The following is a 288,358-nucleotide window of genomic DNA, read 5'->3' as shown; positions in this document are numbered from 1 at the left end:
AAGGGCTGTGAGCAGGAAGGGTATGGCTCTTTAGTCATTCCCAGTGGCAGAATTTCTGGGGACCCCTTGCACGTTGAAAGCCACTTGCCAAATCCACACTAAACTCTGAACATTCAAGGGAGCCAACCAGAAATTCCATAGCCTTGTTAGCAAAGTTACAAAATCTTCTGTAACTGCATATAAGCAGGCAGAGCTTTATATGACTGTAACTTTCCAGTGTGTTTGGAGATTCTCTGATGCAATTGAAAATCTGTTTACAAGATGCTTGTCAGAAGAACAGTTGCTGACAGTTTAGAAAAGATGAGGAGATAAAATGAGGTATGACGGGGGGGGGGGGGGCAGAAGCTTCCTGTAACGTGTATTTCACAGTTTAAGGGTTTCTTCACAGATCTTGAATACAGAAATGTACTTTCTATCTGACTTGGTCTGCCAGTGACTGATCTTTTGAATTTCTGATTATGATGTTACAAAGTGCTTTTCCCTTGGAAAGGTTTATCTCATTCCAGGGATTTACACCTCATTGTGTTTCCTAAAGGTATCCCAGAAATCTTTATACCTGTTTTAATGCAGAGTTTAGTATATATCGTTGTAAGAACAAAAAGTGTTAACACTGTTGTTTTTGTAAGTCTAAATAGGATAAATTGCTTTGTAGAAATAAGCTTTGAGCTACAATATTTTATAGGATTTTCAGACATCTTAGCTGATGTTCAGAGATGGCTTCACTATAGTGCACTAAAAGGTTAAAATTTTTGGCAGATCTGATTCCAAAACTTCTGTCTTCCTCTACCCTGTGATGGCCTAACAGCTTTTTCTAATTCAATAATAATTTGAGGACAAGGGTGACTAATTTGTAACCAATGCATCCCTAAATTCGACTGGTCCTTAAATTGCTCCTCATCTCCTGAAGTGAGAGGTGCATGTGAACCACCGCAGTGTAGCAGATGCTGAAGTTGTCTGAGTACTTCACCATTCGATGTTTTAAATGTTGATGATTCAGTTCCTAGTATCCTGGAAGGAGTTTTTATAAAAAGGGAGCAGAAGAACATTATAAAAAGAGAACAGAAGAATAACGACAGTGCAGCTTTTCAAAAAGTCTAAAACCAAAGCAGAAACTTTCAAAAATGATGATGGATGTGTCACTTTGTAGGGAATAGCTGGGGCAGTCATCTGTCAATGTACAGGAAAAATAAAAAGATAGAACAAACAAATGGAAGCTGTTCTTCATACTCACAGTGTTCAGTCAGTGGGCAAAATGGGCTTGCTTCTCATTTATAATTTAAATACCTCTTTCGGAGTTTCAGATTTTTAGTATTGTACTCTATTTCTACTGACTTACTGCTGCTGTGCATGCTGCACTGACCACTTTTCAGCAACTCTAAGCTGACTGGCACTGTTTGGAAAAAAAACCAAAGCATTCTTACTGCAGTACTAAGATTTCCCATTTTCACAAACCACTTCTGATGGCTATGGCCCATGAACAGCAAGTTAAATTGTTTGACTTTAAGCCAATGATATGAATTAGGATGAAATGAGACAAGTCTGTTTTTGTCCTACTTCATCCCTTTACTGCATAGCTTTTTGTTCCTTAGTGTTAAATCTGTTAGTGTGTGTTTATGTACCTATGTGTGTATGGGCTGCTAAATGATTTGCTTCAGGCTGAAGCCCAAGTTTTCTGCTCTCCATTCATGGGTTTGTGCTTGGGTGTTGTACTCTTTAGAGGGTGCAGTTATTCTCTTTAGACCCTTTAGTCCAGATTTAGCTACTTGGACTAGGAAAAGCTCAACTTGCAGGAAGTAGAGGCAAAAGTTAAAAAGGAGAAAGAAGAGTCAGTGATTAGGCAAATTGGGTTGGAGGAGGCAGAGTTGGACATTTTTAGGCTAGAGATCATCAAATCATGCTTGTAAAAGGCAGTGAAAGGGACTGCTGGGGTCATACTGGGTTATTTGAAGATTAGTATTTTTCATATTAATGGCTTAGGTTGTGATCTTTTACTCCTACTGATGAACATTTATTCACAGAAATAGTTAATTTGACATAATGAACATTGTTCTTGTAAATGCTCTTCAGAGCAAGGGATTTGCGATGGGGCTGTAAGGTGCTATTTATGTGGGGCACCTTACCTTGTCAGTGTACAAGTCTGTCACAACTGCATTCCAGTTGTCTTTGTGCCTCAGTATTTTCTCATGGCTCTTGCATTTCTTCTAGCCTGAGCCATAACATGCAGTGTGTAGTAGAAGTTGTATGTCTTCAACAAATCTGCATATTCTTGTGTACAGTAGGAGCAAACTGTGTGGCAGGTTGTTTGCAGACTAGAAACACAGCTGTTGTCGCTGAAATTTAAAATCATCCTCCTTTTGGGAACATTGGCCATTCCTTTGGTTTTATTTAGTATTTTACTACTGAAGGATGGAGGAGGGGTTTGACTGCTGTTGTCTTCAGTAATGATGCTGCCCCTTCCACTTTGCAAGTGGGTAAAGGTTTATTCATTATGGACATGTTCTAGAATAACTGGAACATCAAATTGCATATAAGTATGTGCTGTATTAACATGTCCTCTTCCACCTCTGTTGTAGCTGTCTTAACATACAGTGCAGTTTCCATATAAGGTATCGTGCTTAGTTTGATTTCTGAAGGCAGCATTGTAAGAAAAAGGATTCTCTACTGGTATGACATATATAATTTTTTATACATCTAGCTGTACAGGGTGCTGCAGTTTAAGCCTTTGAGATACTACAGAGAATTTAAAACTGATTTATTTGCATTGTTGATTTACTTAGTTTGTATTTATGATTTCTGATGAAAAGAAAATGTTTTAAAAGCCTGATGGGTAAACACAATATATTATTTTAAATTTCTCGTGATTCACATTGAGATACCCATAATGAGCCTAAAGAATGATAGCCAACCAAACTTGGCTTATTAATGTAAAACTGATGTTAATGGCATTATTTTTATTTATAGTCCTTTAAAATTGTTCCCTGTGCTGCTGTTAAAATTAATGATCCATAAACAGATTCCTGATTTGTGCTCTGAATCATCGTGTAGTTTTAACTTCTATGCTGAAATTGTAATAAAGCAAAGATTTCTAATAAACACTAGCTTTTTATAGCATCTATCACTTCAGTCAGTTTGCTCTTGAGACTCTTGCAATAAATGTGTGTGCTAAAGTCTAAATACAGAGTGTTGTAAATGCCCAGTCTGGTTGCTGGGCTGGATCCTACCAGAGGACTGCTTTCCCTGTGGTGTGGACTAGTGTAGTTTTATTGAACTCACTGGGAATTGTCACAGCATCCTTTTCACAACTCTGGAAATCTCAGCTTATTTCAACTTCTTTACTAAGTGGTATTTGAATTAAGAAAAAAAAGAATGCTTATGTTTGATTTTAACTCTGGCCTGGCCTGGATTTATGTTTAACATGAAAGGTTGTAATAATATGTGATCTGTTATCGGCAAATTATAAGGATATTAGTAGGGTTATTTTGAAAGAAATATTTTTCAAAGTAAGAGGAAGCTGTTTAGCACACGTCTCAGTTCTGTAGGTACTTTGCATTCATGTGTGTTTGTTTAAAAAAAGACCATGACTTCACTGATGTGCTTTATAAAAAAAAAAAAAAAAAAAAAGAAAAAAGAGGATGTTTTGTGTGTGTGAATGGTGCAGAACTCAAGTCTGTACAATCAATGTAATAGATTTAACAACTGTAGAAATGCCATAATGTATCAACATAATTCAAGGCCAGGTTGAATGGGGCCTTGAGCAACCTGAGCTAGTGGAAGGTGTTCCTGCCTGTGGCAGGGGTTTTGGAGCTAGGTGATCTTTAAGGTCCCTTCCAACTGAAGCCATTCTATGGTATGTGATCCAAGAATTTATCAGACTGTGGCAGAAGCCAAAGTTACTGTGATTAATTTTTGTTATGTAAAGTAACATTCATACATGGATTGCAAATCAATATGCTTCTTCCCTGACTGGCTTTGATATTTATTGTAAACATGTAAGCAATTTTTATCTGCTTGGCATACATTCAAACCTGTGATATTTACAAAGAGCTTTGAACTTGCTTTTAGAGTAAACTTTAGCATCAGTATTCAGTATTCATCATGCTGTAGCTGAAGCTGAGCCATGTGCCTGTGCTGGGGGATGGCAGGAGTGGGCAGCCATGGACCTGCGCTCAAGCACTCAGTCCTGCCCTGGAACAATGTCAGAGCTCAGATGTGGGCCGATCCCAGTTTTGTTTGAGAAGGGTATTGCCAGGGTGCCTGGCCTTGCAGTGGGACCTGGACCTGCAGGTGGGAGATCTGGGTCCTACATAGCTCCAGGTCCCACCTGGACCTGCTCCTCTTCTACAGTCTCGGCTGCCATTGGTGAAGTCAAGGATGCTTGGAGGCAGGCACTTGTCTGAAATGGGCTGCAGCACAGAGGAGCTGTGCTCATGTAATTGTGCTGAACTCAGCAGCAGGACGGATTAGCAGTAGACCTCTGGAACAGAAGGTATCAGGTTCAACCAAAAGGGATGTTTTAGCTGTTGCCTCTTAGGAAGGGATTAAAAATGTGGTGCTCAATCTCAGCTAGGATGCAGAAATTTGATGCTCAGATCCCTCTGCTTTGGTTGCATCCTGTCTACCTTACAAATCAGAGCTCTCAGAACTGTGCTGTCTTGGTTTTGGTTTAGGAATATTAAAAGCGTATCCTCAGTTTAGCCCCAGACTAAACAGTCTGCTGAACTAGCTGCAATAAGCTTGGAGCTCAAAGCTACCCTGCTGGAGGCAGGGTATTTGGTTGGCTGCTGTGCCTGCTGATTCCCTACCTAAATCAGTAGACAAGTGGTTTAGAGTAACTACTGAATTTATTCATTTTTGAACATATTTTTTGAGGATGTTGTCATAAAATTATTTTAATCACAGACTGTGTGTTACTGTGCTTTCTCATGCTGTGTTGTGGGATGCAGTATATTCAGGTTTGGGGATAAACATTGACTGAAACCCTTTTAAATAAAATATGGAGTGACCAGAAGGGGTTCTCCATGAACAAACTTACATTTGTAGTGATGAATTCCTTGGATTATGTTTCAAAAACTTATATTGCAAGCATACTACCCCCTACCTCCCCAGCATCTTTTACCTAGCTTGAGGGGAGCTGTAGGACCTATGGAAGACAAAAGGAAGCTAACATGAACTGTGTCCAGTTCTGGGCCCCTCAGTTCAAGAAGGACAGGGAATTGCTTGAAAGAGTCCAGCGCAGAGCCACAAAGATGATTAAGGGAGTGGAACATCTCCCTTATGAGGAGAGGCTGAGGGAGCTGGGTCTCTTTAGCTTGGAGAAGAGGAGACTGAGGGGTGACCTCATCAATGTTTACAAATATGTAAAGGGTGAGTGTCAGGATGATGGAGCTAGGCTTTTCTCAGTGATGTCCAGTGATAGGACAAGGGGTAATGGGTGTAAACTGGAGCATCAGAGGTTCCATGTGAACATCAGGAAAAACTTCTTTACTGTGAGAGTGACAGAGCACTGGAACAGGTTGCCCAGAGGGGTTGTGGAGTCTCCTACGTTGGAGATATTCAAGGCCCGGCTGGACAAGTTCCTGTGTGATGTACTCTAGGTTACCCTGCTCTTGCAGGGGGATTGGACTAGATGATCTCTTGAGGTCCCTTCCAACCCTTGGGATTCTGTGATTCTGTGATTCTGTGAATGCAGAGTTAGCTTTGTAGAAGGTCCTGAATTAATTTTATGCTTGAAAACTTATGTGATGTTGTGTGGAATATTTGTCAATCCTTTCCAACCCATAGTAACAAATGCTAGCTTGTTTTATTAGTATGTAAAACTAGAAGGAAGTCTTAACTGCATTAGTAACAAAAATTTGTGTGATATAAGTACAATATGTAATTTTGCAGTGAAGCATAAAGTAAAGGAAATGTGACATAATGCATGTATTTCTGTTTGTCCGGGTGCTTACTCAGTATAGTAGGTGATAAAAAAAATTATACTTTTCTAGAATATTGTTGCTCTCTAACCCTGTAGTCCAATCAGCTGACTGAACTCTGGCATATAGGTATCTAAAGCCTAGGGAACTGCATGATGCCATGCAACATATTCTTCTTTTAAGCAGTGCTGTTTTTCAAGAGCTTGTAGAGACAGTTCTGTGCTTACACTAATATTTTAGGAAGGCTGAAATATTTAAAGCATCAGACTCTTATACCTTTTATTTGCCAGGCTCTGCAGAGGATGACTATATCAGCCCTAGAAGTGCACCCAGTACATTGCAAAGGGAAAACCATAGAATAGATTGAAGAGACCTTCAAAGCTCATCTAGTCCATCTCCCCTGCAATGAGCAGGAACATCCTCAACTACATCAGGTTGGCCAGAATGACATCCAGCCTGGCCTGGAGTGTCTCCAGCGATGGCTCATCCACCACCTCTCTGGGCAACCTGTGGCAGTGTTTTACCACCCTCATTGTAAAGAATTTCTCTTTGCTGGTGACAAGGACAATGGGTTTGAGTGCACCCTCAGCAAGTTTGCCAACGACACCAAGCTGTGGTGTGGTTGACTCTTTGGAGGGAAGGGATACCATCCAGATGGACATTAGGAGACTTGAGAGGTATACAAATACATAAACGTATTTAACTGGGAATGTAAAGGTTTTTTTTCTTCACTATTCGTGTCTCAGAACTTTTTTTGGAAGGGAACTAAGTAGGATCTTGGCACATATAAATGACCCATGCAATCTTTTATAATTCAAAGTTTGTATCAAAGAGAAGACTCTAGAGGGAGCCCATCTCACAGTTTTCTGCATTGAGAGAAGTGGCTTTACAAAGAAAATAAAACTCTTTCTATAATTGAGTAATTTAAAATCTCATCCGGCTCTGAGATAAAAAGAAAATATCACAGTATTGTAGGACACTTATTTGCAAACAGCTTTAGAAATTTCTCAATTCGTGAAGTCAGTTCTACTGTACCAGTATCTGTATGTTTTGAATACTACAGAAGGTATACAATAGAGGAATTTTCAATCTTGTGCTTACATAATAGAAGGATCTTTCTCTTTCAAAGAACTCTTGGGACCCTGTGAGTGCAGTAACACAGGGGAGATGTTTGAGCACATGCTTTTTGAGGCATTCTGCTTGTGCAGGCAGTGTGGAAACACAAGATTTTTGAAGATCAGAATACAGGATTTTATAGCTGTTTATGAAAGCCTGTACATTGCACATAACTTCCTGCCACATGTCAGCGGGCACATCAAATATGGGTCATGCAGTAATAACTTTTTTAGCCATGATTTGTAACTAACTAGCTGTGTTTCAGTTAGCACTGGACAATAGACCTTACAGCAGTTTATTGTTCATGGCTATAGTGATTATTTAATTTTAATCCTTAACCTGTTGATTCCTCACTAAGTAAAGAGGCTTTAGAATTTATCAAGGTTTTTGTCCAAGACAGATTGGTTAAGGCTGCACCTGTACTACCTGATGTTGTTTCCATCCTGCGTGACTGGGTTTCCTGCCCGTGATACTTCCAGGTGACAATGCCCACCCAGCCTCCTCCAGTTATGTAGAAGATCCACGCCCAAATCCACAAGATAGGAAGTATTCCCAGTTTCAGTCTGGATGCCGCTGAACACACCAAAAGTGAGAGCGAAAGCCTGAATCAGAGTTAAAAGCATACTTCTGTTTCAACTGCCCAGCCTCATATTCACTGTGCTGGATATGTTCATATCAAGGAACTGGAAGATGAAATGTTTCCAAAGTTTGTATTAATAGAGGATAGTGGGGCAAAACCTGTTACTTTTATAAAATACTGAAATGCAGTATTTATTAATTCTGAGTGACAGCTTCCATATTTTGTGTAGCAATTCACAATGGATTTGATACTGAAGACATTCAGTATCCCAATTGCACTTTACATTTATTCTCTTGATTTTTAAATGGCGGAGCTAAACCCATCAAAATCTGTTTCCAAACGCAGTACTCAGTATTAACTGCCTTTTACTTGCATTCAAATTACTCTGTCATGCTTCTAGCTAACAGCAAGCATTTTTTCAAACACTTCACATTAGCAGAAGGTTATGTGTGTACTGCAACTTATTCACAGGGTAACTTGTATCAACATGGTATTTACAATTCAAATAGGAACAGAAATGTATGCAATTTACCAGGACACACTCTCTCCATCCATCTGTTACACTGTGCTCTTAGAATGCTCTGTCAACTTAGAATATTCAGAAAATATTATCCCAAATGTCTTTCCTCAGTGTATATACCCTTTGTCACCATGCACTCTACTTGTGGTTTATTCTGCATAGTTTTGTCCAGACTAGTATGGTTTAGTTCAATATACCTTCTAATCATGAAGAACTTGGCTGAAGTAGCTTTGCTAAGATTAATAGGAATTTATTCCTCATTGTAAGAAATCACAGCTGCTTGTGCATTTTTGTAAAAATTAGCAGCAGTTATGGTTGTTTATGTGCTTTAATATATCAAAATATGTTAATTAAAAGACTACATAAATTTAGTGCAAAGCTATTTGTTTTAATGGTTTGAAGAGTAGTCAGTGCTATTTCTGCTCTCTGTCCACAGGAGAATGAACACAGAATTGTTAATTTTCTAGGCCTTTGCGGCGCTTAGCATGGATGTACAAAAGGTTTGTAAATATCAACCAGCTGATTTTCACAACATTGCTGTGGAGCAAAGGAATATTTGTATTCCCATTTTAAAACTGGCAATATGCTATTCAGATTGATACTGGAGTAACATGTAATTTTATGTGCATCTTTAAGGAAAAGAGAAGCAAAAACTACATAGCTTTCTGAAAACTGGCATCGTCTAGTTCCACCTATGTGGACAGAGGTTGGCAGCACTCCTGTTTTCCTGAAGATCAATGACATAAGCAATTTCTTACTCATTAGAGTAAGAATAAACTGGGTTAGTTTAAACAGCAGGAATATAGTTTTTCTGACATAACTTTTCTTTCTTGCTAAGACAGGCCAGGATGTCATACAAACAAATAGGCAGCAGATTTGGAAGGTGTGACACCCTATTTCAAGGACAACAATGAACAGCTAAAGACAGGCTGAGTTATTAAACTCTTCAGCTGACACAGTGACACTAAGAAAAGAATATAGTCCCAAATGAGCAGATTACTAGCAGGCTAACAAACTGTCACTGTAGGAAATCTTTTGTAGCTACTACCACTTACTAGCCTTTTCCATTTCCAAAATAACATGTAAGTTTGCCTCACAGAGGCATGTGAACCCCAGTTTGTATTTTGCAGTTTCTTGCCAAGCCTTTTTAGTCTTTGCTTACTGGTTGTCTTGGGGCATTTGGCTCTAACAGGCACCTGATAGAACTGTTCAAGTAGCTCTTTCTGTTAGATGTGGAGTATGAGCTCAAATGGAAGAAAGTCTTTCTCTGAAAGATTGGCTGTGAAGGCCGGTTCCTGTGTTACATGGAGAAGGGAGCTTCCTGAATTACAGCCAGCAGGCTGTAGTCTTCTAAGTGTTCTTCAGATGACCTTGCTGGAATTGGTGCACTAAATGGTCTTCAGGTGTTGATGAAAGGTTGTACTTGACAGATTTCAGTGTCCGAAGTTCAAGTTCAGAGAGTCTGGAGAAATAGGCAGATTTGTGGACCTCAGAACTTTTCCATAGCTGGAGGTAAAGATTTCTGGACATGGGTGAGAGAAAGAACCTTTAACAGAAGTAATGACTCCCAAGTAGTGAGTGGCTATGAAAATCTTCTGAAAGCACGATTCAGAGGAAAAAAGCTATTTACTTGTTTGAATGATTGACAGTTTCATCACTAACATTTTATACAGCCTAAAAGCTCTTTTCCATTAGACAAAGCAAAGATAAGTATATGCTAGTCCTGCATCATACCGATGCATGTAGAAAATAATTCTAGCTTTCTGTAATTGTTTATGTGAACAACAAGCTTGAAAGGAAATTATGTAAAATTAATTGGTGACTCTGCTTTCAGTCATGTATACAATTGTGTTCTAAACTAAAAATCTTGAAGTGTCCTTCAAACAAAGTCATCTTACATTTGTATAATGAAGTTGATTGCTAACTTGCGGAAGTAAATCATATGAGTGTTTTTCCACTTATGGGCTTGAATTTATTTGGCTGGACTCTACTGAGGGCTTTTGGGTTTTTACTGCTGTGAGTAAACACCAGCTTCTTGAAAATGGGCTCTGTTTAAAGAAGGGAAACATGCTGGCCAGCATGCATGAAATATCGGGTAAACAGATGATGAGCCTTGCTCCAGTGCCTGTCTTATTCTAGGTGATTCATAAACTAGATAGAAAATTCCTGAAGGATTTTGTTTAATCTAAGTGATGGAATCATGTGTTTCCACAATAAAACAACCAGAACTGAATTTCAAAGGCTGTGTGAATAGAGACTGATGTTTTCACTATGTGTCTATAATCAAAGATTAATTCTGGAGTAGTATACTTGTATTAGTTAATTATTTACTCTACACCAGTTGTTTAATATCCTGTTTGAGGCATTATTTTTGTGAGACTTGATTGTTGTTGATACTGATGTCAGCATGATCATGAAGATACATGACAAAATAAATATTAGGGATTAGAGGTATGCAAAGTAAATTTCAGGGAAATATGGCTCATTTGAGGATTGCTTTTTGTTTTGTGAGAAGGAAGAATGCAAACACTTGTGATTTAGATGTGAATTACGCATTGTTTTCATCCTAAGGAATTCATTAGACAGTTGTATTTTTCTTTTCCCTTGAATCCTTAGCCAGATGTGGGCTTCATTATCTTTAGGCAGATGGCTTTTGCAGACTGTTGTATTCTGCTGAACAGTAATTAATGTCTTACTGCATAAAGACAAAACTCTGTGGTCTAAGCTGAATGAAAAGGTGTATCATCATCAGAACTTAAGTTACTTTCAGCTAGAGGGTGATGAATCTGTAGAAGAGAGGTTTGGTAAAGTGTGGCCATGAGGTTAGGAACTTGCAAGAGTACGTTTTGAAGCATATCCTCTGTGATACTAACAAACTAGGAGCCCAAGAGGAACTGACAAGAGTCTTTTCTTGACCACTGTTGATCTTGCTGGTTTGCATCATATTCTTTGGTAAACTCGAGTTTCCTTCCCCTTGCCTGTCTCCAGCCCCAGTATAAGGAACTGTCTTCTGTGGTTCTCCCCTTCCACTGGAACAACGAAGGTTGAACGTGGAAGAGGGAGATAACGTACCTTATCAGAAAATACAAAGTTATTGCTTCTTGCTGTGATACTAGATGTCTTCAATTTCAGGGTTGGGATGACTTGCAGTATTTGGAATCTGGACAGGAATTTCTGGTGATTGATCGGGCACATTTTGATTTTTTTTCTCTTTTTTTGTGTAATTCTTATAACATGGTATATTACACACTTCAGAAATCAACTGGCAGTTTTATCTTCCAGTTCCCCCCTGTTCTACCTCATATTCAACTTAACAGTTCTGTGATTGTCTTGAAAATGAGATCGTGTTTTGGTTACTTAAAATATTCACCTTCCTAATGCTGCTAAATGGTGAACAGCTTCCAGTGTTATAATGACTTTTTGAGCCTCATATTGTGAGGAATACTTGAGTGAACCCTTTTTTAAGATAACTTTAGCTTTCTGTAAGCATGAGGTACTGCCGACTGCATAACAGTACTGGCAAGCTTAGTATTATTAGCAAATAATCTGACTCATTCTGAAGATCAGTATGATTAAGGGGTTTGAAGTGATTATTGATTTTTATTCCCTCATGTGGAATCTTAATTCCATGAAAGCAAGTCTCCTATTTACAGAATTTGACCAAAACCTTTCAAAATATGCTAAACTATAATGATCTGTAATGTTATATTTTAGACCCTTCATCTTATGTCACCAGATGAATTCTGGCATATGATGCAATTCTGGCTGGCAGATGAATTCTTCATTGTCATTTGTAGGAAATATCCTATTTTTTACTTATGCAATCAAATATATATGAGATTTTTTTTTAAAATTTTTTTTCTGTGTACATTTTATGTATCTATTTTATTTCTATCATACACTTGGGGAGCACTGGAAAAATTTTGTGATTAATTGTCTTAAAGTCTTCAAAAATTCCATCTCTTTGCATGATTTGAATGTTAACTGATCATTTTAGAAAAGGCCATGTTACATGTAAGTCTGATTTTAGAAGTTTTTTTCAGAATCTTGCATATCCAAAGATGAGTAAGAGCTATGTCTAGTATTACTTTTGACAGATAATTGAAGTTTCTTCTGTATAGAATTGTAATTCTATAAGCTAATTGATTGTTTTTGCAAATGAAACTAGAAATGGGTTTTGATAAATTATATTCCAGTACTTATTAGCAGCATGGTCTAGGGTTACTTGATTATATGCATTACATATTTGTTTAGAAAGGACAGATAGAAAGCGTCACTTGCAGCATGGGTAAATGGCTATTGAGATCATCATTCTATTTTTCAAAAAGCAACCATTAAAGGTAAAGGCTGTTTGCAGCTGAGATTAATGCACATACACAAATGGAGAAATTACTTTCTTTGGAGACTATAGTGTTGTCTAGCAAGTGTAGATTAATATGATGTACGTGAATCCAGCCTTGAACTATGGATAACTTATTAATGATTTGATCTCTTTGCCTTGTTTTTGTAATGCTAAAAATTGGATTAATCTATTAAAAATGCTGAGGGTAAGAAATCCTTATCCTTTTATTAATCTGTATAATATGTTAGAGAATCCCAATTGAACTGGATGTAACAAATTGTACTATTTAGTAATACGTATATATACAGTATATATATATGTACATGTTTATAAACACATATATACGTATGATGAACAACAGAATTTTCTGTGTCCTCTGGATTTTCGGAATCATTGATAGTTTTTTCCAAGTAGATCCTATATCTTAATCATAGCATCACTTGTCATATCATTTTGAACAGGTATTTCTTCTTAAATATTACCTGATGCTAATATGCATTGCAACACCCATGACTTTACGGTGTGCAGGTTTGTTTAACAAGAGTAACCACAGTAACGTGAGTGTGTGTTTCTGTAGATACAGAAATCACATGGAAGTTGATGTTCACAGGGTGGTGCAGGAGAGAACAGTAGAGGAATGCTTAAATTAGAAGAGAGGGGTGTTGCATTAGGCATCAGGTGTCAGGAATCATATATATATATGTTTAATTGGCTTCTTTTAGTTTTGTGCTGCAATGATAAAGGCTGCTCTGTCATTTTCGAATTTTAAATTTATTTTTTTTTTACCTGTGAAATGCATCTGTTTTCCTGGCATGTATTTATGGGCACTAAGATCTTGCCATTTCATTCTTTATAGGATAAGATCAGTCTGTTTCTGCCTCTTATAGAAGTTCGATTTTGTATGCCATACATGATATTGTGGCTCAGAAGACAAAAATATCAATAGGTATCACAAAACCGTTCCACAAAGAACTGCCCTTTTTGGTTAATATATAGGTTATATGTAGTTTTGTAAAGCATTTTTAGGGGCCTTTTTACCCCTGTGGTCTGAGTTGAGCGGCTATAATATTATATTTCAAGTGTGTTGTCTAGTGAGACCACTAGAAACTTGCATTTATTAATGGGAACTTTGTATGGTTAGAAATGCCTTTGTACTGAACTGGTCAGATTAAGGCGGTGAGAGAAACCAAGCAACTTATGTTATTTGATCTTGAATCAGAACGAGTGGTGCAAAGACATGAAGAAAACCTGTGTAGACTGATAGCAGAAGGCAGAAACCATGCCCTTTTTGCACTAAAGAAAGAAAAGCCAATAAAGTTTTATAATCTGAGAAGAATATGTAGACTGATGTAGTGCCTTTAGCTGCAAATTCTTTTGGACTACTGAGTGCTGTAGGGATGCTCTGATGTTGGAGATGCTGCTTTCTAGAGGAGAAAATTCCAGTTGCAAGTAAATGCTAATGGCAGTTAGAGAATGGGAGGATAAGTATATAGCTATCTGATAGTTTCAGATTTCCTTAAAGGTGTTATCTTTCATTATGTAAGTAGTGGCATTGCAGCAGTCCAGCTTGAGTGAATGTTGTAAAGCTCAATAATGCCTGTATATGTCTTTTGCATCCTTTTCAAAGGCAGGATGTTATATAGCCATACACTTTTACTATAACTCTTCCTGTTTTCTTTCATGTCTACTACTGATGTAACTGAACTTCCATTCAAGACATAGATAGCTGAACTGTAAGAAATTTTGTGATCAAAATTCAGTGTTATGAATATCTATAATGTGAAGTATTGGAAGGATTTAATTAAATCCCTATGCACAGTTGAATACATCCTGAATTTCATTTCTGTTGCAATCAGGCATCTGCAAATGGAGTTGGTGTAGTCACAGGTTTTGTGACATTTGATAAAGGATTTTTATTAGCAGTCTAAATCAGCTACAATATTTGAAGATAGTTCTTCACTGTGGCTTTTTTAAGTCCAGTGGTAAAGATGGGTTTTATTTCATGGGAAGTCTAGTTGGTAGGATGCTTTAGGAAAGGAAGATGTTTAAGGAGTAAAGATCCTACAGTTGCCATTCAACAATAATCAAACAAACAGTTAAGATTTAATCCTTGAGGTTTTTTGTGGTTTTATGCAACTGCATGAAATAGGACTCACATTTCCATTTCCTTGGGGAACAGGGGGCTTCATAGTACTTGTATTGTTTAAAAAAGCCACATGTCTCCAAAAAGGCAAAAATGTCATAGGAATGACATTTTAAAATATACTGTGTTTTTCCACATTAAAGTTTCTTGTTGAAAGGCGTAAGTTCCTTCACCCCCACCCTTCTAGGGTAGAAATAGACGCAATTTTGCATAACCACTTTTGCATGATAAGTTCTCATGTTGGTCTTGAATACACATACAAACATGACTACAGAAAAATAGAATGGAAGAAATTAGATTGTGCTTTTTGGTCAGTGATGAAATGGAAAAGCTTTGGTGGCAGATATATCCAAATTATGCGAAACTGAAACAGTTCAGATGTGGTTAGTTTCACTGAAGACCCCTGAGGAATGGTGATGCCTTTGAGAGATGTGAAGGACTGGCTGTACCATTGAAATATATTGAAAATACAATGAAATTAACAATTCAAACTGCAGATCCTTTAGTTTCTCTGTTTTATGCACTGAGGTTTTTATACTGATTAATTCACTCCCCACCTATGATTCATTCAATAGCATACCCAGCCATTGCTTTCATGTTTTGGAGCACTGACTGCAGAGATACTATTTTGGTCTCCAAAGCAGGCTTTTGGTTTTATGAAGTGTGCAGCATTTATATCAAGTTCTTGTTCTAGAAAGACAAGAACAGTGTTACTTTTCACTGCAGTAAACTTATGTGCTTAAAGAAAATCATAAGCACTCCTCTAAAATCAAAGATGCATTACTGAACCAAGTATCTCTGATCTTAATTACTAAGGAAATGTTGGCCTTTTTTTAGCACATCTTAATTGAGGATAGAATTTCTATTCAGATTGTTTAACTAATACCATGTCTTTGACATCAGTGTCTTTAAGCCAGCCTTTTATTGTAAAGAGAGATCCTGCCTACCCTTTTATCCTCTGCCATGCATTTTGCCCTGTCCTTTGGGTTGTTGCCAAGGGAGCACATAGTATGCCGGAACAAGAAACCATGCTGATTGAAAATGAATCAGTTTTTCTGGGGTTTTTTGCTGGCATAGTTCCAGCCAAATCAGTTTTCTGATAAGCTCACCATGTGGCCACGCAAATGCTTACATTAATACAAGGGAAGCAGCAGTAATACACTACTTAGGGTAAGGGGAAGGAGCTTGCCCCTTTAGGTAGCAGTGTGGTATTAAATCAGATTTGTGTGGTCCATTGAAGCATACTCTTTGTTGTCTGGCATTAAAATATTAAGCAACCTAAAGTGGTTGCACTCTTGTGACTACTATGACTTATGTTGAGGGTCCTTCGCCTCAGGGTGGAGGTATCTTTCATCTTTTCTAGTTTCATTGCTCTGCTTAGCTCATGGGGTCCGTTGTAACAGGACTGTGCAGTTGGTGCAGAATGAAGCATGGCAATTGAAAGCTCCTTCCTTTCCTAGAAGTCTGCTGGTTTTGCTGTGAGAGGGAAAGAGTGGTCTTCTGTGTCCAGGCATTTTACGCTATGTCTGCAGCAATAGTTAGCCACTAATATAGTGATGCCAATGGAGCTTTAAGTGAGAGAAAGCAAGCTGGCTTTCAAGGGAGCACTGATATTAACGATGTTAGTGTTTCTAGTGGTGTTGTTGGTACTATTTTTCATTTATATCAGTAGTTAAATCATTTGTTGCTGTTACCCACAAGATTTCCTCTGTTAGACATTTTTCCTGCTTGTTTAATTCTTGCTCTTTGCCATCTTTGTAAGCTTCTCTTCTAAAGGTATCCAGTTTTTAAAGGAAATAATTTAATGTCTGTTTTTTAGGCATGCAAATTATCTTCCATGGTTGCACATTCAAGTCAGGGCTCTCAGTCCATCTGCCAGTAGACATTCTTGCTGCTGCTGCTTTGTTCAGAAGCATTTAATCGCAACTTCCTGATTTTCATAGTGTGATTTTAATTTTGTGTTGCCATAGCCATAGCCTTTAGGGGTAGCAAGGATAGATCCAAGCAACATCTGGAGGTGGAGCCTCCTCATTTTTTAGAACAGATTAGTTCAGTAGCCAGTCCCAGCACTCAAACTCATACCCTCCAGCCTCCTGAACATTTCTTTATGGAGAAGTGCTGCATCTAATTTAACTGAATTGTAGCCAGATGTGTGACAGAATGGAGCTGGCCTGTGAGTGAAGAACTGCTGCCTTCTCTAGCAATGATATATTACCACATTCCTGCTGGTCTGTAATAGCATCTACTTGCAGATACTTACCTGTGGCAGGTGCAATGCCAGGCAGAGTTGCTTATGTCTTGATTGGGCTGCTGATTTCCAAGGAGTAGGAAAACAAGCAGAAAGCTTCTGTTCTCACTCTATATTCAATAAGAAGTTACCAAGTTAACATTTGTCTTTTAGAGCTTAAGTGTGCTTTGGGTTTCTTTATTTTAATGTGCAAAAGTTGGAATATTTTATGGAGATCTTCATCCCTACATAACTGAATGTGGGGAGAACTGTTCCAAGAACAAGTAGAAAAGAAGAAAATCCTACAAAAAAGGAAATATGGTCTTTGTTCTGTCAAAACATGTATGTGATACAAGTATGTGACTGACTTTTTTAACCAGCAATTTATTGTTGTTTGGAAATCCTCTAAGACTTCCTGATTCTTTGCCAAATTTATAATTAATTTGATTTAGTATTTATTCATATAACATGAGCTTGCTCAGGGATAAAATAATTAATTTTTTTTTTAGGGATGAGAGACTCTTGGTTATGGATTGATAACTAGAATAATAGGGCCTCCATTTAACCATAGGAGCAATAAAAAGCAGCCTTAGATATGCTTGTGTTCAGGTAGTATTTTTAATACAGAGCTCTGTGTAGCTTTTGATTAATTCTTTCAGGTAATAAGCCCTTAATCCCATATATGCAATAACATTTTTACACAGCATATAATTCATCTAAAATACATGTTATCCATTAATACAGGTATTGCTAGACAATATTTCTGTTATTGTCATTTTTCAAATATATGACAGGTTAAACACAATCAAAGAAAAGATGCACAATGAAATGCAAACATTCTGAGCTGCTCGGCAGTGAATCTTTGATTGTTTCATATCAGAATGCTTTTCTCTTATTTTCTTTCTTTAAACTCTCTCCAGCATTTAGATATGATCAGCTTTTTCAGTCTTGGGATTGATGTGAGCTTTGGATGTTTTTAAGGGGAGGGGGAAGGAAAAAAGATATTTTAGAAGATGAAGTTCTAAATTTTCTTGTTAGAATTGCAGAAATTCTGTAATAGGAACAGCAAATAATGAAATAAGAGTACAACAACAGAGAATGTGAGAGGCATCTTGATGATGATTAAATCCAGATACTTGAGAGACAGTCACTGCCAAAATAGATATAGTTTAAGGGTCTTATATGTCTTAATTACTTGGAAGAAAGGAAAGGTCATTTGCATGGCATGCTGTCAGACTTAACAAACCATTCTCTGCAACATGAATTTCAAAGTACTGCTAAAAATATATCCTTCCTGCTTATTCATACCTTTGAAGAGATAAATGTAGACACATTTCCAAGGAACTGTTTAGTGACTTTATTATTTATTTATTTTTAGTTTTAGAGTGTGCGTGGGTCATGATAGTAAAGGAAAAAATAAATAAATGTTAGGTAGTATTTTGAGGTCCAATGAACTGAAATGCATGGATTATTCTCCTTTCTGTGGCCATTTATTTGTTTGACTTTTATTTTTATAATCAGTCTAATGAAAGTAAGTGTTGGAACTATTAATATAGTTTCATTCTTTGAGACAGTTGGGAAATTAATTGAATAGGCAGAGGGTTAACCAAAGTGCTTCGTCTCGGACATATACAATTTTTCATGATGCAATTTCCATTGGCTGTATGCTCTGAGGCGTCAAGTTTGCATTTGCCCATTTCTATGCGAGCACAGGAGCACAGGCTTTTTTAGCAGAAATTTTGCATCATAATACCTAAGCTATTGATAATGGCCTCTATGAAGTAGAATCATAGAATAGTTTGGGTTGGAAGGGACCTTCAAAGGTCACCTAGTTTCAATCCTCTGCTGTGAGCAGGGACATCTTCCACTAGATCAGGTTGCCCAGAATCACATCCAGCCTGGCCTTGAATGTCCACAGTGACGGCGCATCCACGACCTCTGGGCAACCTGTGCCAGTGTTTTACCACCCTCATTGTAAAAAATTTCTTCCTCACATCCGTGGAATAAAGAACAAATGAAATAAATAAAAAAGTTTAATTTGAGTTATACACATCACTATTTTCAATTTTTTAACATAGCACTGGCACCTGAAAATGTTGCAGTGACCTGTGAGTGGGGTGGGTCGTGGCTTTGTTTGATTTTCCTTCTTTTTTTTTTTTCTGGGGGAGTGTGATTTCTTTTTTGTTTTGCTTTTATTTTTCTTTTTAATAAAAACCAAACCAGTTTTGACTTATTTAACCTGCCTCTGCCGATTTTGCAAACATTCAGATGCTACCTGATTTTTTCCATACTGGGGCTGTTGTAAGCTTTGGAAGTTTCTGGAGGATTTTTACTAAACGCTTCTTGACTTGTTACTGTTTTTGCTCAGTTGATTTTTTCCAGATGTGAAACTGTTGTGATGAGTCTTCAGTAGGATATGTGTATGTGTTAGGATTCCTAGGTGTTATGTAATAATTTTGGTTTACATCTCCAGAATAATCTGGCCAGAAGCAGAAGCACTCCTGGCCCTCAGCAGAATGTCTCTGTCCTATTCCTGCTCTTTGCCTAGCGTTTCTCTTGAGCTGAACGTGCTTTGGCCAAACACATGAGTGAGAAAAAGTTTACTTTAGTAAAGACATTACTCTGATTAATACCTGGCAGAAAAGTATCAGGTTGAGTCCCTGTGGGCCAGACTGCACATCTGTTTGGAGCAAGAAACCTTAAAGTCTGAGCCTTGAAATCCAAGCCATACAAATTGCTTTATTGCTGCAATAAAGTTATTTATTATGTCAGAGAATGGCATTCTCTAAAAAATAGAACTGATATTTCAGATATATCTCAGAGTACAGTGTTGTGCACTAATTAATTGGGATTCATTGTGTCATGTGTATATGCTGTAACAATGATCCAGGAAACTTCATAGTAGTTCAGAAGCATCTTGAATCCTGAGCTTTCTGTTGACCTCTGTGCTGGCAGTTTCAGCATATTTCCTCCAGGTCAGCAGTAGATTGTGAATCAGTTATTCTCTGGCAGTGTGCCAGTTTCTCTGCTGATGTACGTGTAGCTCAGAGGAGTCATTTGCAAATTCAGTTCTGGAAAAATTAAACAGGATAATCCCCTGAGCAATCTGACCTCATGCCTGACCCTGCCTTGAGCAGCAATTTGGACTAGAGACCTCCAGAAATCCTTCCCTTTGTGGTCATTCCACAGTCAAGAATCTTGCAGAGTACCAGAAAATGGAGTGATTGTGTAGGTGGACCTGAGAACTGATTTTCACCTCCTCTGACAAGCTGGGTCACCCATACAGGTTGCCCAGGACCATGTCTAGTTGGGATGTGGGTATCTGCATGGATAGGAACTCTGTAACCTGTCTGGGAAACCTCTGCCAGGTGTTTGGCTACCACTTTTATGACAGAAGTGTTTACTAAACTACCCATCCCTATTAAGGCTTGATCATGTAAGTAATGCCAAAGTGAGAACACACATCATCTGTGATCATTCTGTGATTCTGTGAATGTTTCCTTGCAACAGGAGAACTGCAGTTCCTGTATTGGATTGTGTTTATACTGTCACTAATCCTGTCTTGAGTGATCTCAACATTTTTTTCACTATACACATCATCCCTGAGGCATTTACTCACGGCATAATATCCTGATATTGATTTTCATTCAAAATTCCTGTTGATTCCCAGGGGAATGATGACAGAATATGACTCTGGAGAGATCAATCAATATCATACTCAAGCCTCCTAACACCTAATTTTCTACATGCCTGAAGCTCTGCACTTAAAATTTACTGCCTGGTGATATTTTTAAAGGGCCATTTTGACTTTATAAACCATTTCTCAGCAATCAGGGACTACTTTGATATTAATTACATTGTGCAACTGGGAGCTCTTGTTGTATGTGTACTGAAATATGAACAGTGTTTAGCATCTGGATACAATAAGTCAATCAAAAATTGTAACTGAAAAACAAGGCATCTTTTAAAATGTATTCCACTTGTGTGGGGAAAAGTCAGTACTTTTACCTAGAAATGTCTTTAAATATTTTTTATAGACTGCTGAGTTGGTTCACAACTGAAATTTGACAGCAATAACTATGGGTTTTATTTTAAGTTCCTGTAGCATAGTAATTCGGTAGTTGACTTTTTTTCCCGTTGTATAAAATATTTATAGGAAATAACCACCAGGTAGAAACACTTGGTGAAAGAATAAGGTGTAAAAACATGTTAGAAAATGTATAAAAATAGCACCAAGTGGTCTGTAGGATGAGGAATAAGAAAACATCTGTGTAATACCACACTCCTTGCAAAAGGGAGGACTCTCCCTCCCTCCACCATCAACATCACCTCACCACCATCATACTCCTCACAGTGAAGATTTGGGACACTGAGGTCTCACTACAGTGTTCCTGTAAGCTGAAATGACTGACCTTAGGACCCAAAGAGACAGTGAAAGGCTAAGCGTAACACCAGAGAAATGGGTAGATAGTAGAAAGCTTGTGTATATCAGTTTTGACTCAGTAAAATTTGATCTATAAATGTTAGTATCACATTTTAACTGGACAAATCATTCTTTGATGATTTCATTAGACTAATGTAAATTGTAGCTTTGCATTTAAGAAGTCTTCCCTCTTTTGCCTGCAAGATGTTAAGTATAGCGTGAGTCAGCAGCAGGCACACAGACACACTCTGCTCCTTCCCCATCGAGTTCCACAATGGTGTAGGTATGTTCACATCCTACATTTTGGTACAGAGTGTGGGGGGAAGAGCATAAAACCAAGTGGACTGAAATCAGTACCATATTTTTCCACCCATCTTTTTTTTCTTTTTTCTGGGGTGATCTGTGTATGAACAAGATCTTCAGGGACAAAGGATTCTGCTTATGACTATGCATCTGCTATCTCAAAGGGTTTAAGAGGAAACATTTGGCTCTTTTGTGATTATAGTATTTTTCTCTGGTAATTTCTGTAACATGCTAGTTGGCCTCCTACATCAACTCCTGAATGGCAACTGACAGCATTTTTTCTTCATGAAAAGAAATTTTTAATGGTCTGTACCATAAATAGCTGGAACTTGCTGTCTTATGTGAAAAATACAGGATATGAGTCATTATCAACAGTAGGAGACCTTAGAGCCTGTAGCTTTACGTATCTTCTGTGGCCATATAAAGGACTGCATTTAATCTCAGCAGCATATGTTCATTCCAGATAGCCATAGGAGGTGACTTGGCTCACACTGGCTGGTTTTGTAGTACCTGTTCTCTAGTAAAACATACTCCGCTTAAACCACGACACATACTCTGCTCTTTAAAGAAACTCCAGTTCATTTTGCAGTCACTCCATTTCTGGTACCTTAAAGTAAAAGTGAGGAAAACTCACTTGCAGGCTTGTCTCTGGGACAAGAGAAACGATCAGACTAACTCAGGAGTTTCTGATGTCCCCAGTTTCTGCCAGAGGGATAAATTTTGTGATGTGATTGATGTCTTTCAATGAATCTTTAAAGATTTTTAACTAGACTAACATTTTTAGCAGTCAAAGAGAAATTAATTTTTATTATGACAGTTCCTGTAAATCTCTAACATTTTTAAGCATACAGTTAAAAAGCAATGTTATCTCCTTGTATTCCATTCCCAAGAGTTTTGAATTGCTTTACAGTTGAGTCTTTAACAGATAAAGAAGCCAAAGGGCAAGCAGGAAAATTTATTTTGATGTAGGGCTCAATGGGAGAATACAAAAGCAATAGTTTGAGATCTTTTGGCCCCTGGAACTGTGCTTTAATCAGACACCATACTTTGGAATAGTTTAGCAGTAGACTGCTAAGCAAATTCAAATTCAGGAGACCTTCTTGCTTGAAAACAGGGCTGAATGAACAGCTTCAGTGGTTCATATCTGGCAGATTGGTTCCCAAACGTTTTAAGAGAAAAAGTTGCTTGTTTAACACAAAGTGAGACAATAGTGCTGACACAGTGGCAATGGAAGTCACATTTCGGGTGATAAGGCAGTTGTCTGTCTCCTAGGACACTATCCAGCTACTGGGTAATGAAGCTAGGCTGTTATTGTGTACATTCTGTTTCTCGTTCCTTTATGCAAAAAATGCAACATCTTTAAAGAAAAGCACTGAATGAGTGCTTGGAGGCACCTCTCCCTGTTAGCCTGGTGGTTAAACAAACTCCTGACAAGTGTAACCCGTGAAGATCGCATTTCTATGTCCCTTGTGGTGCCCAACCAGAAAGACTTGGAATGAAAAACTGAAATGAACCTAATAGGTGTAAACTGAAAAATTACCTGGAATTTTCTTATCAAGGTTGCCGTGTTTGAGCACCGTAACTATAGATGTTTCTTCCCATCAGACCTTGCATACTGCATTTGTTAAATTGGCCTCCACAAGGAAATGAGGAACTACTTAATTGCAATTTAAGCTTCAGACTTTCAATTGTAGCTACAGAGAAATCCCTGGGATTAGTAGAGTTAACTCTAGTTAATACTAAGGGCTCTTCTTTCAAGAATGAAAGGGAATGATTCAGCCAGGATTATGTTTACTTAACAAAATTGCTGTTCTAGATAAAAGTCTCTATATTTTTTGGAACACCTGATGAATACATACATCCAAAAAAATAAAGGAGATTTGATTTCGATCAAACTTTACTCATGTATTTAGCACGGAAATCAGTAGTTTGGATTTGTACCCATGGAAGAAAGGCAAGAGAAGGCTCAAGATTGTGTCTGGATCTCTGATAATAATGCCAACATTTTTAGGCATTAAGCATGATTATTAAAGTAGAAGCAATACTTGTACTTCAAATATTGATAAGGAGTCTTTTCCAAGCAGAAGAATTTTATGGTAGGCAATCTTCTCTTTAAATTCTCATACGCAAATTGCCTCTTAGATGTTGATGGGGACCACCTGTACCAGGAGGGGGTTCTTCTCACATAAGAAAACCCACTGCCTTGTAGCCATGATATTATACCGTCAAAGGAGCAAATACAAATACCAGTTTTCTGCGTATGCTTCAAAGGAAAAAGGTAAAAATGGCTTGTAACAATGCTGGTGTTCCTTGGGAAGTAGTTTGGATGTGTAAGAATATGTGCAGTGCTATGTGGTGTTATGGACCAGCAAAAACTAACCTGAATTTTCCTTATGTACTGTGAAAACATCTGTAGCTGAACTTACTTAAATGCTAATGCTTACTTAGATCACTATACTTTTATCAGGAACTGCATAAGGTATTCCTGCAAATAGCTCTGAACTTTATGGTGCATTAGGTCATTCTGGAACACCTGTTAAGATGATTTCTGTGGATGTGACAGGTAATAATGTGGAGATTTTGAACACAGAATTATGAAAATCTGTTTTGTACTTACAGTAAGGGTAATTGTATCATGACTGAAAGGAGATACCCATCTGTAGAGCGACCACAGTGAGCTGAGGTTTGAATTCTGGTCTTGAGTGGCACCCAGTAGACCCTGGTTTCCAAATGCTTTTCATTACCATAGAAGCTACACCTTCAGCTCCTGATGCAAGAATATGTCAAGTGAATATTGTTCTGCTAAAGCTGCAGAATAATTCACCAGGGAGGCTGCTGCAGTCACTCAGGTGGAAATCTGAAATGTTTGGACTGTAGAACTAAAGACAAAAAACTTAAAGCTGTCTGACTAAACTGCTTATGACATTAGTAAATAAAGAAGTAGGACAGGGCTGAGGGGCTCTTGACTAACCTTGAACTGTCAGATGTCAGGCCATAAAAAGGATGGATGGCTATATGCTTTGTATTTTTAGATGTCACCTTGAAGCTGATTTATAGTAGCTCTCCTATCCTAGAGCAAACTGCTTAGGGGCTTCAAGGAAGGAGCTGGATGTTATGGACTTTCCACCATGTACACAGGCAGCTCAGAGAGGCTTTCACTATGAAAAGTGGAAGGTTAAATTAAGGGATTGATGTAAATACACACTGAAATTAGTCTCTAGCTATCTGAGATTTGTGATTCTAAGAGACAAAGTGTCTGAAAAAATCTTGAAATTTGGCAAGTGTCTTTGAAGATGAGTGGCGGTTGCCTTATCTCTGCCTTGATTTTACACTTTTATTGATGCAGTTATGATGTGCAAAGTTACAGATTTCTAGCATTGCTCACCAGCCTTTAATGTGTACTTTTGCAAGGTAGCAAAATAGCTATGTATATTTAATAGCTAAGAAGTTACCTGCAACAGAGTGGACATGACAAACTCTTTTTCATCTCCTGAATTTTTATTGATTACTTGTTACAACTGTGGAAAAGTTAAGACATGAGCCTGACTTGGATAAGGCTAGTTAACATCTGAGCTTCGTAGCTAAATGGGGATGGAAGTCATATCCTAAACACCTTTACTTTGTGATACTCTTCAATGGGGACTAGCCATAAGATGGTGTGTGTTGCTTCTGCACCATCACTCTGTATGTTCCCCATATTGTGGCAAACAGTGAAGCTGACTCACAGTTCAAGCAGTAGTGGCTCATGACGTTCACCATGTGGCGGTCCCAAATTTCATATATGCTTTCCTCCCATCTGGTAAGTGGATGAGTCATTTATGACTCAATTTTCTCAGCTCAGCTTAAGAATAATTCCTAATGAGTCAGATAGAATGTTTTCAGGGATTCCTGCTGTTGGAGAGCACTTCACCTTTACTGCGATCATCTTCTCATCTCCCCCATGCTGTGAGCTACAGTCTAACTTCCAGAGCAGAATCTTTTTTAAAAAAAACCCCTCAGGATTGGTGAAATTGCTGCTTTATTGAGTCACTTCTGATTTAAGTATGACTTTTAGTTTTATCTATAGTACTGTCACTTAGTGAGGTGCAGGTCTGACTCATGGATTGTAGTGAATTTCAATGTATGAAAAGCCCAGATACTGGACCTTGTGGAGCTGCTTGTGGCATGCTGATGCAGGGGCAGGACCTGCCCTTTCTGGTGACTGCGCCCAACAATGCCAAAAGATGATCATGCTCATGGCTGTCTAAACCAGTGCCTCAGCAGCATGGATACAGGCTTGCTTCCAGCTGGAGGACATTCAGTGGGGACAATTAGGATCACAAATTTGTTATTTCTTTGCTTGTGCACAATGATAGAGAGAGTTGGCCTGGGGTTTTGTATTAGATATGTCTCAATTCTAGGCAGATCTTTGTATGTCGGTGCTGTGTTTGGAGTGCAAGTTGAAGATGAGTCCTTGCCATGGATGACAGTTCTATAATCCAAGAGATGGTGGGAAAAGGCAGGTGCCAGATTGCTGGCTGGCTCCTGACAGTCACTGGCAGGCTATTATCACTAGTGGTTCCCTGGAAAATGGTTAAGACTGCCACTTTTGAACTAATAAAAATTGGGCAAAATGATCTATTAGTAGGCAGCAACAGTCTGAATTTGTGCAGAAAACTTCAGTGATATTCTTAAGGTTGCTAGTAAAGTCTGTAAGTGATAAAGAGGAACTAAAGGGATGGCAGAGAAATATTGGTGGACTTACCTTCATATGTATATATGTGCTTTCTTGACATACTGCATCTAAAAATGTACGTAAATGTACACTTCCTATACACTTTCATGTATGTAAGTGTACTCTTCCCAAATGCAGATAGTGCATCCATGAGATGCAAATAGCTTCTCATGTCGCTTACTGTTTTCCCAACCGTATGGCCAGTCCTATAGGTGTGGTCCTTATGTAAGAGAGACTCTGTTCCATGCTTTACTGCTGCAGGACAATTCACTGGAAAATGAGTCTGAGAACCACTAAGGGAAAGAAATTTCAAGTTTCTTCCATATTTGAATCTCAAAAGCTTTTTAATTTTCAGATAATTCCATTAATAATCAAGTTTGTGCACTTAAAAGAATTTTTGGACTTACCTGCTTTTACTTATCTTTCCATTTAATTAGAACTAAATATCTGTTGCTCCTAAGTTCATCCTCTTGCCCCAAAGCTATTTCTTATATCCTCACTAATTACTAAAATCAGATATAAATAGGATCCATTCCTGGTGGCTCTGTGATTGTTTAAGGATTCACCACCAGAAATAGCATTCGCGTCACAATTTAGATCTGAAATTAAATGCCTTATAATAATGTTGTTTTCTGCTTGACTTTATTCTCTGTTAGCAGATATTTTCTAATTGGAGATTAAAGATATGCCCCCAAACTTATGTACATACTTTGCTTCAGTTTTTACTAAGGTTGATAATATAGCATGTAGAGGCAAAAAAAAAAAAAAAGGATGGTTAATAGAAATAAGTGCATGAAAAGGATGATTCCTACATCTGGAAGGGAAACCAAAACATTTTAACCTGATCACTAAAAAATGGATCTGTTTTTTACTTTTCCACACATTTGATTGCCATGGAATGTGAAAAGTTTTATATTTAATTTAGTTGACACCAGAAGACTGGAGAATGATGTTTAAAATAACTGACTTCGAAGAAAGAGAATGAAAAAGACAAACTGCAGACCCCCTTGTTATGAAAATAATACTAAAAAGTCCTCTTAAACACATTTTTGAAGGAAATACTGAAATAATCATAAACAGTTACGGAAAATGAGACAAAAATGGGCCAGGTCAAAAGAAATAGAAGACAGGGTGGAGTAAGATTACTAGGTAATACCCCCAAACATCAGTCTACAGCCTGGTCTTGAACTTTGGTCTTACTAATAGCCATACCGTAAAAAGTGGGAATGTACTGATTTCAGTTTATACATGCCAAAAAAGACAGGAAGCACAAAAAAGTGAGAGTGATCATAAAAATATTGCATAAAAGCAATTGCATGACCTTGTGAAATAGCAATTGGAAATTTAATAATAGGAAATATAAGATTATACTTCCATGGATTAGCAGTTCTATTAGAAACTGGAGGGCCACCAGCTGGAAGTGGTGAAGAAGACAGACTGTTAGTTCATAAAGAGGCACAAGAAGACATGTAACCTTGAAAACAGCAAATATGTTCCTAGGAGCAAATTGACAGAGGTCATTACAGCAAAGATGGGCACCGAAAGATGGTTCAGTGATGTTGAACAAGGGGCTGGTTAATCTTCACATGCTTCAGCACACTGAAGCCTTGCTTGTCAGAGCAAAAAAAGTATGCAAACTATCACTTTTCAATTCTGCATGCTAAACAATATACACAGATTACATGCTTCTGTGACTGTCACTCAGTAACATCAATGTCTGTAGAGGTGACTTTTGCATCTCTGCAGTGGAGATGCAGACTACTTTGCACCTCTACACTGGAGATAATGCTACTGGTTGCAGACTTTATAGCTTGAAGAAGATACTGTTATCTAAAATGTAGTTTTTCATCTAAGTACTTTGATTTATCTACCACCAAACAGAACTACATTTCATTATTGACTTTAATGGAATTAGGAAGGGACCCAAGAATATCCTCATTGGTGTGTAGTGTTTTGTAGATGCCTTTGGAAAATCTGGTATGCAGAATTGACCAAGAATGAATGTGCAGTGATCTGCAAATAGAAACAATGGAGAAAAAGATCTCTGAACTATGTAATTGTTGTTTTACTGTATTTATAAGAAAAGGTAGGAGAAAACAGTTTCATCTTGTGCATTGCATGTTATTCTTTATTCATCACTTGTATTTTCAATAGCACAAGCTGCCAAGTAAAAATACTTATGTAAAATAAATATTTGGAGAGTGTCCAGCAGCAGGCTCTACCAGTGGATCCTCCTGGATTCTTCTTTGAACTAAAACCAAAATGTAAAAGATGTTTAGATTCAGTGTTGGTTTTGTTTGAAAAATTACATGAACTTCTTTCACTTTTCTTTGCTGGAAGAAACAATGCAATGAAAAATCAGGCCAAAACTCTCATCTTTTTTGCTTTTCAGCAGGTTGATAGCCAAATTATTTTTTTTGTCATTGAAACCTGCATAGATTTACATGCCTCACATCATAACCAGAATCTCTAATGAAATATGAACTAAAAAGTCTCTACTGAAATATTAACATGCTGAGCTCTGCAGCCTGACAGTCCCACTTGCATTAAAACCTATCTTCTCTCTCCTGTCAATGGTTTATTAGCTATTTTACATTTTTTATACTGACCCTCAGCTTCTCCAGTTTGATAAGAAATTTCCACATGGTTCCTTGTAGCTTGTTACAAGTCTGACTTTGCAACTTGATTGATATTTATACTCTGGATAATTTTCTAGCTCAAAAGAATTTTCTGAGACTTTAAAAAAAGTTATTTTCCTGCTTAAAGGGAAAGGTATCTGAAGTTCTTGTCCTTCCATACCTCTACAGGTTTGTAAGTCCATATTTTTGCTGAACTAAGCTAGGATTCTGGGAAAAAGTAATTAAATTGTCATTGCTAATGACTAGGCAGGTCAGTATTTCCTAGCAAGGAGAAATAGAGTGATGGATATAGACTTAAACAACAGCAGATAATTGTCCAATGGATAGTGGATGTAAAATGAAGATGCGGGGCTGAGCTAGAGTTCGATGAATGCTGTCAAGGATCTATAACCTGAAAGAAGATTTACCTTAGATAATACTTACTTTTGGATTCATGATTACTTTTTCCATGTCCTGCTTACTGTGTTGCAAATGGTACAACAGAAAACCTCTACAAAATTTTCACTTTCCTCAAAGAAATCTGGAGGTTTGTCAGGCAAGATGCTAGTGTTAGAGAGCTCCAACTGTTCAGGCAGGGACATCTGAGCTTTGCGTGGATATTTTGGGCGAAGGCACACAAGTTACCACAAGTAATGGTACAAGAGTAATGTGATTAACTGGCAGTATTGGAGAGCTGCAGTCCTCAAGGTGTTGAGGGCAGAAGGCTTCTGATAAGTGAGTTACTTCTAGTCTAGGAGATAATTCTTAAAACTGTTGTAACTGATCTGATTTTTACTTTGAAGAATTAAGCAGGTGCATCTGTAGTTATCTTCACCTGGTCCTTCTGTACCTCTGCAGAAGAGTAGTGCTAGGTTCCTTCTGGGTATAAACAACTCAGTATTTTTTATAACTGTATTAGGCCCAAACAAATCCCTCCACATTTGATTAGAAGTGTCAAAACAAGTTTCTGTGTGATATTTTGACCTCATGTATCTTACAGCATTTAAAAATTGTTTGCATGTCTGGAACTGTAGATTAAAAAAAATCCCCACCAAAGCCCCAAATTGCCTTAATTCAGTTTAATTCAGTCCTTTGCACTTGCAGATTTCAAGTAATTGTTTTCTAGTCATCACTGTCATGTTAGCTGTTTTCCATTTTCTTTGACAATTAGTAATAGACTGGATGTTGTCAGCAGGGATTTCCTTTTACATGTAGAGGAACGCTTCTGCAAGGTATTATTGCCATGTCTGTCTGCCTTCCAAACCTATAAGCGTATACTCAGCTCACTATACAGAAGACAGATGGAACTGTAAATCACTGGATAAAAATTCCTATTTCACTGATTAGTCCTTGCTTTAAAAGTTGTGTTTGAATTTAGTGCTCCATCGTGCCAAAAAGAAAGGATGACTTTCCCCACAAGCACATGGCAGGCAGCAGCAGCATTAACTTGTTCACGTTGCTCTGGCAATGTACTTCAGTCCTCTGCAGGAGCCATCCCCCGTGTGAGATAAAGTGCTTATCTCCGTAGCTATCAATTCTTAACGTTTTAGATAGCCAAAGTGAAGGGCAGGTCTACTGATGATTTTCACTCCTTAATCTATGTAAAGAATTTTCTTTTTCTGGAAAACTACTAAGATTTGTTTTATATAGATCAATGCAGGTCAAATTAAAGTTATTGTGGGAATATGAACTGAAACAATGTGATAAAGTGAACGTTAATTTTGAATTTTTTTTCAGATTTTTTTTAAAATTCTGCAATATGATTTTCCACCTAATTATGTAATTTTTGTGGAGTCATACACCTGCATTTTAGAAACCTACTAAACCAATAAATTTTATCAAGAATTACATAACTCCATTTTAGAAACCTACTAAATTCAGCTTTGCGAAAGAGAAAGAGCCACCTTTCTATTTTATTCTTTTTTTTAACTCTATCACTCTTTATTTTTTATCACAAATACAGCATTTTTCCACATCCTTTCCCAATTGTGTGCTCTTTTTTTTGGTGTACTTAATTAAATGACTCCAGCATGAACTGCACTAAGCTTGAGTAACATCAGCAGCTGATGGCATTGTGTTGCCTAACAACTTCATAACAGTTTCTCCAATTGTGCTGAGTTGCCATAGTAATATCTGCCCACTGGTGGTGGACTTGCTTGAGAAATTTAGATTAAAACAGACTAACAACATAACGGATATATTAACCACAGCAACACCAAGAAACTAGAAATTATTTCTGTCACAAACATAAATGAAGCTTAGTTTTGCTTAGGATCATCCCTAGTTATATGTCTGTTTTGGGAGGTCCAACGTTCTCCTACTTTACTTGATGAATTTAACTATATAAATATGTGAGATGGGCACAGATGAATTCACAGAATTATTTTTTATCCATGACACCACTGTCTCCTCTTGGTTAGAGCCGACTGGATTTGCACCTTAAATTTGTGCATTATATTGTGGAAAATTTCAACATTGGACACCTAGCATGAGTGTCAAATACCTGTCTCATGTGAACACTACTCAGGGATGACCAGTTTTAATACTGTGTTTCTGCAACACACTTCTTTTTCTCTCTTTTTGGTATAGAACCATGCTTTATTTTATTTCTTCAACTTGCAGCAAATATTCTTGAGGTAATCTCATTCTCCTTTTTAAGCAGTGCAGTTGTTTGACGATGATAAAGGAGAGAGAGATATAATGTTTGTGGATATGATTAATTTTTTTATATTAAAATACCTGAATTCTGAATACATCTGAGTATATTTTAATGTGTATGATATTTTAATATATATGCTAAAGTTGTAGGATTGAGGTTTTTCTGCCTTGGAAAGCTAATGTAGCAACTTTAGCCCAGTAATAATTATTAGCCCCTCTGTTTTGCTTCACTGTCCTATTCAGGCAGACAGAAAAAACCCAAATCACTGTCTGCAAAAGACTTTGGAGCTTTTGCTTTGGATACACACTTCCAGAGTTCTGTTTAATGCAGTAGATTGAGAGAACCCCTTCCCCTTTGCAATTTGTCGGTCTGTTTAGGTTTTCTGGATTAAAATTCAATTTAGTCAAATACTTGGATGAAATGATGCTTTAATTTGGCCTCCCTGAAATGGATTTTTCTTCCCCAGGCAGCAAGTGATTGCTTTTCTCAGTATGCTCTGTAACTGTGGTATTAAGGGATAACTGACCTTTCTATCTTGAAAGCACAGTGTCAAAATCTCCATTTAGGAGTTACCATATAGTCCCATCCCTCTCTACCTTAACTGTCTAAAATTAAATGTGATCAGAGTGGGACCTTGTTTAAACAGACAGAGCGTGGAATATTAGCTGCTTGCTGCTGATGTGTTTGCTTAGCAATTTGCAGGCTATCATTCTGATTAATAAAAAAAATAAATCACTGTATCTATGGAAACAAAGTGTGGAAAATAGCTTTTTATGTCTGAGGAATGTTCGAGGAAAATGGTTAGGTAGTCTTAAAAATCATAGCTGTCTTCAGGGCAAAACTCAGGGCATTGCTGGTGTAAAAAGGAATGTAGCAATGTGAGACATTTTAACTGCATTCAAATAAAAATTGTTTTAGCAAATTATATTTATGCAAATCATTGCATCTGGGTTGTGGTTTTTCTTTCCTTATGCTTGTGTGAATTGACATCTCCTATTAAGGAGATGTACTAATAGAAGATTTAAACCATACATACTGTTAATGAATTGCCTCAACTCATTCTAAAAGAAATTAAAATTGCTACATGAGCAGAAGAAACAGTATTTGCGCCAAATCTGAGACTGATTCTGCTTTCTGGAAGAGCCTCTGCATGGAAATGTGCCTTCTTGCCTGGCTTCTTGCTGTAGAGTTAAGGAAGCCTATATATTCTTCTCTACTTCTTTACCATTTTATTTTTCTGGCTAAAATTGCAGCCAGCAAGCAACAATAGAATTAGACTTGGCTACGGATGTGAAAGATAACAGGAAGGGATTCTATAGGTACATTGCAAATAAAAGACAGGCTAGGGGCAACGTAGGCCCCCTCCAGAAGCTATCAGGAGAACTGGCTACCCTGGATTTGGAGAAGGCTGAGGTTCTTTATGACTTCTTTGCCTCAGCCTTCACTGGCAAATGCCCTGACTGCACCACCCAAGTCTTGGAAGGGAGGTGCAGGGAATGTGAGAATGAAGACCTTGGGCCCACTGTAGGAGAGGATCTGGTTCGAGACCATCTTAGGAACCTGAATGTACACAGGTCCATGGGACCTGATGAAATCCATCCGCGGGTCCTGAGGGAGCTGGCGAATGAAGTTGCTAAGCCACTGGCCAAGGTATTTGAAAAATCATAGCAGTCAGGTGAAGTTCCCGACGACTGGAAAAAAGGAAATATAACCCCCATTTTCAAGAAGGGGAAAATGGATGACGCAGGGAATTACAGACCAGTCAGTCTCACCTCTGTGCCTGGCAAAATCTTGGAGCAGATTCTCCTGGAAGGCATGCTAAGGCACATGAGAAACAAGGAGGTGGTTGGTGACAGCCAGCATGGCTTCACTAAGGGGAAAGCCTGCCTGACCAATTTGGTGGCCTTCTATGATGGGGCTATGAAACTGATGGACAGGGGCAGAGCAGTTGACGTCATCTACCTGGACTTGTGCAAAGCCTTCGACACTGTCCCACATGACATCCTTGTCTCTAAATTGGAGAGACATCAATTTGAAGATGGACCACTCGGTGGATAAAGAACTGGCTGGATGGCCACATGCAAAGAGTTGTGGTCAATGGCTCGATGTCTGGCTGGAGACCGGTAACGAGTGGTGTCCCTCAGGGATCGGTGTTGGGACCGGTCTTGTTCAACATCTTTGTTGGTGACATGGACAGTGGGATTGAGTGCGCCCTCAGCAAGTTTGCCGATGACACCAAGCTGTGTGGTTCGGTTGATACGTCAGAGGGAAGGGATGCCATCCAGAGGGACCTTGACACGCTTGTAAGGTGGGCTGATGCCAACCTGATGAAGTTTAACCATGCCAAGTGCAAGGTCCTACACCTGGGTCGGAGCAATCCCAAGCACGGCTACAGGTTGGGCAGAGAAGAGATTCAGAGCAGCCCTGAGGAGAAGGACTTGGGGTGTTGATCAATGAGAAAATGAACATGAGCCGGCTTCAGTGTGCGCTCGCAGCCCAGAAAGCTGACCGTATCCTGGGCTGCATCAAGAGGAGCATGACCAGCAGGTCGAAGGAGGGGATCCTGCCCCTCTGCTCTGCTCTCATGAGACCTCATTTGGAGTATTGTGTGCAGTTCTGGTGTCCTCAACATAAAAAGGACATGGAACTGTTGGAACAAGTCCAGAGGAGGGCCATGAGGATGAGCAGGGGCTGGAGCACCTCCCGTATGAAGAGAGGCTGAGAAAGTTGGGGCTGTTCAGCCTGGAGAAGAGAAGGCTGCGTGGAGACCTCAGAGCAGCCTTCCAGTATCTGAAGGGGCCTACAAGGATGCTGGGGATGGACTATTCATCAGGGCCTGTAGTGACAGGACAAGGGGTAATGGGTTAAAACTGAAACAGGGGAAGTTTAGATTGGATCTAAGGAAGAAATTCTTTACTGAGAGGGTGGTGAGGCACTGGAATGGGTTGCCCAGGGATGTTGTGAATGCTCCATCCTTGGCGGTGTTCAAGGCCAGGTTGGATGAGGCCTTGGGTGACATGGTTTAGTGTGGGGTGTCTCTGCCCATGGCAGGGGGTTGGAACTAGATGATCTTAAGGTCCTTTCCAACCCTAACTATTCTGTGATTCTATAATTTAGGAAGGCTCCTGGAATTAAAAATTCTATCTTTAAAGATGCGTTTTTTCCCTATACTTATTGACTCCTAGAGGTTATTATTTGGTGTGCTCAGAGCGCTTGTTGTCATGTGCCATTGTCAAAGGAAGCACAGCAATCTTCTGTGTTCTTTTTATGATAAATAGGTGACTGAGTTTACTCACCTTCTCTGGTACTGTTGATGGATGAGGAAGGTCATAATCTCCCTCAGTTACCACTCTTCCATTCATATTACAAGTATGTCTTGGAGAACATGAACTTGATTCCATTTGACTGAAGGTTAGTAAGATTTGCTCCAGGAACACACATAGTGCTTTCCAGCCACTAAGTGGTGGTTGATTCGAGACTAGATCAGGGCTTCTCTGGAGTAAATCACTGTGACACACATGTAGAGGAGACATCATGTCCTCAGCTCTACAGATTTACTCCTATTGCAATCAGTTGTTGAGGTAATTAGTTGAGCTGTGAGTTGACTGGAGTAAAAACTCAGCTCTCCCAGGAGGATAGCTCTGACCAGGGCATTTTTCCTTAGAAAAAAGAAAGGAGCAAGCTGATTTTTTTTATATTTCACTGTCTATCTCCACTGTTTTATTAAGCATGTTCTTTAACAAATTATCGTGAGTGAAAAAAAATGTCACAAGAGAATATTCAATTTTGTTAGTAATATATTAGGATAATATATTTTATAATTCAAGTCCTTTCTTGCAAGATGTTTCTAAGTTAGGCCAAATGGCTTGCCTGTTGATTTGTTTAAAGGTAGGGCTTAAATTGGAAGAATAAACAAAAGCTTGTCTAATATATCTTACTTTGGTACCCATTAAGCAGGAAACAGATCTGAAATCCTGTGTTCATAGTGATTTCCAAAGACTTTGTGTGAAGGCAAAAGAAGGGAGGTTTACAGAATGTACACTTGTAGGAAGAGCAGAAGGGAACAGTTTTTTCCAAAGGTTTGTTTTGTTTTCCAGTGAAATACTATTCCTCAGGGGCCAGTAAAGGCATTTGAGTGTGATACAAGTTGAAATGAGGTGCAAGAGCTCTGTGGTGGCACAGCCCCTAATGCTTCTTGTGAAACCAACCTCTGCTGATGGCAGGAGAGCGGTTGAAGAGGCTTTTCTGTGGCTGCGTCCCATTTAGATTGATTGCAAAGTTTGGTTTTCATTTAAAACTCGTATTTCTTGGCTGTACACTGTGTTCTAGGGTAAAGAAGCTTCTAGAAGTAAAGCAGTACTAGTGAGAGTCAGTCTTGGGAGCGTTTACTTAAGTCCATCTTGTAACCAGAATCTGAATGTTTATTTAGAGGTTAGGGGTCTTTAATTTGATCTGGCCTAGACCCGCTTGTAACAGAAGTGGATCAGTTAGTGGGAAACAAAAAATAGATATAAAGAAGGAAGAAAATATGATGTTAACACATAAAACTAAAATAAATGAACAGGCAGACAACAATGCATATTTAAGATACATCTCCACATATATTTAAGATGTATAATATATTTAAGGTATAATGCAATAGAATTGAAACATTAATTGCCAAAATATACATGAGCCTTTGAATGTTTTAATAGTTTTTAAGGGCCCATGTAAGGCATTAAACTTCTTATATTTTAAAACTGCTATTATTTCAGTGTTGGACTATGAATGTTTATTTGCTTGAAAAGAAACTGAGCTCAGTGAGGAATCCAAGTATATTGCAAAGGTTCTAGCTGAATTCACACCTTTTCGCTGCATGTCAAAAAAATTGTTTACATGGATTAAAATATTTTAGCAGTTAAGTATTCTAGAATTTATGGGCAGCTGAGTTTGGAAAACATTCATGTGGAGGCATTACAAAGTGATATAACATGATCTGCAAAAGTGTTTTTGAAGGATTACGCTGTGTTTTATCTAGCCATAAGGAGCGAAGTGCTCCACAGTGGATGGCACAGCAGAGTTTTTCTGTGAGAAAGACTTTCTTTGTTCTGTTTTGTTTCCATATGCTTCCAGATATGATAAGAGTTTATGGGCGTGTTTCCAGATCATCCTTGTGAGCTATACTGTGCTTGCAGTTTGGGCAGTCAAATGTCTGCAAATGCATCTGCATGTTCCAGACAATGTTGGATTGGTTTTCCAGTGGGATTCTCTTGGAGGGACACAGATTGAATTCCAACAAGTGAGGAAGGGACGTTGAAAAACTTGGAACAGTCCTAACATAGTCTTATTTCTAGCACTGAGAATTAAAAAAAACCCCAAACCCACCACAACACAAACCCCCCCAAAAGGAACCGAAAACCAAACCACCCCACCCTCTAAAAAAATCCTCGAAACCCCCACCAAACAGAACAACAGCAAGTCCTCAAGATGTAATGCATTCCAGATAGCTGCAAAAAAGCCTTTTTCTGTTTTGGCATCCCGATTTCCCCTCTCCCTCTTTAAGAAACATGTCAAGGAATGGATGAAAATGGTAAATATTGCACCAGCAAACCTATGACAGGAAACACATGCTTCAGATCTGCTTACTAAAGGGGAGTCTGAGACATGGGGAGACAAATAAGTTAGGCAAGGTCATACAGGTAACCTCTGACAAAACCGGAGACCCCCTTCCCTGATTCTCAAGCTGGTGCACTTAGAAATTTCCAGTGTTCCCATTATTAAACCAATTTATTGAGAAGATGGCATCACTGATAACATGTAAAAATTCAAAGTATGAAGTATTTGAGGAGGATCTTGAAAAGTCTCCTGCTAGATTAATGTTGTTTCTCTAACAAAGTTTGTCCACAGACCAGAATATTACTTACTTAGGTTATAGGAAAAGTTATATCCTCAGTATGTAAATGAAAACAACTGCAAAGAGTACTTTATTTTAAATCTAGCAGATACGACCAATTTACTGCAGTATGATTTGTGTAAATTACCCTGCTCATTTCAAAAAATGCATTGCAGCAGTTCAGAATTTTAAGTTCAGGTATCGTCATAGAACCATAGAATCATAGAATAGTTAGGGTTGGAAAGGACCTTAAGATCATCTAGTTCCAACCCCCCTGCCATGAGCAGAGACACCTCCCACTAAACCATGTCACCCAAGGCTCTGTCCAACCTGGCCTTGAAACACTGCCAGGGATGGAGCATTCGCAACTTCCCTGGGCAACCCATTCCAGTGCCTCACCACCCTTACAGGTTATCAGTGAGTATAAAGGACGTTTTATGAGAAAATAGTCAGAACATATTATTAGGATATCTCATCTATTAAGCAAATAATTTCAAAAGCTCCTCTGTGTGTGTATGTATCTCTATCTGGTTTAGAATTGTTTATATTGTACATTTACTGTGGTACTGGTAAAAGACACTGAATCTTCATCTGCAGAAGCCATATACAAAAATATAAGAATAACGAATTGTTAAACTTTGAATTTTATTTGGATGTTTAGTGTCTGTGGAGATACAAACAGTGCAGTTACAATATCACAGTTTACTTACAAAATCATTTGACTTTAATGTTTCAAAAAGGTGCTAAAAATAAAAAGGGCTACTCTTTCATCTTGTCAAGTAGGGTGGATAGAGAAAGTATCCCATGTTTTTCTTTTGTATTTTCCTCACAGACTTAACATTCTCATCAGTATCCTCATGAACATGTTTCAGTGTACCAGAATGAATTCTTTGTGAAGTGTAAGAGGGGTTGAATGGGTATGTGATAGCTTAAACCAACTAAAATTAATAAATATCATCATTCTATACCGTGTATCACAATAAAAATAAATACATAAAAATGGACTTAAAAATAATATACTTAAGCAGAACATGCCTTTGTCTACAATATAGTAAAAACATGAAAATGTTTTTTCTGATTACAAGTAGGCTTTGTTGGGATGAACTGGTTGAGCAGTGCGAGCAATTTGTAACAGTGGCTTAGGGTTTGTATTTACAGAAGGCTACATCTTGCACCAATTCAAATAAATAGGTGTTCATATAGAAAACATTACATAATCAAACCTCAAAACATTAGTGCCCTGTCACATGAATGTCTTTTAAAACGCAACATTATCCATTTTGGTCTTTATTTTTATAAAGGGTGTTTTCTTCAAGTAGCTGCAAGAGAATGTGGAATATAGAAATGATTTTAATTTTGGACATATTTTATTATTTGTGCTATGTTGCTTAAGTGCAAGTGCAGCTGTTTGTGATTTTGGAATTTATTTTCCTTCGTCAGATTGCTTTTCTTGCATAATATTAAAATGTTGCCAAAGTACTTTTGCTAATAGAAATAAAATATCTAATGACTTGTTTGGAAAAGAGTTTTGTTTTAGCTTTGCAGTTTTATTGTTATAGCAGGGACAAGGTAAGTGCCAGTTCAAGCCACATTTCTCTACTATTTACCAAGAAAACAGCACATGGTTGACTTCCCTTCCCTGTATATAATTTCTTACAGAATTGTTTCATCACTTCATAGATGCATCAGTTTGTTCACTTTTCAATTATCAAATGAGTATTAAATTTCTATTCTCATTAAACCTCAACAGTGTATTTATGTTAACTAGTCAGAATTACATTACAACTTTAGGGTGCTCATAAAGATGATTACACATATAAATTTTGCTGCAATTGCTGTAAATTCTCTTAGGATTTTTGTCTGCATGTTCATTAACTTATGTGCTGCATTTAATGGAAAAAAGCCCTCTCTTAGTTTTAACCACTGGAATGTACTTCTTTTAAAAGCTACTTATTTTAAGGCAAAATGAACAGTGCTCCAACACGTTGATTATTAAATAGTCTGTTCTGTAATGCAGTGAGCAAATGTTATCTCCATCTGTGGTCTTCACTGAAGAATAAATAAGGGAGAACTGACATCTAAGAACATTTTGAATATGGTGCATTTGCTGTTGAAAAGGCCAAGTTTATGGAACTTTTGTACTGCAGAATTAATACTTGGTAAATGTGGAGACTCTATTTGTTCATATAAATGAGACCATAGATAAGGAAGAAGGGAAGACAGAAAATTTTGGAGTTAAAATAAATTTGGATATCAATGTCTCATTGCTATGCTAGCATGCATTTCACTTAAAAGCTTTGAATCCTAAAGATCTTCTTTAGGATAAAGTTACATTGAATATATTCCATGATTTACTGTAATTTTGTTTTGAGGGTTCTTCTCATGTCTCTGTTCCTTCCCAGTCTTAAACTCTGTGTGACAACAGGATGATGTAATTCTTTTTACGTAGAAAACCAAAATTACCAGAAATATAGGGCCCAATTTTAATGTGTTTGAGAAGTATAAAGCATCTTCAGTTATACCTAAAATCAGTGGGATTTAATCAGTGATTCCTATGATCAAAGGTTTAGCTAAGAACCCAGATTTCTATGGTTTGGTTTAACATAAAATTTAGATTTTTTTTTTCTAAAATAGGAATTAAAAAAGGCAGAATATTGATGCTATATATAACAAAATAAAAAAACCCCTACCATGCCATGGAGAACCCAGCCTCAAGCAAATACACTACAGAGTTATGCACCTATGCTAGTATTTCTGTGAAATCCTTGCAACTGTCCTTGAGTGCTTAATGATCAAGGAGAAACAGGTTCACAAAGTGGCACATGAGGGGGCTGACTTGTCCCATTGAAAATTTAGCTCCTTCAGATTTAAAGGACAAATCCAAAACTAAATCAGCTAACTCTAAAGAATTTTGACTTTCAAATATTGCAAAATATTAATTATAGATGAGTAGTAATAATACCAGTAATATTGTTACAATGGACTTACAATGAACAATGACTAAAATGGTACTGAGAAGATTAGTTCTTTTTCCTATTTCCTTTTTTTATTTCTGTAGGGGCCAGCAGCTACACCTTCTGACAAGTGGCTTGGATTGCACTGTAGTTTAATACAGAGCATAAAGATACTTCATAGCTTCAGAAAAACTGCTAGAAGTACTGGATGCCTTCAGCATGTAGTGTCAGGGTGATGCATGAAAGGCCACCTACCTGTCATTGTGCACTGTCCAGCAAGTGGTAGCTAATGGTTATTGGAACCCACAGCAGCCTGCTCATAGCTTGCTTAGTAACTGCTCTGAAACATCCAGTGTAGGCAAAGCTGCCTTGCTGGGTTAGCAGGTCTGCAATTCAGACTGTAAGCAGATGTGTCTGGGTAAGCGTCTTCAGAAAGATATTGATGTGTTTCAGATTGTGCTCTGTCTTAATTACTTTGAAGTAGTTCTACAGTTATACTTTTTATTATTCACTTTTCTAGAATTCTGTATGTAATTAATGCCGATTTCCAAGATGTTTTGTTTATCAGTTAATTAAAAAGCCAAAGTACTCTTTTACAAATTTATTCTCCTGTTTACACTTTTTGTTCAGCAAGTGGATTCTTGGCATGGGATCAAATAATTGTGTTTTCTGTATAATTAAGTCCTAAATGTACATATCTGAGAAAGACGAAAATGAAAGCAATAGGAGGATAAAGTGCAAAGATTTAATTTCTTCAAAGTTGCTGTCTTGTAAGTTTATTATTATTATTGATGCTGTTCTTGCTTTTAAAAAAATACCAGGTCTGATTAGGAACTATTTATTCAGACAGCATAAATTCTTCATTGCAGAATTCTTTTTAGATTTAAACTCCATGTTATTGCTGGGATTTTGAAGGCAGTTATGTGAACAGATTATGGGTAAAAAATTATCTCTGTGTTAGCATGATCAGTGATGAGTGTTTTGGTTTTGTCTCCTGTTGTTTGTTTTCTTTGCCATTGCCAGTTTATTTTGCCTTTGTTTCTTTTCAATTTCAGTTTACCAGCATGTCTGTAAATATTTTGCATCATCCTTTGGGATGCCATGGGTTTACACTGATTTTGGATTAGGTCTATTTTTACTTACACTGAATTTGCAATAAGAATTTTGAGCATAAATCTTACAAAGTTTTTCCCTATTGTTTTTGATGCATAAAAAAAAGATCTTTCTAAGCTGCTGTCTTCATACAAATGACTGAAGCCTTGTACACAAAATGAAACAAAGAGCTGCTTTGGAAAAAATGGAGAGACTATGAGAAACTTGTGATACTGTATACTTTTTAGCAATAAATTTCTAGCAATAATATGTGTTTAATCCACCAGATACTTGCTATTAGAAGTATGTAGAGAATAGGAAGAATCAAAAATTCTGGACTAAAATGATTCCACAGAACAAAATATTTGTTAGTTATAAAAGGCTGCATTTGTTTGAAACTTGCACCAGTGCCAAGCATAATTTTGTTTTGCTGCCCTTGATGCCTTGGCCTGGTATTAATTTACTGTATAGGGCTATGCAGTGAAAGCTGGCCACCATTTCTTCTCTTCTGTGTTATTTTGTGCCAGAGATACAGCCCCTTTTCTCACAGGCTATAATCTCTAACATTTGGCTGCGCTTTATGTAAACTAGGGTATACCAAATATTTCACATTCATAAAGATTCAGTTTAGAATAATAAACTTTCACCTACAAGTGATATGAAAAAGGATTAGAAAAGGGTTTTAAAGGATGTACTTATACTAACTCTGTGTCCTCAATTTTGTTTTACAGATGCACAAACAAGCAGTTAATTACAGATGGGGTGAAGTTATCCACAATGGCCTTGGTTAACTTCTCCATTTATGGCCTACCATTGCGCCCCCTTGGTGCTGCCCTGCCTTTCCTTATGTAAGAAAATACTGCTCCACATGCCTCCAGCTGCCAAGAAATCCGTATTGGGCAGACTTTTAAAAGGTGGGTGCTATTGTCTTTTAAAATCCTTGCAACTCTAAAGCCACCCCTTTGAAAAGAAATCAGTTGTTTCATGGCTGACGTGGTTGGGCTTTGTTGTCTAAAAAAATAATTTGGAAGTAAACTTTCTCTGGGGTTTATTTGCCTTCAGCAAAGACTGTGACCCAATTCAGATTGTTCTGACCAAGCAGATGAGGCTTGCTTTTGAAACTCAATCATCTCAACTATAATCTGGAGCTTCTCAACTTTCACAATTTCTTGATGAAATCTAAACCCATGTGTGTTTTATCTTCTCTTTCTTCTCCTCTTCTTCCTCCTTTAAGCCCCCCACCCCCCCAAAAAAAAAAACTACAACCCAACAACAAAACAACAAACCAAAACAAAAAAACCCTAACAGACAAAACCTGACAAACACCCCCAACCTCATACCTCTACCCCCTAGTTATTATGGCTGTTAGCAGAGGTCACAGCTGAAGAAATTTCTCCCCTTTTCTTTTTTAGGAAGCAGCAAATGTAGACTGAGGAAAGGTAATGGGGAATAAAAAAAAAAATACCACAATAGAAGTTCCAGCATTTTAGGAAGTGGTTGCAGTGTGGGAAGAACTGTTTTTATCTGCCAGTAATTGTGTGGGGCAGTGTTGAGAGATGACATTTATTCTATTAAAATAAGTAAGAACTCTGTTTGCCTTCTCAGTGCTCATTTTAAGTAAGTTCAACAACTTTGTTAACACAGAAATTTTTGGGCGTATTCAGAGTCATAGAATCGTAGAATCATAGAATAGTTAGGGTTGGAAAGGACCTTAAGATCATCTAGTTCCAACCCCCTGCCATGGGGAGAGACACCTCACACTAAACCATGTCACCCAAGGCCTCATCCAACCTGGCCTTGAACACCCCCAGGGATGGAGCATTCACAACCTCCCTGGGCAACTCATTCCAGTGCCTCACCACCCTCACAGTAAAGAATTTCTTCCTTATATCCAATCTAAACTTCCCCTGTTTCAGTTTTAACCCATTACCCCTTGTCCTGTCACTACAGGCCCTGATGAATAGTCCATCCCCAGCATCCTTGTAGGCCCCTTCAGATACTGGAAGGCTGCTCTGAGGTCTCCACGCAGCCTTCTCTTCTCCAGGCTGAACAGCCCCAACTTTCTCAGCCTGTCTTCATACGGGAGGTGCTCCAGTCCCCTGATCATCCTCGTGGCCCTCCTCTGGACTTGTTCCAACAGTTCCATGTCCTTTTTATGTTGAGGACACCAGAACTGCACACAATATTCCAAGTGAGGTCTCACGAGAGCAGAGTAGAGGGGCAGGATCACCTCCTTTGACCTGCTGGTCATGCTCCTCTTGATGCAGCCCAGGATACGGTTGGCTTTCTGGGCTGCGAGCGCACACTGAAGCCGGCTCATGTTCATTTTCTCATTGACCAATGCACCCAAGTCCTTCTCCTCAGGGCTGCTCTGAATCTCTTCTCTGCCCAACCTGTAGCTGTGCCTGGGATTGCTCCGACCCAGGTGTAGGACCTTGCACTTGGCATGGTTAAACTTCATCAGGTTGGCATCAGCCCACCTCACAAGCGTGTCGAGGTCCCTCTGGATGGCATCCCTTCCCTCCGGCGTATCAACCGAACCACACAGCTTGGTGTCATCGGCAAACTTGCTGAGGGTGCACTCAATCCCACTGTCCATGTCACCGACAAAGATGTTGAACAAGACCGGTCCCAACACCGATCCCTGAGGGACACCACTCGTTACCGGTCTCCAGCCGGACATCGAGCCATTGACCACAACTCTTTGCGTGCGGCCATCCAGCCAGTTCTTTATCCACCGAGTGGTCCATCTTCAAATTGATGTCTCTCCAATTTAGAGACAAGGATGTCATGTGGGACAGTGTCGAAGGCTTTGCACAAGTCCAGGTAGATGACGTCAACTGCTCTGCCCCTGTCCATCAGTTCTGTAGCCCCATCATAGAAGGCCACCAAATTGGACAGGCAGGATTTCCCCTTAGTGAAGCCATGCTGGCTGTCACCAACCACCTCCTTGTTTTTCATGTGCCTTAGCATGCCTTCCAGGAGAATCTGCTCCAAGATTTTGCCAGGCACAGAGGTGAGACTGACTGGTCTGTAATTCCCCGGGTCATCCACTTTCTCCTTCTTGAAAATGGGGGTTATATTTCCTTTTTTCCAGTCATTGGGAACTTCACCTGACTGCCATGATTTTTCAAATACCTTGGCCAGTGGCTTAGCAACTTCGTTCGCCAGCTCCTTCAGGACCCGCGGATGGATTTCATCAGGTCCCATGGACCTGTGTACATTCAGGTTCCTAAGATGGTCTCAAACCAGATCCTCTCCTACAGTGGGCCCAAGGTCTTCATTCTCACAGGCCCTGCACCTCCCGTCCAAGACTTGGGTGGTGCGGTCAGGGCATTTGCCAGTGAAGGCTGAGGCAAAGAAGTCATAAAGAACCTCAGCCTTCTCCAAATCCAGGGTAGCCAGTTCTCCTGATAGCTTCTGGAGGGGGCCTACGTTGTCCCTAGCCTGTCTTTTATTTGCAATGTACCTATAGAATCCCTTCCTGTTATCCTTAACATCCCTAGCCAAGTTTAATTCTAACTGGGCCATAGCTTTCCTAACCTGGTCCCTAGCTTCCTGGACAACATCGCTGTATTCTTCCCAGGCCGCCTGTCCCTGCTTCCACCTTTTATAGACCTCTTTTTTCCTTTGAATTTTCCTGAGCAGCTCCTTATCCATCCAAGGAGGTCTCCTGGCCCTCCTGCTGCACTTCCTTCTAGTTGGGATGCAACACTCCTGAGCTTGTAGCAGGTGATCCTTGAATAACAACCAACAGTCTTGGGCCCCCCTGCCCTCTAGGGCTATATCCCATGGAACCGTACTAGGCAGGTTCCTGAAGAGGCCAAAGTCTGCTCTCTTGAAGTCCAGGGCAGTGAGCTTGCTGCACGCTCTTCTCACTGTCCTGAGGATCTCGAACTCGACCATCTCATGATCGCTGCATCCAAGGCTGCCCTGAAGCGTCACATTTCCAACAAGCCCTTCCCTGTTGGTGAGCATGAGGTCCAGCATGGCACCTCTCCTTGTCGGCTCCTCTGTTACTTGCACAAAGGGAATCTGTCTATTACTGTATCTTTAAATTTTTTTTCTAAATACCATTATGTATAGTCAACTGTGGTATTCTTACGAACAGAAATTTAATCTGAAGATATGTATTGGTTAGGAATGTAAAACTGAGGAAATGTACATAAGTAGTTTTTTCACTTACGAGCACTTTCTTTTTTCAGTGATCAGCCCAAGGGCCGTAGATATGTTGAATAACTTGATGTTCTGAGTCACTTGGCAAAGGGGTTTTCTTCGTATTCTCTAGCCTTCCAATCTAAAGAGTAGGAAATAATTTACAAAAATCCTCCTGGGTATTGATATTATCTTTATCCGTGTTTTACTTTGGGGTATACTCATTTCTGTAACACTTGCCCACCTTTATAGGCTTGTTTTTAAATGCTGTAATTAAAGAAAAAAAAGTAGAATAGAGTATGTGTATGTTTCATTGCATACATGACTGATAAGTATTTACCCTCAGATACTTACAAATAGAAATCCTAGGAACTATGAAAATGCACACTAATGAGGATTAATGAGATGTTATGTAAGTTAGTAATTAATTGATTTGGTTAAATATCAGTCTGTATGAACAAATGCAGGTTTTTTCATGCAAGTAATGTTTTTTGCATATGCAAATATATGTACTTGGAGCTTTGTCAATCCCTAGCAAATTCCAATGTGGTCTTTTGAGAGATTATAGAAGGCTCTGCCAAGTGTACTTTCATATAATTTTTCTCAGCAAAACTAGAATCTAAAAATTTACCAAGAAAGCTTCAACTCATGTAACTTCTTGCCAGTTTTGCAAAGTCAGTAAGAGGAATGAGGCAAGTGCACTTTGTTGTCTACCATAAAAAAAGTAAAATAGATAAAATTACTTTTAGTCTTCCTTTTACAATTGTCACAAATTTAAAATCTTACTAAATGTCATGGACATGGCAGAGGTTTTCCCCAACCTGGATTTTCCTTTTCTCTCTTCTGTGCTTTGCTCACCGTGCCATACATCACTCTTCAGTGATAAGTACATTTTCACCATGCTGATATAGCAAAAGTCATCAAATCGTGACAAACCCCATGTGTCTATCTAAAAGAAAAAATGCTTTCAAAAGAACTCTAAAGCCTGTGCAGATACTTACTTGGAAGGGCATAAACCATGCTAATATTGAGCAACATCAAATAGAATGTTGTCCCAAGCCAGTTTAACATATATTTCATCTGTCCTTGATTTTAAGAACTGTTTACAGAAACCATATTTGGTTAAGTTACTTGTAGATAATGTCAGTCAGATGGATCTGAATCTGCAGAAGGCATTACTTTTACTAAAGCTTCACTGAAATTAAATTTGGAATTTGAATTGATGCCCAGGAATGATGTCAGCCATAGCAGATTAAATTTGCTAAGGTCTCTTCATTTTAAATGTGTTTTTAAAACAATGCAGATAATTCTTCCAGGCTTTGTCCTTTTAATGTTTTTAGCCTTTGTTTGGGCTAAATGAACCATTATACTTTGGGTTATTGAATATTAAATTTAAATCTATTTTATCGTAACTGCATACAAAAGCATGAATTTAATAGAAGCATTGTTTCAACAACAATTTTAAAGTATATAAAATTCAGTCTTTTATCTGTCTTTTGCATACTGTCATAATTTTTCTTTTATATTTTGAAGGAGTAAGTAAAGGGAAAGGCAGAGGAATAAAAACCGAAGTGCAGTACTGTCTATTACTTATCCTCAAAAATCAAATAGACAAAATAGTTCTTCAAATACTTAACTGTGAAAATGGCACATAATATGTAGGAAAATAGTTAAATAATTAAATTTTGTGTCTCTGACAATACTGTGTATTAGATATACCTGGCCAGGACTTTGTATTATTGTAGGAAGATAATTTTGGGTTTGTTCCATCTGGTGATAGTGCTATGATCTGACTAAAGCCTGAAAATTGGTAGCCTTTTTATTTCTGTCGTATGGTATATTAATAGCAGCTATCATTATTATTTTTATTTAATCTGCTAAAATTCTTAATAACATAATTAAATCATTTGCATCCTGCAGCAATGAATTCTGCAGGTAAATTATATTTTCTGTATCCTGCTACTGGGGGCAATGTGAAGTGTTCAGATTTCAAGTAATTCTTTAAAAGAACTTTCAAGTAATTGGAAATGAAAAATCACAACTTATTGCAGTGCAAAGGGCAGCTTTGCTGATGCTGATACAGCTTTATTCATGGTGGCAGTACTTTGCTGAATGTTAGAGTTATAGAGCCCCAGATTTAGATGGAAGGGACCTTAGGAGGTCATGCAGTCAGACATGATCAAGGTACTTGGGGATTTGTCCAGCTGAGCCTTGAACACCCCGTATGTTGGCAATTCCACAGCCTCTTTGGCAACCTCTTCCAGTACTTAACCACTCTCATGGAGAAAATTCTTTTCAAAGCATTGGGATTTCTCCCTGAGATTTTCCTCCCAAATAACAGAATTTCTCATGTTTCTACTTGTGTGTTACCTCATCCTATAAGCATGCATCTCTGAGAAGAGCTTAGCTCCATCTCTGTATCCTTTGACTGGGTAGCTGAAAAGAGCAATAGCATCCACCCTGAGCCATCTTTTCTACAGGCTCCCAATTCCCTTGATCTTTCATGGATGATAGTGCCTTCACAAGGACCTTGTCTGGCTCCTTCAGTGCCTTTGGATGCCTCTTATTGAGCCTCATGGATTTGCCTGTGTGCAGGCTGGTTAAGTGATCCCTTCCCTTTCTCTCTCTACAGCAATTACTGCTTCACTCCCACAGTTAGTGGAGTGAAAAAACTCACTTCCCAAGTGAGGAAATCTTACTTTGACCACACCATTTGCTCAGCACTTGAGCAATATTTTAGCATTGCTTAGTTACCTAAAGTGGAATTTCTCTGCTACTGTGTATGGTATGCTTATTTTGCTGTTTTATTTTATTCCTTGCTGCAGCTCAAATTTTGACCATAGGAGCAAGTGACCTGAGAGTGAGTGTTGTGGTTTAACAATACCTCAGTGAAGTGGCAGTGTATGCCTTCTTACCTCTGACTGTAAGCTCTTCTTCTATAATAAGTGGAAAGTATGGCTTGTGGAGAGCTGATTTTCTTGTCTGTTGAGTTGGATAAGGAGTAATAATTTATCCAGCTTGGATGTGCTGGACAGAATCATTGCTTAGGGCACTGTGTCACCAAACAGTGCCACCTTGGATACCTATCTTTTGAAGTGTTGCAAGGCCTGATAAGCTGCTTGCAATTGTCCCAGTGACAGGTTTGCTTCTGAACGGTGTAATTTTTAAATACCAATGCTGTTGACAAGAAAGGAAAAGTTTGTAATTTGAGGGGTTTAGGCTTTCTCGCGTAAAAGATCTTCCAAGTCAGCCTTTTTTTCGGAGAACTGCTTTGCTTATCTTCAGTTACATTGATTCTGTTTCCAGAGAACACAATTCAAACTCTGGAGCAAGTCCAGAGGAGAGCCATGAGGATGGTCAGGGCGCTGGAGCACCTCCCATACAAAGACAGGCTGAGAAAATTGGGGCTGTTCAGCCTGGAGAGGAGAAGGCTGCTTGGAGACCTCACAGCAGCCTTCCAGTATCTGAAGGGGGACTACAAAGATGCCAGAGAGGGACTTTTCTTCAGGGACTGTAGTGATAGGACGAGGGGTAATGAGTTCAGACTTAAACAAGGGAGATTAAGGTTGGGTATAAGGAAGAAATGGTGGTGGTGAGGCACTGGAATGGGTTGCCCAAGAAAGTTGTGGTTGCCCCATCCTTGGCAGTGTTCAAGGCCAGGTTGGACAGGGCCTTAAGCAACCTGGTCTAGTGGGAGGTGTCCCTGCCTGTGGCAGGGGGATTTGAATTAGCCGATCTTAAGGTCCTTTCCAACCCAAACCATTCTGTGATTCTATGATTCTATGTTTCTCTATGAAGTACAGTCTTCCATTAAAATCTTAGTTTTATTAACTATAGAGAAGCATAATTTCTAAACTGCTATGAATCATTCATCAATGATTCAGACAGAGTTTAAACTGATCAGAATTCAGAAATACAGCTAAATTCTAATACTGCAATAATAAGCTGACATCAGTTGGAGATAGGTTACAGGGATCTATCAAGTTTTTTCCAAATTCAAAGACCAGATACAATATGTTATTCATGTTCTTTGAAGGTTTGTTGGAATTAAAAATGAAGCAAAATCCACATGGTGAAATGCTGAAAAGGCTGAATTAAAACAGTGTGCTAGAAGTAATTGATAGCTTTTCTTTTTCTTGCTAAAAAAGAGCAAAGAAAACCTTGTCATGGTTTCTGACAAATACTAGATTTTTTTTTATGTTAGACAATCTGTGGGTAAATGAAGAATCATTAACACAGGGAGGGAAAAAAATCTCCCAATCCTGAACTGTACCTACACATTAATGGCCTCTCTAATATTTTTATTACTCAAAAAAGTGATTTTGGCATAATTTTGATGGTTTTTTTTCTCAAGATGCCCAGCAACTATGAAAAAACACATGAAAAGTTTATATTCATCATAGGAGGAGAACCGAGAATAAAATATGATAACTCCACGTTATTACATGTGAGTAGAATGAAACTGTGAATGCTAGGGAGAATGTGAACAGGAAATCCACTATTCTTCTAATGCAAGAATTTAGGGAGTTCATACATACAATTAGCATGTGTTACACTTAAAACTACAAATGACAGTCTATTTTCTGTAATGGGTTATTGAAGTGTAGAATTAATTGCCCCAGGATGTTGTGGAGAATAATAAAGGATTTCAAGAAAGCTTTAAGGAAATTCATATGGAGTAAACCTAGCAGGGGCCATGTGACATGCTATCGAATGTAATCTCTGGTTTACAAAGTCCTAGCTTGGGAAGGTGCTGGAGTAAATTCATTTCATGCTTACCTAATTTCATATTTGTTCTTTAGATATGTAAATTTATCTGGTTTTGCAGACAGGATATTGGCATGCAATAACCCAATCAAAGGCTTTTTTAGCCCTCATATTTCAGAAACTGGGTTGTTTGAATGACTGAAAGGAAAGATATTATTCAGGCTACGTCCAGCATTTTAGTGACCTCAGTAATATTCTGGCAGGTGCTTCACTTTAAACTTGAGCAATGACTGTTTAGTGTAAATGTTTGCAAGAATTTTAGAGTTACAGCTCAAATCAGGATGATATTAACAGTTTAATGACTGGAGCTCTTTCATGGACACCTTGTTGTCCTGGGGAAAGAGCTTGCATGCCCTTGTGAGGTTGAGAGCTATGCTGGTGGTGGCATATGCCTCCGGTAGTGTCTCCCATGCCAGACAGGTCTCAACTGAAGGTCAAAGTGTGTCCATGGGCAGGATGGGCTCACTAGCCTTCAGGCAACCATCCTAGGAGAAGGACAACTCTAACTTCAAACCTGGGCAGATGGAGCTCATTTAGCCCTGTAAGGCCATCCATCTAAGAGAAGGATACTCTAACCAAACCTACGACCTGAGGACTTCGCTGTCGCCGTCCAAGCTCGCTAGGCCCTGGCAGATAAACCTCAGGTGTAAAGGGTGGGGCCAGTTCCACGCACGCTGTTCCTCACCTGAAAAATCCACTGTGCAGGCTCGAAGGGTTTACCCACACTTGCAAAGCCCTGTAGCGACAGGCGAGGTACGAAATGGCAGGTGATAAGGTGCACTGGAAGCCGCAGACCCAACCCTGCATGCAGGCTGTTCAGGACATTGGTCGCTTGAGACTGACCCAGGAGATGACAATCTTGTTCGGCAACATCCTGAATGACCAAGCAGCCCTTTTTCAAGGAGTCCCACATTGGCCTTTTTAGTCATCAGTGCGCCTGTAGTAAGCATGGGTAAAGCCCTTCCCAAATCTTCATTCGTGAAGTCAAGCCATTATCATCAATGACTATTCTTTCTGGTTTATTGGTCAAAATTTAATATTTTTACTCAAAAACAGGACCACAGGAGATGTTTCCCATTGTGTAAAATTCCTGCTCCGTGACAGGGGCCAGGTCCTTCACAGTGCAACAGCCCTAAGGGACTTATTACCCTAATACCCGTTTGTGAAGGACCATCCAAAGCAAAGAATTGTGGTCTCCTGCAGTTTTCAGGTCAGTTGCTTTTTGTGTCAATGCTGATATGCACAACAGCATCGCAAAGAAAAGTTCCCTAGGCCAGAAGACCTCAGTGGGAGCTGAATCAGGCCGTATGGAAACGGGAACTTTCCAAGTTTTATTACCACTTTCCCAAGCAAAAGTCCAAAAGCAAAACACCTTAGTTTACAGATTCATTAAAATCAGTATGGACTCAAAAATTTTGCCAGAGCAAAAGGTAATGAACTACCTTTTCCATGTATAAATAGAAGCTGACATCATTAATTTCACTGAGATAATTTAAAGGTTATAAATTGCTTGAATCACTTTTTTTTAATAATCAAAGTGTATTTCAGTACCAGGAAAGGTTTGTTTGGTTGGTTTGTTTTATTTTTTTGTTTTGTCAGCTGTTGGCTTTCCTTCAAATTTTTGAACAAGGTATTAGTCAAGAGGAAATCCTGTTAATCCTCGTGTGAGCTGCATTTAAGGAAAAATTTAGTAGCCTGAAATAAGAACTTATATTATTTAAGGTCTTATACCAGACTAAAAATGTAACATGTGAACTGTGAATTTTTTGTCTATTATAACCTATAATGAATGTTGATGTTGTTAAAATATGAATTAATAAACATATTTTTCTCCAGTCATTTTCCATCACAATATAGTAAATATTTTTCGTATCCTAAAGGATAGTTGTCTTTAAAACAAAAAACCCCAAAACAAAGATAACAAAAAACTCCCCCAAAGATAACAAAAAAGCCACATTGCCATGTCATGTTTGGTAAAACTAGCTGTTATATTAGAATAGAAACACTGCACCTCTTTTTCTATCTATATTGGTAATTATTTTTTTGAATTGAAACATTCTCTGAACTTAATGTTTTGGAATTTTCATATGTTATACTGTCATTCTTTTAGCAGAGGAAAAGCAAAATGTCAAGTCTGAGTTCCATTTCTAGCTTTTCCTTTTCTGCAGTGACAGTCAGCTATCTGCCCTAATGGTCATCATTTACGCATCAAATGCTGCTCTGAAAAGTGTAACAATGTAAAGATGCTTAAAATAGTTCTGAACTAACTATCAGTTGCTAGTCCTTTATCCTGTTTTACTGTTTTGTTTGGTGTTTTTTTTTTAATTCTTTTCACATTCACCCACACCATTTTGTAGCCTGAAATAAGGAAGGGCTTACTGTCTCAAGTACGAAAAGGCTTATGGTCTATCTTTTACTCACCTTTTATTAAAAGCCATTTAAATAATTCTTAAGAATGACAAATGTACCTGTTAGTTGGAGAATTAAGAACTCCGGTCTTTTTTGCTGATCAACAAGATTATGTGGTGGTTGGAATATAATCCGTAGGTATGGACAAGAGGAAGCAATGTACTGCAGAGAGGATTTATAAGGCAAGAGATGAAAATGGAAAAAGACCATATTACTGGAAGTTGAAGCTAAAACAGCTGGAAATGAGGGGCAAATTTTGAAGTAAAAAGAATAATTAAACACGGGAACAATTTAGAAACAAGTTTGGTTCTTTCTTACGATCATCTATGACTCTAATCTGTAAAATAAAAAAAACCCAGTGCTTTATAAAGTTATACTTCAGTGATACCATTGCTGTTGAAAGTGATATGGAATTGGTCAAACTAGTTTGTTACTCTGTTCAGCAATGTATCTGACTGGATGAAGAAATGCACTTTATAGATCATAGAACATGCACATCAACTCATTCCTTTCCATAGATCATCTCTGGAGAGTCAGAAATACTTTTATTTTGAGTGAAGTACAAACTGCTATTTGTTGCAGAAGTGTTTCTAGAATGTGGGATTGGTAGCATGGATATTTTTAAGAACAACTTTCTTTATCAGAAAATCACAGTACTTTATTAATAGAAATGAAAATTAGATTTTACGGGTCATGAGAATTCTCCTGTGAGTAACTGAGTGTTCTTGTTCTTATAATGTGCGATCCCATTGCTTCTCTGTGGGACCTACTGCTATCCTCTTTTTCATGGGATGTATTTGGATATCTCAATCCAAGCTAATTAAAACCACCTGTTTTCAAAATCAAGATTAAAAGAATGGAAATAGGAAAGATGCAAGGGACTGTCTATATTTCTGGTAATTTTTTGTCTGTCCTGTTCTTAAGCTTCAGCAGAAAAGATTCCATTATCACCCTGCGTATCCAGCTCTGGTGTTTAACTGTTGTAATTAGAGAGCTTTTCTTAATTTCTAGCTAAACTTTGTTTGTTACAAATTAAACTGATTACTGCTTCTGCTACCCTAATTATATATGACAGCCACTGATTTTTTTTTAGTACTGGCATCCGACATACGTGTTAAAACCATATCATATCTAACCAAATGCTTTTATTTTATAAACTACTAAATACAGTTGTATCCATTCTTATGCTTTTTTTTTGTTTTTCTATACTTATGCTATATTTTCTAGTTGTTCACCTCTGGAATCACTCTTATTTGCCAAGACTATGAAAGATTGGTTCCTAAAACTGGACAAAAGAGTTTACCTGAGATCTCCTAAACACTTTATGTATTTTGTGTTTACTTATTTATATTCTGAAATCTTCCTTTTTTTGCTGCATGGTTACCTTGTTGAATGAGCAGGGAGAGCCCTGATCTGCTACGGTAGCTGTGTCAGATCATGCAGAAATTCTTCATTTCTTTTCACTTTTGTAAAACTGATAAATCCATTTGTGGCTTATGCTCAGTCTGTCTTCTATTTAAGTGAAAGCCACCTCATTGTTTTATGATATATTTTTACATTTGTAACACAGTAGAGTGAGTTTACTCCTCCGTCTCCCAGAACTTGACATAGACATAGAGATAGAGACAAAGAGATCTGATCTGATCTCTAGCCATTTTTTGTTGTTGTTATTGATAGGAGGTTTACAACCATTTACAGATACTAAAAATGGTCAGAAATTATGCTGATGGAGAATAATACAGGCAGGAAGCATTATGATAATAAATAGGCAAACAAGCAGAAGAAAAATAAGCCCCCAAAAGGATTCTGATTCTTTTTTTGTGTAGGGCTGTATAGGGCTTACTTTTCCTTTACACTCTTTTTTTGTAGGTATTTATTGCTCGTGCAACTTCATCAGCCATATCAGCTTAATCGTCAGTGTTAGTACCTGTACAGTGTGAATAAGAGATAGAGTAATGGTATTTTTCAGTTCTATTGGTGGTCTTGGAATAGCCTCAGGTGCAAAAAGGCATTTTAATGAAAACAGTCTGTAGTGGAGGAGTTATAGCTTTTCTTAAGGTAGGGAAAGCTCTTTTGGTTGCATATCTGACAAAATATGTAAACTTATTGCTAATGTACTGCTTCATTAGTAAAGCATTTGGCATTAAGAACAGTTCAGTTGTTCCTCTTGCCTCAGGTTTCAACTTGTAAATGTGAATAGTTTTGCTACCTCTACTAACAATCAGTCCTCAAGCATATGCGTAACATTCATTTGCACAAGGGTCAATAAAGTACAAATTAATAAGGTAGATAATTAAATCATGCTTTTGGAACCTGTCATTCTAAGCAGTCTAACATTTAAGGAGGAAACAAATGTTTTCTTTGAAAAGTCATAATTTTAGTTACTCATTGATTTGAAATCACGCACTTGTCTCTTCTAATTGTTATTTGGAAAATACATATATTTCTACCAAATCATGGATTGATACAAAAAACTTGACAGAGAGTTAGTTTGCCAGCACAACTTTAAAACTTACCTAAACTTTACCTTTACACTTTGGTTGAACTTGCATGTTCCAATGATATTAAACACATTTAAGTGATACTAAACATCTGACTGTCAGCTGAGTTTGTTCTCATCATTAATCTTTTTGCAAGCTAGACTGTTGAACTGATTTTTAAATGTGCTGCCAGTTTTTGCCCTCAGTTTAATACTCATCTTTGAAGATGTTTAAAAGCCAAAAGCTGGAATCCATCTTGCTGGAATTAAGGTTAAAATGCAGAATATGTTAAGAAAAGGCCCTTCTGATTTCAGCTGTACTTAGATTCAAGTTATATAGCAATTCCCTGAAGTGCAGAGGTTCTGAATAGACTAATTCTGATTCAGATAACATTGTGCATACTCCAACACAACTTTATAATATTCAATACAATTCTCTTTCATACTCACTTTTGGAGAATATTAATTTTGTACATACAGAATTTTTTTACATTAAAAGCTGTGAAAATTAAGCTTGAATTTGCTGATTTTTCTCAGGTTCCTTAAATCTCTTATGTAGGTTTTGTACTATATAGCAAATTATCCAGTCCAAGTTCAAGGATTTATGGAACATATTCTTGGCTTTTTGTTAGGGGCTCTCCATATACTTACTTTTCTAACATGCATATGCAGTATCAATGACTTCATCATCTTATTTACTGAAGCAGAAGGAATTTTGCAAAGGTTTTATGGGAGACTACTGCTTTATACATTAAGGAGGAAAGCAACTACCTCTACGATTATTATTTTTTTTAATTTTAAAATGAATAATATTTTTCTATGTCATGAGAAGCACTTTTATATTGAACAAAGATGTAAGAACTACTATATTTCTATCACTTAGTATTCTGTTCCCAGTGACGAACTGGAGAAAATACTTATGAAATGAACATAACAAAGAATAGTGAGCCTTCTCTAATATGCTTTTTCACCTTGTAACATCTCACAGTTTGTTCACGACCTGAGCTGGAGGTTTCATGTGAACCATTTTGTTTAACAGCCATTATAGCACTTGTGGTTAATATCTTATCTAATCACTTTGGAAGTAATTTATGTTAGTCTTCACCATTGCTCCGTGATGTTGAGTTCCATGTTTGCAAACACAATAGATGCATAATTTCTTTCCAGGAGAATTTTAATTCTGTTCTGTTACTCATAACACATAAATTAAAGTAGTTATCAGGGATGTTGTGAAATGAAAATACAAATTTTCCTGTTAACTATTTGTCTGTGTTGTTGATTCTTATCCTCTGCTTTTCCTGCTGTTTTACTTGCCAGTCAGCCATTACTGGATGCTCATTTTTTCTCATGTTTTCTCTAAGGATGAAAGATATTTGGTGTGGGATTAGGGATTTCTTCTCTAACTGGTAGGAAAGGTCCCAGATGAAACCTAACAACCCAGGTCAGAATGCTTTTACTTACAGATGCTGTCTTTCCCCTGAATGTGTACAGTAGAAAGAAAGGTAGTATAACATTCAGTATTAACTACTTCTTCTTTGAGGGGAAAGCCATTTTCTGATAATCAAAACTTCAGATCCTCTAGCTACAGTTTAGATGATCGTGGTTTAGTTTTCTGTACAGACCTTTTTTCTGATTTTTCTGATATTTCAAATGCAGATTTTTAGATGACACTATGGAACTGACGCAGGCACCCAGAGTGTGAGTAGTTAGGTTTGAAAAACCCTTCATCTTGTTTTTTCACTTTCTTATTGTTGGAGCACAATCTATTAATTTAAACAGAAACACAAGAGCTGTAACTGTCTCCATGTTCAATAACATAGAGAATCAGGTTTCTTTGACTTTCTTTCTCCCATCCCCTTCCTCTTCCCCTCGAGTAGGAGCTAATGTGAGTCCAGGTAATATCTGCAAATGGAGTGTTTACAAATGAAAATAATCGGGTTATGTGTTTAATTATTTTCGTTGCTTTCCTGTCTTGATCAAGTAGCTGTTTCATAGATGCAATATACTGCCATTACTAAGTAGGTACTTCCTTCAGGATTTTTATAACACGGATTGAGGAGGTCATGATAATCTTAATTTTCTTTGAAGCAAAAGCATACATGAATTATGATCTTGATACTTTTGAAGGCACTCTTTGATGTAATCGGCTTTCAAGGTATCACATGCAATACTGTGTATCATCCAGAACTGCACCAAACTTACAGGAGGTGCTTGGAATTATGATGTAGAAAGGGGGTGCCTTTGCCTTTCTGTTGTGAAAACCCTGTTCAGGTTTGGAAGGGATGTCAGTGTGGGGTGTAATGAATTGATTCCAGCTGTTTGGAGTCAGTTACTAGTGGAAAACAGGTTTACAGTAGAAATAGCCATGGTAAGGGTAGATCCCCTACTTTACATTTTTAGTTTGAGATGAAGTGACATTTTTTTCTCTTTTTTTGTTCTCTGCTGGCATCTGTTCTGTTATAGTCTTTTATAAATATCAAGAAACACTTTCTTGTTGCTATGGTCTTTGTGTAAGTAACATATAGCAAAATGGAATGATTTTCTTGTTTTCTTTGTTGAATAGCTCAAAATGAATGCTTGAAAGACAATAATTAGCTGAAACAACTTTACTCCATGTTGATTTGTCTGCACACATCTTGCCACCATGGACTAGTTTTTTTCTTTACATCTAATGTATTTCAGTTGGATAAACTGGCTAATGCTTTGACAAATCCAGATTTCCTAATTGCTTTTGCCTTGTATTCTGTATTCTCTCTCTTTTTCTCTTATAACAATAATGTGGCCAGATAAAATTTTCAGTCAACTGCAGCTTTTGTGTTCAAATGACTTTTACCTTATCATTACTTCCTTTCTGTGTGATTATCAAAATCATCATAGCTTCAGAAAAACTCCTAAAGAAGAGATTGAGAACATGAAATGCAATGAAACAGGCAGTGGCCTCTAATAAAATGAGCACAACTAACATGGAACATTTCAAGGCCAGGTTGGACTGGGCTTTGAGCAACCTGGTCTAGTGGAGAGTGTTTCTGCCCATGGCAGGGGAGTTGGAACTAGATTATCTTTAGGGTTCTTTCCAATTCAAACCATTCTACAATTCTATGATTTCACAAATCTTGGTTCTGCACTATGCCTTTTTTGACACTGAAAGGTAACAGTCTCATGTTATTATGAAGTACATCCTTAGCCTTGTGATTCCCTGTGGCAATATCAATCCCTCCTATTTCAACACTGCTGTCAGTTCTAGAATGGTTTCCTCTCTGCAATAATCATCATATTAATTCTGTAGACAAACTGCTTGCTAAGGAGTTCCTAAAAATTAAAGTTTGTTTCATCAGTATTCCTCCTCAACTTCAGCCAATGCTTTTCAAAACCATTTGCCAATTCATCCTAAATAAAGAAGTTAAAACCCACCAAACCTTAAAAACCTGTAACCTCTACTTTCTTAGGTTGTGCTGATTGCCCTGTGACACTGTAGGAGCTACATGCAGTTGCTAAAGCTTCTGTTTTCAGAAACTTTAATCCAGTTTTCAGACATATTTTGAATAGGGTTATCACAGCCTGCCTCTTTCTTTCTTAAGTACTACAGTTAAGTAATGAAAACTTAGAATCACTTTTAGTGGGAAATAAGACTAAAGAAAATCTCAGAACTATTCTGTACTTTATATTTTTTCTTCACCCAACATCCAGTTTGTTTCCTGTGTATGAAACTGTTATCTTTCACCTTAAGTTGCCAGTGAAATTCTGCGGACCAGTTTCCACATACCTGGAGAGAGACATAGCATGCAGCTGCCAACTAAGCATCTATCTTACAAAGCAGGTCAGGATGATCCTTTTATCATCCTGCCTTGATCATCCTGCATCTCTTGCTTCATTTCATTCACTGAGATGCAACACACTTTCTGCTGAATATTTGATTTCTTCTTGGTTGACAGCTGTCTGTCTTTGTTTTCAACACTTTTCAAACTCTGCTTGCAAGGCTTCTTTCCAAGTCCAGCTGCTCAAAAATAGTAATCTTTTCATCTTTTTCTGTCTTGCTACTTATGATGCAGTAGCAAGTTTTCCTCTGCAGTTCTTTTTGTCTGGATTATCCATAGCATGCCTCTCATGCATTCCACATCTCTGCAATTCTTTTTTTTTTTTTTTCCCCATCTCTCCATATCCCAGAATTTTTCAGGTTGTTTGGTTAGCTGAATTAAATGAATGAGTCCTTAAAGTGAGTGAAAGATCATATTTAAAGTAAACTTTAAAATAGATGTGCGTACCTAAGGCACCTAGACATCTAAATTCTGTTGACTGCAGTGAGGTCCAAGACAGCACTAGTGCAGATTTAAGATGTCTGCAATAATCAACCCAACTTTACTTGGCACTGAACTGGCCTGTGAACACTCACAGAGACAGATTTTGGAACTGACGACCTCTAGTAAGGGCAGTATTGAACAATCAAATATGATAAGGTCTTAATATGTCATAAGTAGGTTTGCAAATTTATGTGTACTTGTGCCTTGAGGTTTATCAGCTAATTTGCTTGCAAGCTTTCATAGGTGCTTGTTCTTGTCTTTAGTTGCCTAAAATCTAACTCCACATTCATTACCAATATGGTAATGCCATGCACACAGCAAACAAATGCAAGATACTTTTTTTCCCTGCTATACTTGAAACTTGGTACTTGCAGGACATGTGAGTGGATATACATTCTTTAGTGTTTATATGAGGAAGCCTCAAATACAGTAAATCAGATGTAGCAGTGTCCTGCTTTTGGCTGGGATAGAGTTAATTCTCTTCCTAATGTCTGGTATAGTGCTGTGTTTTGGATTTATTATGAGAATAATGCTGATAACACACTGATGTTTTAGTTGTTGCTAAGTAGTGCTTACCCTAAATCAAGGACTTTCAGTTTCCCGTGCTCTGCCGTTGAGGAGGTGCACAAGAAGCCAGGAGAGAGCATAGTCAGAACAGCTGACCTGAACTAGTACCTGAACTAGTTAAAGGTTACTAAGTTAAAGTATTCCATACCATAGAACATCATGCTCAGTATATGAACTGGGGGGACTTCAGCAGGAGACACCAATCTCTGCAAGGAAGTGGGGTCAGTGGATGGTGAGCAACTGCTTTTTTGCATAAGTTGTGTTTCTTGAGTTTTATTCCTCTCTTTTTTTCCCCCATAGTATTATTGTTAGTGGTAGCGTTATTATATTTTACTTTATTACTTCAGTTATTGGCTTTTATTGTTTTCTGATTCTGATTCTCCTCCCCATCTCACTGGCATAGAGTGAGTGTGGTACTTAGTTGCCACCTGGGGTAAAACCGTGACAAGCAGAAAATACTAAAATAAACATTAACTAACTTAAAGAGAAAATGTTCCTTGTTGGATCTCCTCATTTAGGTCATCTAATCTTTGCTAATGTGTCAATCCCAACTCTTGCCCACTTAATTGAGTCAATGCCAATGCTCTGTATAGAACGTATGTGTCGACCTTTAAAGTTGCTGTTCCTGAATTTGTTGATATATTCTATGGAGAATCTGAAAATCCAGGATTGCTGTAACATCGGTATTTTGCCATTGCCAAATTGCTGGAGACCTATGTATTTAAATAAATTCATGTATTTAAATAAAGTAATTTAAATGAATTTTGTTAAGGCCAAATATAAGACCAACTATCCCTTTTTCCTCTGCTGCAGAAGGAGACGTAGAGAACACCATCTAGCAGACCATTCCTTTTCTGCAAGTGCAGAATTTGGGTGATGGGATCTTTGTCCTACTTTAGGTTCTGTTGACAAAGTGCCATGAGTCCACTGGCAGGCAATTCTTCAGTGATTTAACTCTGTTATTTACTATGGTGTTGAACTCTGTCTTACCCAGCAAATAAATGTAATGCTTTACCTGCTTAAAATTAAACTTGTATTGGTGCTTGCTAGGTGAGGGCCAGGACACTCAGCCAGAGATCTCATACCTGCTGTCTCTACTTAACAGTTTTGTTTTGCTTATTTTTTTTCTTTCCCCTTATGTTTTCAAATTTCTCAATTGGTTCATGGCTGTCCTGCACTTCCACCACAGGGAGGTTCATGTCGTCAGGTTTGGAGGGATGAGTATTAGCCTGACAAGCCACTCTGCAGGCCTCTTGATACTTCCTTATTCTCCATTTGTCATGAGTTAGATGTTTTGGAGATACTTTCAAACAGAGCAGCATATTTAATTTTCCTTCAGGAGTGAGGATTTATTTAAAATGAATATCTATTCTCCTCATGAAACCTGCATGATCCCTTTCCTGTTTCTGTAGCTAATCTCTAACTGGTCTAGCTGCAGTTTTAAGATATTTTCATCGTAACTGTGTGATTTTGACATAACTGTAAAGGACTCTCAGTACTCAATATTGAAAAGCCAACTTGATTTCTTTACTACTGGGTGTATTTTAAAAGTGTTTGCATTGATATTGCTATTGAAGTGTTTTTACATAAAAGGAGTTCAGGATACATTAGTGTTAAGTGTAGCTTCCTATCTGAGGATTAAGTGGCACAGGGACAGTTTTGTTCTGCCATAATTAAAAGTGAAAAAGCAAATTATTCCTATTTTAAATATATCTCCATATTGACTATCAGAGGCTATCCTTTACTGTTTGCTTTAGTATAGGAATTTTCTGTGAGCAAAGGGCAAAGAAGGTTATAATTTTATAGGAGGAAGATGGACTGTAACAGCTTGCTGGGACTGTAGCACAAACATTGTCAGGTAGCACAAAAAGACAGAACAGCAAGTGGAAAGAGAAAAACTAACATATTTAACATGAATAGTTATGTAACTATTTAACATATGTTTAATGTGCTATTTCTCTAGTTGGTTTGGCTTCCTAAAGTAGCTGTGTATTGTTTACTATTCTGCATCTTCTTTAGACCAATTTGTGCTACAGAGGCACAGATATGTATTTCTGAGGAAGTCACATTGTCCATGATTCTTCCCATGATCACCTCATTATTACATATGGCCTGTAATGTATGGTTGTTCTATACTGCAGCGGCACACTCCTGTGCTTGCTGCCCCATGTCACCTCTTGCAGCCAGAAGGGTGTGGGCACTGCTTTGCTGTCATTCACAGCCTCTGTGCCTGCCTTCCTCTGAGCGGGAGGAAGGATGCAGGCTTGGCTGTTTCATTCGATTGAGCCTTATTCACAGAAGCTAGGGGGAGGAAGGGTCTTTCCCCATGTCTCCGTAACGATTTCTTTCCTCATGTTTCAAGATAACAGCATATCTAAAAGTTGTTTGTTTGTTTGAAATGGTTTGTTTCTCTTTCCTTAGGGACAAACAGGACACTTGCTCTGGCAACTTTCTTGATTTTTGAATGCCTTATCTATCCAGTTTTATGTGTTTCCTGCTGCTTCTTTCATTTTCAGAGACACAATTTCATCCTTTGGTGTCATCTCTGGTGATTAGCTATGTTGACCCTCAGGATAAGTCTTTGGGGAGGAGGCTGCTTTGTTTGTGCTTTGCTTAAGCTATGCCAGGTGTTTTTGTTGTAGAAATTTCTGTTGTTGCAGTGGTGTGGTCCTGCAGGGAGCAAAGTTTTTACGATATTCCTTCATGGAGTTCTGCTGAAGTTAGCAAATGTATCTCCATTTGCAGTGATATTGTTTGCGCAATTTGTTCCTTCTTCCCTTCCTGAAGGATATTACCTGCTCATAATACTTTTTTCCAGTAAATCAAGATGATAACATTTTAAACGACTTACTTCCTTGTGAGGGAGAGAGCACAGCTTACAAACACCACTATTTTTCATTGTATAACTGGACAACAAGAGCTGAGAAAAGTTTATGAATAAAAATAGGCCCTTAAAATTCCCCTCTGTCCCTGGAGGTTTATGTGGTTTCTATAAATACTTAATTTCTTTGCATTGCTTCGGATATCTGGCAGTTAAAAGGCAGGGAAGAACCCAGATTAGTATGAGATGTTCTCATTAGTTATTCCATGGGAGGATATTTATACTCTTTTTTACAAACTTTAGTTGTACTCCAGGCATATCGGGAGTGGAAAGTTTGGAAGTTTTTAAGTGGTTCCTTAGTGAAGTTTTAAAGGTACTTCTGCTGGCTTTAACCAGATAAATGCTTTGCAGTTCTTGGAAAACAGCTGTTTGTATTTCTTCTCTGTTGTCTTACAAAGCTGTTTGAAAATGGCAAGAGTTGTTGCTCACCCAGTGAGTGATTTTCAGATATTACTAGTGCATTTTATGGGACTGAGTGTTACATGTCTGAGCCAGGAATAGTTCTGTGAAAGTCCATGAATTAATGCCATTTTAAAATTGTGTGCGTTAAAGTCATAGAAGTAAAGGAAATGTGCTATTTAATTACTTATCTGAAATCAGTGTGTAAACGCATCTCAAACTGATTTATAACTCTCATAGGGTCTATTTTAAATCTATAATGTGCATAAAAGGTATCCTAGAGAAAGAAAATTGATCACGAAATTCTGAAGTGTTAGGATTATTTCAAGGCAGCAAGACTCTTATTTTTCTGTAAGATCCTGCGTATTTCAAGGTATTATCCATGTCTGCAATTGCATCAGATGGGAACCCCTCATCATCTCACATCTTTGTGAAATTTAACACAGGTAAAACTGTCTGGTTAAATCCGTACTGATATAAGCATCTCCCAGCCCTAGGCTCCTTCTAGTTAGCATCCAAGGACCCTCATCCTCACTGTCCCATTGTGGACCCAAAGCACCTTTTCACACCTGGCAGTGACACAAGTAGCTGGCAAAGCTCAGACGTATTTGCTCCTACTTGGCACACCCCTCTTGCCTGGCTTCTTGCACAGCTCTTGCTCTGATTGAAACAAGCATGATCTCTAAGATAAGTCTGTGGTATATTTGATTATTTGGCTGCTGCTTTAGAGATGAAGATTGTTACTGACTCACCAAACTAGACAGGTGCTATTTACAGAGTACAGGAGCTGCTCTGCAAACCCGTCTGTGCAAGCAGTAAGGAAATCCTCTCCTTTGCTCTCTCCAAAACCCAGCTTTGGCTGTACAACTAACTGCTTAGGTTTTCACTTGAAAGGCAGAGCTGGCAATCTGATGCATGGCTGGCATACTGTTTATTCCTCAACCCTTTTGTTGCTTGCATGCACTGAATTGTTTCTTGCTGGCAGACACACACAATTCAGCATCAGATTTTGACACACGCATGCTGCTGTCCCAAAGGATTCGCTGAGCGGGCTGTCTTGCAGCTGCTGCATTTTCCACCAGTTAAATTGACAGTTACCTACTGTGTGGAGTTGCTAGGAGAAGGTGTATAGTCATCATTACACATATTCCTTTAATAACAACCTGTAGAGCTCTCTGATTTCTCTTCTGTAGGGATTTATACATGTCTTTGCTACCGACTTAGCATTTGTACAGTCATATTTTTATTGAGAGGCTGGTAGATATTTATTCATTAAGAAACAATTCAGGATCAACTAAAGAGAGGAAAGCTCTGGCATTTGAACATTCATTCTTTTTGTAGGCTGATGTGGCTGATACTGGCTTGAACCATCTGCTTTTCTGTTGCAGCTTGTTTCTTCAACCTGCAGAGCAGAAACCAGCCTTTCTTCTGAATTTGTTAAAGCCATTCACATTTATCCTGCATGGCAATGAATTATAGTCCATTTTAAGGAATCTTTTGTGCTTCTGTGCATATTCCTACAGCCGAAAAAGTGCATGAGAAAGGAGCTTGAGCAGTCAGTAGTACTGTAGCTGGCTCACCCGTATGGATTAGACTTGTGAGGTCAGAGGAGCTGTGTGTACTTGCTCTGTGCTTGAGAGGTGGGGGGAGAGAGTGGAATTGTCTATCAAAGTGAATAGCGATTCAGGCAGGATCGCCCCTCAGCTTGTAATTCTGATGTGCTTTGATATGACAGCAGCTCCTCTCTAACATGCGTGGATCTTCTGACATTTGTAGTGGACTAAAGAATGCTTTTACTTGCTGCTGAGCCTGACTGTAACTGTATCGCTGTAGGACAATAACGATGGGGGCTCGAGCGACGGAAACAACTCGGGAACTGGAAAGCACCTCTATAAAGTATCAAATTGGAGGACATGCAGAGAAAATGTGGCAACGGCTCAAAGGAATGTGAGTACCTTCTCTCCTTGGCTTTTGTTCTGTTCCCTGGGAAAGATCCTTTTCATCTGTTTGTTAAAATGACTAATTAGCAAACGGGAGAGTTATCGCTAAGCTGCGAATAGTATTTGCTCTCATAACACAGCACTGTCATATGTGATGCTACTTAGATTAATGTCAGATTCTGTATAAGGTTCAATCACCTCATTTAAAAGATATATATTTAATGAGAGTTGTTATCCAAACTGAAATGCAGGTAAGTCTTTTCAGGTTAACACTTCCATAGCTCTGATATGATTTTGTAAATGTTATCTTCAGAATCAGCACTGCTGGAGCTGTTTCATCATTCCTGTCAGTATATATAGGTAAGTATATTACTGCAGTTCCACAGGAGGTATCCATACTTTGCCTTTTGAGATTGCTGGTAAAGAAGTCTATATTAAAAGGTGCTTAGCTCTTAGGAGGATGCTATGTCTCTGGTTTTTTGTCAGTTATTTCTGTGCTCAGTAATGCTAAAAGCTGATTGAAGGACTATTTGAAGGGGCTACTATGCACCTGCTGCGACTAAGTCACTCCTTTCAAATGCAATTTTCACTGTAGACTTCTGGTGCAAATCATCAGAAAATAAACATCTACAACCTGTCAGAGAGAAACTCCATTAAACTAGCGTATTCTAAACCCTTTAAACTTCAGCGCTTCTTTTTAAGTATTTGTCTGGTGTTTGTCCTGAAAGCTGGTGTTAGGATGTTACAAATAAATACATGTTACATTTGTTCATTTGCAAGCAAGGAAATTGCAATATTGTTTTTGCTGGAAAGATTTGAAATACAGTGCCTCAGCTGTTGAAAGAAAACGGGTTACTTACAGTGCTAAGAGGATTAGATGCATTGGCACTGCCTAGTTCCTCCATGTATTGGGTAGAGATTCAAGTTGGCTATGGGAAGGGGAGTTTCCATCATCTGCTTTCTTTCAAGGGAAAGTTGGTTTGCTTCATTGGAAAGTAATTTTTCAGTTGCAGCCAGGGGTATATCAGAATTCTCTGTGATATGCATTTGAAATTTGCTCTGAATCCTTTCATCACTCTAAGATAATGCACTTTGAGAATGATTTTGCCCCTAGAAACCCCAAAGCGTACATAGTGGAGCAAATATTTTGATTAATTTTCTGATGCCACACATCTTGCCATGAGTTTTCGCTGCTAGAGATCTCCATCAGTTTGTGCAGACTTCCATTTATGTAGGGTCTAAGCTGCTCCTTTTGTTTGTTCTGTAAGTTCTGTTATTGCTAGGCTCTTCGGTTGAAACATTTCCTTTCAGCTGCCTCTGGAATGGTTTCATTAAACAAACTAATGTAAATAACTAAACATTAGTGACAGTCAGTACATCAGCTCCAGGAAATAAGGTTCGTGCTTCTTTAGGAGTAATTAAAACAATCGTCGGAGTTTGTGGTATATCAAAATCAAATGAAGGTTAAGTGTTTGAAAACCATGCATCTTTCACAGGTTGGTGCTAACCTCATGACTATTGTGACTGCAGGACAGGTAGTGCTAAAATACTTCTATTTAAAAGAAACAGGTTACATTATTAGATATGTGCTCAGCTTTTTCAGTTTCTCAGTTTTTTCAGACTTCCCAATGATTTAATTTTAATTATTCACTACTCTATTGGAAATCACTGACTAGTCAGTATAATAAATATTGTGTGGGGAAATTTCAAAGAGTTTAATTTTTCAGAGCAGATCCCTGTGCTCAGTTTGTAGTATAAGCATCAGTCATTAAGGAAAAGCATTAATTTTGCTGATGCAGGGTTATCAAAGTAGAAGGATGTTTGTATGCAGTAGGAGAGAGGGACAGATAAGTGTTACTGCACAGATAATCTGACTTGGGAAGAATTATTTTATAAATTTTCAGGAGAATTGTTTCATCTTAGGGAGGGGAACTGTTAATGAAACTCAGTCTGTAGCAAGCCAAATTTCTCACTTTTTAAAGTAGTATATGGTAGTATATCTACACTGAAGTAAAGACACGGTATGAATTCTGAAGCTAAATCTGTTCTTGCTGAGAGTTCACAAGCCTACAGAGCTTTTATCAATGTATACATGTGATTTCAATGCAGTTTTAGAGTATTTTGCGTCAAAAGTGCTATCTTCCTGCAAGCAGGTAATTATTTCTGAAAGCATATTGGATTTCATGTAGGCAACTATCTGGATAGTGTTTAAAAGCTGCACAGTATGTCCTTACCTAAAATGAGTTTTTATTTTCTGTTAGCATTTCTACTTTTTGCAAAATAAATATTAAATTAGGGTTTTGGCTCAGAATTCCATATACATTTAACCTCATTTGTCTTGGGGTGGTTTTGTTGGTTTATTGTTCTTTTTATTTTTGTAAATGCAGACTGTTCTATAAGACTGTTGAGTTGAATATGCTTAAGAATAAATGAAAATCCTTATTTGAATGCCCACTAAGAAAAGCTGGGTATTGTGGAAGCTTGAATGAAAGGGCCTTTCTATGGATTTTCTACTCTATAGACTTGCATAGACCTTGCTAACCTAATGTTCTCCGTAAGTGCTGCAATAAAGTTTTGAATAAAATTAAAGCCATACCTAGCTTTCATCAGGTCCATGTGGCTTTACAGCCAAACTCTGCCTTCTGCAAGGCCAATAAAAATCCAAATCTATTTTTTTTTTCACATTGCAATTGCAGCAGTGCTTGAAACAAGGAGATTATATGGCAGAGAAGAGATTAATTTGAAATTAGTAACTCAATCCTTAGTATTGGTGCTGAGTTTATTGATGCCTGAGTCTATAAAACACAAACTCACTGAAACAGGACTTGTGAAAATGAGTCATGTACTTTTCTGTCTTGACTGGAGCTTGTGGTCTTTGAATTAAGACATTTTCACTATGCAGGCTGTGAACTTCTAATGTTTTGAACTTCATGCAGAAAACAAAACCAGCAAGTGACAGCTAAATAACTCATATAATAGCGTGGCTTTTATAATTCTTCGTTATGTTGAAAAGTAAAACCAACAGCTATTCAAGCCACTTCTCTGGAATTCCAGCTGCCATACTGAAAGGGAGTGTTGTGCACCTTCCACTTCCGAAGACATCTTGCCAGAGTCTGGCTGAGGGGCCCCTACTCAGACCATTAAATGCCACTGATTGCACTTTTTCTCCTTAGCCTTTCATTCTCTATCAGATTGAATCTTTAAACAGTAACCAAGTCTTCAGTTTATATGTATTTTGGTGTCAATAGGACCGGAAGATTTGCTGCTTAGGAGAGTTTCACTTCAGATGCTGATAGAGCATGGTAGTGAGATCTGAAAGAGAAGCAGCGTCTTGAAAGTGTTTTGATTCAGAACCCAGAGAACCGGATTTAAAGCAGAGCTCTGTATGCTTTCTGGCTTTACAGTGTTTGGTATTCTTAATCTGCAGGTATTAACTTAATCTGCAGGTTTTAACTCTGTGTTCTTCAATATTGTGTGAAATGGTGTGCTGTTTATTGTGTACATTGGCTGTCTGCAGCTTCACTCAATGTCACCAATAGAACAGTCAGACCCTCCTCCCCAAATCTTATTTTGCAGGTAGGCATATTCTTTGCAAGTAGCATCTTGTATCCCGACCACCATTGAAGCTAGTATTAGGAGTGAGTTCCATTTCTGAGCTTTGAATACACTAATGAGAAAATAACTTGATTTTCATAGTGCTGCATAATTGCTAGAATTGTCTCTAAGAGGCCAGAAAATCTCTGAATGGAAAAAGTTAAAATCCAAGGTCCCAAACATTTCGAGGATTGAAGTTCACATGCGGTTAGAATAGGCTACTTTATTAAATTGTTACTGATTTTAAAAGAGAATATCTGTTACTGCCATCACTGTCCTAAGCCTAATTTGTGCTAACTTGGATGGCAGAAGGGATTTGAGAAAAAGTGTGAGCTTCTTTCTTTGCCTTCTTACCTTTCTTTTCCTCCACATCCAACATAATAGACACTGATTTCTGCAGAAAGGAGAGTCTAAACTGTTTTAGACACTAAAAGAGACTGACTTGCAGTCCTCATTTTCTGATCCTGCAGTGCTGCAGTGACAAAAGCCTAGCATTGCATACATACATATTTTGTAGGAAACTTGGCTTGATATCAGGGAAAGTAGAGGAATGCCTTCCTCCACACCTGCTGAATTATCAGAAGGGAGAATGCTTTTACAGGCATCAAAAAGAATCCAGATTAGCAGCATGTTAGGTGTAAAAGGCACCAGAATCAGTAACTTCAATTAGGAAAGCTCACATAGTCATTCCTTCACCAGATCCATGGATGCCGATAGAAGAGCTATAGAACAGTTTCCAGAAATGTATATGACAAAGAGGTCCTTCTTTCATTCTTCTAAGTTTCTTGTTCACATTTTATTTTATACTGGTTTTGGTATTTTTGTTTGCTTATTGTCCTTTTACGTATGCTCAATTTGCCTAAATGATGAAAGTTCAGTAAAGATTAACCGAAGAGATTATAATTATCAAAACTGAACATTTGTCATAAAAAGGTGTATATATTCAAGAACTGAACAGTCAAAGAGAGAAGAGCTAGAATTACAGGTGAATAACTATCATAAAAAATGGCGAGACAGAAATTGTCAGTCACTGCTAACTACATTAGGAACAAATGGATATACGGTTCAAGCAGTTTTTACTTATAATGTTGCCTATTTCTACTTTCTCCTAATATGAAAACTTTAAAGAAAAATCTTAAGCTCTTAAAAGTAATCCAAATGACAGCTATTTCTAAAGGGAATTTATGTAAAATTGAAGCTGTTATTTGTCAAATATGATTTCAGAAATGCTCTGAACAGAAAATTGAAGAAATCATATAATGATTTACCTGTTGATTGATATGTATCCCATTAGAGCTGTAATTACAGTAAGAATTGTTCCATTATAAATTTTGAATGGCTTCTTTTGATTTTTGAAACTAAAGTCTGTTTCTGCTCCTGAGTAGTCAAAGTAAATAATTTATAATTATAACTTTGTAACTTAAAAATGTGTATCTAATTAAGTTTATAGTATGATAAATGTTAGAATTTTCAATGACTATAGATATTTTAGCTACTGATTATTACCAATTTAGAGAACTCTTTTATCCAGTCGTATTAGAATAATGATATTATTTTGCTGTTAGAGAGGTATTTCCATTGTCATCATGTACAGGAATCGCAGAATTAATTTTCTGGTTCATACTAATTTTTACTGAAATTTCTGGCATATATCAGCGCTTTTGATGGATTAGAGTAAATGCTAATTCTCCAATCAGGTAGGTGAATTGCTGTGCTTATAGTGAGATCTACTAGAAATGATTGCAAATTGAAGGAGTAGTGTACAAGCCATAATTCGCCTATGATATCACTAAGAGCATCAGCAGTGTGTCTTTACAGGTCTCACAATCCCTAAATAATGCAGTATGATATTAAAATCCTTCATTTGTAGACCTTTAAATGTACATACACTGTTCACATATGCTTGCAATTAAAATTAAGTATTTTATCTAGGAACACTGCAAAGGAGATTAAAGATAACATTTTGCAAAGCTGACTGCTAAACTGCAATTAAATGAAGTCTCAAATTTCTACACTGTGTTTTTTTGTTAGCTTAGACTTCTGACTATACTTATGCTACATCAAACACTTCTAAGTTTTCCTAAAATATGCTTTCTGTGACTATTTAACTTATAAATGTTCAGTTCAGATCTCTGCGTAGAAAGAGATTGCGTAAAATCCACTACACAAATAATTACTTTCCTCCTATTTTTAACTTCTTCCAGCTACTTGTGCAGGGGCCCTTGCTTGCCTGGCAGACCAGCCAGTTATTAGAAATGTTTCTTTCAAAAACTTAATTCTCCAATTTAATTGGTACACATTGAAGGCTGCCACAAAACAGTCAGCAATTTCTCAGAGCTATTGGTCAAAAACTCAGAGTTCATGCTGCCCTCCCACATATAACTCTTAGTTTCTGCACCACCTCCACAAGAGAATGAAGTCAAAATATCTGGATAGGCAAAAAAAAGGTCTTTTGTCTTGCTAATTATATAGCATTGGAAAAATGCAAATGCCTAAATACTGAAATTACATAGTTACCGGTGGAAGTTAGAATAAAAATAGGCATTCACTTCATACATCTGAAAGAGAAACATAACCTCAGGTTTATCAAAATTGTGTCTGACAGAAGTTTTCCTGTAAGATGTCAAAATAATCATTTGAGTGAACTAAGCATTTAGTAATGTTCCGTTTTGTTTGCGTTTGCCATCTGATCTGGTTTACTCCTGATATCATCTCTGGAGGATGTCTAGAACAAAACAGTTGCATTTATTTCTGCTCTCGTTTACTGGAGACTACTAGAAAATTAAGGGTGCAAGAAAGTTCTAAGATCTACTGTATGGTAGCAAGTCCTCCAGAGCTGCTGTGGTGTTGTATCTAACATGCAGGTTTTCTTTTTATCAGAAAACCAGGCAAAACATTCGAAGTCCCCAAAAGGAAGCAAAATCAACAAACCAACCAAATGGGCTAAGTTTGACCCACAAACTGCAGAGTGGTGGAGTACTTAATCTCCCTTAGTGACAGCAAATGTTTGGAAGCTTTTTGGTTTTCCTTTTCTGCCTTCACATACAATTGAGAGTCACCAATGCAGTTTATGGAACTTTTAAAACAAGGCCTTGTATAGAGCAACTATAGAGGAGGTCAGAAATATAAAGTCAATCCTTTAATTTTACTAAAGAGCTAGAGAAGACTGAGCAGTTGTGACTAAAATATTTAAGAGAGAAAATTGCACTCTGCTGTGGTTATGGGAAGCTGAACAGAAATTAAGTACATCAGTTATAAAGTTACAGCTGACGATAGAAGTGACTCACTTTTCATGGTCCATAAAGCTTTACAATTAGGCAGTGTTGCAAACTCGAGGAAGCCAGCCTTCTACCCAGTCTTTCTTTTCTTTTAGAAAACTGCTTAGATTTACTTGTAAAGAACTGCTAAAGGCATTCCGTATCTGTTAAAGGCTGCAGCTGGTTGCAGAGTGGTCTGTGGCTCAGACCATAAACATATATTCTCTGAATACATATATACAAAGAATAGTGAACTTAAAGGAGTATGTGATTTACTCCCAAAAGTTTGGGTGATACTGTGCGCCAGCATATGTAATTTTGTAAGTGTAAATCAAATACTTTTAGCGTGACATGTTGTGTTTATTCCTGTGGATTCTGCTAGAAAAGTGATTTCCAGTCTCGTCTTTTGTGAGCTGAGGGAGTTTGTCAGCCAAGTGGTCCCTAAAAGATGAACTTTTTCAAGGGCCATCACGGATTAAATTGTTTCTCTTGATTCATTTTTGCCTCCCAACTCTCATTGCTGCCTCCATGCTATCTTTCTTAGCTGTTCTAGTATGACTGATTTTGATCCCATGCAGGGATTTCTTCTGTGTTAAAAATAACCCATAATATTATTTTTTTTTAACCCTATGATAAATTTAAATTGCAGTCAGTTCCTAGGTTGGATTCCTTCTGTGTTTCCATGCCTAGTTGGGTCCTTACAATGGAGGAAGTTGTCTGAGGGTGGGAATACCTGAAGTTAAAATGAGAGGAGATTGTCCTGCTTGAGCAGCTTTCCAACAAAATAATCATAGTCTTAAGTTGCTCATGTTTTAAGTCTTAGTCTGTGATACTGTAAATCCGATCGTAAAATATCTAATATGAGATCAAAACATAACAGAAATTGTTGATCTGATGTGAACTTGTCCTGAGGGTTCAATTTAGTCCCAGTATTTTTGAAAGGTTAACTTTGAACTAGCAGATTTTATGAAGATCAAGTATTGCGTCACTCCAGCTTTATGATGCACCAGATAACATCTGTGCTCCTGTAGCCAACAGAAAGCTGGCCTGAAAGAAGGCCAGTATAAACGTCTGTGTTGTGTACTTTGGCTAATTCAAGACAATTGTAATCACATATTTGCACCTCAACTGAATCAGTTAAGTACTTCTAGGTAATCTATAACCAGCAGTTGCAGAACTGTAATCTAAACCTTTCTAAGCCTATTGTTTGCCTTTGCTGCATAAAGCTCTGTGCAACCACTGACAGTGTTTCGGGTGTCTGCCAATCAAAAAAAGGTGGAAACTGCTATCTTAAATTTTGATTCTTCTTGACCTGAATGCCCTGTGAATGAGTGCTCATTAGCTGCTGTTGTGCTGCTTATGGGCTGTATAATGAATCTGGACAGTCATGAAGTTTTATGTGAGTTCTTCAGAATGGTAAGTGATGCTCATCTGAGTCAGTGTCCTGAAATAATGAAATAAAAATGGGATTCCAAAGTTGCTTTTCTGTTTGGCAATTTAGGTAAATACCTCTGATTTTAGACCTTCCAGAGAAATCAGTATACCTTGAGGTATCATCTGGAGAACAGCAAAATGTAAACCATACATTGAAGCTTTAGTTTTTTCAAACCAGTAGTTCTACAAATATACCTTCAAAGTTTTAGTTGTTTATTAAAAAGAAAACAAAAAGGAATGTACTTTTTCTCAAGTTTGCCTCACTGATCTCATAGCTGCTTCATGATGGCATAACTAAATGTGTGTAATCAGAGTCTTTCATCACTTTTGCCTGGTTTTGTTGCTATTTATTTAATGAGTTTTTCAGCTTTAAAGACTGTTGAATTCCAGCAGTGCAACCTTCCAAGTATAATGCAGATATTATTTGATGCAGTGTTATTTAAGAGAGGGAGATCTAAAGGCAGATGTTTGTCTATGCAAGTGCTTACACTCCATTATTATTGTTTGACATTGGCTGCAGTTTGTTTGACCCACCCCTTCTTCAGACTGTTGGCGCCCCCAGGAAAACAAGTAGCCTCTGTAAATGTTATGCAGACATTCAATTGTTGTGAAGTTCTCTGATAAATAGTGTTTGGAGGTGGTTACATTTGAATGGTACACTGTTAGTGTAATTTATGCCAGAAAGACACTAAGGAAGAGACTACTGGGTAGTATTTGCTTCTTTCTTTTGTTCATCTACAATACAGAACTGGTTTTCTGCCTGTGAAAATTGAAATTAAATACTATTGTTGGATTTTTTCTGCTGTGTTTTCTGCAGAATGTATTGAAGAATCAACAACTTATGTCATGCTTACCTGCATTTATATGTTTTGTATTTGATTTACTGGGGTTTTCAATATTTATTTTTAATACGTCTTACACCACTGAGTCATATTTAGTAGATTTCCCTTCACTTTTTGTTAAAGACTTGATGAAGGCTTGAAATTTTTTCCTCTGAAGATTTTTATTAATACCACTGTATTTCCAAATGCATTCAGTTAAGATAACCAAGATACCTGTTTGGCAGAGATGCCAAACGTGCCAGGCTCAGCTGGAGTTGCAAGTGATTGTCCCTTTTGACAGTCCCTTTTTATTATTAGTGTTATTTTCTGATGCACAAGCAACTGCAGTGCAAAAAGCATTACATCACCGTCATTGATTTCCATTAGGGTGGGCTGGAATGCAGAATTCCTGCTCCGAAGAAAATGAGATACATAAAAAACTCTCGAAAAGGCCACGAAGATTAAATCCTTGGAAGAATGAGTATTCTGAAATGTCTTTTGAAAAAATTGAATCAACATCTCTTTCTGATTTTTTTTTTTTTTTTTCACTTCCCGGATCATAAACTGAGGCAGCAGTAAACTGGTTATTTGAAAACCAGTGATTCTAGTCCCTGTGCTGCCAAATATGACCCTGGAGCACAGATCTGAGCAAGCCAGTGGAACAGCTTCCTATAGTCTGTAAATCTCCAAGATAGTTATAATTTAATGAGCAAATTAAACTGCACACAAAATCTGATAATTTCCATCAGAGAAAAAGTTCAATAAGAAAATTACTGACCAACTCTGATTTAATTCTTTTTTACTTAACTAGAAAGACGATGGGTTTTATTGGTAATTGGAAATTTGATGTTTCTCTTTCATGGAAAACTGCTAAAGTATCATAGAAGGTTTTCTCCGATCATGTATTCCTAGTTTGGTAATATGGAATATATGTTTCAATGGCTACTAAGACACCTTCACCAGCCGTAATGTCAGTTAAAATTGAAACTAGGTTTATGGGATAATCCCGTAACAGTCAGTGGCAGTAAAATGGAGATATAATAGCCCTGCCATATACTGCTGTGACAAGGAAACCCTGTTTTAGTGTTATATCTGTCTCAAACAGACATTCTTGGCCTTAGTTCTAAACAACTGGCACAAAAAAGAGAGTTCCAGTTAATTTACCTGTGAATATTTTGTGTGTGTGTGTACTTACAATTCTTTAATTTATTAAAGAATTGTATTTATCTGTATGTGTTTTTCAGAGAAAAATGCCAGTTGTGGGTTTTTTCCCCCTTCTTTCTATTCTCTGTAAAGCTTAGCTTGGTTACAAGCTCAAGTTAATAATAAGAAGAAATTTGTCTCAATCTCTCCAGGCAGCACATGCATTTGATACATTTAAGTGTGGCATATTATTGTATTGCGATGGAAAATTTTGAGCCCTTCCTTCCTATTCCCTTCCTGAAGACTTTTCAAAACTGTATAACTGTTTTCATTTATTGAGTTAAATAGTACACTTACCTCTAGAAGGAAAACTACAATCATTAGATGACAGGAAGTATTGCTTAGAGTGGCAAGAGTATACATAGAAGGAGTGAAAAAAATTTATACTCTTCCAAATAATATTATCTCTACTAGGTACTTTCTGGTTTATGTAAATTTTGTCAGAAATGTTCTTAACTTAAAATGCTGTAGTTAAAAACTTCAGCTCTTTGAGCCTTTTGACTTCAAAGTTCCTTTCTAAGTAGATTGATTTAACATTGCTTGTTTCTCTAGAAATATTAAAAAATATTTGTCAAAGACATGTCAAAATGAAGAATGTTAATAACATTCACATGTAAATAATTTAGCGATAACTGTGACAAAGCTTTGCCTTCAAAAGAGAAATATTTAATTCTATTTTCAGTTGTTCTCTTCAGTGGTTCAGCTAGCCATTATGCGCCTTGTGTGAGTTCCACATCAAAAAGGGATTCCCTCTCCACTTGGTTGCTAGAACATCCCTACTGTTCCAGAAATGTTTAAATACGTAATGTGTAGAAGTAACTAGGCATGAAGTGTTAAAACATTTTGGTTCAACCCACTTCTGAAGGTATATAATTAATCTGTTTCATACTTTCTAATAAAAAAAGTATGATGCATACTTAGTAGCTTTCTGCTGTTAAGTAGGTCATGTGGGATGATCTTTTTGTTAAGAAATGAAAGACTGGTAACATATTTCTGTCCTGTGAAACAGAAATTGAATTTCCAAGGATGCCAAGCAGACAATTCATGAACACATGTGGCCCAAGCCTTAGAACTCCTAATTTTGGTTTAATATACCAAACTTTCTGTTTTCCCTCAACAGTAATGTATTGTTTTGTTTTTTGGTATTCCAAGAACAAACACCTATACCTCTGTTGTAGATCAAATATTCATCATGTGTTGTATGAACCTGAACGTTGGCTAAGAGAAAAATGGTTTGCCTGCGTAGCAGATAGGGACAAAAAGGTTTAAAAGTGAATGTATAACAGCTGCAAGTCTGTTTTAGAGCTGGCTATGACGTAAACACAGGATATGAGCATCCCAGAAGATTGTGATAGTTTATAGCTCAATCCAAACTTTCTGAGTTGCTACTATCACTTTACAGCCTTAAGCCAAAGTTTGTATTCAGAGAGCCTTTTAGAAGACTAAATTGTGATAGATTTAATACAACTATGACAAAACATATATTGATGTTTAGAACAAAGATGGTATTAGAATTATTATAGAAAATCCTAGCTTTGATTTGGGCCTCTAATCATATTTTTGCATTTTCATTAGAATCTTGCATATCTATTAACATCACATGCTACCTGCTACAGACTAATTAAGTTCAACACTACCAAATGTGCTATAAGATGTTATTATTTCTTTCTGGAAAAATTAGGTGGCTAAGGTGGGCATAAGCCTTATGGAACCACCCCTCTCACCCATTTCTTTCTTGACTTACACTCAGCTTAGACCAGATTCGTTCTGGGTACATGACAGAGTCAGTTTTGTCTTAGCATGAGGTCATATTTAGCACTGTGCAGATCATCTTCTCTTTATGAGAAAGGGTTGTATCCAGAATGTTGTTGTGTGTCGTTTAAACTATCTTTTTATTCACATACAGGATGAAAGTAAAATGTAAACAGTGCATAATGAGTTAATGAGAGTATATAATTTCCTTTGAGTTTCGCTTAAGGCCTTTTAGTTTGAAAGTTCAGAACATTTTCATCATCAGTTCAGTGCTAAAATCATCTCTATGGTTTGGGAGAAGAGGACTCAGAAGTTGCAGAGTCCTTCAATCATGTTACTGTTTAAGGAAACATGATTATTAACAGAACTTCATTTTTAAATACTCTTCAACATTTATCTTTATATGTGAAACGTAATCTCAAATATATTCTTCGATTGAATGACCAAGGGAATAGAATGAAACTTTATACTTTGAGACAACAGCAATAGAATGAAACTTCATACTTTGAGACAACAGCTTCAGTAGAAGATTTCAAGAGGAAGAATCTTGAGGAAAAGGTAGAATTCATATCAATTGTAGACATTAACTGTATTTTTTCCAGTCTCAGTAATGAAAAACAGTATTGGAACTTTATATAAGGTGACTCTGCATTGAAATAGACTCAGAAAAGCTCCATACCCACAATGTAAAGTGACAACAGATGTGATTTCTCACACTAACATGCATTCTTATCATTTGACAATGATTAACATTATGATGATCCTTTTGGCGTGGAACTGAAATTTTTCTACATTGTGCAAGCTATATTAAATCTGTCTTTAGCTGGCACCCGTGCCTTACTGAAGTTGGCAGACAACCACATGCATGGGACCAATTCCAGCTTTATACATGGGCATGAGTGCAAAAATCTCCATATGATAATTCACTTCTGAAAATTAGTTGATGGATTTCACGAAAGGGGAGCTGCATAATGCAGTTCTATCTCAGCAAAAAAGTACTTCATGGCCCAGCTATGGGTTCTACTTGCTCAGTCATCTGCTTTTATCCAACTGGTTAGAACCTAGTAGCATTTAAAGGCACTCCAGTTCCTGTCTGCTTGGGATTTTGTGGTTCAATCTGAATATTTTACGGCTTTGCAAGACTGCAGTTCAGAGGTGTAATAAAATGTTAAGATCCAGCATTCAATTAATTTCTGCAGGTAAAATGTGGTGGTGTACTACAGATTTGTCTGAAATGGAAAACGTGAAATAAGTTTGGGGGTTTTGAATGAGGGAAAAAAGGTATGTGATAGTTTTTGTGGCATAATTAACATAATACAGCTGATGTCATGACCATAGGGCATAGACCATAGAATTTCAGCCTGTGATTTCTCCATCAAATCCATAATTTAATAAAATTAGCCTGGTTCTGGTCTCACACCACTGTAATTGGAACCTATTGAATTACAACACAATAAATGAGACCTCAAACCAGATTTACTTTATTGTGAAAAAAGAGCACAGAATTTCATAGATGCAGTGGAATTTGACTAAGGCTTATTGGTCACTCCTTTTTATGAACACTGGGCTATCTCAAGCAGTTTTTTCAGAGTTAGTTACTGGATGTGATTCTTCTTTTCTAAATTGCTAAGTGAGCAAGTCATCCGATAGGACAAGAATCATTCCCTGAAGCTCCACTTCTTTTTTTTTCCTTTCTTCCCCCACCAAAGGAAAGAAACATGTTTACCTCCCTTTGTCTATCACTTGGCTGCAGCTATAGTAGTAACACAGAAACAGATTGCAATAAATTTGCTATTTATTGCTACGATTTTGGATTTTTGCCACTCTTGCTAATGAGCTATGTTTTTGCAGATAGACAAACTCAGGATGGGCTCCTCAGCAAACATGCACTCAGTTGTATTCTGGTTTGTCATTAAATTTATTTTTAACAATAAAATCAGCAGATTGTAATTTGTATTATGATCGTCACGGATAGATCTCACCATGTTTAATGCAACTGTGAAGCTTTGACTATGCAAATGAGGGAATTTAGACATTGAAAGAAAGAACAGTTGTACAGCATCATCTGAAGTTTTATTTTAGCAGTTTTTCTGTAGTGATTTGGGGAATGAGAACAGGGGGGAAGGGAGAGAGAGATGGGAAAGGACAGTTTTATCTAATGCCATCCCCCAGTTAAACCAAACAATTACGTTGCATTCCTTTCTAGTGCAGCATGCAGCTAGCATGATATATACAATATTGTATGTTATTTTGTATAATAGCAGAAGTATATACCACATTAAGTGCTGAAGTCTTAAATGCTGTACTCACATTTTTACAGGTAGCTGAAGGCTTCTCACTATACACTCAGCACTGCTAAAAGTGTATATAACAAATAAAAATGGCAAGTTTTGTTTTTTTCCCTGCTGAGTTGCCTCAGAGGAAAGTGTCAGAAGCACGAAAGCCTTTGTTGCTTTGCCTCATGATTAAATCCAGCCTTACCATTGAAGGAACTCTGCTTTTGCATTATTGCCCTCTTACAAAAATCTTTCTTCCCATCACAAATATTTCAGTTTCCCTATGCTTCTCTTCCTAATTAACACTGAAAGCGTTCCTAACACTGTGAGTCTAGAGGCTGCCATTCTTTCATGTATAAAGAATTAAGCTCATCAGTTACACATGTAAAAGAGATGTTTTACTCAGTAAACTATCTCTGTACCAAAAGTAGACTGCTAATGAGCAAATGTAAGCTACCATTTTTAATTTTAAATTTCATTATCCACAAAGCAAATGATGCCTACATAGGTGATTGCAACTATCCAGGTTGCCTTATCTGTGTAAATGAATTATGAAAGTGAAAATGAGAAAAAGCATTATCTGAGCAGCAATATATTACCTATTATAGTAATGTGATTATATAATTATAACACTCCTTTTCAGGCACTTGTACCTGAAATAGAAGGTAGCTTTTTTTCTGTTCACATTAAAACTTTCCTAACAGATTTAGTAAGCATTTAAAGGTTGCATTTAACCTGTGGAAAAAAATACTAACACCAAAGTTACCCCACTTATCTGTGTCAGCTTCAGTTCACAGGTTTGTATACAATGACACTTGTTTGCTCAAGTAGTTAAGCTGCTTTCTTCCGTCTTCCTTCCCCACACTCATTTGGAAAGCGGAGTTAACCTTTAATTCAGACTGCTTATAGAAATCCAGGTAATTTCAATGATCTGGTTTATTGGCACAAAGAGGTAATGGATGCAGCATAGAGGAGAATGAACTGTCAGAGCCAGGGTGCAAGTATTAATTCATTGCTGTAACTTGTGTATTGAGAAATGAAATCCCCAAATTGTATTGAAAAGATTTTTTTCCATTGAAGATGACAAACACAAAGAAATGTTACCCTGCTGCCATTTACAGCAATGCCAGTGCTGAAGCACTGTTAAGAAACCCATGAGATTGCTTCCCCACACCCCAGTGCAATTAGAACAATAGAAAACACTGAATCAAAGAATCAGTGTTTTACATTTGCTTGGCACAATGCTAACTTAATCAAGAATGAAATGGCTCAAGGATTTTTTCCATGGAAATAGGACAAGACATTCTGGTACCACTCCCAGGGCATGACTCACAAAGAGAAAGCAGCAGAGAAAGAGAGTAGGTTTTTTCTTTCACAAAGCCACTCACTTCCTTTCAAGGTTATGCACTTGTTTTTGTTTCTAAATGTGTTATTTGATTCTCTTCCTATTAATGTCTGAAAAAATAATCTTAAAGGTAGATGACAGCAATATTTATGGAGCTGGTTGTCATCCCTCTCCATTTTTGCTGAAAGATGCATGCTACATTCCTTCTGTGTTTAGTCACTTCAATACAACATGAAATCCTGACATTATTGTGAGTTCTCTTGACTCCTTCCTAAATGGGGTGGTTCTAGCAAAACAGACCAAATGATACCAATTAATTCTTTCTCAACACTCATTCATTAGGATTGCAAAGTACTGTGATGTCAAGACTTCTCTTGCTGGTTAAGGTATTTATTAAGCTAAACTGAAAGGCTTTTTCACCCCCTGCCCCGATAGTAATCTTTTATCAGTCAGCCTCTAAACAATATACTATAATATGCTCAGATTACCCTCCACTTAAAAATACTGATCAATATGTTTGTCCTACTCATTAAAGAATGATTAGGTTTCAAAGTCCTAAACTCACATTTAGTTGGTATTACTTGGTATTAGGTCATTGTTCCACATTCTTGTTAACGTTGTGTTTCCAATCTGCTGCAGTTCGTTGTGACCGTGTCGCTCATACTGTCTACATACATGGCAAACAACTTTTCAAATATTTCAGAGTAGTTCCTTGAGCTCCAGTAGCACAAAAACGTTAATATATCTGGGTCTATAAAGCAAATACCTATTCTGTGAGCAAGGGAGTGAACTAGTAATTGACCTAGAATAAAGCCTTAATTTTTAGTTTCAATTCATTTTGGTCATGTCACTGTGTTTTGCTAGCAATAGAGTTTCTTTTTACACTTCACCTCTCAGAAAAAGAGGCTGAAGTAATATGAATGACTGGTGATGCTGAGGTACTTCTTCAACAGTAAAATCTGGTAAGTAAACCTAGTACATTTTAGATAAATATACATTTTGGGGGCTTTGGGAAATGTGCGCTTTTTGTGTAGATGGCCCATTGCTATTTCTTTGCATGCACAAAAGTATTGAAAGGAATAGTTAAGACAAAAAAATGAAGAAAGAAAAATATTTTTCGAAACATGAAATAAAAATCTTAACACAAATTTTCAGGATTTATTAATATGCCTGATATCTTGCTTTAGCTAAGAAAGTAAAACAGGAAAGTGTTGTATGCATTCATATTGCTATCATGAGACCATGAGACACCTCTGTTACTACTGTTGGTTCTGTATATACCTAATCACATATATAGAACTATGAGTTGGAGATGATGTGTAGTGAGGGCTATAGCTGAGGGCTGTACACTCTAGATAATTCCATTATCTGCAATGTCAGGATTGATTTCTGTGTTGCATTTTCACCCAAGAAGGTGAAGAAGGGAACTTCAGCTTTTTAATTTTATTTCTTTTTCTCATCTATTATCATCTCAAAGGTAGCAAAACCAGCTAACCAAATTCTCCTCATCTCTACTCCTGCTTGCCTCTGTGTTTTTTGATTATTCGGTGTTTCTCCCAGTACATGCATGACAGTTCATTCCTCTGGACTGACTTCTGAGGCCCCTGAAATCTAGAGTCACTGGTAAAACTGATTAAAAGCTGAAATTTGCATCCCATAGGAAATATTAAATTCTGTAGCCTTCTTACTGGACTGTAAACTATTTAAAGGTTGGGAAGTTCACGCATCATTTTGCTTTTCTGATACTTTATGCAATCAGTTCATCTGGGAACTCAGTAAGAACCTCAGACAAATGATTATTGATTTATTCAGGTGGTATATCATGATGGAACCTGCCCAAGTCCACCTTGCAAAGGTATGGGAATGGTGTATAGTTAAAGACAACAATACACAGGGAGAAAAAGATCTGAAACCTATCCTTACCCTCCTCCTTCTAGCCTGCAAAGAAAGATTCTGAACGGTGGCCAGACGTGGAAAGTAGCTCTACGCAAGGTTCACAAAAATGGTATTTTAGTTTGATTTATCCTGGTTTGCTAATAAAGACCTTCTTTGCAATAGGGAGTTTTTGTAGTGGATATATGTGGGTGCACCACAACCTTCCACCCTCTGCATACTCATGTAGACTTACATCTCATTAGTGTCTAGTTATTAATTGTATGTGTCTGTGAACAATGATGGCTTCAAGTACTAAGCTGTCAATATGACTTTCCCAGATGAACATCTGAGTAGGCGTAAATGTCATGATAAGCATACTGACTTCATGTATCACAGAAAGTTATTATCTCTTTTCTGCTGATTCTTATATAACTATACTTTTGTCTGATAAAATAGAATAAATATATAATTTATTTTTCCTAGTCAGCTCTGTTATACGTGTGTGTGAAAATTTGTCTTATTAATAGTGATACTTTTCCTTCAAAATACCTGTCAAATCTGACTGATACTTTTTCACGTGTTGTTACTTAGGTGAGCTCGAATGCTTGAGAGCACTTGAATATGTGACGTTAAATGCACCAATATAAACTCAAGTCACCAACACTAATTGGCCCTCAGAAAATGTAGAGAAAGAAATTAATTGGACACTTTATTCTTACATTTTATTAAGTAGAAGTATCTTTAGAGATAGCAGCACTACATAGCATTGCCAAAAATGTATCTGAGGGGCTAGACACAGGCAGACTCATCCACAGTTTGTGAAAGTTATGGTAAATTTAAAAAGTACTATTTATATTCATTTTGGATTATTTTCTGACAGTTTTCCAAATTTAAATAATGTTAGACCTGTAATAAATAGCAGGAAAACACAAAGGAACACAAGTAAAAAAAAACCACAACAAACATGGCATGAAATTGATACTTGAGATAAAAATTAAAAACTAAAAAGGCATCAAAAGTAGAGCAATAGAGTCTCCATGTTTAAGATAGGTATGTAGGTATTGTAAATGCAGAATCTCACAGAAAAACGTTTCCTTACCAAACCCGCCACCAAAATCTGAAACCAAACAAAAAAAACGAAAAACAGGATCAGCTCCTGTACAAGTTGTATGCTTATAAACACTTGTTATTTATAGTACAGCAGCTAAAAAAATGTTAGAGGTTTCTGGGCATTAACCTTTGGGCTGTTTAGGTTCCTGGCTGCTGGTGTAGCTGTTAGGCTGCACTGTTAGTGGTGTTTCTTCCTGCCAAAGTCATGCAAGTGTGATGAAATGCACGATATTGATAATCAGAAAATCCACAGAATTTAAATGCAACAGATGTTTGGGCATTTCATGTGTGAACTTGTAGGCTGTCAGTACTCTTTTTATTCAACATTTACTGCTACTCCAAGCAGGCTTTTAAAAAAGTTTTTTATTGTAGTTCTTTGTATTTTTGTGTCAGGGTCAGGAGCAGATGCTTGAACTTTTGAATCTCTTCTTGTCGGATTAGTATGTGGAAAAAGTCAAACAATGCTGCCTGCTACTTTAAGCTTTTCAGAGACCTTCTGTTTTAGTGGCTGTTGTAGAACATGAGTTTGAAAATATTCAAGCCAAATGTTTGCTGGGTATCTCTCAGTGTTCATGTAATCCTCAGTGCTCAAAGGCTTTGAGATAAAGCATGAAGAGGAAGGTATTCCTTGTCCCTCTTTAACAGATACTGCTGATTCTACTTGTTCATTAATGCCATAGCTGAATAAACCAGAAAATGCTCCTTTGCTTCTGTTTAACTGTTCTAAATCAAAATTTCCAAACACTCTTTTCTTAGTTCACCTCTGTGAAGAGCATAGCTGTAGAAATTGTGCTCAGGAGTGACTGACAGATCTTAGTTTTTAATTAAATCTCAGATAAATAGAGAAAGAAAAGCTGACTTTTTAGGAGGTAATTGGCCTGTTTAAGTGTCCAGCCTTTAACTTTTGCTGTGAATTAAGCAGAGGACTTAAAGCACTTTTGATTGTTTTGCCTCAATCTGTGATATTGATAAATTCCACCATTACAAGATTCTGCTCAGATAATGGACACTAATAACACTAATTTTGTTATTAACAGACAAATAACACTAATTATTTCACTGAAGTATCAATTTGTCATAAGAAACAAACTCAACTTTATTAGCTATTCTCCTCCTCTTAGATTTATTTGCATGTAACTGAGTTTGTGCATCAAATCCCATAGCTTAAAACTTCTCTTAGTTCTTGTTTAGCATTTTTTCTTAGGCTTTATTCCATGTTTCCTCCCTGTACAAGTGTGGAAGACTTAATATTCTGGCAGCTTAAGTAGAGCCTCAGACCACATCTCTAGAAATTCTTGGACTTCTGTTATCGTTGGCTTTTCTTTCTTTCTTCTTCTCTTCTTTGAGCAGTTGTTTTCTTGTCACATTTTTCTTCTGCCTGTTTTAACCCTTGGTCTAGAAAAATATGCTGCAGCTTTTTGGACATGTGCCAAAATAAAAAAAGCTTAAGTGCCAAGTTCTTAGTTTTAAAATAAGACCAGCAAGAGAGTGAAATGATTCATCGCTTCCTGGCAAGCGTAATTATTACTGCAGTCGCCATTTATTATGTATTTGCACCCTTTAAAGATGTGCTGAATATTACTGTAAATTCAGAAAGTTATCGTTTCAACTGAATCAACTGAAAAAAATTAGAGCACCACAGGTGTGTGCATTAAACAGGAAATGGTACTATCTTCAGGACTTTCAGAGCTGAATTCCTTGGAATGAGCTGCAAGAAATGTGTCACATCTGTGTAAAAATGGTATATGCTGAGGTTAGGGTAGTGGTTCTGCAAAAGAAAGTATTTCAGCTGTTGTGTTTGTCATTGTTGGAAGCAGACTGCTGAAATGTGAAGCTAGTTCCATCTCTTAGCTGAGTGTTAATTCGCTGTCTAAATGGGGACACTGGAGATACAGTAATTATGTTTAGTATTCAGTTTGTGTATTTATCCTGTTTTAAGCAAATTACTTGGATCTTCACTTCTACAGCTGCTCCTTGGCAATTATCTGTAAATAAACAAGGAACGTTATTTTAACAAGGTATAGTTGAAATTTCTCTGTATTTTGAACCTTATAAAAAATGACTCAAAGCATAATTGATTCTGCCTATAAGTCAAGATGCAGATTCATTCTCACTAGTCATTGCTAAAAGTTTTCAACAAAATTCAGACTTGATAACATATCAATGTATCATTTCTCAGATAACTTCTGTTGCAAGATCTTTGGGGTAGCAATCAGCTTTTTGTTCTGTTTGTATAGCAAATGGTACAATGATGTCTGTGTCTACCAGTGGGAATTTTGGGTACTATCACAGCCAAACAAATGGCTAAAATACATTATTTAAAAACATTACAGTGCTTAAAATTTTTTCCAAGTTGTTATGAATGCATGCTATGCTAGTGAAAGATCCTTACCTAACAAGTAAATGCTACTCTTTAGTGTTTTGGCATTTATTTTTGCATGTCACCTGGGCTCTGTTCGTACCCAGCAAGGGTAGGTGCAAAGAGTTGCCTTTATTTCCCCAATCCTGGGGCATTCAACTTCAGTTGAAAGTCTTTGCTATGAGCTTAATTGCTGCACATTAGAATCAAAGCCTTCCCAAAACATGCTATTAAAAATGGGGTATTCAAATGGTGTGTATCAGGAGTTTTAGAAGAGGCAGAAGGGAGAAGGAAATTACTTCAGTGGAAGTAGTAAGGGAGGGAGAAGACCTAAAACTCCCCAGAAGTGATGGGTGCAGATTAAAATAATTTAATTTTGTTCTTCATTACAGTAATTAGATAGCTGGGAAGGATGCTGAACACCTCCTATGTTTCTACGTGTCGCTACATGTGTTTTACTGTCCAGAATAGTTATGTTTTTGAACCTTTCTCCCCACAACCTATATGAGGCTGAGTTGTGAAATTTCAGTACTGTTCCTCCTTACTCCTCCCCAGGTTAAAGATGTTGGTGAAGAGTATTTTAAGAAGCTGGAACAGTGTAACCCTCTTTGGGTTTGTATCTTCAACTTAGCTTCAACTTAAAGGGAGTGATTGACAGATGCTGTTATTGCATTTTAATGTTGCTTAACTTGAAAGATTGCGTTGTGTTGATGGGAGAGGGTAGGTAGGTTTGCTGAACTGCAGACTCAAGATATGTTTGTTAGTTAAAACCAAGGTTATGATTATGCAAAACATTATGTGTAAGCCTGTGATCTAGTGAATCAGCCTGGTTAAGTGTAGTGGCCTCCTTCGACAAGGGTCTTCAGTATTTCTGACTGTGATGTGGAGGTTTATTTGCATTACAAACTGAGCAAAAGTCTGATATCATTGATAGGGTTTGTCAGCAAGCTGGCAGAACATAAGTTTTCCTTTCCTGGCACAGATCACATTAAGAAATTTATCAGGGAATATTATGTAGACTCAAAATCTGTCAGAAGTATGAATGATGCTGTGACAGAAACCACCTGCATAGCTCATGATGTTCTTGGATCAAAGTACCAGCAGGAAATTGCTGCAGTATTCCAAATAGTAAGTGTGGTGTGGAACAAAGCACAAACCTTCCGAACAAGTTGATACTTACCCTTTGTCACTTGAAAGCAGTCTTTGAAAACTTATACCAAAGGATATACTGAATTTGTGCAAGTGCTAATAAGACATAATGAGTTACATATCCACAAATCAACAAGTTCTATATAAGACTAGAGCATCTGATACACAGGAGGGATGAAAAAGATAGTTAGATGCAACTGTGTAGGAAAAGGTTTTCAAAAGAAACTATTGCTGTAAAGTCACTGAAATGAAAATTTGCTTGGTACAAGAGAAGAAACAAAGGAAGAAAGGAAACCTTGTTCTTACAGAGAATATCCATTAAAATCAAAGCACCTTTTCAAGGGCAGAAATTTCATCAGCTCCCAGTGTTGAAACTTAGGCACTCTGAGTTGAAAGTGACCTGTCCAAGATCAGTCAATGGACTACTGAAAAGCTCAGGGCTCTCAGGTGCCAGCCCAGAGTCCTCTCTGTCAGTCCACACCATTTACATTTGTACAAGAAGGAAAAATAACCAGGTTATTTTTACCATTAATCTATTCAAAGTGCCAGTCACTTCGCTTAACAAATGACATTCTGTGAAGCGATCAGCTTCCACCATCAATATGGCATAAGCATACAAAGCTTTGTGCAGTGTTAGCAATAACAAGCTAAATCTAATTTAGAATCAAAGTTTCTATGCATTCAGATGTCACTTCAATGTCATCATTTTAGATTTATCTAAGAAAAACTGCATATATACTTGCCACTCATGATGCATGTAGTTTATGAGGTGGTTACATACACTTGTTGAATTATGTTTTATCCAATACATATTTATATTTTACTTGTCAACATCACTTTAGATGGAGTCCGAGGAGGAGTCATTGCTTACAACAGTTACCAATAGAAGGATGTTTTCCTGCAAATTTGAAGGTATGCTTTTGATACTAGCTGGCTAAAATTAGACTGCGAATGTGATTTGTTTTCTGTGTGATAGCTTTGCCTTTTAGACTTAGTTTTCCTTCTGCTGTTGTTACTGTGAATTAATACAATGACTTGCTTCATCACTTTTTTTGTTCTCTGGTTCCTTGAGGAACATTCAAATAACCACTTTTAGGGCTTGGAGGACCTTTCTAAGAATCATACACTGGCTGGCAACTACATTTGGCAGTTATCAAAGGTTTGTTGTCAGAATAGGAAGGTGCATCCACTGGCTCTGAAAGTGCTCTGACACAGGTACATATTTGTTCTATAGTTTGGAGTATTAACTTACAGCAAGAGCTGCAAGTACAGTGAGAGCAAAATTAGAATTCAAAATGATACTTGTGGTCCAAAAACGCAGTGGAGTTGCCAAACTTTTGCCACACTTAGGCAACAGTAATCAGCTGTACAAACACAGGATAGGGGAAAACTGGCTGCATTGCAATACCACAGGAAAGGATCCAGAAGGTAATCACAAACTTGAACAAAAGTCAACAGTGTCCTGCTGTTATGAAACAGGTAAAATAACATGCTGGGAGATATAATCTCTGCTAGCACTTGTGAACACTGTCACAGTGATCTGACTCTGCAGTTCGTGCATCTCTTTCCAAACATTGGTTGTTGTCTTGGCTTATATTGTTTCTGATGGTTGAAAATACTGCTTATGTATCTGATTTTGAGCTTTGCATGCCCATCACAGTATTATTCTTGAGAGGTTTTGTACTGTTTTTGATGTTCACAGTGTCAACCTGAAGAGCAAAATGTTCTTTATTTGCAAATCTAACTGGTCAAGGGCAAATGAAGTATTTCAGTAGTATCATTCTGAGGTATTTGTCCCAGATCGCCATCACAATTTGTTTGGTTTTGTTTTCAGAGATTCATACTGCATGTTTGTGTTAATGAATCATTAGGTCTTCCCCTTTTCATTCTTTTCAAAGTTATGTGTTTGCAATTTTAAAATTTTTAGTTTTAGATGCAATGCAATTTTCTTCAGCCTCTGCAATATAGTTTGCTAGTTAGTGTCCTTGCCTGATCTAACAGGAAAATACTGAGATGTGAAGTGCATTAGACCCAGTTATTCTAAGAACTAAGCCTACTTTCTGGCTTATTTTCTCACTGCTGGCAGCCATTGCTGGAAGAGACCAATGAAGCACTATTTAAATCTGCCATTATTCCTTGTGTTTCCAAAAAGCCTCACCTCTCTGGGAGCTTTTAATGACTCTCTTCTTGCAGTCATGTTTCTTGCTTTTGATACTCTGAGCCTTGGAAGTCTAATTCATCATGATCCCTGATCCCCCCCGCGGCTTTGTAACATAAACTTCTGTACAGCACAGTCACTGTTTGAACTCCCTCTGAACCCTGTTTTCCCCTCTCCCAGAAAATATAGTTCCACAGACCAGAGAAATCCAAATGACCAAAACAGTGATTTACGCAGTAGTACGAAAGACAGACATTATCAGAAATAGAAAATGACTTGGTTTTATATAGACATATTCCTGGTATTTCCATGGTCTTTCCTGTACTTCCTTTTAAAAATGATCATGCCAAAACAGCTTTAGCAGAATTGACCTGAGTAGCCCATACTGTTTTCCTTAGGCTATATGATTTTGTGAAATGGTTTTCTTCAATCGTGGTTTTTGGGTTGGTCCCAATAATATAACTAAAAGAATAATTTCCTAAGGGTCAAAGAGTATAATGGAAGAATTCATATAGCCAATCTGGATAAAGGAATAATTAAATAGCATTTCATTGATCCAAGTGAGAAGAATTCTTAGTTGTAAGACATTTTACTGACAGGAATCATGTGGGTACAAATGCTTGCTTGTACCGAGTCAGGGTGAAAGCCAGGTTCATAAATGTCTCAAACACTCTGTAAGAACGGCTGTTAGATGAATAATTATATTTTAGCTCTTGTCATGTAGTCATTAATTATAACATGTTCATTTCATTTTACATGCTATTTTAATGCTCACCATTGTTAAATACTCTCTTGATTGTATGTATCTGTAGAGTGAAGTCATTCATGTACCAAACCAGAATCATTCTATGTCACTGAATGTAAAGTTTTTAACTTACTATGTCGGCTTTGCAATAAATATTGTGAGTTGCTTCAAGTAAAACTGAAGTATAGGAGCATCTGTCTCAGTCTGAACCACAAGACTTACCTGAACGCAGGAAGTTCAAGCAATGTGCCTGAAGAATCTGATCAGCAGTATCAGAGAAAACGGTGCAGCCTCAATCTTGCACCATTTGCAGTGAGGCACAGGGCACTGACAGATGAGCATTGGCTACTGAAAGGTTGATTTGACCCATGCCTCAGTTGAAGACTTGGAGAAGATACTGTGCTAAGTGCCCTGCAGAGGGCTGAGTGGTAGTACTAGATGCTGTTCTCTTCAACATTCATGTTTCTGAGTTGCACTAGTCTTCTAACAAGGCATATGGAGGGATGTTTAGCATCTTCATAGCTCATATTGTTCTTATGTAAAAGGGTGCAATTACTCACTTGAAAAATAGTAGTGAGCTCCACTAGTATTGTGGGAGGCACATCTGACAGATGTTACCCCAGTTCAGGGCTTTTGTGGGGAAAAAAGGTTAAAATACAGTGGAGGGTGTGTTTTCCTATAGGTTTACTTCAAGATCCGCTAAAACCTGTTTCTTCAAAGGAATAGAAATAGTTCCTTCCTGATTCTATTTCAAATTGCATTTTTTATTTTCCACTGCAGATGTCCTGATCAGTTAGGATCTATCCTAACTGCATAAGTCTTCTCGTTGTGAGTATGGCTTACCACAAACAGTGTATTTAATGGATAATGTTCCATCTGCTCTTTGAGAGCCACAACTAACAGTGAGTTAATCATGCAGTGAATGCCACTAATGTTGGGTGGGACTGGTGTTATAAAAACTTCTCTCTGATGTGAATGAAAGGATTTCTGTTTTCTAAAATGTCCAGGATGACTCTCCTGCAACTTATGGAAGGAAATACTGGATTAACAGAATGTTATTTACACCCTGTCTTCAGTTCAAATGACATAAAATATTATACAGTGCTCAGTATTAATCTAAAATTATTTTCCAGCTGTTGTCAATATGTTTTTACATACTGGAAAACCTTTTTCTTACCTAATATTATGTTTTAATTTATCATTCGGTAGTGACTCATGGCAAGTTTAATAATTCCGTGAAAGACATTAGTACACAGATTTTGTTAATATTTCTGTTCTTTGTTGCTTTTAGTTTAGTTTTAGGTCTTTAGTATGAAAAATATCAACTCATTGTTTGGTCCTACAGACCAGAGGTGAGGAACTTAACAATGCCTTTGCTGTGTGCTTTGTCTTTTTAGTAGACAAGCAAAACAGTGCATTCCCTGGAGCTGGGAGCATAGTGCATTACATGTATGCTAAATTCATATGTAAAACAATTGAATGAGTAGTGAAGCCAATTACATTGCACCCACATTCAAACATCTCAGAGAATTTAACTAAGAAAATTAGTCTGCCTCGGCTCTGAGTTGAGGTAAATTATGGTATAAGTTTAATGTAGTTTCATTTTTTTTTTTGGTTCTAGTACAGTTATGAAATTCATTTTTCTGAAATGAGATTTTAAGTATATGAATGAAGAAAGATGTGTTTCCATGAAGAAAGGGAAGAGAAAATCTAGGCAGAGACTTTACAGGAAACCATGACTCATTCTTTGTTTATAAGCTATATGCTTGGTGTGTTTCACGTTCTCTAGTTAGGTTCTTTTTACTTTATATTGCTAGCAAACTTTGGCCCTCGGCAAAAAGTGTGAGCACTGAACTATGTTTGAGCGCTGTTTTTATTTTAAAGAATTGTTGACTACATAAGTGTTGTTCTGGCAGGTAGATTAACTGACTGTCAAAATTTGTCCAGAGGAGTTAACAGGTCCTGAACACAAACACACTGGTGAACCCTTTTTCAGGATTGTTACCAGTGATTTCAGGGGGAGGTATAGTATATTTCCCACACTAATATAATAGTACTCACTTTCTCTTGCAAGAAGCTGAAGGAGTCTTTGTTGGTTTTGCATATCTACTTTTAAAATCAAATGAGCTGATGCATTTGGCATATGTTTCAGTTTTTTCATATCTAGACTACAGTTAGCAGGAGACCCTTGTTTTCATAGTTTAGTCATACTAAAAATTAACTTTACTCTTAGGGAGAGAGAGAAATGTTGATATTTAGAAAGTCTACATTTCTCCTTTGCTGTTATTTTTCCTCTCTGGAAATGGTATTTCCAGGTGAGTTTTCTTCTGGGTCTCCTTAAAGTTTTGCTTGAAGAAACTTCCCACTAGTCTTCTGTCACAAGTACACATAAACTTGGCACACTTGGAAGAATGTTATCACAGTAAATAGAGACTTGGGAAGAAGTGTGTATGGTGTTGGGGAGATGGTGAGCTGGTATAAGGGGGAAAATAATACAAGTTATTTATATGTAGAATATAAAACTCTCTGAGTCTTCTTGCCTTTGAAAAACAGTACTGTGTATTGCAAAGGCCATAATAGAATCTATCTAAAAAAAAAAAAAAAAAAGAAAGATCAGATCATTACTATATGCATTACATTTTGTGAATATCTTTGTAATAGAAAGATAAGAGTGATCAAAATGTTACTGTATTAGAATAATAGATTTATGAGTCATGCACAAGACATTTTTTGTCTATGGCCATGTTACATATTCTGAGGATAGAGCTGAACTCAGAGTTTCATTTATCACTATTTGTAAGACTTTAAAATGATGAATGTCAGATTTCAAGACATCTAGAGGGAAACTATTATTTAAAAGTAATTTTCACAATCAGAAAGAAACGCTCTGGTATTATTAGTGCTGGTATTTTAAAGAAACAGTTTTATAAGATAATATATAATCACCCATAGGGTTTTTGCTGTTCCAGCTTCTTTTGTATGCAACCTGTTGATAGAAAAAACACTGCAACAACTCCCAGATACTGATAATCTCTAAGGGAGAAATGCATGTGTGTTTACGTCCAGGAATTTTTCATGTCACTCAAACTGGATGCCAGTAATCTAATGACAAAACCCAGAAAATGTCAACAATTGTGGCTAGAGCTGAGTATTTTAACCAATGAAACAGAAGTTCCAGAAAACTAAGAAATAGCTGAACTTGGAGACCACAATGAAAGGCAGTGCAAAATAATTTCAGAATCAAAAATGGAACAACTCCCCCAATGTATTGTATCTAAATCAGAATTGCCTTAAAAAAAAACCTTTAAAAAGTAATACTTATTTCTCATACACCATTTATCAGAACAGGACTACAGTTCTTCCTGTTGTCTTGCAATGGTTTCTCTATTATGTATGACTGATGGTTGTGATGGTTGTTTAAATTTTGTTTCAGGTTCATACTCTGCCACCTACATAAAAATTTAAAATTGGATTTGAACATGAATTAAGAAGAAAAACCTATGTAGTATAGAAGTAGTTGTCATAGATTATTGCCTGTTAATTCCAGTCTTTTAGCTGAGAAATACTGTGTTTAGCGAAAATTGATACAGCCTGCCATGTTCTTCTGATTCCTTTTAGCATAGCTGCTGTTCTATTAAATGACCATTTATTTTCCATGGGGAACTGCAGCTTAGCAGAGAAATTCTTTTAGTCATAGTCTTGCTATTGCCCAATAGCCATTCTTAACATATGCCTTAGTTACTCATGTTTTCCTTTTTTGGATCATTTTCAAGTGCTAAACTATTTTTTGCTATATTTAATTATTGTACCAAGTATTTAAATGAACAGACACATGTATTTTAACCATTATCCCGTTATCTTGAAAGAGGTTAGGCTTTTTTTTTTTTTTTGCTTCATATTCTGTAGGCCATCTGTACTAAGTCCCAGGCTTTTTATTACCCTTTTCCCTCATAAAGAGCAAAAGTATGCTTGGTAAGTAGTTGCTCTGTTGTCCAACATATAGTTGCCATTATATGTATACATTTAGAAAATACAATTGCAGTGTTTTCCAATAGAGACTGAAATTCCATCCACCGGGGCCAATAATAATATTGCACTGGCTCAAAACCAAAGAATGCCATGTTTTGGCTTATGTATCTCAGTGCTAATTTAGCATCATATATCCCAAAGGAATTTCTTTCTCCTTTTTCATTTCCCCTCCTTTCCTTCGTATCCCTCCTTCCCTTCTTATCCCTCCTTCCCTCATCACTAAAGGTCCTAATAATATCAGGTAGAATACAACAAAATACAGCTTCTTCAGAAGATTTTTTATTAAACGGGAAAACCAATGTACCTAGGAGACATTAGTATTTGTATTTTTTTCGTATTTCTACTAATTTACTTTTAACTTTGTTGGAGTTTTAAAATGTAGTACAGTATAAAAGAAGAAGTAAAGGACTGGGAAGCTTCTTAAGCCAAGTTTCTGTGCTCCAGTCTGAGCAGGAAAGTCTTAGCAGGGAAATTAATCTCCTGTGTGACGGCATTGACGTAAATCTCTGCTCAGTTTGTGTGTGCATGTAAACAAGGAAAGCAAGAGAGAATAAAACAGTTTTATAAATATTCTTACTTATGAGTGGTAAAATGGAAAGCCAGAACTTGAAGTTCTGCACAACTTTTGCACAGAGCTTTACCACATGTACTACAGTAGATCCACTAACATTTGCCAAGTTTTCTATCTGCGTTCTGAATGAGTCACAATCATCTTCAGTATTGTCTATTTTTTTTAAACTTGGAGAAGTCATTAGGTTAAGTTTTAGAGTGGGTTTTGCTGAACAGCAACATGAAGAAAGAGACTGAGACTGACCTACACATTTATGTACACAGAGTGCAGTAAGCAGTTGGGTGAAAAAGCATTCTGCCTGATCCATACAGGACGAACTTTGCTGAGGAATATGAGTACCTGTATAGAGAATGTAGGTAACTATAATTTATCTCTTAAATCACTACACAGACATTTTTCTGGTGGGTAGTATTCTATATTAAGCATGATGTGCTTATGATAAAGATTACTGTTTGTATGGCAGGCAATCACATCTCCTAGAGCATTTAACTTGTGTCTGGGAACAGTGCAAGACATCAGACACCTGGGCAATTTTATTGGCTCGATATAGACAGATTTGGAGACCCTGCATGTGAACTGGAAGCTAGGAAAGGGGGTGCTGAGAGACATATCCCTCTCATTACCATGAAAAGCCTGTGACAGCTATTATGTCTTGTAGAGAGCATTGAGCTCTTCTTGAACAGAAGACTCTTCCTTGCTGAAGTGACAATGATGGCATAGATGGATTTCACATCTTTCCCTCCAGTTTCTTTTGCATTGAGTTTAACTGCTTACCCTGTGTGCAGACTTTATGGAGTGGATATAATCCACCAATCATATAAATACCTAAATAAAAATCTTGTTGCACAAGATACACTGATTTTCTACTGTAAAAACTTTCTTCTTCATGCACTAGTTAGTCATTTAATCACATTACAATTTTCATAAAAAGTGAACTGGTGCAAGGTATTGCACTGAAAAGTAAAATAGAATTCTTGTCACAAGTCCTGCTTAAGATTTTTTGTATTCAAACCTATACATTAAAAAAAAAAAAAACAACGAAAAAGAAAAAAGGAAGTAGAGAAGCATAGAGAAGTATGTTGTCTCCCCCCTCCCCATTTTAATTAGTCAAGAAAATAAATGGATGCATAAAACTTAGCTCTCTGCTTATTCTTTTGTTGTTCATGAACAATAGGGGAAAGCTTCTGACCCCTTGCTTTCTTATAGAAGCAGAGCAGAGATTATGGCATTTAATGGATTAGCACTTTAAGTGCTACACTTCATTGCCAGAATTAAGGACCAAGGTTCAAAATTTGGATGAAGTTGCAAATAGATGAATGAGTCAAAAGCCCAAATGATATGGTTGGTTGGTAACTGGTTTCACACACACAAAAATCCCAAACTAAACAGCAGGTTCAGCTAGTAGCTGATAATAGCAGTTGGTTACCAAAGAATTTTAGAACAATGAGGTTGGTAGGTGTATTCGGAGATTATTTACTTTACTTTCTCTTCCAAGGCAAGGCTAGTAATTTCTGAAGTGTGTTTACACAGACTTTTAAAGTCTATCCTTAAAAATCTGCTCATTGTGATTCCATGAACAGATCCCCTCAGCAATTAATGTGCTGATTATAGAATCGTAGTATCATAGAATAGTTAGGGTTGGAAAGGACCTTAAGTTCATCCAGTTCCAACCCCTGTGCCATGGGCAGGGACACCTCACACTAAGCCATGTCACCCAAGGCTCTGTCAAGAGCCTTGTATTTTCTATGGAAAGTATTCTTTCCACCATTGAATCTTTATTACCATAGCTTTATAGTCCTATGAGCTATTTTGCAGCCCATTATTTCTTGACCACAAGGATAAGGAAAATAGTCTGTTTGCAAAAGCTCACACAGCTATGTTTATAATCTGGAAGATTTTTAGTTATGTTTGCTTTTAATTTTCTTTAGGGTACATTGTGTGTGACTTTCTGCCTCTCTTCATATGAGGTGTTTTCTAGATTTCTGTTTTCTCAAGGTTTAGTCCAGTATGTCTCTGCTGAATCATGTTGCCCCAAAGGAAGAAACAATGCTTCAGGTGAGCCTTAGGAATACAGAGATAATGGGAGGTTGTTCTTCTGGGCGATACTGCCTTTTATATGTCCCAGGGTGATGCTTGGTCTTTTTTTTGAGACTGGAATAATATGTTTAGTTTATTCATGATGATTCACTGCTACTTCTTATGCATTTCTGAAGAAGTGCTGCCTAGCCAATGGCCCCTTATCTGGCAGATTATTCCCTTGTGTATGCAGAGCTTGGTATTTTTTATATCCTCTTTTTTCTGACCGTCTCTGCAGTTTGTCAAGAACATTTGGAAGAGCTTATTAGCTTAATACTTTTGGTGCTGGACTAAGTAGATCACCTATCTCCATCCAAACCATTGAAGAAAATAATACTGCATAGGGCTGGCCCTGGGAGAGCAAGCCTCTTAGGTGAATTATCTTTTTAATTTGACAGAATTACTACTCTTTCAGCACAGTTTACCAATTATTTTTCTCAGTTACATTCCAACAGTTTCATAAAGATGATTTCTCCTTCCCTATATGTGGTTGATAATGCATTTTTAATTTGTCTTCCCTTTCTGTTGGTCTCACACCTGTTTTTCTACAGAGGTAGATAAGCCCTTAACCAGCAATGCCTACACACATCTTCATTAAGCAGCAGATATTTTAGCTAGAATGTACAAAGAATCAACTGACTCACAGATTGCTGGTTCTTAAATTTACCATCTTAATTGCCCATATTTTTGAAATTAAAATAGGAAAAATAATTACATTTCCAGACTTCTGTCAAGGAGCTACAGATCAATAAGAAATATGTGGCATTAAAACAAGCAGAATTAACATATTTTGGGTCCTAGCTCACTTGTAGTCTTTTGCCTTGAGACACAGTACTAGGTATCAAATTAACTATTGCTGTAGGTCTTGAGGTTAGGGAAACTCAGGTTTTGTGAGTGGTCAAGTATTATATGCTTTTAGTCCCAAAAGTTTGCTTTCACATGAACATATGTGTGGGAGATGAAATAAAAATAGTTTACATTACATAGAAACAGCAATGGTCATTGGTTGCAATGGGCAAATGATAGCAGCAATAACTGGAAAATAAACTGAAAAAACCCCGAACAATTCAGGAGTGTCATCCAGTGTTAGTAAATTAAATAACATATGACTAGGGTATCATTTAAATAGTGGTTTACCGTTCTAATTACTGCTGAAAGGATTAGTCTGAAGTAAGAAATATGATTACTGTTATCTATGGAAGGCTTCTGAAAATTGCGATAATGCTTTCAAGCAGAATGCTTTCTTATTCTAATAAAAATGCACTTCTTCAGGCATTCTGTGTATCAGGTCCAGATATATCCTACAATTGACTGATATTGCTCCAATATGCTCTAATATTATAATCTGCAAGAAGTTACCTCCTGGTAAATTTTACACGTGTGATTTTTCCACTGAGCAATACAGGGATGATCTCAGTGGGACTCAGGCTTCAAGCAGCCTGGTCAATCTATCATACCTTTCTGAAATGCCCTTTCTTGGAGAATTTGTTTGAATACTTATTCAACATGTAGACACGATTGGAAGGAAAAAATCAGTGGGTTGTTACTGTGTTGAATGAAAAAAATGGTCCAAAAAGTCTTTTTGGAAGGTGAAAATCAATGCAATTAAAGTGAAGTTCTGTTACCATTTTATATTAAGATTTTCTTTCCCTGTCTTTTCTTAACAGTTTAAAATTCCTAGAAGCCAAAGTAATTACACTGCAGGAATTTCAGCTCCCCTAAATAGTACTTTTTACAGTGCTATGCTTCAATGGAAGTCCCATGAACAACAATGTGCCTTGGACCAGCCCCAGAAAAATTTAAGATGCATAGTAGTTTCAGGACTGATAAAACTGCTAGATGAAAGGTTGGGGAGTTCAGTGGAAAAACGTATTTAGTATAGTTCTCACTCAGAGTTTGGAGATTTTTTCTTTTCTTTCTTGAAACTCTCAGAAGATCTCAGGATTTTTACCCTGAGCTACAGATAACTCCTCTGAATGACAGAAGTAAAGCAGTCCTACGTACATAATGTGAAGCAGAAAGGGAGGTTTCTTTGTAATTTTCAGCTTTCTCTATAGACAGTGAGTGAACACACTTCAAAAAGCAGAAATTAGTTTGAAATTCTAAAACCCAGATCAGGAAAACTACATGAATCTTGGCAAGCAAGAATAAGTAAGATTATGACTACATGAGAGTCTTTAAAAATATGACAACGCTCTGCACACTGCATGTTGTTGAAGAAAGTTCTTCAGATCATTCAAGATCTTGGCAAGAACTCATCTGTGATCTGAAAAAGGTAATTGTTTTCTTGATAAAGATGTATTTCTCTCTGCTTCTCAAAGGAGTAGGAATGAAGAGTGAGGCAAGGTGAAACCTGAACTGACACAAAATAACTGGTGGTGGCTGACTTATAATTTTTGCTTTAGTTAATTACTCCATGGCTGCATCAAGAAAATACTTTTTTATTGTGTGGGGACTAGCTTCTGGGTCTTCAGGCTAACCAAACTAGATATTCTCACTATGTTGTATAAGCAATATATATTAGCTCTACGAAGAGATTTTAACCATTTCAGTAAAATCCACTAAACCACTAAACCACTGGAATATTTGATATCTCTGTTTGTATATAGTATTATTTAATGGAATTGTTATTAAGTTAATAATTACTTGTTCATAAAGTAATACAGACTTTCTTGGTCATGTATAGTCTAAGACACATCTCAGTTTACTTCTCTTGCCTTTTCTGCAGACTTACAGTATCCCTCAAACTTAATACTACCCAGTGCTATGCACTTAACTGTGTCAATCTACCACTCTCCTCCTATCCCTCCAACCAATAATGCAATTGCAAAAGTTACTAACCTTCCTGATCCTACTTGCTTCGTATCAATAGCTTAACTTAGTGCATACTTAGTGCTTCTCAAGAATCAGGCTGCAAGGAAGCTCCAGTGCTGGATCACAGGGAAGCAAGAACCATGGCAGGCCCTTTCCTCCCCTGGCAGGAAGGGGGCACACGGTGCCACGATGTGCAGCTTCACATGTGATGATGGCTTGCTGCTGGTTCAGTGCTCCTCTGGCTGGGTTCCATGTTTGCCGTGTGCCAGCACAGCTTCGTTATGGGCCCTTTGACATGCCCGGGAAAGGGCATCTCACCTGAACCACTTGTGACTTCAGTTTACTGAGAAGCACGGTCAGCTGCTTCTGCTTTATAGTTTTGTTTACAGCCTGTGTTGGCTGCGGTTGAATTCTTCCTGATTTATGTCAGCGTGATGTCAGAGCAAGCCTTTCAGTTTGGATCTCTGTTGAAATCTTATCTTGCAAACAGTAAGAGTTTGCTACTGTCAGTATCTGAACTTGGTCATTTTTGTTTTCCTCACTTAAGTAGCATCGGTTTGTTTTATGTAGTGATGGTCCTACCAGCTGCAAACACCATATTCTGCTTCAGCCAAGTCTAGGTTATTAGGTTATGAATGCTAAAAATTATGAGCAGTGCTTTAATTTGCATAGTTATATCCACACATCATCCAGAGTGAATAAAAGCCAGATTGCAAAATAATTACAATCTCTTGAAGTAGAGCCAGCCTCACAGACCAGATCCATCTGTCTTCATTAATTTGTATACAGTCCTTTTACCAGAACAAACTTTCTGAAGGTACTCACATGGGAATGCTGAAACAGCTGCACAACTTTTATTTTGAAGAAAAAAAAAAAGTTGAGCCTCAGAACAGCGTGTTTAAAGAGAGCGAGAGAGAGAGTGACTCTGCATTTAGGACTTTGACCAGCATGTGTGAGAAATGCTCTCATGGCTGGAATAATCTAACAAATTTTTACCTGGATAGCCCTTGGCAAAGCTCCTCTTTTTCCCTTGTACAGTTGAAAGGAATCCAGTGCGATTCTGTGCTTGACTCCAGTTTTGCACAGCCTGCCCGCTTTGGTAGTGCACGGCCGTGCCTGGCTTCTTGTGGCCTCTATGGCCCTTTTCTGCTCCACTGTCAGAAAGAGGGAGGGAGGCTTCCCCCAGTACCAAAATATCATTCTGTGTGCTGTCTGCAGCAGAGTAGCAAAGAACAAGTTTACTGATTGCTCCCTCATCTTTTTGGAGTTACTTGCTGGAAGAAGTCTTTTTCCCAACTTTAAATGGATGATTGTGTTACAATCAAGAAAAAGCATCTCCAAAGACCAATCTTCAGGTAAGTGATGCTATTATTAGCTTGAACTGAAAACGTTATGAGCTTTACTCTCTACATCCTGTCTGTTAACTTAAAGTTCATATGCAAATACACAAAAAATTGTTCAAGAGAAGAGTTTACTATTGTGTAGCCTAGTAATGTATCAGGGGATTTTGGTGTTCAGAATATATTTTTTTCACTTGTTGAGACTTTATGGAAGTTCTTTTTCTTCTTCCGCCTGTCATCTGCGTTCTCTGAAGTTTTGTGTGGGATTGTCTTTATTATGAAAGAGGAGCAGCATAGCTCTTGAAAACTTTTTTGTGTGTGTTTTGTTTTCCTACAGCTCTGCAGTCCCTCAGTGTATTCTGGAATTATAAAGCTGTTTTAAAGTGGAACAAGGTTCATGGTTGGTTTAGCTGATTGTGTCTGGATGGCAGAAATTTAATACTTGAAATGATACACCTTTCAGTGTAAAATAGCTTGCTTGCTGGGACGTGCAGACAAGTGCTTAAAGTATAACTAATCTGTAAGACTTTTCTGGTAGAAAGGGTTGAAGTTTAAAGAGTAACAAGTTGGAGCTTTTTTGTGAGGTGGTTCTTCACTGCTTCTTATATATGTTAGTTCGATCTACGAAACATCTTCCTGATTATTCTGTATTTTAAAGTCAAATACAAAATTGTTTTTACAGATCAGGATTAGATCTAGTTTACTTGTGCTTTTTACCACGGGAGAGCCCTTTCTTTCCTTTGGCCAGTCCTAGTTTCAGACCAAGTGATCTTGACCAGGAAATAATGTTTCTCAAACTATTGTGAATAAGGATGCAGTGTCAGTAAGATTAAATAAACCTGCAATAGTTCACACTTCTGTTTATGGCTAGTGACATCTATAACAAAACTCCAGCTCTTACTGGGTGACATCAGCAGGATATTGTAACCACAGTGTTGATATGACAAATAAATATAAGATGGTCCCAGAGCAAATACAGGATTGTTATTTATTGGATAGCCACTACTGATGTCATGTGTTATGGAAGTACAGTAACAGTTGGTATTGCAGCTCCAGAGTGAGTTCAGACAGGTAGTCATGCCAGGATTATGTCCTTCTGTTACATGTTGAGAAATCTTTCAGTATTGTTAGTTACAGTACAGAAAGAGAATCTGGACATTAAAAGGTTACTATGGGAGTCAAATGACTTAACTGTTAACCTTAAATTTGAATCTCCTGTGTGGATGTGCTATGCAATTTATATCATAAATTAAATGAAATTAAACATTTTTCACTTTAATAAAGTGGAGCTAAGGTATTTCACAGAAAGTTTATGACTGATGATTAAGAGGCATTTTATATTTTCTTTAGGTGGTGTTTTTTAAGCTAGTAGTTCAATTGAATATATTTCTATTTAAACATCAATCATTATTTTTCAAGGATCTATGATAATTATCCCATAAACTGTAACTTAAGAATATTTTAAATGCACATTCTTCACAGTCTTTTATGGCCATTACACTTGTGGGTGAATAAGTGCATATTTCCTGAAGTATTTGGGAATCTGCTATAGAAATCTGCTGTAGCTAGTGTAGTACTGGATAGTTTGTAAGAGCTTTCCTAATGGATGTTTCCCTAAATTGTCTTGTGGGAGTGAACTTAACTCAGTGAAATAGAGGAAGTTTCAACATTTCTTACCAAAATCCATTCCTGCAAATCAGTTCTAAATACAGAACGGCAACTAAATACTGTTGGCATGCTTAATCCAGAGCAAGAAAACCCCTAATATGGAAAGCCCCCAAAGAGTCATGGCTCTGCAGTGACTCTTCTGGCAAAAGATCTCTGTAATAATACAGTAAATGCTTAAGAAACTTTTCCAAGGTCAAGACCAGCACAATATTTTAGGCAGCTCAAAAAGAAAGACAATCTCTGTATGCCATAAAGATCGTATCATGTACAGTAAATACAGATGCTATCATAGTACATTAAAGAGCAGGCTTTTTTAATGTGTGTCCACTTTTCTTATGACTTTGGAAAATATTTCTCCAGTGAAAAAGTATTCATATATGAGAATTGTAAAGATTTATTCTCAGTCCTTTTAATCCTGTAATTTTCTTTCCATGTAGGTGAAATAGTTTTACTGGGCAGAAATCTTAGCTTGAGGTAACTGAATCAGTAGGCTAGTCAATTTTTCTCTCAAGAAGAAAAGATAATATAAAATTACCCAAATTTTGTATGTATTTATAGTTATCCATGTTTCAGCTACAGCTAACACTAATTATGGTTACTCTTAAAAATAATTTTTTTCCTGAGAGCTATATCAGAACTTAATAGGTACATATGAATTTTTTCCTACTTAGCAAAGTTACATATACAGTGGATCTGTACTTTTACTTGAGTTGCCTTTCCAGTAATGTAAAAAAAATAGGTTGAGTATCTATTCTAAATAATCCCTTCAATATCACCAGTCCTCTACATAAGAGTTGCATAGGTATTATTCTTCAAGATGGGAAACTCAACAATAAAAAAATTGTTTCTGACTAATTTTCAAATTTTTTATTTTATCTGAATTCATAAAGAAGTAAAAACGTAAAAATACTGGGAGCAAAGTGTAACTTTTGGTATTTGCTACCCAGTAGTGCTTGGAAATGACTAAAAAATCCATTCAGAAATATAACTGTGTAAAAAAGCCAAGTTTATGAATCACATTGAGCTGATTACTAAAGCACATCAGTTTGGATAAAATTTCGTAATTGCATCAGAAACTGACTGCCAAATACTTAGAGATTCCTGCATTCCTTAACAGTAAAAGAACAGTCTGCTATATGCATAGATATATTTCAAGAGAACTTGTAGGTTGAATATTCACTGGCTATTTTAAAGCTGATATAAATTACTGAGATCATTCCATATTTTTATTAAGAACAGCATCTTAAGTATGTTTGCAATAACTGGAGATTGTGAAATTAATTTAAACAATAAACAAATCAGCTTTCTCAGAGAAAGCAGTGGGAACTTCATAGCTCTGACATTTAAAATTGGAATGAATAAATCCATATAAAATATGCTTTAGGGAACAAGTCCTTCCCTGCCAACTGCATAGATTAGATGACATAATAGGTGTTTTAGTTCTCAAATTTCTATGATTTCTATTAACATAAGAATCTATGCTGTGTTAGTCAAAGCTTATACTGAAGCTAACATTTTTCTGCAGTCTGCTTCAGTCTTGAGGGGGGTGGAGTGGGGAGATGGGATTGTATGATCTTGGTCTTCCTGATCATTACTGTGAATGGAAGAAAAAGGATCAGAGTATCACAAGAGAAGTTATTCTTTCGGTGTCTGCCTTGGCAGGATCCAAGAAATCTTGGAATTATCTCAAGAAAGCCACGGTCTTTGAGATTTCCAAATAAATGGCAGTTGGATAATAACAAAGAACTTATCCTTGCTGTCTAACACCTTTGATTTAAGGCTTTTAGTGTGTTTTAAAAGTATTAATGTGTTAGCTTCAAAATGCTTCTCTTTTCTGTTCTGCACATTTTCCATGGTCTTATGCCATTCTGGATCAAGGCTTTTCCCTTAGGGTAGGAGGGACAGGAAAATAGGGCTTATGGTGCTGAAAGTAAGAAAAGAACAAGTGTGAAAATCACTTGTTTTCCAACTCGTCAAGGAGCTCTATTATCATCTTTTCTATGGTGTCTGCATATGAGAGAAGCTCCTTGTATGATTGCCGTTGTTCAGGTATCTTTGTTCATCATATGTATGAATGTTGTATTAACTGCAATTAACAAGACTGGATCTTTCTGTAACTTTGAATTCTCAATTACTAAGAAAATGTCTCAGTCAGGTCCTTTGGTCTCTCACTTGTCTCTTAAAAAATATATATGGCTGATTAATTATTTTATTCTATACCAAAAGCAGCTCCAAAACCTAGATGCTGATGCTTATGGTAAGCCACTAGCAGAAACTATTCCAATGTGGTTTTTTAGACCACTACAGACCTCATAGGTAACTATACACTGTCCGTACTGTACAGTATATTCTAAATGTCTTCAGAGACCTGGTTTCCAGAAAAATTTTACACTGCTGTAATTTGTAGAATAAGAATAATCAATATCAATAACTTTTGAGGGTTCTTTTCCACTCATTGTGGTGTAATAAAATATAGAAACAGCATGTTCTGTGACTTCTAGACATTATTTATAAGTTTTTGGCAGAGACTTTTCATCGTGAAAAAATGTACTAACAAGTACTTTCTAGCAAAAGAAACAACACCACGGTAATGCCCTTACATGGCTTCTCTTTCTTTTCTTTCTTTTTTAACTTCTTCTGGACACTCAAAATATTCAAGAGTTTTACAAAGTAGAAGATAATACATCCTCATACTATGCTAATATATTTTTTCCCTTATTTGTGAGTACTATCTTACTCTCTTTATCTTGTGTCTTCAATGTAGTATGTGATGAATATGGATATTTGTGTTTTGCATAGGTATAACTGGTGTTTGCACCTTTTCATTTAGTGTCTGTAGAAAAGGTACCCAATCAGAATAACATATGAAGAGGAACCAAATCACTCAGTAAACAAGAAAAAAATTAGGTACCTGTGGGCAGCCCAGAAAGTAGCAGATTTTAGCTGCTTAGAAACTCATAAAAATGGGATTTTTTTCCTCCCTTTTCTTGTAGTGGCCTTCAATTGAGTCCAAATTGTTATTTTCTTTATACAGTGTGTTGAGAATAAGCAGTTGTATGGAAAACTTTGCCAGGTTTATGTTGAATTGTGCACTGCAGTTATGATGAATGTACATTATATATCATTATTGCTAGTGATAGCTTAATTGTAAACTAATGTGGCATATTAACTTAATGAGTGACAATTTATTCCTGTGGTGTAGGAGGAAGGTGGGCAGGGAAGAGAAGATGCACTCATCCTTTGCTTCTAGCTCTAAGAAGAGGCTGGAATATAAAAACATGCTTCCACAAAAGGGCCCTGAAATCATAGTCTGTTTCTTGATTGCCCCTATGTGGCTTTAATGGCTACTCTGGTTGGTAGAGTGGTGGGCTACACTGGTACCCTAGAATATTTCATAGTTGTGTGCTGATTTAAACCATTAGGGTTTTTTTCTCAAATGGCAGTACCTTAGAAGAGCTAGCTTATAAATTGGAGTGAGAAAGAGGTTGGTTTAAAACGTTAATAATGAAAAAATTAGGCTTTGGCAGGAGAATTGAGAGGACAAGAGCATCTGCTCCTCACTTGATAAGAAGCTATGAAAGAAAAATTTCATTGAAGCAGTAAGTGAAGACATTTTTGAAAAGTATCCAGAACATCACAAAGGGTGTGAAAAGTTCTTAGAAATTCAGGCTAGTAAATTACACTGGTTTTGAGAACCATGGCACTTCTGGAAGATGGTGGAAAGAAAGATAAAATATAAAGAAGTACATCAAAACAATTGGGCAGTAGGTGGCATTTTATAAATTAACAAAGCAGGAGGGACAGAACAGTAGATTAAATAGGGGGGAAGGATGAAGAATCCAATTTTCAGACAGATGATACACATTTATTCAATAAGTAGATTGAAAGGAGGCAGAAACAAGTACATTAGAAATGCAAAAGAAAAGGAGCAAATGTCTTATATTTACTTCTGTTGCTCAGAGCTCTTCAGATACATTTGAACATCTGTCCAAATGTTAGTATTCAACCCCTTAATCATACTAGAATGAGATGAATAAATACATTTTAGAAATTTCAGCAAGAAAAACCCTGATTGAAAATAAATGAATTGGTAATACGTTATAGCATAGGATGCTCTATAATTTAGGTAGCTTGCCCATAACCAGCTTGAGATAGGAAATTAGAAGAAAGCTTATTGCCATCCCAGTAGTGGTAATCAAGATTGTTATTGAAGTGATAGAGGAAATTGGTTCTAAGAATGGACTTGTGAAAAGGACCATTAGTTCTGGTACTTTCAAAAGCTGAAAGCAAAAGCTTTTAATGGATAAGAATTGTTGTATTTTTTAAATTTTAGTCTATTAAACTTCCTAACCTAAGACAGTTCATTAATGAAAGCATGGTATCTATTTAAGTGAAAAGCATTTTATTTTTTATTGCTATATATCCAGTTTTGTCCTGCTCTGAGATACACTTTCTTTGGAACATACCAAACAAAAAGCAGTATTACCTGTGTATCTCAAGCTTTTTCTTACAACTTCCCCTTTGCTTCATTCCTACTTAATCAAGAACTGTTTTAACACTAGCTTTGATTGTAGACTTCTGAAAAGTAAATATTGAGCCTTGATGAATAATTCAATAATTTACTTCTTCATCTCTAACAATTACTTCTAGTTGTAATTAAAGTGTCATTTGCATGGTTTGGAAGGACATTCTCAGGAAAGTCAGAATATACCTCAACCTGGATCAAAAGAAGGCAAAAATTCAAATAGCAGAAAAGCAGCAGCAGATCAGGTGTAGTTAGTTGCTTTTCAGAGTAGTTAAGAAGGGAAGAGTGGAAATTCTCCTGTTATCCCTGAAGAAATAGTAGTGATGAGCAATTACTATACAACTATCACCTGGCTTTGTGGTAGTACCTCAAGAAGGGGAAGCAGTGAAGAAAGTACAAGCGAAAGTTCAAAAGAAGACAGTGAATCTTTTGCACATCCTATAAAATAGAGATGACAATAGGCAGCAAAGAAATTACATGCTGTTGAGATCTCAGGTTGAATTATTTTTTTTTCCCTGGTGGGGATTTTTTTCTTTTTTCTCCTTTATTTCTCTGGAAAATCAGGAGTGAAAATATAATTCATTCGGGGGCGGGGGGGCGGAATTAACTCACTCTGCAGTCAATTATATGTGCAAGTATTTGGGGTCCTGGCATTGTGAAACTTTGCATTGGAAATATATTACATCAGACCTAGTAGCAATAAAAAAAACCCCTTTGATGCTGCATTCTTCAAGGCCAGTAAGTGAAGAAGAAACTGTAAATGGGTATGGTGAAAGGAAATGCACTGGTCCATTGCATGGGTTAGCAGTCATATATTTTCAAACTGGCAGGAAAAGGAGCTGTAGCAAAATGTAAGACTCTTATTTCACAGACCTTCCAGCCTTCAGTTTGGTGGGAGAGATTTATTTTTACTCCTCACTTGCATTATCCTTTTCTGGAAAGTCATAAATCACCTGGTAGGAATACTCAATTCTGCTGTCCCAAAGCATTGATTTCTGCAGTTCCCACAGAGTACATGGCACCTGTCTTGTCTCAGGTCAGCATGCATCCTATCAATGTAAGAAAGCCCATGATGAAAACTGTGACTTGCCCAGTGCAGTGACTCCATCAGGAAAGCATGGAGTTAGCGAAGGCAATATGCCCTGTCTTGCATGTGTAAGTAATAGTCAGGTTTTACATGTTGTAAAGGCAGAGTTTTTAATTTGAGGGGAAGTGACCTTCCGTTATACAGTTTTTAAACAGTTATTTCTATCAAACCATCCTGAATATCTTCCAGCATAATCCTTGCTAGATCACAGACAACAGGGTATGTCAGGAAAACATGACATTTAAAGTATTTCTTTCACTTTTTCCTGTCATAGACTTAATATTTCAGTGTATTCTGTGTTTATAATATTTCGGCTTGACATTAAGGACCTAACTGATAATGTCATTAAAAATTGATTTCCAAACCAGGAGAGAACAGTAAAGAACATTTCAAACCAGTATTCTATTTATTACTGGATATTACAGGAATCTTGATATCTGAAATGTTTAATTTTCCATTAAGCAAGTTTACACTTGCAAGCATTCATGCTAATTCTTCAGAATTTCTCCTTTTATGTATACAAAAAGGCAGATAATAGAAAAAATGACGGAAACTGTTTACCCACCTGAGAATGATAACTGTATTGATTTACTTTTAAAATTAATCTCAAGGTGAAAACAGGATTTGCCAAAGTATTAGAAAATTTATACTTTAAATATTTCTAACTTTTTGACATGGCTATGATGCCTGTGGACCAATAATGACAAAGTCATGAAGAAAATTAACAAAGCCAAAGGAAGGACAGTTCCAAACTTTTCCCTAGTATTACGAAATATTTTCTGAATTGTGCTCTGAAGAATGATTTTAAAGTTGTTTTAAAAATATGAATTTTAATGACCTTTATAGACAACTCCATAGGCTGCACTGACATAAACCTGTGATTTCTCTGAGTTCAGCTGCTAGTATGCAAAAAATTGACTTATTGATATGTTCTTTGATAAGAACTTTGTTGGCTGTTGGAACACTGCATTTAAAATGATACCACTTGCTTTAATGTTCTTTACTGTCAGGCCGGTTTTATTCAGAGTTTGGAGACTTGAAATTCAGCAGGAAACAGGGGAGAGTACAAAGGACATGGAAGCTTCATGCACAATACAGAATAATCTAGGAACACTAACTTGGCTAATAGAAGCAATTCAGTTATTTTAGCCTTAATTAATATCTTAACTCCTATACATAAACCTGTACATAGCCTTAAATAAAGCTCTGTGTCTTCATTTATGTATTGTGTTCTCGGTATCTTATTAGCCTGCCCAATTAGCCTGCCCAATGTGAAATTAAATAGAACGTAGATTTTCTTCTGATATCAAACATCACTTATTTTCAGCTTCTCTGTGTATCTCCACGAGGCATTATGTTGTGTTGTGGAGACATAACAAAATCTTTATTTTTAACGAAAAGCATACATGGAAATGTAGAAAAAGAAATATTTTTAATCTTTAAGTTTTGAAATTATGATTATAATACTAGGAGATGTAAGTCAGGAATGTTGGATGATTGCAAAAAGAGCAAGCAAAGAAATTGCAGATCATGGAAACATGATTTATTGATCAAACATTTGTAAAAATTATATCCATGGTGAACTACTATAATAGGTGCTTTCTGAGCATGGATATTTAGAGATCATTGCACTATTATGAAACGCCTGCCCTTAATTTATTAATCTTGCAGATTATGCTTTACCGTAATAAGAACAAATCCAACATTGCCTATTGCTATTTTTTGTACTATGTTATCATTTAGTGGGCTCAGTCCAGATTGAGAGCCTATTATGCTAAGTGACATCTTTATAGAGAATGTCAGTGCACTTTGATGATAGGTTCATGAAAAGCTAAAAATATTAGTAATCTCATCAAAAGGAGAGGATAACTCGGGGGGTGGCCTCTGGATGAATATTCAGTGAGGTACGGAGAGGGAAAGCTAAGCATGTAGTGTATGATTCTATGGAGTTGATGCTGGGGGTGGAGATCAGTTCACAGTTAAGATTGGAGAAGTCAAGCCTTGCTGCTTTTAAATGGAGATCGCTGCATCCTTTCAGAGAGTTTTGTGTATCTCATCCACGCACAGTATTTACACTTATGCTCCTATTTTAATTGCTGATGTTATCTGGACTTTTTGCCGAAGGTGGTCCCTGCAGATGCCCCAACAGATGCAGATGAAGAGTCAAAACTTTACATATAGGATGTCAGCACCAGGATTAAACTTGATGATGCTTGGGGTGAATATGTAAATACATAGAATACTGCAAAAGCCAGTGGCTTTAGTGGCAGAGAAACACTGAGAAGTTGGATAAGAGTTTGTGGAATTGAGAAAGGGAAGATGATAAGAAACTTTACAGAGGTGATGTGAAGCAAAAAAAAAGAATGAAAGAAAAAAGAAAAATGGATAATACAAAAGTTATAGCAAAATTAAATGAGGAAGAGAATGAGTAACAGAATATAATGAGTAATGTGGAAATGTAAAGATAAACAGGTGGTGAGCTGACAAAGAAATTAATGAGAATATGGTCATTTTCAGTTTTACATGCTTAGTCATCCATTAATACACCAAAACATGAATTGTGTTAATTACTCCATGTTATCTGTAGGTAGAGTACAGATAGTGACACTGGTGAAATATACTAAATATTTAATGTGGGCCTGATGGTCTGTTTAGGAAGCTGACGGAGTGCTGTTTTCTAGTATTCGTAGGCAAACTTTTCCAAGGTTAATGATGTCATGAGACATTACGAGATGAATTGTTGAGTCATTTTCCAACTGTGAGCTTTGTACTGTTTCTCCTTGTTAAAAATACGTGACTCCTTAAGGAACTTTAATGTATCTGAAAAGTTCACTCAAGAAGCAGATCCTGATGGAGCTGGGTTTTTTTCAGCTTGCAAAAATTAAGTAACTTTAGAAAAGGCAGCTTTCAGCACCAGAAAGACAGGTCTGGTTAATCTGTCATTTGAAAACTAATCATGTGTTTTCTTGTGGTTTTGGGTAGACACAGACTGGAACTTTTGCTTTATGTAATACAGGTAAAATGCATTGGTGTAGAACTAATGTATTGCAATAACTTTCTCTGTTGATAATGGACAACTATTTAAAAACAGTTGTGAAGCAAATTAATAGCTTCCTTAATGCTGAAAAAAGGATTTCAGTTCTATAACATGCTTCATAAAAATTATAATTAAATTAATATTGTACCTGAGTAACTGGAATGTTGTTTCTAAATAATTATCAGTATTTTCTTGTCTTGTACAAAACAAATTACCAAGCCCCTGTAAAATGCATGTAGTATTTAAACAATTTTCAGCAAGACTGATCTAGCCAGAATGATTGCCCCTTCAGGGCCCAAATTAAAATGTCCTGTTGTGTTACCAGCTGTCACCTTTTACATTCCATCCTCTTGGAATGTAAAAACCAGTTTTGATGACTGTATCACCTGATGTAAAACCAGACTATATAAAAGTGTTCTTAGGAATCCTGAAGTCTGTCTCAGCGCAGGCTGAGCTCCATTCTGCTGCTGGCTGCTTCCACAACCTGACTTAGCTTCTTTGCATATTCTCTCAGTATCTGTGCGCTACAATGAGATACACTGTAAAAGCATGACTAGTTTGAAAAGTTTGCGTCCTTGTTGTATGGAGGAATAGTTTGTCATCAACTTTTTAATAAGAACTTTTTCCATGTGTATCTCTGGCTTTCAGTCATCTCTTTGCCTGAGAAAACTAATCCAGTTTTTCAGTATTGCCCTTCAGGTGGCATTTCTTAAATTTCTAGGGTTTATTATTATTTTCTTTTTCAGTTTGTGTTGTATCTACAACTTTCTTCAAACTGTGATACCTCCAAATAGACAGTATTCCAACAACAAATTATTTGGGGCCTAGCTGATGGAAAAATTGTATGTCTTATTGTATACACAACTCTTATATCACCTCACCAAGACTTTATTTTTTATGTTATCACCTATTCTTACTTGTGTTACCATTCTCAAAGTATTTTCCAGATCATTTTTTTGCATTGCTGCTGCTTCATCAGTTGTTTCCGTCTACTTTCTACAACATTTTTCAATTTTCTGTATTAAATGTTATTTTGTGTAATGAGGAACATTTCTCCTTAATGAAATATTTACCTAAACTTTTATGTGCTTGCAACTTTACCCATTTTGGTGACTTTCACAAGCTCTTATCATTGAGCTTTATTTCTTTATCCAAGAGAATATGCAGTAGATCTAAGCTGGTATCTTATAATGCCCAGCTTGAAATGTGCTCCTTCTTTGGCAGTGAACCATTGCTAATTATTTATTGTACCAGACACATCCTCATCTTGGGTAATTTCATCAAAAGTATATTTCCTTACTTTCTGTATGAGAATGTCTCATTAGGACAGCAGGAAAGCCTTTATTAAAGTCAATATATTCCATAAGCACTTCCTCCGTACACACCAGACCAGCTAGTCTAGCAAAGAAAATTAAAGAGATTTGATATGATTTGCTCTGGGCAAATTCATTTTGGCTGTATTTCGTTACTCTTTTAACATGTGTACTTTTATAGATAGATTTATTAGCTATAAGATTTGTTTCTTTCTGTGAATCTCAGTTAAATGGACAGATAAATTTCACAGGTTCTTTGCTGTCTCCCCAAAGATAGGTCCTATTTGCCTTTCCTCAGCCCTGTAATACACCCTCACTATTAGCTTGTGAAACTATAACTGAAGACAGAAAGCAAGATTCAGCTAGTTCCTTAAGTATGTAACAATGAATTTCATCAGGCGCTGCCTATGTGATCCATGTTAGTTTAATTCATCTTATGCCTCAGCCTTTCTGATTTCATTCCCATTCATACTGTATTTGTTCTGTTCCTTCCTTTTTCTTTCCTTTTCCTATAACTGACCTTCAAAGATACCATCATTTTAAGCAAATTTGTTTGCACTTCGCTGTCATAGCATATTTATGTTATTGTGCATAAAACTGAAATAATGACCCATCATCCCTCTCATGTAAATATTTCTGCTTCTTGAAACAATCAGTTGCTCCCAACTGTTTCCTATATCTATGGCTTTCTGCCATATTATTTAATGAAAGAAATCTCAGAGCTTGTCTCATTATCTTTGTGTGCTTTTGCCGATTTCTGTTCTTCCTCATCTTGGTAATTTTCTGTAAATTTTCTTCATTATTTGGTCTCTGTGGTAGTCATTTAATAAAGCTACTTATTCCCCAAACCCCTATATTTTTCCAGTCTTTTTATTCAACAGCATTTGTCTACATGTTTTTTTCTGATATTTATTTATCTCTTTTGGGCCTTTAGCGTCAGCTGGAAGTAACAGTTAGAATGTTTGCTGTGCTGTTTATGGCTTCACTGATCTTAGGATTGTGTCTGGCAGTGCCATCAAGGACGAGCAGCAGCAAGCAGCAAACTGGTCCACCTCAGGCAGAAGAATGTTTTTTGACCATTATCTTGTGCTGACTTCTCCTAGCACAAGAGTGAGGTGTGAATTCTCTCACCAGCAGAAATCACTTCTCTTAATAGGAGATTTGGGATCTCGGTGGTTAGAGGACTTGCAATGAATGCATGTCTGACATGTAAGTAGGCAATGGCTGGTCTTATGCAGCTGCCGATGTAACTGCAGTCTTCACTAGTTAGCTGATTTCCTCAGTCCATGCACTGTGATCATCTTATTGATGAAGTCCATTACTCCAGGAAGTTTCAGACTCAAACCATGCCCTCCGGCTGCTTTCCTAAGCTATGGAGGTACTTCCTTGGCAGACGTCTCCTGGACTGAGTGGTGTGCTTCTGCCTAGGTTTCTTTGTCAGGAATACAGAGTCTGGTTATTTGCAGCAGGGTGGATGTCTCCAGTGTCAAGGTCATTGTGTGGGTCAAGACTTACCAGATGCAGACTGAAGAGGAGACAGCGGAGTTGGCATAATTTTGTTTTCCACCCACTGATTCTTCTCCTCTGTAGCATCTGAAATAGCAATGGAAATACCTGCCTCTGTCAATATTATCAATAGGTGAATTTAGTAGGCCAGCTCAGTTTGTCTCCCAGCTTCATTAGAGCACTTCTACAGAACCAGACTAGTATGACAGCGAGAGCATAGTTAACCATCCATTACAGCATACATTAGAAACTAGTATGTTAAACCTCGCCTACCAGATGGAGAAACTGCATCAGGCTGTAGGACTAATATACAAGCAAAAAGGTAGAACTAGGTCCCTAGTGAAAAGACTGGGAAAACTACATGATTGTTACTGTGTCTTAGCTGTTAGGAATCAGCTCCCATAGGAAGCCTAGTAGCAGCTTCTCTTTCGTTCAGTGCAGTAAAAGAAATTAAAGTAATTGCAAAGTAGGTTGAAATTAATGTGTTTGACTTGGCACTGAAAGAACTGCTCACATGGGCAATAAAGCCATGAGTTACCGCCCCTTATTTAAAGATGGAATGTGACTCCAACTCAGCTTAGCATGGGCTAAAATGGGCATGCAAATGCAAATTTGTATCTACTGTGCTGGTAAATAAGTGATGAACAAATTCAGGAATGAAAACAAAATGGATTAACCAGGCTGAAGACTCTGTAGAGAAGTGTCCAGTTTAGTTTCTCTTATGAAATTAAGTGAAATCCGAAACAGTAGGCAAAGAGCATGGATTACACACTTTACAAATTCTTAATGTTTAAAAGCACACCTGCTGTTCTACAAGTGGTTTTTTAAATTAGAGGTTGGGCTTTTTTTTCCTATATAAAACTCTCCTTATTTTGCATAGTGAATATTCACAGAATAAAGAGTGACTGTATTCATTAGATTGCTATCATCGCTGTCCCAAGATGTTGTATAGATCCTGAACAGATCCATTAATGTGGCTCTTTTTAGGCTGCCGCACAGATGTTTGAAACTTCCATGTAAAGTGGTCTTCTGAGATTGCCAAGTGCACATTTGTAGAAACTTGCAAACTGGTTTGTGAAAAGAGATTGATTTCTTTATATCCATATTTTTTCCTGGTTATCCTTTGATGGTGTCTCTTTACTAAGTAAAGATGTGATCCTGCAAATTGTGCCATGGTAATCAGTATAAGTCTAATGAAATCAGTGAAACTACAATAAGAAAACACTGTACTTGACAGTTAGGGTTTCACAGTATCAGCAGTAGACAGTAAACAAGCGATCTACCCAAAACTGATTTGGATTGAACACAGCTTTATTTTTAATTCCATAGTCCTTTTAATGAAAAGTAAACCATTAAGACTCCTGTAGTATGTGCAGTGATGACCAAATCGCATTTACATAAAAAGGATCATGTTCCTTACATTCTAAAAAGTTAGAATGTAAGGAAAATGTCAACACCCTGAGTGTAAGAGAAAACTTTTCTCTCCAAGGGAAAAAAAGTCAAAAAGTTTGAGTAAATGTAGTATATAAAGCTGTTGTTAATTCAGTTTATTTTGTTAATGCTAATATTTTTATTTTAAGCTCTATCATGTAACTCTACAGAAGCTATAGTCCAACTGCTGAGACAGATGCTACATATCTCTCAAGATTGATGCTTCTCTATGTGAAGACCAATTGAGAAATAGTCTGTACACTACTGTAATGTTATGTTTAGCATTTACATGATGCAGTAGTTCAATATCAAATAATATATTGCAGAAGGAAACAAAATTAGTTTCGCAGTACCCAGGAAATCTAAACAATGGAAAATGGCTGTAAAGGTTGTTCGCTGCTCCAGGAGCAAGAATCAGTTGTTTCAGATCTTCTTCTATGTAGTAATTTGCAACTGAACAAAGCAGGAAAATTGTTATTAGGAATGGTTTCAGTATCATATATTCTTTTCTTTATTTCTAAATAAAAACTCATTTGCTTTAATTTATGCATTAATGGGTTTTACAAACAAGTAGGGATTACTGTATTTACCTCTGTTGACTTCATGCATAATGGAGTACATATAGTTACTCAGAATACGTCTCTGCTTCACATCCAGTAACATCTTAGATAAATCCTGTCTTTTAGGGAAAAGAAAGGTAAAATGATCTGTGAAAGAGATTATACCATACTTTATGTATATTATTTTAAGGCTTAATTGCTTCCATTGTTAAGACAACTCCAGTGTTATTTTGTCTAATTTAAGCTTCATTTGATCCACTTCTGTAAACTTGCTAGATTGAAATACTTCTCTTTTTAAGTTTTTGTCCCTTACTTCAACACTATAGACTGTGTGCTAGGAACTCTTTAAACTGGCTCTATTACTATGTAGATTGGACTCCAGAAGTTTTCCTGTAAGACATTCATTCCCTTATGTTCATGGCTTTTCTCTCCAGTTTCATAGTCAGTTTTCAAAATTTTCCTCGAATAATGAACCCGGTTGGACTGCAGTGTTCCAATGCTGATCTCACCAGTGCCAAACACAGAGGTGTATCGCTTCTATGTATACTTAATTTTCCCTTGATATATGTCCAAACAGGACTTTACTCTTTTTTTGAGTACAATATTCAGATAACTCATGTTTGGCTGTTGTCCATCATGATACTTACGCAAGGCTACATGTGTATATGTATGTTTATCTGTTTATTTAAGGGCTTAACAACAACAACAGAATTAGATTGATGACATTTGATCACTCAAAATGAAACAAATATGACTTAGTTCAAGTTATCTGACCTGATACAAAAATATCTAATCACTGGATCATAAGGTATTCTGGGCTTGGCCTCATAGTGTCTTCTTTTCATATTTTACCACTTACATATCTACTAGGATAGAAACCAGTTTATGGCTCCCATGCTAATGTCTCAATTACTGAGTTAAATAACTATTTTCAAACTTAGCTCAGTGACTAATATTCAACAAAGCAGTGACTGAAGATCTACTTTGTGATTGTCTTATGGCATGACAATTAGAACACTTCCATGGGTATCAGAGACCTCTTCCATAAATCAGATAGAGAGTAGATTTGATTTGAACAATTGCAAATGGTAATGATCAGGTGTAGATTAAACTGCATCGATTGTCCTCAGTACTTTATGAAATTTATAATTTCTATTATGTGAAACTTTTAATAAGATTTTAGTAATCAAAATTACAATTGATATTTTTTAATTAAAAACAAATACATGCTTGTCAATGAGTAATTACAGTTCAATTTCTTATCCAGCCTTTGAAAACTGTGTGATAGTCAACAGAGGTTTGTTACACACAGTATTATTGGACATCTTTAAGTAGTTTCTTGGTGCCTAGCTTGGTACCCTCCAAAGGATCTACGTTTATTGCAATATTTGTCAGATTTGCAAGGCAACAGAGAGTCTTTCCACTCCAAGCCTCAGCTCTTCAAGTGTTACCTCTTTTTGGTCACCATGAGGTATCTCAAAACTCCATAAGGTTTCACCACAAAGACCATGAAAGATGTATTTATTCGTGTTACTGCTCAGTCTGTTACTGATCTGGTTCCCTTGGAAAAGAATTTTCAGGAGGAGGAATAGCAGATGCCAGTATATTTGTCAGCACCAGCTGAGCCAGCCATCCTTTAATCATACTCTTTTATCCCAGATGATTACAAATCCTTCCAAAATCTTATGAGAAAAGTTGCTTGACATCTATGTGGAAGAAGTCCAGGAAAATCCTAACAGTGTTGGACATATTGCATACAGCTGTGTCTAGATGGATAGCTTTACCCATCATTGTTGGACATGGCAAAATTACTTTGGCAAGCCATTGATTCTTTACCACCAATTTCCAAGACAGCAGACTGTCATTAGTGTGGGCTTTCATGTCAGCAGTTCTTTACTTGTCCTTTGCTGGGCTTTCTGGTGGTAGAAGCAGTGAGCAAAAAGTGGAACAAGAGTGGTTTTATTCTCTTCCATATATAAAAGTCCAAATGTAATTGTTCTAACACAAGAACAATTGTTCCAACACCAGATTCCCAGACCCCCTTTACAAAGTAATTTCATTAGGGCCTGCGGGAGTTTAAGTCCTTTGTTAATGATGCTCAGCTTGTAAGCACTGAAGGCACTTTGTGCTGATTCAGTAGATTCTCACATCCATTGCAACATGTGTCAGGCATTCTTCAGCATTTGAGACAGTCATTTTTCACTGAAAAAATCATGAAGCTTTACAATTTACCTTAAAGATTCCAGTGTAATGGTAAGGCTATCAGAAGTCAGATCTCCATCATCAAGAGGCAATTGGGATCACAATGTCAGGAATACCTTAGGGAGGCTTTTTATCTGTCCTTGTGTGAGAGATGCTTCAGTCCCTTAATCATCTTTATGGCCCTTCTCTGGACTGGAATCATCTTATTCCATTGGTGTGAAAGTATCAAGCACCTACTCAGCTTAGGAAAATAAGTACCACTTCCTGTGGACTATCATAAAATCATCAAATCACAGAATCAACTGGGTTGGAAGAGACCTTTAAGATCATCAAGTCCAACTGTTACCCCAGAACTGACAAGCCCACCACTAAACCAAATCACTGAGGGCCTCATCTACACAGTTCTTGACAACTCCCAGGGATAGTGATACCACCACTTCTCTGGGCAGCCTGTTCCAATGCCTGACCACCCTTCTGGTGAAGAAACTTCTGCTAATATCCAGTCTAAACCTCCCATAGCACAGCTTGAGGCCATTTCCTCTTGTCCTGTTAACTGGGAGAAGAGATCAGCCACCTTCCCTCTCCATCCATTGTGTCAGTTGCATGGTGATAGAGTTCCATATGAAATTTTTCTGTCAAAGTGATAAAATCTCTTAAAAGGACATAACAATTTTGTGAAAATCCATAATGTTCCAGTATTATCAAACCTTTACTTTGACCAGACAGATCCAATTGCATCAAGAAATACCATGTGTGCAACATCTAAGCTAAACAAGGATATATTTTGTTTGATATACTTCTTTACAAATATGCGAACAATGTTTTATAGTAATTAAAACTCAATTTTGTCTCAAATCTCTGTCTGCCAGGTTGTTGCAGCTACACAAATCTAGACAACTTTTTTGGTGGCTCTAGATAGGTACACATGCTGTCAAATGTAGAAAGAGTGATTTGTAGAGGTTTTTTTTTTTCCTTTGTTTTTAATTTGTTCAATGTTCAGAATATAATTTAAGCCAAGGCAAAATTGTGATGGTCTTTCTTTTCTCTAAAGTAGTCATTAAACATGGCTCCTGGTATCTTATAACAGAGGTCCATGTTATTTAATTTGAAATCTGTCAATGAAATTTTGATATTTAAGGCTTTCTGTTTATAGTGTTCCTTATCTGAGCAGAAACCAACAAAATTCTAGATGTAGGAGTATAAAGTTGCCTTTTAGTGTTAAAAAAAGTGTAAATCTCAAGACTAGAAATTAAAAGCTGTTGTTAAAAATCAGTAAATCAGGCTTAGAAATGTGCACTTCATTTTGTGTAAAATGCACTTACTAGCTTTTTTATTTTATACTTTCAGAGTATTTGGCTTATTTCAGACATTTGGTACCAATGTTTCTACTGAGCTGTGAGAATGATTAGTATAGGATTTTCAAAGGTCCAAAGGAAAAGTTTTCCTTAAGGATCTTTGAAAATGTTTCCTTAAAATAGTTTGTAAAACAGTGAATTTCAAGATGCTGAAAAATGTTTCACGATCTAATACTGGCATCAGGTACAAGACACGAAATGTGAGGAAGCAGACACAACAGAGCCAACAGGCTTTTAAATGGAAACCTGGGAGGCATAGGAACTCTGAGGTTTTAAAATTTTTCTTTAGTCTTGACAGATCTCTTGAATGCAGTTGAAGAAATATTCACAGGCATAACATTAATTGTAGATATTTGGGGGTAAAAATGTGGATAGCCATATGGTAGAACATGAACAAGGTAAAGGAGCGATGCCCTGTTGACCATGTGAAGGGAATGAACCTATGGAATATTGAACGTGGAGCAGTAAATCTGTTCATATAAATGAGTTACTTGCTGAGCCCTTGTTTAATCACTGAGACGTGTAGGATTACCTCAATCATACTCTTAGAAGAGCAGAGGAACTTGACAGGCAATTTCTGTGAGGAACTTCTACCTATTGAATTTATTTTACATTTCCTTCCAAAATGAGCTTCTACTGACTACCCCTCAGCAACTCCTAAAAAGATTTGTGTCCCTGGCATTAAATAACAGTGGTAAAGCAGTTTTATGAAGAAACTGTAGAGACCTTTAAAACATCTTCAGAACTTGAAATTTATATACATGTATATATTATTGATAACATTAGGTTATTTTTATCACAGTATCTTAATTTAAAACGTGTCAAGTCATACATAAAATAAGTATTCTCACTCTGGAGTTGCATATTGAGTTGGTTAGGAACATACGTAGTCTTTCTTTTCAGAGGTTTTTTTCTTTTGAATGCTTCTCCCTTTTTATTGCCCTTTTGGGGAAAGACATCTCAAAACATTTTTGTTATTTAAGCTGGAGTCACAACATGGAAATCTTTGACAGTATCTGACCTTGGGTAAAGTAGTTTTTTTGTTTGATGTGGTAAGTGAATAAGCAAATGTATAAAAATTATTTTATTATACTTAAAAGTATTGTAAGTTTATGTTTTCCTGGATGGTTTCCTATCCACGAGTTTTAAGTACTCCACAGATATGATGAAGTTGCTTTTCTTTTTCGGTATTTATCAAATATTGTACAAAATACAGTGATTTTTGGCTCTGATAAATGGTGACTGAAGTGGATAGGAAAACCTTGCCTCATCTAAGGTGTATACAGGCTACCTTCTTTTCTGCTTTAGAGGTGACTGTCTCCTAGTCAAAATATTTCACAATATAAATTTAACAGGCTGGAAAGCATTCCCAGAAACAAACTGTTAATATTAATATGAGCTGGAATAGCACAGGGAAATGAGTTGTGAGGAAATGATGTTTAAAGGGAAATGAAAAATACTTTAAACAAATTTATATCCTGTGAATGCCATTACTTGAATGGGAGGTTGTAGTCTGCTAAGAAAATTATGCCCGATCTTCAGCCCTAATACTAGCCAAGTACTATGGCTCTTCTCTGTTCAGTGCTAATGCAGTATTTTTTGCACGTGCTGTAGTAGGTAGGTGCAGGACGAGATGTGGGAGAGCGAGCATTTCAGAAGTATGAACTTTTACATGCAGACAGGCCTCTAGGCAGTAATACAATTCAAGTGGGAAATAAAGACAATAAAGATACAAATATATAGGAGTAGTAATGAAAATTGCAAAATACAGTTGCTCAGAAGCTGTTTAACACTTTAATTGTGAAGAGCTGTTTCCTTCATTATAAACTTTCCAATCCTGTGCTGGCTTTCCCAGGCTGATCTTTTTTTAACTCATTTGAAGGTGATCCTTAGAAAAAAAAATCCTGGTTACTTTGCTTTTGAGTTCCCTGGCACTTGAAATGTAACAGAGAGGTCATTTTGTCATCTGCATTGTACCTTTTACTGCCTTCATGAAGTTTTATCTCAAATTGATAGTAATAACTTTCTACTAAATTTGAGTTTTAATAGACTGGGTCGTAGCTTTCTAGAGTTGTTAAGCACAATCCCCAGGGGATTCTGTCCAACTCTGTCCTGTCTTCACAGCTCCTCTGTGCTGACTGGGTTGGGTTTGAAATTACAAAGCAGCTATGCTAGGGGACTTTCCAAGATAGTCACATTGTTCTCCAGAGTGCTTTTGTTAGCAGTTTTGCTATGAGATTCCTGGTTCCTGCAGACCTGAAGCTCAGGGCAAAAACTCAAGGTTGTCAAAACAATTAAAGCTACAACTGCTATAAAAAGCTGTGCAAGAATCTGCTCAGTAAAGCAAATCAAAAGCCCTCACAAATCCTGGGTTTTATTTACACTTGTGTGAAAAAAGTAAAGAAAAAAAAAACCCTTTATTTTGATGCCAGCACAATTACAGCATGTATATAGCCCTTACCTGAAGTCCTGCTATGCACGCACAGCTTTCGTAAAGTGATAGTTACCTGGTTACATTTGCTGGAGAAACAAACTTCCCTCCTTTTATATTTTCTTATTAAAAAACCAAAACCAAACCCAAAACCAAAGTTTTTTATAGAAATAGAGCAATACTATCAAATATTTCCAAAATCTGTTCTGATCATGCCAAAAATAGTATTACAAAATTTGATGTTAAAGAAAAACAGAAAAACATTACATTTATCTAGAGACTTCTACTAAACAATGAAAATATCATGCATCCTCAGGGAGTATAAGCATCAGAAAAATACAGTGAAATACTTGATTCTGCTCTTAGTATTTGTTTTAGTTATGTTTCTCTCTGCAGTAGTTCATAAAGCTCTTTCTTCTCTCTCTTGTTAGTTACTGCAAAGAAAACTTCTAATATCTTTTACTACGAGAACCCAGTACCATCATCAGGGGAACAAGAGTGCATAAACAGTGTCATGGCTTGGCAAAGTCACTCACTTGGTAATTTTTGGTATGACGTGATCATCCGAGTTTTCTCAGATGAGGAGGTTTATAGCATGTGGGGAGCAAAAAGCTCATGGGAAAATTCCTTTTGTAACCTTTTCTCTGTTATTTTTCTTGACTGTCAGTCTTCTATTCTCATCTGTGTAAAATATGTCTGCCATAGTACAACTGTTCATTAGTTAGTTGCTGTCTTGCTATGAAAGTAGAATAAAATTATTCATAAAATTACTTCCGTACAGTTTCTGACTGATGAAAAAAGTGAACTCAGATTTCTTTTAAAAAAACCTCTGACAATAGAGAAGGGATATGAACTTAAGACTTTTTAGCCTGGAATCTGGGAGTTCATTTCTGCCTGACACAGAACTGGTGACCAGCCTACAGTTTGTTTAGATCATGTTAAAAGGATTTAATTTTCCTTTCTCCCAATAAAGTAATTGTAAAGCACAGTCTATTAAAGGCTTTGATAGACTGATGTCTATTTTACCATGAAACTGACTATTTTAAAGAGAAATCACAACGCTTTTGAAGCCTGGGCTGTTCTTCACTATTTGGTGTATTGTTCAGATTCGAGTGTGCCTACGGTGTTTTAGGATTCCAATATGAATTCCCTGAAAAAGCAGGGCAAAACATGAATTTTGTGGATTCACAACAACACTCTAGTATAACGATAATTTCGTTTAAAGCTGCTGATTGCTTAGGTCCCATTCAAAGAATACTCAAAAAATAGTGAAAGTAAGTTATGGAGTGTGAGCTGTCCACTCTCTCAAGTCGTATCTGTCTGGGTTAAGGCTGTGACCTAAAAATTGAATATCCTGAAAAAGTGTCTGAAACTCTATTCTTTGCTTCTTATCCTGCATTAAACATGGATGTTCCTGTTCAGTGGTCAGTCTGTTATTGAGGTCTTCCCTGCAAGCATTGATCATGTCCTCCGATACACTTTTAGAAATAATATAAGGGCTATCATTCACTACTTTATGAGCAACATTCTAATAAGCAATGTGAAAAGTAGGTGTTTTCTGTCTTAAAATATTTCCTGAAGAGTAGCATTCTTTTAGCTTTGTTGTTTTTATGCTTAAACTAATATTTGCTTGTGGAAGGGTGAAAGATTGCAAATAGCTCATGTAACATTACCAGGTTGCCTGTAGTGCTGTGCAGTCCTCTTCAAAGAAATAATGTGGGCAAGAACTGTTTGATCATTAGTGCATGCACAGGTAAGAAAAGAGTTTCATGGGAAACTGTATTAAGTAATGATTTTCCATGCTGGGCCTGTCAGCAGTTTTGAAATTTTCACAGGGCAGAAGGACAAGGTACAAAACGGATAAAGAAGTAGATTTGCTTGCAGATTCACTAACACTTTGAAACACCCTCTCTTCATGCCACTTGGTTAGGATAGTGCATATACTAAAATAAACTTCTTATGGGAAAATCAGTAATACAATCAGTAATACAGCTACGTCTGCTGTTCCTTACATATTTCATCTTAACTTTTTTGCTGAAAATGTCCCTTTGATCTTATTGATTTTAATCAGCTTTCTGTTAAATCCTTGTTGCTCTGCTTAATTGTTTTGAACACACTGTTAATATTGATTTTCTTCCTTATAGTTTAGCTATTTGCCAACTTCTCTTTTCCCACAACTTTGTAAGTCTACTGTATATACAGTATTGCCTTTTTTTTTCCAAACAGAAGTAGCTTAGTAAGTAGTCTAAGTGACAGCATACACAGAGACAGTCCTGCATGTGAGCACATTTCAAAGCTCTAATTGAAGTTAAACAATCTTTCTATAAATATAGGTACTGAAAAGAATTATGTCAAGAATAGGATTGAAAACATTCACTGGCAAGGTTTTCCTCTACTGAGATCACAAAGATTACTCAGCTAATGCAATGTTTTCTCATTCTGACGTTAGGTATGACCTTGTGCAAAGGCCTTTTCAAGGAGTTGTATTTCTTTTCAAGATATGGCTTCTGACTGTATCTAAACATGTTGGAGTCTTCTCTCTAAGCCCTTGTGTGAAGGAAAGCTGAACAAAAAGCACAGTAATTTACACCTGTTGCTGGAAGTAAACAGGCTTATGAGGGTATATCCAATGTCACTGTAATGGGCAAAGATGAAGATGATTAGGTAACAAACTGGGTGGCCCGTAAGCCAGAACTCATCTCACTGGCTTTTATGTGTATTGATTTGTACTGGCATATGAATTTAAAAGGTACATAATTCTCCAAAAGAAAACAATTATTTGGTTCCAGCAGCTGTAAGACCTTCATTGTACACACACGGTTAACTGGTAGGGTGCTGACTGAGCTTCTTATGTGACATAACTAGAAGTCATGCTGTGCTCAGCCTATGCTGTTACAGGGATAGCTTTGGTAAGAAACAGCCTATTTGATGTTCCACTGAGATTGGAATAACACCCTGCAGTGTTATTAAGAGCAAGGTTTCACACTACACCTGCGCTACTCTGAGGTCCTCCTGGCTGCATGTTTCCTTCCCCTCCCTGTCACAGCAGTAGCCAAGAGTGAGTCAGTTTAGGCAGGTGAGCTGGCAAAGCTGCATTCCCTTTTGTTTACGTGGGCTGTGGAGAGTGCTTTTGTTTTCTGCAGCTCAGGTTAGTAAACTGTGACCACCCTACAAGGCCCTTCCTAGAGAAACTGGAAGGAGCATGTGAGTGACAGGGGAGAACAGAGTATGGTCACTATACTGAATATTGGTCACTGTTACTCTCATTTAGCGGAATATGAAGTTAGGTCTGGCAGAAGGGATAGAAAGCAATTCTGTGTAAAAAAGCAGTGAGAAGGTTCGCTCTGATAGATACACCATTATAGTCAATAATTCACACAGATACACCATATTTTTAATAGTAAAGGCTATGAAATCTTGGTGTCAGGGATGGGTCCCTGTAGATATGTTCTGTCGCTTCTGCATAAGTGATTTAACTGGGCTTGTGTATTTAATTATGCTGACATCTCTGAATATAATGCCAATTCACAGTGAAATTAGGGCCAGCAGTAGACTTTTACCATTTAAATTCTACTTTCACCCCTAAATGACAGTCTATGTGTACGTTATCTTCTGCAGAGAGGTGCATGTCCCTTACATAGCAAAAGAAACCTAGAAGGTAGACTGCACATTCCTTTGCCATTCAGGGGACATAACCCTGTAATGGCTGTATCACAGAACAGTTGTTCACAATATAACCTATTCCCCCCTGGTTCCATTACTGCATGTTTTTTTTTAAGCTGAAGAAAGTTTGCATAGTGTGTTGGAAATATAAACAGAGCTCTAAAAGCCACAAGGCGTCCTTAACTACAGTGCCATCAAACATCTTGTTTCACAAATAAATATAATGTTTTCCTTGGATTTATTAGCACTTTCTCACTGTTACTTTTTCCATCAGTAATACTATCTTAGTATGTCAGAATTCATTACAATAGTTTTAAAAGGTACAAAATTACTGTATTGCAACAACGCTCTGCCTCCTAATTGTCCTCAGAATAAAAAGCTCTTTCTTATTAAGTAACTTTTATTTTAAGGAGTAAATATTCCCATCATGTGATTTGTTTTCTCTGTAATCCTATTTCATGATAGTTGCTGAACACTGCTTCAAATATTTTGCCAGTTCAGATCTGTTTCTCAAACAAACAGGAGGTTTTTATAACTAACCCTGAATCAACCACCTAATTTTGGAAAGTAAAATGTTTCCATGTTACAAAGATTAGCCAGCAAATGAATATTAGCTTTTGTTTCCTTGTGACATAAATAACAGGCAGAACAACTTTGCTCTGGGCAATTTTTTTGTTCTTTTTTAAGACACACAAGGTAAGTTTGTTTCTTAGCAGTTAACTCAAAGACTTAAATCAGTAAAGTGCAAGTATCTGCAAAGGAATGTCAATAAACTGCAACTTGTTAAAACATTCTGAATTGGGATAATCACAATGTTTAATGGCATATTAGTACATAGCATTCACTACAGCTAACTCTGAGTTGCTGCTCTGTTTATAGTTACACCTGTGCATTCTCGCTGACGTCAGTTGGGTTTATATGGAAATTAAGCAAGACCAGTAACCGGCACTAAACATAAAATGTTCTGTTTGTAAAGAAAACAATGTGTGCAGAAAGGAATGAGTATCAAGAGGGTTTAAAAAGTTTTGGCATATTATTAAGAGGAAATATTTAACAGGATGGTTAAACTTTAAACTAAAAATATTTTCCCATTGCCTTTATTAAAAATATCTCTTTAGATCTGAAATGAGAAAAAGACACCTATAGACCAACTGTAGTCACCATGACAACAACTTAAATTCACAAAACATAACAGTATTACTTGGCAGCATAGTTAGCTTACAAGCTAGTACATCAAATCAGCAGAACATAGGCTAACCCAGTTCACCTAAAATCATATATTTTTATTCTATCTTAATACTTGAGCAAGCTATAGCACACAACAAATATGAACTCAGGCTCTGCCCTATGTACTGCATATTTTTTGTGAATTTTGTTTGAATAACTTTTTTTAAAGACAGGTCTTTCTGGGGGGAACAGCTGCAAGTTTTGCTAATAGTTGTGGAAATAGAGATAGGTAACTTTCTTGACTGTGCAGCTGGGAGTTTTATATATTTCTTTGCAGGATTATGGAAACCAGAGATGGCAATGACCTATTAGTATCAAGTCATGCAGCTATATCATTTGCCAATGCAAAAATATTCCCCAAACTACACTGAGTGTTATTGTCTAGTCTAGTTTTAAAAGATTAAAGCTGTGTAGATTCCATTGTTTCCCTTGGGAGCCCGGTTTGTTTCACTGCCAGGAAGCTTTCCTGATATTCAGCCTCAATTTTTCCGTGTTTAATTTCAGGCTATTAATATGAGAGTCTTATACTGAATAACTATTTTACTTTTTGTCTATGATCTCAAAATATTTGTAGATGCTGTCAGTCTAGTCATATGTGAACTGATCTGTACTTTATATTACACTTTCCTCTCTGAGTCTTTCAAGCTCTGGTTAATATTTCTATTTTCCATGGATTTACTTTATTATAGGAAAACTTAATTCCATTTTTTCTTAAACCAAAGTCATATGAGCAGGAATACACTCTTTCTCTTCCAAGATGTTGTTAAACATCTCTGAATTACAAGATTCTTTTTAGTGACAAGTTATCATGAATATTTGGTTCCCTGAAGTCCCTCAGTAGGAGTGATTTTCATCTCTCTCTCCACTTGAAATGCATACCGAAATATGTTCTCTTATATTTTGCTTAGCCTCCAATGCTGTGAGATTACTTTCGTAATGTTATTTTCTCTACATTTCCAATGCCTTTTAAACCCTTTTTGTTCTCACTTGGCTTGAATCCAAAAATTTGGTTTCCATTAGTAAATAAGTTAAAAAAAAAAGCGTTTTAGTCCTGGATATTAGCAAAGATACAACATCTCATCTTGATATTACTCCGTTTATGATTTTCATGCCAATTTTCAATTCTCAAAACTGCCTTCCTTTGCAAGCCAATTTGAATTACATTTCCAGGTATTCCTGTGTTCAGATCTTTCTGGAAATCACCTCACTTGATTCATCTACTTGTTCTACTGTTCCATCAAGAAGGCAATTGAGATTACTTGGTTCTGTCCTTACAAAATCCAAAAAGCTAAATTGCTCATGATTCTGTATTTCCCCAGCTAATCAGTATGCCATTCTCTTCATGTATCATCTGAATTACTAGAGAACTACAAATTCAAATAGCTTGTTGATAGCCACCCACCAGCATCACAGTTTTCTTCCTTCAGCTATAACATTTACTTTCCACAGGTCTCCAGTTGCTATTAGGTATATATTGTCAGTATACTGGCAAACTTTTTTGGGGGGTTTGGGTTTTTTATTAATTCCTAGATAGGCGTATTTGGAGCACTCATTGATAAATATGAAATTCTCTCCTATGTAAATCTGTTCATGATGATTATTGTGTGTAACAAGAAAAAAAATCTGAACACCTTGCTTATAGGAAGCACTTATGGGAGAGGGACTCAATCATCAGCATGACTTGGTAAATGTAGTGGTGGACTTAAGGGTCTGTATGGGTACCTCTGTTTGATCTGGACAGATTCATAATAATCAGCTAACTTAAAACCATACCTTTAACAGCGACATTTAGACCACCTCAATGCCTAGAAGAAACTTAGCAAATCTTACCTTCAGAGCACACAGAGTAGCTAATTATCCCAATACTGGAGTAATTCAAGCAGCTGTGCTGTTGGATTTGTTGTCTCTTTAATTCTTGGACCTACTGAATTTAGTAAACAAAGTAAGGCTTTTATACAAATCTTTATCTGAAGTATTTGATAAGTTCTTATTAGACATGCATACCCTTATCTCACTCCTCAGTCAGTACTTCCCTGGGGGCAGAAGTACCCTCTGACTAGATTCTTAATTCTTAGCCTCATGAAAGTCTGTGCCACTAAGGGATTCCCTCAGTAGGGCACTGGCTGTAGATGTCACCAGAATGTCAGCCCATATGGATAACAAAGTAGTTTCTTTAAGAAGATAGCAGCTGAAAGTAAATATCAGGGAACTATTTTTGGAATAAAAGGAGGTAAATGAAAGGCAGAGCAACTAGGTCTTTATTGAAGAGGTGTTTATGTGGGTGAAGAAGGAGACTGAACAGCTTCATAGAAAAGTAACATATTTCTAGGTACACAGAAACCATCTCTGTGTCAGGGGGCCCTTGATCCCCACGTGGCTGGAGGCTGGGAGAGTATCCAGTGTCACTGTAATACTACTTACACTCTTTTTCTCTTCCCTGAACATTTGCTTTTGGCCATTTTTGAAACTGCCTACTGAGCTAGATGGACTTTTATTGTGGCTCAATGTAGACGTGCTTATGTTACCAAGAATAAAAATAAAAGCATATGATGTCAGTTTTTGCTGAAAAGCTCATAAACTAGGAAGATTTCACTAGAAAGGCTGAAGAAGGAAAACAAAAAGAAAAGAAATAGACCAGTGTTGCCTAAGTTAGGAAGATGTGTTTGTCTTAATAGCTAGAACTCATAAAGGCCCAACGTGTTTAACCAGCAGCATAATCAGGTGACAAAATTCATACCTCTTTCCTTGAAGTCCGCATAACCCAGTAAGAACCAGAGAGTGATTAAAGCAGGCGTACTGTGTTTAATAACTCAAAATTAACTCATACTTTTAGTTATCATTAGCAAAGATGACTTTAACTTCAGTTAAAGAGATCAGCAGTTTCGTATGTTCTTTTTCAAGATTCCAAACTTATTCTAGTTATTATAGCTTATTGTAGTGATTTTCTATCAGTAAAAGTAATTTTGCGGTGTGAGAAAGGAAAATTTAGCAACTGATCCGATAGTCGTGAAGAGTTTATGGCCTTTGCTGTGTTGCAGATTGTAGAATTGTAGAGTAGTTCTGGTTGAAAGGGACCTGTACAAGTCTTCTCTACCCTCCTGACTCCCAAAGCAGGGTCCACTTTGATCAGATTTTTCAGAGTATTGATCATCTGAGTTTGGAAGAAGGGTTGTAACTTAGTGTTGTTCTTTTTAAAGGAATCTATCGTTAGCTAAAGAACTCTAGCTTTATCACCTGTTTCACAATGAATAATACATATACTGTAGCTGATATGTTGCCCTGAAACATGCTTATCAAAGAGAATTCCTCATGCTTACTGAATTCTGGGGCATGATCATCTTGGACAAGTACAGTAGTTCTCTTTCTGGAAAATAATGTAATACTGTGTTGAGAAAGCTTAGTTATTTCTTGTGTGGTAGTAAAACTCCCCATAATTAGGCAAATGCCATTGCACCATAAAGCATAAATCAGGAAGTTTAAATACTGAAGCATTGAAGTTTTTGAAATAAATCCTTCAGAACATTAAGTGTACAAAAAGACTGAAAGCATTAAAAATATTTCACAATCCTCATGTAGTTCCCCCATAAGATTCTGAATAATCCATTCTAATGTTGTGTGATTACAGCATCATATTTTTAAAATTCAGAAAGGGATTTAAAATAACAATCACCATTGGATTTTATTGGGTAACTGAAGATTAAGGCCATCATATAAAGCTAATTGGTTACATGTATCCTTTTATTTGGGGATGTAGTGAGAGGGCACTGGGGTATATTTCTAGTATGCAGAGGAACTGGCAAGCCGACAAGCTTTTCTGTAAAGATCTCTTGCCATGCTGCCGGGTATGTCTGTGTGCCAGCCTGCGCAGCCTGTGGTCAGTAGCTGGCGAGATTCTGTGATGTGACTCCCAGGGGTCTGCAGAAAGTAACCAAGAAAATCCATGTGCTATCTCTTCTTGAAAAACATCAGGGAGAGGGGAAGCAGGCTGGAAATTGCTGGTGATCATTGTTTAGCTTGAGCAAGAGCAGCTACAGAATTTTATGCACAAGAATAGGTGAGCTCAGCTTTCCGTTCTGACACTCAAATCTGTGAAGTCTAACCATGGAAGTAGGCTGTTGGCTTAAATGTGCTGGTCATGACTTTAGAGTTACACACATGCTTAGATAGCCTGCTGATTAAAGGACTAATTCTGGCTTTTGTTTGCTGATAACTAATTCACTTTGCACATCAGGGAAACAGGAAATCTGAACTGTACATTTAAACATCTCTGTCAAGCAATATACACCTCTGAAATAGCAGGAAATAGCATCTGGGCAGACCGAATTAGAGAAAATAAGGCAAGAGGCATCTGCCTGTCAGTACTTCATCTGTTCCTCCTTAGGTATATGGAGGACTTCTGATAGTTTCAGGAAACTACTTCTTCCACTAGCGGCTTCCATTTGCCTTTATCATTGTTTGTGGGTGGATTTTCCCCATCTGCATGGCAGATGAGGATTTTGGACAAGCAGTCATCACAGGAATTCTTGACTGAGCTGAAAAATATCATATTTTAGGTACAAAAACTTTTCAAGATTTTACTGAAATAAGATACATATTTCAGTTTGGTTCTGTGGAGTTTATTTATAGATGAGGACAAGAGCAATAATTGTGGAGACTTTTCAAAAGAAAAATGTAGCTAAATAATTAGTGTTTTTTCATCAGTACCTTTCAGTTGGGGTTTGTATCACTGGCGTGTAAATCCTAAGAAAAAAGTAAATGTTTTTAAAAGTATGTCTTAAGAATACTTCTGAGGTTAGCAGTAAATAATTGTAAAAACTGTAAATATTGTGCATGGGAAACACCTTCCGTTCATTCTCTGATGTAGAGCTGTTTGTCCTGTTTGGCAGCAAAGAGACACTCTTTCTCAGAGGTTTCTCAGAGGTTTTGCAACATTACATGTGGCCTCTCTCCCAGTGGCATTCAGAGCAGTTTTATTTCTGCATAACAAAAATGCTTTTTATATTATGAAAGTAAATCTTGGAAGTACATCTCAGAACATCTAACCCAAAATATGGCAACCTATTTAAATACTTGATACATAATAGGCAGTAATTTTGCTTTAGTGTTTCTATTTGCTAAGAAGCAGTCGAATTGGTTATGGGAGTTCAATCATTGTATAATAGAGACAAATACAGAAAGGGAGAGTCAACAAGATTAGGATGTGTGTCATTTAATGATACTGAGGTATTTATCTCATCCTGTGGAAGAAAAACATCAGATAATTATTCTCATGTGTTTTGAGAAAAATGAAATGTTAGGCATTTTTGTGTTTTTGAGCATACCACTTATAAAATGATTTGTAGATGAAAAAAATCCCAAACTGTTATCTTTGCTTATTTTACTAAGAAAAAAGTCAATTTGGTAACAGCATCACTGAGTTGCACAGTTATATGTTGCTTGGAATAGTCTCCAGTCTCTAGCTGTGTACGTGCACATATATTCAAATTACTCCAGCTTTCATGAGTGTAATTTCAATTTTACAATATTGGAGAGTTATCATTATTTTCATGAATTTGTTGAGAACTGAAGCACCACCATGGCATCATGCTGAATATGATGCAGCTGAAAATCAATACTTTTTTGCCAGACTGATTATGGTTTCTGGCAGTCCAGAATCATCTGTCTTTAAGAATTACAAAAGGTAGTGAAGATAATTTTCTTAAGGTGAAATATTGACTTCACAGATTTATGACACATCGATGGTTATATGTGGCTTACCTATCTTATTTTTCAATACTATAAATACATTGAATGAAAATATACCATAGTTTCCAATAGGATTATTGCCATGTACGTTTCATATCCTTCAAAGTCCTTTGCATTGAGTAATAACTTTGTCTCACTTGGGCTACTTGAGCTACTGCATTTTAAAGAAAAGGGAAAACATTAATGAGCAAAGTAAAACTAAAAACCACATTTGCTTGTTTGTTTTCCTTTCCAGGTTTTCCATATTAATTAGTCAGGAAGAGTCAGAGAGCTGCAAACAGTTTTACTACTATTATACTCCTCTGCTGATGCACCAGTTCTTTTTCTATCTTATTCTTTTCTTTTGGTACCTGTTAGATGACAAAATTTTGGTAATGCCAGTAACATTAAGTACGTAAGCAAAGCTATAATAAAATGAATATGCCAGACTGATTGTATGAGCCCTGACATAAAAACAGTGAGACCCTTAGATCTTATTTGGGGCTTTTTGACTGGTGAGGGCACTCAAGTATTTTGGACAATGGAAGGTATGGTCTTACAGCTGACAAATATTTCTAATCTTTAAAAAATACATTCAGACACGTATTGCTATGGAGAATCTTCTTCTGAGGTCACTGAGTGGCTAAGAAGCCTTTGTATAATTATTAAGATTGGCGCCAAGGCAGAATCACAAGTGAAGAAAAGAATGTCCTCTTAACCTTTAGCTCTACGTGTCAGCTGGCATTCAGTGAGATACAGCTCATGTGGTGCACAGAGGAAAACATGTTGTTCCATGTTGTTTCTCATGTTTACTCAAACATACAGTCTTCTTCAAAATCAGCTTGACTATAGGAATTAATAGCCAAATTTAGATAAAACCATTTGCCTGGAATAACTTTGGAATCTCTTAAAATTAGTATTATAGGGCACTTGGGTTTCTGGGAAGGTTTTATTTTAGTCTTCAGTGACGTGATATGGTGTGCTGTGCAATTCTGCAGCAAAATAGCTGGCACCATTTGAAAAGTACAGTTTAGTAGTATTTTCCATTGTTCACAAATGAGGCTTTCTGATTTAACAAAAGGACTTCTTTCCTTTGGAATATTTAAATATTGCAATTATAGATTTGCAGCAGAGCCAATTCAAGTGTTCTCAAAAGTGCAGGCTAAACTTAATTTTTTCTCAGCATTGGGACAGTCATGTTCAGATATCTACTATGCAGTTACCCCAGATGCTGTGCTGCCTGGGGCCCGTGGCATTCCTGACATCCTTAAGTGGGAAAGAAGTATGAAAGGATCACTGGGATTTTAATAAAAAGAGCTGAAGCGGGTGTTTGAATTATTGCCAGGCCAGGATTTTGCCCTATCTCTTAGACCCTTTATGGGTCTATGAGGCGGAGCATTTATGTTTAGATGGTTTCCTAAAAAATAGAGCAAGCAGTCTAATTTTAGTGGAATAGATTATATAAAAATAGAAGGATGTGTTTATTTATATTACTTTTGTAATGACTTTTTAGGAGAAAACGTCTTCTATATGGCAATAGTAGTGACATAGGCCAGAACCAAAGTCAAATAACTTCTAGTAGCTGGAAGCACTCTAAAGCACTGTGAGATGGTTGATTCACTTTTTGCAGTGTTGAGTGAGTAGTGGTCGAACAGAACTGCTTTCTTCTTCAGTGAGAACCTCAAATCCAGAATAATGTCTCAACTTGAGCGTATAAAGCTACTAAATTAGTTACTTGCATACACACCATAGATGTTTTCCTTTCACAGATAAAATGGCATTACATTAACAAATTCTGTTTTCTTTCAAAAAAAGAAAAAGATACTAAAATTTTATATACAAGGATATTATGTACAGTGGGCATGAATCCATTCATACCTGCACAATGTATTCGTACATTTCTAATGATTTTCAGAACCTCATGAAATGGAAAGGTCATAAGTGTTATTCCTCAACCCTTCAAGGATGGTATTTGTCCCATGATCATGACAAATAGAGGGACTGTTGAGGTGGCTGTAAATTCTACATGCAGAAGCTGCCTAGGAAAGTTCCTTCGATTGGTTTAAGAAATTCCTTTTATCGGCCTGTGGTATAAAGTATTGTGCATAAATTATAGTCTCTAATTTTGTAAAAATGAAACAGTGGAGCTAAAGAGAATTAAGACACGTACCTCCCCTCAGATAAACTGTATGAACTCCCTGTAGTCCTAGTTAGAGTAGGAATGCATAAAATGGAGATTCACTAAATCCAGCCAGGATATTCTAGTTGATCCATTTGAACAATCATTCAGTACCATCTCACACGGATGACTGAGAAAAAAAATCTCAGCCAGTCTCTCCCTAGGGAACTACAATGTGTGTCCTCAGTTTGGAGAGGCAAGATGGGTGGCTGGGAAGATTTAATACTGGGAGACAGGAAAAGGGAGGAGGGAGATCCTTACACTGGAGCACTCTCATGTTCCCTGGGTAATCTGATAATCAGACCTAGTAACTAACAGATTGGATTAGGAACACAGAGTCCAAGCTAGGACTACAGAGCATAGTTCATCTCAAAAGAGAACAATAAAAAATTACCATACATTTTGTTTGATGGGGTTTAATACATTTTAATGGGTGAACACTTCCCATTTGTGTTTTGGCCGGTACGTTATTTGCTCAGCAGCAGAGATGGATTTAATCTGTGCTCCTATAATACCATGCTGGTGTTATAAAAATATTTTGGTGTTAAGAATGTGTGTTTCTTTCCTATGCATGTCACTCAGGTGTCACGCTTGACTGAGAAGCAAAAACCTGAGCACAGTAGTAAATGACGAAGCCACCTTTGTTAAATCAAGTTCTAATCAATTGCAAAGGTGAAAATTCATACAAAACAAAGGATAATTTTGCTCCCAGCATCTCAGAAGACTGCAGTATACATGTGTTTTCTATGTCTCTGTCTCTCTGGCTTTCTCTTTTTTTTTCTGTTCTCCTCACAACACATGTACGAGACCAGGCTTTTTATGTCATACTGCAGCAGTAGCACCATCCCACACACTCTCTGTCTCTGAAGAAATGTAACCCTTCTCCTGTTTATCTTCAAGTAGATTTCAGTGATTTCTGATCTGAGTATCTGCTGTCTGAAGGAGCATATATCTGCTTAACCTGTAAAGAAATGACAGCTTAGGCTTGCATCAGTCGCTCAAATACAGGCATCTAGTGCCGTTTGAGACACCTAAGGGTGCTTGAGGCATCCACCCAGGGCTGGCAGATATGACACAGGACCTGCACGACACCTGTGCTCTTCTGGAGCAGCAGCTGGGGACCAGGTGAGATACTCCAGGGCATCTCCAATGGTGCAAGATGCCTGTTTAGATAACTGATTTGAGCCTCCTCTTTCTGGGCATAATGTATATTTAATGTATAAGATGACTGATCAGAAATTAAGCTCCTGGTTTTGTTTTTGTTTTTGTTCTGAGGCCAAGTTGTACAAATCTGTAATTATGTTATCTCCCTCTTGATGCTAATGGAACTGCTTATACACATAATTGCTTACTGCTGTGGGTGAAATGTACATGACTGAGCTCTCCAGTCTCCAGTTCTGGCTATGAGGCAGCTGTTCTTGATGGGAACTTTGATAAATGACAGACCATTCAAAATTTGTCTTGGTCACAGTATTACAGGAACAAAGCCCAACAACTTTTAGAGCTAATAACTAAAAATGAACATGTGTATTTACACAGAAGGCTTTGCACTTTAGGGTTTGTAAAATCTTCTGTCAATTCTGGCAGCATACAGTTTGTGAAAGAAGCAAAAGACTAGATTATATAGCATCTCTCTCTGAGACCAGATTTATGCTTCATGTGCCAGAACAACATTAAGCAAATCCTCTTCTTCCTGCTAAAGAAGCTAACCAGTTTGTAGCTCTCAAGAATTTTCTTTTTTTAGTGATAAACATTACTTTGAAAACTTTTCCATACACCTGGGTAGTGACCAAAGACAACAAATAACGGAACAGGAAACCGTAATTCAGTTCTTTACTATATAGAAAGCTTTGCAGATGACCTAAGCAGCTACATTATTTATATGCACTGGCCTCTTTAAAGGGGTTGATATGTTTTTTTAGCTGATGGAAATGGAAAATCTGTCTCTCTTGGTGTATTCTGTATACATTTAATTAGCTTTTAACCCTCTCCGTAGTTACATGCCTTTATTGATTTTCCTTCTATTTCAGACAGGCAAATGTTGAGGACCAAACTGGCTGCATGGCTTTAAATTCTGAGGATTCAGATCAAAATCAATATTAAAGTGAGCTTTCTGTTATTGCTTAGATGTTTCCTTGCTTGAGATGGGTATTGGCAGCAGTTGTGATATGTCATAGTTTTATTATGAATGCTGCTATTCTTTTTCCTTTACTATATCTATGGTTGATTACCCATTACTTTTCTAAGTCTAATTGAAGGTTTTTTATTAATTGAAATTTTAACATGCTATCAGAGCTGAAACTTATGCCAGACCTCAAAGCTGAGGACAGACTGGCTTGCTCTGTAGATTGGCTCCTTTCCTTTGACCCAGATTGAGAAAACATTCAGGCAGCAAAGCAACTTCTGGCACTGCTGGGTCATGGGAGGAAGCCAGTTCCTTCAGTACTTCAGGTATATGCAATTCCTTGGAAGTGCTTCCTTTACAGTGATACATAGAAGTACATCTCAAAGAAAAGAGGTGAAAAGTATTCATTTCCTGTGCAGTAGTTTTCCATATTTATTTTCTTGCTTGGACAGATCCCAGCGATTTTCAGCTACATGACCTCTCCAAATGATACCAGTGCCCAGCTATCTGTGTTGATAGGCTGGTTAAAGTTCAAGGGATCTTTTGGCATTATGCCAGTTATGATTCTTCAAGTAGTTTACTAATGTTTCTTTCTGACACGTATAGATATTTTCAGTTGGTATGTGCCTCTCTAGAGAGAAAGAACTGAAGCTGAAATTTTCTATCATTCTGTCAAAAATGACTGAACAAAACAGGAACAAAAATCTACATTCTGCTCTTAAGGAACTTTTAAAATTTCTGTACAGTAGATGCAGTATGCTTCAGTTCTCCAGAACCTTTATCTTTTTTTTTCATGCATTCAGTAATCCAGTTCAGAAAATCTGTCTTCTAAACATACATTGGTAATATGGGATCAAAACCTGCTAAATACAGCAACTAGTATTTATTGCTGCTCATGGCAAGAGGTATAGAATGCAGAAATCCAAATCAGTTGGAGTGACCAATCTTTAGATCAGGTACTTTTGTACAAGACAAAAGTCTCCTGCACAAACTTCTCTCCGATTCCAGAAAGATGGCAATTAAGCATCCAGTCTAGCTGGCTTCATAGAGTCAACTGGATCACTAGATTAAAGTTTGAATCTATTGACGTAAGTGGATAATTAGTCCTGTTCTGTTGGAGGTGGAGCTAGCTTAGGTATTATAATATGTATATTTATGTGTAAATAGATCTTACTAAGTAGTCTGATCTTAAAATACAGTATTTATCACCCTTTGTTGGAGATGAAAAATGTCCACAGTGCTTTAAAATATTGTTGATAATAATTTATTGATTAGTGATAAGAAGAAATTTATTTTTGTTAAAAGGAACATGAGTGGGAAATTAATAGGTTGCTTATTTTCCTTATGAATTGTTAGATTTATGATTTTTGTTCTCCTTCTCTGAGTAGCCGTGAGAAACTGGATTCTAGAATCATTGAGACTAGGAACTAGGACCGGACTGTCATTTGTTGTTGGGCTACTGAGAGTTCCCCTGATAAAAGAGAAATACAGGAATTGGCTGATATCTAGTTACGTCAGCTGAGCAGTGGTCTAATGTACTTTTACTGATTTAGAGAAGCAGAACAATCCTTATCAGATGGCCTAGAGGCTGATGCATGGGAGAATCAACTGCTGAAGACATAAAGCTGTTCTGTTGTGTACCGCTGTGGACATTCAAAAAAAAGCAAAGTGACTGCAAAATGCTTCCACTGTTCTGTGCTCTACTGATAAGAGGTTTTTGACAAAACACAGGCTTGCTTTTCATCAGAATGTGCCAATTATTGAAACCCAAAAGCTTTTCTGATACTGTATAATTTTCAGTGAAATTTTGGTTGAGAAAAACATCCATACTTACAGCCTGTTTGATAAACTCTATATTATTCAGAAACAGATTTCTTTTGTGATCTTTATTGGGATATATTGGAAGTTCTGGGGAAGTTCTTGTACTTTCCTTGACTGTGTTGCTACTCTGCCTGTAGCAATAAATGTAAACATAAATGTCAAATACTGAGATTGTGTCAAATCTGAATGTGGACTAGAACATGTGACTTTAGGGGAACAGCTGTAACATATCCATTTACTGTGATTACTACAAAATTAGACATTCTCATTTTAAATTTTAAAATGATAGCTAAATCAAGCAGTTAAATAAAACCAGTCCAGTTTTATAGGAGGATGGTGTAAATGATCTGACAGATCATGTAGTTATACCGTCTAATCCAACAGCAGTGAAACTGCAGAGAAAAATTTTTATTAATAGAGAGAATGTACAACCATGACTCCATCTTACAACACTGTTTATCTTTTTAATAATTATGAGCAGCTAGTTAAATGCAATGACAGGTCTCATAAATAGAGATTCTATAGGCGTTGTGAATAGGATTATAGCTATATATTTATCTTAGTTTCTTTTTAAAACTCAAAATCTCTACAAGGTCTGAAAAAACACTTAACTGACTTTTATGGGGTTCCTATAATCCTATTTATAAAAGTAAAGTTTCCATGTTCATTCACTGCTGTAGGTCCACAAAACACTGTTTAAGAATTTTCTGTTTAAATAAGATTTATGAGACAATATGTTTTGGAGAAGTGCCACAGTTTTACAAACGTGGGATTGAGAAATGCTGACAAGGTTCAGAAAGGCAACTCAAAAACGGTCTTATTCATCACAAGAAAATACTGGAGCAAATCAAGAAAAAGTAATTATAATTTCCAAACCAGACCTAGGCCTAACATGTCTTAAATTTACAGTAGTTATAAGGGATGCTACCGAAAAACACAGTGATGCTTAAGGTAGCATTTGTTTCGCCACAACCAAAGAAAGGAAAATTTGGGTTGCTTCATAAGACACCTAAAATTGGTAGTTTAAGACACATATTTTAAGCTTAGAAATCGGGTGGAGTTAAATGAGTATGCTTAAAATGATTGCAAAATCAAATAATTATTTTGTTAAAGATTATATGTTTTCCTCTCAGAATATTCCATGCCATTTCAAAATCATTCTGCCGTGTAAGTAATTTATAATTGAAGCTTAGAAGCAGCTACATTGCTGAAAAAAAGTCCCCAAAAGCCAGCATTGCAACAGAAACCAGCTATCCTGATCGAGTCAATTTTTGGTATATAGCAAATACAGCAGTGAGGAAAGGAAAGATTGTTCTCAATGAAGTTTAGTGCTAAGTCACAGTTGCAGTTATCAGGATATGTAGATGTGAATATAGTAAGAGGCAGCGTGGTATTTGTGGTGGTTGACAAAATACTTGTGTAATGAATCCTTCCTCTACGTGTGGGAGAGCTGTTCTGTCTTGCGAATCCCAGAGTCCCACCTTGCTGACACCATTTGCTTGGCTCAGCTGCCTGCTTCCTTGGCTCTGTGGGACACCAGCATAGTTCTGTTCATGCTCAGGATTTTCGAAGGAGTCCGTCTTTTAATTCTTTGCCATTTAGAACAGGACTCATGAAAATATGCTGTAGGAAGCTGCCTTGCGTAGTGACTCTAGTGTTATATACTTGAAAGTGTATTCCTTTCATATTGTTGTAGGTAAACATTTGAAAAGGTTTGATTGAATCATGCATCTAAACTTAAAATGGATATGTGTATTAATAAAATTCATGACTATGGGAGCTATACAGTGTTGTGTGGTAGATGAAAGGCAAGGTGAGGGAAAATGCCCTCTTAATGCCAGTACTTCTTAGTTCAGCTCTTTGGTGTTTCTGTTTGAGGGCAGGGAGTTGAATGACAGGAAAAATGAAAAACAACCCCAAGCAAAACACAACAAAACCAAACACCAAGAAACAAAACTGGAAAGGACCAGGATCAGTTTAGAGCCAAAACATTGAGGGACCTAAGTGAAGGAAGGCCTAGAGGGGGAAAGGTTGTCTTTCACATGCTTGGCCCCAGGATTAGAGGGGATGCTAAAATGGTTAAGGATCACAATTAGAACATCAAAGTGGACAGTGGGCATCTGTGAGCCCTGGCAGGAATACATAGAGAGAGCAGGCAAATGCCTGTGTTTGCTCAGAGGTGGAGGGAATCTGGAATGAATGGAAAGATGAATGGCAAAACAGAGGAAAAGATACAGGTTTTATTGCTGTAATCTTTGCACTTGTATTTATGTATCTCTGGGATAAACCGAAAAATGAGTAGTGATCTCACTTTACTTAGCAGCTTTCACAGGCTTCTGGAACAAAAGACTCTGTAGGTGACCAATGCAGTTAGACTTTTGAGGTTAAGGTAATTAATGCGAAAGAATTGGAGCCTGCATTTCAGCCTTAAAATGTTAGGACAGTCTGGTTGTAATCAGAGGTGATAAGCCACAGGGGGAAAACTCAGAAATCCACCTCATGAGGAGGAATTATTCCCATGATTAAATTATATGCTGTCAGATTTGGGGGCTCACATCAATCTCTGATCAAATATGTATCTGCCTGTCAACCTGTTCTGCCTCTGAGTGGAATTAATTCATTCCTCCTACTGAAAAAAATAATTTAAATCCATGTCAGACAACTAGATAGTAAAAATGAGGTTGTGAAAGTTTAGTAAATTTTTATGTCATTTCTGTAATCATGTTTGTGGTTGAGGTGCCAAGATCTCTTTTTTTGATATATCAGGATCTAGCAGAATAGCTGTGGTTGAGTAAGCGCCTCCAACTCCATTAACACAAAATAGTTAGTTCTTCTTTTGATTAATCTTCTTTGAGAGTTAATGTCATTTCATGAGATCAATTTTGAAAGGGTTTATTCTTTGTACTGTAAGAATATCTTATTCTGCTGTTTTGTGTTTGTTCATTTAATGGTGCTGCTGTTTGAACTTTAGTAAGAGTATTCCAGAAGAGTCTGAGATTAACTATTCTGGATTAAAATTTAAACTAAATGCAACTCTCGTGACGTTAAAATAATAATCATGATGAATGAAAAGCTTAAACAAATATTTGTATACTGGTACGTTTTGAAAACAAGAGTAGAAAACAGTTATTTTATTGCAAAGCCTACTTTAAATTACTCTCTGCATTAACTTCACATTAAATCCTATTCAGTATAATTCAAATGTCTTTCTTTAATACCTGATCTAGGATCTACAGGAGGAAAATTATTACATTTATTTTACTTGCATTTCCTCTTCATATAAAATACATTAACATGTATCCAGCAGTAGATATTAGCAGTATTTTAAGGAATATGCTGATCTATGCAAAGTTAGAATCACATTTGTCAGACAGCAAATTTAAAAGATAATAAAATGTGGAGATTAAGAGAAAAATTATACAAAATACTCATAGTCCTCTATTACCTGAACAGTTATGGCATATCTTTTTCTTTAGGGTATACATACACCTGCTTTTTTGTTACTGTTAGCCATTCCCACATGTCTCACTTCAATTTCACTTTATTGAGCCTTGGGCAGGTTTCTTCATAAAAATACATAAATATTTTTTCTTTTTTAGTTACTGTAATAAATGTCGGTGTGTCCACTCTGGCTTCACATTTCATTCATATTCCTTGGCTGACTATGGCAAAGGAGGGCTTTAACCTGACTTTTTTGCATACTCTCAGTTAATCAGTCAGGCATTCAACACAGGTTTCCTAAAAAGGAAGCAAATCCATCTTTTAACAACTGTTGCATTTGCCTTAAATGTTAAAAAGCCAGATTTAGAACTCTTCATTGCTTGATTTGATCCCTCAGCCTCATGGTAAGTGCACCTTCTCTACTTCAATATATATTCCATTTATTATGTATGGGAATAAATCTAACAACTTTAGCACTACAAAGTTGTTAACAAGCTGGAGCAAAGTTTTCAGCTATGCATTTACCTTCCAATTGAGTGTTTTGGAAGGCTTTTGCTTTTCCATGACCTTTTTTTTTTTTGAGGTGTATCCTTGCTATGGTAAGAAATGTGGTCATATTTTTCTCTTTTTCTTCATGTGTGTATCACCACCTGAAATGGAAATATCTGGCCAATGTTAACATTGAAATCTCACACATCTTTCAAAATTGCATCCTTGAATCAACTTAAAAATTGCTTAGAGTCCACAAGTTCCTTTAACATTCCTTACAGTTGAATTTCTAGTAATCAACCGTCACAAAATGTGGCATTAAGAAAACCCCAAACTCCAGAGAAATAATGAGCTGAGACAGATATAATATGTCTATATAAAAGATATAAAAGACTCACATCCTAGTATGGTCAAATCTAGTGTTATTGAACAGTGTATAGCAGATAGCCAACCAAGGTCCTGACCTTGGATATTCAAGCCATATAAGATCATAGATAGTCATTACCAGTTACTGTCATTTGCTGACCTAGAAAAGGATGATGGCTATCCAAACAGTTGATATCCATCTGATTGACTGTCAGGTTCACATTATCTTTCCAGAGTGAAATTGCACTCTATTGTGACTATTCTTAACCTGTAATGGCAATAAAATCTTACAGACTTTTTATCCCAGTGATCACAATCAAACCCTTATTAACCTTGAGGTGTTATTTTTGTGGTTTGCTTGATCAAAGCACACATGCAAAAACCACATTCTCTAGAACTGAACTGTTAAGTGGCGTTGCACTTTGTATTCCTTTCACCATTAGCCATTCAAGAACATCCTACATTGTATATTGACATTATGTAGGTATCTGCAGTTGAAAGCAATACATAGATAGGAGACTACTGAACAAGGCACTTTCTAACTTGCATTAATTTTCTGAAATATAACTCCTGTATAGTTTGCTCTAGTATTTCTCTGTGGCTTGTTTTTCTTGGGCAAATTACTGGTTTACTTCTCTGAGTAGTGTTTTAGATTAAAGTGAATAATTTGATTTCAAAACTGAGGATTCCAATTAAAAATATGCTGCAATAGGAAAATTTGATAAGGAATGGAAAACAAAACAGTGTATATTTTGAGAATATGACAGGCAAATCACAGTATGTAGTTACACTTTCTAACAAACTGGTTTACTTCTTATTTTGATGTTTTATACACACAAGCTTTTCCTAAATCCTTAGTAACTGTGTAAACAAACATTATCTTATAACACTGAATCAAGAATTTACTTGTTTTCTGTTTTGAAATTAAAATGTAGACAGGTTCTGACTTGAAAGGAATGTCAAGGCTTTGCCGAGTGCGTAAAGGACAGTGATTCATTCAGTAGAGCTATGAAAAATGAAGCACAATTTAGCAATTACATTAGTCATGACCATAAGAGAGCTGCACTTTTCAGGTTAAAATTCACGTCCCTAGAAAAGTACATCTAGGGATGTTTTTCTGTCATCACTCTGAAGAAGTCAGATTTTAATTTGTGAGTCCTAGGAAGGCACAGACATTAAGAACAGAATTTTATATTAAAAGCTGATTTTGAAATTGTCTTATAGACCACTGCTTGCCTAGAAGCCCAGTAATTTTCCAGCTGAAAGCACTTTCTGGTATAGTATCTATATAGATAATAAACAGAACATTTCTAAACAATTTCACAAGTAATTAAATATGGCTGGATGAATTTAGTTATGGTATTCATTTTGAAATCAGTGTAGGACTTTTTTTTGTAAATAATGGAGCAGTGTATCATTTAGCAACTAAGAAAGATGGTCATTATGTTGGACATAAAGCCTGAGAATTATTTTTAGTGTGGGGTTGGGGTTTTTTTTGCCATAAGAGCACAAGAGGTGCTTTGTGTGTTTTGCCTTAAGAAAGGATGCTGGACCCAATGCTCTAGTTAGCAGGGCCAGTTGTACAATGGTGTAGCTCCTTAGAACTGAGTGTTAATTAATTAAAGGACATTCTTTCTTAAATAAAGAAGCAAATGTATCTCTTCTGTAGGAAACATGACACATTCTGACAAATTCTGCTGTAATCCATTTGGGCTGAGAGATATTTTTGTGTATGTTTTCTTTCACCTGGAGATACGGAAATGTTAAAGAAAATGTATTCTCCAAAATTCTTGATGAACGAGTGCATGCCATGTTATTCTGATCATGAATATCCGCTGAATATTGTCATGATCAGTTTGAGCATTATGTTCTGAACTTTCAACTTAGTCTGCTTATATGTGTAACATGTGAACAAACCATGAGCAATAAAAGATTAACATAATGTCTTGGAGGTGGATTACAGTCTATGTTTGCTAAATTTTCTCAGTTTAAACAAAACAAAAGTAACGCTTTTGATGACAGATCGTGGAGTACACCTTCTGAAGAATGCTTTATTTCAGACCTGAAACACCAACAAATTGGAAGCTATGAAAATATTGTCACTTTTTAGTGAATAGGCTGATAATTATGTTGGTTTAATAGGATGTTTTCAAGTCAAGCAAGAAAATGTGAACAGCAGTTGGGGTAAGTATTGTCTTACCAGGACATATGAGTTAAAGCCCTTTGTGAGATATGAGTTAAAGCCCTCCAGATGTAAGAACGAAGATGCAAACTCATCAGAGTCTTGAGTGTAGAATGGAAAAACCTAGGCAATTCTGTGGGAAGGATAGTGGTCTGTTCCATCGTGGAGTCCTCCAGATTAGAGCAAGTCTGCAGTTTGCTACTTTCTGCATAATACTGTCACAGCCCATCAGTCTGTTTTTATTAAATGTAGAAGGAGTAAGCGAAACTTAAGGGTAGCATGAGTTAAGACCAAGGAAACACCAGCAACTAAGGAATGGCCTCTAATCTACTCCTACAAATCCTGAACCCTGAATACGGAGGTGCCATGCACTTTGCAGGCTGATGAAAATGGCAGCTGGATACGAAGCATTGACTACAAATGTTTTTTTATTTGTTTTGCTACAATTCCTGTCACAACTTTTTCCGGAATAAAAGCCAATATACACACAGCCCAGCTGTACCATATGCTAGATAATGGGTTTAATGTGATATTGTTAACTTTTTTAGAAATATTTTTCCTGATACAGGCCAGGGACTTGTTTCTGTTTAATTCTACTCACCCCAAAGTATTCAAAGATGGAGCTATTCAAGGACAGATAGTGGATTTCAGTTCCTTACCTGAGCTTGATTCAAATTTAGTCTCTCGTTTGGACAAATCCTAAATCAACTCACATGTGTAAATAAAAATGGTCATGTTACATTTAATCCTATTTATGATCATTCTTAAAGAATATAGGGGTAAATTTTACCCACTTGATTCTTTCCTCTTTTAAACATTTATATAGCTTTCAAGTGTGTTTAAGTTTTTCTAATGTTCTACTTCTCATTACCAAGACCTACTTTGAAATACTTTGATTTGGCAAATCTTCAGCAGAACATTTATTTTTAACAATTCCAAATGCTAGAAGTTAGTTTTGCGCATAACAGAGGGCTGGATTCTAGCATCTCCTGATTTTTTTCTTTTTTCTTAATTTTAATTGCAGTATTGCAAATTTAAATAAAAGCCCTGTTTATATTTTTACATTGTCATACACATTATATGTACTATAGCCTTTCTTCAGAACCACTGAGGTGGTAAGGATTTTACAGCAAAATTGTACTGTAATCACTACAGCTGTTGTGCTAAAGCATTTATGTCTTGCTCTGTCTTTTGAATGAAAAATTCCTTTAGTGAAAATAGATTTGTTGAAGCTGTTAGCTATTCAGTAAAAAAGGCATCTGAATTAAGGTGGTATTTTTTCTACATTTTAGGCAGACTAAGGTAACTCTTAAATAATCTTAACATTTTATTCAATAGTCTGCAGTAGTTTGTATTGCAAGTATTTGTGTTTTCTGCATTTCACAATTTTATCCCAACAAATAGAGATCTGTACTTTGTTCCTCAGAACCATGATACGCTAAAAAAAACCCAAAATTTGAGATAAATTGGCTCTGTCATCCCATCTGGAAGGTGTGATTATATATTGAAAGTATAACTTATATTCTGGTACTTCATGTGTTTAATTATAAGCAGGAAAGGAGGACTTCTAAACCAAATGACAAGTTAGAGCTTGGATTGAAGTTGATTATTATATCTTGGTTCTTATGTTGACCTGTTAGGCCAGCTAAACCAACTACCCTGATTCTTCTGACAGCATAACTGCACATACACGTGACCTCTAATTTTATTCTGTGGAAACAGTTCCCTTCTAGTGGAAGGTGCACTGCCTGTGGCAGGAGAGTTGGAACTAGATCATCTTTAAGGTCCCTTCCAACCCAAACCATTCTATGATTGTACAAAATATCTGGGTAATGAATCAGATTGTTTTGGCAGTACCAGGTTGGAGACATATTGTTACACTAGCACTTATGCTGTCAGTCATGGAGGTGGGCATCATTTCTACAGAAAGGGGATGAAATGGGTCACAGAGGGATAGCTGTGGCACCATGTCTGAACATTTATATACGTTGACCTGTGGTGTGTAGCACGGAAGTTTTGTCCTGATTCTAATTTCTATCTTGCGGAAATCAAAATAGTAATTATATACAGAATAGATAGTATTTAATGTAGTTTGATTCTACAGAGAAATTACAGAACAACATGTCATTATTTTACTATTAATGAAGGACATTTCCTGGGCTGTTTGCTCATATGTGACTTTATCAAGTAGAGAAAAGGATACTTGTGATAAGTGTCATAGATGAAGATTACTTGATCATTGGGCAATAATGTTATTTTTAGTGCAGAACGCTTACGAATCTTCTGTCCTTAACAGCTGCAGAAATTGCACCAAAAAGGCTTTCAAAAGCCTTCACAATGACAGCAACATAAATTCTTAGTAATAGTCTATAAAAAATTTTCCGTATAAAGTTGCCAGTTCTGGTTAATGCAGTCTTAAATGAGAGAATATCAGTTGACTTTTTATATGATAGCTTGTTCTTAGTGTTCTTGTAAAGACTTTCTAATAATTTGCATGCAGTTTTCAAAGCATGAGTATCAACATTCTTCAAACCAGAGTTTTTGGTCCCAACAAATGAAGGACATATTCAGCATGTTGATTCAGGATGGGTATACCAATGACTTCAGGATGAATAAAAGGAGAAACAGAATAAAAGAAAGAGTAATGAAAGATCCATTTCCAAACCCTTATCATTTTGTGATAATTGATGAGTTGATAAGATGCCACTGCATGGTAGTGGCAACAGAAGGAACATGAGAGGGACAAGAAAAACCTTTTAAGACCATTTAATTTATCTAGCTGCTGACAAGAAAGACTCCATTTGCTTGGTTTTGTCATGAGATCAAATAATTAGTGCATCACAATCATATTAAAAACATCTGGGTTGTGTGAAGGGGAGAGCAATTGTGGCATAACACTTTAAACTGGAGAAATGCCTTCTAGGAGGAATGCCTTTAAAAGAGCAAACATCTCCCATGAGTCTGTGACCATCCCTGAGGCAGAAGTAGGTCATGGTGTTTCTTCCAAGTATGGGAGATGCAGTTGTGATGACTGGGACCTGTGAGGTGGGGCTAAGAGAGTTCCTCTGAAGCACTGAGATGTATTAGGCCTGTACTCCTCTGATGATTTCCAGTGGCACAGAAGTTTGGATACAAGTTTTTTGCTGTAATGTAGAGCTAGCACTCAAATGTGAGTGTGAGGTGATTTATTTAGAATATTCTTCTTCTGCCATGGAAATTTTTTTTTTTTTTTTTTTTAATAATGGATGGGCTATTTTGGAAAATTCAGAGGGTTAACCTCTGTCTTTTAGCAGCTTCTTCAATCACTGTCTTCAAAGCTGCTGTCTTCACGAAAAATAAAGCTTTTTAAATGGCTATGCGAGATAAGGGGTATGTGCCTTTTCTGTTTTACTTGCTTCAGCAAGTAAGATGTCCTGAAAGTCTTTCATCATCTTCAAGCATGATTTTTGGCAGGTGATGAGTTTACATTTAATTTCCCAGATCGTTGTTGATAGTGAATTTAGCTACATTATGATGAAGACTTTGAGACACGCAGACTGTTCAAGTATTTAGCAACTTTAAGATGAATAGCTTTAGCTAGCACTCTATGTAATGTATATGCAATTTAGGAAAGCCTTAAAGATTCAATTTCAATCTTCAGACAAAAATAAATATTCAACAAAAGCCATTGGAAGGATAATTTGCAATTTACAGAACAGTTCTACTTATTGTACATTATTTGTATTTGTTTTCATAGACTGGCTGTGCAATGGGAATATGAGTTAATGGAAATGGACATTGAGGCAATAGAAACTGTCATAGAGTTTAGGATAAGGAAAGACTAGTTGGTTACTTGTCAGATCTATCAGAAGACACATAAAATACCTGAATGTATTGGCTGAAATGGGTTTTATTCTTGGGTGTGCACAAAGGAAGGTGAGACTTGTGTGAGTTAATGGTTTCAGGTGGAAAGTGTGTAAGACTCCAAGGCTTACTGTGCTACAGAAAACTTGGGAATTTTGACTAGATTTTGATTAAGCCTTTAAACACACTTGAACCTGTTACTAAATGAGACCTAAATATTTATACAGTATTAGGATGCTAAATGATAAATTTATAGTATGAGTTAAGGTAAAATGAAGTCTAATAGAGAATGCCTGCCTAAAGGAAACCCACTTCATCTTGCATAAACATGATCAATATTTGAAAAGCCAAGCAATCCTGTCACCATGAAAATGCAGAGTTTTATCAGTAAGAAAGTGTAATATAGCTGCATAACTTCTTTCTTAATTCTTCAATATGGGATTGAAGTTTTGGTATATCAAAATTTGGCTGAATTACCAGCATATTCAATATTTATTTTCTAATGACTGAATCATAATTACAGATCAGGGTGTACCACTCATATGCTTAAAATAATCATGAAATGAATGTGATTCGTGAAACCCTTAGCAACCACAAGGCTTCCTGTGCATATGCTCAGATATGGCAGTGACTGAGAAGGGATTTTGTAAAACACATCTGCAGCACTGAAAATTTAATGTATCTTTCTTGCATTTCTCAGTATCCAAAACGAGAAAGAGCACCTTCAATCAGAAGAAGTTTTATGGAACTGCATTTGAAACTGCATTTTTTATGGTTTCAGGGAAGTGAAACATACACCAAGGTCTAAGTCAAGAGTTGTCAGTTCTATTCCTTGGTCTCCTCTGATACGCTGGCCTTGCCTTGACTGGCAAAGTGCCACTGTATCAGCATGTTTTTACCTACCATAATGAAAAAAACCCTTGAAATAAAGGTTAACCATTTGCAAGCCATGTTAGTTGGCCACTTTGTAATTGCAGGTAGGAGTAGGGGAACGAGGGTGGCTACCCAAAGGGATTACCATAATCTGGATATTTCTCCCGTATCTCTCATCTATTTGTATGATCAGATATAGTCTTTCATAGCCATGTATTACAAATATTACAACTGTATCTGGAATTTTCCTTTTTCATAGTTAGTATTTTAATTCCATGTTAGACTATTTTTACTATTACATTTTTTTTTAATGTCTGATATACATTATTATAAAGTATTTATTGGCGGGAATGGTGTATTTAGGTAAAGACTTATTTTGTACATGCATCTTAATAGAAAAGTGTAAAATCCAATTTATACCAATTCACATAAAAATAATTAGAATTTGGGCAATTTATCTAGGGAATTTTAGAATTCAAGTGAAATAGAAATGTGTTTTATTTGTTGTGACTTTTCTAAGATAGAAGTTTTGCTATTCCCATTTTGGATTTCTCCTTAATTCAGATACCTTCCTGAATTTCAAATATGTAGGAATGTAAAACAATTTGGATTCTGGGATTGGGTTGTTTTAAATAGATGAGCTGAACTTCCCATTGTTAACGATTTGGACTTGCTGGGTATTTTCCCATTTTTAGTGTTCATGTTTGAGTGAGGATGTAACTTCTGCCTTTGATAGTTGAGGAACTACTGGGTGAGCATTACTCTCCACAGTATTCAACTGATCACTAAAGGTAGCAAAACTGGCTTCCAGTATTAATTCTAAATAGTTTTAGACGAAAATTTCCCACTTCACCAAAGTTTGTAAAAACTCTTGGTATTTAAACTGTAACTAACCATATTGTCTCCTTTTTACTTTTAATTTCACATTACACATCAGCCCATTTTTAGTTTGCAATGTTCATTTAGAAAGTCAATTCACTTGCATAGTAAGGATTAAAATTATTCATTTAATTTTATTATGAAGTATTAAATAGCTCAAATAAAACATGAGACAGCTATTTAAAGAGAATAATATTTTTTCTGTCCTTAAACTTTTTAACACATTGTCAGTATTTGCTCATAATGTTTTCAAGGAATTAATACATTTGGCACAGTTAGGCTTTTCTCAACTAGTTCATGGGAACATAATGATTTACAACTTGTAATTGGAGTTGTCTTAACCAACACAGATAATTTTTAAGCTGGCATTATGGTTGTTGAATATTAATAATGATTTCTGTGTAATTAGTATTAGCATGTGTTTATTACTTTCAAGGAATTACTGTTCATTGTCCATCTTCAACAGTGGCTTCCATTAATTAAAAAATACAACAGGAATCAGGGCTAGTTTACAATTTATTTTTTATCGCTTATTTAATTTCTCCTTTAATATGATATGTGCCAAAAGCCTTTTTTTTTTTGGCACAAATTTTCCAAAACAGTTGAAAGTGAAGTCCAGATGTGTAAATGAAAAAGCTGTTTCTTTGCAGTGCCCGATGATGGGGAGACTCAGATGGCAGATAAAGGCAGCCTTTGGGAAAGCAGACACTGGGTCTTTTTCTCAGGTTCAAAGTTAACTTCAGGCTGAATTTTGCTCTTCTGGTTCTTGAAGACTGTTAACTTGCACCTTTAACTCTCATTTATTCTCAGCAAGCACTGGTAATTTGTTTCTCCTTGAACAAAGAAGAGGCTTAAAAATCTTCTAAATCTGAAATTTAAATTGTCCAACTTGTGTGTCTCTACCTTACAATCTCCCTTCTTAAGTAATCCCACTCCTGGAACCTTTCTTTGTTATCTTGTTAATCTCAGTTTAGGACAATTATTCAGTATTTGCAAACATATTCTCTTGTTTTCTTCTTTCCATAAAGGAAAATATTTCCTCATGATGACATTGCAAAATGTCTTTTTGAATCAGTGATTCCTTATCCTCATTTTTTTTCCTATATTTACTGAAACTGTCATAGGAAGCGTTTTCAAATAACCTAAAATCTACCCTCAGCTAATTTGGTACCCTCAAAGTTACAGCAGATTTATCAAAACTTTAATTCAAATTGAGAGAATTTTAATAAGGAAGGTGGAAACAATTGACTCGTGTTTTTAATATTGTTAAACAAGAACATGTTTTGATATTGTTCACCAAGAACATAGCTACTTTGGCTACTCCAGGGGAAAATCCTCATTTTAATCCTGGTTTTCCTGTGTTGCTGGGTGGGCATTAAAGCTTAGTGCCCACAGTTGTGCATAGGCATCAGCTGCATGTGGAGATGAAGACTGGAGAAACACTAGTCCGGGTAATTTCACAGATGGCACTGTTAAAGATAGGTAGGAGCAAAGTGCGTTTGAATTTTCTGTAAAAGCATTTAATTCCACAGCAATGTTAATGGTGTTTACCCAATATGAGAGAGGATGGTTCTCCACCCACTCCCTTTATTAATTGCAGATGTCTCTTTCTCCTTTATAAACCGGGGCTGCTACTTTTAAAATGCATTTAAAATGCAGTTTTCAGTTATCTTGAGAGAAATAATCTGTTTCTTTTTCTCTATAAATCTCTTTCATGTTGTGTCATGTTAACTCTGCATACAATTTTCTTTGCACCTTGAAATAATCCAGCAATCCATTCTTCTATTTCAGAAAGTAGCCCCTCCAGGTATTTTTCTTGTTGCTATTATTTCTTAGTAGTGCAGTTCACAGGAAGGATAATACAATTAGTTCAAATTTCAAGTAGCATTTCAGGCTTTCTAATGGTATTTCTCATGTTTGTTTTCTATATATCACACTTAATTGAAAGAAAAATAAATAAAAGTCCTGTCCAACACAGCTGGAGTACTAAATAATTCCTTTTTGTTACTTTTCCTTGTCCTTTTTTACAATTTTCTTTGTCCTGCGGTATGCTGGCCTGTGAGTACTTTAACATTTGTTGGTTTGTCGAATAAATTGACATATTTATCCTTTACTAAAATGTTAGTTTAATTACTGAAATGTCAGCTTTTGAACTCTGTGGCTATTTCACTTCAATGCATAATATGTTGAATATATTCAGATTATTCATATACTGTTATAACCACTTAATTTTGCTGCATTGAAAGTCCATTTTTCTAATTTCTGGGGTAGATCTTATGATTATCACCTGACAAGTATCTGGTCAGCAGCACTATGGAAAGATTTTATCTGTCAATCTTCCTAGTGGGAAGTTGTACTGTAGATAGAGACATTCTTTTCTTGGAAGTGCACAGCAAAGGTTGGGGGCCATGGGGCACAGGTTGCCACAAAAGACATTCCAGTCAGATACTGTGAAAAAATAATCCACCGTGAGGCTGATTAAACATTGAAGCTGGTTGCCCAGAGGGCCTATGAAACCTCCATGCGTTCAGAGCTCAAATGGAAGGCCTCTGAGAAATCTGATCTTTGAAGTTATACCTAAGTTTGAGGTGGGCCCTGCTTTGAACAAGAACTTGAATCAGGTGAAGGTCTCTTCCAGCTAAAATGATCCTGTGGTTCTACGATAGATCTTCACTGGGTGAGCTACAGACACCCTTGAGGACACGTCTGCAAAGTGTGGATACTTGAGATGACAAGGTCACTGGGCATCATTGAATTATGTAGATTTTATTTCCTTTTGTGATTCTGTAAATCTCTTCAGAATCACTTTAACTTTGCCTGAGCAGCTTTTCCAGATTGCCCAGTCTGTTACTGTGTTCTACAGTCCTCCTAGAATATGAACTACACCGGGCAAGTTACATAGGTTGTCTGCCACCTATGCAGTGAGATATTGCAAGGTTATAGTGGCTTAAAGTCTCCCCCAGGGGCTCCTTTCCTACCACAAGCATAAAAATAATTACACTTATCTGTCATCTGGTCTATGCCTTGAGAAAAAGTAGAACCACTGGAAATTGTGTAACTTGAAACTATTTTGAACTAATATTTCTCCTCACTGTGAAGTGTTGCATTTTTAATTCATTTATGCTTCCACTTTGGAAACTGCGATTTTGGAGGCATGCTCAGTTAAACATGGAGATAACAGTGCAAGTGGTGGAAGGCTATTTGCAAGTAGTGGTGATGATGCTGGCAGACTCACCTCATTTTGGTGTTGCTGCTCAAGAGGAGTTGTATGCATGTTTGTGTGCATTAGTGAGGAGCAGACATCTCAGGAGAGTTACAGTGTGTGTCTATGAATTAGTTTCTTCAGTTTATAGGTACCTCTGAATTGGAAGGAGTTATGTACTGGGCCTGGCTCCCCATGCATAAGGTTATTTCCGTGTAGGAGATGTGTTTCCACAGTATTTCATCCACTCACTTAACTCCTCTGAGAAAATTTGTTAACACTAAATTTTCCATTCCATTGATATATGATGCACTGTATAAAATACCAAGTAAATATGGTTGCTAAGAGCTTTATTTGTGTTATGTTCTATGCTAATTTCAGTTGGATTAAGACTTTAGGGAACTGAGAAGGCTGGTCTTAAAGCTCCATTTGCTAAAATTATCCTTGCAAGCTTGGACATAATTATCCCTAGGCCAAATAAATATAAAGAAAAGTCATGAAAGTGATTTCATGACAGAACTATACTTCTCAAGTTTATAAGAGATTTGTTTTGAATATCACTGCATTTTTAAAATCCATACTTTTTAATTAGGTCAAGTCAAATATTGTATATGCCCAATATATAGTGTGTATAACATGTTATATAACATATTGTATCTTATACATGCTGTTTCAATTTCGTGCTGAATTTCAATCCACTGTTTCCCATGATTTTTTCAGATTTCATATATGTAAAAAAGATTATTTCATGAAAATTATGTTGAAATAATGATGTATCTTTTATTACAGAAATCTTTATCTAACATGATACAAACCCGTAGATTATTTCAACTCAGAGATATAGCACAGAAAGAAGGAAAATACCCATGCTTCAAGCATCTATTAAGTCACAACTCTACACAGTTACTGATTAGATTTTCATTTAACTGCAGTGATGTGACTACTCTGTATGGTTAGGTTGGGCAATGTCAGAAGCGTTCATCAGAGACTTTAGGAAAAATCTGGTATTCAAGGAGTTTATCTGTATAAATGTATTGCTACAGAGGCATGAGTTGATGCATTACAAAATCCCCTTTGGGCGTATCCATGTTTGTAATGTAAAAGTAAGAGTACACTTGGGAAAATATTATGGATTTTTCTAATACCATAGGCACCACCTTTCATCTGGTATAATGATGAATTTTCTGTAAACGCGGAAACAATGGTGCACCACATTAGCTCATGCTAATAAGAAATACAAATTCTGCAGCTAAAACATACTGGAAGCCTAAATGAAAATGAGACACTTCAATGAAGCAAAACCAGCCTACAGTGGGTATTAAAAAATTATAATCAACCTAAGCACAGAAAAATTGTAGTAGGACTATTTGCAAAGTTTTATTTATTATTTAAACAAAATTAGAGACTCAAGCATAATAGTAATGTCACAAATTAATATGAAGTCACTCTGACGGCAGTTACTGAGTCCTCTCTGTCTTACTGGAATGTATATGCCTTTTCTTAACAGATATTACAAATTTAGCAAGCTGTAAAAATGTACAACTGGTCATTATGTGTGTTCTAAACCCATTTCAAACGAAAGACAAGTGATGCAGTGATCGTCTTTTGCTTCTACGTTGGCTATTGTGTTGCTTCCAATATTTCAAATGGAAAATGCAGTCACTAAAATTTGATATAAGAAACACACTGATATTTTTATTTTCTTTTTTTTTTTTTTCACAGATTAAGATGCTTGGTAAAGCAGCTGGAGAAGGGTGACATTAATGTGGTGGATTTAAAAAAGAATATTGAATATGCAGCATCTGTGCTGGAGGCAGTTTATATTGATGAAACCAGGTAAGTCTGAGGGGGAAATAAAACAAAAGTAGATTGAGAATCACATTTTAGAAATCTGGTCTTTGCATGCAGTTGTAGCTGCTGTGAGCTGAAAATCTCTGCACATCAGAAGAATTGTATGTAAACAAATTGTGTTTTAGTGACAAGGTTGAAGCAAAGAGAATTCCAAAGATCAGATGTAACCATCATCTGAAGAGTTTGCCTCGCTTATTAAAATGTTCACAGTATAAAATAATAAAAGTTTTCTGAAGGATGGATTTTCTTTCCCCCACAGGCCACATACCAATAATCATGCTGAGTAATGTATCACTGAAAAAAGTGGGCTGTTTTGGAATTAAATGCTCATGGATATGAGTCAGAATATTCTAATCTGGCCTATAAATACATAAATTCATGAAAAGCTGTGATTTATTTTATAATGTCTGATGCTTTGTTTATGATTATTGTTACTGGCAGTACTGCTGGCAATCATCTTTAATTGGGTTGACTCCAATTAAATTAGAAGTTCAGAGTATTTGGCTTCTTGAAAGAGTTGTAAGACATGTACTATATTAAAGTTAACTAGCTATCCTACAGGCCTCTTTAAGATTTTCTAAGCGGAATGGTCTTGTAAAGGTATCTGCCAAAGCTTCTTCAATACTGCTGTAGCATGCAGTGTATGTCTTGGTTCCATGCTGTATTTAAGAAGTCTGCCATTGTACTGATTATTTCATGTACCTAACTCTCAATCTACATATTTGATACAGTGTTTTAAAGTGCTGCTCTAGCTTTTTCCTGTTTATTTTCTTTGATGTTTGTGATTCACACAATAAACCTTCCCTGTCGGGGATTTGGAGCAGTGGTCCTTTTTTCAGAGACTATATTACAGACTAGGTTGGCAGGATCTCTTATACTGGTGTCCTGCTGTTAGAGTGCATGCTTTTCCAATTCTATGAAACACTTCCCTGGTAAAAGGGAAGACTTTCCTGAGCAGCCTCCCAGCTGGCAATATAGTTCTTGGGGATGGTTTCAAAAGTGTTTCTAGTGATCCCAAGTTAAATACACAACTTGAAAAGCACTAGGGACCTCAGGGACTTCAAAAGGGCTCGTGTTTTGAAGTTGTTTACAGATGCAGTTAGATTAAGCTTAACTGAGCAGTCTTGGGCAAACCATCTTATGTGACTTCCAGGGGACGTGGGCTTCATTAGAAAACTATACGAATTTAAATTAAATATTTAAAAATACCGGTAGTTAGTATGCCACTGTGGATATATTTGTATCAGTTTTGCTGGCTGACTTAAGTTAATCCAGCTTCCTTTACATTGAATCAAGGGTCAGTTTTTGGATTCACATTAGTTTACTGTCGTATTTCTGGTTAAATTGAAACAGGTTCTTATGGTGACAGATACAAGAAATGATGAACAAAATTATCCTTGGGCTCATGTTACTACAGTAGAGGCCATAAAATTTCATTTTTCAGCAATTGTTTTAGATGTAAATCTTCTTAGCACATCTCAGGTGCTCGGGAAGCATTGGAAGATCACAGCGCTCTCTCTGCTATAACAGGATATTGTGTGGTCAGAGCTTAAGCATGCATTTTGCGTTAATAACCACAGAAGCTGTGTCAAAGCTGCGTCAAAGCCGCATAGGGGACAAGGATATAAACCATCAATTATTCCTTCCCTACACTTCCCAAACACTGTGATTAAATGGGTATAGTATTCATAGCTCTTTCTGAGCAGTAGCAGCAGGACAGTGAATATATTGTGAGATTTATTTAGTTTCTAAACTGAGGCAGCCTCTGGAAATGAATAGTATTCTTACAATGAGGAATCCAGTTTTCTGCCTCTGTGTGGGAGCTTCGAGACAAACAACAGACTTTTCATACATAGAGAAAACTGGTACACCTGAAAATACATAGGCTTTGGCAGTAACAGGTGCATTATTTTTGCTGTAAGCAAATCTTTAAGTGAGCTAATTGCCCTCATAGGACTTTACAGCAGGATTGTTAAACTGCCCAAATGAAAATAAACATATATTGTTTTATAGTGGTTTTGAAGATTTTTATAGTCCTCAGACTACTTTTTTAACCCTAGGGGCAAAATGGTGATTATTGATTTTGGAATTTTGGAAAAAATTTTGGAAAAAATTCTACTTCAGGATATGGATAAAGCTTTTGCTTTATGTAACAGTGTTTAATCTTACTTATTTATTGCATCCAGTATTTTGCAGAATAATCTGATTTTTCACTGTACTAAATCAGAAAGGAAATACCTGAGACAGGTATCTTATTTTCTCTGATTTATTGAATGCTTCTGTTCTCCACCACAACCTCAGAGTTTGTAAACCTAGCAGATTTTGGTAGCATTCCTTATATAATTGTGCATTAAGCATACATTTTGTGTGTGTCTCTCCGTACCTATAGCTGTATTTCTGAAGCTATGTACGTAGACATATAAAACAAATTTTCCTGCCCATACTACTTATGCTACAAGTAATAGTTAAACATTGAGTTACTTTAATGAAATACTTTTCAACTTCTGTTCTTCTGTTTTTAGTGGCTTGCATTTTATTCCCCATATTCTTCATTTTGGTTTATAGTGTTTGATTTTGTTTTTAATTTCTCTTCCTTGGACTTATGTAGTCCTCATGAAATTCAGACTTCAAGTGATGCAGTTTTTGAACCTGGTGGTCTGTGTGAAATTTAGGCTAAAATTATAAGCTGAGTTTCTAGTTCTTAGTTGGACAATATTATGTGTAGTGTTTTAAGTTTTTACACTGTTTTGTAAACTTTACACTTGTAAAAACATGTACTGTTTTAAATTTTGACACTTCCCTACTAAAAAAATATAATTAAAATATTTACTGTATGGCAGAGAGACATTGTGGTCACCACCAGTATTTTCATAGTAAACTCTTTTGCATGGCAAACTGCAAAGATAATCATGTTTTAAATAGCATGACCAGTATTCTGTAGTCTAAATCTTCACTAGCACATTTAAAAATCAACACACAAAGAAGGTCTCTTCAGCTCTTCAGGTTCTGGGAAACTACTCCGTAAGGAGCAAAGCCAGTGTATCATTGAATCAAATGACAGTGGAGGCTGGAATTAGCTTGCGTGGTTATATTTATTCTCATTCCCACCAGATAATATGGGTTTTGTCCTGCACAGAGCTACTGCTGTCGGGAGTCTGGAACTGAGTTAACTGAACTCATTAGTAGATTAGAATAATAGTTTAGATCAGAAGCAGAATGACCCATTCCTGCTGAGCCTGAGCATACACTTATATACACACACATATATATATAATAAAGTTCAAATTACTTCAGTAACTTTCTTACATATGAAGTGCTGTATGGTTTAAAGTAATTGTTATAGCACAGGACAATAACAATTAATACACTCAGTAGAGCAGTGAGAAAAACATCTGAGTACAGATTACTTTTATTAACTAAGTCCCAGAAGGAAGTTGCATGCTTTACAGGATATAATAGCTCCTGAGATTTGGCTTATAACATTGAAAATTTAATGATGCCTGGTTCTACAAGGTACAAAGTATTGCAGGCTTAGGACCAAAGCTTCAATATGGAGTTTCTGCAACTCAAATGAAAATATCGGTGCTTTCTATGAGGCTTCAGCCCTGAATTCTGTCCTGATGAATTTACTGACCCATTGCTTACATATCCAAGCAGAGGAAGACCTCAGCTTCAATCAGCCACCTAAAACTGAATCCTGCCTGTGGTGTTCTCTTCCCCACCTGTCTGATAGACTGACTTCTGGTAGACTGATCATCTAAGATAAAGCCCTCTTAAAAATCTCTACAATCAGATTAGGAATAGTGACTAATGGAGTTGGTTGGGAGCATCCTCCTAACTCATCTTCCTGTTATGATGTACATCCTATTAAACAGCTAAATAACATGGTCCCACCAATGGTTCCACACCTACTGCAGAAGAACCTTCTGCAACTCTTCAGAGGCACAGAGATGAAAAAAGCAAAATGAAAAATCAAACTAAGGTCAATAAAGAGATCCAAGTATGAAGTATCTAACAGAACATGTTCAGTAATGTAGACAAGGATCAAGGAAGAGCCTGGCCTGTTCCACATCTCTGGGGAACCATTTATGCTACTTAAAAATTAAATCTCAGGCATTAGTCTAGCAAAACTGCTGTTCTCTTTATAAGCCTGAGCTTTCTTCAGTGACCAGTTCCAATCTGAGTTCCTCAAGCCGGTCCAGAGAAGGGCCATGAAGCTGGTGAAGGGTCTAGAGCACAAGTCTGATAAGGAGTGATTGAGGGAACTCAGGTTGTTTTGCTTGGAGAAAAGGAGGTTCAGGGTGGACCTTATCACTCTCTACAACTGCCTGAAAGGAGGGTAAGTGAGAAGGTGGCTGGTCTCTTCTCTCAAATAACAAGTGACAGAACAAGAGGAAATGGCCTCAAGCTGCACCAGGGGAGGTTTTAATTGGATATGAAGAAAAATTTCTTCACAGAGAGAGTGATCAGGCACTGGAACAGGCTGCCCAGGGAAGTGGTAGAGTCACCATCCCTGAAGTGTTCAAAAACCATAAGACAAGGCCCTTAGTGACACGGTTTAGTGGTGGACTTGGCAGTCCTGGGGTAGTGGTTGGACTTGATGATCTTAAAGGTCTTTTCCAACCTAGCTGATTCTGTGATTGAATTTCTTACAGTAGGGGATACCAGTCTTTTCCCCCTGTATGTTGTTATGGGTTGATTGGAAAGCCTGTGTCATTATATAAAGTTGTGTGTGCATATAGATGTACATGCAAATGGTAAGCTGATGGCACCTTGAATCTCTATTTGTAGTGCAACAATCAGCTGTAAATGGCTGGAAAATTCAAGCCCTTTAGCAGAGTATGAGGTATTTTTCTCAGGTCCTCTTTCCTTTTGTCTGCTTCTCTGTCACTCTGCCTTTTATTTGAGCATAGGATAGCATTTTTAAAACTATGTACACATGCTTATTTCCATATATGCACTTTCTAAAACTATATGCAGCTGGGAAAAGCCAGAGAAATAACATTTCTTTTACTATTGGTGCCCTGAGGGTAGACTACTTAGAAACAGCAATAGACAGTAGGGATAACCTTCCAAAATTATGAAAAACTGGTTTGAGGCAATGACTGTTTATATCCCATATAAAAGGTTCTGAGCTGATGGTAATTGGAAAGCACAGAGAAATTAGACATATATTAGTGATACTTTCCTGTGAGCTTAATTATCTGTGGCCCCATGTCAGTTAATAAGCTGGTTTAACCATCCCTTTTTAGGACTGCTGCGTCTCTCAGTGCTGAATAAGGTGCAATAAGCACTTCCTTGAAAGAGATTTAGCATTTCTATATCTAAAGCAGGGATTCACTGTCAGCTGAAAATAAGCAGTGAAGCTCCCACAGTTCCAGCCCCTCAGTGGATCTCCTCTGTGGAAGAAGTTAAAACGTACTCGATAGGTTTTATAAATAATTTTGGCAAATCTTGCAGAATTTTCTCCATTACTACCTGCCACTTGGCTCAAGATAGTGGAAGGAAGATATTTAGAGTCAAACAGGAAATAAATACAGCCTGATAATTCAGTCATGACAGCTGTTCCGTTCCTTGTAAACACAGCTCTTAATTCATTGTAACTGAGACAAAAATAAGTCAAATAAAACCTAGATGGAAATTACCAGATTAAAAAAAAAAATATATGCATTCCAAAGCCAGAAAAAAACCCAAACCAAGCCCAAAAAATGTAAGCTTTTGCGAAGAACATTTTTAAGTTGTTCTGGATAAAATCAGAATATTTTATCTAATTATGGTCTTATTTTTTAAATTCTTCAATATCTTAGAAAATGTACTCGATTTCAGGAGGATTTTTATCTGTGCATTTTCAATCCCATAAATGATTTTCATATGGTTTAGTCTGTATAATGCCCCTTTAAAAGGCCCTAACCCTAACCTCTTGAGAACTTTTGAGTTTGAAGAAACTGTTTCAGTAATATATAAAGTGGATCCATTGTATATAGCTGGCAACTGCTTTGAGCATCTTTCTTTGATTCAACAATGCAAAATAAAAAACACAGGTTCTTGGTACACTCATGAAGAGAAAGGAGGTCTCATTAAGGGTAAGAGGCATTGTAACACATGTTTGCACAAGAACTCTGGAAATGGTGAATGTATTTCTAAAATATAATGGTAAACACAGTCCTTCTTGAGAAAAAGCTTTTACTGAAAAAAACTACAGTCTGATATATATATAATGTTAGCTAAAAAGGAGGTCATTAAATCCAAATTTTGTGACTGCTGTCCCTAGCCAGCCCATGGTTAAATGTACTTTGTCTGAAGTCTCTTTGTCAGCAACAAATGTACCATTTGAAGTAAATCAATCAGTTCATCCATTAGGGGAATCTACAAATGATACTTCTGTAAAAGCTGCTACTGAGAAAAAGCTTGTGTTGAGATTAATTCAGTATATCCCACCCTTATAAAAGAGTAAAATAAGCCTTTAAAATCTTTTGTACTAAGCCAAAAGGTTTTTTTTTTTTCTGAGAGGAAAGCTTCCAAAAGCATCAAAGTTATAGAAAATAACACACTTGAATACGCACTGAAAATCTGTTAAATTCTCACTAAAACTCTTCAGTTCAGTTAGGATATTTAGTAAATGGCCTGCATCCCTTTTCCAAAGTTATTGGGTTTTTCTTTCTCAAAGTTATTGCTATTAATTTATTTATAATTCATGCCCTGAGAATCCCTGCCCTAGAGAGCTTCCAGAATGCCACAGTAAGGCAAGTGAGTTAAAAAAGGGAAAATTCATTAGCTCAAATTGTACTCTCGAAAAATGGTGTTTTTTCATTATGAATATCCTGACCTGAGTCTTAATTGTTGATGGCCTTTACTATATATGTCTGTACTGAATAGGCAATACATATCAGCAAGTAAACGTTTCCAGTAACAATGGTCTTTACTCCATTACTGATCTGCTGTTGTAATAACTGTACTTTGTCCAGAGTTTTTTGCCATTTAGTGTAATTAATTGGTAGTTCTTAATATGAGGACAATTCTTCTGAGAATGCACTAAATTTTAAGAGTACAACATGTTGGTAAATTTGTAATTTCCTTTAGAAAGACCTTTATGTAATAAAAATGTACCTCAATCATTTCTGCAATTTGTTTATCCTCAGTGGGAATCAAGAGGATCTTCTAGTGGATGTTAGCAGAAATCGTAATGGACTGTAGAGGATGTAAATATTGATTGAATATATTGATTCATGCTCATTCAGGAAGATTGTGAGACACTAGAATGCAAATAATTGATAAAAATGGGAATTGGCTATTTGGACTATAAACTCTTTGCATTCTGCGTTCTAGACCTAGAGGAGGAGTTTGATCAATTCACCCTTAAAGGGTTTATCATTAGCTTGATTAATTCTCTAAACAGTAAAGATCTAATACCTCCTTCTCAATTCACCATCTCTGTCAGGCAACACTGATCAGCACTGTTGGATTTTCTTTTTTCCCCATAACCATTACCTAATTTATTTTTTTTTTAAATTTTCTTTCTTCTCTATAGTACATCTGAGATATTCCTAAGGGAAAATAAGCACACATCTCTCTAGTCCATTGCCATATTTAAAATTCTGATTAAATGAAAGCAGAGCTAGAAATTATCAGTGGTTGAATTTTGGAAAATTATTCTTGGTAGTAAACCAGAGTACTGTGACAAGAAGATCAGGTTATTAGTTACTATGACTGCAATAGTAATTGATTGCTAAACTGAAATGCCATGGGCCATATCTTACTTATTCCCACACCTGTCAATGGGAGTTCCACTCATGGAACAAATAGAATTAAATAACCCAAGCCTCCTCCTCTCCTTCCCATGCATATCTCTTCCTTATAGTGCCTCTACTTTATAAGCTAATGATATATGAGTGAAATAAGTGTATATAACCCTGAAATTCTGACTTTGTGTTGAAAACAAATACTTTCTGTGGCACATTGTGTTAGAGCTTTTTTGTTTTGTTTATTAGCATTTTTAGGTGTTGCTTAGCTTTAGGGAAGAAAAAATTAAAGTATGTGCATTGGTATATTAAAATCTATTTAGTTCAGCTTGGAGTTCAGGACTCCCAGGTCAGTGGGGTTGATCTCAGTAGGTTTTTACTTTGGAGCAAAAATACTTTTGGAGGCTGAGTTTGTGGAATGACTTATGGGAAACTATGTTGTTTGTGGAACAACAAATTAAATGCCTGCCATCTCTCAGCTTCAGTGTGGTTGATTTGGAGAATTAGGCTATGGATCTTGCAGTCACTCCAACTATTTTCTAAGCCAGAGGTTCTAGCCCTGTGTTTGACAGCTATGGTCACTTGTTATTTTGCTCATTAGTTTATCCAATGGCATTTTTCAACCTATGTAAAAGCTTACATATTGCAAAAATATGACAATTTACACATTACATTTCACAATTTACACTTAGAAATTATATTGCAAAATCTTGCAAAAATCCCTATAATTGGTAGGAAGTTCAGTGTCGGTGGTTTAACTATGTTTGTTTTGACCCTGTCTTCTGATACTATTTCACATTTCCCCCTCTTATTTATTTATTTTATTTAAGGGCACAGAATTATCGAATCATAGAATGGTTTGGGTTGATCATTCAGTTCCAGCACCCTTGCCATGGGCAGGGACGTGTTGCACTAGACTAGGGTGCTCAAAGCTCCATCCAACCTGGCCTTGAACGCTTCCAGGGATGGGGCAGCCACAGCTTCTCTGGGCAGCCTGTTCCAGTGCCTCATCACCCTCGTACTGAAGAATTTCTTCATAATATCTAATGTAAATCTGCCCTCTTCCAGTTTAAAGCCATTTCTCCTTGTCCTGTCACTACATGCCCTAATAAAAGGCCCCTCTCCAGATTTCTTGTAGGTCTCCTTTAGGTACTACAAGGCTGTTATGAGGTCTCACCTGAGCTTTTTCTTCTTCTGAACTAGCCCAGCTCTCTCAGCCTGTCTTCATAAGAGAGGTGCACCAGCCCTCTGAGCATCTTCATGGCCCTCTTCTGGACTCACTCCAACAGGTCCATGTCCTGAATAATCACATATAAAAATAATAATTTATCTACTCACCTATGGCAAGTTAGAGCAAGAAGACTACATAACAGTAGAGTTACAGAATGTAGAATTTATCTATTTTCCATTTATCTGGGCAATAAAACTTTCCTTAGGCAAAACACAAACACCAATAACTTCCTATTGGTTCACTGATTTTACTGAAGCTTTTGAAAGTTGTCAGTTCTATGTAAATATAAAATAAAATATCAGTAATATAAACACTCAGGAATAGAAATATTTTGAATGTACACTTCAGACTGTTTTATTTTTCTCAGAATTTATAAACAGGTGTGTTGTACTGTTATTCAAATAAATGATATTATGCGCACTGATTGCGTCAGAGTGACGTTATAATATGTCTGTTTGAAGAGTCAACCTGTGTTGTGGTTATGCTCTTAGCAGCAGAAGTAGTAACAGCAAGTAGGACAGGCATGTAGGGGCTCTGTGATTTACTTGATGCATTAGCTGCAGTGATGTACAGCAATAGGTTAGGGGCCAGCAAACAAGCTGTAAAATGAATCGATATAAAAGGAACAAGAGCCATGTGAAAATATACTCTAGTGGCCAATCGAAAACTGATTCTTCTTGGGTGAAAACGAAGATTTCAGCTAATACTTCAGTGTAAGTGCTGAAGTACTGTTAGTACTTCTGGTTAATGGGTACAAGTTCTGCTACTGCTACTGAAGGTTCTTTTTGTTACATTTAGTAGAATTTGTATGTATATGTGCACCTTCTAAATAGTAAGTAAAAGTACTGATAAAAACAATTTGATGGTTTTATGACTCAACATATAAATTTGCTTTATTTGGGTTGCTTTAAAGAAGTGTTTTCACAATCAGCAAGTAAAAGGTGAGAAATCAGATGGTATTGCACAGAATCCACAGTACTGTATATGTATACATATGTATGCACACCCATGATAATATGATGGAAATACTATACTTTGTAATCAAGGAATAAATAGATGAAGAAAAGTGGACAAAGGTTAAAACCTATGAAATGAGTTGAATATTAGATTCTAAGAATTTGTGATATTGAAATGTATTTTGTGTGGTACAATAAATAGCCTAATTTATTTCCCTTCCTAAATAAAATTAACTTCAAATTATGTATCCATCTAACCATCCATTTATTCAGATGTTTAGACCCATATCCAAGCCCTGTCCCTGTAATTACAGAAGAATGTCAGTCAGTATTTGAAGGCTTTTTCTAATAATGCATACACCATGAGTTATTTTACCCAATATAAATCTTATACTTCAAAAGGTCAGGTAAATCTTATTCTTCAAAACATCAGGAAAGTGTAGAAAATAGTTATGAGATGAATGACTAGCCCTTGTTTCCTCTCCTGTTTCAGTTAGGTTGCTGAAAGAAAGTAATTCTTTTTGAGAAATTATTAAGGTTACGTGTTGAGGGATCTGTAAGATCTGTATTTACAAAGGATTGAGGTTACAGTGTAATTCTATGCTGCAGTTGCTTCCCTAGTTACTTAGTTAGGAACCAGAGACACTGAAACACTCCCTCCCGTAGCACATTGTTCAGTCACTTCTCATCAGAGAGCAGTAGTCTCTGATAAAAATTACTGGTTAAACAAACAAGTTTTTCTAAAACTGTTTTCTCTGTTGTCTTCACAAAGTAACTCCTGTTACTAAAATTTACGGATTGAATGTTTTAGAGAAATGGTTAAAAAGATTAGAGAAACTGCAGTTTGTTTTGCTAGTCTTAATTTGTAATCTAGTGGCTCATATCTGCAGAGCTGAGGACTTGGTCCGAAATTCAGATCTGCTTCAAACTACAGCAAGCTAATGTAGAGTTGTGCTTCATACTGCACAGGTGATGTGGAATATCCCTGCTGCATGCTGGCAGCCCAATTAATGCCTATGGTCCTTATATTGTTGGAATAATTTCATCTCATTTGAGCAACAGTTGAAATAGCTCCAAAAGTATTTTTTTAGAGATTATAAGGTTTATTCCTGATTATACTACAAATACACCAAATGTCAAATATTCCTCAGAAATATTAATGTGCTGATCTCTCCAAGGATATTTAATAATAATGTGCAGACTAGTAGGGATTTAAGTGGACTGTAACATAGTTTTTAATTTAAGGAATAAAATCCATTTATAACCTTTGACCTATGGCCAATCTCAGCCTTGGTTCAGTTTTGGGAGATAATTTGCCCAAATCCTTTCAGAGTATACAAGTCCTGCTTCTCCAAATTAAATTGCTGAGTTTTGGCCTGGGTCCCACTGTCAGAAAACCTCTTAATTCTTGTTCATTCTGCTCCTCTTGCACTCTGTGTTAAAAAGCTTTCCAAGTGTGATAATTTTATGTTCCTAAAAAACCAGGAAAATCTCTGCAGTTCTTTCATTGAACAGTGGTGATGTTGGGGGCCTTTTATGTTGTCTTTTTTTAAACCCCGATTTGAAAGTGTCATAATACATGCTGCCAGACAGCTGAGCTACTGAAACAAGCACTTCTGGCACCATGCTTCCTACTAGGTGTCTTCCTATAATCCCTCAGATTAGTAGGCAGGGTTCTGAAAATGCTGAAGAAGAGAAACAGAGAAAGTGAAAGGTGTGAGCCACTGAATAAATATGAGGGGAGAATGCACTAACAAGGGAGTCAACAGAATTATCCTAAGCATAGAAAGGAAAGACAGTGCCAGAGGTAACAACATGAAAATGGAAGGAAGTGATAGTTTTCCTCTTCCAAATACCCATCTGCAGATGCTGGTAGCCAAATTCCCACCAAATCTATTTCCCCAGAATTTTGGTCACTCAGGAGAAGAGACCCAAGTTTTAACTTGGCAATTGGATTGCCTGATAAGAAAATTACACTAAAAATAATTTGTCCACCATTGCTTTGTGTCCAATTCATGCAGACTCAAGGAATTTCAGAAAGACAGCACAAGAGAAATAGATCCATATAATCAAATAATGTCTGCAGTTCAGTTGGTACTCTATTAATAAATATTTTAAAAGGGTGGCATGCTTTACATATATTTGGGTCTTCCTTACTCTGGGATTTCTTGCATAACTGTGTGAAGGAAAAGTTTTGTTACTAAATAAGGGCTTTGGTTCTTGGAAAACCCCAGCAGACTGAGTGATATGGGCAAATAACAACACGAAAAAAGTTGTGTTCTTACATCTGGTAGATTTATAGAAGTGTAGAATTGAAGTCTTAAGTCTGCTTTAGGAGCGTATTTAGTTACAGGCTTCTTTTGATATCCTCCAATTCAGTACTTTTTAATACTTTTTCTATGTCACAAAAGAAATACATTTTTCTAACTTTTTGAACAACTAAAACCAGTAAAAGGTGAATCGCAATCCAATCTTGTATAATATCTTTGCTACTATGATTTTGTTAGCCTAACTTCCATAGATATACAGATCTCCACACAAAGGAATTAATTCTTTTTAATACTTTTATTGCACTGGAATAACATGAGGAGCATATATACTGGGTATTCATTGAAATGCATTTACCATAGGATTGATATGTAATATTGTTTACTTTGCATGTAAGTATCAAGATATTTTTTGTACCATTTTGGAGGACAGATCAGATGGAACACTGGTGTTCTCAATTATAGCAGCAACCCATCTTTCTACAGATGTTCATGTCAGACAGTTTTAAGACGTCTCCTCAGGATTTTATAACTCATTGGTTATACTTCCATCCAGCATAGCTGTGACATCTTTGTAGAAAAATCTTCTCTTGCCTTCACTTGAATATCTTGCATTTGCGTATCTTTTGTGTTCTGGAACATGAACAGCATGAGAGAGAGAAGGTACCTTCTGTGCTCAGCTTCCCAGTGGCCTCAGTATGTCTACAAGAGAAGACATTTAGTGACGTGCTGAGTCCGTTCTACAGACAACTCCTGCTCCTGTTAAGTTTTGTTAGCTGTTCGCCTGTCTGCGCTCTTCTCGGTTACCTTATATTAATTTTGTTGTAGGAAGCTTTTGGACACTGAGGATGAGCTCTCTGACATCCATTCGGATTCGGTCCCGCTGGAAGTGCGGGACTGGTTAGCTTCTACGTTCACAAGGGAAATGGGAATAGTAAGAAGGAGACATGAAGAAAAGCCCAAATTCCGAAGCATTGTGCACGCTGTACAGGCTGGGATTTTTGTAGAAAGGTGAGAGCTTTATTTTCTTGTAACAGCAAGTACTGCATTTAACCACAGTGTCTGTCACTGAAGATCCCTTAAGTGGTGGGATGAACCTGAAGCAAATCTTTGAGCCAAAATTTACATTTTAATTTCTGCAGTTGCTCAATTTTTCTATACAGAAATCCAAATGAAACTTCTAAATTTGTAATGAAATCTCCTGAACTTTGGAAAATTCTGGGAATTAACTTGATGGCTTTGAAACTTCTACATTAAAATGCACCAAAGACTGCACTAACATGGAAGAGTAATATACCGTCAGAGAGGCTTTTCTCCTAAGTCGATAAAAAGATTTATGTCACCTCTGGGATCAGACCCTCAAATAACTTAGTGTTATCTAACAAACTCTGAAAGATGAATTAAAAAAAGATAAATTGTTCCAGTAATTTTTAAAGGAGTGCTATTCCTTAATATTTTAATTGTTCTTTTAGGATGTACCGAAGAACTTCTAGCATGGTTGGTTTGGCTTACCCAGCAGATGTGATAGTAACATTTAAGGTAATCTTAATCATTGTGGAATTTGAATGTGTCTGTACATATGTTTCGGGATTTTTAGGGTTAATGAGTGTATTTTTCTACTGAACATACCCTAGACATACTTAGTACTACAGAACTGAGCACACAGAACAGAGAAATTAATAGTTAAAAATTAAAAAAATAGCATATGATTTTGTTTATTGTTTCACTGATTAGTTGTGATTTCATTACAGATGCTATTAGAGCAGTAGGATGAAATTTGTATAAAAATTTGTATAGAAATGTGAGACAGTTTTATCTGCTCCCAATAATATGGTAATCAGCATCTCAGCAGCATTTGTTTCCTTTTTAGGAAAGGAAAAGGAGTAGTAGTATTGGGATAGAGCTAACAAAAGAAGCTGCAGCTTATGGAACAAGTATAGTATTTACTGTGAATTAAAGGCATTACTGTAGTTCACCCAAAAGGCAATCTTTTATAGCAATTAATTTCCTGCGGCTATGTATGCAATTAGAAAATGCTATTTGTTGAGAATGTAGTATTTCACCTTTTCTCCTAAAAGTCAAACACTATTATATTGTTCTCAAATTGCTGTATGGCTATAGTGTTAATGACATTGCATAATAGCTTGTTAAAAAATCGGGTGTTCACATTAGCTCTATGAGGTTCTATAGACAATTTGTGTGGAGAAAGTTAAATTTGAAAGATTAGGGCCTACAGAGTTGCATAGGTCATGTTACAAGTATTTTATTCATAACTGAACAATGACTTTCATTGTTAATACTGAAATAGTCATTATCTACAGTAGGAGTTTCAAAGAGTTGGACGATAAAAAACCACCCGAACTCTCCATCTTCCCTCCAAAAAACCCCAAAATGTCTTTCCCAGTGATTAACTGGAAACCTACTTAAACAGATGGAAATTATATGTTTGGTTTTGTTGGTTTTTTCTTTCCCCTTCACCTACAGGATGTTGATAAATGGTCTTTTGACGTATTTGCCCTAAATGAAGCAAGTGGAGAGCACAGTCTGAAGTTTATGATGTATGAGCTGTTTACCCGATATGACCTTTTGAGCCGTTTCAAGGTCAGAAACTAGCCACAAATAAAACTATGTATGCAAGTATAAGTATGTCAAATTTAAAATACAAGAAAGATAGGATATGTTTGAAATGTTTTTTTTTTATTGTATAATTCAGTGGAGAATTTCGAAGAATAAGGCAAATCAAACATTGTAATATGCCAATAGTTCTACCAAATGGAACTTCACACAGAGCATGCAAATTTTTCTGCAGCCCAAAAAATGGAAATCTGTGTAGTCCCATGTCAAGTCAGTTTGGTACGGGATATTGCTAGTGAGCAGTTAAGACGCTGTAAGCATCAAATAAGCAGAGTATGTAAACAGCTTATTTACTCAGTGGTACTGAATCAGTATCCCAGCTTCATGGAACAAAGATGCCTAATACAGCAGAAAACTTTAGTTAATCCTGAGTACTTTTTTCATGTCCTAGATCATTGTATGTTACCCACCACTGTGCAGGGGTTTCAGCTGAACCTTCCTTTTCTAACCAGCTTCAGGATATATAAGGAGAATATATAAGGAGACCTTTTCAGTGGTGTCTGCAGGGTGTTACAATACAATATGAAGTACTTACAAACAACTTCAAAAGGCTGAGATAAATAATGGATCAAAATGCCAAATTTATCATAATAGTACCAAATGAATGTTTCATTATAGTTTCAAAATCTCTCCACTGCAAAACTCCATGCTTCTTTCAAAAAGCTGACTCACCCTGAAGTTGATTCCAATATTTTAATTTTAACAAATAACCCATCAAATATTTTAACAAATATCCCATCAAGAATTTCCCTTCAAGCTCTGGGTGCTTGAAATCAGAACCATACCAAGGCTACCATTAACAGCACAGTCAGAAAGTACATGATATTACTGTCTCAGTGTGCTTAAGCACATTCTCAGTCCTACTGTTTAGTTTACCTTTTAGTTACCTTTACTAGTTTTAGTTTACCTTCTAGGAGTTTTAAATGAAGAAAAAAATCTTAAGGAAAGTGTAATTTCATTATATGTGTGTTGTGGCTTAACCTCAGCTAGCAACTAAGTCCCACAAAGCTGCTTGCTCACTCCCCAGCAGGATGGAGAAGAGAACTGGAAGGGTAAAAGTGAGAAAATTCATGGGTTGAGAGGAAAACAGTTTAAGAATTTAATAATAATAATAGAAATAAAACTCAGGAAAGACAAGTGATGCAAATGAAAACAATTGCTCACCACCAAATGACTGATGTCTTTGAGCAGCAGCCCCCTGGCCAACCTTCCTACTAGTTTTATTGCTGAGCATAGTCATACACTATAGAATATCCCTTTGGTCAGTTGGGGTCAACTGTCCCAGCTGTGTCCCCTCCCAGCTTCTCGTACAACCCCACCAGCGAGTAAGCAGAAAAGGCCTTGACTCCGTGTGAGCGCTGCTCAGCAATAGCTAAAACATCGCCATGTTATCAATAGTGTTAGCACAAATCCAAAACGCAGCCTCATACTAGCTGCTATGAAGAAAATTGTACCTCAGCCAAAAACCAGCACAATGGGAAAATAAATGGGACTAGATAATACCTGTTCAATAATACGTTGCCAGGAGGAAAAGAAGGAAGGGAATTCGTACTATCAGATTTAAGGAAATCTTGTCTCAGGCAAGGTAAAACTGGTGACGAAAAGGGGATAATCATATTATTAGACTCCAGTCTGTCATGCCTTTATTATATGAGCAATCTGTGCATTTCTGGTACAGACAGACATGTCCTGAGAACAGTTTGCTTGATAGCTCTGCTGTCTTGTACACTAACTACATGCTATACATGGTGTATGTAGAGGTATACTAGATCTATAAGAGTTGGGTGAAGACTCCCTGACGCATATGAAATATTAGGTCTTTACATTTTAGTTTTTTCTTTTGTTGTTTCTTAACTGAGTTCTATGCAATTTATTTCTTGCATTATTAACTTTGCAGCTGTTGCAGGAAAAAACAATAATTTTAATTTTTATTTCTCCCCAGATCCCTGTTCCCAATCTTATTTCATTTGCTGAAGCTCTTGAAGTTGGGTATAGCAAATACAAAAACCCATATCACAATCTGATCCATGCAGCTGACGTTACTCAAACTGTGCATTACATAATGATTCACACTGGTATCATGGTAAGAAATACTGCAAAGTTCAATTTACTTCTTTTCTCAGACCCTGCTGTTTAGAATAAATGTGTATGTGTGCCTTTTCTGAAGGAAAAAGCTCTCTTGAAAACTGTGTAGGGATAGATTCTGAGCTACCATCCAGGCTGTGAAATTTATGTCATTTTAACAGTTCTTCCAGGCTGGAACTCTCCTGGTGCAGAGGAAAATAGGAAGGAAAAAAATTCCTCCTTACATTCTTTTTGCTTTTAATTGCCTGAGCTTGAGTATTACGTATCATGCTAAAAGAGATACATTTGCAGGAGTGGCAGATGAGAATTTTTCGCTTCCACATCAGAGCCTGGGAGGTGTGAAGAGGCAAGCAAGCTTTAGTATCTGCTGAGGTCTTGGCCATTGAAAGTTATACTGAATCAGTGCAGGCTTACTCAAGTACTCTGCAGCTGCTTTTTCTTTTAGTTTATAACCATATTTGAATTGTTCTTGCATACTTAATGTCCCTGTGGTAGGTAGAAAACTGCATTCACCTTGCGCTATTGAAATATCCCCATATTTTTTAGTATTTGCTTTGGGAACTGAAGTGAGTCTGTGCAAGCATTTTTACTCTAAACACTTAAGATTTAATACCAGCAGTGGGAGTGTCCTCACTGTCAGCTTGCTAGACATCTCAGTCAGTGACCTTTTGATGTTTTGTCTTCACTCTGAACGCACTTGTTTCAAAAAAACCCAAACCAACAGGTGGGAAGTGATAGTGCCTGAACTGTTGGCAGAGCCATGGAAAAATTCTGCAAGACTTGGGCAGAAAAATTTTAAGGACTGATTCTAGATGTTTGTGCTCTAATATATCCACAAGAAATTATAGTCGTTCACTTATGTTAAGCCTTTTCTCAGTGAAAGCTTTGTCTTTGGCTTCAGTGGAGGCAAGAATGAGTCGCTAGTCATTGCAGGCTTTGATTTTACTGTTTGAAGGAAGTGTTTTGCTTCTAAGCATCAAGTTTTTAAAGCTACATTTTAACAGAAGAACAGAGTGCAGAATGAACCCTGGAGTCTTTGGCCAGCCAAGATTCCTTTCCACATTGAGATGATTTCTTGAGAAAGGCCTTCCATATCAGACTGAAGCATAGGTAGACAGCTCTTGCCAAGATAACTCCAAATCAAAGTTGTTGTGTATCGTATTCACTTATCAAAATAATATTTTAATAAAAGAAGAAGCTTGAACAGATTAAATCATGGTTCCTATCCTATCCTTGTCTTCTACTGTAAGATCAACTGCAAGTGATAAGTGATGTGAGACATCTTTCTTGCATGTATATACCTGGATCAGCAACTTAACAGGGAAGAAAATCTCTTTGTTGTATTATATGTTACAAACATCCTTTTGGCCTATTGTAACTGTGCCCGTCTGCTCTTCAAAAAGGACAGTAGCATCCAGATTTTCTTTATGATTCCAGAGCAAGGTTCCAGCTTCCAGAGCTATACTAGCCAACTTGGGATGTTTAGCCATTGATTAAACAGCTTTACAAAACACTGTGTATCACACTGAATGAAGGAACCTGCTTCATATTTGATTATCTGCTATTCCATCGGGTGCACACAAGAATGAGAAAGGTCTCTCCAACTCAAGTATAACACTATTAACATCTTAACCCTATAACAGCACTTTGAATTGATTTGGATAACTATTTTTGGAAAAGGTTAGACTTTATTGCTGTTACTTTACTGTAAAACCTTACTAATGTTGCCATGCTGCTACAAAATATTCATCTAAAATTAGGCCAGGTTTTAAGTATTCACATTTGAATTTTTGAATTACGGCATTGGAAAGTTCTTGGAAAGATATCTAACTAGGACAACACTTAGTGAAGGGTGCCTTCAGATGCAACTTGCCAGGGAGAAGGAACATTTATAGAAATCAGCATTTGAAAGAGGGCCTAGTGATTCTGCAGCTTGCAAAGTATTTCTGTCCCGAATGTCATTTCCCATTTGAGAATGCATCAATATCATGAATATGGTCTACTTAACTTGCTGGGTTTTTTTCCTGTTGCCTGGTTAACCCTACAGAACCTTAATAACAATTTGAAGTTTGCTCCTCAGGCTAATAGTTTTCAGAGTACATCCATTTAATGCCTCTTTTAACTCTGCTGTAATAAACACCTGGATTGAAGTCAGTTTGATGCAATTCTATATCAAATTCGTGTGGTATTTTTGCAGATTGGCATGCAATTCTTGTGCTTTCATTGTACCTTAAGGAACTGATATTAACTCCCAAATCTTCCAAAGAATTGCTGTCTTACTTGTTCACTTCTAAAAAATATACTGAAGCAAATGTTTCAAAAAGGTGGGCTTTAGAAAATCCTTTTCATGATTCCTGTTGTTCAAATAATACATTTTGTATCTTTTATAGGCAGTCATGTTTCAGCATTTGGTCAGAGTTTATGCTCCTCCACAAGCCCTTATAGAGATTCCAGTGAAGAATAACATACATTCAGAGTCAAAGCTAAAGAAATAAAATAATCATTGTATTTCCAGAAAGTTACTGTCTGTCTTCAGAAGGAAGATCCGACCACCTCAGATAAATGTGTTAGAAAGTTACACAGATGGCACACAATCTATTAACCTTCCCAAGAGATTAAATCCCAGATGATAAGACAGAAATATGTAACTCAGGCTTGCATTTATGAAATCTCCATCTTTATGAAGATTTAAAAATCCAAGTTCCAGGGAATACATCTTGTAAAGAACTTTTGAGTCATCGATCATCTTCCCACCATCCCTTTTCTCCTCCCACATACCTGTATTGCTCAAACTAAAGGAAAAATGTCTTTACTGTCAATAAGTGCATTGTGAGACTCTCTTAATAATTTTTTAATCCATCATTGTCTGAAAAGATAGTTTGAACCAGAGCTCATGAAAAGTTTAATTTTACCTCTTTGCTTATAAGTAATTTATAATACTGGAAAATGTCAATGGAAGTGATATTTTCTTATAGGTGTTGCACCGGCATGGCATAGTATCTTCCAGGAGGGAAGCAGGTTCCAGCTTTTCGCAGTCTTGCAGACCTTCAGATACCTGCTTTTCCTTCTGACTTTGGGGAAAACACTTGTTAGCTGTCTCTGACTTCCTTAGAAATTCTTTAGATAAAGTAGTTCTCTAGTTCTCTGATTTGAATACTGATCTGAATTACAGCTGTACAGCTACAGTCTCTAAAATGCTTGCTCTTATATACTACCATATGAAGTTTCTGTGTAGCCTATAGATATTGTTTGTAAGGAATGCTTTTCTTTTTACAAATGCATTGTCTAGCAACTAGTTTGGTTACTTTAAAAGCCAGTCTTTGAAAGGCACCTTAAAGAAAAAGTTTATGTTTAGCTTTAGTTACTAATAATTTCTGGGTTTCTATTCTATTTGGTATGTTGAAAACATTGTGAAAGTGAGGACCGGTCATGGCCTTGTTTCTTGTGACACACAATGCGATGAAGGTCATAGTTTCCATTTTTAGATCTGCTTACAGTACATTCTCATTCCTCTGTTGTGACCTTTTTAAATCTATACTTCACCAACAGCCAGTACTTGTTGTTCCTTAGCAGTCTTTTTTTTATTGACTGAATGACCTATGTCGTTATTCTCACATTGCTTATGAATCTTGACTGTTTCCTTTCTTCTTTGAAAGAAATACTACTATTGGCAGCTTTTACTACTTCTGGCAGCTTATACATATTATATCCATTCATACACATGTATGTGCATATATGGGTGAATAAGGATGAGATCATTCTTCAATCCTTTAGTACAGAAGCTTACTTTACTAAAAATCTGAAATATGTGTGGAAGTGCTTGACTGGCATTTGACTTAATCAGTCCTATGACTGCGGGGGTTAATTATCGTGTGATTTTTCTGCCCCCATTTTTAGATGAAGTAAATTTTCTCTTCAAAGATGATTTATCATTCAAGAAATAGAACTTGAAAGATAAAATAACAGAGGTTATTTCACAAACTGAACAATACAGAAGAGCCTTAGTTAGCAAGAGGTATAAAAGTGCACGAAACTCTAGGGTCTGCATTATTTTGTATACATAACCTGTATTACCTTTTGTTCTGTGTAACTGTATACTAGCCTTGTGCAGCCTTTTTTTGCGTTAGTACAAACCATGATAAAATTTGGAACAGGAAAATCTCCCATAGGCCTAATTTTACTGCTGTGTACTCTGGTAAAATATAGTTAATGCTGATGTTGTACGGAGAATTTATTATGAGCCATATACATTGCTGACTAAAAGACAAATTATAACCTTAACTTTTAGATGAAAATACCTTAATTTGGTGAGTGTATGTAGGGCCTGGTAGATTAAATACTTCCTACTCAAAACAGCTACAAAATATACCATACAATTATCTTAGTAACTTATGTTTTTCACTGCTAATATTTGCTTTCCTAGTGACCAGAAGGATGTTAATTTGGTCTTAGAAAAACCAGAACAAGATATTTTACTGTACAAGGAGGTATTTTACTGTATAATACTGAGGTGTTATGGATATATAGTTACCTGGAATAAGACGAGAATAAAGTTTACTTGAAGGTGATACAAAACATTTCCAATACTGTAGTGTTTAATCTGAGTTAGGCTATTATAGAAAATATGATTAGAATTTGGTTTTTGTTTACCAGCACTGGCTCACAGAACTGGAAATTTTAGCAATGATCTTTGCAGCTGCCGTCCATGATTATGAACATACTGGGACCACAAACAATTTTCATATTCAGACAAGGTAAGTGAAGTGGTCTCTTAAGTGTGGTATCTGGAGTTTGCTGTTCATTGATCTGAACTGTTTCATGCCTCTTAACTGAAACAGCCAGGAAGTAGCCAGGTCATTCCTGATTTTACAAGTTGTTTCCTTGGCCTTTGTACAGTTAATGGGACTGCTCACATGAACAAACATAGTGTGGAAAAGTAAGGAGTTAGTGTTTGAAATCATTATAGTTTGGAGCTGATAGGTCAGGGTTAAATCCATAACATATTTGTCTCCTGAGATGTGCCCTTCAATAATGAACAAATCTAGATCTGCTGCTGAAATAAAGACATAATTGTTTTCTCCCTCAGCATAGTCTGGCTAAAAATAAACTTCGTTTTGTAGTTCCAAATTTATATTACTTTTCTAGCTTTGTCATTAATATTTTGCTCTGGAGTATTGCAAAAGTGGAAAATTAATGTTAGCCTTTGAATTTTTCTTGGGCATACTTGCAAACAGATATTTGTTTTGTGATGAGGCTCATTCTTCCCTCCTGGCGGAACTTGGCCCTGATGTGGCATGCCAGGGCCATGATTCCAGGCTTCTTTTACCAGAGAAAAGCTGATTAAATGGCTGTCATAGTCATAGCAGATCTTAGAACTGTTTAAAACTAGCCGTAAGTAGCTGTGAAGATCAAAGTGTGCTTCATAAACATACGTGATTGGCAAATCGCAGATTTTCTCATGATTTTAATGGGATTATGGATGTAAATGTATTTAGGTAGGTTATGGTTTGTTCCCTGTAAATAAAGGTTCCAATCCTGTTTTCCTTTTTTGCATTCCTTGGTACCATATCATACATGTGGGTGGTTACACCGAGTATATGCAATTGCTCAACAGAACAAGATGTTGAATTTGCCTTATTAATGTCATAGTAAGCTGTGCTGCTAAATCATCACACCTTTCTTCTCTAGTACAGACTTTTCAGTTGACCAAATTGAAATGCTCATGAATAGTTTTATCAGAACATAAGTGTAGCAGAGAGGGGAGACCCAAGGTTGCTTAGCAAGTAAGATCAGGTCTTGAGGAAATAAATTTGCCAAGAATTAATGATCTTTGACGTACACTATGATAAATACATACTGCTTCAAAATTTGTAAAAATCTATATGTATTTTTGGTATTGTAGATTAGACTTTAATTAAGAGGGAAAGGATACTGGTTTTGTCAAGTATAAATGAAACATTGTTATATAAATGTTATATAAATAAAACATTGTGCGTTTAAAACCATGACTTTCCCACAAACAGTACATACAATGGTATAATAATAACTTCTTATGCACTTAGCATAGAAACTTTATCAGTATTTGATACAATAAGAACAAATAAATATAGTTTGATACATATATTCAATAGTTCTTATAGAGAATACACAGTCCTGCCTTCCCCAAGGCTGTCATCAGGTTGCTACTGCAAATTCTGCCTTTATTTTAACACCAGGTCAGATGTTGCAATATTGTACAATGATCGTTCTGTTCTTGAAAATCATCATGTAAGTGCTGCTTATAGACTCATGCAAGAAGAAGAGATGAACATCCTGACAAATTTAACCAAAGATGACTGGAGGTAAGACCTACTGTGACATTCAAACTTAATTCCAGTATTTAAACATAATAAAAAGAAACAGGCCTTCCCTGTGAAGTCTGTTTTAGGAGCTCAGATTACAGGAACAAACTTTAGCACTGGAAAGTGTAATGGATATTTAGAACTTAGGAAAGGCACTGTGGTGTAAAAACATACTGTTTTGGAGGTACCATATTAAGTCCAAGTGAGGTTGTGCATTTATGAGGAACAATTTGGACTGCATGGACAGTGTCAGGTGACATAGCTCTTCAGGAAAATCACTGTGCTCCCCTTCTTGAGCTAGGTTACTGCTGTCTAACAGTGGTTTAAAACCTCAGTGCAGAGTCACACTCTGCTGCCAGCTTGAGCACTACCGCCTCTGGGATTTCTGCTGCGTAACAGCACAGCAGTCACATCTTGCTTAAGCATTAAAAACTGTATTAACTGGAGAGTCAAAATATAATGAAGTAAATGCCCAGGAGCACTATAGAAATGTTATTTTTCTTCTCCTTCTTAGTTGTAGTGTAACTCCTGAATAAAATTTGACCAGATTAAAGTATTGGGATCATAACTGATATGTCACAAATACCAAGACCTATTAAGACCAAAACGAACAAGTGTTAGAGATAAGACTTTCTCCATTATTAAAAAGTACACATTATCTTTGTATATCTTTAATTACTCCATGTAACACTTAAAATGTATCTTCTCTGTGTTATTGTAAACATAGGTATTATTCAGAGATCCTAAAAATAACTTAAATAAGTAGCCTGTAAATTCAGAGAGGGATGTTCGACTTCCAGGAAAGTCTCCTACTGTGAATGATGCCATCATGAATAATAAAGCTATGTGTGTGTATATATATATATGTATATATATAAATATATATTTTATATATGAATACATATATACACACTGTTATTTATAGTTTCACAAAACTATACTATTATGAAGGAATATGTGAATGTAAGATCAAATTTTGGTGTTGTGTATGTTTGCAGATGAAGGACTGTTTTATATGCTAGATTTACATAATTTTACTTATGTACATAATCAGAACGCCCCTAAATAAAGTCTTCATTCGTGTAAGTGTGACAACCCTTTTGGTTTTCAATTTATTTTTTTTCTGTAGCTACTCCAAAACAAAGTATTTTTATTTTTTTTATTGAATACAGAGTGAGAGGGTCCAGTTATGGACCCTTTGCTCTAATTTTTCTTGCATTTTTCTCCATGGTTTTTGAACCAGTGGTAAACTACCACATGCTTTCAGAAGCTGCCCAATCACATACAGTGTGTTTGTGCTTGCTTTTCAGTCTCCTCTCATTGTAACCCAATTAGGATTTCCTGCAGCACCTTATTTTAGCTTGCACATTTCTTTTGTAGAGTGGCTGCGTAGATGCAGTCCACTGTTATATGCAGCCAGTTTGAGGTTGGTGGGATTTGGCAATCAGAGAAAGTAATTTATTGTCTCTTGTTGGGGCTATTCAGTAAAATTTAGAAGAGATGTATGAACTGACAAATAAACTCAAGCAACTAAATTAGGACACTCAGTTCCATATTTTGTCTCTTAGCTAGGCAATTGCAGTCTGTACTTTCAAACAAACCAGTAAATTCCAAAGTGCCTGTCTGAGAACCTGCATAACCTGTTGAAGTTTGAGACTTTAATTTAGAGGGTTGGTCATGGAAATGATGGTTTTCTGGTATTCATTTTTAATACCCAAAAATTCTTGTTACCCTGTAATCAGACACAGTCGTTAACTGGTGCAATGACAGATCTGTTAGCCACTTAAAAGAAGCTCTTCAATTTTCTAATTATTACTACAGCTAACTTTTGGGTCTATACTGAAAATCATGCTGTTAAACTAACAGTTTTGAAGTTTGCACTGAATCAAATTGGCAGTAAATGGAAATGATAATGTGTTCAACTTTTTAATGTGCTTCCTGGCACTGATTAATTTCTTGACTACTGTCAGATCTGTTTTCTTGAGTTGCAGCAATTTCATTTTCTAAAAATTTAACACCACTGCCTATTTGAACTGTGGTTCTGCTAATTATTTCAGCAAGATGAAGCAAAATGACTGAGAACGACTTTATAGTATTACATTTTCTTTCCTACATGTTAACGTTAAGAAGATAAATGCACTAATAAACTGTCAGCTTCAATTAAGCTTAAAACATAGGGTTTGGGTCTGAGGAGGAAAATACTGCCAACATTCTGATGACGAGGTCCTTTGTGGATAATGCATGTGACATTCAGAGTCATTTCTCACTCTTTTTCTCAACTCTGAAAATACATTTTAGTCTTTCATATTGTCTTGTCTCTCTCACATAGTGCTCCTAAATAACTAATGAGGAATCCCTTTTTGTTCCCCTTTCTCCTTTGATTTACCAGGCTTCTAGTGTTCTAGCAGCCTATGTGTTGCATCAACAGTTGTAGGTGCTCAGATGGTATTAACGCCTCAAATCATTCCAGTCATATGGCAGACTGATTATTGATATATTGCCTGATTATATTAAAACAGACTCATAAAACACATGCTTTATATACAGTGCATAATGAACAGCTTTTCTTTCACAAATTCCCTTGGGATTCTTCTGTTTGAGGACAGCAGGATCGCAACAACTTGCAAGATGAACCTTACATCTTCAGTTCTCAACTTGCTTTTGCTCATCTGATCCTGTTACTGCATTTTTTTTTCCCCATTAATTTCCAGCAGACTAAATGTCTTTGTCATTGACAAATCCAGGTAAAGCTGGTTTCTGTTTATTGCTTATCTACTTTTCTAGGAAATTCAAGAGCCACTCCTTGTCTCTTGTTTATTACAGCATTATTCATGTAATTTTTTCACATCATCTTGTATCTATTTTTTAATATTATGTATTGTTTTATATCCATGTCCTATCCATAGGACAGATGGATATAGGAGGGTTAAGAAAGGATAACTGTACAGGATATTACAGTTTACTTATGAAAAAAGGAGATTGAATACTCAAAAACGGTAATCTTCCAATTGTGGGCCCCCAAAAACACTATACACTGTATGTGAATACAGTTACCATTTCCCATCATAGAACTAAATATGACAAGACCTATATATCTCTTTGCTGCAGTAGCATAAGGAATGCTAACTACATTATCTCAATGCATATAGCTGTGGACTGCTTAATGAAGTGGGAAGAGATTTCTGTCCATTAGTTACCTATGAGACCAGCTGAGGTCTCCCTCAATATCAAATCTGAGATGGTCTTTTTTTCCCTGGGAAACAATTTGGGAATGGTTTAAGTCCAAGAGTAATTTTCTATGCAATGGTAGTAGACTGAGCGTTCGTAGCTCTAGTAGTTACAAATATAACATTTCCCTGTCAGTTCTCAATTTTCCATCACTCTGTTGATGATGGATGGGAGTGCTGGCAGGAAAAAACTTCAGACTGTAGGTGGGGAGCCTCTCCTTACTTCTTAAGCAGCTTTTTTTATTGGCCTGAACTCTTCAGAAGTGTGTGAGGAGAACAGTGTTACATTATTTGATCCTTATTCAAGTGATGGAGGTAAGAATTAGAGTTTGTCTGCTGCTGCAACAGTATGAATAAACTGAAAGCAGTGTGTAGCTTCTCTGTGTGTCTTGTGAACTTATTTCTCATTACTCTTAAAAGTTCAGACATGGGAAGTTCCTAGGAAAATCTCCCATAGAATGGGGAAGTGATAATTATTTCAGTCTCAACAAACAACAGGGTTTAGCAGTGCAGAGGTCTCAGTGTTCATGCAGTCTTAGCTGTTTGTTCCCTTTTTTTTTGCCTTTTTTTCTTTATTAAATGGTTTTGGCTGTGTTTGAAGGGTACGATTTCAAAGCAGTGTGGAGGAGGAACAGTTGGGATGCAAATTAATTAGTATCTTACGAGGTCAGATAAGGTAAGGCATTTTCTAAACACAGGTTGCTATGGCTGCATATTATTGAGTAGAAGTGAGAGGATTGAGTCTTTACCCGGTTATATCAAAGCAAATCAGGGCTAAATACACAGAAATCAATGAGGAGTACCAGCTCAACAGTAGTCTTGATAGTTTTTATAATAATCTATTCTAACAGCCTTGAAGAAAACTGCAACTTACCTCTTAAAACGTAGTCCTTTCAAAAAACATATTTGTTAAGTAAATTCAAGACATGAACACAATCTGAAAGATCAGTGAGAATGACCAAAGTAGGATTCTAATGTTCTAAGTGATACTTGGACATTCTTAAGGTTGGGATTGTGCTCATGAAGGTATATGCTACATAATAAAAGACTTAATGTGATGAATTGTCCCCAGGATACATATAAGCAACACTTGCACATAAATCTTCCTAGGCCATGTATAAAAATATGTAAATAAAGACCCAGCAGACTCCTACATGGTCTATATACAGTCCTCCTACATTAAGGGAAGAATTTCCAAATCAGTAATTACTGTTGACAAAAGTCAATGTACATTTATATACAATCAGAATTAATACACTTTCTTACATGATTCATGTTTTACTATTTCATAGTCATTTAATAGAAAGCTGATTGGCAAGCCAGCATCTCTGATCACAATATCAAGATATAGATAAATTATAAATCCCAAGCTTGTTTTGATTTATGAAATAAGCATAAGGTGTTTTTGACATGAAGGGTAGTTTGTCATAATGTTCATGTATTGGTGTAATGTTGATAAGAGTTTCAGGTGTCATACCTCTTATTCTTCTGAGTTTTCCATAGCCTTCTTCATAGGTTTAGCATTATGCCTGCTCTGCTCTAATATGAGGGCAGTAAGAAAAGACACAAATATACCTTCTTGTATGGTGGTAAGACCAACTGGTTTTTTGAATACTGCTGGAAAAATAAGGAAAGACTTATAATGGATGACAGACCTGCATGTGATTTTAGTTTATACACTAGAAAAGAGGAATTACAAAACAGCGTGACTCTGAAATAATTATTGCAGAGTGCATTTTCTGAAGTACACTGGTTTCACAGAATTGCTTTAGGATACAATGTTTAAGTTGTTAATGATTTATTTAAATGCTTTTTAAAATGTAATAAACCCTGTGATGTTGTTTAAAAAGTTATAAATTAACAAGTACTTCTTAAACAAACGTACCATACATAGAATAAATTAATTATAATCAGTCATTTTGCTTTTAATTATTCATAGGGAATTGCGTAGCTTGGTCATTGAGATGGTCTTGTCTACAGATATGTCAGGTCATTTTCAACAAATTAAGACGATGCGACATACTCTACAGCAGACAGAGGGGTAGGTTACTTTCTGTTCTGTTCCTTATCTATAGTTTTTCAATGAGCTCATGTACAAGAAAAGAACTTAAATAGTTGCTTTTGTTTTGAGATAATTGGAGCATGTCCTTGAATTGACAGGATAGACAAAGCCAAAGCCATGTCTTTGATCCTACATGCAGCAGACATAAGCCATCCAGCAAAATCCTGGGACCTGCACTACCGGTGGACCATGGCCCTGATGGAAGAATTTTTTCGACAGGTGCCATTTTTAAAATCCTTTAATAAGTCTAGTTCAAGAAGCAATGGTTACACAAGTAAATCTTTTCATAAGTCTACCAGCAAGAATGCTGTTGGTTGTGATTGACAAGCATAGTCGGTAGTATATATTCTATGCTCTTCACACATGCCACTGACATTAATTCAATTTATATGTGCATGAATAAGATTAAATTGTTATGGTTCTATATCTGTTTCAGCTGATACCAGGATTCTGAGTTGTAGCAGGGTTTTTTTCTTTCAGGTATAATATAACTTGTCAAGCTGTTTTCATTCTGTAGACAGAGATTTATATATGCTTTGAGTTAAAAAAGAAGCACTAGCAGGGTATGATGAGGGGCTTAAAAACAGGAAGAATTCATTTTCAGCAAAGAAGGGAAAAAGTTGTCTCCATTTCATATTTCAGAAAGCCCTCCTATTTCTTTTCCTTGACAGTACTTGCCCATGCATATGTCACATAGATCTGAAGATTTTGCTTTTGTAACAGCCTAATTGAAAGCCAAAGAGTGGACGGTATCATCCTGTTAGTATTGTGTCCATATATCCTAAAACAAAAAAGAAGACACGCCTTTGTGAAAGTCTTAATTTCTTTGAGATACTGAATTCAAAGAGAAAGCCCAGTAGGTGTTGATGTCACTGTCGCCATTTTTTTACTCACTTCAGCAGGTGAAAGAACCCACATCTCTCCAAAGCAATACTCTCCCAGTAATGAATATTTGTGCCCATGCACATTTTGAACATAACAGTTACTGAATATAATTGATAATACAAATCCAGTTTAAGTGTTACCCAGTTTCTACAGTTAAAAATGGTTTAAAAATGGTTAATACAGATAATGGAACGGTGTATGTCTTGTTCAGGTTGATTGTATTTTGCTTTATGCTGCCATTTTCAAATCAGATGGGAAAAAGGTGTCAGAAAATAAAAAAGTCAATATGTCAGTATAAGGTTATTAGGCCCATCTGCCTGAGAAGGTTCTTGCTTGGTTCTTAGAGATCCTTTATGAGAATTCTCAGCAGGGACCATCAGGACAGCCTTGACTTTGGGCTTTACAAGAGTTCCTTAGTGTAAATAATGAATGGACTGAGTTTTGTGGAAATACTGATTAGAGTCATGAGTTTGTGTTTACTTCTGTAGATGGAAATTATAAGGATTTGGTACTTGAGAAGAAAAAGGAGGAGCAGATTACCACAGATATATATTATTTGAAAAGGTCAGGAGTGACCAACTGTAAAAACATTTTAAACACAGAGAGACAGACTAGACAGAGCCCATGGGACAGTGAGGCAATGTGTCCAGTCTAGTGGATATAGCACTAGCAGTAAACAGTATCACACTGGTCATTGAGTGCATAGGATCAGCTAATGTTTTAGCTATTTCTTTATCCTTTCATTAGAAGTAACTGGATCCCAAATAAACTGCGCAAACACTTGAGAAGGCATTTAACGATAGAATCAAATCACCATGTATGTATGTCTCCAGCTTAGCAATATGAAAGTCTTTCAGGCTGTAGAAGAGTGTGTGAGGAACTGAATCTCTCTTTATACATACTACTAAGAACAGTGTGTGTGGAGTAGTTCCAACAAATGTAAAGTGCAATCAAATAACAGTATATATATAAATGCACTGAGCAGTGCAGACACAGTAGGTCTCTGCTTCCTATATGTACTGGCTTGATTGTGCATCCTCTGGTCTGCGATATAAGCACGTGGTGAAAATCTCTGGGATTTCCAAATCTGTTTCAACCAAGATGAAGTACTCCAAATGTATACAAGATCATAGAATCATAGAATAGTTAGGGTTGGAAAGGACTTAAGATCATCAAGTTCCAACCCCTCTGCCATGGGCAGGGACACCTCACACTAATTCCTCTTCTTCTTTTCTTAAAAGATAGTAATTCAACTATTTCTACTGCTTTACAGGGAAAAGCATTGGAGTCTGAAACTGATGATGCAGAACCATTGCTTTAACAGGCAGCTTTCAAAGTAGCGTGCACCAGCAAAAATGAACATTCACCTAGACAAAAAAACTTAGTTAACTGCAGCTAACAGTTAAAATGTGACAGTTGAAAAAAGCCAAACAATGCGTTAAGCTTAAAAGCCACAGCTACAGAAAGTGTGTTATAATGCCAAAAATAATGTGAGCTACTTGTTTAAAATAGAAATACACCCACCTATCTCGAAACCTTAAAATAAAGAAATACATAGTTCAGGACACTCAAAGAAGTATCTCAGCTCCTTTAACATTCTGCTCTCAGTGTGAATAGATCCAAAAGCACAAAAAGAGAATTTGTCAAGAGAGTTCAGCACCTGGGAAAGTGGTTTTTTTTACTTACTGATCTTTATTTTAAACTCATGAAATTCTAATGATCAATTTAAATATCAGTGCTCTGTCCATTATTACAATTACTATAGACTTAGATGACGTTTGAGTATTAATCATGTATTACATTAATTGCAAAGTAATTAATGATTGGGGTAAAGAGCTGCTTGAAAACAGAAAAAAAAATCAAACTGATTCTTATGCCAAATTTTCTCTTTTTAAATACTTAGTTAAGGGAAGATTAGACAATTAATATTGCTTTAGAAATCCTGTATGTAACAATGGCTGAAATCATTAGAACTACCCCACTTTATATTATATCACAGTCTGGCGCCTACATTTACAAGGAGATGCCACTAGCACCGCTCCTGGTAGTAAGTACTCATGTGTTCATCTACACACTGAAATCAAATTATCAACACTTATGTGTAAAATTTAAAGGCCATAATGATAAAACTCTCCATTTCCACATGAAACACAATCTGTGAGCTACATCTGTTCTTGTGGCTGAAGTGCTTTCATTAGTATTATAGTTTTAAACTTTCCCCAAGTCTAGTTCAACGACACATGATAAAAAGGCTAAGGAATGTTGATACTGCCCCCTTCATGAATCAGCTTCTCCTGAGATCTTTGGGAAAATGGTATATTCATCTGCTGCTCCCCACTGAATAGTCATGAAACAGCAGTCTCCATGTCTGATGTAATATGTTGATTCATTTTACTTGAAAGGCTGTTTTCCTATATCTGTAATGTTAGTGCTTCTGGGGACTAGGCTTCTCCAGCAACATAAATTATAGCTTCCTTTGAATGATGTCTCTTCAGGTTTTTTATAGAATCATAGAATAGTTTGGATTGGAAGGGAACTTCAAAGGTCAACTAGTCCAGCCCACTTGCAATCAACAGCATTTGAGCCACTAGACTCTTTTAGAGCTTTAGCAAGTTAGTTGCTGACTTGCATGTCTAACATACTGAAAACAGCAATAACATCCCCTGGTCTGTTAAGACTGTTATGACAAAACCTTCTTTTAATGTGTTAGGTGTGAAATATTCTCAGAAGTAGGTTATACAAATCATCGTTGTAATGAAATTGAGCTTGTGCTTTTCTATGGCTTCAGCAGAAGAGACATATGCCTACTAGTGAGAATGAGTTCTAGTCAGGTCATGCCCTTGTCCCATGTAGATCCATTGAAGTATGTGGTAAACCAATGTGACAGAAGGAAACATTTAGCATTTGGCCTACAGTCGCAAACGTGTCTAAATCTCTCCAATCTCATTACATCTGAGGTCAGCAGGACTAACCTGTGAATACTGAAGGACTTCGTATCTGTTAAATCTCATCAGTAGGTGCCTTGTTCTGGAGGAGAACTTGCTTGCAATAAGTTCCTTTAGATAAAAGTTGCTGAATATAAGTTAGAGTTTGACTTTAACTTTTCCTGAAAATCTAAAGATAAAACATGAGGGTTTGTTGTTTTTCTTTTTTTTTCCTGTGGCTTGTTTTTATTTAGGAATATAAGTGAACAAAGTAATCTGTTGAATAAATACTGTAAATACTGGAATGTTCAGATTCCTTTGTCTCTCTGTCCCTCTGTCAAATATGCGGTTGTAATATTAAATATTGTTGTTTGCAGGGAGACAAGGAGGCTGCTTTAGGTCTTCAATTTTCCCCACTCTGTGACCGCAAGTCTACTTTGGTTGCTCAGTCCCAAATAGGTAATGACAAGTCGTGTTTTTCTTTTTCTTGTATGTGTAGGAGCATGCAAAATCATGTGGGCATTTCCTATACATCTGTGAATTGCAGATGTTCCAAATGCTTTTACATAGAGGATATTTCTTTGCAACTGTTTACCAAACTCATATGCTTTTACAGCAGAAATGTGCTGGTTTCAAAAGAACATGAAGTAATTTCAGCATGTGTGATGCCAAAGAAGGGTAAGAGAGGGATTAACCAAAGTACCGGACGTGAGCCCAACGTTTACTGTACACAATGTAGGGTTTGGGAGATTGTGTCCTCAGACAGTTTGACTCTTGGTCAAGAACTCACAGGTCTGTCTTTTCTATAATCTGAAAGCTGGGTACTATTTTGTAGATGAATCTCAACTTAAAGCTAATTAATACATTAGATATCTGGACTGCAGTTAAGATTGTCAGTGTGGCAGGGTCAAGCCTTCTTGGATTGACAAGAACCACTGCATTCTGTTTCTGTCAGTCCTAATTGCATTTTGGTCAAGAGTGGCCAAACTTCAGCTTCCCGTTTTCAGAAATGTGGTTCTTGGTTCTCTTTATCTCCATTTCCATCAGCAATAATAAGGAAATAAAACTGGTAAAGATCACAAGGGCTAGTTACAAGGACATACCCTAGAAGCATACTGGGTAAAGCAGTAGGTCCTACCAACAGCTGTACTTTTTACATGAGTGAACAGAGTATTTAGGAAGGTATTCTCTAGGTGACAGTCTTACCCCTTGAATTGAAGCATGTCGTCATGTCTGATCTTGTCACTCAAAATGTCCTCTATTCCATTTCACTGGGACTTGAAAGGCAATGTGCTTGAGCATCATATCGTATATATATGATATGATATATATATATCATATATCATATATATATCCTATAGCAGGAGAGAAGCTGGATCCTAGGCTGAAGCACTGTTGCTCACCTTTGTGCTATGTTGTATGGTTAGAGTATGAAGACATCTGGAAATCCATTGCTAGCTCGTGTTTTAGCTTTTTTTTTTTTTTTTTTCTGTTAAGTGCTCAGCAGAGAATAATGCTTCATTCTCTCTCTGTGTCATTCCTTACCTTGATGAGCACTTTAAGATGTAAAAGACATTGTTCGGAGCTGGCATCTCAGAACTGTGGGATGAACGCTGTCTTCTAAGGATATTACTTGTTCTCTTCACTGATTTGACAGAACACTCCTACACACTGTGAAATAACACTTTACCTCCACAGAATAACAAACAGCAATTTGAAATATTAACTCCTTGGCAAGAAGCTCCGAATACCAAAAGAGACAGTATGACTTCTAGCCCCCTGACTCAATGGTAGATTCCCTTCTATTCATTCCAAATGGTAGGTGTGTTCTGCAGTGCCTAAAATTTACAAGAAAAAGGAATCAGAAGCTGTAATTATTAATATCTAGTTACATTTATACAGCTTCAAGTGCTTTGTTTTTACTTGTGCTTTTTTGTCGTCAAGATTATACTGCTGGTATCTAGTATATTGAATCAGGACAACAGGCAGAAAATCAGCTTGATATCAAGGGGTTTTTTAGAATTGAGAGCTGTGGAAATGTAAAATCTGTTTTTCTCTCTTTTTCTTCTTTAGGTTTCATTGATTTCATAGTAGAGCCAACATTTTCTCTTCTTACGGACTCAATGGAGAAAATTGTTATGCCTCTTATAGAGGAAGCGTCAAAATCTGAAAGTCCTGCACCGGCATCCAGGTATGAATGCACTGCTTAGTTATTGAATTAACATAAATTAACATAATAATGTCATTCTCAGAATTACTGCGATTATTTTAGCAGGTGGAAAAATAACTTAAATAGCTGTACGGTATTGCCACCATGTGGTTTTGTGTTGTATTGCAGTGGTTTTGTGTTATATTTGCAGTATGCTATTACTCCATTGACTGTGGACAGTTGTGCATTTAAAAAAGCAAAAGCACAATAACGAGCAGAATACACGTGTAAAATATAAAGTTGATTTTCTACAGCATATCTAATAACAATTTTTTTCCTTTGACTGTAAGTTTTGCAGTAAATTATTGGAGTTCCTGGTTCTTTTATCTTGATCCATTTTCAGTATAATTTTAATTGACAGTACCAAAAGTCATTCTTTCTCAGAGACAATTGGAAGTGGAGGTGATGAAGGTGGTTTCAGGGCTTTTTTTCTGTTTCTTACTGTGCTGTAGGTCACTTTTCTTCTTCACCTTTCCATATTAGTATTATTTGATATATACCCTTGAGACAAAATGGATTCCACTTATAGGCCACTTGAGAGATCTACATACAGTATAAGTGAGATGTGGCGGGGGGTGGGGTTGCCCATCAAGCTCTTGATTTTTGCATCATTATAGAAGTTATCTGTAAAACAAACTTGCTGTGACAGACACTGTTATCTGAGTGACTCCATGTTGAAAGCATTGTTCAGTAATCAGATGCTGCTCTTACAAACAGTGCCTCTTACCGCATTTTTTTCATTTTAAACCTGTAATTCGAGCTTTCACTGAGGCTACTAATATGGTAACTCCTCAGGGCAATTTTTCACTTGCTGTGCATTAGTTAGAATTTAACTGTAAAATGATGAACCTAACTTTTCTGATCATGAGTTTACAGGTATTTTGGTTACTAGAAGTAAGTAGAAGTTACTAGAAGGAGGTATTTATGACAAGGTTCTTAGTGGTTTGAAGGACAGTGCTAAACCAAGGCATTGCTAACAAATTTGTTTACCTACTCTCTTCTTCACAAATGAGTGATTAGCAGCTGCAAATGATTAATAGCTCCAGGCTTCATTTTCAGTTGATGTTCCTGGCTGAGAGGTAGATGAACAGCAAAGCCTCCTCAAGTGAGGTGCAGGATAAAGGGATTACTTTCAGATGGCTTTACTGTGAGCCCCAAAGATACCATTCACTGTTCAAAAACACAGCTAAGAAGCTAAATAGCTATATAAACATTCTTTAAAGAAACAACTTACAAGTAATGCATTTTCAGCTATTGCATTTGTTTCAAGAATTCCCTGGAAAAAGGTTGGTAAGAATCGGTACCAGGTTACAGCTTCAAGAGTTGAAGAAATGTCTTGTATCTCAGCCACTCTTTGGTGAAAACTATTATTTCAAGTTAGTGATTGCATGTAGGTCCTAAGGATTTTTTTTCAAATTAGCTGTTTGTATACTATTAAAGTTACCTGACAGTGTTAATAATTTAGGGGTTTTTCCCTTCTGCAGCCAAAATAGTTTGGGAGCAGTAAGCAATGCTGAAGCACAAAGACGACCCGGTTTTAAAAGTACAAGTGATGGAGGGACTCACACAGAAAATTCTCTAGCAACTGTAGACCTAACAAGCTTTAAGGCCAACTTGATGAAGATCATACAAGCAAACAAAGAAAGATGGAAAGAATTAGCAGTAGAAGGTATGATATACTAAGGTGGAAAGTTTTTATAGGTTACTCCCTAACCTTCCACTAATTTTATTTTTTATTTCCTTCAACCTACAAAAATACATAGTTGTCTTGTATTCATATCATTTATGTCTTTATTGTTTAGATGGTCCTGTTTTATTCTCCTAGGAGGTATAAAGCAATGTAGGTGGTCAGGTGATGAGAGGAAATCTTATACCCTGTACAATAAGCCTCTGTGCTGCTCACCTTATCTTTAGTGGTCTGGTTTAGAAATGTGCATTCTTGCACATGTAATCATAACTGATACTAACATCTGCTTTAAATGCCAAAATCAACAATTCAAAGTAGTATGTGCTGCCACATTTCTTAAGAAATGTAAAAGTTGTACTTTGCTATTAGAAATGCTATCTGTTCCCCACTGTGTGGAACAAAATCCAGTATTGCAGGCTTCTTGAGACTATGCTGCAGGCAGTTATTTAAATGACCCAGTGGATCTAAAAATTTGGGCATTCACAGCGTGTATTAGACCCAAGCAAGGCAAAAAGTGATTCTTCATTTGCTGGTTGATAATTAAAGCAAACTTGCATCAAACATCTTACTTCATAAGCCATACCTGAAAATTTTCGGGAGTTAGTTTTCTGAGTGTAATGATTCATAATAATTGTTGAAAGCAATTTATAACCTTGCTCCACGTTAAGTGAATGCCATTTGGGAATATTTTGTCCACAGTCTGTGTTGCTTCCAGGTAAGCACCTAGAATGTTTCAGTAGAGTGTTTCACTGCTGGGGCTGGTCTTGCTGTACATGATCTGATAATGACTGTAGGAAATGGTATCCTGGAACCCAGTGCCAGCCCTGTCTGTCATCCAGAGCAGCATTGTTTTCGTCAAAGAGGTGTCAGACAAGACAGAAAAACACTGCTGAGATGTGCTAAATTCTAATTTAGTGCTAAATTGCAAATGCATATTATTGTTAGGAGAACATTAAGTAAAAACAAGCTTCAATACATCTATTGTGACAATGATTTGACTGTTGGGTAGAAGGGAAAGCTGAGGAGATATAACTAATATTGTCTCTTCATGAGCAGCTTTACATGATTGTTTGCCTCTTTTGGTATTGTTCAACTAATACTGACTGGTCAAAAAGACAAAGCTGCTAATTTGAGATGATTGGTATTAATAGCAGACATTGGGTGCCAAAGAACACTTAGCTACAGTCTGCAGAAATCAAGCAGCCCTAGGCTATCTACATGTAAGGTAATTCAATATGGAAAAATTGAGAACTTGTTATCTGGAAGTCTGCCATTTCCAGTTACATATAACTAACCTGTTTGATTTTGGTACATCAACTTTTTGGTAAATTGTTTTTGAGTACAGTGCTATCAAAGATAATTTCTCAGTTGCAGTGCTCTGTAAATTACTGATACACATAGACCAGTTTCACTGGGCTGTTGACAGCCTTTGAAAATACAAAGCTTCACACAGCAAGAGATAGAAGAATTCTTCTGGTAAATGATTGTTTCTCTATACAGTCAATATTAAGGTGAGGACCAGCAAGATCCAGGAAACTCTGGGCAAGCTTTCTGCTTTGAAAAACAGCTGATAATGTTCAAGCCTCTATGGACTTTGTTGAGATTGTTGTTGTCCATAATCTAGGATGCCCTTCTTTTCTTCCATCAACTTGGCTAATAAAATGTGTCTAAGTGTTTCCTGAACAGAGTTACAGAATTATGGTAGAATGTACATTAGGAAAATAGCTGGGTAAGTGAAAATAGCTGTTTGAGGCTAAAGCTTGATGAACAATATCAGCTTTGTGTGATTATGTTTAAATCTGTTTTGCAAAACCTTTGTGAGAGCATGGAGGAGATTTATAGAAAGTTGTGCCCATAAAGAGACTACTTGCAGCAACATCTGCAGTTGATGAGCATGACATGGAGACTTTCAAGGTGCCTGATTAGAATCTAGAGGAACCCTGTGAATATTGCAGATTCTTTTGAGTACAGATTTATATTTTGGTAGTACAGAGACAGTAAGGTGTTGGGTTTTGGTTTGGGTTTTTTTTCGGAGGGGGGGAGGTGGATATTATATAGGTTTTGTGAAAGTTATTTTCCGTTCATCTGGAATGGAATGTGTGGGTACTTAGTCCATATGTGGGCACTAAGGGCTGCTGGAAAAGAAGTTTTCACTCAGTGAACATAGTTCTAGGTAGAGCACTGAGGTAGCACAAGTTGCTTTTCACATAATAGAAGAAGGAGTCTTCCCCAACTTGTCCATATCAACAGTGTATCTGCACTCAAGTTGCACCTTGCATGTTGAAAATCCTTAATCAGACTGTGCAAAATTAACATCTAGTAAATAATGAAAAATATTGACATATATTCCCTTTCCACTTGGAATTCCCTTCAGTTTGCACTTAAGTAAGTGCAAACTTGTGTGTGCACTTGCACTAAGCTTGTAAGTGAATAACCTGAGACCTTGAACTTCAGATAATTTTTTCCATCCTATCTGGATCTCATGTTACCTTGTCTAAATCTATTGCTTGATGAAAAGTCTTTAGGTTGCTCTAGGCATATGTATGTGGTTGTGTTTTATTTCTATGTTAGTAGGAGCATATAGTGGGGGAAGAAATATCAGGGGTAAATCACTGCCAGGTGAAAGGACTGTTGTTATTGCTGTCATTGTTCCTAGCTAGATAATTTGCAACAAGGATAATTTGCAACCAGCTGCAAAGAGCTGAGTACACTGACGAAGTCATGTGTGTGAGGACAGCATGCCATGGTAGTAAGTAGACTGACTGTTAGTGTAGATCTCCAAACATACTTCCTGATCTGACTATGATAAACAGTACTTGTGCTGTTAACAATCTGCATTCTTGGCAGTGGGTTCTGCAAACATTGTTCCCAGATTAGTTAACAGGCTCAGGAACAGTTGTCTCTATAAAATGCAGATACACAAATAATATAAAAAGGAAACTAGCAACGATCCATATAATTTGCTAGTCATGATTCAAACTCGTTCCAGCTTCTCACCTCTTCAGGGTAAGGCTACTCATGTAGCACTGTTTGGGAGGCGGGGCTGAAGCAGATGATCTGATTCCTATGCCTGGACAGTCCAGAGCAAGAAAATCAAGACACTGACGGTGCTGTTGACAGGGTGGCTTTCTTCGAGATGCTGGTGGTACCCCTCCCTGAAAAGATTGTTGTTGTTGAGATTTGGTTCAGAGCAAACAGCTTGTGCAAGGAATAGTGTGCTTTATTTTGGAAAGGTCTGTGTTAGTAAGGAAAGCATTTATCTACCTAGGCAGCTTCCTTAACAGAAGCCTCACTAAATAAAATGGCTTCATTTTGCTAAAAAGGCCATGTCTTGTATAATTGATGCAGAGGAGCTCAGCGCTCTATAGCCTAAGGGTTCTCAACCTTTCACCACTGGAGAATTAGAGGAATGTTTCTCAGGCCTTTCAGGGAATGCTGTTAACAGGGAATTACCATAATGATCAAACATCTGGGATTCTAATTTGAAAGCCTTGATGTTTAATTAATATTCCAAACCCCTAATCACCAGATAATCTGTCTTTGTTCAACTCAACACAGTGATAAAGACACACTTCCATCCTGTGCTGCTGCTATTTGCAATTGTGCTAGTTGTAGCAAATAGACAGTAAAGATGCTCATGAGAGGTTCTTCCATTAGAGAAGACATTTGCTAAATGGATTTTAAGGTCTGGAAATTATTGACCTATGGAGAAGGCTGTAAGAAACACACAACTTTTTGGGAAAGATTTAAATATCAAATGAGATCCTTCATGATGCAATTCTTAGAACACAGAGAAATTGAAACACAATGATTAATATTTTAAAAAACACAATGTTCATGTCTTTTGCCTACCGTGTGTATTCCTTCATGCTTATTTTGTTGTATAAAAATGTTCTAAAGTTTTACCAATCAAGTCGCTAGTGGTTGGCAAGCTCAGAGCAAAAGGGTATGGACTAGTAATCATGCTTACCCTCTGTTCAGTAGATGTCATTGTAAATAAAAGTACAGGGATAAATAAGTATAATTATCCTTGATTTACATTTGAGCAAAAAAAAGGCACAGACAGGTTAGATCACTCACTTTGTGTCATATAATAATATGAGGGAATACAGCATGCAGTCAAATGGGCCTATGACCAAAGCATGCTAACATTGTTCATCTTCAGGATAATACAAGAGCAGTGTTACTTGTTGTACTCATTTTATTCTTGCGTAACTCTTATGAAGAATTAACTGTTACGTGATCTCACCAAAGGTGGCACTATTTGTGTGGAAAGTGATTGCTGATAAATCTTGTCCTCAACACCTCTTGCAGCACACTGGGCTGGAGGGCTCAAAGGTAGTATAGACATACACCAGGACAGGGTGAAAAAAAGGTGAGGGTGAACAAGGTTCTCACACTGTTCTGTGTTTAATTTTGATAATAATAATATGAAAAACTGACAACTATTGCATCTTTGGAGTAGACAGCAGCTTTATTTTTATTTCCCCTGTGGGCGGCAACTTTGAATAAGAAATGTCTCTTCTGAAAGACCTCTGCATGGTACCTGCAGGCCCCCTTCAGGCACTTTCGGTCCCGCATACTTCTAGTCACAATAACCACAGGGTTCGGTTCCATTTTGTCTGGAAGATTTTCTCTGCAGACTCACTAATAAGAAGAGAGTAACATCTGCTGAAATGCAAAAATGTGAGAGTGATGAGCTGATAGCATGTTAATGTGATTTAGCAGCCCTTAGGAAGGGTGGGTGGTGGGAGGATGTGTGACAGTCACAGAAACCGACTGACAGTTTGGCACATGAAATCTACCCTACCGGACTGTTTTAATCTGTTAGATAAAAATAAATTCAGGCGGCTAAAGAAGTCCCATCTAGGACCAGTGACAGTGATTTTAATTGCAATGCTAAAACCTTTAGGTCATAAGCAGTTTTTGAGCTAATCCAGAAAAGTGTTAAGAACAATGGGAAAAGGAGAATTTTTCACCATGATCTGAGCAATTACAATGAATGGATTGAGCTAAGAGTAGCAAGAAACATTTTGTATTAGCAGTACCTGGTAAATCACTGACTAAGGAATGATAACTGAACCTGGTAATGGAACCTGTTCTATGTACCCCTGGAGTGTACACTGGCCATCCTCCATGTGTGACAAACTACATGACTTAAAACACCATTTGCCTCTACTAGGCTTGGAGCAGCATGTCCCTTCCTTCCCCTATCCTGGAAGCCCCAGTGTTCAAGCCCCTGTGCTTACAGCTAAACAGCAAAAGAGAAGTAAAAGGCAGAGGTAGCCACCCTAGGAAACCATAAACTCACAAATGATTTTTAACCAAATCTTTAACCAAATTTTTAACCAAAGCTAATCAAATATTTGATATGATGTAATGCTGTGACATCAAGTGCCACTGGCTTATGTGGTTTGCAGTGGTTTTATATACTCCTATATCTGTGACGAAATATGTGTGAGGAGTTGAAAGAGGAAAGAGTGTCTAAATAACTTTGTATGTTACTGCAGTGTATTCTTGGGTTTGAAAATGGTTGGTTGTGAAGCATCACTGTTGTTTTGGAACTCTTGGACATGTCTTTAAACTTACTTCCAAGTTCCAGGGGTACCAGGATCAGTCCTCTCATTTTCTGAAAAGTTTTGATGCTTATTGCTTCCTCATCTCTGTAAAATGGCTGTTGTGAGAACAGTTTAGAAAAGTGCAGTTCCTTACCATTTTGTCTCAGTTCTGGTTGTTTGTCAATACTTTCTGGAAGCAGTGGCAAGCCTAGAAAACAAAGTTTGTGCTAATATATGCAGAGAGTCCGTAATGTCCAGCAGCATTCTTCATTGCAGAATCCTCAATTTAATTCTTAGTGAAGGTGAACAGCTTTGCTAAGTCTTAATACTTCAGTGTCATTATGTTTTTCTGGAAGGGTAAGTTCTTGTAGCTTATCTTGTAGCATATTTTCAACATAGCCAATGAAAATAGCAATGTGATTCACCAGACATTTGCTTTACTGGGGTCTAGCACTGTGGCGGTCACTGCCATTAGCTGATCCGAGATGTTCTGCTCACACCTGGCTTTTGCGTTTTTCCTCTCCACTCTTGTTAAGTCAGTACATATTCAAGTGGTGCAGTTGCTGGAGACAAAAAGGTATCTTATAAGTCCTGTAACTGTGCAGATGATAGTAGCTGAATGCTCTGTTTCTTATTACAGAAAGGCCAGGAGAAGAAAATCGATGGACATATGCAGAAGAGAAAGTACCAAAATATAGAAAAGCTTCCTCACCACTTAGTAGACCATGTCTTGAAAGTGTTGCTGTCTACACAGGAAGTACTGTAGCTGAGCTGGTGGAAATCAGTGTTGTAGTTGATAATGAAGACTCACCAGAGCTTTTGTGGTAGCAGAACAGTGATACTTTGGAGACCACAAGGTCCAACATGATTCAAGAGCTTAAGTCGGGTGACAACTCTAGTATTTTGTGGACAACTTAGTCCTTCATTAGACTGACAGGAATTCAGTGTTCCCAGCCACTCTCGCAAGCAATTAAAAAAAAACAAAACAAAAAAACCCACTTCAGTTTTCAGAGATCTTTTAGCCAAATTAAAAAAGTGCTGAAAGAAGAGTAGTAGCTGATGATAAAGAGAGAGAAATCACTTTCAGTAGTTACATGTAGTTCACTAGATCACTATGTTTTCTGTCCATGTCAAATTACTAAGTACCAGAATTTTTCAACTATTCTGAAATTTGGCTATTGCCTCACAACTGTTGCCAGTTTTCCAAACAAAACAATGCATTGCAATCACCTTGCCAACTGCCAGCCTAAACACTAGGAAAGAAAGTCACCACTTCTGCTGTGTTTATGTATCAAATGCCATTGTTGCTTCTCATGAAGGACGGTGATCTAAGGTAGGAGTTCAGAAATGGCACAGAAGTAGAGAAGAGAGGGATAAGATTGAGTCACTTCTAACAGACTGGTTGTGAGAAGCCATTTGGTTTACAGATGAACTCACACAAATTTTGCTGAATAACGCTGGGTTCTTTGTAAAGAAAACAATACCAAACAGTTGAAAATATGCAACAGGGCTGGCTCTAGGCACTTTTAGTAAGTTCGAACAGAGAGAGCAAAACCAGTAGCAACAATGAGAAGTACTCTTATCTATATTATTATCAATATCTGAAGGGGGCCTACAAGGATGCTGAAGAGGGACTCTTCATCAGGGACTGTAGTGATAGGACAAGGGGTAACGGGTTAAAACTGAAACAGGGAAAGTTCAGGTTAGATATAAGGAAGAAATTCTTTACTGTGAGGGTGGTGAGGCACTGGAACAACTTGCCCAAGAAGTGATAAATGCTCCATCCCTGGCGGTGTTCAAGGCCAGGTTGGACAGAGCCTTGGGTGACATGGTCTAGTGTGAGGTGTCCCTGCCCATGGCAGGGGGTTGGAACCAGATGATCTTAAAGTCCTTTCCAACCCAAACCATTCTGTGATTATGTGATACTCTGAGTTCACTGCACTGCACAACACACTTCTGTCTATCTGAATGAATATGATAATCTTTACACTGTTTAGTGCCTAACTGACATCCCCCGAAAAAACAGAGGGGAGTTTTCTAGAGGGCTATTTAATCTTATTAATGTTATTCATCTATTTACTCTTATTAAATATTGTCAATGTTGCAATGCCAAGTTACGTTGTTTATTTAACATACCCCATTTCCTTCTCTGTCTGGCTATGGCAATCTGTGCCTATAGAGAATCATAGAATCATAGAATAGTTAGGGTTGGAAAGGACCTTAAGATTATCTAGTTCCAACCCCCCTGCCATGGGCAGAGACACCTCACACTAAACCATGCCACCCAAGGCCTCATCCAACCTGGCCTTGAACACTGCCAAGGATGGAGCATTCACAACCTCCCTGGGCAACCCATTCCAGTGCCTCACCACCCTCACAGTAAAGAATTTCTTCCTTAGATCCAATCTAAACTTCCCCTGTTTAAGTTTGAACCCATTACCCCTTGTCCTGTCACTACAGTCCCTGATGAATAGTCCCTCCTCAGCATCCTTGTAGGCCCCTTCAGATACTGGAAGGCTGCTATGAGGTCTCCACGTAGCCTTCTCTTCTCCAGGCTGAACAGCCCCAACTTTCTCAGCCTATCTTCATACGGGAGGTGCTCCAGTCCCCTGATCATCCTCGTGGGCCTCCTCTGGACTTGTTCCAACAGTTCCATGTCCTTTTTATGTTGAGGACACCAGAACTGCACACAATACTCCAGGTGAGGTCTCATGAGAGCAGAGGGACAGAATCCCCTCCTTTGAACTGCTGGTCACGCTCCTCTTGATGCAGCCCAGGATACGGTTGGCTTTCTGGGCTGCGAGCACACACTGAAGCTGGCTCATGTTCATTTTCTCATCGACCAACACCCCAAGTCCTTCTCTGCAGGGCTGCTCTGAATCTCTTCTCTGCCCAACCTGTAGCTGTGCCTGGGATTGCTCTGACCCAGGTGTAGGACCTTGCACTTGGCATGGTTAAACTTCATCAGGTTGGCATCAGCCCACCTCACAAGCGTGTCAAGGTCCCTCTGGATGGCATCCCTTCCCTCTGGCATATCAACCGAACCACACAGCTTGGTGTCATAGGCAAACTTGCTGAGGGTGCACTCAATCCCACTGTCCATGTCACCGACAAAGATGTTGAACAAGACCGGTCCCAACACCGATCCCTGAGGGACACCACTCGTTACTGGTCTCCAGCCGGACATCGAGCCATTGACCACAACTCTTTGCGTGCGGCCATCCAGCCAGTTCTTTATCCACCGAGTCGTCCACCCATCAAATTGATGTCTCTCCAATTTAGAGACAAGGATGTCATGTGGGACAGTGTCGAATGCTTTGCACAAGTCCAGGTAGATGACGTCAACTGCTCTGCCCCTGTCCATCAGTTTCGTAGCCCCATCATAGAAGGCCACCAAATTGGTCAGGCAGGATTTCCCTTTAGTGAAGCCATGCTGGCTGTCACCAACCACCTCCTTGTTTTTCATGTGCCTTAGCGTGTCTTCCAGGAGAATCTGCTCCAAGATTTTGCCAGGCACAGAGGTGAGACTGACTGGTCTGTAATTCCCTGGGTCATCCATTTTCCCCTTCTTGAAAATGGGGGTTATATTTCCCTTTTTCCAGTCGTTGGGAACTTCACCTGACTGCCATGATTTTTCAAATATGATGGACAGTGGCTTAGCAAGTTCATTCGCCAGCTCCTTCAGGACCTGCGAATAGATTTCATTCAGGTCCCATGGACTTGTGCATGTTCAGGTTCTTAAGATGGTCTCGAACCAGATCCTCTCCTACAGTGGGCCTAGGGTCTTCATTCTCACAGTCCCTGCGTTCGCCTTCCAAGAGTTGGGTGGTGCGGTCAGAGCCTTTGCCAGTGAAGACCAAGGCAAAGAAGTCATTAAGAACCTCAGCCTTCTCCAAATCCCAGGTAGCCAGTTCTCCAGATATCTGCCGAAGGGCACCTACATTGTCCCTAGCCTGTCTTTTATTCGCTACATACCTATAGAATCCCTTCCTGTTATCCTTAACATCCCAGCCAAGTTTAATTCTAACTGGGCCTTAGCTTTCCTCACCTGGTCCCTAGCTTCTGGGACAACATCCCTGTATTCTTCCCAGGCCTCCTGTCCCTGCTTCCACCTTTTATAGGCCTCTTTTTTCCTTTGAATTTTCCTGAGCAGCTCCTTATCCATCCAAGGAGGTCTCCTGGCCCTCCTGCTGCACTTCCTTCTAGTTGGGATGCAACACTCCTGAGCTTGGAGCAGGTGATCCTTGAATAACAACCAAGAGTCTTGGGCCCCCCTGCCCTCTAGGGCTGTATCCCATGGAACCTTACTAAGCAGGTTCCTGAAGAGGCCAAAGTCTGCTCTCTTGAAGTCCAGGGCAGTGAGCTTGCTGCACGCTCTTCTCACTGTCCTGAGGATCTCAAACTCGACCATCTCATGTTCGCTGCAACCAAGGCTGCCCTGGAGCATCACATTTCTAACCAGCCCTTCCCTGTTGGTGAGCATGAAGTCAAGCATAGCACCTCTCCTTGTTGGCTCCTCTATTACTTGCAGAAGGACGTTGTCTTCCACACAATCAAGGAACCTCCTGGATTGCTTGTGCCAGGCCATACTGTCGCTCCAACAGATGTCAGGGTGGTTGAAGTCCCCATGAGAACAAGGGCCTGTGAGCGTGAGGCTGTTCCTATCTGCCTATAGAGCACTTCATCCACAGATTCCTCTTGATCAGGTGGTCTGTAATGGATACCCACAATAATGTCCCCCATCACCATTCTCCCTTTAACCCTGACCCACAAACTCTCTGTCGACTGCTCACCCGTCCCCAGACAGAGTTCCATACTCTCCAGCCTATCCCTAACATAAATAGCAACTCCCCCTCCCTGCCTGCCAGGCCTGTCTTTTCTAAAGAGCCTGTAACCTTCCATTCCAACACTCCAGTCATAGGAGCCATCCCACCATGTTTCTGTGATGCCTACTATATCATACCCCCGTAGTCATGCACACATCTCTAATTCCTCTTGTTTGTTCCCTATGCTACAGGCGTTTGTATAGAGGCATCTGAGCTGAGCTCCAGATGAAGCCGGCTCATTGGCTGGAGTGGCTGGAATATCTCTACATTGCTCCAAGCATTTATTATAGGTGCTGGCAACTGACTGGGTGTGATGGGATGAAACAATGCCCCCCTCCCCCAACACATCTAGTTTAAAGATACCTTGACCAGCCTGGCAAGCCTCCTACCAAAACCGCTCTTCCTTTTCTTTGCCAGACTAGCTCCAGCAGCTCCCAGCAGCCCCTCCACCTGGCCTACTAACTTGGGTCCCGTGTTCAAGACACCTAAACCCCTGACTATGACACCACCCTTTTAACCATTTATTAACTTGGCCAATCCTCCTAGCTTTCTTAAGGTCCTCCCCTGTATCCTGGGGAATTGACAAAAAGACAATTTGAGCTCCAGAGCCCCATACCACCTCTCCCAGGGCTCTGCAGTCCTTTATGTTCTCCAGGCTACTTCTATCAACATCACTAGCACCCACATGGATCACTAGAAGTGGGTAATAGTCCGTGGGACTTACTAGAGCAGGCAGCCTCTCTGCAGCATCCCTGATCTGTGCCCCTGGTAGGCAACATCTCCCTTGAGACTGGGTCAGGCCGACAGACGGGTGCTTCTGTTCCTTTCAAAGTAGAGTCCCCTACCACTATGACCCACAGTTTTTTCCTGCCAGCACCAGCAGAGATCTTCTTTAGCAGTGCCCCAGCTGGTTGTTTCTGGTGCGAGTGTGTTTCCTCATTAGTCCCCAGCAGGACAGCAAAGCGGTTCTGAGTGGGGACAACAGATTTAGGAGGAAGCCCCTTGCTTTTCATAGTCCTCTTCCTCATTTCTTTTTGTTGGGATTTTTTTTTTTTTTTTTTTTTGCTGTTTCCCAGCTTCCTGGGTTAATGGCCTCCTTGTTTCCTCCATGAGCTGCAGGGGACGCTTGAGACCCCTGCACAGTTTGGGCCTGGAGCAAGCAGTCCTGTTTCCTCTCAGCTTCTGTGACATCTTGCAGCCTATTGACAGCATCCCGCAGCTCAGCCCCTGCTGCAGGAGGACCTCCACCAGGGAGCACCGAGTGCAGCCCTGCCCATTGTGCACCCTCCCCTCACAAGACCAGTGCCGGCACTCTCTACACTCCAGCTCTGCGCTGCAGCCTCCCCTCTCATCGGCTCTGTCTGGGTGCCTACAATGGCCATCACTGGGGCAGCCGGAGCAGGGCTCCCAGACCGGGCCCTGGTCATAAGGTGAGCGCTCACCATTCCCCGCGAACTGCCTCGACCCGCCCTGTTCACCGCGCTCCCAGGGGCAGGTTTTTACCCAGTCAGGGCTGGCGCCGCTCCTCCTGGCTCCGCCCCCTGTGAGTCCCTGCTCGCGTCAGCTGAGCTGCCGGCTCCTGGGCAAGTCCTGCCGAGGACTTGAGGCTCCCTCGGTGGCTGCTGCCGCTCTGAGTTGAGGCTCCTGGATGCTGAGCTTCCCCCCACTCAGGTGTTGAAGGCGTCCTTTCTCGAGGTACTCACCTCAGCAGCTCACCTAGAGGAGTGGGAACTTGCTCTTCCCAGCAGCCCAGTGCAGGGTGAGGGCAGAAGCTTTGCTGCCGTTCTCAGGAGGTCCTGGCAGCTCATGGATGGGTGGAGGCAGAGGCTCTGCCACAGTATTTATTATAATCCTTACTGTCCAGCACTGCTGGACGTCATGCCAGCTCTGCTTCTCTTACCTTAAGGGTGTTAACTTAGCAGTGCCTTGCTTGAATTTTAGTTGTTCAATCACTGTCCCAGTCTGTTGTGGTTTAACCCCAGCCAGCAGGTCAGCCCCACACAGCTGCTTGCTCACTTTCCCCAATGGGAAATCAAAAGACTAAAAGTGAGAAAACTCATGAGTTCATTCACTTCTTCCCATCGGCAGGCAGGTGTTCAGCCATCTCCAGGTAAGCAGGGCTCCATCATGCTTAACTGTTACTTGGGAAGGCAAACACCATGACTCTGAACGTCCTCTCCCCTTCTACCTTCTTCCCTCCACTTCATATGCTGAGCATGGCATCATGTGGTATGGAATATCCTTTGAGTCAGTTGGGCTCAGCTATCCCTGCTGTGTCCCCTCCCAGCTCCTTGTGCACCCCCAGCCTACTTGCTGGTGGGATGGCTTGAGAGGCAGAAAAGGCCTTGACTATCCTTGACAATGTCATCTATTGGTTCAGACAGTTCCTGATGTAGTAATTCCTGTAACATACAACTCAAGTCCTGAGTTAAAAGTATTTCCATTGCAATCTCCACCCCTGGTCCTTTGGACCAGACCATTGGGTTTAACACTGCAATGAAACTGCATTCACCTTGCCCCTGCTCTCACTTGAGATTATGCAGAGACTGCAGTCCCTTAGAGGTGTACCTGCTTCAAATGGAGCTTTGTCTGTGTGCTACAGTCTTTTCAGAGATATACTTGCTGTGGCGTAGAGTTGTCTACTGCCACAGTCGCTTTGAGATGCCCCTGTTCCATGTGACGTTCTCTATGGGCCACATATATATAATATATAAATATATATAATATATATATATAATATATAATATACACATATAAAATGCCACTCCAGCATGGGACCCACAGCCACAGTCCCTTCAGAAGTAAACCTTCTCCAACATAGCCTTACCCCTGGCTGCAGTCCCTCCAGGGCTGTACCTGCTCTGTCATGGGCTTATCCATGGACTTTGAGGTGCTCCAGCATGACCTTGAAGCACACCCGGTAATGCTTCAAGATGTACGTGGTGCAGCATGGACTTATCTGCAGCCACAGATGCTTCAAGGTGTACCTTCTTCACCAAGGACTTATCCATGGGCCACAGTCCCTTCAAAGGTACACCTGCAATGGCGCAGACATAACCATGGCTACAGATGTTTCGAGATGTACCTGCTCTAGCATGGTCTTATCCATGGCCACAGACACTTTGGGGTGTTCTACTCACCATGTGGACTCATCATCAGGTCACAGTCCCTTCAACTCAAGTCACACTGGGGTTCCAGCTAGTACAGCAGCACAGGACCAGCAGCAATGCTCTGCCAGCCCGGGCACATGGCCATTACTGTTACCAAAATATGCCCAGGCACAGCACAGTAAGATGATAAGCAGTACAGCAGCACAGCAAGCAGTGAAAGCATAAAGCAGCCACTAACAAGCCCTAGACTAATATACAGTAAGGCAAGTGATCCCCATGACAAGCACAGGAGCCTGCCAATTAATAGCTTAACAGCTGTAACAGCTATAAATTCAATCTAGCACATTCCAATCAAACCTGTTGTTATCTTGAACCTTTTGAGCCACACACTGAGTGCCAAAAGGGACTGTCATGGTTTAACCCCAGCTGACATCTAAGCCCTGCACAGCTGCTTGTTCACTTCCCCATAGTGGGATGGGGGAGAGAATTGTCAGAAAAGAGGAAAACTCATGGGTTAAGATAAGGATAGTTTAATAGGTAAAGCAAAGCAAAAGAAGGAATTAATTCACTTCTTCCCATCAGCAGGGAGGTGTTCAGCCATCTCCAGGTAAACAAGGCTTCATCATGTTTAACTGTTACTTGGGAAGACAAACACATGACTCTGAATGTCCCCCCCTTCCTTCTTTCCTCCATTGTATATGCTGAGCATGACATCATGTGGCATGGAATACCCCCTGGATCAGTTGGTGTCAGTTGTCCAACTGTGTCTCCTCCCAATGCTTTGTGCATACCTAGCCTGCTCACTGGTGGAGTGGTGTGAGAAGCAAAAAAGGCCTTGACTCTGTTTAGGCACTGCTCAGCAATAACTAAAACATCCCTGTGTTATCAACACTGTTTCCAGCGCAATTCCAGAAAACAGCCCTGTACTAGCTGCCATGAAGAAAATTGAGTCTATCCAGCCCAAACCTGCACACGGTCTCAGACATTTTTAAAGGCTGATAAATATTTCTGTTCAATAATGATACGGCAGCAGCAATGATAGAAAATGCCAATTCTTTTATACAACATAAAGGTCCTATATAATATAGACTACAACTATTAGCTGTTATGGAAAGCAGAAATCTGTATTTTTCCAGCACATATAGCATATTTCACAAGTGGCTGATATACCATAAGAATCCAGTATTTTTCATCATTTTGGCAGTAGATTTTATAGGGATTGAAGCTGAGTGAAGCAAAGCAAGATAAAACATAGTCTTAGATGTCCAGCAGATGAGAGACTTAATACCAACAAAAAGGATTGGAGGTCTTAATGAATGTTGTGATATTGTCATAGAGGATTTTGTATTTGAGGCAATTTTAAGTTTAGATATTCAGCTTTCTATATGAATATTCTGAGACTTCTAAATGAGAATAAAGTTGTCAGCCACCCAGTTACACCAAGACAAATCTGAATTATGGTTAGAATTTCCTAAAACACCATTCTGTGAGAAAAATGTCTGTTCTTACCAGCTTTCAGGTTAAAAAAGCCACCTTTTGTAGTGTGAGCTGAGTTAATATTGCAGTTTTATGTGTGATTATAGTTCAACTTTACTTTCCTCAACTTACTAGCACATGTGACCAGCATCTGAAATATTTTGTCTTGGAATTTCCTTCAGTCTTTTTATAAAGTTAAGGAAAATGCTTGTAGCTCTGCCATATGGAGGTAAATATGGTATGTAAATCAGTTTCTTGGGACAAAAGCCTTAGGTAGGTAGATTATACCATGAGTGACAGATAGAATGGTAGAATCATAGAATAGTTAGGGTTGGAAAGGACCTTAAGATCATCTAGTTCTAGCCCCCCTGCCATGGGCAGGGACACCTCCCACTAAACCATGTCACCCAAGGCTCTGTCCAACCTGGCCTTGAACACTGCCAGGGATGGGACAGCCACAGCTTCTCTGGGCAATCTGTTCCAGTGCCTCACCACCCTTACAGAAAAGAACTTCCTCCTTATATCCAATCTAAACTTCCCCTGTTTAAGTTTTAACCCGTTACCCCTTGTCCTGATGAAGAGTCCCTCCCGAGCATCACTATAGCCCCCCTTCAGATACTGGAAGGCTGCTATGAGGTCTGAGATGTTTTAATCTAGATTGAACATCAGATTTGCTGCAAGCTGCATATATATTTCTTAATGTCTGTAGCCTAACCATTTCTTTATAAGAGCTGCATTAGCTATTAACAAAAAAGTCTACAGAAAGAGAGTACCTGTCCAAGTTTCAGAAAATTTAGAGTCCAAAAAGAGCAGATCTCGATTTCTATTTAGAAATTGACTCAAATTGGAGAATTCTTGATTTTTTAAAAAGCATGCCAGGAAATGGAAGAACTGACAACAGAGGGAAATTATTTAACTTCTGTGCATCAGTTCCGGTTTGGAGGTGTTCATTTCTGTCCTATTGCACAGGCCAAATTCTACTTCAGAGGGAACTTTTTTTGGATTCAGAAAAGTGAGGTGACGAAGATGCCAAATGCTGACTGTGGTAGACAGGTGATTATGGACTGAGCTGTCTTTCAGTTGTCATACGTAATCAGTTTTGGTCAGGATTTGGACTGCTCACTCACATCCAGAGTTTCTGGGAGCTGCCAGTTGAACTCAATAAATAACTCTGTGTTTCGTTTCCTTCCTTAATACAATGTGCACAGCCAAGTTTGAAATTTTATGCAATATTAGAAAGCTGTTTTGTTCAGGTGTTCAAGCTGCAATGCTTTCATTTTTTAAATTGGTAGTGTTTTGTATCTTCTATAGTAGTATACAAAATCTAAAATCTGAATTTATGAAATGCAGATTCTAATAGCAAGACAAATAGGCCCTCCATGAATACAGTTATTTTTCATCAGACTTTTCAACCTCCAGCACAAGTTTTCCATTCTCTGTTTTCTTCATCTCCTAGTCCTGTTACCACCTCTCTGTGCTGCTCTATTCTGTCTCCTTTTACCCTGGGCCATTTCATTTGTACTGTTCTCCAAGTCTCTGCAATAGAGAAGGAATAGAGCCTTCCACAAACATTATTTTCTCCTATAGCTGCTGTTCCCTGAAGCACAATATGCCTCATATGTATTCCTTTCCATTCTGCATGTGCCGTTAGCCATGATAGCAGCAGTACTGGATTGCATGCATGTAATGTTCTGTAACTTGTTCCACCTGAAGCTCTGTATCAGATGATATTTTGGACTTTTCCAAACTGATAGGCTGACTTTCTTCAGGGCTTCCGTGTAATTCTGATGCCTCCTCCATCCACACCAAGGTGCTCTCCTCCATCCACAGCAAGATGCTCCCCTCCATGGCCTTTCTCTGTTGCAGAACTGATGAGCTCTGCTCCTTCTAGTCCTGGAGGCAGACACCACTGCAAGGATGCGCCTGAAGGATGGGGTCCTCCTGCTCCCGTCCTTCAGCTCACAGTGTGTCTGATGATGCTCCTTGCTCTGTACTATGGCCAAAAAAGAGGTACATATTGCAGACTAAACCAGAAAGTGAACCACTATGGTTCAGTTGCAATAGTGTAACCACCAGTAGCAGAATCTGACTCATATTAAACACACGTCCTCATGCAGGAAGTCAATGTTCACAATGTTCTCGTGTGCAGCTCTATCAATCACTACTCTGAAATCAAACAATTGTGGCATATCCTTCTTATCTAATTCACATATTTTGTTCCCTCTTTGTAGAAGAACTTGTGAAAGATGTTCGTGAACAGGAAAAAGAGCAAAGCAGAAATTCCACAGATGCACAGTTACAGGAAGAGACAACAAGGATACAAAATGAGAGTAGTCAGGGAAGCGATGGTACAACCTGTCCTCCCAGATCCATCGTCCTACAAGTAGTCTCTTTGGACACTCCTCTGAGTGATGAATCCAACTCAGAAAAGTGCACTAACTCTGACCCGAACCAGAAAGATGTCACCGATGCCCAGCAAGAAACACAGAATACAGACCCACTGAATGGTAATACTTCATCACAGAGCACCAGTCAATATAATGAAGCTGTCCAGGGTGAAGCAGCAGCACTGTCTGGTATCTCCATGTCAAAACATTGGCAATAATGTGAAATACTGAAATAAGGGGATGTGCAACCCACCAGCGTACAACAGTTTCTTCAGGCATATGTAAAAACAAAGTGGTTTTAGTGTCCTAAAACCATTGAGTAAAAGCTGTTTGATGTCAAAAAATACCATCTTCTTGATATGAACTAGTTGGTGTCTAGTAGAAAATCTTTTACATAAAACACCAAGACTTTTAGTTGAATTGGGAGAATGATTTTAAAGTAATTCAAAGAAACACATTTGTAGTTAAACAGCAGTTTGTTATTGGAGAATGAGGTAAACTTTCAAAACAGAATTATCTAACGTTTTCTCTTTGAATAGGTAATTATTCTTATGCTATTAAAATACCTTCATGCCCTTAGTTTAGGCACCTATTATGATTATTGTTTTTTTAAAACACATCCATTTACTAAATGTAATGTGAATTTTAGAGTTAATTTTAAGTAGATGAAATTTGCTAACTGTAGTAGAATGGGACTATGTCATTCTCTTAATCTAAAAGATTAGTCTCCTGACTGTAGTTTGCAGGACAAGGAGAGTACCCAGAAAACCCTTATAATGTCAGAATATTGTTCTAGAATGTAAGCATTTTATCATAAGCTGGCTATGATTTAGTATCTGATGATTGTAAGTCAGTATCAAGGGCAAAATCCCCAAGAATTATCAAAGTAAGAGAAAGACTTTTTATTTTCTCAATTTGCTTATTGTTAGAATAAGCTTTGAGGTATTAGGGTAGTAAAAATAATCCAGGCATATAATGATGCTTCTTTTCCTTACTTCTAATTAAAATGCTAAGCTCACTAATGCTTTTATGACAGTGAGCCTTGCAATATTGTGCCAGAAGTATGGCATTGTCTGAGCAGCAACACTGAAGTGCTTATAAGGCTTAGCTTAGACATAAGTATATGACTTGGCATATTTCTCAAGAATGCTTTTTATGGAGAACTCCCACTTATTTTACAGTTCCACATTCCAACACTCCACGCTTTTATTGTTGACGGGGGTTTTTTTCCATCAGAAATAACAGATGGTGAATTTAGGGTCCTAAATCAAAATATTTACACTAAAATTAATTTCACAGCATTTGAAATTGTCTAATAACTGATATATTTGTCTTTTGATAAGTATATTTGCACCAATTTTTGTATTAAAGCCCAACTTGCAATTTCAGTGCCTTAGAAAAGTTTCCCATCTCCTAGATGAGGAACAGAGTAGGAAAAGCTGCATCTTACATCTTTCAAACTGTGCACAAGGCAGTTGTGGTGTCCTGGGGAACTTTAGATGGCTAACCAACAAAAAAAATGCTGTTTGATAGGTCATATACAACTCAGCATGCAATTGGTACACTGAGTTGCCTTGTCGATCTTTACATTCCACATTTTATATGAGAACACAGATTTCTTATTTTAGAAAAAGCTAATTTGTTTTCTAAGGCAGGGAATTTTCTACAGATGAAACTGATTTTGTTTTACACTATCACAGATTTTTAGTAGAGTGCATAGAACGCATAGATAAGGATATTTGTTAGGCCTTATTTCTAAAGGCATCTGATAAGTTCAAGGCATTTTTAGCTCTCTTTTTTGTGTGAAACATCTGTTCACTGTGATATGTTGAATTTACTCGTATCCATCTCCTTCAGAGATTGTTTGTGTTCATCTCCCTGCGTAGATAAATGCCCAATTAAATGGAGAGCTTGAATTTGCCTGGTTTCTGTGGCATATTAATGTCAAAGTCCAGTACTTTCTGATCAGGTTCTTCTTTTGTTTAGATATTCCACACATGAAAGCTGTAATGTTTAATATCAAATTTATCTATTTGAGGACAGTTGATGTTACATGGGATTTCTGATTTATCATAGTTATACAAAATGTACTGATAGGACCCTACAAATTAATGTAAGTTATACTTGGGAAAATAGAACAATCACAATATGCAGCTCAATCACAGTGTCAATGCGAGTCCCGTTACCAGTCTCTAGAACTAGAAACTAGAACTAGAACTAGAAACCCCCCAGTCACCAGTAAGGCATACTGGGTTGAAGCCAGCTCAGGCCCATTGCTCTCTTAAAAATTCTTTTTCTAGTTGTTTAGTTTTTGTATTCAATATTGGGGTGGCCTGGCTAACTCAGGGAGACAGTCATATTCTTCTAGTGAACACAAGGTCAAACGTCTACACCACTGGTTGATCCTCTCAACTGTGATATAGTCTGTGGATCCACTCAGCTGATACAAGTGTTTATGTAAACCAAAGGTCACCCTCCACTCCCCTTTGTGTTGATGTTGTCAGCTTTCTTTGCAAGAGCTGCAAGCAGTCACCCTTGCATTATCTCCTGAGCTTGACAAGCATATCACCCTTGCTCATCTTCTTCTTCCATTATAGGAAGCTATGAGTCAATCACAGTGTCATTTACATTTTGATTTTATGTTATTAAATAGTTTGGTTTATACTTTTAATAATATTTCATTCTTGCATTTTCCCTATTTTCCCGATATTTAAATGATACAGGAAAAATATTTTTAATATTTTATGGTCTTCTAAAATTATTTAGAGAGGGACTATGTCATCTTATTCTTAAAACTTTCTTTCCTGAGGTGAGTCCAGCCATGTTACTATATAGTGAGAAACCCATCTATATATTATTTAAATACTATACTCTTTCAAGTCAGCACTAAGCATTTCAGGGAACTTTATGCTTCTAATAAACCACAAAGGACACCTAATATTAATTTCTCAACTATGTCATAGCATATATCGATAAATGAAATATACAGTGGTCTTTTTCTGTGCCTGCCAATTAAAGAAGCATACTGCAGATATTTACATTACTGTAATGCACAGGATGAGACTCAGGTCCCTGCTGTTTGAGATGAAATGAATTAATGCAGGGTTTCAGTAGCAGATTTAAGTACCTCTGCAGAGATTGTGCCACTGTGTTAAAAAACTGTAAAAAACCAAAAGGCAATGCAGGCATTTAGTATTGGAATAGTTTGCAATATTCAATACCAAAGGGAAAACTCAGGCTAAAATGTTTCCCATTTGTCTTTCAGAGTGGTGGAATGATTAATGTTATTCTAAATGGAGGGAATCCATTAAACTGTCATTGTTGTTGTCTAAATGTAGGTATTTAATATTAGTGTTTTTGCAAGAGTTGTCATTGCTGCAGTATGTTTAGAAGCCTCATAACTACAAATAACATAGCAGTCTCTGTTTTCTCACTCTCCCCTCCTTTTTGTCTGTATAAGTGATGCTTGAGATGTTCAAGGGAGAGTGTATTGTGTATGATGCAGTAGCACTCAGCACAGAAGGGAGATACAGTATAGGTAGCATCCCTCCTTTTCGCTTTTGCACCTCTGTTGATGGCCAGAAAATCCAGACAGGACTCTTCTAACCAAAGTCAGATATTTTCAATGGAATGTCACTTCAAGCAAGCAGAAAGTAACATACACAAGTCCATGGCCTTGCAATTTTTCCCTGGTTCCCAAATTGGAGTTATTTGACTATTCTAAGAAGTACTATACATCTATCAGACCATTATTAGCACTCTCCATGTGAGATTTTTCTAACTCTGTCTTTCTGTACTGAAGAAGAGGGGTAGAAAGCCAAAATGATGTCCAGAGTGTTTGCTGAGTTGCAGGGAGGAGAAGCAAGCCATGCAGGAACCAGGGCTAAGAGAATGAGACAGAAGGTAAGAAGAAAAGCGACTTAGTTATTCAGATTGAAACTTCCTATGTTAGCTGTCATTATTCTGTCCTTTATAAAAAGCAGAAACTCACTTTGGTTTTCTGTGAGTAAATGATTGAATTACAAGAGAGATGGGTAACACAGGAAGATGATCTATCTGCATTCTTGGGAACTGTCACTGAATATTTGGATTTACTATGATGAGGGCTTTCCCTTTAAAAAAAAATTTAAAAAAAGGATTGCATTCCTCTTGTTGTGTCACATATCTTTCTAGGTGTAGCTCTTGTAGACCACTGCATTTTATTAACAGGATTAGCTCTGCCCTGCTTCCTGGTCAGCATGAAGGAAGAACTGGAGGGTCATTATTAAAAAAACTCCAGTTGTGACTGAATGTCATTTTTCTCCACAATACCTTTATCCTTTCCATCATCTCACTTGAATTTAAGTGAATGTTACAAGAGTAAGTGGAACTATTATAAGGTGATATTTTCTTAAGTGATGATTTTCTTCTTCTCTGATTAATTAATTAGAACATTAATTTTAGAAAATGCTTATGTTTAATGAAACAACTCTGTGTTTCAATGATTTATAAATGTTAATTGGCACACTTTTAAGTTTTCACTCATGATGATAGCCACATTAATCCTTAATATCAAAATGTAAAGGAGATAATAAATCTGTGATAAAACAGATTATCAGTAACTTCACTCTGTATGACAGCAGAGGACTGTCCAGTCACATCAAGTTGTACAAAGCATTCAACATCATCAACAATCAGCAACTGAAAGACTCTGGGGGATAACCAGGTTAAATAACAGTGGACAGATGCACATCAACAACATGCCAGTTTCATTTATGGTAATGCAAGTGGCATCAAGTAATCTTCCATGCTGTGCAAATGCTAGTGACCATTCAGAACTGCAGTGCTCAGCCGAGTGTTGAAGCCTTTCATCCATGCAAAGTGAGCAAAGGTCGCTGTGGTGCCTGGTTTGTTAGCATTCCTTGTGCTCACTGTGTGGCTAAACAGAGCAACTGTAAATAGGATCCTGGTACTAAAGGAGGGCATCCATGTTCATGCATGGGACGAGGATGGAGGGAAGGCTATATTTAAAGAGCAAACAATGTATTTATGAAAAGAATAGGGATTATAAGATAACAACTGTTATCAACCATCCATAGCGCAGAGTTTATCATGTAAAAAATCTGATGCATTGCCAGGAAGAAAGTTATGTATGGTTTGGAAGTTAATGTTTGGTTTTCATGAAAATTAAACATACGAAGTTTTTGTTTCAAGGCCTCCACAAACTGCTCCTGTCCCACTCCTAAAGCTCTATGTCAAGTATAAAATTTAAATATTTAAATAAATAGGTTTTCTTTTTATACCTCTCCCCATCCCCTTTTTTGTTTTTATGGATAATAATAAAATTTTGCTAAATCCCTCCAAAAACAACTGCAGGCTGAAAGATCAGGAGTCATTCTTGTTCTAACACATTAGTCCAATTTTGAGACTTTAAAAGCCTCTGGAGAGCTAGTTGTCTATATTCCACCTACACTAAATTGATGTACAAAAAGGGTACAGTGAAGTATGCTGCTTAGGGGAATATGGCCTATCTGCTAGTGGCTGCATTACAGAGTGGGCAGCACCCACTCTGCCACCATTCATAGCAATGAAAACAGAAGAAAATCAGTAGCAATTCTTACTTCTTTACAGTGAAGCCCTGGTGAATTCATAGCTATTAATTTTTTTTTTTCCTTATTCTCATGAGCTCCCTTTCCTCTCTTCCCTTTCTCTTTTCTAAACTGTGAACCTCTTCTTGAACAACTCACCATCTTTCAATGTTCCTTTGAGATCACACATCATCCTCTCTTTCCCTTTAAGCTGCCTGTACCGTTATTTTCTGGCTATTCAGAAATCTTTCTCTGCCTGTATTTTTACTTTTATATTTTACTCTTATGCCTCTCCCAACTCATAATCTTCACTTTTGAGATTTCTTTTTCACATTTGTCAGGTCAGCGTTATTAATCACTGATGGAATCATTCAATCAACTGGTTAAAACTGAGAAGTTATGATATCCTTAGCAAATAGCACTGTAAGTTTGCTATATTCTCCACATGCCTGCTGGCTCAGTTTGTAGTTTCTTCAAATGCACTCATTCAAAGTTACTGAAGGAATAGTTTGAGCACAGCTAGTATTATCATTGTTTGTTTGTTTGAAATTCATGTTGTATCACTTAGTTTGAAAGCTGCTTGTGTCACTTGGTGTCATTGCTCCTATCTGATTAAATTAATTGAATTCTTAGAACACTGGCATCTTTCATTATCTGAGAGAAGCTTACTGTCCGTTTGAAAGCCTACATTAAAGAGGATTTAAACAGCACTTCTCTGCAGAGGGTGAATTTTGACTTTCAATATGTTGGAGGATAAAATAAACTAAACCCAAACCCACTTTATAAACACTTACTCATGTAAACATATTTTTTTTTATTTCATGCTGTGATCTATTGCTTTCATGCTATCTTTTGCTTTATGGATAAACCATAATGATTAGTTAGTTCAATCTCATGCTTAGTTCAGTGGGAAAGCAATTAAAGAAAGCAGTGACTGAAATCTCATTTTAACCTTATAAGAGTCAGGAGGAAAAAGTTCCTGTCTGTCTGTGTATTCACTTAACTTGATTAAACTTCTCACTCAGGTTCCCAGTCATATTTCTTTATCTTCCAGGTGAGCCTAAACACTGTAAGATGTCAGAAGATATACTGAGAACCACTGAGCAGAAAGAAGCACTGGTAGAGAACTAGATTTGCCATTTCATAAAAGCTTCTGACATTTCAGACAGGACAGGTAATTTTGTCATTTCTTTCTTATAATGGGGAGAATTTTACACAGTAAAGACTCACCTAGTGCTGTTATTATCCTCTTTGTTCTGGTTGTGGCTTTATTACAAAATTTTGAAATGGGGACATGGTACACCCCACTTACTACGTCCTCTTCAAAGCCATTTAATATAAGGAAGGGAAGAACAATACTTTTACATCTTGGAATCCTTGCCTGTCAGACTAAATGATCATGCACTAAAACATCCTCAGTTCATGCATATTAAATACTGGAAGTAGTAATATTAAAAGTCTATTGTTGATGAATTTTCATTTGACCTTTGTTGCAGGAGAAAAGAACTCTAGCAGTTCCTACTGTGTGCTCTCAGAGGCTGTTATCCATCAACTTGTTCTTGGTTCATTCTGTTTCTGTGGAGAGTGATTGGACAAAATGATCAAGAGTTTAAAATGTAAACCCTGAGCTGGCAACTCAAAGCACTTAACAACTCACAAGCTTTCAGTTGTATTTGTTGTTGCTATTTCCTCTTCTATACTGCTTTCTTAAACTAGCCAGAATAATTCTTCTGCCAAAGCTGGACATCGCTTTATTGCATCACTGACATCAGACATTTCCAGTTAACCACACATTTATCATCTGCCTGGGATAGCTGTTACATGTCACTGCTACTGGCGTCCAATGGAAATGGAAAGTCAAAATGAAATATTATTATAGATACTTGTTCATGCAACCATGCTGCATGCAACATAATGGAAGTCCTACTTGTTAGCTTCCTTAGCATATCTGGAAATAAAAGTATGTAGAGTGTACAGGGAAGTTGTAGAGTTATCCTGACCAGCCTGCATGGCTGTCATGTGAAGAGAACTGGTGTGTAAAAAATCAGTATTCAAAATATCTCTTTAAAATTAATTAAATAGCATCCAATATTAAAAATTCAAACATTCTCAGCCCTTCAGTATTTTGGAAGACATCAGCAGTGGTGCCAGCCCTACCATGAAGTTGGTGCTTATTGTTTCGTGGGGCAAAAGAGACAGTGACAAATATGAAAATATATGTCATGTGAAATTTTGCTTCAGTTCAGCAAAATATTGTGTTGCCTCTCAGGCAGAACTGTAAGGTGACCCTGAGGCCTTACAGCACAGTTTGTCTCAAATGCAGCGTGGATCCTGTGAAATCCTTGCTAACTTTTGTCTCATTAAAAGAAAACACCAGGCCAACTTTCTCTGAGAGGCAGTGAAAGCAGAGCACGCTGGCAGTTACCTCTGCAAGAAGCCTCAGAATGAGCCCTCCAACCCAAACTGTGCCCAGAAAGAGATAACTTTCATCTTTGCTTCCCTCAAGCTGCAGATGACCCCTCCTGGCTTGCCTGGGTGTCCCATGCAGCTGCAGACAACCTCATTTCCCTCTGCTCGAACCTGCCAGGAAATTTGCACGCTCCCCTTTGCTTTGTAGGCGCTCAGGAGGCTTGGGTCACTGCACTCCCAATTTTCCTTTTCGGACCCTGTGATTATTACCTCACTGACTGAAAAAGTCTTTACTATCAGCCATGGTCCACTCTGAAGAGGACTTGTGGGGGTAGTGGCATTCCCCTTTGTGCAGAGGCTGATGAAGGATTGAGACCTATGTGCTGTTCATCTGCTGCTTCAGGGATTTTACCGGACTCAACAGGCGTCAGGCTCAACCTCAACAAGGGCACACTTTGTCCCGATCAAAGAAGGAATTGTAAAACAATCACCCTAGACTGAGAGATCCTTACACATCCATACCTGGTGACTGTCTTTTTTCTGACAGTGGAGCATTCGAAATTAAGCTGTGGACAGTGCAAGCTCCTAGCCCTGCGGTAAGGGCATGCCAAAAGGTGGAATTCCTGTCATTAAATATGTAAGCCATATACACACTATGTAAAAGAAGTAGTGTGCATATTTTTAACTTAAGAAATGGTTGTGCATATAGGATGTAAAAAGTGCATTTAAATTGTTCTGTGTATCTGGTCCAGGGCTTGTATTTAGCATGGACAAATTTCTGTACAGTGCAGTTAATGAATGAAATGTTAACAAATGAAATTGTATCATATATGTTATAACACAATCAATATTTTTTGCTAAGAGTTAAGAATTTGTATATTCTCTGCTAGTGTTCGAGCAAATCATTAGTAGCCTGGACCACTCTGTGCACCTTTGAATCCTTTTGGGGAATGTTGGACCCTTTTTTTTTTTTCCCCTTTCCAATAAAACGTAAACCATCATAGGGCTTCTTCTTGTCATTATGACACGAGAAGAAACATAATGGTCTTCTTTTTAATTGTAAATTGCCATATGCTGTGGCAGTGAAAATCATCTTGTTTAAGATCTGAGAACTTGGGACCTTATTTCAGATATGTTGAGCATCCGCAGTTGCCACCAAATTTGAAAGGAACAAAAGATGACTGATATCTTTGAAAATTAGGCCAGTTAAGTATCTGCTACAGTGTGTTCTTCAACATTGTAATTTAATGTTCACTGAGACTGAAAGTCTGGAGCAATGAGAATTTAACGTTTTTACAGTATTTTGAATTTCAGACTTTTACGATAGCTGACCTTGACTTTTTTTCTGTGTCTCTGTCCCATCATTATTTATATACACTGCAAGAATTTTCTCCTGGAAATTCAAGCAGAATTTATACCAGATTCTGCAGAGTACTTGGAGCATCCTGTGGGGCCTTCAGTGTCCTGTTGTCATAGCTGTCACCAGGATCTCCCACTGCAGAAACTAGGAGTTCCTGATCTCACAGGAGGTACTCATTGCCTGCAGAACTCATTCATTAATATAGAAGTGTGATTTGTGTATAAATAATCCTATTTGCTCATTTGTACTCAGTTTTAATCACTGTGGTAGATGTTGCTGAAATACAAGAGGTCCTTAGTTTTTCTTTAATGCCAACTGATTTTCTTTCTTTCTTCCTTTATTCTTAGCAAGACTTTACCTGGACATGACCCAAAGCTTAGTGTGTTGTTTGGATGAGGAATTTTCTCTGGTGGAGAACGCTGATATAGCCAACATGTGTTAATTAAGGCTTTGACCTTGCGTGAAATTCACGTTCAGATGGCAGAAAGGCTTCTTGAGAGGGCCTCTCCCTGAACAATAGTTTATCTTTGAAATCTGTAATGCTGCGCTACCAAAACACTGCATGGGGCCATAAGAAATGGTGTTTGTATATGCATCTCTCCCACAGCATTATGGGCATGTACCCCTGCATTGAGCACACTGAGGAGCTGTAGCTATAGATTAGCCCTCAGGAGTCTTATTTTGTACTTTTATCTTGAAATATCTGACAGATATATTATGTAATATTGTTATGGGTTATGATCTGACAGTATTTTTTTATTTGATTTTCAACAAGGCAATCTAAAACTGTGTTTTTATTCTGCTGTATTTGTCCGTATTTCTTATGATGATATTCCCAAATAAATATGATTTGAGGGCAAGGATCGTGAAGCTCCTGAGTGTTAGTTACAGATCTGCTTTCCTGAAACATGTTTGCTCATTTGCATATGGTAGTATTTGAAAAGTAACAGAGCATAAATGGTTGTTTCCAGCCCTTTTACCTGCTTGTGACTCTACACTTCCTCTGTAATTGTGTCCGTTTGCAGTACAAACTCACTTGCATCCTTATAATTTCTTTAAGCAAGTCTTAAAGAAACTATTAAATTTCTTTAGGTGAGTCTTGCCTTCTTAGCCTTTACTGCTAAAATAGCCCTACATGAAGAAAACTGTAACCAATAGAACACTTTTTTACCCTAAGAAATGCTTACTGTGGGTTGGTATTGGTGGAGTTACTGGGACTGTTCATGTTAGCAGCAATTTTTCAGGAAGGGCACAACTTGCACGGTATAGTGCAAATTTAATCATCCAAGTTCAGTGGAGCAGGGAGTAAATGAGGCCATTCCTACTCAAATTGGAAATGAGTGTAAAGAATCCTATTGACCTAGACATGTATCAAATCCTAACAATTTATGGTACATGATGGAAATAAATCAAGACTACTACTTTATATCACATTTTCTGCAGTTCCTTTTTCCCAGATGCTATGCCAGCTACGTGCGCGAAGGACCTTCTTCTGTTGTAGAGATGCCAGAAATCAAACAAGCCACTACTGTGACCAAAGTAACTTCAAATTAATAAATAAATCAAGATCCCCAGTGGTAAGTCTAAAATGTACATTTTTTAACATAGACTGTTGCATTATGTAACAGCTATTACATGAGAAAGAGGACAATGTAAGTATGACTAACATTATTCAACATCAACCTAAAGAAATTTAAATTTACAGTAGCTTAGGAGACAAGTTTGTCTGAGAGGAGAGCGCATCCACTTTTAAATAATTCTTCGAAAAATCACATCCTTCAAAATCAGTATGGAAAAAATGAGTGGAAATGGCATTTAATACTATGAGGAAAAGAAAGTGTCCTCTGTAAAACACACTATGCAAACATTTAGGCCACTTTCCTTGGATAATTTTACTTTTCTGGTGATGTAGTTACTTACAGCTTCTCCAGGGACCCCTTTTCCATCTCCCAGGGCAAACATTCAGAAGTTTTATCAGACTGTGAATGTCTGAATAGTCCCCTGGTAACAAAGAAGCAAGTTATATCCACAAAGCTATAAATGTGAAAAATCTCGTATAAAAACTGAGAGTTTAACTGGTTTGGGCTGAATCGTGCTGCAAAATACAGCACTTTGGTGGAGAACTGTTGGAGAACTTTCCATTAGCTGGGCTTGGATAGATAATATCTTAATCAAATATGCTTTTCTGACAAATTACATAATGTATGAACTTTAAAGCTGAAGAGTTTTACGCATTTGCAACGTCCTGTGTTGATCATTCTTATAAACCTGAAAGGAGGTAAAATTATAAATAAATAAGGTGGTCAGAAATCAAAATGGTAAGTATAATCTGGGCTTTGATCTGGAATACAGGCAGAATAGATGTTTTTTCACTTTTGCTTGGACTGCAGTTATAAAGCTAGCTATCTCATCATCACACTCCAACCTGTCATTAGAGTAAGATTTTGGGATTTGTACCATAATACCAGGAACAAACATCAAATAACATGAAAGTATTTGCTATTAATTTGTATAAAGCCTGATATGATTATCCAAATGGTCAAATTCACCTATGATGCAATTGCACCAGCCAAGAGAGCTAGTGTCATTATACCAGGAATTAATTTGATAATTGGATAGTAATTGTTTGTCTCCTGCTTTCTCTGTATTCAGCTTGTTTACTGCTTATTGTCTGCAGTGGAGGATACTCTAGGAGTTTAATGTCTGTATACAAAGCACTACTCAACTTTAAGCCATCTTAAATCCTTTTATGGAAACCAGATATTCACCTTTATTGTTTGGGATACTCCAGTAGTTCACAGCTGGAATGAATGGCAGCATATTTGTGTCAAGATTGTAATATGATGCATGATACATCTTTATTTTAGTGTATCTGTCTGACAAGGACCCCTGTTCTTTCATGAGGTAGTTTGGAGTAGGGCAGAACTGTGACTGCAGCCAGATTTGTTCTGGGCTACATGTGTGTGTTCTCAAGTAAATAGGAGGTACAGGAGCAGGGCTACAGAGTTGATATTTCCAGTAAATTGGAGAATAAAAATGACATGAGCAATTTAAATATTATTTATAATTGACCTTCATGTCTGTTTTTAATATTCAATCTGCTGAGTGTTTAAAAAAGCAATTAAAAGTCCCATATAATGTTAAAACCCTTGATAAATGTAATAAACAAATGACATATTCAAAAGTGAGAATCCATGTCCCATTAGAAAAGAAAAAGAAAGATGAGAGCAACATATGGCAGTATAATTAACATGATTAGGGAAGCACATCAGCAGAATTTATGCTGCAGGGAAAATGTAATAAGAAACCAACACACTTTCCTCACTGCCTTGAAAACTGCAAATATTGGTCTCTGAAAAGGAGGAGATGCAGAAAGGCTCTGTGGCATTTAAAGCTGTAACTTGTGTTCTTCTGTCTTTATTAAAGATGCACACAGCCATCTGCAAACCATTTAATTTTTGCAGAGTTCACATTGTCCCATTGCTTTGATTAATAAGGAGCAATATTACACCTCAGCTGCTTTTCAGAAAGATGCTATTTTGGAAACCTAATTAATATTCCTTCCACAGTTAGCTTGAGGTGTTCGTTAGTGCCAAATACTGAGTTCTTACTTGTTTCTCATTATGTGGAGAGTATTGCTTCTCAATGCCAACGGTTTTGTTTCACATTTTGGAATAACCTTTTGACACTCCTGCTTTCCACAGCCCTCCCTTCAGAAGGGCTAGTAACACCTGTCATCATTATTTTAACATGCCTATTACGTCTGTTGAAGACAATGTGGGCTATTTACATAGATAGACTATCCTGATGCACAGCAAATATTCCTGCCATTTCCTGAACATTTGGGCCAAAGAGAAAAGCAAAATCTAGAAACTTGGCAAAGCAATTCAAATCTCAGCTTACCACTAAGGGTCAGTATATACTAAGCAAATGAATCATCATAAAATTGAAATGGATTATGTTTGGCCTAGGAGTAGTACAAAATATTTTTTCTCCCCCAAAAAGCCCAGATTATTTAATAAACAAAACAAGCCCTCCCCCCCTCAAAAAAACCGCCCCACAAACCTATAGCAAAAATGTAAACATTGAATTTGTATAAACTTCATCAGCCAACTTGGCTGTAACTGGAGATGAGTAGCATCTTACCAAGTGGCCTGAGGTTTAGTAGAGGGTGCAAAAATGTCTGGCATGAGATTTCCCCAGAGTGCTGCTATCCTCAGCAGATATAAATGAGAAAATACAGCAAAGCATATGAGGCATTTAGCATCCACTTTGTTGCCAAGTATAATGCTCTGCATGAAAAGGTCAAATATAATTGCACATGTCAGGAACCAACAGAACAACTGAAACTCTTATGGCAGCTCACCACTGCACTGAGCTGCCAGAGGGGGAAAAGAAGTGAGGAAGACAGAAAAAAAAAAAAAAGAAAAAGAAAAAGAAAGAGGGGTGGGGGAAGTAAAACAAACAAAAAAAAAGAATTAAAAGAGAACGTTTGTGGATCTGAGCACCAGCGTGGATGCTATAGGTGAGGAAGAAACGGGAGCTTTAGGGACAGCATGTTTTCGATATGCCCTTACAGCGTACCCCCTGGGTTAGGGGATAGGTGATGCCTTATGTACTGCAGGAATAAGGTCCCTCATAAAACCCACTGTGTTTCAATCTGTAAGAGAAAGCAAATGAGGGGAGGAACCCTGTACTGATCTAGGGACATCTCATTGTACAGTACCAGCTGCTAGGCTTGTACTAAAGCAGCCCTGTAGATTGCAGAAGCTGCACAGAAGTCGCTCCCCAGCCATGCACAGCACTGCAGCCTGCCGAGCCTGGCTCTGGAGAGTAGAGTCAGCAGTTTGTCTTGTGGAAGAAAACAAAACAAATATCTTTTTAAAGAGCAAGAGCCACCACCGACCTGTCCCTTGGTACTGACATCTGTTAGAGGAAATGCAGATGGACTGGAAGTCTCTTCCTCACTTATTGGTGTGACATCAGGGGAGGGCCTGGCCCAAACATGGGCAGCAGAACCTCTGCCTGCAGCTCCATCTCAGTCAGCACAATAGTGTTGGATGTGATAGGTTTTGTTCAATAACACCAGTGGTGCAAGAACTAATGCTGATATTTCAGTTTACATTAGTGGGAAGAAATAATGATATCATGAGAAGATAGTGGGGTAATCTTTGAAGCCTTGAACAGCATTTACGGTAAGCTGAATAAAAAAAAGGCAAGAAATTCAATAATTAAATTGATAACAGAATAAGAGAGGCTTTCCTGTACACTACACATAGTATTTCCCCAAAGGAAAGTGTGCTGTTGGCCAAAACCTCTGGCCATTTTCAAGCAAAATTCCTCTGACTTCAGTGGAAATTATGCTTTTGAAAGGGCTTTTAAATCTTGGCTCTTACTTTGTATCTATTTAAGTATTATCTGGCTTTGCACCTGGAGAATAAACAACATATACCATCCTGTAAGTCAAATCATGGAATTTTTCCAAATAACTTACTAGCACAACCTCTCCATAAATCTCTCTGAAGGGAAGAACCTGTCATGGAATAACAACTATAGCATAAGAAAAAGAAACAAGGCTGTAAGATGCAATGACAAAAGGCTTTAAACCACTGTACGTTAATGAGTTAAGGGATACCGGGAAAAGACTGAGATCAGTCCAAGGCGACAGCTTCCTTTCAGTCCTGCAAATAACATTTCCTGTGATACCTTGAAAGCAAGAACAACAGCAAAAATACCACTGAGTGGAAACACAGATTTAAGAACATGGAGGGAGGAAGGGGAAAAAGAGACAAATCAGAGTTGCTCATTAAGAACAAACTATGTTCATTACTTGCCTTGGGTAGGTTTCTTTCTGCTTTCTTTTTCCATCAGCCTGTTTGTGGAAAATGAACTAATACAACTCATCTCTAAAACTCCTGCTCCTGCCAAACTTGCAAGACTTCTTCCCCAGCAGGAGCAGGTACTGTGAGAGGAGACAGCTCCAGCAGGGAACATGTCATCACAATTTTCCTTTCAGGTGTTTTCATACTGGTGTTTTCCTTGAGACACCTGGTGTTCACTAACTTTTTGTTTGCTTTCTCAACCCCTTATGGATTCATTTACACTAAAACAAAAGATGACATTAATGGATTTTTTTGTTTGTTTTTTTAATCCATGAATTTGGTGACGTAAACACATTGGGCAATGATGATTGACCACTGACTCTCACAAAGAAGTCTACATGGTTCAAGTGTACCAAGGTGGAGCTCTCCATGCTGTGAAACAGCGACAGCTTTCAATTACACTCCAAAGTGTATGAGAGGCTCTCTGTCTAAGGCAGCTGTTTTTAAAAGTCAGAGGCTTCACCAAAACTGAGAAAAGACCTAGCTTAGTACGCACACTGCTTTTCCTGATTCTCCTTTCTTATTTCCCCACACCCAGATATTCTGTCATAGGGCTCACTGACAATTCACTGGCAATCCTTCTCTGCTTCATGCCAAGTACTTTTTTTCAGGGCGCTGTTGTTTTACTGGTTCTTTCCTTTGTATCTCCACGTACTGTATTCCTCACAAGTAGGAGATCAGACAAGCAGGGTTTGCTCAGCTTTTCAAACTGAAAATAACTGATATGTAAGAAAATGTGCATCCTGTCTTTGTCCTTCAGATGAAGTCCCGCCAGGAAATGGTATTAGGGTAGATCCATAGTAAAATCTCTGCAACCGATCCTGTCCCTTTGGTAGAAAGGAGGAGTCTATCCCTGTGCTCAGACAAACTGCTTGCATAACCTTGGATCGAGAAAGAGAGAAAGAAACAGGCTTTTAACATGATAAAGCTGAAATATTTAGAGATGAGGGGATGATAAGATCTGGATTTAGAGATGCATCTAAATACTGGTGTGGCTATCTGAGGTTCTTATCAGATCTTGATGCTTCATCCAGATCACAGCTGTAAACCGGAATTGTTTTCCTGTCATTGCAGTAACAATCCTGGAAACACTTAGGTCCAGCTCAAACTAAATCTTTTTTAGTTTTTCCTGTTATCCTCAAGTCCATCTGTCATCCTGAAACATGGTGTTCAGTAATGAATTCTCCAGGCTCTTATCAGGTGTTTTATGTTGCCTTTGAAATGTTGAGATTCCAAAGTGTTCAATGCCTTGTCCTGGTATCAAGTATTATAAATCATGCACACTTTTTCATTTGCCTGTAAGTTCTAGGCAGTCCTCATCTGAAGCCTGTGGGTAAAAATAACCAGCAAAAAACCATTAATATAAAAAGCATTTTATTAGCTAGCAACACGGATAGATGGTGCAAGGTTAAACACCAATGACTGTTTTACAGCTGAGAGCACTGTGTCAATGAACAACTATGTGAAGAGCCTGGTGCTGTGCGAAAGCAAAGCTGTGGCAAAGCTGTGACCAGAGGCCAGCTCTTCTTGCTACAATTCCAGTCTTGGTTTTGGGCTATTCAGATGGTTTCTGAAGGGTTATTTCCTTTTGTTGTTTGTAGCATAAAAAGCCTCCAGTCCCGTAAGTCCCGTATTTGCTTCTGTACATCTGAAGAGTCCTTCTTTCAGTCTTTCTTCCATACCTGTGCTGAGCTGGAGTCACAGATCCTTTTTTGCAGCATTTCCACAGAAAATGGCAACAAAGAGAGCAGACACCGAGAGACAGATGGAGGGCAAAATGACGGCTCCCAGATATAAAGAAACACTTGTTGACAGATCCTGTTCGCAGCAGGTCTTCATGGAAGACTTTGGATTGAGAGTGAAATCACCATGCAAGGCATAGACAAAAGGCTCTGTGTTTTCATACGCTTCATCTCCTTTTTTTTTCACTAGCTTAACCCCTTAAAAGAGACTTAAAGCAGTGGAAAGTTAAACTGAGGATAAAACTTTGTATCAAAGGCAAGGAGGTAATACAAAATGACAGTGAATTGGTTTAAAAATGGCCATTGATAAAAAAGGAAACGATCTGTCAAGTGCAACTTTGAAGAAGCACGTTTTTCCTTCTCCGCCTTATTTCATTTTATGCCATAGAGTTTACATGGTCTAACAAATGAAAATGCTGAACCATGCCAAACTTCAACCAAAAAACCTGACTCAGACACATGCTAAATCCCTGCACCTTGATATGCTACCATTTACAGGCTGAAACTGTGCCAAACACAGGGTAGTCTGGCCCTCTTTCTCAGAGAAGGCTGTAACCCTATACTTGCTGCAGGTGACGGAAGTGAATATGAGCATTTCCTGCAGCTCAGCTGGTGCATAGGGCGCTGCTCACCGTCACGGGTCTCACACACTCCTGTGTTTCCTCTGACTCTTAAATTGAAACCTTTTCTAATGCCTCCAGATAAAAATTATCTTGTGCAAAGAGAAACTGTTCTGGCTGACGTGACTAGGCAACCTCAGACCAAAAAGCAAGAGTAGTACTTTAAATGTTGCATGTCCAGGGAACATGGGGAAGAGTGTCTTTGCATCCTCCTCTAGACTAAGAGTCACCTCTGCTTAGTTTGTTTCTAACTACTGCGAGTAACTCTAACAATGCTGGTAAAAGCTGGCTTTGACTGAAAGGATGATTTTATAGGAACATTTCTCTGCACACTAGACAAACCCACTGTACAATATACAACCTTGTCTAAGTGAACATATTATTTATTTTGTAACTTTTAAATCAGTTTTATTTACAACAGAGTACAGCTCACACACAGTAGTTAAGCTCTGGCAGTACTGATGTCAGGTGACTAACACGTTTGCAAATTACATTTCTAAGTCATAGAAAACGAAAGAAAAATGACTTTAAAATAACTGGTTTATCTTTGGGTATAAGGATCACAGAACACAATTGCAGGTGGCTGTAAAACCCAGCCGAGGGTGCTCCCCAGGGAGCCCCAGTGCCGCCGGCACGGTGCGGGGACACAAGCAGTGGCGAACGGTCTTGAGGCACGCACGGCCGCGCAGTTCAGTTACTCTCTGTGACGCGGCTCCTTAATGGCCCCACTCCTCTTCCCTTTCACTAACTCCCTCTTCTTCCTCTGGAAATGCTGAATCACTCTGACTCTTCAGATGCTTAATCCCTGAAAATACAGAAGTTATGGTTAAAGCTGTGTTGTTTTGCATCAGGCATTTTCTTCCTGAGGGAAATGAAAAACAAAAATCCAAAGTAGTGGCAAGTTTTTTAAATGCCTATACTGACTCCCTTGTTCACAAACCTCTTAGTTCAAACAATACTATGGTGTATTTCCAACAGAAATATGCTCTTGAATATAGGCTCTGAGGAAACTTATCATGTTTTGTTGGACAAATCTGCTGAAAGATGCCTTGTAGAACAGAACAGTATTTGCTTGGTAATCCCTGATTGGATTAGTATTGCTGATCTCAAGCAAGTTAGAAGTTTTCAAGGCTCAGACAGCAGACATGGGAATTATTCTACTAGAATTTCAATTTAAGCCCCTTTCTGAGACTGATGTGCTGAAGGTCAGTGCTCACATGGACCCAGTGCCCCACAGTCACAGCTCCCGTGTGCACCAGAGGTGTTCTCCAGCATGTGTCACCATAGTCCTCACATGACCGGCAGAGCTGTCCTGGTGCAAAGAGGACGTTGCACTCAATGGAGAGAGAACTAGTGGCGTCAAAGCCATGACAAGTTTGGATCATTTCCCTCATAGAGAATGTATTCTGTTGACTTCCAAAAACCTCATGGGCTGGATGAAAAGAGTAAATATCTATAATGGGATATGTAATGGGATACAGCCCTAGAGGGCAGAGGGGCCCAAGACTCTTGGTTGATATTCAAGGATCACCTGCTCCAAGCTAAGGAGTGTTGCATCCCAACTAGAAGGAAGTGCAGCAGGAGGGCCAGGAGACCTCCTTGGATGGATAAGTTGCTGCTCAGGAAAATTCAAAGGAAAAAAGAGGCTGATAGAAGGTGGAAGCAGGGACAGGCGGCCTGGGAAGAATACAGGGGATGTTGTCCCAGAAGCTAGGGACCAGGTGAGGAAGGCTAAGGCCCAGTTAGAATTAAACGTGGCTGGGATGTTAAGGATAATAGGAAGGGATTCTATAGGTATGTAGCGAATAAAAGACAGGCTAGGGACAATGTAGGCCCCCTTCGGCAGATATCTGGAGAACTGGCTACCTGGGATTTGGAGAAGGCTGAGGTTCTTAATGACTTCTTTGCTTCGGTCTTCACTGGCAAAGGCTCTGACCGCACCACCCAAGTCTTGGAAGGCGAACGCAGGGACTGTGAGAATGAAGACCCTAGGCCCACTGTAGGAGAGGATCTGGTTCGAGACCATCTTAAGAACCTGAACGTGCACAAGTCCATGGGACCTGAATGAAATCTATTCGCGGGTCCTGAAGGAGCTGGCGAATGAACTTGCTAAGCCACTGTCCATCATATTTGAAAAATCATGGCAGTCAGGTGAAGTTCCCAACGACTGGAAAAAGGGAAATATAACCCCCATTTTCAAGAAGGGGAAAATGGATGACCCGGGGAATTACAGACCAGTCAGTCTCACCTCTGTGCCTGGCAAAATCTTGGAGCAGATTCTCCTGGAATGCATGCTAAGGCACATGAAAAACAAGGAGGTGGTTGGTGACAGCCAGCATGGCTTCACTAAGGGGAAATCCTGCCTGACCAATTTGGAGGCCTTCTATGATGGGGCTACAGAACTGATGGACAGGGGCAGAGCAGTTGACGTCATCTACCTGGACTTGTGCAAAGCGTTCGACACTGTCCCACATGACATCCTTGTCTCTAAATTGGAGAGACATCAATTTGAAGATGGACCACTCGGTGGATAAAGAACTGGCTGGATGGCCGCACGCAAAGAGTTGTGGTCAATGGCTCGATGTCCGGCTGGAGACCGGTAACGAGTGGTGTCCCTCAGGGATCGGTGTTGGGACCGGTCTTGTTCAACATCTTTGTCGGTGACATGGACAGTGGGATTGAGTGCACCCTCAGCAAGTTTGCCAATGACACCAAGCTGTGTGGTTCGGTTGATACGCCGGAGGGAAGGGATGCCATCCAGAGGGACCTTGACACGCTTGTGAGGTGGGCTGATGCCAACCTTATGAAGTTTAACCATGCCAAGTGCAAGGTCCTACACCTGGGTCAGAGCAACCCCAGGCACGGCTACAGGTTGGGCAGAGAAGAGATTCAGAGCAGCCCTGCAGAGAAGGACTTGGGGTGTTGGTCGATGAGAAAATGAACATGAGCCGGCTTCAGTGTGCGCTCGCAGCCCAGAAAGCCAACTGTATCCTGGGCTGCATCAAGAGGAGCTTGACCAGCAGGTCGAAGGAGGTGATCCTGCCCCTCTACTCTGCTCTCCTGAGACCTCACTTGGAGTATTGTGTGCAGTTCTGGTGTCCTCAACATAAAAAGGACATGGAACTGTTGGAACAAGTCCAGAAGAGGGCCACGAGGATGATCAGGGGACTGGAGCACCTCCCGTATGAAGACAGGCTGAGAAAGTTGGGGCTGTTCAGCCTGGAGAAGAGAAGGCTGTGTGGAGACCTCATAGCAGCCTTCCAGTATCTGAAGGGGGCCTACAAGGATGCTGGGGAGGGACTATTCATCAGGGACTGTAGTGACAGGACAAGGGGTAACGGGTTCAAACTTAAACAGGGGAAGTTTAGATTGGATCTAAGGAAGAAATTCTTTACTGTGAGGGTGGTGAGGCACTGGAATGGGTTGCCCAGGGAGGTTGTGAATGCTCCATCCTTGGCAGTGTTCAAGGCCAGGTTGGATGAGGCCTTGGGTGGCATGGTTTAGTGTGGGTTGTCCCTGCCCATGGCAGGGGGATTGGAACTAGATGATCTTAAGGTCCTTTCCAACCCTAACTATTCTATGATTCTATGTGGAAATTTAGGTTTAAGGAAAGGTGTGAAGTTCCTTTTGCTGGCTGATTTCAGCCAGCAAGTGAAGTAGATTCTAGGAAAATAAATCAAATTCAAAGTTATTTTCCCTGTCCCATGTTCAGCACAAGCAAGCAGGACTCAGTAAATGGGCCTAATCCCATCTTCTCAGCTTTGCCTTGTGGTATAGAAGAATGCAAACTAAAAAAGGAAATAAAATCAAGCTAAAAAGATGACAGAGAGTAGAGACCTGATATGGTCTATTGTTATTTATAAAAAATCTAAACAGCAAATGCACAAGAATAGTTTCTAGGTTCCCTGGGTTTTGTGAAAAAACAGTTATGTAACAGGAACATAACTGTTAGTCGTAAATGCATGATTTCAACAAGACATAAAATTGAATTAGGCTTTCTGGTGTCATTACTGCCATAACATGGAAACATTATTGGTTTCATTACATACCATACATAGTTCTATTCACTATTCTGTTTGTCAGAAAAGAAAATAGCTTTGCTTGTGCATCAGTTCCTCTGTTTTTTGAGGAGAAATTCCAGCACAGCTGCTTTAGATAACCACAGCTGGATAGTCAAACCCCTCGCTGTCATAGCACTTGTAGAGGCACAGTTTTCAAAGAGGAGTGCACCCTTAAGTCTTACAGGGCAAGATCCAGATTACCTCAAATTCAGAGTAAGAGAAATTAATGGTCTACATCTGAAAGTTGTGGCCGCAGTGTCACTTAACCTGGAGTTTCCTCCGCTTCACTGTTTATGTCCACACCACTCCAAAATATGGAACAGTTTTTTCCAAATACCTCACTTGAAAAAACAAGAAAATCAACAGAAGTTATTCCAATTATTCCAGTTCAACAAGGTTACAAACAACTGAAACCAGAATTTTACAATGGGTCATACAACTGGAGTGCAGCCAGCTCTGCTTCCAACAGGAGCCCGTCACTGCTCTGTGCTGGCCTCTTGGCTCCTCTCTCTTTTTGTTATTCCACACTGTCGTGGTTTAAGCCCCGGCTGTAAATTAGAACCACGCAGTCTACTTTCCCCCCCCCCACTCCCCAGAGGGATGGGGAGGAGAATCGAAAGAATGTAACTCCCACGGGTTGAGATAAGAACAGTCCAGTAACTCAGGTATAACACAAATCACTACTGCTGCCACCAATAATAATAATGATAAGAGAAATAACAAGGGAAGAAAATATGATACCGCTCGCCAGAAAAGAGCCCGACCGAAAGAAGGACGTGCCCTTCCGGGTAGCTCCCAGTTACATCCCCGGGCATGACGTGCTGTGGTATGGAATACCTCTTTGGCTAGTTTGGGTCAGGTGTCCTGTCCCTGCTTCCTCCCGGCCCCTCCTCCTCCCTGGCAGAGCATGAGACTCACAAAGTCCTTGGTCAGTCTAAACATCAGTTGTTATCAGCTCTTCCCAGGCCAAAAGTCAAAAACACAGTGCTGCAACAGCTACTAAGAAGGAGAAAAACTGACTGCTGCTGCTGAACCCAGGACACACACAAATGGCAGTACTTGGTTCCCTGGGAAACTGTTGTTCAGATGTAAAACAAGCAAATAAATTAATGCTCCCAAGCAGAAGTAATTGTGCCCTGCAATAATCAAACCATTTACAGTTAAGTAACTGTGATACATGAAGAAACAGCTAAGGTGCTCAGCTATGACAAAGCTGGCCTCTTTAAGCAGGCCCTTTAATAAGACAAACACTTTAAATAGTATTTCACCTAACTATAGGTTAATGGACATTAATTTAAAAATTGTATTGTGTTTATAGGGAAAATTCATCTCCTTGTGTTTACTTCTTGAGTTACAGAACCATTTCTTGAACATTCACAGTACCCATCTAGCAGCTACTATTCAGTAGTCCAGGCAGAAATTGCTAGGAGCCAGTATGCACTATTTTCAGGGAGTTTTTGAAAGATGAAAACCAGAAAGCTGTGGACAGAAAATGTGTCATGATATACAGTTAGTATGATGAAGCTTCATGAAATCGTATTTTTGGTAGGAATGAAGACTTTTGCCAATATATTAAACTTGAAAATTGCAGGAAAGGGAGCAAAGTGACATCAAATGAGCATTATCAATTGATTTTCACTTAGCAGGTGACTATCAATCTTATTTAATGATTTTTCTTAACCTCTGTTCTACAGCCTGCCTTCACAATGCCAGTCATTTAATACCACAGTGTCATTTGAATGTAAAGACTTACAGGGTTTCCTGCACTGCCCAATAGGTGCACAAGACTCAATGTCAGTATTCATAAGCCTCAGGATTGTTGGAATTAACTGACCCTATGTGTGGTATTATGAAATAAGATGCTCAGCTACACAATGAAATAAATTAACATGAATAGTCAAATATTAACATACAAATATGCATAACAAAAAAGGCTGTTGGCTTTCCTGGAAGGATACACTCCATGCACAAAGCATCAGACTTTTACAGTGCAAAGAAGTCTAAGGTAATAAAAATGCTTCTTAAAATGATAGTAGTCATACTCTTAGATTCAAAGAGTATCTAGCCACATAACATTGCAGTAACCCGCAGTGGCTGTCAAGGGTAGTCAGGAGGCATTTGAGATGGGCAGGCCAGGGAGAGCACTGGCACATACATCCACAGCTCAAGAGAAGAGGCAATTACAGTGGCTCTTGCATGTCACTCTAGGAGGGTTACTTGAGTTGTGTGCCCCTCTCTTTGTCAATACAAAGCAAATGATAAGGAGGTAGTGAGGTGAAGCTCTGTCCACAGAGATATTTTTTCTAATTTGGACCTATTCATACCCAGTACCTTTGTTTAGCAATCTCTGAATTGTTTGCTGAAAGGTTACATTCTCCTAGAGACCGAGTGAAAACTCATTACTCTGGTCACCTCAACCATCTTTACAATTGCTACTATGGTAATGTTAATTTATCTGAAAGGATATTTCCTTCTTACATTTTCAATCTTCATACACAGGTAACACAGTTCATGCCCTCAGCATTCTCAAATATTAATTAAGAGGCACTGGAGTGCTGTTGTTTGGGGTTTGTTTCTGTTCATTGATTAAGCACAGTAGTAAGGATGAGCAAGCAAATAAAGACTCTATGATTTTACTCATAGAAAAAACCCAAATCAAACACAGCGAGGATATTGGGGGGATGGGTAGGAGGAGAAGAGGAAAGTGGGGGGAGAAATAGGGGATATTTTAGAAGATATTGTTTGTCCACACAGCTGATCCAAGTTAGAAACATCAAGCTGATTCCGCATAAACTACACAAGCTTCATAATATGAGTTGCAAATAGTAAGGACTGCAAATGCTGATCCACAGAGTCACCCTGTCTGAACGATGTCCCTTATTCCAGGCAGTGGGTCACTCTGGATTTGCGGTCACCCTGACCCTCCAGAAGCACTCTGCCTGCACCATCCTGATGCTGTTTCATCCCTCTCACTGCTTTGCCCCCAGCCCGTATTGCCCTGCCATGCTCTCCCCTTGTGTGTGAGGTGGTTCATGGGGTCTGAGCCATCCTACTGACCCCACTGGTCCCCAGTACCCACTGTGCCATACCCAGCTGCTGCTCCACAACATCACTCTCTGGCTGGGGCTTTGCTCTTTGCCTGGAAGGTCTGACAGCAAAAAGCCCTTCCAGCCCAAGGCTGCCCCTTCTCACAGCTCCCTGGCAATGATTTCATACCCACGGTGTGTTCAACCTCACTCTTACTCTGCCTTAAAACAAAGCCTGCCTGAACACTGCCGCTTGTTTTCTTTTTACCCGCCCCTCCTTCCTTTTATGCTTCTAAAGCCAGCAGGACAAGAACTGTTTTTCCTCAAAGGGCTCATATTTCACTGCAGGTAATTTAATCCAATTAATGCTGATAAAGAAACCCTTAATGCCAAAACATATTTAGCAGCCGTTCACTAACACACTTCGACCTGGTAATTCTTTTTAGATGAAGTCACTCCCTCAAAGCATATTTCTAGATTACTTATAAATTATGAGTGCAAATGGAACAACTTTCTGGCATTTTTGCAGTCACATAACAACATCTATGCTGTTTAATCAATAGCTGTCTTTTTGCTTCTCTCCATCTGACCAAAGCACCAGATTAGAAGGCTAAAGAGTGTCACAAGGTATGAAATATCCAAGTGTTCCTGAATTAAATAACTCCTGGGAAAAAAATCAGATTACTTCAGTAATTAAGGCAGCTCCCCACCCTATTTAACACTTCTTCCTTCACCCCGCTTCACTGCCTAAGGAACGGTGTTGACATTTAACCAAACTCTGGATTGAAGTCTGGTTGGCAATTTGAGTTCCCTAAGGGTTATTTAGTTTTATGATTTGGAGCTGATCCTCTCTCTATCAAAAGAAAAGCAGTGAAAGGTGAAGCTGAGTCACAGGCAAAGCAGCCTCACTTTCATAGTTTCAGAACTCAAATCACTTTGAAACGATTGAGCAAACAAAACTGGCCAAAGAGGGTAATGGCCAAATAAAAATGTCTAATTTTTGCCATGTTATGGTTCCCTCATCAAAAAACGAGAATATCAGAACAAAAATTCATGTATTCATGCCACCAAACAGGAAAAAGAACTTTTTAATGGAACATTTTGTTTCAAATTTATCATTTAAATATGTTTTGACTTCTCTGAAACTCCTTCCTCATTTTTTTTGTCCACAACTGAAATGATTTTTTTAATTTAAAAGCCAATCCCAAAACCCATATAATGAACCCTCAAATATAATAAAACCCAGCATCCACCACAGGTCTTTGGCTAAGCTGGGTACAGTGGTAAGCAGTTGTGAAGGTGACAGAGCCCAGAAAAGCTGACAGGTGTTCAGGGGCAGCCCCTTCCAAGCACAAGAGAGGCGCATGCTGATACAGGAGAACAAGTAGCTTATACTGAAATAGGGAGACCTTCTTGACTAAGCAGGGACCCCATGACTGAGGCCCAATGCCAGAAAGATGATGTGTACAGAGTGCGAAAGTCAAGACAAGGTAAAAATGAGGAATATAGGAAAAAAATACAGGCCCATGACACAGCAATGGTGTTAGGAAAGATCAAACTCAGCTTGAGTTGAAACTAATAAAGGGTGTCAGGGGCTACAGGAAGAGTTTCTTCCCCTATCTTCACAGTAAAAGAAAAAAAGACAAGGAAAATGCAAGCCTGCAGCTGAGTGAGGGGAGTGATACAGACATAGACAAGATAGAGGTGCTCAATCCCTTCTTTTCCTACCATGCCCTTTTGGACACAGATAAGATCGAAGGAGGAGAGGAAAGGCTGAGTCAGCAATCCCTTGAGAAATCTTGGCTCACAGATGTCCACGGGGCTGGTGGGCTGCATGTGAGGATGCAGAAGGACCAGCTGGTGTCAGTGTGAGGCCATGCTCTGTCATCTTTGAAGAGTTGTGGAAACCAGGAGAGGTCCCCAGTTCCTCACCATGCATGAGGCTGTGCTTGCAATACTGTGTTTGCCTCCTCCTGTTCAAGAACATGTTGATGAACTTGTTCAAATCCAATGGAGGCCACCAAGGTGGTCAAGGGATATGACCTGTGAGGAGAGGCTGAGGGATCTGAGCTTGCTTAGGCAGAAGGAGGGTCACCAAACAGCAGCTTGCCTGTACCTATGGGTGAGTTATCCAGAAGATGAAGATGTCTGGTCACGGATTTGAAAAAAGTATTTTATGACTGGATATAAAGAAGAAATTATTTCATGGGATATTCGAAGCACTGTGACATGGTTTCCCAGAGAGTCTGTGAAATCTCTCTCATAGGAGGTTTTCAGTACTAGACTAAACAAAGCTTTGAGCAATCTGGTTAAATTTTGCGCCAGTTCTGCTTTGTGCATCAGGTTGTACTATGTGCTTTCCCAAGGATCCTTGCAACATAAATAACTATATGGTTTTATGAAATCGAAACTCAGTAAATCAATCTTATAGTTTAGAAAAGTATATTAACTGTGGGACTGAAGGTTACCTTTAGACCCAGGTGGGAGCTTCAAATGCCTCCTTTCCATGGAACAGGGATGCAGCATCTAATTGCACCAGCCAGACCTATTTCAGGAACAAGGCTCCTTTTCACTCTTAAAACCATGGGTCAGACTAAGTCAGCATTTCAATACTGATTTGGGGAAACATCGAACTCATAACTGGATTATGTGGCCCACTGTGATCTATATATAAATAAATGTGAGCTATGTATATTTGTATTTGTTCCCAAATACAAGGGATGAAAACAATGGGATTAAGGGATTGCATCTAACCACATGCAACTCTGTTTCTAAAGTAAGAAACATGGAGCATCTCTTGCATGTGAGAGATATACCTACAGGAGACATCTCACATAGAAATGACATCCCAGTCATGGCCCAGTACATAGAGATGTCAAAGAAAATACTTCAATCCAATTTTCATTGCCTTGCACATTTTTCTTGCTCAATTGTGTCCATTATGGTCCTCACCATTTCTCCAGTGAAAAGAGTTATGAAAACTCTCCTTATCCCAGGGTTCTTCACTACTACCACATCTCCTTCTCTAAGCTTTATAAGTGTACCTTTTCTCCTGCATTCAGCATTTTGCAGTTACCATCACCTGAATAATTTCCATGATTACTTGCTCTGACACCACCAAGAAACTCACTTTCCTTCTGGAGGTCCTTCCACTGATTCTCTCCAAGATATTTCAGACAGATGACAGCTATTTATGCTTTCAAGGAAGATGAAGTTTCTTCACATACGGTGAGCACCACCCCCTCTCATCTCAAATCAGGAACCAATGCAGCTTTGGCACTTCATTTGTATAGGTTTTTAAATGAGCGTTTTCATCCTTTAACACATGGTACTGAGTGCTGGAGAGATATAACTATAGGCCTAAACAGCCAGTCCTAAATCACAGAATGGTTTGTGTTGGAAGGGACCAAATTATCCTCAAAATTCTGTTATTGGATTTGAGGAAAAACCCAAGACCATTTCAGTTGCCCTCATGTTGACATAAACACTGTCACATTCCTCCCTAGGACTCTGTATCTGTTCCTGGGTTTGATTCCTACACCCCAGCAGGGAGTTTCCTGGTGAAACAATCCACTTCTGTTAAATGTTTGAAGAAGGTTTAATGTGGCATAGCGCTAATCCCTGGTGTGGGTGCCTGGGTGCTATGTTAACATCAACACAACATGACAAGAATTGTGGCATACAGTGATCAGTGGGGATTACTGAGTATGAACTAAGAGTTAGACCACAAAAGATATTTGTTTGCTAAAAGAAAATGTGTTTTACTTACCTTTCCTTGTGTTTCATCATTCCTGCTTACAGGAATGGCCTCAGTCTGCCAACCTGGCAGCAACTATTTCATCTGCTGATGCTCACGTTCATAAATCATATCACCTGCGGCCGGAGGCTAGCCCTGCTTCCAAGCAGACCCCGCACAAGAGCAGGCCAGCCTCCTGGAGGGTAGTGACCCTGGTGTCCCCCAAGGCAGCCACTCTTGTAGGTGGTCCAAAGAATGTCAAAAAGTAATGTGATGTGACAGCAATAAACCACACAGAGCCAGACCTTAACAATCCCCATGTGTCTGAATGAGCAAACAGAGAAAACATGAAGGAGAGAAGACAAAATAAAAGTAAATGGATGTGGAAAATATTGCTTTATAGATGTGCAGCTGTGAACAGTCTGCTTGATACAGACTTTGGAAGTTTTCTAAAAGTTAGGCTGTTCTTTGTTGAGAAAGACTGAAAAATGCTGCTCTGTGGAACTCTCAGTCCTCATGCCTTTAAGCTTTGTTTTGTCGACCAAGGTTTCATGGCAAAGTAAGACTAATCGCTTGAAGCTTGATAATGGTCATGCAAGCATCTGCCCTTACTCCTGCAGTCAATGAATCTGAACACAGCCAGGTCGTTTGTTATTACACAGGGCTTGGACCCACTCCTCCAGTAGTTAATGAGAATTTCTCTTACTATTTTCAAAGAAAGAAGGGTGAGCTTTTGTAACTGATCTTAATTTCCAGTTATAAAGAAGAAATAACTTCAAACAGCTACAATTATTTATAATGAATGTATGTGACATACTATAAATTAATGTTGTACATGGCTTGAAAGTTTGAGGTACGAGATAAACAAAGTGACACAGATAATTGGCACACTAAGTATTCTCAAACTCCTGTTTAGATTATCCAAGGAAAAGCAAAGTCAGGCTGTCACCCTGTCCTTTACAGCTGACGGAGCTGTAAAGGCCAGCAGACACGGTGAAACTTCAACATCTAAAATACAAAGAATCTGAAGCACCAGTGTGGAGGTTTAAACTATGCTGACATTTTAGCAACCTATAAATCAGAAAAAACCCTTGTGTGCTACATTATTTTATACCTAAGCTCAGGCTGAGGAAGAGAAAAACATTCTTGTGTGTCTGTTACGATGATGAGACCAAGATGTTATTCAGCCATACAATTTCATCTAGGGTTTTTTTTACCTCTAATGTGCATTTCTTTCACGAGATGACTAAATCAAAACAAATGATCTGAAGCACTGGCAAATACGATGGGTTTATGTAGGTCAGATACCTGACCCGGAGCAAATCAGATCATCAGCATATCCATCAGGTCACCTCATAGATGTTTGTGAATGATCATTCAGAAACCAAGCAACAAGGACTGGCTAATTTTGTAAATGTCTGCTGGTTGTTACTAACTCTTCTCCTAGCTCCAGTCATACAATACTCAGTCTTCATGGTGAGCCTTTGGATGGCAAATTTTGGGGTTCATGCTACTTTCTTCCAGTCAAAAGGCTCAGTGTTTAACTGTCACAATGAAGACTGTATGAGAGCAGCAAAATTCATGGTGCAAAAAATCTGGCTGCTTTCCATTTTATTCTCTCACACAGCACTTTCCACTACATTTTTTACTCTCAGAAGTTGCTTGAAGCAGCACTGGGTCTATAAGATGAGCATGAAAGAGCACAGAAAGGCTTTTGTTGGTCCTTCACAGGCTGGCCAGAGCATGCACTGGAGACAGAGGTCAGCTTCACTGTGGCTGAAGGAACTGCATCTCCCTCTTACAGTAGCCAAAAGTGTAAACAGAGAGGCTTTTGTTGCCCCAGGCAACTTCTGCTAGTATGCAAACATCTCATTTTGCTGGTTCCTTCCTTCCTTCCCTCGCAAGTCCTCAGACTGCAGGAGTCAGCCAGCCGTCAGAGTTCTAATGAACAGCAGAAGCCCCTCCAGTCAGCTAAGTGGATGTGTCATCCTGTAACAATCTCAGTCCAATGCTAATTACACTTTGGAAAGCCAGAAAGCATTTCTTAGCTGATTCTGTGGAGGATTGCTCCTGGTCAGATACCTCAACAACTGCTTGAGCACAAAAACTTGCAGAGATGACTTCCACACTGGCAATGAAGCCAGACAGTACTGCAGGGCTCTCCTGCACGGCCCTGTATGCTGGTCTGGCTGGGCAGCTGGAGGCTGCAACCAAGACAAGATTAAAGCTTTTCAGCAGATACTTTTTTCATCATAATTTTTCATAGTTCGGAGATAGGCTTAGAGCTGTTGATAAGTGTTGATAAGTCTGCTTGAATTCAGTCAGCGAAGGCAGATCTTCAAAGGTGGTGTGCTTTAACAGGTCCTGGGAAGCTCATTAGATGGTCAGAATCCCCTCTCAGAAAGCAGCCATCTGAAAGCCAGCTTTTACTGGGCAATGTGTCTATTTGCTGGAATTGCTGAACCCTCACTTTTAACACCAGCACCACTCACAGCCACGCATCTGTCTGTCTAACAGTAGATCAAAATCCCAGGACTAGCAGAACTGTTCTCTTATGTCAAAGGATTACAGTAATTCCATCAAATAAAGGGCTATGCTTCCAAACCCAAATCAGCTGCTCCATAATAACATAAGCCAATAGCTCTGCTACTGTCACAAAATTTGTACTAGAACACACTGGCCTTAAAAGTTTATGAGCAGCATTTCCTAAGCATGGCTTCTTTAAATTAAAACATCTTACATTTTCCCGGGCAACTTCTGTCATTCTTATAATTCACCACATGCTGCTCCAGGCCACTTTGTATTTCCAGTGTGAGACACTGTAGGCTGACTACCTTAAAAAAAGCCATAAGGGAAGAAACAGGAACTGGGTTTTACAGCTACAAAAATCACATCAGTCAAGACCTGGGAAACCTGATGCTCAAGACGACATGAAACAATGCTCAATACTTCAACTGCAGCATGTAAGTCTATTTTGAGGTTGGGACAAGACAAATGTTAGTTATATAGACTGCTATGTACAAAATAAAGCAATGTTACCATCCTTTATGCTGTAAGTAAACAAAAGGAACGTTTAAGGATAATTAGATAAATCTTAAATTTTGTATCTTCTGCATTCCAAAATATATGCATAAATTCTGGATCAAGTATAGAATTAGGCTGAAGGTTGTGCTTCATGACAGAGATTCAATTATATAACAATAAGGGTCCTTTCTAGCCGTAAGATCAATGAGCATTTACAAAAGTGATCCCCATCTTGTCTCCAGGAAGAAAGCTTTTCTCACAGCTACTATTCCTTTTGCCGAGGATAAAAACAAGAGTTCTTTTCCCAGGATGTTAGTATATTAAATAATAGTTTACATGTGAGAAAGGGAATTAGACAAGTTAAAATTTGTCTAATCCATTCCTGCCAGTAGTGCCACCAGGAATATTTTGATTTTCCTTCCCTAGTTCTTAATGGGAAATCTCCAGCCTGCTCTCCTGGCCACTTCTCTCACTACAGTGCAGTTGTTCAAGGCTTACAAAGCAGAAATGAGTTCTTGCCTAAAACTGCTGTTGAGGTTTACAAATGTCTTAATTTGTGAAGTCAAATGAATGTCTTCATTTGAGTCTTCAGAGCAAATGCATTAAGCATTGCTAAGGGATTTTACTTCAGCAATTAATCTTTGGGAAAATGCTGTATTAGAGAACCTGAAACTAAGGGGTCTATTTGGATCTTAGGTGGGCTCAGACTTGCACCTAGTTGTGAGGTAGTTATGGTTGCCATGACACAGAAAAGTACACCGTGATGGAATAGTAGCGTGGCTTTTTTTCCATGCCATACATTTTAACTTGAAGTTAAATGTCTTCCATTCAAATGACAATGTCCATTAGGGTTTCAAAGAAATTACTGGCCATCAGAGATCTGTTTATGGTGGGGACAGATGAAGCAGTACGCCTCTGCTGGAAAACCTGTGATGAAGGTAGTGTGTGGCACGGGTGGTGCCTGAGGTGCTGGGGAGAACAAACTCACCACGTGCTGCTGTTCTGGCAGTGTATGCAGCGGAAGTAAAGCAAAAAAGGAATCTGCTGCTTAACTGCAAACTTCTGAGCAGTAAGAACGAAGTGCAGCATTTCCACCTGCACTTTGCTTGCAGTGGTTTGCTCCTGAATCAAAAGAAATGTGTGATATGAAGTCCAAATATTAGAGCAGGGGAATGAAATCTTATACAGTAAAATAACCTCTCAGTGTGCGGCGGAAGCACTGATAGCAGTAACAAACACCTTTTCACTCCCCAGCCCGGCCCCTGCACAAACATTTCTTTTGGATAAGATAATTTTGTAGGTTCCCTTAAAAAAAAAAAAGAAACAAAAAACCAAACAACAAAAACCCCAAATCAAAACAACACCCCTCCCCCCCAAAAAAAACCAAACCAACAAATCAAAACCAAAAACCAAACACAAAAAAAATCGTCAATGTCAAAAATAAATATACAAAAATAAAAGAGAATGGGTCCATTGATTTTGTGACAACAGTATTTGTTTTACCATAATTTTGTGCTTGGTTGCATCTCTGGATGGCAAGGAAGGGTTTTTTTTTTAATCCCAGTATACTTTAATCATGTGAATAGGATTCTCATCCTGATCAGCTCTGTTTGTACTCCTCAGGCAAGTGTTCTCACTGCAGTACAGCTGCAGCTCACCCACTTTGGGCAGGTAAACTTCCTTCAGAAAATTTCTCTGCAAAACTTAACTAACCTGTGTAGGAAGCAATGTCTTCTTGTCCTAAATAAGTATAGAATTCTGCTAACTATAAAAGGCAAGCTTAAAAAGTAGCATACAAAGGAATAATGGGACATAGGTAGGCAATACTGAATACCCTGGCAGATTTGTGGAGCTACGAGACATATTAGACCCCATCCAGACTGGATGTGCCAGGTATTTGACAGCTGTAATTGGATTATCATACAAGGACCAGCAGTTAAATTTAGATCCAGTCACTGATCAGATGTAGACAGAATCTGGGATCAGATTTCACTAAGATTTTAGCTATGGCCGTTTGCTAAAATATATAATTGGAAATGCTCACCCTTAGTTACATGGAGCCAGTGTGCACAGCCTCAGTAGTTTTGGACATGCTGCCTGGCAAACGCTTTCGGTCAATGCAGAATTATTTGTTAAACATTGATGAGGTTTCATTTTGGTTTTAAGTACAAAAATATTTGATTCTCCTCCTTGTTGTAATAACGATAAACCATGTAAAAAGGTAACATGGTCAAAGCCATCCTTGCTTTACCTCTGCATCCTGGGTCTTTATTTCCCTTATTTGCTGCTCACTGCTATGGCAACATAAGAATTGTCCTTGAGGGATGTCCAAGGACAGCCTGTGTTTGTAGCTAAGCACAGATGCCCACCTACATTTAGGTACTTTAATATTAAATGCACTTGCCTGCGATTCCTTATACAGTCAGAACAGAGAGAGCCTTCCAGAGCTTGATTCTTCACTTGGCAGCCTATAACAAGCCCAGGGTAACTCCTTGCCTGACTTGGTTTAAGCAGCATGGATTCAGGCCAGAGCATTTATAAGAATTACAGTAGCAGACTCCAGTACCTGAATATTTGCACTTCCTTGGAGCCTTCTAATTTTTGTTTGCTTGTGATTAGAAAAAAACGCTTGAAATTTCACGATTTCCTTTACGAGGAAAAAAAACCCCAAAAAACATTTAACCGAAGAATTTAATATTAGCAGCACTGAACCATTTAGTCTGGCCTAGTTTGTTAAACATAAAAATCTATCCACAAATTAATTTAATTTTTAATAAAAGCTCAAAACACAAAGGATTATTTCTTTTTGCATTCAAAACCTTACTGAGAATGCTTTATGAAACATTTTCATCTCCACAACTTCATAAGCCACTTCTGAGCAGCCATGTTTCAGTTTTCTTCAGGCATTCTTATCTGACTTCAGTGTCCATGGGCAGCATTATCCAGCTGCTTGCTTTTTCCTGGACAATGGCTCTATGTTTGTGTATTTTGGCTAAGGTGGGTATTTTTATGGGGTCATGAAACCTAAACAAACAGATGGGGAAAAACTTACCACTACAACATGAGGGGAGAGAATCCTTAACAGAGAAAGAGGGGCTGTAATACTGAGAAGCAGAAGCCAGAGAACATGATGGGGTGAATGAAGTCCTGCATGTGATGACTGAGCAGCTTTTGCTGTCTCACAGCTTCTTCTGTTTCACCCGCAGGCCTGGCATTGTACCCTCTGCATTCTGTTTGGTTTATACTCCAGATCCATATTTTCTATTTTTGCTATTCTTTTGTGGCTGTTATTCCTTTCTGTGGTCTGGGGCAGTTACAGGGTAAAATTTGTTAATGGCAGATTTAAATCTCTGGCTGAATAGTCTGTGCAGCCTGAGATTTTTAGGGTGCAGATGAAAAGCTTTCCAGTGAGTTTTATGTCTGAAAACAAAGACAGCAGCAAAATCTTTGCTGGTCAGCCAAAAACCCAAGGCAGTGTTTCTCTGCCGTACTTCCATGTGCTGTGCAGCTTTCACTTTTAATTAATCCAGTCTGTTTGGTTTCTGTCAGAAGTCTATAAGCTTCGCTGTTAATTTGCTGATGTTATAATCTTCATTGTGACCCTTCTTATGATGACAAAGGAGATAGGGTTTTGGCATCGGTATAACCTATACATCAGTAATACTGTAAATGTTGACATGAGGTGCTCTTTCCTTTTTTTATGAACACCTCCAAAATTACAAAAACATTGTGATGATTAAACAGGTGATTGATAGGTCATTGTTTACATTAAATTATCCCCATCACAGTTGCTTCATGGGTGGCATATGAATAGCAAGCACTTACAATTTTCTTCATATTGCAGGTACTGTAGCTTTAGTCCTTACATCCAAGCAGTGACCTGTCAAGAAGAACGAGCCTCTTCAGTTTTCACCACCTCAGTGCCTGTGAGCTGCTGAGATCATTGCAAGCAGCTGGGATCCATTTCAAAAGGCTGAAGTTGAAAATGGTTTGAATCCTTCCCCTCTCCCTCTGCAGCTGGCATTTCATGCTAACCAAGCAAAGCCTATGATACAAGTTATGAATCAAGTCAGCTTAACTGCCTAGGAGCACTGGAGAATTTCTGGAAGATCAGGACGAGTCCTTCTTCTGGTTTCATTAACACCCCCTGCTGCTGAAGAGGTTTTTATCATGTTAAGAGTTAATTTATCTGAGGGTTGCAGCCTACCCTAATCCTAATTTTTGATCCGGAGACATTTTCCTAAGACACAGTGTCACCCAGATAAACTGACACTGAGAGAGCACTCTTACAGATGTAGGGAACATACTGCCACAAATTTAGATGTCATCCGTTGGACTGAAAAGTGAAAATCTGATATAGGCAGCTGTGGGACGAAGTTTTCACTGTGCTTGTCATTACCGTTCTGTGAAAGGCTTGCATTTCATAAATGGTAAGTAATCCAGCTATTATATCACAGAATTGTTGAGGATGGAAGGTACCTCCATGGACTGTATAGTCCAAACCCCCGCTCAACACAGGGTCAGCTGGAACAGGTTGTCCAGTACTATATGCAGTCAGATTCCGAGTAGCTCCAAGGATGGAGACTCCAAAAGCTTTCTGGGAAACTTGCTCCACTGTTTGACCACTGTCACAGCAAAAGAAAGAAAAGCTTTTCCTTTTGTTTGAGGTTCCTGTGTTTCCGTTTATGCCAATTGGCTCTTGTCCTCTTATTATACACAAACTCCTTGTTTTCTAGCACAGAGAAGTGTAGCCAAGGGAATTGTGTCTATTATTACTGTTTCAAAAGACACAGTATTTACACATAAAATTTGTAAACATAATACTTATATTGAATTTAAATATGGATTTAAATATAGTATTCATATTTTATTTACACATAAAATTGCTTCTCCAGTTTGGAAAATAACTACATAGAAGAGGCAGTGTGAATGGCAGATAGATTTCCCTAATTTTCAATACTGTTTCCAGTGTTCAACATAGGTTTTTCCAAAGAATCCATGCTTCTAATTCCTAAATGCATTCCAGCCTCTGAGAACCCAAGTATTGTAAGCTCGTACCTTGTTCTTCAAAAAAATACAGTGTTGGGACAAGAAAACTATGTCTAGTTTCTTTCATGACAGGTTTATGTGTTTTAAATATGCTCAGAAGCATTAGTTTTGACCTTGTGCCCAACTGTAGCTCTTCAGACTAACTGATGGACCCCATGTGATCTCTCATCGTTTCTACTTACTTAACTTCCTGATCAAGCCAGAGACTATGCAAATGTTTTTGTGTGCTGAAACCTTCTCAGACACACCAGGCTCCTACGAATGAGCAGGTACAGCACAGCTCCGTTTGGTTGGTGCAGCTGCTTGTGGGGGCTGAGATTTGATATCAAAGCAGGAAAACAAATACCATGAGGTCCTGCAGCACACAGCAACTTCCATAGAGAGACCCCATACTTACATAGGGTCCTCATCAACCTGAAATTGAAGTAGAAAACAAGACTGGGAAGCAAGTGACCCTTTTCCACACAATCAAATCAGAAATATCTGGTAGAGAACGGTTCTCCAAAACTGACCAAGCCAATGAATTAAATTAAATGGGAGAACAGCACCACTATCCTGCAAGGAACAACTTCCACAGTATAAGGGTGTAAATCCCTTGAATCAAGGGAGACAAAGCAAAACTAAGCAATTTATGGGGTTTTGCACAATAGCATAGGTTGGGTTTCCCACCCCTAAAAGAAACACAAACAATTTAGTACATAATGCTTATGTGTAACCAAGGTGTTTCTCTGTTACACAAATTCAGCCAAACCAAAGTTCTAGCTTAGACATCAGAAGGGGTCTGGGACAGTGTCTCTGCACTGATGTTTTGGGAGAGGAGGAAAGAGAAGATGAAAAGAGTGAAAGGCTTATTTTGATATCTTTAGTAATATTTAAAATTTGAAATGTTTTCATTTTAACCCATTAAGCTTACTGACAACTGAACCCCACCAAATTCTTGTATTTCTTTTTCTGATTGTTGGCAAATGATAAAACTGGCAAACTAAAAACCAGTGTTTAGAAATCAGTTATTCAACATAAAATACAGTCACCACAAACTATGTGCATTACAGTATGTATAACCAGTCTCACTGTAGTTGCCACAGGCAGCAAAACATCAGGGGCAAAATCTTTAGTGGCTCCTTATTGTGTCAGTGACTTGAGCCTGTGAGAAACCTACCTCTTCTGGTTTGCCTAAGGCATCAAAATACCCCAGAGCCGGCATCCCATACAACCAGAATGTAATTACACTGCGGAAGCACACTATCTGGCACTCATATTTACAGTCAGAGCCTGAAAACACGTATTGCTTTCAATTTTTCTGGAAATCACAAGCAAGAATATCAGTTTACTCATTTTCGTCTTGGAAAATATAGATAAAGCACAGAAAAGGGAGAATCTTCCCTAAAGGCTTAGACACATTCGTACCAAAGTCATAGATTCTGTAAAAATCTAACTATTCTTAGATATAGTCTTCCTATTGATCCTGCTAAGAATGAATTTGAAGAAAAGTCAGGCTCTAACCACTGCAGGGATTTGGGGAAAACTGCTTGCACGCAGGTGGAATGTAGTAATAACCTTACAGATTTTAGCTTGTAATTATAAATTGCAGGCAGACTTTAAAATAATTCCTCTCCTTCTCTTACAATCGTTCTTGCCAGTCAGTAATTCTCCAGAGCTGGTGGTATTGAACTGCAGCTGGATGTCACCAGGGGGAGCTTTCATGCCAAAAATACCATTGACTTCATAGTAACTCAGATTCCTTGGGGATTGCAAGGAGATTGAAAGCTGAATCTACATAATTTCTCATCATTCCTGAAAGAAAAGGAAAAACCTGCTGCCTCCCTTTAACCCTGGAGATGGTTACCCTGTGGGTGCTCTCTGGTGTTCTGGGATACAGGCAACCACTTGCTCTGACGCTTACCGTCGTTCAGCCCCTCTCTTCAGTGATGTTTCCCTGCCTCCAGTTTTCACTGCTTTCCATTTAACTGGCCTCATCTTTCTTGAGTCTAATGCCTCAGTCCCTGCTAACCAGGTAGATGGGCACGGGTTTTCTGCGCATTACCAGTTGCTCTCCAGGGACAAGTGCAACCATTGTGTGCTATGCGTCCCTGTCACTTGGAAAGATACCACTGGAGGAAGTAGCCCACAAACCTGCACTATTTCCAGGGTTTACCAGACATATGTTTACATATACTTCTTGATGTGTGCACAATGTGTGCAGTAAAGGTGCACCTTGAGCTGGAAGAATCACAGCAAACATTTTAGGTTTGTGGGTTTTTGCTTATGAGCAGTCATTAGATCCCACAATTCCCTTAAATGCATTCTTAAACATATTTACTTGGTAGATTGCTCAGAGCCTGCTGACGATCTCCTCTGGCTGTAAAAGGAATGGAATAACATGGAATAACACTATTCACAGGTTGGGTGAGCACTGAAAAGCTTGAAAAATCCTCCCAGTGTTTCAGGAGAAATTAGTGGCTACACCAGATGAGAGCTTTTTAAACAACATCCTTCTGGCCAGTGCAGCTCACAGGAAAATGAATTCCTTTTCAGATCTATATGCTTGCTGCATTGTATTTCCTGTGTTTTTCTGGTCACATTCACACACATAATTCATGTGAGTGTTCAGTCCTAGCTGTGGGCCTGAAAGGATGTGGTTGAAACCTTCAGGCTGCTTATGTTCTTGTCTCCATGCCAAAGCTTTGGTGGATGGTTCTGGGAACTCTGTGTTCTTGCTAAACTGGGCAATGTCGCATCCCAAGGGCTGAAGGAAGGGAGAAATTGTGGAGGGGAGGAGAACCACATGGCCTTCTTTAGAAAAATTTTGATTTTCAATAAATTCAGACTAATAGGCATGCACTTCAAAAGGGGGTGGAGGAGGAATCAAATAATAAGAAACCCAGACAACATCCCCACCACAAGAAACCCAACACAGATGGTCCCTAGGAACCAAAAGCAAGGTTTCTCTTAACCTAACCTCAGAAATAAGGACCACATTGCTCAGAGGCTGAGATGTCACAAAGCTAACATTGGACATTTACTCAGGTCAGAATGAAATCTGGCGGTAGAAAGCAAAATAACTAATGGTAAGCTGCTGCCCCTGGAAGAGCCACCTGTGAGCAGGACCCATACTCAAGGAAATCACTGCCTGTTTCAAACCTCCCAGGGCTGATCTCAGGAGAATTGAGTGCTGCTGGTGGAAGATCTGCGGATGGGCTGTGAACTTGCACCTGCTTACATGTGCTCATAAAGACCAGCACAGTTGATGGAGTCTTATCTGGAAGGCTGTGGAATGATTTTGCTGTAACAGGCTGATGGTACTGCTCAATGCATGGTGGTGTCATTCATGTTATACAGCTTCACTGTTAACCTTGGGCTTGCCTGTAGCTTGTCATGCTGTCTTTTGGCAGCTTTGCCTTTTGGGGGTGGAGATTTTTATAAATGAAATCTGACTTTGTGAAGAGGAAAAATTAACACACATAAAGGAACTGTAGAAAAACACAGATACAGATGCAGGGAAGGCTTTTTTTTTTTAAAGGGTAAATTAATTGAGACATGAGCCTGCATAGGATGGAGGCTTTTTAGACAAATATTACTTAGAGAGCTATCTGTACACACTGTACCAGAAGAGCCCAGGATAAATGAGCAAGTTCCCCCACTGTCTCCCCACATGCCAGATCCCCCGTCAGTGCTGTAAGAGGAGTATGCTCTCCCCAGCAGGGCTAATTAGTGGCACACAGCCGGGGATCGGTGAAGACCTGACAAATACTCTTGCCCCTGCTGTATGCACAATCCTGCAGCTCCTGTCCTGGAGCCCAGGAGATGTCAAACACTGAACAGGAGCAGCAACATATTATCTAGGTATTCATTACATCGTCTTGCTTAGGATCAAAGTCGGGATTTTAGATGTCTGATATGAAACAAATGGGCAATTATTATTTATTTCAATAGGACTTGCTGGATCAGTGTCTGCCATGTGGCTTGGTTGTTAACCTCCAGCATAGAACATACAGCTAAGCCAGGAAATAAGATACAGTGCCCTGCCAAATCACTGGCTTCATAAGAACCTTACATCTTCTCCTAAAAAATATTATCTTTTCTTCAAAAGCCATTTCGATTCAGAGCACAATGTTTCCAAAAATCTTTGGAATTTCACTATAAATATGTCTTAAGATATAAAATAACCAGAACAACACGTTGCCCTTCCTGGGCTTTCTACTTTATATTTTAAAATAAGTACTATGTCTCCCATGTTCTCTTTCTATAATATTTTATGTTGTTATCTCTTAAAAGGCTGACATTTTAATGTCATCTGTTACTGCTTAGAAGCAATTAATAATACTACGATGTTTACATGGCTCTATATTTAGTACAACTATGCTTAATAACAGTTTTCAAGTCATAAATGCTGTTTCACTGACATTTGTAAGGTTATCCTTCTATCATAAAAATAAAGCAATACTTTTTAATGATGCCAATTAAGCATTCATTGCATGAAGATTAGAAAGAGCTATCAGATATGTGGACTTCACGCTGAACTAAATGAAGTCAGTAGAAATACTCCCCTAGACTTTGGTCTGTGTTGGATCAGGCCCTGAAGCCACACATGGCAATTTAGAGACTGATATCAGTGCACAGCACAACCTTTTCTTTTTCAGATGGCAGGTAATAATGGTAGATGACAAGTTATAACACAAACATCCCAGTTTTGCTGTAGAACAGATGTCAAGCTTAGTCTCCACTAAGCACCTTGGTCTCTCTAAAGGTACTGTGGTATTTATTACAGCCAAGGCCAGAGCCATTTTGAAGCAGAAGTTGCCAGCTGTGTGAAATGAAACATATTCAAACCTGCCAGCAGCAAGAAATTAAATACAGACTACAGCAGTGTTTGCCAACTTTTTGGGCAGTAGCAGAGCACTGGCAGCCAACTGAACTTGAGATGGCAGCAATGTAATGTATCCCATTCACCAACCCAGTGATTCACTAATTAATTTAGCTCAATTTTTTCTAAATGGTATCTGCTGTCATCATACGACTGTACCAGCCTGAGGAAGGAGAAAGGAGGGTAGAGATGGAGGAAAAGAGACTCAGCACTGGAAGGTAACATCTTGGAAAATACCACCAGGAAATTTGTTCAAGGCTGTACTATTTAATTGGTGTGGTTGCATCAAGGTGCAGTCTGACTAAGGCGCTGGTAAGAATGGTATATAAATGAAGAGAAGAACTAGTCTTGAAACCAAACCTGCACCTTTCTTTACTGACCTATTTAGACAAAGTGAAAAACCATAATGATACAAGATTGCAGCATGAATTTTCCTTTCCCAGTGCTTCAGGGGGTACAGGCAGTCACGGGACTTCCACCCATGAAACTAGATGCACTGATGGCACTCAGTCAACCACAAAACATGAACAAGAGCAGTGTACATGAATAATGAGCTTTGCTTTCTGTTACCCAAGAAACAACATACTGAGACAGGTCTTCTGCCTAAAAGGAAGGTATTGAAGAATGGATATCACCGGGCTAAAGAAAGGATACTCGGCTCCAGGCACACCACAGCTCTGCTAAGGGATTAGAGAAGGGCTTGGCCCCCACCTCTGGGATTGCTTCAGCTACTGCATGGTGCCTGCCTTTGTGGAGCAGTCCTCCCAGTATTTATCACAGCCATTTAATCCACTGGAAAAGCAAGGAGATCTTGCACATACATATTCAGGACTGAGAGGATAACTGAAAACCGTCTTCTTCCCTTGTTCTGACCTCTTGGTTCATATGCAGCACAACCATGTAAAAAACCAGATCATCACTGGAGAGATTAGTAAAATGTAGTGTCCAAAGAGCCAAAGAGACTTACCCACATCAGGAAAGTCTGGCTGAGCACTAGCTTAGTCTGTCAACCCAGGACTGATGTTCAGAAAACCGTGTAAGATGTATTATATTGTGTCTAATACTAATTTCCTGAAAAATAAACTTAAGCCAGTATATGAAGCAGAACTCACACAAAGAAATCACATTTTTCTTTCTAGTATAATATGATGTAAACACTGATGTGTTTAGTTAACGCTAGAAACTCTTCACAGAGGTCACCATATAAAAGGGCAGTCTGTAAAATGATACTAGTTTCTCTAGTCCCCGCTTAAGACTTACAAACCTCATTCCTCTGCCACTTGAGGTAAATTTAGCCTGAGATTTTTGTTCCGTGATGATTCTTGTGGGCTCCAAACTCAGTGCTTACCACACTAACAGTAATCCTTTATGTCTCCAGACTCTATGCGTGTTCCTTGTTAACCTTCAGTCACAAAGTAATGAGATGCATCAGACATCGCCAAGCTGGCCTAAGGGGTTACAAATTTGGATGAGGGCCACATACTGTACTAATTGCTTCTAATAAATCACATATTTCAAGAGGGACATCATGATTTTAATCATTTATTCTGCATGTTGTTTCCTTTGGAGAGAAAAACAAGCAGGCACTAAACAAGCTGAGCATCTGAAATTCATGGCAGAAGCTAGAAAGAGCTCATTTAATATCAACCATCATTGTAAATACTAGAATTATGCATGTATCAAATCCCTAGGCCTGAACACTTCGGGAACAGCCAGTGAGTCCTGGTTGTTTTAATGAGTCAAACCCAAATGATGTCTTTGAATGTTCCTTAGATTTACGACGACTCAGATTTAATCCTATTTCAAATGTTGTAGCTTGGGCCTAGCTCAAGAAAAAGTCTTTGTCTCTATGCAAACAAAAATACATTAAGAGGGGAATTTCAGAAATGTATTTCCCAAAAGGTTGAGAGGGAAAAGAGTCAAATGTACCTTTTGCCTCTGTGGGGAAAGAGTGTAATTATGAATTGATGGCAGCTAATCGCAAAGGTGGTCCAGTGAACCAGAAAGCTGTAAGAACTGTCTTTAAAGCCCGCTGAAATTAGTAGGATCTTGATGTTGGTCTAACTATCCTCCTGCAGGGTGAACAAGGGTGAGTGAAGGTTTCCTATTTCCCTGACCTCTAGCACACCCATTCCAGTAGACTCACTGTTAGTGAAACCCTCAAACCACCTGGGAATGTGCACTTCCTTCACAAGGGGAGACCTTGATGGTATTTAAATAGCTGCTAGTATTAATAGCAATAGCTGGTAGCTAATGTGGAGATTTGGGAGCTCTAGGGAGCAATGCAGGTTTGGAAACAGCTCAGGCTGTCTTCTCTTTGTAAACCTTGCTTCCGGTCACTTCAGTCTGCATTTCCTTTCAAGGATGAGCTGGGATACCGAACAGAACATAACTATCTAGGTAAACGGAAACCTGCCTCAGTACAAAGTATGCCTTGGGATGGAAAGTTGTAGTTGTAACTCAAATGTGCTTTTTTGATTTTCAAGTAGTAATGCCAAGAAAGCACAATTAGCTGCAGTAAGTGCCATCTGCTTCTGCCTTAGCAGTCTAAGCTGCCTTCCACTTGGTCCCTTTCTACCTAGGAGGTTTATCATCCCGTTTTAAACTTCTATGGTGAGTGTGAGGGGAAAAGGGTGAGAATCCAGGAAGACTTTCAGGGACTTCTCTAACCCACAGACCAGAATAATAAAGATACTTATAAAGATGCTATTTGTCAATGGATGCATGGATGGATATATGTATGTATGTATATTTGTGCTGAAACAGTTGAATGTCTACTTTGATACAGAGGAAAATGACCACAGAATTCTTCTTGGTTTTGTAATGCAGAATAAGAAGCAGAATAGTAAATAGGAGAAGCAGGCCTTAGCAATGAGAATTGACTGGTAAAGATTGCCAAGGCTGTCCTTGGTAAAACTGGTGACTTTTCCAATTGAGCAACCTTTCTCTGTTCGTTTTTGGGATTTTGTTGTTGTTGTTGTTGTTGGTTGGTTGTTTTTTTGGTTTGTTTTTCTTTTTGTGTGTGTGTGGAGTTTTTTGGGGGGCAGTTATTTTGGGGTGGGTTGTTTGGTTTTGGCTCTTTTCTGGGGTTTTTGGTTGGTTGGTTTTGAGTTTTTTCTTTTTATAGGAGGTTCAAGCCAACTTCTGCACATGTGGAAGAGAAGCTTAAAATGAAAAGAAGTGATGGAGATTCAAGATTAGCATATTAGAGCATTGGAAGTTATAGAAGAATGAGAGAATTTGAAGTTCACACACAAAAGCCCTAAAGTAACAGAAGAAAAAACTGACACAAACAGGGAACATAAAGGTGGTGAATCCTCAGTTAAAGAGTGGTGCTATACTTAGAAACAAATATGACGAGTGGTAAATCACAACATATTGAAAATATGATGAATTAATTTGGTGCAGTCTTCAGATACTGACATTTGCCAACATTGCATGCTACATAAAAGCATGGAACAAACAGGGTTAGAAAAATAAGTATTTTTGAAAGCAAAATGGAAAACCTTTTTGACATCCATTAGGTTTGGTAATATAATACTAACAAGAACACTGCACTGAGCTGTTATCTGGTTCACTGTCTGATTCACTCTCCAGACTACCACTCAAATCAATAGCTCTCACATCGATTTTTCCAGCATGCTGTATTCCAGTAAAAAGAGCAATGCTCTGAGATGAGTCAGCTGTTTGCTCCATCTGTAGAGACTCTGGTGCATTTTTGTTTAGGAAAATAAAAGCAGGAGCCTTTTATTTACTGCTATACATTTGTATGCACAAATATATAGCAGCAAGAATCTGCCTGTTGCACCATAACATGACACTGGCTCTGCAGACACACAGGTTTGCTACAGCAGCTACAGACCTGCCTTGAGTTAGAGCAAGCCATTGTAAGGATGGAATGAAAATATTTTGGGGCAATCTTAGACAATGTTATCTTTCAGTTTAGGTGACTGCTATGGCAAAAGGGAAAAATATGCTCACATTTAACTAAGAAGCTGACCTGCATATATTTACCATGATATGAAAACTTTGGCAGTACTGAATTGTCATTTATTTCATATATTTTCATGTATTTGCATATTCCATATAACATTACTGTAGCCCTAGTACTGTGAATAGTCATCATTATTATCTGATGTTGTTTTTACTCCATTTAGCTGTGTTAATTTCCTATTTTGTTTGTAATCACAACATGCAGGTCCATTTACTCTTGCAGTCTCTCCCTTGCCTAGCCATGAATTCATGAAACCAGCAACCTTTTTCTCGTACAGCTTTGTAAGTATTTCATGGAACTTCCAAGAAGTACAGCAAAAATGTTTTCAATTCAAGGAAGAAATAATAACCTCAAGAGCTATTGGAGACAGGCTGAAACATCACTTTCCCCATAGTTTCTCTTGACCACCTTTCTGCTGCAGGCATAGAGCAATCAAGCGCCATGGTCCCTCATCTCCCTCACAGCTCTCCCCACACAGCTGCTGTCTCGGCTTCCAGGCTCTGCACCTGCCTGTGAGCTTGGCTTATTTCTGGGAAATTCGAGTTAACAGCAGCTAAGAACTACTAAAATGGCAGAGTAATTAACAAATGAAAATGTTTGACCCTCTTTTCTACTATGAGCTCTGTTTTATGGAGATTTATTATCTCCATCTTTGAATGTAAGTTACTGGATTACAGTCTATCCCACCTTCCATTAACAACAGCCCTGGAGAATATGGGGCAGCCAAAGGGGCATAAAAAAGAGAGATTCAGCATCCAGAGTTGCATTCTTTAACTGCATGTTGAATACCATATTGTGATTATGCTGAGGGATAAACAGCCCACAAGAAATAAACATATGCAATAGTGTGCGATTATGAAGCCTGTTATTCTGAAGATACTGCTGGATGTCAGTATCTTCAACTGCTATAAAACTAGAATAATTTAAATCTTTACAGAAACCCTATCTCTCAGCAATGCAATACACAAATGGCATTGTGTATTTTACATTTTTGCATACTTGTCTCCTAGTGTCTTAGTGTAAACAAAATAAAATTCATGTTTTCGTAACAGTGAAGAGGAAGGAATAATGACTTTAATACTTCAAGTAATTTTTAAATAAAAAGGATAGTGTTTATGACAGTTATGGTATGGGAAATCTGGAGCGATCCAGCCTGCTTACAGGAAGGGTTATCAACTTCCAGGTGTTCACCTCTGTATATAGGAATACTGAGTAGTTTAGGGTGTTAAAGTATTGAGGAGAGGCATTTTGTGCTCTGCTTTGTTCTGCTTACAAGATATTTCCTCCTAGTTGTGATCTATATTTAATTACATACTTTCCTACCCTTCCCTGGGAATTAAATTGATGTAGAAGCAAGCTATGCCAGGTGCTTCCCAACGTCTCAGCAGGGTATTAAAGGTAACACTGAGTAGGCTGCAGTTTACAGAGGAGATATAAGGACGTTCTTTACACTTCATTTGCACAATGTTTAGTTTAGGCTTATACAACAAAATAATACAGCAGTGAAACCAATAGGCATTGTTGCTACCCATGCAAAGCTTCTTCCTTCCACGAATTATTACAATTGTCTGTAATAAGATTATGTCTAATATTGAGTACTCAAACTTTAGCCCATTTTGACAAACAGATAATAAATCTTGTGCAACACCTGAATGGTTTTTTAACTGTTGCTAAGATAAGTACTGGAGACATGAAGCTACAGAATGAGATACACAGAACTGGCTGATGCAGTAAATTACCTAATGATAACGGCAGTATTTGACAATACAAATCAGATACGCTGCCTTTTTTGCCAGGTAATAAATTCTGTTAAGCAGAAGGAATGGAAACTGAGGATATTCGTTATCTATCAAGAGACACCTGGCAGGATAGCCTTTGGTCTGCAGCCTCAAAAGAATCCTGAACTGAGAATTGTCAGTCGGAAGTGCTGGTGAATCACTAGAGATCTTGCTTCACTGCAAGCGCCATCAAGTCAAACTCTCTTCAGAGTCATTTGAACCTTGCTAAAATTAGCTGTTCTGATCCCAGCTAATATTCCTGCTGCTTTTACATTCATTCCTGAAAAGCATGTAAGCCCTTTAAATGTTTATCGGAATTTCGCATTTCTCCTTATCTTCATGAGAAAGGCTGGCTTCACATTTCCTATGATCAGATACCCAGGCCACAGTATTGGCTATTCTCCTTTTCACAGCTGCCTAGAAAGGGAAGCAGAGTATATGGCAGTGGTTTGAATAAGAAACAGAGAGCTGTATGGGACCTGCATTGGTAAAACTCACATATTCAAGGAGTTCTCTTCAAAGTTTAGCTTTGAATTATTGGTTACATCAAATTAATAAAAGTATCAAGATTGCAAAAAGAAGCTTCAGAAATAAATAATCAAACTGCCACTGCTGCAAGATTCTGTGGTGAGGGTAAATGGATGGTCAGTATCAGGCAGATGGTCAACTCCAGATAGTCGCTTCAAAGCATCAAAACAGCAATCGCAGAGCATGAACCTGTCAAGGCTGTGCTGCTCCCTTTGTGAGAGAACACACAGAGCCACGGCTCAAGAGACAGAGACAGTACCTGCACAGTACCTTTGAGGGCAGGTGGGGTGAAGACGCTCTGCTTCCTTTGCTTGGGAGAGGCACTCTGGGACTGGGGAAGGACAAAACACAGAGAGAGGCAGTAAGAGATGGGCACGGGGAGAGTTTTATGTTCATGGCAGCTCTGGGTCTTTCAGAGGGTGCATGAGCCAATCTGAGAACTTACTAAGAAAATCATATTGCATAAATTGATGTCAGCTCCCAGGCTTTCATGATTTCCATTAGATAGGCAAAATATGTGTTTAATGGGCAACCTTTGTGGCTCCAGGCAAAACAGATACAATAGTACTGAAACTTACCCTTCACTCTTAAAAAATATATCATTAAGCATGAAATTAAGGTAGAGAGTGATTTTAACAGGCAAATAAACTTTTACATATATTAACATATTTTCAAATATACATTAACAAATATTCCAATTAAATATGCTGTAATGAACGATTATATGTATAGGTAAGGTAGTATTGAAATTAACATGTAAATTTTTACATAAATAAATGGACAATCTCTCCCCTATACTTTTCCAATGTTTTCTATTACTCCTTAAATAATAGTTTCAGCAACCTATCACTCAGTGTCCAAGTAGACCTATTTAAGTGGCATATTCAGACATGGTTAAACTTTTTCTTGCCTCAAAATCACACCTATGCACGAAAGATAAATTATTCCAAAATAATGGTATTAAAATTAAACATATGGTAATAGCAGTATAATTATATCAATATATAGTTAGCAAAAATTAACTGGAATACATTCCAGTGCTAAGGCAGAGCAACTTTTGCAAAACGAAAGCAGTTAAATTGGTGTCTAATATTATACCAATTTAACTGCTTTTTCTAAGATAAAGGTTAAAAAAAGGCTGTGTGTGAGCAAATTTAGTTTTTTGTCATATAACCAATTCCTACTTGTATTTGGTCATAATGATGTTGCCTTTTCCCAAATATTTGCTAAAAATTCCCTTTTCCCTGGGTACTTTGGCTGGTATATAGTCTGTGAATTTAAATTAGATCTATTTCTTCAAGGAACATTTGAGACAGCTCTTAAGAAAACCACTTTCACAGAAGTGGCCGATACTGTTGCCTTATCTTATCACAATGGATGGAACCATAAGATTTATAAATAAAATATTGTCTTCTTTTGAAAGAGAAAACTATTTATAAACACTGTGGGATAGTTTGTTGATCCTAGACCCAGTAAATCTTTATAAGTCTGTACTGGAGTCCAAATTTGAACCAATCAATACCTCCTACTGCTATGTAAAGGTCTGCCTGCTTCTCTGAGCACCGGGTGAAGGAGAAAGAGATCAGGTAATTGCAGGAACTATGTAAGGGGAGGTTAGAAAATGAGATCAGAGGAGCTGACTTTTAACTCATCTGCAAGCAACATCAATGCACTTCCTGCTGCAGGCTTGGCAAATGATGGGAAGAGAAGAGAGGAATTTGCAAGGCTTTTGTTGACCAGCAGTGATCTGCAGATCCAAAGCAATGCTGGATAAGGTGAGCTGACGGGTCACCTTGAGGCAAGTTTACTGTGATTTTCCAGGGCATGGAAGCAAGGCAGAAGGGAAATTTGCCTTTCCTAGTTCCTTGCTACAGGGAGAAGAGGAAGCCAGCCAAGCTGAGACACAACACAGCTTTACACAGCCCTAGTTTGAAAGTGATGGCTCCTAAAAGGCTGTGTTACTAAAGATGGTGTGACAATGCAAATGAAAACATTAACAAGGATAAATCAGTGAGTTTAAAAGGGGTTTTTAGCCATGGACCTATTATAACAGTAAATATGTTCAAATAAAAATACCCACAACATCACTTACCTCTGCCTGTGAGATATTTGTTCTTTTCTCATCTTTTTCTAGTGGAAGAAAAGACATGAAAAGAGAAAAGTTAGTACAAAAGGGTTTCTCAACACTTACCCTTGGGACTTTGCCCTGAACCTTACAGAACTATTGTAAATAATAAAATACTCCTTTGATTTACAGCTTTTCTTTCTGTTTTGTCTGTCTCAGAAAACCAGAGGCTCTGATTAGCATTTAGACATAAGCACTGTGTCTAAAGCACTTAACTCCCATTTTTTGTCTTCGAATTACAGCAAGCAATGGAGTGCCTCTATCAGCAGGTCCTTTGGCCAGGCTCTCAGCAGGGGTCTGTGCTCCCTGGTGGCCGTGGGCATATGTTTTGCCCCTGTTTTGTCCAGGGACTGTGCTTTCTTTGATGATCAGAAAAGACTTGGTTGCCAAATAGTGTGCAAGAAGCTTACAATCATCTCTACTGGACTCAAATAATAAGAAGAATTTAATCTCAGTTATTAGCATACCAATACTGGTAGTAAAGAGTGCCTTACAGTAATATGTAAAATTAGCAAACTGAAGCTTAACAAAGACTAATCAATCACCTTAAAAATTTCATAACATTACTGGATTGAAATTTTTCCTGAAACTCCTTACTTTTCTTCCCTTAATTTGCTTTGGGCTATAGGCATGGCAGAAATTTCTAATTAAAATGTCTCTGAGAACATGTCTTAACAACAAAGTAAAATCATATGTAACAGAGGAGGGTCAAAGATCTTTCTAACCATTGCACTTAACCAGTTTTTGCATGAGATTCACTTATTTTTCTGTTGTTGTCTTGGTGTAGTTAGTGGCCAGAAGGTGTCTGTTTTATAATGACGATGTCCCAAACACTTGATAAAGATCATGTAAGATCTTTGATACACAGTAGTTTAGAGCTCTAAAAGAAGATGCCTTTAAACACAGAGACGTCAATCTCTCACTATACCAGCACCCCTTCTGAAATTTCCCACTTGCAGATATCTCTGTGCAATTTCCACTGAGGTGTGGCAGATCTGCAAATGTAAGTCTGAGGGAAGAATTAGGTCTAGACAATAGAATTTTATCTAACTTGTTCTCTAGATATTGGCTGCTTGTACTGTGCTGTGTGTGAAGGGATGAGTCAGTGCAGACAGACGGATTGCATTTTCTATTGTGTTTTTTACCATTGTACCTGTGCATCTTGCAAACATTAATTGACTTACTGATTTTTTTCAGTGTATATATTTCCCATTACCTTTATATGAAAGATGTTCAGAAGACTTATACTCAAAGTTTAAAGTGTAGCTGAAAACAGTGCTGGTTACTAAAGCATGGTCCCACAGATACAGAATTAGACAGGACAATCAGGAGGTGAGTTCCTGCCATTGACATTTGTATGAACTTTGGTAAGGTGACTAATCTCTTCCTTGACTACCCTACCTGTAAATAAGTACAGCAGTGGCTATTTAAATATAGCAGTGTCTATGCACCTTGTAAAGCACTCTGGGGTACGAAGTTAGGCTTGCTAAATGGATTATTACTTCTGTTCTTGTAATCTTTCTTACTAGTTATGTACCAAAGACACTCACACGGACTTCAGGGATTCAATACTGGATTGCTTTTAGCTCAGCATTTAGTTTGGAGGCTGAAATTTGAAAAAGTCAGGAACCTACAGCAGAGAACAATGAAAAGTGAGTTATGTCCCATTCCTTCCTGAAACTCCAAAATTGCCCAAATAAAAAATATGTTTTGTAGATCCAAGCTGACACTTGTGTAATGAACAAAAACTGCAATCAGAAGCCTTGTCAGACTTCAGGTCTTGTTCCTAAGGATGTGCGCAACTCCAACCCTTTTGACTTGCCCATTTAGTGTCCTTAGTGGGGTGACATTACACCTAACAGAACTGGAAAGCTTCCAGCCTTTCCTTTCAGGTAGCATCCCTCATATGACAGACAAGTTTTTGAACAAGAACTGGTGATGTATGAAGTTAGAGAAATCATTCGTATCCAAAGGGCAAATAGTGCCAGTGAATAGCATCAGACAACATGGAAAATTAAGAATGAATTACACTAAAAATCAGTTTTTCAAATCCAGTAAAGAGAGACTGGAAATAAACCTAGAGGAGCAAAAGAGACTAAGTCGAAGCAGCAGACAACAAGTGTTTCAAGTGAGTTGTGAGATGAAGTGAAGGGTAGAGCTGGTTGGAGATGCAGTTTGCTGAATAGTGCATTTTGATGTGCACTAATTTTTGAGGACAAAAAGACCATTGCATGCTTATTTTTGACAGGTATTTTGATGGATAAGACTCAATGGAGGGTACAGATTTTAAGGAGCAGTGACAAGGAACGGGAACAAGGGAAGCTGAGATTCCTGAGTGCCACAGACTGAGGCAGAGAGCAGAAAACAAACAAAAAATCTTTGTGTAGAGGAGGAAGAAAAGATGAAAGACAAGGGAGACATGGAAAGAAGATAGAAGTGCCTGTGTGTAGCTGAGGTAGTACTGAGAGATGGGGGTAATGATGTTGCAGCAGAAATAAAAGGGGGAATTTAGTGGTGACAGAGAGCAGAACTGGAGTGCAGTGTGGGCTGGAGTTCAGTCAAGAGGTCTCTGCCTGAGGAAATACTTAAAGCCATCCTGGTCTAACTGAAGGATGACATTAATAGTTGTGTGAACATTTTTTCTTAGGCGAAGAGTGTTTTTCCAGTGTAAATTATAACAATTTGAAAGCAGTCTAAATATATTAGTGAAAGCATGTGCAACAAAGTGTCCTTTTGTGAGTCAATACCTGTGGGAATTGATGTTCTCACTGCAACAGTTCTGGCATCAAGAGACTCCATGTAGAAAATCTCAGTGACAACAGAATTTACAATGAGAATGGAAGATATGAGGTAAGAAAGAACATCATCAATTAGGTACTGCAAATCGGACATGTCCACCTAAAGAAGTTTAAAAAACAATGCATTTCCCTCTCAGATCCATTGACAGTTATAAGCTGAACTCTTTGGGCATAAATCCCTCTTCAGAGGGGTCACAAAATAATCAGAAACTAAATAACAATTATCAGACTGTGATATCACTTGATTCACAGGAGAGAATGAAATCCCTGCTGTCTCAGCATCCTTTGGTTCCATTGACTAATGTGCAGTCAGGATTCTGCTCAGAAAAAAAGTCATAATTATACAGAATGAGAAATTTGCTTATCATGTTTTTAACTAGGTAATTAAATAAGAATGAATTCAAGTGATCAGCTACTTCTCTCTTACACGAAACAAAACCAAAGCTCTTAGTAGAAAAGAGCTACAGGTTTGTAGCTACAGAGTTCGGAAAAGAGCTACAGGTTCTCCCTACAGGTTTGCTGCCTTTTGGGGGCCAGGAGGGAAGAAGACTTTAGTGGTACTCTGTTTTCCTCCCTCACAGACCATAACATCGCTTGCGGAACACAATACAGCTGTATTATATTCCACATCTCAACACATACTTTTTTCCAGTGTAATTTATTTTTGGCTGCTCCAGTTAGCTGTCAGGAATCTAATTACTGAAGTAATTTCTTGACAGTTCTTGTGTTTTTCTTTTGAGGTTGTATAATAGAAATCATATGAAGAGCTGAGAACAGATTTGTACGTAACCGAGTGACTGGAAAGTCGAGGGATGTAAAAATAAGACTGGAGCTTTGTTTAGAGGTTTTTTACACCTGTGCTGAGGAAAAAGAAGTTGAGGACTTTCACCTCTGTTGTGTGAATAGTGTCTGAGGCTAATGTGAACATTACCTTTTGTAGACTGGAGTAGGACCTGGCAAAATAAACAGAGTTTCAGGCTTTAGTCAGTGTCCTCAGGAAGAGAAATCATCCATGTTCATCAATGAAAGCTTCAATCTAAAGGATATTTAGTCATCAGTCCGGATTTGCGCAGAGATTTTCTGAAATGAAGCCTTATTTCTTTAAGGAGAGGCACTTCTGAAGGTTCAGAGGCTGCACAGAGCCCTTTGCAGCATAGACATTTAAGTATTATTCTTTACTCATGACAAAATCTCCCCCAGTTGCAGGGAGACCTGCAAGATTTGGCCTTGCTTTATTGCTGAAATATGGAGGAAACATCAAGAGATTTGTCTCCCAAATGCTCTTGGTAGCAGAGCTGTTTTGAGTAATTATTAGCACATCCGCTCAGCCAAGCTGATATAATAAGCCTTGAAACCCCAAAGGTGTCATTATATGAGGTCAGAATGGAACCAAGTGGAAAGAGACTAGTCATGGCCAGGATGACAACCACTAGATGTTGCGAATTGCTTTTTCTGTGAATCTCTACTGTCGCACAAATGGCATGGCCATGCTGGGGGAAGCCTTGTGGTTGTTTTAGAGTAAGATCAAAATTCATCTGCCTCTTCTCCCACTGGATAATGTTAATGCACTTGTTGCAGCTATACAGGGCAAGAGGTGACCTATTTTAAAAGACTTGGCCTCTGATATCACCCATGAGCAGTGGACTCCTCCGGCAAAGGCTTATCTCATCCAGCTAAGTACCCTGCTTTCTTTCTTCTTGGCAAGAGCAAATAAAAGCCTTTTCTGTAGGGTTTCAGTCAGGCACTGGAGGAACAGAACAGGTCAGAGAGGCCGGCTTTTACACAAAGGGAACTCAGTAAGAGGGTGGTATAATTGTTGGAGAAAGCTTGTAGAGAGTCTGGAATTTTCCTTGGGAAAACAAAGCTGAGGAGTTTCAGATAAAAATCACAGGGGGCTGATAGGGCTTTGGATTTGGTTAGTTTTTGTCATAGTGTCTAAATTTTCACTTTAAAATTACAGATACAGTACTCTTAAATTGCTCAGGTAGTGGAGATAACCCATGAGCTGCATACCTAGAACAGCATTTAGTTAAAGAATGATTTTGGTTTAAACAAGAATGGTTTGAATCTGAAAGAAAGGAGCCTGAAGAGAGACTTTAAGAACATAGTGTCACTGTTAGTCTGGACCTTTTTCATAATCCTGCCCACCCCTGTATAAACAGTGTCACAGGAGACAGCAAAGTAGATGCATTTAGTGCAGGACACCCCAAACTAGAGAGAGAGACGAATCAGAGAATGCTGTTGGTATGGAATAGCTCAGCCAGTTTCATTTCATTAACTTTGATGAAATCTATCCATGGCCAAACAGTACTGTGTCCATGACCAAAGCTTTCTCTCTCAAAAATGTGAGAGAAATTAACCAGTTACTCACTTCTGATCAGTATGCTCAGTGGTGACACACATTTAGAAAAGGAAAACCATTTTCCTGGCTCCACTTAACCATCTCCTGTGATGAAGAAGAGGGTGGCTCTCTCCTCCTGCTGCAGCATTGCGGGATGCTTGTGTGCTTGTGCAGCAGGCGGCAGAGCTTGGCTCCCAGACTTGCTGTGTGCTTATTGTGCACCAAGACAGATCACCTGTTTCAAAACTTTACAGTTAAATAGCACAGACCCACACAATTTAAGGAACTAAGAAAAGAAGTGGATTATTTTCCAAATTTTCTGAAAAGTTGGTTTCAGTTATTTCACATTTTGATTTCTTCATCAGTAAAATAAGGATATTTTTTAAACTACCAGCTTGCCTTACTGGCGTTTGACCATCACTATTTGTATTTGCCATTGGCATTTTAAAACAAGCTCATTGAAATCTGATTTAGGAATTGACTGGCATAATGTTATTTGGTTTTCTCTGCTATCAAAACTACTTTTCTTTTCCTCCAGAAAAGTAAGATCAAACAATATTTAATGCTTTGCTCTTGCCAGAGTTCTAAGCACACATTGGCAGATCAGCTAGCTTCTCATTGCTTTCTATTAAACCACTGACATAAGAAAAGAAGTCCAAAAAGGCAAACATAAAAAATGCTTATGTAGTTAATTGCTTGAGTTTTGCTTGCTGGTTTTTATTTTCCTATATCTATCAATGCAAACTTGACTAGGGGTATAGCTGTAATTACATTTCGTTACAGAAGAAATATCCTGGTAAGCCCTCTTGTATGAATATATGTTTCTGAAAATCTTCACATTGCAGAAGCACCTCATTAAACTCCAGTATCCTGGCTGCTGAGGTAAACGCAGCTGGAAGGTCTGCTCTCTTCCTCGGTCAGGTGCTGAGAAGAGAGTGCATACACTGTGGTTCTGCTGCGTCTCACACACTAATCAGCATCTAAATTACTGTCTGGCCCTTTAGGGAACACTAATAACAAGATTTGTATAGGAAATATTAATAACAACTTAGGCAAAGAGGAATTTGCTATATATAAAAGCATTTGCATGCTTGTTCTGTTAGGTGTTTGCAGTTAAGGTATGTAGTATGGAAAAGGTCTCACATTACCCTGACAGCACCATCACCAAGAAGCCTCTGTCACTGTCTCACAGATAATAGGGTAGCTTTTCCCAGCGAGCTCCTGACTGTAACCAGCCCTTTGTAGCTGATAAAATGCCAGTTGATAAAATGCCACAGGCCGGATGAATCAGCTGCTTGGACACCTACAACTTTCTTTCCAGGTAAATTAACCCATTTATATTTACATAGCTCTGTATTTCCCACCTTCAATATTCAAGTAGCCATTTCTAGCACTGAGATTAGGGGCAGCAATCTCCTTTGTTAGATCAAATCTTTTTTAATGGTGCTCAAAGTCAACCTCTAAATGAAAAGAATGATCATCATCTTCCTCCCAGCACACACAACAGCATTTGACCCAAACAGCATCTATTTCTCTAAACATCATACAGACAGTACCTAAGGACTCACTTTCAACTGCACAGCTATAAGAATATGAAATAAAACCACCTTTCATAAAATACACAGATCAAAATATCTTTAAAAACATACATTCTGAGACTATAATCTGGTTTGGAAGAAACTGGAGACATTACAGACCTCAAATGTGAATCTAAATGTATTTGTTTATATCATACGAATCTCAGAAGGGAGTTACAGTGCCTGATTCACCACCTTGTTATTTCAGTTTCATGCCAGACTCATGCAAATCAGTCTACTTTCACTGGCATTAAACTACAATATAATAGTGATGAATCAGGTCTGCAGCCTTACCACAGAGCAGTCATGAATTATTACAAGCACAAAAAATCATCCCTCTCTTAAGCATTTTGTTTCCAACCTGTCATTCTTCATCCCTGTTAAATATACAACAAATTCTAAATAAGTCCCACAAATCAAATAATGCTTCTCAAAATATACACCGGAAGAGAATTCAAATTTAATTTTTTTCTCCTTTCTTATTAATAAGCACTGGGTTGTCCTGTCTGACTTCTTGGAGTTACACTTCCTCCAAGTAAGACCTCTGGTCTTCCAGCTACCGCAAGCTCTGTAAGGCATTTTCTGATACTGTCCTGGCTTTGAACGGTAGAACACAAAACAGGCTTAATGGAAAAGCCTGTCATGAAAAATTATTCCATGCAGAAGTTTCTTCTCCCCTTAGCACAGGAGGCCCGGTTCTGTAGGCCTGCTCTACAAGATGGCCAGGTGAGTGAGGAGCATGGAGCAGACCTTCCTGACAGTAACTCCTTCATCCATCATATGGGGACAATTACAGACTTGGCAGGTCTTCCCAGAGAAAGTAATCAACCAAGACAGAAATACACTAGAAATAAATATTGTTTGGGTAACTAATGTAAAGATTGACTTTAAGTCACAATATAAACAGTGGTAGGCTTGAAGTTGCTTTCTTCTAGTTGCTTTGTAAGCGGTACAAACTCCTCTTTGCTGAAGGAAATGGAGACACTTTCAAAGAACAACTTACTAAGTAAAAGGAGCCAGAAGGAGGTAAGTAAAAGTCTTTTTTCCCTTTGATCTCTCAGATGAGACATTTTCTGGACCCAATTTAAATCTCTTACGGGATTACCAGGAATGACTCTGAGCTAAACTTTTAATGTGATCTGCAGCTGACCAGCGTGAACTCATGGCATCAGAGCCGTGAGGAACCTCCGGCAAAACCACAGGGTGTCACTGTGCGCAGAAACTCCAGGTCCGGGACTGCCTCTATATTGCTTCAGACCACCCTTAAATTAACTCCTTTCCAAATAATACCATTTAGTTAACAGTAAAGTTATTTGTTCCTTTTCCAGCACAACAAAGTTAAGCTTAATCACAAACCTGCACTGCCTATTACACTCTGACCCTCCACAAAAAGGAGTTCTGTCAGTGCCCAGCTCGGCTGGGTGCTAAGGGGGTCTGAACAGTGCTCCAGACAAAATGAGTCCAGCACCCAAGTTCAACACAGCGCAAATCCTGTGGCAAACCTGTGGTCTGCATCGGCAAAACAGAGCAGGGAAAACAGAACTTTGTAGGGATTTAATGAACTAGCACTGGAGTTAGTACAGCTGGAGAAGAACTCCAGTCAGTGCTTAATAAGAACTCTTGCTCATGAAGTGAACTAAGTAATGACAGTCACATTCATATTCATGGCATCTTTGAAATTACAGGTTAGTTTGCTCACCTAAGTAAAAACAAGTGAGAAAACTGAAGAAAACTGGTGTGATAAGTGATGTGAAATCTAAAATCCTTGGCCTTTTCAGAAGGTTGATGGTAATAAACCAAAGTCTCAAAATGTGCAAAGTAAAACTTTAAAGGTACGTGATAACCTATATATGACTCTCTTTTACGCACACCTATTTAGGAAAAATTCGAATCTCTCTTTCAGATTGAAACATACATAAGAAAAATTTCCTTATTCTTGAAGCAAATAAAAGTAAACCAGGTAAAAAAAATAAAGACCGATTTTTCTGGCATGAGGCAGAAGAGGAGCCTGATAGCAAGCATTTCTGAGTGCCCCGGGTGGTGCTGGAGGGCCAATCAAGCTAGAAGAAGACCTTGGAAAAATAGATTTTTCACAGAGAGATGGAACAAGGCAAAGGACAAGGACTGAAAATTGACCTAAAACACAACGTGGTGTCTTAAAGTTTGTCCAACTGTGCAGAAGGAGAACTCACCTCATTGCAAGGTTACACTGACACAGAATCTACTATAACACAAAAGCAGATGTCAATAAAGATTATATCTTTTCTGCACGGAGTAAGGTCAGTTTCCACATTCACAGGGTAACCTCACCTGGCCTGAAACCTGACAGGGAAAGAAAAGACTCGCAAAAAGGAACTAGGAGGTCAGTGGAGGTGAAGACAGCTTTTGAGAGGTTAGAGGAGAGCCAGAGCCATTGAGTGACTGTCAGCAAACACTCAGAAAAAGAGGTTCAAAAAGCAGAGATGTACCTTGAAATGAACGTGCCCAAGCAAAACATGCTGCCAGACTACTAAATGTCTGCAAATAGTGGCTACTGCTTTACCAAATATTTCCAAAGCTTGTAGACAAAACCTTCCCAAATAGTTTGTAATTACTTTGTCAATAGACTCAGTCAAGGTATCATTTTGTGTAAAAGACTTAATGTGTTCATTGAGTATTTTCAAATACAGAAGGAAGCTACATACCTTGAGAAGACAGTTACCCAGAGTTGTGAATTCATGAGTAATACTGAGTAGTATTAGTAATGTGTTACTTTTCAGCTGCTTGCTTTATTTGTGTTCAGTCTGTGTTCAAGGGACATATTGAAGAGGTTAAAGATCAAAACACAGCTAAGGCAAAGATCATGAAGAAAAATCTACGGTTACCAGAAACATAATACTATCCAGTCCTCTGATAAACATTTACCTAATAGCTTCATATGCAGGAATCAATTGTGAAGGAAAATGGCTCAGAACTGACCCACTGACTGCAATCTTTGTAGTGGAGTTACAGCTGCCATAGCTATCACTGCAAGCAGTTCCTTTCTCAGTTGTGAGCTGAACCAGTGCTCTAAAATAAATTTCTTCTAAAATAAAACCCAGAAACAGCAGCCAAAACTAAAAAAGTCAAACATTTCTTAGCATGCTATAGCTCATAAAGCCACTATAAAATATATCACAGCTGAGAAGTTGTGTGTTGCACATTCTGGAAAGTGACATTTATCAGGGGAGAAGAAAACAAATACAAAACAATAAAACTCTTCCTTAGCCAGTAATTATTATTGCTGCCTTTGCAGTTTCCTTCCTTTTGGAATAATACATAAAGGATTTCAGTCAGAATGTGTTGTAAAGCTAGTCCTGGCCAACTGCTTGTGGCTTGTTTGTGATTAGAATGTACATGTATTAAAGCTCCTAGCACACGTGTACAATCTTATGTGTGAATTAAGTGTGCTATTAATAATAGTACTTCTTGGGGTTTATAACTCTTTTTACAAGAAGAAGATGCAACTACCGTTTTTTTTGTTTGTTTCATTCATGGTTTGGCTTTCTAAGCTTTCAAACAGTCAGCAAAATGAGGTTCACAATCTCATTCTCACCAGCAGCACGACTAGGTGGGACAGAAAAGATAGGGCAGTCAGTGTTAACTCAAAGTCAGCTGTAATTTCCAAAGGCTTTTTCCAGAATTTCTGCTAACCCCACTAAATACCAGAGACGGAGGTGACCCTGGTTGTGGTTTTATACAACTCCATCTGTACAGTCACAATGAGAAACACCTCACTGTGATTCCTGTGGAATGAGCTGTTGTTCCACACCCTCCTACAAGAAGTGCTGTACACATTAAAGCCTAAGTAAGTCACGCACTAGCATCAGCATTTTAGGAGGCTTGAAAGCACATTTCTAAACAATTACAGCCGTGCTGTCTGCTTACTATATTTCAAAAACAGACAGTAAAAACATAATGTTGATCTGGATCAAAAATCTTCTGAAACACAACTCTTTAAAAGGAAATGTATTTTTTCCCTCCTACCCCTAGTCATTTCTTAGTTTACCAGCATAAATTCACTTCAAAGAGAAAAGATTATAAGATAGCATTTAGTAATACAAACATGTGGCATTCAGACCAGCCGGGCGTGTAGGTTAAATTCCTCCCTGATTCTGTAGCGGTCCTGCAGATCCTAATATGGATAAGGTGGAGCAAGTGCTGCAGCTACAGAGTGGTTGATTCCGGAGGTGCTGCTGCTGGTGGTGATCAAGGAAAGAGCAGGAAAGTTCATCCAGATCTTCTATGCTTTCTGCCACTGCCTGAGAACAGCCATGGCAGGGAATTTCCAAAAGACTTGAAGGGAATACTGTCACCAGAAGCCACTGGGTGGTGGAGGCTCAGTACTGAAAGGTTTAGGCTATGTGATGTCTTGGTACCAGGGGAAGCAGTACTGTAGGATGCATTACAGTTCACTGCTTTATTGAACTTTCTATCTGCCTTTCTCAAGCCCATTTTCTGCCCAGTATGACCCTTCTCTGCTTGTCTCATCAGAACAAAGAACGTGGCCTCAGGTGAAAAACATGACCTTTAAAATGCACATTCGTCTACTTAGCACTGCTAACTCTGCAAGTGTGGTTTGGTTCCACAAGGTGAATAATGCCAAGACATTAATTCTCTGGTACGTCTGCATTCAGGTATTTCAGGGCAAACATAAGCAAAGAGTGAGCATGTAACTTTGTGCTTCCTTCTACTATGATATACTCTTGGTGCTCCAGTATAGCTGTTTGAGAAAAATATAAGAAGTGATGATTTTATATACAGACACATGAATAGCATTCTGAGGGGGAGAAGGAGAAAATAGAGGAACAGAGCTCCTTCCAATAAACATAGAGTCGAATACTACCCTAAAACTGCTTTGGTTTCAGTAAAAAGAGACTTTGCTGGTCCAGCTGATCTCATTTCCACCACCTGGTGACACAGCTCAGACTCACAGGAGAGCAAAGCTAAGCTCTACACCTCCCTGAACTCTCTGAATTTCTGCAGCCTTGTGTAGTTGGAAAAAAACTCTGCCATGATTGATAGCTTTGTTTTGTTTAGAGTGTCTGCTAGCGTTTAGTCCAAACTGATGAAATTCCTGCTTTCTGTGTTATTTTGAGGGGAAGTTTTAACTTTAGGTACTCCATATAAAGAGTTAAATTTTATCTCTGAAAGCTCAATAAACGGGGCTATCTTGATTGATGTTTTAAGTGCAACCCCTTCCCAATATTCTGAACATAATGAGGTTAGTGCTAAAAGCTGGATTCTCTCTCATCTGTCTGCATTATCTATTTATTCCGCACACGTCACCATGGTAAATGAGTGCTGCATTAAGTACTAAATAGTTGAGGTCAGACAAAGCCTGGGTTGGTTTATTCCCCCCTCACAAAGCCTGAACACTTATTAATGGATTTTAGTTTATTACCTGAGGTTAAAAAAATAAAAATAAAATATCAGTATTATCACATTATTGAAGTATCTCAAAACAAACTACTTTGACATCCTTATTCAAAACCTTTTGTTTTACAATGTTTAAATGGACTTAATTTCAAGCAGCCTTTAAAATTATTTACTATTTTTGAAAAACACTCAAAATACAAACAGAATGTTTGCCACAGGCTAAACTGGACATATCTTGATCCAAACATTTCTTTTCTTTTAAAATGCTACCAACCCCCTAAATCTTATACTCATGTAGCTGTACTAAATACTGCTTAAGTACTATAAGAAGTAGTTAACTACACCTATGCATTTAATTTTTTAAATAGAAAATCCACCATCTATTTAGAATTCTCACCAGAGCGAACTATTGGAGATATATAATGGTCTAGTGTGAGGCATCCCTGCCCATGGCAAGGGGTTTGGAACTAGATGATCCTAAGGTTCTTTCCAACCCTAATCATTCTATGATTCTTCAAGTATTTGGCACAGTGTACATCTGTTAGGGTTTTTCTAGCAAAATGTTAAGCCTTATGAATGCAATGAAGTTAGAGAACCTGTCCAAGTAACTTACCAGGTTAAGCACTTGTGCACACTGATATTCTGTTACCCATGGCATAACCCTTTGTCATGTTAATATGCACTGAGGTGATAACAGAGGTAAACATTCTGAAATCTTATCAGTTCTGACACTGAATAATCAAGCAGCTGGAGATCTGTAACATGAAGCCATATATATTAAAAATGATTTGCAAATAATCTCCTGGGGTGGAAGAAGGCTGTTTCTATGGTGCTTTTGTATAACGAATGAGGAAAACAGATGAAGAGTACAAGGTTCAACTCTAAAAATATCTCCTTCACTTTCAGATAGTTCCATGGACGTTGACCCTTCCAACACAAACCCAGCAGGAGGCAGGGAGCAAGAGGAACAAGTAATGTCATGGTACACATTAGGAGCTTAGCTGCACTGATACATGAAAAAGTACATCAATTCACCTGTTGGGGATTTAAGGCCGAAATGAGATAAACGTATTAATACAATTCCACTCTTAGTGGGAGCAAGAAAAACTTATGGGTTTGGCTTCATGTCCTGTCAGCTGCACCCCTTCTCTGATCTAGGCCACAAATCTGAGTCCTGGTTGTGACTATCCAACCTCTGTTTCCAGTCTGCTGGGCTAGCTCAGGCCTTTCCACATACCAGAGCTTTCTCAGGCGGTGTTTGCATCCTATGCTCCCCTGTCTCACAAAGGGAAGGCAGGCTCCAGCGAACAAGAAGGACTCATCCTTGTTTTGACTGAATTCAGTCACTTCGGCCAACTAGACCATAGTCAGTAGAAGCAACTAAGCTCATAAGGATTATGTGTTATGTAAAATGTACCTTGCAGTTGCCATTAAACACTGAAAATGAAGGAAGCATGGATAAAAATAAACACAAAAAATGAAGAAAAGACAATTTTGACCAGACCACGCAGAACACCTTTTTGTTTTGACCTTCTCTGAGTAGTTTTGAGACCCCTTTCCTCATTACAGCATTACTGACTAAAGAGACAGTCCAGACTCTACTTGGATCGCATAACAAATAGTACGCGTTTCTTACTGTTTCACATTATGTGTTTTACACAATGACTAAAATGTTCCCAGGGAATGTTTCTATTTGTGAGCTAGTGTGTTCATGACCTCAGAAAATAGTGAAAATGCATCTGTCTGCTTTGGTGATAACCTTTCAGATGGACACAGCAGTGCCTGGTTCATCCCAACCAACTCAAAACTTGTTCTCTGGCCTGTTGCCTTTACCATACTGCAGGGAGCATGACAGCTCTTTCAGCAGGTGATGGCAATGACATATAAAATCCTCACCCTATCATGAAAATGGACCATTTTAATGAAATACACTAAGGAAAAATTCTTTTTTCCTTTTTAATCAAATGTTTCTGTTTGGAACCTGTGAGCTGTTGCTTCTGGCTGTGTTATAAACAGCTCAAGCACAGTTTCCTGACTTTTTCCTTCCTTTTTTTTTCTTCTTTTAAAGTCACTGAACTTTCTGTTTTCATGGATCACATCATGGAGTCTTTACTCATACTGCGTATTTGTGAGGAACTTATGCTATGGGTTGTCCCAGGACTTCTGTCAACCTGAACTGCAGAATAAATTCAAAGTAGCCCAAATGAAAGAGCATCTAAGAATAACGTATGTAGGTAATAAAAAGGGATGCAGCTTGCCACTGAACATTTGCAGTCAGACATCAGCATGCAAACAGCAGGATATTTTCAAGGACAGATATTTTCATCTCTGTAATTCATCTAATACCAGAGAGGTCTTATGCAATGTTTGTTTTATATATTTCATTGTTTCACAGTGTCAGATAGTCCTTTCCAGCACAGGCTGAAAGAACATGAAGGTCCTTGCTGTCGTGACAAACAGTGCCTGATCTCTGAGCATTCTGGTGCCATTGATAACGTACACTGAGCTATACCGGTCCTGTAGGGTGAGTGGATGCAAAACTTTTTCACTGCTTATTGCCATAACCCCTCAAACTCCGAGACTGAAATAAAAACAGGCAGCACACTTAAATGGTATCCACAGCATATAGAAAAGCCAGCTAGTCTGACACAAAAAAATACAGCTAATGACAGATTTTATTAATGTGTTGCTTTTCTGAATGCTTTATTACCACATTAGAAACCTAAGTTTGCAATTGGAAACAGCTGCTGTTTGGCTTACTCACTTTCTATTTCCTGAACCAAAGTAAGCACTGTGTTCTAACAGAATCTCAAGCTTTTGAAAAACATATCAGTTTTCATGAACTGTGAGACCAGGAGCTCTCTGCTAATTCAAGTTTCAATGAGACTTTTGCCTGAGAAAGTGTAGCAGAACTGCTTTACAATGCCCAGAAACAGCTGCCTCCTACTTAGTAGGTCTTTTTGGATCCCAGTTTATTTTGTCTTGGGAGAAAAAAAAAGGTGACTATTAGATATAAACGAAACACATTCAATCACCTAGAAGCATAATCTAACAGATATTAGTCACAAAAGTTAATGTTGGGTAAAGCATGTCACATTTATCCCCTCAAGGATGGGGTGCTGATATAGTTTGCATCATTAGAAAAGCACATCTACATGTGGTAACTATCGTGCAGAGAAAATCTAGATCCAATTTAGCATTAAAAAACCCCAAAATTCTAATCTACTTTGGGTTGTCATGGGATTGCCACAGGTATAAGGACAGTTTTTCCTTCCACTACCAATCTGTCTATGCTGTTTGTCACTGCACCAAATATTGAGGCTGCTCAGAGCAGACCTTTAGGCAATGGCAGTAAACTGAAAGGCATGAATTCCTCTCTGAACAGCAGAAAATCAGCTGGGAGCAAGACATAAAAACTGCTAGTGAATAAAGACGAGCTGCAAGCAAGTTCCTTGTCTGGAAACAGGTACAGCTTGCTTATCTTCAAGTTGTTATTTCCAGTCTTCAGAAAACTGAGACATGCTGAGTTGTACTTGGAATACATGTTTTATACTGCTTTTGCAGTGACAATATACCATTGCTGCCTTGAAATGAGATTTGCAAAATGCAAAAAGGCAGCAGTTATCAAAACACATTGCTACGTTTTTTCTTATTTCCAAACACCAAGTAACGTTTACATTACAAGCAAGGAAGCCAAAACAGGCAACTGAGCACAAAGGAGAGCTGGAAACAGCAAAAATGTAAAAAGTTCAGAAATGCAAAAGTTCATCCTAGTGTTTATGCATATTCTAATACTTCAAGAAGATTGAACATTTCAGCACAAGTTGAACAGCCTTTGCCAGCCAGACTGTTTGATATTGCGTGGCTCTGTGACAAAGCCAAACTGGCATTGTCTTCTGATCAAAGCAAGCCCTAATAGCATTAAACTTGAGGAGCCTGGCATGCTTTCCTCTCTCACCATCACTACAATGTCACCAGCTTTTTCTTGAGCTATTGCAGTATGATATTCTGCTAGTTTAAAGCATGGTCAGACTTTTATTCTAGATTATACAAATTTTAACATCTATTCTGCTATGCTTGATAAGGTGACAGGAGGTTTATGGCAGTGCAGAAAAGGTTGCTTTCAGGGTACGGTTACACACAGTTTCTGTTTGTTTGAATGATATTGCAAGAAAAAGAGGAAGAAGGAGATCTTTGGCAATTTTTGAATTAAGTCCTTGTGCAGCATAATAGTTAAATGTGTCTTTAAAACTAAGCATATGTTTTGTTCTTTCTTATAAATGACAGACATGGAGCAACTGTGGTTATAGCAGGACACAAATGGATTACCCCAGTAACCCATGGAGGCACCCTGCACAGGATGAGATGCTGAAAATTTTTGTAGTTCTGTCCATGAATATTTGTATTTGCTTTCACAGATAGTAAAAGGGTCTTATAACTTCAAATAAAAGTAAAACTGATTAGATATTATGAAGTCAAATATCAGATGCTCAGGAAAATATAGCCCCATTGATGGTAAGTGAAGCAGAATAGAGTTAATTAACTTCATAACTAGACTGAGTTTGCTAGCACTAGCTTCTCTGCTCAGATGTGACATACAACCCATCAAAGAGCACTTTACAGAACACTTCTTACAGAAAGAGTTAAGGGTTTATTCACTTATGCTGCTTCACAAGCTCATTTTGTCCACCTCAATCACTGTTACCGCTGCAATTCAGATTTCTCTTTTGTGATTTTGATTGCAATTAGATATGGTACCAACCAGAGTGAACACGAGAAAATGCACCAGTCAATGATACTAGGCTGGATATTAGCTCCTTCAGTCATACCTACCGCCTATCTTTCGATCATTTAGTGTGGTCTAGCACTGTCTCCTTGGAAGTAAAGAAGCCAAGCAGACTTTTCATACAGTTTTGGAGTAGCAGTCATGGGTTTAAAATGACTTAGCCTTAGTAGATATTCTATCCTCACTTTATAGCACAAAGGACCTGACCTAAATCAGTGAAGACAGATTCCTGTCAAAGTGTAGTAGACATAAGGGGTGGATGAGAAGACTTAGAAGAAAACAACTATTTTAGATATTTGTACAGCACAACTCAAACTGAATTTATTGTGAGGTTCTGAAACGTCCAAAGGCATTTTACTGCCTTCTGGTTTCCAGATGGGTCTGTATCCAGACACCAGAATACCACAAAAATGCTGCTTTTTTTCCTGCTGCAATCAGAAGCAGCTGCAACAGAAGATTATAGAAAAGTCTGATTCTTAGAAAATGCCTGTCTCTGTTTTACAAAATAAAAGTAGTTTATATATGTGAATGAGCTTTGCAGGGCATCCAAACATTTAGAATTGCATTAGGACACACATTTCAAACCCTTGCAAGCATATCTTTCCCTAGCTGTTTGCTCCTAATGAGGGAATTGGGAGCATTCCAGCACATAAAATACAAGATACAGGATTCTGGTATAGCCCAGCTATAATTTAATAGGTGACTTTGACAGTATCACTTAAATCTTCTGCTGCTCAGTTTCCCTATTGACCTAGGGAATCACGCTTCTAAAGTGATTGGTTAAAGTGTGAAGTCAACACCCTTACTATTATTATTTTATTGACTGCAACCATATGCAGTGGTGAATTTCACTTTTTTGGAGGCAAATTGTTATTCAGCATCCTACTGAATTATATTCAAAATCCAATAGCTGACTAGCATTTTGGGCTTTAACCAGCAAGGTGTCAAGAGCCCCTAGGATTAGGTATACAATGAAAGTTGAAGGTATAATAATTTTAGAAGCTGTACAGCCCTTACAAGACCAGGACCATAAGGAATTTTGTTCCTGTTTGTGCTTCCGTTGTAAAGCTCTTGTCCAATTTGATTTTGCAGCCCTTGTATTCAGCAGATTTGCACAGCTACATGTGCATACTACATGTTCAAAACACTTGTCCATATCAAGCATACCATATGGAAAGATGCGTGCACATGCTTATGCATGAACCACATGGTGAGGTGCAGGAAAATGAAGGTGCTTTAAAGATTTTATTTTTCCCAACTTTTTATAAAATTAATAAACAAGACAAGGTTATAATTTAACCAAAGAATACCTTCATTGCTATTAGTTCCCAGCATCTAGTAAGAGGGGACAATATCTAAATAAATAATTATATACAAGTGAAGGTGAATACTAACTCTTGGGCTTATATGGAAGTTGCCTGATATTTGCAGCAATTCTGACTCATAATAAAAATGATTTATTTAAAGATTTATTATGAACATTGCAGGAAAGGAGATAACAGACATGCACCACTGTTTACAGTAAAATTTCCTGTAAATTAAAAAGAGTTCTTATTCTCTGTTTGGCTTTGATTTGGTACTGTACCAAGTATCTGTTTATAAAAGGAAATATGACAGTACAAAGTGTACAAAGTGAATTGCAAAATAAATCAACAGTCAAGGTGAATTTGCTTTAAATTAAGTCCCAGCAACACAGAGGCTCTAGATCTCATTAAGGTAAGGAAAGTCAGTCTAAGGCAGATCGTTCATGCAACGTTACTGAAAGCTGAACTGCCTGAAATTCAGGCCAGAAAGCTACTCTACAAACTAGGATTGGTGTTAGCCCCTCAGCAAATGTGTCAGTCACTCTCAGTGTCAGAAGAATATAACCTGAGCCATATGCCATGCTTGAACCTCCCTAATCTGTGTGCTGTGCTACAGAGATCTCAACCCCAAGAGCAGGGCTCTCTAAAGGGTTTTTTCTGCACACTTCTGAGAAAGTTCAGCTACTGGAGGCCATCAGCACAGCGCAGTAAGTGGAGATCCTAATAGAGCTAAGATGATTTTATTTTACTGAGGTACCAGTGCACACAGTAGCAACCTTAGAGACATGCTAGTAAGAAAGAGCCTGAACTGCTTGTAGAAAAAAGCTTCAGGTGATGAAGAGATAAGGATGGGAAAAATCGTTGCAGAGCACTACAAATAAAAGTTTGGTATAAAGCAGGTAGCATGTTTTAAAGGGACTATGTCTTGAGGACTTTTTCCTGTAATCAGTTTTCCTGAGCTTTCTTGCTTATAATACTCTCTAAACAGCTTATTAGAGTCTTTCTGGAGTCGCATTTATGTGACAAAGTATGTTGCAAACTTTAATTGTCCCATCCTACAGCAAATCTTTTGGAGGAGTGCTGGGTGAAGGTAGTGCATTCACAGTTAAAAAGGAATAATGAAACCAGGCATCATATGTTTCATCAGAAAACTAGAAAGCAACCTGTTCTGCAGAAGCAATTCCCATAGTTGAATTAGCCCTGGAGCCACCCTGGTATATCTAGAGACTGGAGAAGCAGGACTAGGATTTTATAGGCCTCCAAAGTATCCAGCCAAGGAAAGAAAATGTTCCTGAATGGAAGTGCTGGATCTGGGTCATATTAATTCCCCATGTACATGCAACGAAAGATTTACATGGAGAATAAAATCCTAAAATTATTGACATTATCTGGAGGCCAGAAGTTACATGTCTTTATGGGGTTTACTCCAAACTGTTCTAAGATCCATTATCTGATATTTAGTGCTATGAAATTAATGCTGGATTTTTAAAATCATGTAGTTACTAAAACCAATTTGCAGACAAGCCTGTGTATACAAGTTCAATGGCTTAAAAGGCACGTTACCTTTTAAGGCACTTACCCGGGGGCACATGTTCATTCATGATGACAAGGGATGCTGGTGTAGGCCGCCTTTTCCTGATCTGTAACAGGCATAAGACAAAGAGATTTATTAGATTGCAGTTATGCACATAAAGCAAAGTAAAAAATCCTTTGGGTGTCCTCCTGAGTATAGACCAGGCAAAGTTAAAAAACTAAATACTTAAAGAACAGCAGCACATCACTGTCTTACTGACTGCTTGTCTGGGCTGACAGTGATCTGGGTCATGCTGCCGCTTGTACATAGAAAACAAAGGCATGGGGAAGAGCTTTCCAAAATACCTTTAGGATTTGCAGTCATCTTGAATAAGGTTTCGGGCATGTATTGCTGACATGTATCAGTCATATCTTAAAATATTGCCATTTAGCATTGAGTCAGGAAAATTATTGCAGTAGTTTGTGTGCTTATGTGCACGAATACCTTGTACTGCTACACCTCTCACAAGTAATCATTAATAATACTGCTTTGTGAGTGCACTTGCAAGTTGATACTGTGTGCCTTCCAATGAATTTATGATATTTCTAAGCTGTGGCCAGAGATGTTACTATTGCTCTTTAACAAAAGAAAAGCAATACTTAAGACTTTCAAAAGAATATTTTCAGAGCACAACACAACTGATCTTTCATATCAATATATAATCCTTATTTGGATGCAATTCTTATTCAGAGCTTATTTGGTTAAGTGCTTTTGTTCCATTAACAGACATTGAACTACATGATATTGGACTACCCTCTTATAATGCATACATTTGTTTTGAAAGCTTTGTGTTGCTTTGCTAAAGCATCCAAGCTATTGATATTCTATAGAATTTAAGAGAGGAACCAGGAGTATGCAAGCTAGAAACCGTTCAGACACAAAGCCTCAATGTCAGGGCATTTGTTCTTTTTTAGTTGCTGAGCCAACATCTGTATTTAGCTGGGTTCAAATTTTGCTTTCAGAGGTGTAAGTGGAAAATTACATCATCAGGGTTAATGGGTTTATTTCAGATTAGCATAACTGTAGCTGACAGCAGAATTTACTACTTTAATTTCATCACATACCCACAGTGAAACTGTATCGCACTTGGGACTAAAGTCGCAATAGAAAAAAAGGGCTGCCCATAAATGCAGGGCAGAATTTGGGCCACAGCATTTCAAAAGCCATGGGAATTCTGGGAAATCCTAATCCTATGGTTCTCACAGATTTCAGAAAAATATCAAAACACATCCTGCTTGAATTCATTGCAGGACTGTTACAAAAAGCATGGACATTTTGCAGAAGTACCTATGGACACATGAAGATCTGCAGCAATTCTCTCCTGCACCCTTCTAGTATTTCTTCATTGAGTGGTCACTCAAAACTTATTTTCTAGTAAAGGTGGCTGCCTTTTAAGAGACATGACATCAGAATGTTCAGGAAACCAGATACTTGTCCTAAAGCTCAAATAATTTCATAGCTAATGACACAGAACTGTCAAGGTTATAACATTCCCCTGCTATCATCTAAAAGTAGGCTTACCAAAATAGAAGCATATGTTGAGAAGGACTCGGGCTGAGCGAATATACGGGGTCACCTAATTACAGTTTATCCAGCTTTTCTCATAAAATTCCCTGTGTCCTTCTGTATGCACATCTACACATATCTGTACTCAATAATAGATATCTTTTCCTCCTTAGACATCTGTATTGCTATATATATGTATGTCTATGTTTTGGAAGTGAATCAAAAGCTAAAATAGCACACACATAACTTCAACACTGACATAAGTCACATATATTTCTACACCTATATATTTTTCAATATGCAAAACCCTGTAACAATGACATAAAGAAGACCATATTAAAAAAAAAAGAGAAATATAAGAGATAACTGAAGTGATAACTATTGTGCAAAACATAAACTATATTTTCTCATGTTAAAATGAATGGTAAGTAAGCTGTCTCCTGCACAATATTTCCATTAAGTACCTATTATCAGCTTCATGTTTTGCTTGATGTAAAAATAATATACGTCAGTTGATTTTTTGAGGATGCATATTATGTATTAGGGTACAAGTCCAGTTACAGAAAAGGCACAACATATATACTGAAAAAACCTGCCCAACGTAAAGAAGCCTTATTCTGGCTAGAGGACACATCCCCCTCCCTCTTTGGTATATCCAGACATCGCTATAACCTCCAGAGCATTTGAACTATAGTTACGTTAATGTAAGTTAGAAAAGCATTTAGGCCACAAGTATTACCTGTTCTGACCACACACCTTGCCCCCATTCCTACCCCATTCCCTCAAAACAGTGAAAGAAACTCATCTTCCTTACCTGCTCAGCTGCCTCAGGATCTATTTGACTCTGAAACAGTGGCACAGCAAACTGTATTTTTTTAGGGCTATTGGGCTCCATCGTGGTGCTGAGGTGAGTCAGAGGAGAGAAGAGAAGAGAAGAGCCTGGAGCTTGAGACTTGGTCTGCACCTCTCCCGGGCACCCTCCTCACAGCCAGGCTGTGTGCTCCTCAGTAACAGCTGCAACTCCCAACTTAGCACAGGAATCTGCGTGAGCCGAGCAGCTCCCTTATTGCACATCCATGGAGATGCCGTTGGCTCGGCTATTTTCTTTTTTCCCCCTCTCCCCTCTCTTCTGCAGTCCTTCAGATCCTCTCAGCACAAAGCTGAAAGGAACAATAAGCTAATTGTGTACCAGTTCACTTCTACATATGCCAAGCATTCACTCAGAAGCTAATTGAAAATGCAATACTAGCATTGCATGGCCTGGAGCCCTGGGATTTGAAAAAGAGGATCTCTCCATCGTACATTACTAACTGGCTGCTCAGAAGTGCAATGCAAGCTCCCTCTGAGTATTGCTGATGGGCTCTTAATTATTGATGAACACAAATCAGGAAGTTTTCAGATTTTGGGGGTGGAGGTAGCAGGAGGGGTGGATGTAATAATTTCATCTCTGTTACACTGTGCCAGAACAGCTTTCCTCTTCTCATGTATCACACATTTGCCTTTGCTCTCTCAAATCCCTTCCTAAATCTCTTAAAGGAAGATTTTTGGTAGTGATGCTACACAGATGCCTACACTTCCATGAAGCTTATCTGGTGTGCTAAGTAGGTTTGCACCTTGGGCTGGGTTTTCAGATTTAGACTGTGATTTCTTCTGGTGGGCTCCATCTCACATGACTTCAGATACTGAGAACATCCATATTTACACCATCTATCTGGGCTCTCTCATGCTAGGCACATCAAATGGCATTTCATCCTGTCCTCATTAAGTGGAATATAGTGTTTACTGGAGACGACATTTTATCCTTATTAACCCTAGAAAAAGTAAAGATACCTCAGACTAGTTACCTCACTTCTAGATGGCTAAAATTCAGAGGGTCAAATCCTACTTCAGGATACAAAATTTGTGCCTTCTTCCAAGACCACAAAAAGAATTTGGCCAATCATACCAATAGTACCCTTTGGTGAATATAACTGATTTTCACTTTTCATGTCACCTTAATTCAGAAAAAGTGTATGAAATGATGCACAGCAACCACTGACTTCACCTACCTCGTTCCTTAGAGCACCTGAACGCTGCCAAGCAGCAGAGCTCCTGTGACAAAGGTATGCTTGATGCCAAAACTGCAACCACGGATGGAAAATGCCCTAGAGCCAGTCCACATGACTATGCTGAAAGCTTAGGTGTAGGCTGAAGAGCGTCGGACCAATCTCCTGTTACACAGTACCGCCAGCAGCAGAGAAAGAGAAAATGAGGTACAGCAGGAAAACCCAGACTGGCTCAGCTCACTACAGAATCAACTTCACCTGGGATGGGCTACCTGCAGAGAAAAAGTGCATTTTGGTCAGGTTTTTTGAGGCCCTGGAAACAGGGAAAGGAAACAAAACCAGCCAGAACAAAGAGCAAACGTGAAATTTATGGGAAGGAGTAAAAACTTGACTCTGCTCTGACAGACTGCAGTGGGAAACAGAAGCAGCTGAATTCAAAGCCAAGGCTGGACATCACCAAAACTCAGGAGTTTGAAAACATGTTCCTTGTTCACCGAAAGGACTAAAGATTTTCACATCTCATCACAAGTTTATTCAGAGTCACTGAGTATTTTTCCATCTGTGCCAATAGAGGAGGCAGGGAAGGAGTGGGGATCTTGGTTAAGAACAATACACAGGCTGCACACAGCAGAACAAACCAGCAAGTCATGAAATATTTGTTTGACTTTGATTTATACAAATGAAAATACATTATTGGAATACCAGGGTATTTCTGGACAGAGGCAAGCACACCAGCTAGTTTGTTTATGAAGAACCTGGTAAAGCTGATGAGGTGAGAATACACTAAAATTTAAACAGCCATCTGACTCAGTGATAAAAAATAACTCTCACTGAGGGCTGAAATTTCCCTTCTCCAAATCAAAACTACTGTGTACCATAATGATTTCCAGCTGTTGGCTAGTAGCTGGCACATTTCCTGTTGGATTTATTGTGATTGTTTAGGTGGCATTAACTTAGAATTATAGAACCACAGAAGAGTCCTGCTTGGGGAGGACTTTTGGAGATAACTGGTCCCACCTGCTTCTCAAAGCAGGGCCCAAGATCAGGTTATCCAGTACTAAGGTGAAATGCTCAGTTTCATTTACCACAACAAATGAAAGAGAAGCACAAAATAGTGATGTTCAGTGTTTCATACAATCATTTTTAAGCCTTCACTTTTTGTACAAAGACAAGTCATAATTTGCTTTATAGTCATCCACAGACATAGCCAGAGTGCAACTGCAGCATTTCTGCTGGTACAGCTCAGAGTCTAAGACACTAAAGTAAGAGAGGCACATGCCACTTTCACTAAGGACAATTAGAGAGTTGTTTCCAGGACAGTCCAATTATTCAATTTCACAAGTCCTTCACAAACAGACATGCCATTAACTTCACTGACAGCTTCAGACAGCAGGTATACACAGGGATACAGCCTTGGGGGAGGACATACACAGGGATCTGAAGTTGTGGCTTTTCATACTTGGAAGAAAATAGTTTTTTATTTTCTCAGTCCTAAATAAGGTGAGGAAAAGGTCTCCCAGTTGCTTTGTTATAATATACATTAATAAGCAATGCATTTTAAAAATCAGGTTTCTCTAAAAAAACCTGTTTGCCATAAAAAATCTATTACAGCTGTCTATGAAACTTTGTGTATTAAATTATGCTACAATTAAAGTGTATGTTACTGTATTACAGGAGCTATAATTTGTATTATGAAGGATTACAATTTTTTATGTTAATGATAAAGTCAGTTGAAAAAACACATCCAGCTTGTGAAGGAACATTAAAACTTCAAGTGCTCAAAGGATTATAACGGTGTGTTTCAGCTCTAGATTGCTGTACATTGCTGCCTAAAAGAATCACGCCTCAAAATCATTGCTAGCAATGGTATCCAAGAAAAAAAATTCAACAATCATATGAAGAAACAAACCAACAAAAACACTTCTTGGCAGGTTCAGAAGGGAAGCAGACAACAGGACAGGACAAGACACAAGGGCAAATCCTTAATGGGGCTGTTATGTCTCAGAGAGAGGCCCACCGATGATGTGATGTGCAGATACTTGCCTCTGCAGCTCCCCTTCTCTGTGCCTATTTGGAGCTGGCTGCCCAGCAATCTTCATATGCACTATAACAACCAAAGTATTTTTAAAATAGTAGAAGAAGCATATTTCAGAGAGCACTCGGATATAGCATTTCAGGATTACTGCATCAGCTCACTCTTACACCTAATTTGCAGCACTGGATGTCTCTGGGCAAAGTGTGCTTGCATTTTCTATAGACTGCATCATAGTCTGGGGAAGAGCTGAAATGCATTTAAGTACTGCCAAATTTTTTCAGCTCATCTTCTGTTTTTAGTGCACTCCTCACAATATTTCAAATTCCTTCATGATTCAGCTAAAACTATCATGGATGAAAAAAATAATAGTAACTGTCTAAGATCTTTCCTTCCTATGTCATTCACTAGGTTCTGGTATGAAGCACTGCCTTTTAATATATCCTACTGGAATGATGAGCTATCAGCATATTCACAGCACAAATCCCGCTTGAGATATTTTCCCTGTTGTGTTAGGAGAGGTTTATATTTTTTCCTCAGCCAAAGACAAGGCTGCTGGGTTGTGAATTCAAGGGTCTTTGTCCTGCACTCTCCTTACACAATTTCCGTTGTGCCTGTGATCTGCTTCAGCTTCCCTGCTGTGGTCAGGGACTACTGCAGGAGGAGGAGGAGGAAGAGAGGAGAAGAAGGAGAAAGAGAGATGGAGGAGAGAAGGAGGAGAGGAGAGCTGGGGCTCATTGTAAAGCCAACCTGATTAAGGCTTTGGCTCCTAATTTTACCAGTTCACATGCAGAGAAACACTCAGTAATAGTTCTCTGATCCACCAGGCTGCCTTTGCAGAGGGAGGACTTGGCTTGGAAGTGGCACGTCTTCCAGAGTATCTCTTTAGACATAACTTTAATCCATGTTTTAGTTACTGATATGCGAGAACCTTTCCAAAGACGTGTTGATCATGCTCTCCTTGGGCTCTCTGGCTGAGACCTCTTGCATCTCCTCAGGGCACTGCTGGGCAGCCCCACAGCACAGGGGGAAGAAATGCTGCAGAATACAGTGCTTCCCAGCCGCTGCTTACTGGTTTTCTGCTATAGCCAAAAGGGACTTTAGCATGGCACTTCCTTCGGCCTTTTTCTAACAAACTGACAACGGTTTTCCACTGCTTTTGTCCCGACAGAGGCATCAGTATCACAGCTCTTGGTGTTGGTCATGGGCAGAAGGGAGGCAGAAAGCATGAACACTGGACAAGGTCTTTGCTGTGTACACCACACCTGTTCCTAGGTTTTCCTCTTGGGGGTCCATGCTGAGGGTTGCTCATAGATGCTAAGTTCAGACGCAAGCCTTCCAAGAATAAACAATGACATATTCAAAATGACCCTGAAAGTTTCCTTTCAAAATAGCTACATGCAGGCATTGCAATCTGAGTGGCTCCCACTGAACCTCTGGAAACACAATCTGCTGTTTATATGCAGAAAATGCAAAGAATTTTAAATCTGCAAGGGTGGGAGAACATAAAGGAGACCACATCTGCCTCATGAGCAGCAAGTGCTGCCACAGGCAGGTCAAGAAGAACAACAGCTGGCTTGCTGACCAACAGACTCAGCAGGACATTCAGTGAGAGTAGTTGGACTAGCAACAGCTTAACCCAAAATCCTGTCCACTGAACACTATGTTTGGACATGCTTACATACTAACTATGCACACAGATTCATAAAGCCTAGATAAGTGAAAAATACCGCTATTTCTATGATCTCTTTAGTTGAGATCATTCCTTCGCAGAGTAATTTTAATCATAATCAGTTTAAAGTTACCTTTATCTGAGGACATAAGAACTGATGCTATCTATTCAAGTCTTCCTCTGAGAGTTGCAGGTCTCCAGACTATCAAGTAATGTACAGCCATTTACTAGGTGCTATCCACTACCATCCATAGAATATACACATTCAGAACATAGGAAATGAGCTGGATTAATGGGACATAACCTGATTAGACAGTCAGAAGATCCATGTCTAATATGGACTAGTGTTCAATAGTGCAGGAACCAGAATTATGGTACTGGTTCTAGGGAGGTATTTGACCAGAAGTCATGTTAGAATTTGCTTCTTTACCAAGAAGAGTGTAAATCTAATATATCTTTCAATGAATAGAACTACTGCTGGCAGTTTACATGGACTTTAGAATGAAATTATAGTATCTCCATATTTAATCTTTAATGCAAAAATTGACTGACTGACAGTTGAATTAACTGAAATATAAAATTGAGTTTCTACTGTTTGGGCTTTTTTTGTTTGTTTGTTTGCTTTTTAACAAAAGTTAAAATACAGAACACAGAGAAGCTGAATAATGAAGGAAATTCTACAGTTTCAGAGTCTGGGTTAGAAAACTTGGTGTACAAACACACACTACCAGGCTAAACAAGGAAACTCATCAACTGGGCTATAAAAGCTCAATATGCCAAATTCAGGGCATGGTATTACAAGTCTGATTTTTGAGTCTGAGACTCTTTAAATGACCCTTCTTTCTTGCTTCCTGGTCCACCTCACAGGACAGGCTAGACCTAGAGAAGTCACAACTATCCTCAAGGTCCTGGCTGCAGCATCCACAAGGGAGCAACCAAGCTGGCCAGCCATGTCCAGCTGCACCCGATGTTTGTGACCTGGAGAAAGTAGCTGGGGCACAATTGTTTGCCATTCTTTATATAAGTGTGGGAGCAGCAGGAAAGGGTCTGCTCTGCGGTTAGGGACAAACCAGGAGCCAAGCGCTACACCAGTTTGGGCCATGCTCTCTCTGCAGCCCCACATGGCCTGAAGACAGCAGCAGAGCTAGAAGGCATCGCACTAAATTATTCAGGGATTGATTCAAATAAAAAGCCTTCTCCATGCAGGCTGTGCTCAAATTGTGGAACTCATTGCCACAGGATGCTATGGACACCAAAATTTTACATGAACTAGAAAAGCAATTAGATATATTCATGGAAAAGAAATCCAACAAGGATACTATCACTGGCCAGGGAATCCCAGAGCCACTGCTTGCTGAGAGTGGGAGGGTAGAGATGCTCCCCACATTCCCCTTGGGCTACACTGTTCCCAAAGAATATCATCTGCTGTTGGCCACCGTGGAGGTGAAGGAGCTGAACCTTTGGTTTCATCTTCAGTGACTGCTTTTATGTTACTAACTGCAACAAAACTCCAAGCATTTCATGAGACTTTGCTGATACACTCCTTGAATTTAAGAATAATCAATCCCTTTGCTGAGCTTTTTTTTCCATCCCTTATGCTGATTCCCCCTCCCCCAATAATAATACCTAATTTATTAAGTTCATATTTGAAACCTGCATTTTTCAATCTTTAGTGCAAGACATTGCCTTGTCTTTAT

General features: G+C 38.0%; 2 protein-coding genes across 2 annotated transcripts; one reads left to right on the top strand and one right to left on the bottom strand.

The window, feature by feature from the left end:
• Window positions 1–65,276: 65,276 nt before the first annotated feature.
• PDE1A (phosphodiesterase 1A) lies at window positions 65,277–216,563 on the top strand (the record flags this gene model as incomplete). The annotated part of the gene is made up of 15 exons (XM_080621266.1): window positions 65,277–65,380; window positions 156,133–156,246; window positions 169,283–169,465; window positions 169,927–169,993; window positions 170,939–171,055; window positions 173,031–173,171; window positions 177,827–177,927; window positions 179,389–179,514; window positions 184,681–184,782; window positions 184,902–185,022; window positions 188,990–189,071; window positions 190,686–190,803; window positions 192,306–192,490; window positions 209,710–209,985; window positions 216,487–216,563. The coding sequence occupies 15 exons, from the start codon at window positions 65,277–65,279 to the stop codon at window positions 216,561–216,563; spliced, it is 1,914 nt and encodes a 637-aa protein (XP_080477392.1).
• An 11,598-nt stretch (window positions 216,564–228,161) lies between these two features.
• On the bottom strand, window positions 228,162–281,986 carry PPP1R1C (protein phosphatase 1 regulatory inhibitor subunit 1C; the record flags this gene model as incomplete). Its single annotated transcript, XM_080621751.1, is given in 6 exon segments — window positions 228,162–228,250; window positions 257,776–257,836; window positions 259,598–259,635; window positions 279,413–279,473; window positions 281,727–281,849; window positions 281,852–281,986. Coding segments are annotated over 6 exon segments (507 nt in total).
• Window positions 281,987–288,358: the final 6,372 nt, after the last annotated feature.

This window comes from Psittacula echo (assembly GCF_963264785.1).
Source record: "Psittacula echo genome assembly, chromosome: 6".
In the NCBI taxonomy this organism is placed as follows: domain Eukaryota; kingdom Metazoa; phylum Chordata; class Aves; order Psittaciformes; family Psittacidae; genus Psittacula; species Psittacula echo.
This window is presented reverse-complemented; position numbering and strand designations above follow the sequence as displayed.